Source organism: Bos grunniens, chromosome 7 (assembly GCF_055505025.1).
Source record: "Bos grunniens cultivar Pamir isolate PY7600 chromosome 7, Bosgru_T2T1.0, whole genome shotgun sequence".
NCBI lineage: Eukaryota > Metazoa > Chordata > Mammalia > Artiodactyla > Bovidae > Bos > Bos grunniens.
Genome location: NC_141171.1, coordinates 109111929 through 109372052, shown reverse-complemented (window position 1 = coordinate 109372052; position 260124 = coordinate 109111929). Strand labels below are relative to the sequence as shown.

General features: G+C 44.7%; 1 protein-coding gene and 2 long non-coding RNA genes across 37 annotated transcripts; 1 reads left to right on the top strand and 2 right to left on the bottom strand.

Annotated features, from left to right (window-relative positions):
- Positions 1-13812: 13812 nt before the first annotated feature.
- LOC147370101 (uncharacterized) lies at positions 13813-17998 on the top strand. The gene is made up of 2 exons (XR_015168444.1): positions 13813-16955; positions 17182-17998. It is a non-coding gene; the product is annotated as an uncharacterized LOC147370101 (long non-coding RNA).
- Positions 17999-44759: 26761 nt separating this feature from the next.
- On the bottom strand, positions 44760-193603 carry LOC147370100 (uncharacterized). Of its 34 annotated transcripts, none has more exons than XR_015168416.1 (10): positions 193136-193585; positions 187251-187316; positions 140232-140324; positions 104743-104802; positions 99241-99313; positions 51483-51644; positions 49932-50098; positions 48144-48216; positions 45820-46319; positions 44760-45087 (listed from the first exon to the last, which is right to left on the bottom strand). XR_015168416.1 is itself a non-coding variant. In XM_086413377.1 (3 exons), exons 1-3 carry the CDS (start codon positions 193290-193292, stop codon positions 183710-183712), a joined length of 390 nt encoding a protein of 129 aa, XP_086269503.1. In that variant the 5' UTR covers positions 193293-193603; the 3' UTR covers positions 183445-183709. The 34 variants fall into 34 exon arrangements, 1 of the variants encoding a protein (XP_086269503.1); XR_015168411.1 differs by having other exon boundaries at positions 46174-46319; XR_015168422.1 differs by lacking the exon at positions 49932-50098 and having other exon boundaries at positions 46174-46319.
- Positions 193604-194642: 1039 nt separating this feature from the next.
- LOC147370099 (uncharacterized) lies at positions 194643-234452 on the bottom strand. Of its 2 annotated transcripts, XR_015168410.1 has the most exons (5): positions 234052-234452; positions 233405-233518; positions 207872-207986; positions 195514-195588; positions 194643-195232 (listed from the first exon to the last, which is right to left on the bottom strand). It is a non-coding gene; the product is annotated as an uncharacterized LOC147370099 (long non-coding RNA). The 2 variants fall into 2 exon arrangements; XR_015168409.1 differs by lacking the exons at positions 194643-195232; positions 195514-195588; positions 207872-207986 and adding an exon at positions 229667-229995 and having other exon boundaries at positions 234052-234293.
- Positions 234453-260124: the final 25672 nt, after the last annotated feature.

Sequence of the window (260124 nt, the reverse complement as noted above, 5' to 3'; positions counted from 1 at the left end):
GAGAGATTGGGGGCAGGAGGAGAAGGGGACGACAGAGGATGAGATGGCTGGATGGCATCACTGACTCGATGGACGTGAGTCTGAGTGAACTCTGGGAGTTGGTGATGGACAGGGAGGCCCAGCATGCTGCCGTCCATGGGGTCGCAAAGAGTCGGACACCACTGAGCAACTGAACTGAATTGATGCAGTGTATCTAAAGAGGATGAAGTCTTCTGATGTACATATAAATCATAATCATAGGAACACTCAGTAGTCTGTTTTCTCAAATTTAATTCACGTTTAATGGCATATGTCGTGCACCATGTGAACTTCTTTTCATTCCTCAGAGGTTTTTTTATTGCTTCTTATCAGAAGGCATCAGAGTCCTTCATCAGGATCAAAAGTCAACTTAAGAAGATGGATGGCTGCTCTGAGTTGTTTTAGATGCTGTTCCAGGATTGACTGTTCCGTTTTTATTGTGACTTTTCTTTCTCACGGTTCATTTACGTGTAGCAAGTATAAGCATTGGGGATAAAGTTACTGGTCATTCTATTGCTTCGGGAACAAAAACATTTTCATGCTTTCCTCAGTTGATATTTTATCATTATTATTAGGAATGATTTATATTTCAATGAAAGATAAAAATATCTCTTTAAGTATATGACTCATTATTTTACCCTAATTGTTTTATTTGAAGAAAAGCCACAATCAAAAGATCCACTCATGCAGACAAATCATATCTGTTTGCTTTTTCCTTTTCTCCTCTGGGTCTTAAACTAAAAGGCTGCAAAATGCACTACAGCTCTGTTACATTTTTTAGTCATTTTAACAGGATCTGTTACTGTGAAGAAATGGCATTTTTTTCCATAAAAATATGTGAAAATTATATAGCCATATTATAAAGTGCTATTATTTTAAATGACTGTTCTCTAGGAGAGATAACGTGCATAAATAAAACCATTGTTCTAACTCACAAGAAGCTATAATTCAACCTGCATGATTGCTTCATGTAAGAGTTTGGCCAGGAACCTTCATATTTCTTACCCCTAGTTTCCTCATCTTTGAAGTGAAGAATATAACCGGATGATGTCTAGGTCCCCTCTGGTTCTCAAATGCTGTGATTCTGGTCTCCTTTATTTAGATAATGTTTCCATAATGAAAAACACGGGTGTGGTTGTCTCTGCGGGGTTGTACTCGGAGTACCAGATTCCCTTTTGAAAACCCCACACTCTTCCCCTTTTCACGTTTTCTGCTCCGAGGCTGCTGCTGGTGGGTTTCCTTCTCCATGGCTTGAACCAGCCCCCTCTTTCTCTGTGTTGGCCACGACAGGAGGCCACCCGCCGGGTGCCTGGCAGGAAGCAGCAACCCGGGATGCTGGCCATTGAGCAACGCTCAGGGGCACTGGTTTCCTGCTGTCCTCCGCCACCTCCTAGTCTAAGTGCTGGGAGGTTGGGACTGTGCAGAGTGCAAAGAGCATTGAATCCATCAAAAGGCTGAGGGTTCAAATTCTGGCTCTGCTACCAGCCTGTGTGAGGGAGGACGTGCATGTAGCCCTCATGAACCACAGTTTTCTCCTTTGTAAAATGAGGGCTGTTGTGAAAATGGATGAGATAAGGTGAATGTTCCTAGCACAGGGTCTGTCACGCTGTGGGTACCCATCAAGCACTAGCTGAACCTAGATCTGATATTGGCACCGTTGATTGAACACCCGAACCGTGAGCATGGCTTTTAGGCCAGAACTTTGTACATTTGTTAAATTCCACTGAAGTGGCTTCCCATGACTGATGTTCGAGTTCCCTGGGACTTGCAACAAGAGGTTCATAAAACAATAATCTATTTCCCAGAGAGACTCACACAGAGCTTGGTCTCCTCTTGGGATTTGTTGACAGAGAGGATGCAATAGACATTGGCTAAGCAACCACCTTGTTTAAGATCATCTGCCAAACCCACGTCTGCTGCCTGTACCTAAAAACATGTCAAGATTGTTCAGTGTGGAATCTGTGAAGGAGCAGGGCTTCAGAAATAAGAAGTGTTGCTAACAGACCGTTTCCTCCTTTGGAAACTCCTTTCTTTTTATTTTTTATTTTGTGTCTCAAGGGGTACAACCATAAAGCAGAAGGTACGGCAGCATGGACGGCTGGCTAAGCACTTGCTGCTGGAATGGGAAGAGTTATTTCCCTAGATAAAGGGAGGGTAAGTGTGGATAGGCAGAGCTTGCTCCTTGGAAGCTGGCTTCCTATGGCTGCTGTAATAAATCACCGCAAACTTGGTGGCTTAAACCAACAGAGATTTATTATCTCACAGCTCTCAAAGTTAGGATTCCAACATGGATCTCACCGGGATTAGATCACTGTGTTGGCTAGGCGGGTCCTTTCTGGAGACTCTGAAGGAGAATCCACCTTCTTGCTCTTTCCAGCTCTTAGAGCCTGCCCGCATTCCTTGGCTCTGGGCCCTCGTCTGTCTTCAAAGCCGGTAATGGCTGCTTGAGTCTCTCTTCCTTCCTTCCACGCTAACACTAACTCTTCTGTCTCCTCCTTCCACATTTGAAGGAACTTTGTCATCAGGCTCACCAGAATAATCCAGGATAACCTCTTGATTTTAAAGTCAGCTGGTTAGCAAACAATTCCATCTATAACCTTAACTCCTGCTTATCACGCAGCATCATGTATTTACAAATTTGGGGATCAGGGCATGGACATCCTGGTGGAGGGCTGTCGTTCTGCCTACAAACAACGCATGGTGGGCACAAAACTGGGGAGGGTCTGTGAATGGTGCCTTTTAAAATGTGCAGTGGCTTCTGGGAAGTCCCAGGTTTAAACTGACCCCTGAATGTGGGGACTAAATATTAGCAGAGAGAGGGATACAATCATCCAGCTAGTATTTAAGGCCGTTACTCCATGAAGAGAAAGCAATACTTCATTTCTAATAGTTCACATCCCTCAATATGATGATTTCACGCCAGAAATGCAGTCTGGCTGTGACAGTAGTAAAGACGCGCGATGAAGAACTCGGCAGAGCACTACAGGAAGTAGACAAGACATCCAACAATAGCAGATTATTTATATACACCATGACACATCAGATCGCTACATCTGTTGGATCACAGAGAAAGCAAGACAGCTCCAGAAAAGCATCTACTTTGTTGACAGTGCTAAAATCTTTGACTGTGTGGATCACAACAAACTGGAAAATTCTTCAGGAGATGGGAACACCAGACCCACCTTATCTGCCTCCTGAGCAACCTGTATGCAGGTCAAGAAGCAACAGTTAGAACTGGACATAGATCAACAGACTGGTTCAAAATTAGGAAAGGAATATGTCAAGGCTGTATATTGTAGCCTTGCTTATTTAATTTAAATGCTGAGTACATCATGTGGAATGCCAGGCTGGATGAACCACAAGCTGAAATCAAGATTGCTGGGAGAAATATAACTAACCTCAGATATGCAGATGAAAATGAAAGTGAAAGTGAAGTCGCTCAGTCCTGTCTGACTCTTTGCGCCCATGGACTGTAGCCTGGCGGGTTCCTCCGTCCATGAGATTTGCCAGGCAAGAATACTGGAGGGGATTGCCATTTACTTCTCCAGGGGATCATCCTAAACCAGGGATAGAATCTGCCTCTCCCACATTGCAGTCACACTCTTTATCATCTGAACCACGAGGGGAGCCCAGTTAGAAATGCAGATGACACCACCCTTATGGGAGAAAGCAAAAAGGAACTAAAACAACTCTTGATGAAACTGAAAGATGAGAGTGAAAAAGCTGACTCAACATTCAGAAAACTAAGATCATGACATCCGGTCCCATCACTTCATGGCAAACAGATGGGGAAACAGTGGAAGCAGTGACAGACTTTATTTTCTTGGGCTCCAGAATCACTGCATGTGGTGACTACAGCCGTGAAAGTAAAGGACACTTGCTTCTTGGAAGAAAAGCTATGACAAATTTAGACAGCATATTAAAAAGCTGAGATATTACTTTGCCAACAAAGGTCTGTCTAGTTAAAGCTATGGTTTTCCAGTGGTCATGTATGGATGTGAGAGTTGGACTTTAAAGAAAGCTGAGCACCGAAGAATTGATGCTTTTGAATTGTGGTGTTGGAGAAGACTCTTGAGAGTCCCTTGGACTGCGAGGAGATCCAACCAGTCCATCCTAAAGGAGATCAGTCCTGAATGTTCATTGGAAGGACTGATGCTGAAGCTGAAGCTCCAGTATTTTGGCCACCTGATGCGAACAGCTTACTCATTGGAAAAGACCCTGTTCCTGGGAAAGATTGAAGGCTGGAGGAGAAGGGGATGACAGAGCATGAGATGGCTGGATGGCACCACCCACTCAATGGAAATGAGTTTGAGCAAATTCCGGGAGATAGTGAAAGACAGGAAGCCTGGAATGCTACAGTCCATGGGGTCACAAAGAGACGGACACAACTGAATGACTGTACAGCAACAATCATGGCACTGTTCATATGACTGCATATTATACATCCATAAGGGGCTGTTTTTTTGAGAAATAAATTGTATTGTCTGGTTTGAGAGAATCCAGTTTAACTCTCCCATGTTTCTGTATGATTCTCTTGCCTTGATCCAATGCTCTTGACCTTAATTACTAAATGCTAGTCTCTGTGTTGCATGATAAAACACATTACTATACATTTCAGATCAAGTTTTTAACGGAGCTTAAACAGAGAAATTAGACACTACTCAGATAACCATAAGTACGATGAATATTTTGAAAGAGGTAGTGGGAGATACTTGTGGATAACACAGAATGGGAATCTGTCCACTTGTCAGCTTCCTAAAGTGTAAAGACCTTATCTGCTGGCTGAACCCTACCGCCCTATCCTTACTAGGACTGGAATCATCACTGCCTGCAAGAGGCACGTTAGCTGAATCTGGTGCTTTAAAATAAACAACTGTCTTATAGGCATCACTTTTCTCTACTTTCTTCCTACTTTATGATCCCTGACCCTTTTTTGGGAAATTTGTCACCTGCTTTCAATAAATGTTATCTCATTATATTTTACATAGCTTATAGTCTGCCTCAAAATCTGTTTGGAACAAAATGGGAGAAGCCAATTAATATTTGAAAATAATAAGAGCCATACCCACCAAGTTAATGTGTCATCAGCAAATGGGCTGAAGACCATAAGTATCTGACTCTGAGCAATTTCCCTTTGTTCCTCACCCTTTGCTTCCCCTTCCATCTGTTTCTGAAGCAGACAGGCACCCACTTCCTGGAGATTTGCCCTCGTTCCTTGAGTTCTCCATGAATTTTTCTGTTCAGAGGAATGCCTGCATATGGACCTCTTTTCCTCTTCTGCAGAATGACCGAGATGAGATTTGCTTGACTTGTGTGCTTCAGGTCATCTCTAAACATCACAGTTTTTGACATAGCACATGTGCTCAATGAAGGTCCACTTATTTTTGCTCACTTTGTTGAGGCGTGCAGAGGAGACACTTCCCCAGGACCAGTGGGTGAAATGTTTGCCATGAATCCCAGCAGCAGCAGCAGCAGAAGAAGAATCCTGGGGTTTGTTTTAACAAGATCTACAGACCATTATTATTTAGTCTTTCGTAGGGGGATCCCTTGGACCATACCATCTGCAAGGTCTATTCCACTCTCCTCTCCTACATCTGAAAAATCTTCTAATGACACAGAAATATGTTTACCATGTAATGTTTACCCTAAAAAGGAGAAGTGTCAACCACATGGAACCTAATTTTCAGCAGGAACATCTCTGCCCAAAATTTCCTTAAAATTAATTCATAGGAACATTTTCTTGCATTTCTCCCTACTATATACAGAGATGACTGAGACCAGAATCTTGAAATTACTTTAAATTCCCCCCAAAGCATTCATCTACACAAGAAAATACTGGATAAGTAGGAAGAAGGCACACTCTGCAAATAACTTTTGGTCAAATCCAAATTTCCCATTGGAGCAATGGAAAATCACTGAATATGCACAATTTTTGATATGTAAATTGGAAATATAACTTTGGTTGCATGAGAAGACGTGCTTTGGAGAACCAGAATGAGACAACATAGAAAGCTAATGACATAGTCTGGGTCATAGACTATGACGATGGCTTAGGGGCAGTAGGAACAGAGAAGGAAAGAAATTGATTTACTGTCTTAAGACAGTAACACTGGCAGAGGTTAATGATGGGCAGAGGATGAGGGATGCGGGAGAAAGAGATATCTAGGATGCCTGCCAAGTTTGTGCTTGGTAACTACATAGACTGTGTATGAGTGCCTTCACAAATCCTTCAAGGGGGTCAGGTAAACAAAGCCCTTACAATTAATTGGGTCCACCATTCCCACAGCAGAGTAAGGGTTCTAATTAGGTTTTTTTGTCTTTGCCAGTGCTAAGTCACTTCAGTCAAGTCCAACTCTTTGTGACCCCATGGACTGTAGCCTGCCAGAGTCCTCTGTCCATGGGATTCTCTAGGCATGAATACTGGAGTGGGTTGCCATGCCCTCCTCCAGAGGATCTTCCTGACCCAGGGATTGAACCCACAACTCTTAGGTCTCTTGCATTGGCAGGAGGGTTCTTTACCACTAGCACCACCTGGGAATTCCAATGTAAATAATAAAATTCCAATTATTCTGTATGTGTATTTATGTTCAGTTCAGTTCAGTTGCTCAGTCATGTCCAACTCTTTGCAATCCCATGAACCGCAGCACGCCAGGCCTCCCTGTCCATCACCAACTCCTGGAGTGCACCCAAACCCATGTCTATTGAGTTGGTGATCCCATCCAACCATCTCATCCTCTGTCAGCCCCTTCTCCTCCCGCCTTCAATCTTTCCCAGCATCAGAGTCTTTTCCAAAGATGTCAGCTCTTTGCATCAGGTGAACAAAGTATTGGAGTTTCAGCTTCAACATCAGTCCTAGTGAACATCCAGGACTGATCTCCTTTAGGATGAACGGGTTGAATCTCTTTGCAGTCCAAGGGTCTGTCAAGAGTCTTATCCAACACCACAGTTCAAAAGCATCAATTCTTCAGCGCTCAGCTTTCTTTATGGTCCAACTCTCACATCTATACATGACTCCTGGAAAAACCGTAGCCTTGACTAGGCAGACCTCTGTTGGCAAAGTAATGTCTCTGCTTTTCAATATGCTATCTAGGTTGGTCATAACTTTCCTTCCAAGGAGTAAGCGTCTTTTAATTTCATGGCTGCAATCATATATATATATATATATATATATATGTACACATACACATATGAACACAATACAAATGTGTGTGTATGTACATACACACACACACACACACACACACACACTTGGAAAGCGTTTAAGTAAGATTATAACAATATGATGATAGTAGTGACAAAGAATGTTGAGGTTTTAAGTCATTTATTTTCTTCTTTTATTTATATTGTTATTTACTTTCCAGAATTTCTGTACTGAATAGAAGTTATTTCTAGAATCAGAAAAACAACACATATATAAATTTATTTTTTAAAGTTTTATTTTTCTTTTCAAGAAAATGGCTACTCTAGGGCCATCTGCCCATGTTTTTGTACTTCACATCTTAGTGACTATAGCATATTTGTATGTCCAAGATTTTCAGTTATAGTAAAATTTATGAAAGATGTAATCTACCTTAGTTCCTATTACCACTGTAACAAACTGGCAGGAATGTAGCAGCTTAAACAGTACATATTTATAATCTACAGTTCGAGAGGTGAAGAATCCAAGTTCTCACTGGTTAGGTGCAAAGGTGTGTTCCTTTCTGGGACTTCTAGGCAGAATCCACTTACTTCCCTTTTTCAGACTCTAGAAGCCACCTGCATTCTTGGCTCTAGCCTCTTTATTTCCTCTTCAAAGCTAGCACAGTAACTCTCTGACCTCTCGTCTATTGCCGCAACTCTCTCTGATCTAGCTGGAAAGGTTTCCACACTAAGGACTCATGATTAGACTGGATTCAGCCAGATAATCCAGAATAATCTCCCCGTCTCGAAGTCCTCCACCTTCACTGTATCTGCAATGTCCCTTCTGCCGTGTACGGTAGTACACGCACAGATTCTGGAGACGGGCAGGTGGACATCCTTGGACAATTATTCTCCCTGCCCCGAACTTCAAAAGACGAGACTGTTTCTGTACTTCTCGGCTTAACTGCCTCTCCAGTTGCTCTGTAATTGCATAACATAGGATTTGTAAAATGCATGTGAAGCAAATGGCACTGCACACAATGAAGAAAGACTTCTTCTAATCCTAACTCCCCATTTCCAGTGTTTAGCTGCCATCTATACTTCCTCTTCCCACTGTTTTCATTGATTCAGGTCTTTATTCTCTGAGCTGGCACTTTTTGACTAACCATCTTAGATAAGTTAAGGCTCCAAGTTTGACAGCTTTGGGGAATTGCTTTTCCATCTTGAATATTTCTAAATTAGAAAGTATCATGAAATGATGCCAGAAACCACCAAATGTACGAGAATTCAAAGTGTCAAAGAAATTTGAGACTCAAATCTCTAGTACCCCAGAAAAGAGAGCTTTAGTAAACAAGCAAATAAAATTAGTGTATCCTCAATAGAAATTGGAAATGCCCCAGCTCAGTTGGTAAAGAATCTGCCAGCAATGCGGAAGACCTGGGTTCGATCCCTGGGTTGGGAAGATCCCCTGGAGAAGGGAAACACTACCCACTCCAGTGTTCCGGTCTGGAGAATTCCATGGACTGGATAGTCCATGGGGTGGCAAAGAGTAGGACACGGATGAGCGACTTTCATCCGTGTTGGAAGGGCTTCCAGCCTCTTTTCTTGTACAGTCCTTTACAAATGGGATTAAACAAGCCTTTCAGAGGTGGAGAAGTGTGACGTGAAGTCTGCCAGACTTCTTTGCATCATGCCCAACTCTGTGCAACCCCATGGACTGCAGCCCGCCAGGCTCCTCTGTCCATGGGATTTTCCAGGCAAGGATACTGGAGTGGTAGAGGTGGAGAACTAGACCGTTAAAAACTACTTCTGCCTATAGGAGCTTATTTTCAATGCGATTGTCCTTATTTTCAATGCGATTGTCCTATTATGTCAGCATGCCAATGAACACAGTGCTGCCCTAGTCAATTTCCTTCCTATATTTTTCTATCCCACAGGACAGATTTCCCTGTAACTGATCCCAAACCGACCAGCAACCCTCTCTTACAGCTTTGGCATTTTCCAATATGAGTTTAGAAAAATGAAAAACTTCTTACTCCCTCATTTTCCCATTTGTGAAATGGTGCGACCATTTCCTGCTCTCTGACATAATCTGCTCTGTCTAAAAGCCAGGCTCTTAATGAGGCAGCTGGCTCAGTCTCCCCTGTAATCAGTGAGGGGAAAGCTTGCTGACAAGCTAGCATTTCAATCTGATGGTTAATTCTTTCAGGGAAGCTGTAGCAGTGCCACAAGGAGAACTCGCTACCCCGTTCATGAGTCAGGAAGAGAAGCTCAGATTTTCTAGCCCCTGAATAATACTAGAGCCATTTCCAGTGGACTGCACTCTTCAGAGATGTGTCTTACCTAATTTCCTTGAAAATCCATGATGCATAATGGCAATGGTGGCACCTTCTTCCTCCCTCTCCTTCTTAAATCCCCGCATGCAGATGTTAAATCCTGAAAGGCAGCTGCTTCCAGCCACCCAAGAGACAGAGCCATATGGAATACTGAGAAATACGGAGACCTGGAGGAGTGCCAAGCATCTTGACTTCTTCTTTTATCTCATGTTTTACCACCACAGATGTTGGTTTGATTCAGAGTCAGACCTTGGTAAGTAAGCTCCAATCAGAGACAGATGATTATTTTCCTAATATGCCAGGCTAACCAGACAGACCAAAAAATAAGCGGCTGAAACGTAGCAGGATTATATGCAAAGTCTTAGCTTCCAGCAAAAAAATAAATCCCAGCTCTACAAGTCTCCATGCTTCTCCATTTCCTCTCCCGCCACGCCGGCTACTCTCGCAGACTCCAGTGCAGTGGTGAGTGGGCACATCTTAATCTCATTGTTAGAGCCAGAAATCTAGTGGTCATCATTAGTTCTCTCTTTTTCTCATTCTCTTCTCAAAATTCACCAGCAGATTCTTTTGGTTATCCCTAAAAATATATCAAAAAATCCAGCTTGTTTATGAAAACAATAAGAAACGGAAGTTGTTGATAAATTCAGCTGTGCCTATCTCCTGTGCTTCAGAGCTGATGACACAAAAATCTGTTGTTTCCTAATAGTAAGCAGGATAAAGGGATCTCAACACAAGAGAAGTCAGATGATGACATTCATTCATCATAAGCAAGGTGGACACAATTATTTAAATGAAGGGCATGTTGAGAGTGGCATCCAGGGTAACCTAACCCAGAGGAGTATGGAATGTGAAATTGCTGGGAGCAAAACAGACAGTAGCCAATAAGTTTATGGTTTAATTTATACATTTAAATGAAAGTGGAAGATTCGGAAGCCAAAGGGAGTCACGTCAGTGAAAACTCAGGATCCCTTGGTCAGATTCTGGATGTCAGCCCATGTTTAGACAGTTGAAGGAGAGGATCCGTCCCCAGGAAGAAGGACTCTGCAACACCACAGAAACGACTGTGATTTACCAAACTCTTCCCCAAAGGAACTAAGGGCCATTTACTGTGCTTCACCACACACGTTACAGACTGAATGTCAGTGTTAATATACAGATAGTATACCAACACACTACCCCCCAGTGTGATGGTATTAGGAGGTAGGAAGGTGCTTAGAATTAGATGACACCATAAAAGCGGGGCCCTCGTGAATGGTATTAGTGTCCTGTAGGGGTCACTGGGGAACTTGCTCCTTCCCTGGGCCCTCTACCAGGTGAAGAGACGACCGAAAGGCAGCCACCTGTAACCTGGAGGAGCTCTCACCAGAATTGGGTCATACCAGCACCCTGATCTCCGTCTTCCAGCCTCCAAAACCATAAAAACTAAATTTCTTTGTCTTTAAGCCATCTGGTTTATGGTATTTGGCTATAGCAGCCCGAACTAAGATAATATGTTAATGAAATAAAGTGTTCAATACAAGCTTGCAAGTATCAAGCTGACAGTTATACCCGGGGACTCAAAGTGTCATTATAGCCCTCCCGTTGTGGTGGGCTTTACCGGGTAAGGACATGAGTGAGTGTTGGGTGGGGTCAGCTCACAGCAGGTGCAGTGGGTCCGTACACCCCTGCAGTGGTCATTTTTCAGGTCCCTGAATGTCACGGCATACTTGGAGATGGAGAGTTTGCTCTGTTTTCCCTCTAGTTTGTAGGGTAAAAGCTAGCATGAAGGAAGGCTAATTGGAAGTCTCCGAAACTACTCCCCACGCCCTATCCCACACCAAGACAGTTAAGTTGAAAACAGCAGGGCATATAGAATTGAAGAAATCAATGCCACTCCTAATGGCCTGTAGACAGACCAGTGGTGGCCACATCACACATCTCTTGCTTCACCAGCGTGACTTACATAAGTGATACCTCGGAGGATAACAGCAGACCACGTCTAACTCACCCACGTCATCACCTCCATTGCCACCGCTGCTTATCGGCTGCAGCATCTTTAGTAGCAGGGCTTCAGTGGCAGACAACCACTGATCCGACAAAAGAGCTATCTTCCATCCCATTCGGGACGGAGGATCTGAAGAAGTCTGCATTCATGGGAAACTCACAAAAATACACACTTACAGGCTTACCCTAGCCTATGTTGATTCTCTTGCCCTCTGGACAATGTAATCCTCAGGGATCTACTGTATTTGGACACCCAGCAGCAAATTCCATTGGTCCACATGTCTATGACATTGCATTAATCAAACTGGATGAGTAAGAAGTGGCAAAATGTTCACGGTGTCAGTAAGAGACAGATGGTAGGAGATAAACCTGGCAAAGTTTCAGGCCTGTCACTTCAGTTAACTTTTTTAGGGGCTCAGTAATGAGGGGCATACCATCCACCGTCCAAAGCAGAAGGCCTATTTTTGCATTTAAAGACACTCGTTACTGGGCGGCCTCTTTAGGTTCTGGAGCCAGTGTATTTGACTCTTAGGAATACTGCTCTGCTCATGTTTGGGAGGAACAGATGGCAGCTGACTTCCGGGCCCAGGCCAGGGGTGACCTCTGACGCGGGCCCTGGCGGTGGGTCCACAGCCCCGCCGCTCTGCTTGTGCAGCTGCGAAGGCCCGGTGGCCGCTGAGGCACCAATGGTTGGACATGTCCTTCGACATCATGGCAAGCCCCAGTAGCAGAATCACAGCCCAAAACCTTGGGGTCTGGAGAAAGGCTCCACCAGCGCCTATTTAATCCACAGCTTTTGGCACGTTACCCAGTTCTGGGAGCAGCAGAGCAGCATCTTGAGACGTAAGGGGCCACGGAGACAGACTGACCATCGTGAGCCACTTTCTCTCTGACCCACCAAGTCACACATGTGTGGCGGCCCAACAGTGATTCATCACAAGGTGGGAAAAGCACCTGTGAAACTGGTGTGAACAAGGCCAGAGGGCGGAGGGCAGCAGCGTATGCTGGTGCTACAGATCCCACGACATCCACCACGGGAGCACTGCCCTGCCCCTCTCCTCGGTGCCTGCAGAGGAGTCCTCATGGCCAGTTTAGAAAGGGGCTGGGCTGGGGAGTCCAGGTAAGACTGATTGATTGCTTCATGGATAGGCTGGCTGCACGTGTTGGCACAAGCCAGAAATGAATTGTGGCTGCACGATTACTCTAGTGTGATACGCTGCTAAAAGAGAGCAGTGAGAGGAGACTCTCCCGAGGGGCAGGGCGTTAAACAGTGGCCTTGCCATCTGCTTTACATATAGGTGGAGAAGTAGACTGACGTAGTGACAGTGAAAGTGAGAAGCGCTCAGGCGTGTCCGACTCTTTGTGACCCCATGGACTGTCCACGGGATTCTGCAGGCCAGAATGCTGGAGTGGGTAGCCTTTCCCTTCTCCAGCGGATCTTCCCAACCCAGGGATCAGACCCAGGTCTCCCACACTGCAGGCAGATTCTTTATCAGCTGAGCCACCAGGGAAGCCCAAAAATCCTGGAGTGGGTAGCCTATCCCTTCTCCAGCGGATCTTCCTGACCCAGGAATCGAACCAGGGTCTCCTACATTGCAGGCAGATTCTTTACCGACCAAGCTGTCAGGGAAGCCAGCCTGACATAATAATACATATTAATTTACAGACAGAGAGGTGAATGGCTTTATTAATTTGGGGGTGGGATGGAAAAGATGACTGTAACAATGAAAGTGGAAAAGAGGCACCCTATGGAAACGGGCACGAAGGTGGAAGCCTTGCTGTCATGTGTGAATGTCCGCCTCACCTTATCCACTGGGGAAGAGACTGAACGACTTCGCCAGTGGATTTTCACCTGTATTCATTACCAGCTTCTTCACTACCTGTAACAGATTTTGTTAACACAGTCACGTTGGTGACAGGAATGTAGGCTAGGCATGTAACTCCCACTCTCGAAGGCCAATCTAGTTTCTGTCACTGCCGAATGTCCAACCTGCCAGAAACGGAGACTGCTGCCGTCTCCCTGATGCGGCTCTGCACCCGTGCTGCATCCCTGTCTCTCAAGGAGCCAGTCACCAGTGGCAAGTTCACTGCATCGAACCTCTTTCATTCTGATGGAACCACTTGAAGAGTCAGCATTTCATCTTGATGAAAATTGACACATATTCTGGGTATAGGGCTGCTGTTTATGTTCTCTGTATCTCAGCTAGCTGCCTTATCTGAGGATTTGCAGATTTTTGATTCACTGAAGCAGGATCTTGTTTAACATGGCATCTGTCTAAGGATCCTGCTTTACAGCAGAAGAAGTTTGTCAGTGGGCATATAACTCTGATAGCCACTAATTCTAACAGGTATTATATATCAGCCCTCAGAAACCATCAGGATGATGGAGAAATCAAATGGTCTTTTGAAGACACAACTGAAGTGCCACATTGGTTATGATACTGCAATTCCCATCCATCCGAACAGAATCTATGCCTTCAATCAACCACCATTATAAAGCACTGTGATTATAAAGTTATCAAGTTCACTCAATATGTCAAAGGCATAGGTCCTGGAACCAAAAGATACAAATAATGGAACTGCTTGGCATCATTCCAGTGACCTACCTGGAAATGTCTGGTATTTTTCCCCACTCGTCTAAGCTTTGTATCGTGCGTCTTAGTTCCCAAGAGGAAATACATTTACAAGGACGCACAGAAAGTGTGAAGTTAAACTTTGAGCCATGTCTGCCACCCAGTATGCCAGGTTCCTCGTGCTGAGAGACAAGCCAGCAAGGAAGAGCTAACAGCCTGTCAGGGCCAACCAGCCCCCGTCGTCAGGATGAGGCAGGTGAGCTGCTTCCAGCTGGGGGAAGGGAGAACACCTGGCATCCAGGTGATACACTGGAGCATCTCTTTCTTACTCTCTGCCCAGTTTGGTCAGGAAATGGACAGCCGCAGCAAACGTGTCCTGAAAAAGGCAAGGCTGACTAGGGGCTCAACCCTTTCAGTGATGAGGATTTGAGTCATTTTACCAAATAAACAGCATATTAAAAAGCAGAGACATTACTTTGCCAACAAAGGTCCATCTAGTCAAAGCTATGGTTTTTCCAGTGGTCATGGATGGATGTGAGAGTTGGATCATAAAGAAAGCTGAGCACCAAAGAATTGATGCTTTTGAACTGTGGTGTTGGAGAAGACTCTTGAGAGTCCCTTGGACTGCAAGGAGATCCAGCAAGTCCAATCTAAAGGAAATCAGTCCTGAATACTCATTGGAAGGACTGATGTTGAAGCTGAAACTCCAATACTTTGGCCACCTGATGGGAAGGGCTGACTCATTTGAAAAGACCCTGATGCTGGGAAAGATTGAGGGCAGGAGGCAAAGGGGATGACAGAGGATGAGATGGTTGGATGGCATCACCGACTCGATGTACATGGGTCTGGGTGAACTCCGGGAGTTGGTGATGGACAGGGAGGCCTGGCGTGCTGCGGTCCATCGGGTCTCAGAGAATCAGACACAACTGAGCGACTGAACTGAACTGAACCAAATAAACACCCTAGACCAGCTGAGATGCTAGCTGAAGGTGAGGAGGATCTACATTGAGCAATATGGGACAAAAATCAGTGCGAATTGCATCCTGAAATGAGTATCAGCCACAGGAGGCTGCAGTTCACGCCACTCAATTTCCTCTCTTCAGTTCCTCAGAAGTGAAACCAACCGGAAGCCTGGAACCGCTGTTCGCTGGCGGAGTGGAGCGTTTCTATGGAACAAGTAGGTCTGAGGAGCACAGGAAGCGGACACTAAGAACTCTCGTTGGTTGCCAGCTCTGACCCCTCGAGACACCCCTTCCCCAGCGGCCCGAGGCCCATAGATGAGTCCCTCCCTGGAAACCGGCCTCGGCTGATGGTCTGGCATTTGCCTCCTCCCCAGGAGCCGGCTACACCCAGTGATTAGTGGATGACATGGTATAAAAGGGCCTTCTCTTGGCTCAGTTCGGGTCCCCTCTACACGGTCACCAGGGTTCCAGAGCTTGTTGGGGAGCAGGTGCAGGCGCCCGCTGCACCCACGCTGCGTATCCGCATATCCTCTGCCTAGCCGCTTCCCCCGAGACCCGGCCCCTGCTGTTTCTGGCGCACCCACAATCAAACACCTTACAAGGAAACTCTTAAGTCATGGTCTGTTTCCCAGGGCCCCTAACTTTAAACTTTATCACATTCTTAGTTAGCTGCTCCATACCCAAATTAGAGAGGTGATGAAAGCCTAGGATCCGAACTCATAAGACCACAGCTTGGACAACGTTCTGGGTCTCCAGTTTTAAGAGTGTCTGACAAATCCAAGCGCCTGAGTTGGTGAAATATCTGGAAAAGTATCAGATAAGGGCAGTCCAGGAGTCTGAGTTTGTAAACAGAGTACATTAGATCTAGTTAGATGAAGCTGGCATTCTTAAGGTAATTGAAACACTAACATATGATGGAAGACTTGGGGATTTTTTTTTTTTTTTTTTTTTTTTATGGCACTGCATGGACCCGAATCAAAGAATAGAAATCACAGTGGATTTCAACCCTCTATGAAAAAGATCATAATGTGTAATAATTAAAAGCTTTTCTAGCAGATGAATGAGCTGCTTTGAAAGAGAACGACCCCCTTGAACTGAAGGTGAGTAAGGAGAAGCTGGGTGATCACCTTCATGGAGATTATCAGTGTAGTTTTTACATCATAAACCAAATGCACTTTGAGGCATATATTAGTTTTCTGCTACTCTATAATAAGTTACCACAAAACTAGCAGCTTAAAACAATACAAATTTATCATTGAACAGTTTTCACAGGTCAGGAGCCTGGGTATGAGTTAGGTAGGCCTCACCAGGTTAAAAGAAGGGCGTCAGCTGTCCTGGGGTCTTGTCTGATGCCTGGGGCTGTCTTCCGAATGCACTCAGGCTGTTCAGCTCCTGGCAGCTCTTGGACCAGGCGCCCGTTTTCTTGCTGGTTACGGGCCAGGAGCCACTCTAGGTTATTAGAGGCTCTCCATCCCTTGCCCTGTGGCCACGGTAGCCCCTCACACTCTCCCGCTTCAAATCCGCTGTCAGGCAGGGCCGAGGGCCTTTGAAGGCTAATTTGATTAGGTCAGCCCCGTCTAGATAATTTCATTTTTGATCATCTCAAAGTCAGCCGGCTCATAACCTCATCTTGGGAATGATGTGCCACGATGTCCACGGTTTCTGTGGACGCCCTGGGGAGAGAATTACGCAAGGCACGTAGCCCAGGGGGCGGAGTTTGGGGGCCGGCTCAGCCAGCTGCCCACTGCCGTGTGCTTTCCAACCGAAGGCCCAGGACTCAGGTCCCAGGACCACGCATGGATTCTCACTAGATTAAATGTCTCCTGGGTTAACAGCGGGTACCTCCTGGGGCTGCTTTTACAGTCCGGCGTTAGCCTCAGCACAGGCTGGGACAACCTGGCCATCTGGATCCCATTGGCGGGGCTTCAGAGGTTCCTGCAGAGGCTGGAGCAGGCTCTGAACAGGTAAAGCAGCTCCCATCGCCCTCCAAACTTCCACAAATGCCTCAGAAACGTCTCTGATCTGGAGACACCTGAGAATGGCGGATATTTCTGAGCACCAACATGAACAATTACTGAGCACCCAGAAGTATCTGGCGCTACTAGACATACATTTCTGGGAACAGACCAGGAATTTTCAGGGGTGAGACACGAAAATGTCCAAATCTCCTTATTTGTTTCTTTCTCTCAGTTCTCAGCTTTTCATCTGGGCACGAAGCAGGTTCGGATTTTGTGCAGAATCATGCAAGAAGCTCAACTGAGACGCTGCTGAAGATAGGAAGGCAGGAGTCCAGGACAAGTCTGGAGACAGAAGGCCACGCTCACCAGGAATCTGGCTGAAAGCGCCGCCAGGCCCTGAAGGAGCCGTGAGGGGCACGTGGCCATCCCGACGGAGGGCCAGCCCCAACTGCTCACTCTGTGTGGCTGCCACCCCCATGACCGCGCCCTCCAGATCAAACGGGAAAAACCTCATTTGGCCTCAGCACGGTGAGGAACCGGAAGAGCGGCTGGGCCTCCTGACGCTTTGGCCTCCAGTGGGGGTCCCGCTGGCCCAGGCGCCCTGAGCTGAGCAGGGAGTCTTTCTCTTTGCTCAGTGAGCTGCTCTTTCCACCCTCAAGCACGAACCAAGCAGCCTTTGTAAAGACGGGTGTGCTGTTGCACAGACCCAAAACATGAGCTTTGCTTTGTATAGAAATAAACGCTCTGTACAGAATTACGGCCAGATGAACACAGATCTACACTGATATTCAAGTGGAATCACAGTGTTATTTTCTCAGATAAGCAGTGAACATATTTGAGCTATGCTTTTCGATCTTGTCTTGAAACTTACACCCACAGAATTTGAAATATACTTCACCCTTCTTTTTTATGCCTTGGGCACGTATGTTTGTGTGTAGAAGTTCACATACACGTGATTATTCTGATTAAAAAAAAAGATCATTATAGAAAACACAGAAGAGTTTCGAGAAAAACCAATAAAAGTTACCCACGCTTTCTCCATTTACAGATGAGCATTCTTAATGTTTTGTTATATCCATCATACCACTTATATATATATTTTTTCATACAGATCATGCACGCTGCTCGGTAGACTGAATTTTTTTAATGTAAAAATATATCGTGCATGAGATTGAGAGACAGCAGGGACCACAACCTCCACAAACCTCAAAGCAGCTACTCTCATTATTACTATCAGGCCTTGGCTTTATGCTTCTTTGTAGAACCCCATCTCTGGGGAATTTGACCATATCTGATAGGTGACAAGGGGCTATGTCAGGCTCTCTGGTTTAGGATTAGACTAAGAGATTTGTTTTGCTTTCTCCTGGACCGCTATACTCACCATGTACTTTTAAGAGAGAGAATCTAGAGAGAAAAAAGTTCCAAGAGCAAGTGTGAAAATCCCGGGAAGCCTTTGATTACTGCCTTTTTCTTCAGCCATACTGAAGACTTCACCCTCCAGCAGAATGGCCAGGGGACTGACCATCCTTCTCCTGTGTGAAAACTCTTTTCCACAAGAGTAGAGAGGAATCTTTGAACACATACCTCCCTTCACCTGAGGAGTCAACGTACATCATTTGGGGTGAACATTTTCTCAATTAATGAATCTTTGAAGGCTGTTTTTTTCATGGAACAGTATCCCATTGTTTGAATGTACCACAATTTAATCTACTGTGTTGGAATATTCATGTTTACCATTTTTTTTCTTTATAGATAAGGCTATGATAAATGTCTTTGTACACGAATCTTTAAAAATGTTTCCCCCATCATTTCAGAGGATGAGCAAACAATTTTGTTGCATTCTGACAACTGAAAACCATTTTTTTTCTTATATGAACTGTTAAAAATAGAATATATCATTCTAAATGACCTAAACAGAATTATTTCTGGTCTTAAGAGTTTAGAAAATTCAAAATGAGTATAGTACGTAGAGAACCAATGTTTGGGAACCTCCTGGTGGCAATTCTATACAAGTCTTTTACAGAGAGGATATGAACTACTGATTATTCAAAGTTGCTGGAAAAAAAGAAGCATTACATTCAGACCAGTAAATTATCAGTGACAATGAATACAATGATGGATACCAAATGAGAACAGATCAGTGACATTAGTATGTCAGTAAGATAGACTCTGTGATCTATTCACACTTTTCATAATCATAAAACAACTTGAAACACCTAGTGGCTTTGACTGCCTAAAAAGTACCAGCAATTAGAGAAATCCGTACTCGCCGTTTTTTGTGATCTCCCTTTGCTCCTTTTCAGAGCTCAGCAGCATTCTCTGATGCAAAGAAGGAGTTAGAAACTCAAAGTCTTCATCCCTTCTCAAGTGAAATAGATACAGATTACACTTGGGGGAAAGAGGAAGGAGGCGAAGCACCAGTGATGGGGAAGGAATGAGAAAAGGTGTATGTAGCTTCAGGGAGGAGGTTCCAACCAGTCAAAGGCGAGAGTGACAGACTTAAGGATGCAGCAGGAACCTCAGTTTCCTGTCTATCCACAGTTTATCTGCTTGTCTAGCCAACTACTCACCTACCCATCCAAGCATATAGCCCAAACAATTTACAGTGGTTCATTTGCCAGATGTTAAGAAAAGTGTCTGGTGAGAATTCATGAATACCAATCTTTCTACTAGAGCATTGACCCTCACCAATATTTTTGAATTAAGTTTGAGAATAACAACAATAGTTTCATGTAATCCTTCTGTTTTTTAAATAATTTATTTTTTAAAAAGGTCTTTCTAGTAGTCATGTACAGATGTGAGAGTTGGACCATGAAGAAGGCTGAGCGCTGAAGAATTGATGCTTCTGAACTGTGGTGTTAGAGAAGACTCTTGAGAGGCCCCTTGGACTGCAAGGAGATCAAACAAGTCAATCTTAAAGGAAATCAATCCTGAATATTCATTGGGAACACTGATGCTGAAGCTGAAATTCCAATACTTTGCCTACCTGATGTGAAGAGCTGACTCACTGGAAAAGATCCTGATGCTGGGAAATATTGAGGGCAGGAGGAGAAGGGGACAACAGAGGATGAAATGGTTGGATGGCATCACCAATGCAATGGATGTGAATTTGAGCAAGCTCCAGAAGATAGCAGAGGTCAGAGGAGACTGGTGTGCTGCATTCCGTGGTGTTGCAAAGAATTAGACATGACTTAGCAACTGAACAATGACAACATTTTTTAAAATACTATTTGAAGAGAAGAGGGTAAAAAGATAGTGGAGAACACCTACTACATCCTCTAACACTATAAACAATTATCTTTGACTTCTGTATCTCAGATGTTCTCTTTTTCCAGCAGACAAGATGCCAAACATTTTGCTCCTCTCTAGTTCATCTTAAGGACCATGCATTTAAGAAGTATCAGGAGGGCAGGGTCTGGTGTAAAGCACTGAATCTTTGGCATTGCTGCTTAAGGTATTTGAGTCTTCAGACACATCCTTCATTTCTTGCACCCGATTTCCCCATCTTTAGAGTGAGATGACTGTGTCTCATCTTCCCTTAGGACGTACCCATCCTGAGTCACTTGCTAGTATCAGTAAATTGCCCCTCAATAAATGGCTGTTTAGAAGAGTTATCCTAATTTTTAAAGGCCAAATGTATAAAGAATTGGCTGAAACTATATAAAGAATTGGCTGAACTAAGAGAAGACTTTTTTTGGTATCAGGAATAGCAAACGAGCAACATAGAGGTTTGGGAGGAAGCTAGAAGGTAGAGACAGTAGAACCTTGGAGAAGAAAAGTTCTGGCTCGGAGACTTCTCCAAGGCAGCTTTCGCCTGAGCTCTTCTCCCCATCACCGCAAGGCAGGCTGCCCCAAGCTCCTCCTCTAATCTCGTTCCAAGGGCCTCATTTCTATGGGAAACCAGTCAAAACACTGTCAAGCCACAGTGTGAATGTCACCCTAGGGAAAAACTTTGGAATTAGACTTGCCTGCTTCTTAAACAGGTGAGGCAAATATAATCCCAAGAGCATGGTGTCAATGTCAAACAACCTCTCAGGGCTTTTGAGAGTGGGAGAGCAGACAAGGAGAAAGTTTCATATGTAGATATTGCTACAGCCAAATGCTGGAAATAGAAAGTACATATCCAAGTGTTTATTAGTACAGTTAAACCTCATCATAACAGACTCCACAGACATGAAGTTTTCTTAAAATAAGCGTTACTTGCTAGCTCTTCTCTTCCTGCAGCTTTTCAATATTACACCCACAGTGCTATAGGGTCCTGTCTAAAAATACTGCAACATATGTTTATGTAAAAATACTGCACCATGAGGATAATAAGGGAGGACTCCCTTGAAAGGCACCACAGGATGGTGGAAAGAGAGCTGGGCTCAAAACCAAGAGATTCTGGCTTCTACTTTTGATTCTACCTGTGATTGAGCCTGAAGACGTGACCGCATCAAATGGCCTTTCTAAACCTTGCCTTTTTTATCCGTAAATAAGGATTTTTTGAGCAATGTTCAGTCTAAAGCTCTTCTAGTTCTGCTGCCATAAGATAGCAGAGGCTACAGGAGGTGCTGTAACCGGGACTGCTGCGTGAAGTTTTGTTTATATTGTTTATTTTTTTAATTTCTTTCTTAAAATTATTAAATTCAATAGTCACTTATTGGGGTCACCAAAAATAGCACTGGCATTAAAATGCTTAAAAAATAAGCAAACACATCCATTTTTATAGTTCTTGAAACTATAAATTTAAATTTTAAATTCAAGAAGCCTTTTTTTTTTTTCATTTAAATGGAAGACAAATCTAGGTCATGAAGATACCTTCCACTATGAAAGGGCAGAGACAAGAACACTACAGGGACAAAGTTGCCTTAGAGAAACTTTCTCTAATTACCAATTTCTTAAAAGCCGGTAGTTCTCAACTGGGGGCAATTTTACCCTGGGGGACATCAGGCAATGTCTGGAGACAGTTTTTGGTTCTCAAAACTGGTAAGAACTATTGGCATCTAGTGAGAAGAGGTCAGGGATGCTGCTAATCATCCTACAAGGCACAGAAGAGCCTCTGTAACATAAAATTAGCCAGCCTAAAATGTCAATACTGCCAAGATTGAAAAACCCAGATATGATGCTCTCAAGACTACTAACCATATTATGTTAAGCTTGAAATACCCAAGTTGACATTGAGAGCAGTTGCCTCACCACAGAATGGTTATTTTAGTTTTGCCTAGAGAGAAACCATCCTCTCAGACGAAATTCTCTAAAGGAGTTAGGCAAAATTATTACTTTTGTGAATACAGGCATTTATTCCTATACTCTGAGTTAAGATCCAGCAAACTCAGCTTTTTTGTGTTTCCTATATTGCTATTTCATATCTTGGTTTCTAAATATTCTTTTTCAATCTCAAGCAAAAAAAGACAGCTAATATTAGTTAAAGTCATATTGAAAAATATGACAATCCAGGAAGCTAGTCAGATTTTCAGGCGTTCCTGAGGACTATCAAATCAGAAGACATTAATGCAGAGCCATGCTGTAGTTTCAAGTACCCCCACATTCAAAGTACTTGTGTTCTCTGTGTCTCATAGGCTTTTATGTTGGACGTCAGTCTTCTCTCTCTCTCAAGTAAACACTGGTAGCTGACATTCGGGCTTCCCATGTGGTGAGAGCGGTGAAGGGCCCATCAGCCAAGGCAGGAGACATAAAAGACACGGGTTCAACCCCTGGGTCAGGAAGGTCCCCTGGAGGAGGGCATGGCAGCCCACTCCATTATTCTTGCCTGGAGAATCCCCTGGGCAGAGGAGCCTGGAGGGCTATGGTCCATGGGGTCACAAAGAGTCGGACACAACTAAAGCAAATTAGCATGCAGCTGACATTTACAAAGGAGAAAATGATTAGTCAGTGATTGAAAAAGAGTTTCAAAAATCTCCTGAAATGAAGACAGGAGACTCTACTGACCAGAAACCAAAGGTCTAATGCTACTCAGTCCTAGTTTCAAACCTACCATCCTATATTAATCACAGTGTGAGGGCTTGTATGCAAAGATGGACACAATCAATTTGTTCCTTCCCTATACATGCAAGTCCCTAATGATGAGAAATATTGAGAGCAGAAGAAGAGGGCATCAGAAGATGAGATGGCTGGATGGCATCATTGATGCACGGACATGAGCTTGACCAGGGCATCAGAAGATGAGATGGCTAGATGGCATCACTGATGCACGGACATGAGCTTGACCAAACTTCAGGAGACGGTGAGGGGCAGGGAGACCTGGCATTCTGCAGTCCAAAGGGTCACAAAGTGTCGGACACGACTGGGTGACGGAACAACAACAATTCACGTATGCCAGTTTCTTGTCAAATGCAGTCTATTCCTTCACCCTCTTGAATTTTAGCTGGCCTGGGATTTCTTTGACTGTTAAAATACAGTAGAAATGATGTTATGCCAGGTTGAGGCCAAATAGTTAGGAAGACTGATGTTTTCTGCTTTCTCCCTCTTAGAACCAGCCCCATGCTCTGAGATGCCTCAGCAACTGCACAGACAAGTCCATGTGAACAAGAATCAAGGATTTCAGACCACAGGCTTAGTTGACCTGCCAGCTGATAGCAATAAACAATTTGCTCCTCCTGTGGGTGAGCCAGCTTATAAATGAATCTATCAGCCTCGTTTGGGCCAACTGATACCACACAGAACAGAAGCAAACTGACCACACATGATCCTGGCCAATTACTAATTCATAGGATAATAATTGTTGTTTTTTATTTTTACTTTTTTGAACTTTATTGAAGTATAATTTTCAAAACTTGCATATATTTATGGATGTTTTAATATATGTATACATTGTGAAATGATTACCATAAACAAGATAATTAACACATCATCACCTTATATGGTTATGTGTTTTCCCTCTTCCCCTTTGTGAGAACAATAAAGATCTACTCTGCTGGAGAAAAACAAAAAATTCCATTTAAAATGATGCCCCCCCCCCAAAAAAAAAAAATCCTAGGAATAAACTTAAGCAAGGAGGTCAAAGACCTATATGCTGAAAACAAGAAAACACTGATAAAGGAAGGTTAAGATGATGTGAAGAGGTGGGAAGCTACTCTATACTCTTGGACAGGAAGAATTAATATTGTTAAAATGGCCACGCTACCCAAAGCAACCTACAAATGTAATGTTATCCCTATCAAAATGTCCATGGCATCTTTCATAGAACTAGGACAAATAATCCTAAAATTTATCTGCAACCACAGAAGATCTAGAATTGCCAAGGCAATCCTGAGGAAAAGGAACAAAGTTGGAGGAATAACCCTTCTAGGTGTCAGAGTATACTACAAAGCTACAGTAGTCAGAACAGTGCAGTACTGGCACAAAAAGAGACATACAGATCAGTGGAACAGGGTGGAGAGTCCAGATATAAACCTACATACCCACAGTCAGTTAATCTATGACAAAGGGGGCAAGAATAGTGGTAGAGAAATCACAGTCTCTTTAGGAAGTGGTGCTGGGAAAGCTGGGCAGTAAATCAGTGATACCAGAATACTCACTCAAACCACATGTGAAAACAAACTCAAAATGGCTTAAAGACATATATAAGACATTACACCATAAAACTTCTAGAAGAGTACATAGGCAAGCATTCTCAGATGTAAACTATAGCAATATTTTTAGATAAGTCTCCCAAAGCAAAAGAAATAAAAGCAAAAAATAAACAAATGGGACCTAATCACACTTAAAAGCTTTTACACAGCAAAGGAAACCAACAAAATGAACAAAAAACCTATGGAATGGGAAAAAATATTTCCAGATGATGCAACCAACAAGGAGTTAATATCCAAAATATACAAACAGTTCAAACAACTCAAAGAAAAAGCAACCTAATAAAACAAATGGGCAGAAGACCTACATTGACATTTCTCCAAAGAAGACATCCAGGTGGCCAATGGGAACACGAAAAATGCTCAACACCACCAATTAGAGAAATGCAAATCCAAACCACAGTGAGGTATCTCCTCATACCTGTGAAAATGACCATGATCATAAAGTCTGCACATAATAAATGCAGGAGAGGGTGTGGAGGAAATGGAAGCTTCCTACACGGTTGGCAGGAATGTGCACTGGTGCAGCCACTAGACAAAACAGTATGGCGGGTCCTCAAAAGACCAGAAGTAGAGCTACCGTATGACACAGCAATGCCACTCAGTCTTTTCACCTGCTTGACCTAGGTGAAAAGCCAAGTGAAAACACTACAGTTTGTAGACGAAAACACTACTTCAAATAGATACATGCATCCCAATGATAAGAGCAGCACTATGTACAATAGCAAGACACAGGAACGCCCAAATGCTCATCAAAAGACGACTGGCTTAAGAAGAAGTGCATATACAATGGAATAGTATTCAGCCATAAAAAAGAATGGAATATTGGCATTTGCAGCAACATGAATGCTCACAGAGAATATTTGTTTTCTTGCTGTTGTTACTTGAGTACCTTATGTATTTTGTATATTAACCACCTATCGGCTACACGGTTTGTAAATATTTTCTATTTTGCTTTTAAATGGCTGTTTTGGAATAGGTTTTATACAGTAATCTAGTACCAAAACATACATAGAAGTTTGATTTTTTTTAAAAAAATTCAAATTAATGGCCCTTGCTAACATCATATAAAGTATGACTTTATTTCTATGAATAGCAGATGTCCTATAATTTACTGTCTTTGTTAGAAACTGGACTCTCCGGGAGCTTTGAGATATTCAAATATACAAACAAAACCAACCTTATTTTCTATCGATGAGATAAGGACATGATTCTACTATGAAGCACGTACGTGTAGTTTTTGGTAGTGTTCTAGGACCAAGATGGTCCACACTAGGTCCTTTTTGTGCTGGAACAGGCAAAACAAGGCCATGGCACTGTGTGACAGAAAGGAATCCTCTACCTTTACCATGACCCTCACTTTACTTAGACAGGAATAAAGCTGAATCCACATCCTGTCAAAATGCACAGCTAGAAAAAAGTTGGTGTTGGATGTAACATAAAACCACTTGAATTTCTCTTGGTAATAAGTATTCATCATTGCTATTATCTCTTGTCTTTTAACTTCATGCTTACCATCCCTAAGCTAGTAAGCATTTAATCAAATGTCTTCAAATATCAGTCAATGCCTTATATGTTAAGTACAACTTAAGGACCTTATGTTAGGGTGAAAGCACCAAGAAATTTTGGAAGATATTTCTTTTTCTTGCTTTGTAAGAACATTCAGAACATTAATAATTTTTACAAAGTCTACCTGGCTGTCCTGAAGTCCTTTAAAATAGGATTTAAACTGATAAAGGCTAACTTTATCAGGAACTACAATCAACCCTGACTGCTACAGATCTGACGACTCTAATTTCTATCAAATGCAATAATAGCAAGTGTAGAGACAGGAGGTCGCAGACTAGAGCTCTATTTATCTGTATCTGAAACTCATACACTTCAGAGAAGATAAAATATTCAATGAGAATATCTGGAGCAGACTTTTAATATAAACATGGAAATTACATTTATTTTTTGAATCACAGCTTCTTGAATATGGAAAGGCACAGGGAAATTTAAAAAGTAGCTGGCTTATGTCAGGAAAAGGCATTCTATTCACTTTCTAACGGCGATGGCTGAAACCACCAAAGTGCTGAGCAGCAAGTATTTCTGTTGATTCCTTTGCGGCCTCTGTGTGACTAGGAAGTTATTTGAACAAATGAAAACCGAAGAACTTCAATTCCACCTAGCTGAAGGAAGGTATCCACTAGGCTTCTATTTCAGGGACAAGAACTTGATGTTACATAAAGCTTTGTGAAGTATGGTTGCCACAAGAAATGAAATGGCTTCAAGGAGAATGTAGGGCAATTTAGAGAGAAGTTATCAGAATGCATCATTGGCATGGTTTGGACGAATGAAAATCTCTGCTAAACCAGCCAACTTGGATGGGGGCCTGAAATGAAATGGGGCTTTTGAACGCACCTCCCTCCACATGAACTAACCTCACTCCATGTGCCTTCCATAGATTTGCTGTGTGCACGTCACCGGAACGTCTTTAATCCATGAATAAGATGACCACTCAATGTCAGGTTGGAAATCAAAATAATGCACATTATAAGTAATTAGAATAAACATTGTATCTATTCAGTACTCAACAGAGCAGGTAATCTATGACAATATGCATATGTACATTTATATATCTCTGCACATTTTGTGAGAAAACCAATTTCTCACTGTTTTTTGCTTTTTATTGTAGTAAGAGCATTTATGGAGAAGGCGATGGCACCCCACTCCAGTACTCTTGCCTGGAAAATCCCATGGATGGAGGAGCCTGGTGGGCTGCAGTCCATGGGGTCACCAAGAGTCGGACACGACTGAGCGACTTCATTTTCACTTTTCACTTTCATGCATTGGAGAAGGAAATGGCAGCCTACTCCAGTGTTCTTGCCTGGAGAATCCCAGGGACAGGGGAGCCTGGTGGGCTGCTGTCTATGGGGTCACACAGAGTCGGACACGACTGAAGCGACATAGCAGCAGCAGCAGCAACAGCATTTAACATGAGATCTACTCTTTCACCATAACAGTACAGTATTTTTAACTATAAGTTGATTGTATTTCTAATCAGTTTTTGCACGTCATTGTAACCAGTGGAATATATAAAAGTTCCATAAAATCAGGAAAACCACCTCTTCTCTGGTTAAATTTGGCATTTTACCCTCTGGGATGAGGAGCATGTCTTTTTTATGACCTAGCTAAGAAAGAAAAAAGGAAAACTTGCTAGGCTGGTGTACAACCGGTACTAGGCCGACCTTGGAGGATTGCGACCTTGGGGCAGAAAGAGTTCCATGCTTCCCGGGGAGTGAGTGATGGTAGACCACTCGGCATCCGCCCAGCAGGCAGCGGAGTGAGCACTCTCGGACCTGAGCGAGGACTCTGCCCGATTCTTAGGCCCCGCCCTGCCCCCTGAAGGGCTGTGCTCACTTCTCTGAGCCACTGTCTCCGAGTCTATCAAACAGACTTAAAAGAAGCGCCTCACTCCGCATGAAAAACGTCTCATTTTATGTGCCTTCCACAGATTCGTTATGTGTACATCATGGGAACGTATTTAACCAACCGATAGGATTGCTTTGATGATTAAATGAGAAGACGTACACGTGAAAAATATTAACATATAAATATTTACAGTCTCACCCACTCCGTTACCCATCAAAGACAGTGTACGAGTCAAGACAGCTTAGGTTTGGGGTGATTAAAAAAAAAAAAAAACAACCCTCCAACTCTCACGCAGCCCCTTCATGAAGATCTCTGCAGACAAGTTTCTGAGGAGCAGTCCCCCAGGTGTCAGCTTAGCGCATCAGCTCCTTTGATTTTATACCTTTCTGTCAACACTTGCTTCCACAACCCCCAGCAGGAGAACAGAAGGCCAGAGTGTCAGGTAACAGTGGAGGTGGGAAGATGGAGGTGGGGTTGGAGGGACATGTGTGCCACCCAAGAAATGCTAAAGATTGCCCTGAGTGACCGGAAGCTGAAGTAGGAAGGAAGGACACCCTGTAAAGCCTTCAGCAGGAACACAGCTCTGCTGACAGACTCATCTCAGGCTGGTGCCCTTTGGAACTGCGAGAGAGTAAATGCTGTTGTTGCAAGTCGCCCAGTTCGTGGTGACTGTGTTCCAGCAACTTTAAGAAACTCATAGATTTGAAAGCCAGTGTCTCTGGCAACCTCTCAGTCTTTCCCTCTTTCTGTCAAGATGGCTGTCCCACCTCCAAGCATCACGTCTATGTCCCAGAAAAACTAACAGAGAAAGAATGTTGCAAATGCCATTTGTCCCTTTGATTGAGAAAGTTTAGGCTCTCCACGAAGTGAACCTCTCTAGCAGGCTTTCCTTATTTCTTCCGTAGCTGGGTCCCTAAAAATGAGGTGTTCCTAGTTCAACCAAACCCAGAGAAAGTGAAGGATGCACTCCCTATGACTGGCTTAGCTCCAGCAGGTCTCGCTGCTTGGTAACAGCATAATGCTTCCCAAACAACATCTGTGTGCTATGAAGCAGGAAAGCAGAGGATAATGGATATTGAGTAGGAATAAAGTGTCATCCAAATCAGTGTTAGCTGTTCAGTTCAGTTCACTTCAGTCACTCAGTCGTGCCTGACTCTTTGCGACCCCATGAATCACAGCACACCAGGCCTCCTTGTCCATCACCAACTCCCGGAGTTCACTCAGACTCACGTCCATCGAGTCAGTGATGCCATCCAGCCATCTCATGCTCTGTCGTCCCCTTCTCCTCCTGCCCCCAATCCCTCCCAGCATCAGAGTCTTTTCCAATGAGTCAACTCTTCGCATGAGGTGGCCAAAGTACTGGAGTTTCAGCTTCAGCATCATTCCTTCCAAAGAAATCCCAGGACTGATCTCCTTTAGGATGGACTGGTTGGATCTCCTTGCAGTCCAAGAGACTCTCAAGAGTCTTCTCCAACACCACAGTTCAAAAGCATCAGTTCTTCGGCTGTTACACTATCTCAAAATGGTGGCTCTTAAGTAAGATATTAGAAGAGTTTGGGGTTCAGGGCTTCCCAAGTAGCAAACCAGAGTTAGTGAGTGTGCCACACACGGGCTGTAGGCTGTCATCGCGCTCCCCGAGACCAGAGCTGATTACCTCTATCATCCAACAGTTCATCTCATTACCCTGGCGGTACGTTTAAGCATGACCACATTTTGTGTGTGGAGTTACGTAGGAAGGGTTGGGATCATTTCTAATTGCCAGAGGGTGGTGGCAGGAACTTCATCTAAACTCCGGGCAAAAGCAAAATGCCGTCCAGAGAACAAACGATGAAGAAAAGCAGAATGGAAGATTCAGGACACAGAAGGAGTAGAGCCGCCTGAGCCACCTCGCCTCCCGAGGTGTGTTCACACTCCTGACCCCAGTGAGTCCTGCCTCCGGCTATCCTAAGCCCTGCGCTTCCTCCTTCCACCTTGACCCTGGGCCCGACCTTGTGATTTGCTTTGGTCCTTGGGACATCGAAAACAAGATGCAAGCAGAGGCTGGTGAGGCTGTTGGGAACTGAGACTCATATTCTGGGAATATTGTCACCATCTTGTCAAGAAACTTTAGTGGGCAGCACGTAACTCAGCCGGGAGCCAGCACTGATCTTCAGATACGTGAGTGAGACCACTTCAGACCAGCAGACACAGGGAGCAGAACGACTCACCTGAACCAGCCCGGACTGAAGAATTGTGACCAAACATTTGGCTACTGTTTCAGGAGACAAGGTGCATATAAGAGACAGCATTAGAGAATGGACACAGCTCTCCGTGCCGATCTGCCATTTTCTCTTCCGTCTTGCCATCTTGGCCTGAGGTCTTCTTTCTCTTCCTTGAATAGGACAGGCTTATTTCTGTCTCAGGCCCTTTGACGGGGTGCTGGCTCCACCTGGGAAGCTTCGGTTGCTTCCTGCCTCACATGCTCATTGCCTTCAAGACTAGGATCAACCACAACCTCCTCGAGGAGGCCTCTGTTCACCACCACATCTAACAGACCAGTCCCATCCCTGTGCGTTCCGTCGCCATTTCTTTTTTCTACTTTTTCTTGAGATCTTTTTTTTGAAAATATAGGATGCACTTCTTGGATTATGAGGTTATTTTCCGTCTCCTCCATAAGAATGCAAACTCCAGGAGGACAGAAACCATGTCTACTTGTTAATAGCTCTATCAGCTGCAGCTAGAATAGTGTGGCATATGGTAGACACCTCAGGAATGTCTTTTGAATGAACTGAAAAATAAAATGAAATTTATAAAGTGTGGACTTGGGTAGGACTAGAGGGAAGCAGAGGGATCCCCAGGTGGCTCAGTGGTAAAGAACCCACCTACCAGTGTGCCAGGGCAGGAGACACGGGTTCCGTCCTTGGGTCTGGAAGATCCCCTGGAGGAGGAAATGGCAACCCGCTCCAGTACTCTTGCCTGGAAAATCCCATGGATGGAGGAGCCTGGTAGGGGTCTCCATGGGGTCGCAAAGAGTTAGACACAACTGAGTAACTCAGCACACCACAAGATGGAATAAGATGATATTCAGAGCAAGGACTCAAAGACTCCTTAATTAGAAATACACTCCTAATAATTTTCATATAAATGCAATTTTTTACCCTTTGATTTTTTACGTTGACATGTCAAACTTTAAACCCTTGTTTAGGGCAGAGCTCTTACAGTGTATGTATAATACTTTAATTCTAATTATATATTTAGTCACATTTCCTATAATTTATAAATAAAATTCTTAATAAAGGCTACCATTTTAAATGTACCATTTCTTCATGGGATTATATATATTCTTCCTAATGAAAGATCATATTACCATTATTTTACAACTTCTTGAACATAAAGTTTCCAAGCAATTATGAAATTATACTTTACTTGTTTTGAAAAGCTTCATAATTCTTCACACTCCTAACTTAGTCCTGTTCAACAAACATTTTTAATAATAATATATAATAAAACTCACTATTTTTATATATGAGTGACATACTTTAAAATCCTTACTCTCTTGGAATAACATAGAATCCACTATATGTATCAAACCATCTGTGGATTAAATCCTACGCAATCCACAATCTCATTCACAATTTTTGTATCTTTAATGTGAATAGTAGTCTGATAATTTTCTTATCTAGATCTCTAATCCCTAGCAGACTATAAGCAGAAAGCTGTACGGAAAGGGAATTTGAGGGTCTTCTGGAAAAGGCAAATCGGCACACACCCTGATCCGTCCTCAGCTCAGATCAGATCAGTTGCTCAGTCGTGTCCGACGCTTTGCAACCCCAGGAATCGCAGCACGCCAGGCCTCCCTGTCCATCACCAACTCCCGGAGTTCCCTCAGACTCACGTCCATCGAGTCAGTGATGCCATCCAGCCATCTCATCCTCTGTCATCCCCTTCTCCTCCTGCCCCCAATCCCTCCCAGCATCATGGTCTTTTCCAATGAGTCAACTCTTCGCATGAGGTGGCCAAAGTACTGGAGTTTCAGCTTTAACATCATTCCTTCCAAAGAAATCCCAAGGCTGATCTCCTTCAGAATGGACTGGTTGGATCTCCTTGCAGTCCAAGGGACTCAGGTCCTCTGAATTGCTTGTGTCCATGAACATAAAGTTATCCTTTGTACAAATGACCAGTCAGAGTCATCAAGAGTCACTCACATTTAACCAGGAGGCCTTCAGTTCACTGAGGCCTCTCCGTCCTCACACCCGTCTCTATCGCCCTGCTACCTCTAACAACCTATGACTTGACCGTTCCACCTGCCTCTCTCTGTGTGTCTTTCTCTCAATCACACACACACACACACACACACACAATTTTGGCGCTTCCTTTTGGCACTAGGACTTCAGATTAGAAGAAGCCCCATCTTTGGTTTTGGTCTTCCCTGGTGGCTCAGTGATAAAGAAACTGCCCTCAACGCAGGAAGCAGGTGTTTGATCTCTGGGTCGGGAAGATCCCCTGGAAAAGGGAATGGCTACCCACTCCCATATTCTGGCCTATAGAATCCCATAAACAGAGGAGCCCGGTGGACCACAGTCCATGGGGTCACAATGAATCGGAGGTGACTCGGCGACTAAGCAACAGCAATAACCTTTGTGGCTTGAGCGTCTTAGGACTCACAGCAGTCAGCACAGTTTTTTCCTTCCCTTTCCAGTGGGGGACAGCCAATTAATACAGAGAGAAGGGGTTGACGGGCAAATAGGGAGAAGGGAGACCATGAACACTTAAAAACAACAGAAAAGCGTGAAGAAAATGTGTGATACACACACACATATTTTGATTCTACCAAGTATATGTGCATATACATACATAGATCCATATGTACTACATAAATCAACCTGAGTTGTGCTTTATTTTACAGTTTTTTGTGTCTGTTCCTCACCACTGACCTTATGTTCATAGCTCACAGCCACCTGGGCCCACTCAGTGTAGGAACAAAGAAATCTGCATAGCGTTCATGTTGACCAGCGCTAATGGTGTGCATGTGTCTGCTGGAGGAAGCACGGTGACTTAACAAGACAGAGCAACTGCTGCAGATCCACTCAAGTTAGTCTCACCCTTACTGACTTGTTGGTCGAAGACAACACGCGCTGTATGGTTTGGTTCATATGAGGCCTCCTCTGAAGACAAGAGATGCTGTTGTCAAACATACCAGCCTGCTCTGCAAGGGCAGAGACTAATTTATACCTGGCATCCAGCATAACACACACATACTAGAAAACACACCAGGGAAAAGATCACGTGTCATGAGCTCAGCCCAGTTGCCGGTGCGTGAACCTGTTTGCAGATCGCGGCCTGTCATTCCACAAAAGTGAGATGATTCCAAGCATCAGCTTGAGCAGATGAGAGTTTTATGCCTTCACAGTATGATTTAAGGATGTGACAGAATTGTTACAAGATCCACGTCTAAGGACATGGACTCTTAAATTCAACGGGAAGAAAAGGGAGCAGTTTCAGAAAGAGATAAGCAGAAATGTTTGACATGTTATCAAGGTTGGAAGCAACATTTCTCTAGCAAAGTATAAGTCAAAGAAAAGAATGAAAGACGGTGATGAAATATGTAATCTCCTTTAGAAAGGATTCCAACATAGACAGTTATATTTGAAAAAAAAATTTTTTGATGTTCAGAAATTCAGTTATCCTAAGCTGAGTAAATTAAACATCACTGTGACTTGTCATAGATTTTTAAATGGACAAAGGACAAAATGAAGCACACTCTAGACCCTTTGCTATAAGATGACAGATTTTTCTAAAAACCAGCCCAGGTGGCTTCACACACTCACTCACTCACTCTCCCTATATGACCGCCTTCTCCCCGCCCTTCCCAATGCCCACTCTGCTCTCTTTTGTCTTCCTGTGTCCCTTTTATTCCCTTCTTTCGCCATCCCGCAAGCCTCTACACTTTGCAAGGTCACTTTTCTTCTTCTGAATTACACCTTCTTTTGTTGTTAAACAGTGGAAATAACTCTCATGTACTAAACACTTGCTAGTTGCTCAGAATTTTGCATTCAGTGGCCCATTTGATGTTCATTAACAACAGCTATGGAGAAGGCGATGGCACCCCACTCCAGTATTCTTGCCTGGAGAATCCCATGGATGGAGTAGCCTGGTGGGCTGCAGTCCATGGGGTCGCTAAGAGTCTGACATGACTGAGAGACTTCACTTTCACTTTTCACTTTCATGCATTGGAGAAGGAAATGGCAACCCACTCCAGTGTTCTTGCCTGGAGAATCCCAGGGATGGGGGAGCCTGGTGGGCTGCTGTCTATGGGGTCGCACAGAGATGGACACGACTGAAGCGACTTAGCAGCAGCAGCAGCAGCAGCAACAATAGCATAAGGTGGACACTTTATTACAGACAAGTCACATACGAGAACTATAAGGCTAGGAAGAATGCACTAATTCACTTAAAATAAAACAGCTACTAAATAGAAGAACCAAAAATTTGAACCTGACTATGAAATTTCCAATCTCCTGGTCCTCACCACGCTGTTTTAATGGCAAACCTCTTGCCATATTATGGCAATGATTTAAGTCAAACCAAGGCACAGTCATGACGCATATAAGTGCGAGACATCCCTCTAGACATCAGGGTCCAAAGCAGGGAAGCAAGAGCAATTCCCATGGTGCTGGAGAGGATTCTGTCAGGAGACAGAAACCATACCCGTTACTTTATCAGAGAGAGTGTCATGTAAAGAATGTATAGAATAGCATCTAGCTCTTAAAGAACCGAAAGATCATGATGAAATAAACGTTCAACTCTCACAAATGTAGTAGGACACATATTCGGCCCCAGGAACTGAAGGATCAGAGGAAAAAGTTTAGAACTTCTGAAACTTAGACTTTGAAGGTGGGGACCCACAGATTCACCCCTCAGACCTCTGAGGAGGAGTCAGCCAGTAGGGGCTGGGGTCTCACTCAGAAAGGCTTGGTGAAGCTGGGGGGCAGACGCCACAGAGGGAAGCCGGGCTGGCGGGAGCCAGGTCTCAGGGGACACAGCGTCCCTGGCCCTGGGAAACTGAAGGTGCAAAATCAAGTGCTCCTTCTAGAACGGCCTGCCACGAAGATGTGAGTGGTGCTCCTGGGGGACATGACAAGGACGTGAAGCCAGCAGGAGGCAGGTGCGCCTTCCTCCTCCGCCAGCTCCTTGCCTCCAGTTTCCCTCCTGGCAGAGCCAGCAGAGAGCTGCTGGGCACAGCAGGCACGCGACTGGCGAGTTTCAGCAAAAAGTAGACCTTGGAGGGAGACGTTTGAAGCGGAGACAGAGGCTCACTCATTCTATACCCTTGCAGCTACAGTCTAGCAGAACGACTTGTGCAAACTATTATGCAGGGGCCACAGGGGCTGGGACACACACAGATGAGGTGGCGTGAAGCTACAGTCTAGCAGAACGACTTGTGCAAACTATTATGCAGGGGCCACAGGGGCTGGGACACACACAGATGAGGTGGCGTGAAGCTACAGTCTAGCAGAACGACTTGTGCAAACTATTATGCAGGGGCGACAGGGGCTGGGGCACACACAGATGAGGCGGCATGAAGCTCAGCCCGTAAACCTGTGCACAGGCGATGGTCAGAAGGCATGTTTCAAATATATATATATTTCAAAGTACATATTTAATATGTATTTCCAAATATATTCTATAGTATATATTATAATATAATATATCCATTATGACATATTTAATTCAAAGTATGTATTTAATATATATTTCAAAATATGTATTTAATATATTTTAAAATATATTCTATAGTATATATTATAATATAATATATCCAATATGACATGTATTTAACTCAAAGTATGTATTTAATATGTATTTCCAAATATATTCTATAGTATATATTATAATATAAATATACTTTAATATATCCAATATGACATGTATTTAACTCAAAGTATGTATTTAATATGTATTTCCAAAGATATTCTATAGTATATATTATAATATAAATATACTTTAATATATCCAATATGACATATATTTAATTCAAAGTACGTATTTAATATGTATTTCCAAATATATTCTATAGTATATAATATAAATATACTTTAATATATACAATATGACATATATTTAATTCAAAGTATGTATTTAATATGTATTTCCAAATATATTCTATCATATATATTATAATATAAATATAATTTAATATATCCAATATGACATATATTTAATTCAAAGTACGCATTTAATAAATATTTCAAAATATGTATTTAATATTTTTAAAATATATTCTATAGTATATATTATAATATAATATAATATATCCAATATAACATATATTTAACGCAAAGTGTGTTTTTAACCCGCTCTGAGCCCTGCCGCAGGCAGGCCTCTCCCCTCCCCTTGGGTTTTGCTGTGGGCGGTGTGGCACGTTTGCACTGGTTTCTCCTGAGAAGCCCATGTTCTCCTTCTTCCCTCTGAGATACAACCATCATTCCTTCAAAGAACTTACAGCATTGCAAAAGGGGCAGAAACAGCCTCTGACTTCTGCTCTGGGGTCTTCAAAGACATCCTAAAGTGGGAAAATCCTAAGAGGCTGTCTATCTGATGGGAAACAACTTTGGAAAAATCAAACAAGATTATTTAGCATACTGTCCTGTTACACACATACAATGCCTACGGGTCTAGAACAACAACAATATTCGAAGAGACAAAACTGGAAACTGGCAGATGTGCCTGCTTTAAAGCATGCGAGCTACTTTTTCCTACTGAGTTGTCCTGAGTATATCAGCCTTGAGGGACAGGGGCCGAATCTAGAATGTTCCTCCTGCTGTGCTATGTAAAAAGAGCATGTGATCAAACGCTGTTCAGGATCTAAGTTCCATTAATATGATTTACCTGCCCAACTGTGAATTTTCTGAAAAGGGAATAACAGTTTGGTTGTAATCCTCGTTACTATTTTCAACATGTGTACAGCGCTAGTTTCCCTGGGGGAACGTTCCTTTATGACAGTATTACCGGTGTCCACGAAACATTTCCAATTCCCTGCTGTTTTCCTCAAAGCAGAACAGAGGTGGCCTGAAACTCAACTTAATTTCCAGTGCTAATTTCCAGGACCTTGGAGATAACGAACATGTTATTTGATTTATAAATTAAATGTAACCTGCCAACGTGACTCACGCTCTGGAGATGCTAGTTGCATTCCAGAGCATGCCAGAGTTAGAGTGTTGCCTCAAGAGCCTCCCCTTAGGAGGGGCCTTGTGAGAGCAGGCTGCTGATCTGCAAACCAGCGCCAGGGACGCCTGTTACGGGCAGGTGTGAGGGCTTCAGCGCCCTGTGAACGCTGAGAAATCACTTTCCAGGAACTTCCCGCGGCTTCAGATGTCTGACACTACCGTCTCAAGTGTAGAACGAGAAGAGATGTTAAAGTGTCTGTTTCGGGTTTGCTTCCTGCCAGAGACGACTTATGTTGCACCCCAAAGATACCCAGGAGTAATAATATGAATAAGAAGGTACCACCCACAGCGCTGGGGATTGGGAGCCGACAGCACTGTCAGAAATAAAACCACAGTCCAGATGCCTCGGGCCCTTTTTTTTTAGCACGTTGCAAACAAGGGTGAGGGCAGAGTCCTAAGAGGTGGTACTTTGCTACACAATTTTCAAATGTTAAAACTTCTCCCCTTGGAGTCGTGACGAGCTCCAAAACAGAAAGGAGCGTACGTGATCCGCCTCCGCCCATTTCCTCTCTCACACTCACGACATCAAGAGACGCTTCCCCAAAATGGGTTCTCATGAAACAATAAACCCATGAAAATGATTTTCTTTGGTTTATCCTGACATAACAAGACACATAACCATTCAAAACAGCAGCCCACTGCTTCAGTGTGTACATGCAGTTCAAAAGGAAGTGGATGACGCTCTAAGACTTCTCAGACAATTACGCTCAAGGACTCTGCAACAGTTAGTCCCCTTGATCACAAGCAAGTGCGTGCTGATAGCCAGCCCCGAGGCCTCTCTCACATCCTTTCTTTCTTCCAATAGAAGAACAGCGCTCCTTGTAATAAGGCTTCCTCTTCCTACTGCCCCTCAGTGGCACCAGGAAAAATAGTAAATTAAAGTCTGTGCCCATGAATCACTACGATTCTTCAGCCTTGCCGAGGCACAGTGATTTATGCGACGGGAGCAATCGCCTTCTGCAGCCTGTCTCACCCTGTGCACTCTCCGCTCAGTAAGACGTGTCTGTCTCTCATCCTCCACGTTAGCTGGCCGCTAAAGGTCACAAAAGCTAAACCCACACATAATGACATCAGTAACACTTCTATTGCCAGGAGACTCCTAGCTGACTTTAACGTGATGCCTTCGTTAATGCAGAGTAGCACGTCTCTGAGCATTTATGATATGCCTGTGCATAGACCCAAATCGTTTATGTTTGCTCTGAAGAATAAAGCTATTCTGAACTGAAAGGAAAATGAAGGTGTTAATGACCATCACCACCAGGCTGATTTGGATTTTGCTGCTGTTTCCATTTCGGCAAGAAATTTCAGAAGAAATGACCCAACTGATGACTTAAACCAAGAGCTAAATCCTATGTGTAGATAAAAACTGTGCCTTCCCATGGAAGTGGATATTACCTTACATAAAATTCTAAACTGAATTCTCAACAGAGCTATTAGTCTAGGTGTTCATTAACCTGTTGGAGCTCAGCAGTCCCGAGAACTGGAAATCTGTTTCAGTCATCCCACTGGCACTAGGAATAACTTAAGAACGATGTTGGAGTTCTCACCCAAAGCACTCAGAAAAAAGGGAGGGCTTGTCTTCCTGCTGTTGTGACTCTCCCCGCATCTGAACCCAGTGATTTCTCTTGCTCTCTCCACAGATGCAATCCAACACCTTTAGAGAGACCGAGCCCTGGTGGCTGAGTTCTCAAAAGACTCAATGAGCTGTAATCACCGTTGTGCAGTATGTTATTCGCAATCCCATAATAGTGTAATGTAAGTGGAGAACCTTCTCTCCTTCACAGGACCACAGCTCCAGTAAACATGAAAAACCACCCATTTCCTTTCCCAAAGAGGGCCCTTTAATAGTAAAATGAAAAGGCTCCATCCCTCCTCTGCTGCGGTGGTTCCCACGCCTACCTAACTGAACAACACTGTAAAGCTCTGGTCGTTGCACCCTGCAGAAGCCACGTTAAAGTGTGGCTCTGGGTGAGAAATAACTAGACATCAAAGTCTCTCGAGAAACACACATTCATTAGGCAGGAAAACAACACGAGAGGCAAGCTCAAGCTTGCCCTTGAAAGAAACACAAAGAGTCAAGATTCTGAGGTCACCGTGGATCCTAGAAAGCCAAGGAAAACCTGTATTTGATAATGTTGCTTTGGTGTGAAGAGGCTATTTATGGCATTGTATCACATTAAACCTGAATCGAAGGGTGTGGTCCCCAGAGTGTGTGCATGCTCAGTCACGTCTGCCGCTTTGCAACCCCATGGACTGTAGCCTTCTGTTCATGGAATTTTCCAGGCGAAAATACTGGAGTGGGTTGCCATTTTCCTCCTCCTGGGGATCTTCCCCACCCAGGGATCAAGCAGCTGTCTCCTGCATCTCCTACATCAGCAGGCAGACTCTTCACCACTGAGTCACCTGGGGAGCTGCATGGTCTCCACTGAACACTCATACTTAAGGTCCAACTCAATCACGGCCCCCGAGGAGAAATGAAAATGATGCTATCTGCAACTCTGAGTCCTGCCCGGAAGGAAATAGGTGATGCAACAAGCCTTCCTCTGAGGAGAAAAAGGAGCCATTTAAAGAATTCTGAACCTCTCAGTGGTCTATGAAATAAGGCATAGTGAGATGAATGAATTTTCTGTTTCCTCAACTTGGTTTAGAGGAGGGAGGTAGACTCAGAGCCAAGGATCCTAGCTGTCATTTCCATTTATACTTCTGGCTCATTAAAACCTCGAACTCGTTTTCCTTGTCTTGGCTTCCATTTATTAAATTCTAAAATGTGTCTTGCTGAAGATGTTCCCAAGTTACTTAGACCTTCTGAAAGGCCTATATAGCCCTATATAGCCCATTATTAACCCCCTAAATAGTAAGGATTAAACTCAAATAGAAAGCTGGTATTTGGGCATCTAATTATAACGTATGAGATATAAAATTTTAAATATATTTGTGTAGGACCTAATATTAGTATAAATTAATATAAATAGAAATCTATTACATTTAAATGATTAAAGACATCATTCAAGATGCTCCTATTCTTATTTTTTCTGCATTTGATGAAATATTCTCAGAGAAATGTCAGTATGTCTCACTATGAGTATATATTTTTTCTTTTCCCTTATATTTCTTCTGACTTTTGCTTTATGTATCTTTGTCTCTTTATTGTTGTGTGTCTAATGATTTATGATGTTTATCTTCTTTGTCAATTGTACCTTTTATCATTAAAAATATTCCTCTTTGTTTCATTTAAAAAAGAATAAAACTGGTGTTTTCCCTAAGTTGGAACTACGTCCCCAGGTTTCCCTTTGTCTCGTGGCTCACATAGGCATTGCCACAGAAGAACCTGCATGAGACGCAGCAGTGGGGCATCATGGCGCCATCCAGCTCAGGAGGAGTCTCTCAGACTCCCGTCCTGTCCTCTGCCGCTGGCTTGCCGGCTCACCTCCCGCATTGGGGAGCAGCAGGCACTGTGGCCCTTCAACCGTCACCATGTCTTTCATTTTTCCCAGGTACATGTGCAACTGCAGCAAAGGGCCCCCGGTTTGCACATCTCCTCCATCATCTAGGTCGGTCATAACTGTTCTGCCAAGGAGCAAGCATCTTTTAATTCCATAGCTGCAGTCACCATCTGCAGTGATTTGGGGGCCCAAGAAAATGAAGTCTGTCACTGTTTCCACTGTTTCCCCATCGATTTGCCATGAAGTGATGGGACCGGATGCCACGATCTTAGTTTTCTGAATGTTGAGTTTTAATCTAGCTTCTTCACTCTTGTCTTTGACTTTCATCAAGAGTCTCCTTAGCTCTTCTTAGCTTTCTGCCATAAGGGTGGTGTCATCTGCATATCTGAGGTTATTGATATTTCTCCCAGCAATCTTGATTCCAATTTGTGCTTCTTCCAGCCCAGCGTTTCTCATGATGTACTCTGCATAGAAGTTAAATAAGCAGGGTGACAATATACAGCCTGGACGTACTCCTTTCCTGGTTTGGAACCAGTCTGTTGTTCCATGTCCAGTTCTAACTGTTGTTTCCTGACTTGCATACAGATTTCTCAGGAAGCAGGTCAGGTGGTCTGGTATTCCCATCTCTTTAAGAATTTTCCACAGTTTGCTGTGATCCACACAGTCAAAGGCTTTGCTTAGTCAATAAAGCAGAAATAGATGTTTTTCTAGAATTCTCTTGCTTTTTTGATGATCCAACAGATGTTGGCAATTTGATCTCTGGTTCCTCTGCCTTTTCTAAATCCAGCTTGAACATCTGGAATTACATGGTTCACGTACTGTTGAAGCCTGGCTTGGAGAATTTTGAGCATTACTTTGTTAGTGTGTTCCCATCCTATCTCTAATTTTCTCAAAGAGATCTCTAATCTTTCCCATTCTGTTGTTTTCCTCTATTTCTTTGCATTGATCACTGAGGAAGGCTTTCTTATCTCTCCTTGCTATTCTTTGGAACTTTGCATTCAGATGTTTATATCTTTCCTTTTCTCCTTTGCTTTTCACTTCTCTTCTTTTCACAGCTTATTTGTAAGGCCCCCTCAGACAGCCATTTTGCTTTTTTGCATTTCTTTTCCATGGGGATGGTCTTGATCCCTGTCTCTGTACAATGTCACGAACCTCCATCCATAGTTCATCAGACACTCTATCTATCAGATCTAGGCCCTTAAATCTATTTCTCACTTCCACTGTATAATCATAAGGGATTTGATTTAGGTCATACCTGAATGGTCTAGTGGTTTTCCCTACTTTCTTGCAAAGATGGGCTCGATAAAGGACAGAAATGGTATGGACCTAACAGAAGCAGAAGATATTAAGAGGAGGAGGCAAAAATACACAGAAGAACTCTACAAAAAAGATCTTCATGACCCAGATAATCACGATGGTGTGATCATTCACCTAGAGCCAGACATCCTGGAACTTGAAGTCAAGTGGGCCTTAGAAAGCATCACTATGAACAAAGCTAGTGGAGGTGATGGAATTCCAGTTGAGCTATTTAAAAAACTAAAAGATGCTGCTGCGAAAGTGCTGCACTCAATATGTCAGCAAATTTGAAAAACTCAGCAGTGGCCACAAGACTGGAAAAGGTCAGTTTTCATTCCAATCTCAAAGAAAGGCAATGCCAAAGAATGCTCAAACTACCGCACAATTGCACTCATCTCACATGCTAGTAAAGTAATGCTCAAAATTCTCCAAGCCAGGCTTCAGCAATATGTAAACCATGAACTTCCAGATGTTCAAGCTGGTTTTAGAAAAGGCAGAGGAACCAGAGATCAAATTGCCAACATCTGCTGGATCATTGAAAAAGCAAGAGAGTTCCAGAAAAACATCTATTTCTGCTTTATTGACTATGCCAAAGCCTTTGACTGTGTGGATCACAATAAACTGTGGGAAATTCTGAAAGAGATGGGAATACCAGACCACCTGACCTGCCTCTTGAGAAATCTGTATGCAGGTCAGGAAGCAACAGTTAGAACTGGACATGGAACAACAGACTGGTTCCAAATAGGAAAAGGAGTACGTCAAAGCTGTATATTGTCGCCTTGCTTATTTAACTTATATACAGAGTACATCATGAGAAATGCTGGGCTGGAAGAAGCACAAACTGGAATCAAGATTGCCGGGAGAAATATCAATAACCTCGGATATGTAGATGACACCAACCTTATTGCAGAAAGTGAAGAGGAACTAAAAAGTCTCTTGATGAAAGTGAAAGTGGAGAGTGAAAAAGTTGGCTTAAAGCTCAACATTCAGAAAACTAAGATTATGGTATCTGGTCCCATCACTTCATGGGAAATAGGTGGGGAAACAGTGGAAACAGTGTCAGACTTTACTTTTCTGGGCTCCAAAATCACTGCTGATGGTGACTGCACCCATGAAATTAAAAGATGCTTACTCCTCAGAAGGAAAGTTATGACCAACCTAGACAGCAGAGACATTACTTTGCCAACAAAGGTCCGTCTAGTCAAGGCTATGGTTTTTCCAGTGGTCATGTATGGATATGAGAGTTGGACTATAAAGAAAGCTGAGCGCCAAAGAACTGAAGCTTTTGAACTGTGGTGTTGGAGAAGACTCTTGAGAGTCCCTTGAACTGCAAGGAGATCCAACCAGTCCATCCTAAAGTAGATCAGTCCTGGGTGTTCATTGAAAGGACTGATGCTGAAGCTGAAACTCCAATATTTTGGCCACCTGATGAGAATAGTTGATTCACTGGAAAAGACCCTAATGCTGGGAAGGATTAGGGGCAGGAGGAGAAGGGGACAACAGAGGATGAGATGGTTGGATGGCATCACTGACTCAATGGACATGAGTTTGGGTAAACTCCGATTGCTGGTGACGGACAGGGAGGCCTGGAGTGCTGTGCTTCATGTCATTGCAAAGAGTCGGAGACGGCTGAGCGACTGAGGTGAACTTGCTAGCGTGTGAGATGAGTGCAATTGTGCGGTAGTTTGAGCATTCTTTGGCGTTGCCTTTCTTTGGGATTGGAATGAAAACTGACCTTTTGCAGTCCTGTGGCCACTGCTGAGTTTTCCAAATTTGCTGGCATATTGAGTGCAGCACTTTCACAGCATCATCTTTCAGGATTTGAAACAGCTCAACTGGAATTCCATCACCTCCACTAGCTTTGTTCATAGTGATGCTTTCTAAGGCCCACTTGGCTTCACATTCCAGGATGTCTGGCTCTAGGTGAGTGATCACACCATCATGATTATCTGGGTCTTGACGATCTTTTTTGTACAGTTCTTCTGTGTATTCTTGCCACCTCTTCTTAACATCTTCTGCTTCTGTTAGGTCCATACCATTTCTGTCCTTTATTGAGCCCATCTTTGCATGAAATGTTCCCTTGGTATCTCTAATTTTCTTGAAGAGATCTCTAGTCTTTCTCATTCTATTGTTTTCCTCTATCTCTTTGCACTGATCACTGAGGAAGGCTTTCTTATCTCTCCTTGCTATCCTTTGGAACTCTGCTTTCAGATGGGTGTATCTTTCCTTTTCTCTTTTGTCTTTCGCTTCTCTTCTTTTCACAGCTATTTGTAAGGCCTCCTCAGACGACCACTTTGCCTTTTTGCATTTCTTTTGCTTGGTGATGGCCTTGATCACTGCCTTCTGTACAATGTCACGAACCTCCGTCCATAGTTCTTCAGGCACTCTGTACATCAGATCTAATCCCTTGAATCTATTTGTCACTTCCAGTGTATAATTGTAAGGGATTTGATTTAGGTCATACCTGAATGGTCTAGTGGTTTTCCCTACTTTCTTCAATTTAAGTCTGAATTTGGCAATAAGGAGTTCATGGTCTGAGCCACGGTCAGCTCCTGGTCTTGTTTTTGCTGACTGTATAGAGCTTCTCCATCTTTGGCTGCAAAGAATATAATCAATCTGATTTTGGTGTTGACCATCTGGTGATGTCCATGTGTAGAATCTTCTCTTGTGTTGTTGGAAGAGGGTGTTTGCTATGACCACGCGTTCTCTTGGCAAAACTCTATTAGCCTTTGCCCTGCTTCATTCTGTACTCCAAGGCCAAATTTCCCTGTTACTGCAGGTATTTCTTGACTTCCTACTTTTGCATTCCAGTCCCGTATAATGAAAAGAGATTACTAACCTCAAGAATATAGTTCAGAAAAAAAACTGGTAATACCATAATTTTAAAACTGGTGAGTTGTCAGTATTTATTTTTAAAGTAGTAATTAACATTTAAATAGCAGGTTTAAACATTTTAAAATACTAGGCTGGTATAATTTAGTTTTTAATAATGGCTGTGTTTAAGAACCAGTTTTTAAAATTCCTGAAAATTTGGCAATTGTCTCTTCTGATATGGAACTAGTCCTCCCCGCACAGCTGCTGGAGGATGGTCTGAGTGGTGGGAAGTGGCCTAGAGCAGCCATGCCGCACGGCAGCTCGCTGGGGCCCCTCCTGGGAACGGGGGTCCTGCAGTCCTCTCGCCTCCGGACGTGGTCGTGTGCACCGAGTCCTGCTAGCAGAGGATGAGTGGGAGGGATGTGATCACTTTCAGGCGTAACTGGTGGCCCTCCCCACCCGTCTCCTCCATGACACATCAGCTCTCTTCCCATCTGCCAGCTTAATGGAGAGGACTCAGCGGTCCCAAAACACAGAGGCACAAGAAGCAGGAACCTGGCTCCTAAATAATACGTCCTGAAGAGCAGAATCTCCCCTCGCTTGACTCAGACTTACCTGTCACAGCGACTAGTTTTTTTTTAAGCTCGACAAACACAAAATCAATGCAGTTTCCTTTTGTTTGCTCTGTTTTGTTTCTGCATCAGAATCTCAGCTGTGTTTCCTGTCTCTATTCATTGCTTTTCTAGCACATCTTAAGCAGAGGCTTCAGGCTGGAGACTCTGTTGAAGATCAGGGGCCAGGGAAATGGATCTTTCCAAACAGGCCCCACAGAGTGAGAATTATATTGGAAAACAAATTATATTGTCAAACCCACCTGAGGTTTGACAGCCTTTTTTTTCTTTTTCTTTTTTTTTTTTTAGGAGAAACAGCTTCTAAGCCTAGGGTTATGAAATTCTTTATGAATGAGGGAGTGGGAAATCTTAGATACCCCAAGAAGGAAAGCATGTCCTTCAACAACAGCATGTACATTTCTTATATTTGAATAATGATACTAAAAGAAGTACCAAATCAGGCCAGATTAAAGAAATTAATTTTAGAAAATCAGGCTTCCACAAAAAACACTGACCAGTCCTCCAGAGGACAGCTGTCCCTGCAGGACAGCCTGTGGACACCGACTCAAACTCAGATGATTTCTCCTCCTTCCTCTCTCGCCGCTCCAAGCGGATGTAGCTCAGCCACCTGAGCTTTGAGTGATGTGTGCAATATTACTGCTCTCTCCTGGGGTTTCCTTACTGCTTGTTTCTTTTCCCCTTTGACTGGAACGCTTCCACATGCCTTGAACAATACTGTTTCACAGTCCGGGGTCTCCTTCTTTATCTTTTAGTAGGATCCTTTAAAATGCTTCCCGGCTTGAGTTCTTTCTCTGTGCTTGCTGACCCTCTGCTGCAGGGAAAGACAGACACACCTCTCCCAGTCTCACCTTGTTAGTGATCCCCAAACACACACACACACTTCTTTTTCTTCTCCTGCGGTGTCAGGCCCTCCAGCATCAAAACATCTCCTGTGTCTGCCAAGCTCACTCTTGTTTTTTTATCAAGAATAAGAGGTAGGTTCTTTGAAAGTAATCTGAAATTGAAATGAGTTCAAAGATTGTTTTATGATATATTCAGATCAAAATTAATGGAAACATATGAAATATTTAAAGTCCTGCTTTCAAAATATAGCCCTCCTTTCATCGGTGCATAAAATGCTAAATAGACATCCTGTTCTATAATACAGCGCTCGGCAAGATTTACAATAATAATGCCATCTAATCACGTCCTGAAGGGCGTCTTCTTAAAACTTGCTATCAGGGTTCCTACTCGCAACATTTTTCTACCATCAATGCTCTGAGTCTGTGCTTTTTCATGTGTAGTATTTAAATACAATAAAAATCAGAAGCCCATCACTCAGTATCATAGGAGAATCATATAAAGAATTCCTAATACGTAAGGCCCAGATGCTGTCATTTGGATGCAAACTTCTATGGAATTTAAGGAAGAGAGACCATGACGACGGTCAGCTGTTCGCAGCATCTATCATCTGCTCATCACTGTTGGTAACTGTGCCTCAGCTCCCCTCTGAGCCACCTCTCCCCATCAGCTCCCACGCTCTGGGGAAGTTCTGGCTGCTGACTGGAGCGTTAGTATGTGCTCCCAGTCACATGCAATCAGAGGATTTCCCTGAGTGATTGCTGCAGAGAAAGGCAAGGAACCCCATCAGAGATGGTGAGAGTCGAGGAGGCTGCTCCTGGGCCTGGGACTGGTTTCTGGACGGCTGTTTCTTTCACTCTGGCCTCTCCCTCGGGCTCCTTGGCTCCCTCTCACACGACAATCACCTTCCATCACTACGTGGGCCTTCTAGCCCTAGTCCCTCCTTTGGGGGGCACAGGGGCCCCGGAGGGCCAGCTAACGCGGCTACCACAGTCCATCTTCTTCAGCACAGCCACATTCAGCTTTCCAAGGCTGATTCACGTCGCTTCCTCCCTGGCTACACTCGCTCCTGCGGCTTTAGTTCACAGCCCCTTTCTGGGGTGCTCTGCAGGGATGCTCTGCAGGGATCAGCAGCACATGCCCCGCCGCCTCTCCCCTAACTCTTCCAGCCCCTCGTCTGCAGTCCCAGCCCCTCCAGCCTTCCGTGTGCCCCGAGAATATGCCAAGCTCCCCTGTCTCAGGACATTTGCAAGTGCTCTTGATTTTGCTTCAAACAATCGTTCTCGGGATGTTTTCAGGTCTGTTTTCTCATTCAAGCCAGACTTCAAAAAACAGCTTCCGGAAGTCCTTACCCCACCGTCCTGGCTAAAGAACGCACCCTGGCACCCATGCTCCCTCACACTTCTATGCTTAGTGATGCTTGTAAAAATCTAAATTTGTCTCACTGAGATTCTGTTTCCCCCTGGACTGCAGGCTGAGAATAGAGTGCAAACCGATGTAGGATATTATGGAAGTGGAGAGAGAACCTGGAGAGCGGTGCCAGGAGGAGGGCAGCCCAGTGAGGCAGAGGAGAAGCCAGCCTGGGGAGGCTCGTGGCTGAGATGACACACAGAGCCACCCGACTTCTGCTCGTCTAGTGAAATTATATAGTAAATCTCTTAGTAGGTTTCAACTGGGTTTTCTGTCACTTGAGTTTACAGATAGCAAGAACTCTAAGGAAAAATCAGTGGGGATATTATTTAAAGACCAAAAATAAACAAAAAAACCCAGGGTACTCCTTAGAGAAACTGTCTTAAATATCTCAAGGAAATGTCTTAAACATCAAAGGAAATAAGAATCATACTAGAGCAAAGAGTTGCAGAGCTAATCAGACTTGAAGATACTTGTCAAACGAAAATTTTATTTGGTACTTTGACAGAAGTTACAAAGGCTGAGGTGCACTGCCCTCCCCTGGAGATGCTGTTAAAGAGTGTCTCACCTGCTTGAGGTGACTGAGTTGGCATCAGTCTCATGACAGGGAGAATCTGAATGATATCAGACTTCTTTTGACCCTGGATACAAACAAACCAAAGAAAATGAAAGTTGTCAATAAAAAAGCAGGCATTTGTAGGATAACACACAGTAACCAGACTAAGCAAGGACACGTGCTTACAGCATGAAGGAAAAAAAAAATAAGCAATAAGGATAACCAAGATAAGATGCACAAACTGCAAATTATAAAACAGAATGAAGAATATAACAGCCAGTAAATTTACCAGGGCTTCCCTGGTGGCTCAGATGGTAAAGCGTCTGCCTGCAATGCAGGAGACCTGGGTTCGATTCCTGGGTCAGGAAGATCCCCTGGAGAAGGAAATGGCAATCCACTCCAGCACTCTTGCCTGGAAAAATCCCATGGATGGAGGAACCTGATAGGCTACAGTCCATGGGGTTGCAAAGAGTTGGACACGACTGAGCAACTTCACTTCACTAAATTTGCCAAATTTAGATCTGACTATATTTTGGACCTCAGCTACTGAAAGCATGTTCTTGAAGTTTAATACTGTGAGCAAACCAGATAAAATCTGAAACTCTGGTTTTCCATAGTGCTAGAACCTGGTAATTTACATTCAGCAAGAGGCAAAAACTCTGGATGTCAGAGAAGGGGCTGATGACGCTGGGCTACTTGAGGGGACAAACAGCAAGGAACGCAATAAGGCTTAGACTGTGACCGACCGAGGAAGTGGCGACGAGCCAGTGAGGGGGTGAGAACAGGGGGTCCAGAGAGCTTAGTGCGTGCAAAGGGGGGTGACCGACCGAGGAAGTGGCGACGAGCCAGTGAGGGGGTGAGAACAGGGGGTCCAGAGAGCTTAGTGCGTGCAAAGGGGGGTGACCGACCGAGGAAGTGGCGACGAGCCAGTGAGGGGGTGAGAACAGGGGGTCCAGAGAGCTTAGTGCGTGCAAAGGCTTTTTGTTTTTTGTTTTTGGCCCTGCAAAATGAGTCGATTTGAAAAGCTTCGGGGAAAATAAAATTTCTGTGTTGAGATGAAGTTTTAGATGAATGAAGAGCTCAAAGTACTTTCAACTTGCCATGGCTTGGCTTCGTTATGGAGTATAGACTATGCTACTGAAAGGACATCTCTTATCATGAACCAAGAGAGACCCAAAATGGTTAAGAACAAGGTTTGATTGCCAACATGCATGCTGTGCTTGCTAGCCTCATGTATTTTAAAGGGAAAACGCTTTTCCTCTAAAACTTTCTATATTCCCTCACATACATGACATCTTTCCTAACAATGGCATAATCCTTCAGGGACAACTCTACTCAAGGGCCAAATTATGGGTGAGAACTTGGAGCAGAAGATCCCAAGGAACAGAACAGGATCTCCCAGGGTGCACACCAATGAGACTCCGGCTGGAAGGATAACTCAGGGAAGCTCCTTTCATCCACTTCTTTCAGCTTTTAGCAAGTATATGCTCCAGTGCACAACAGGAGGTAGTGGGAAATAAGGTTTGACTTAAAAAGAAAAAAACTAATTTCTAGGAGACATTTTCAAAATAAAACAGTGAATCTTTCTGGGTGGCTGGGGTGCATCAGTGTTCTGAAAAAAATGGGGGTGAGGGCTTTTGCGATGTTGCTTTCCTCTCTTACTAGATTCAAAACAGTGACAATTTCTGGAATATCTCTGCGCTGAGTCATTCTCTTACAGGCATAAGGCTCTGGGAAAACAGGTTGGGTTCTTTCAGACAGGTAAGGGTGTAGAGGTCTGCAGAAAGTAAGGGATCTTACAAAAGCCTCAGTAGGTAGGACAGTCTGAAGCAGAGGCTGTTGGAATCTTGAATTCTCTAGCTCTCAGCTTGCGGCCTCAGGAACATAAGATCCATCCCTTTCACTGGGGCTGTTTGAATCCTCTCTTCTTATATTTTCAGTTTATTGTGATGAACAGTAATAACCACCTATGAAATACCAAAGCACAGTGAACCCATTTGAAATGCCGTGATGTGATTCCAGTCTGTCTGCCTCCTCTCCTTGCCGGCTGCTGCTCACACACCTGGCGAGACTCAGAAGGTGCAGCTGGAGTCCTGCTTTTTAGTCTTTTTTTAAACATCAATTGGAAGCTGAAACTCAAAGCAATGTGACCCCTGCACAACCTGAAGCCTAGAAGTTTCCCAAGGCTCTTCTGTGAATTAAATGGCCAGGTTTCAAAAACATGCACACGGCATTTGAATGAGGTTCAGGCCAGCTGGTCATAAAAAGGAATTGAACAAAAGAAGGGCAAACTTAAGCTCACTAAAAGAGCAGGCAGACCAACAACAAAAGCAGGCAGACAATGGCGGCGGTGCCAGGCAGAGATTCCCAGCCTCCAGCAGAGGGAGGGCTCCTGAGAGTTGGGCAACAGTGTAACTAATTAGGGAGCCCAGGACGCTGGGAGTCCAAGCCCTGTTTGGCCTCCCAGATGTGACCTGGACAGCTTCATAGCTGTCATCTTTTCCGGGGACCCCTAGAAGCTTTCTGGGTCAACCTCCTTCAGCAATTCAATGGTGCTTCTAGGGGTGGCTCACATGACCCTTTTCTTGAAATGTGCCCTGAGATTAGAACAGAAATTCTGCCCCATCTACCATTCCTTTCAATTAATAAAAAGAGCAGCCTAGATCAACATGTATAGTGTTCCATAATGTTCAAGGGGCTTCCCTAGTGGCTCAGACAGTAAAGAATCTGCCTTCAGTGCAGGAGACCTGGGTTTGATCCCTGGGTGAGGGAGATCCCCTGGAGAAGGGCCCAGCAACCCACTCCAGCAAACTCTGGGAGATAGTGAAGGACAGAGAAGCCTGGTGTGTTGCAGTCCATGGGTCTCAAAGAGCTGGCCACGACTGAGTGACCAAACAACACTCCAACTGCCACTTTTCCCGTGAGGGTCTACTTTGTATCCAGAACTGTGCAAATTGCAGTCAAAAATCTAGACTTCAAAGTATCCCTGTAATTTACAGTTGCTTTTTGGACACAAGATTTATAAACCTGAACCAGTGTGGTAACAATACAATAATACTGTGCTGAAAACCAACTTAGCCTTAATCAATATATTGTGTGTTCAATGGAGTTGGTCTCACAGCTCCTCTCAGAATGTGAAATCTCAGAGTGCAAGTCCTTGTCGTCTGTATCCCCTAGAGCTTTGGCACTGAAGCTGAGCGCGGCAGGTCTGCAATGAATAATCCACTGGGAGCCTAAAATGCCTGTGTCTTCATGGGGTAGGTCCCACGGTAGCACAAGAGATGGAGGCGGCTGAAAAATGGCAGTAGCTGAATCAAAGAACTTCACTCTGGGTTGCAGAAGAGAGTTTACCTTATTTTTGCCTTCCTGTTTTAAAGTCTGAGGGTGGCCTCCCCTCAGGCCTGGGTGGTGTCTGGTGAGGAAGTGTTCCAGTAGGGAGCTTCCTGGCAATGTCCCTGGCCCACCGAGACCAGCACCTGGCTCGCGTCACAGGCATTCTCCTACTGGATCGATCTGTCAGGAGGGCAGATACAAAAACACCTTCTAGCATGGAGAGCATGTTAGCTGTCTCCACACGTGTGTGTGTGTGTGCACCTGTGCACACATACTATCGACACAAAGAAAGTACAAGACAGTTGTTGAAAGCAGAGCAACTAGCTCAAAACGAGATTGCGGTTCTTCCTCCGGCAGAATGGGGAGAGCAGGAGTGAGGGGAAGCCACAGCCCCCTCCCAGGACTCTGGAGGAAGCAGGTTGGCCACACCCCCAGTGCACGCTTTCCTCAGCTGCAGGAGAGAGGCTCCCATTCCTGAACTTTGTTGCAAAGGGAGCTGTGTGTCAAAACCACCTGCAGCTTTTGTCATCTAGTTGCATTTTACAGACTAAATTTTTGCTAGTGCTGTCCAAAGAAAACGATGGCACTCGATCGTTCACCCATCTAACCAACATTTATCAACCACCTCCTGTATGCCAGGCACAGACTCCAGCGCTGAGGATATACTGTTGAACAAAAGACCCCTGTTCTCAGGAGACTATAACTAGTTGCTCATTAGCTACATCATTATATACCACTAGTCATATCATTATAACCAGTGGTGTAACTAGTATATATCATTATAGCTAGTGATGTACCATTGCAACTAGTGATTATCACTAGTGATTTCATAGAATAAAAATGCTTTCTTTGAAGGAAATTAAACATGATGTGCTGGTATCAGAGGGAAACATCTAAGGTGGCTGCCCAGAGCAATCCTGGATAAGGAGGTAACACTTGGACTGAGAGCTGAACGCTAAGAAGAGAACGTTCCTGGCAGAGAGAAGAGCAAACACAAAGGCCATCGCGTTTCTTGATTTACTTGTTAGTACAATCAGCCTGACCCCCGGCCCAGACAGTCGTCCGTGGCGGTGAAAGCCATATGCTAGTGTGGCCTCCAGTCACAGGGTCATTCTTTCAGCTGGCCCAAAGGCATGAGAGCTGAGGACAGGGGCCCAGCAGAGTGACTGTTGCTCACTTTCCCAGGAAAGGAGAAAACATCAGAAGAGGCAGGGCCTATCTCCCTCCCCTCCTGTAGTAATGGTCCCTGAAGCCCTGAGGTATGGGAGTCGCCTGAAAGCATCCAGAGGGCAGAGGCTGGTCAGGGACGGAGCGCCCTGGAGCCTTTACTGGTGATGGAGCACAGCCTGCCACGCGGACCACAGACCTAGCCAAGGTCGACTCAGAGATGGCCTCTCATCTCTGCTCTCACTTGAAATTAACGTGTCTTCCAGTTTCCTCTCTGCAACATTTTAACCTCCCATATTGGTATGATGTGAGGAAGAAGGTGGAGAGGCAGCCTGCCCCTGGAGCGCTAAGTCTCCCATCTGACAAGGTTCTGATCCTTCCATGTGTGATCTGGAATCATTTTATAAACTTCCGTGTCGTGGTTAAAAGCAGAGCTCTGGAGTCACGCTGCTTGGACCAAACCCTGGCCACACTTCTGGTGGAGGGACCTAGAAAAGGTTCCTTCACGTCTCCAAGCTTCAGTTTCCTCATCTGTAAAGCAGTGGTTACGTTATCTCACGGAGTGGCTGAGAGGATTAGGAGCTCACTCAGGTAAAGCGAGAAGGCCTGCAGCCCCTAGCACACAGAACTTGATCAAACCGGCAGCCAGAGCAGAAGTAGACGAGGAAGAGGGAGAAGCCAGCGCCGCAGACACACTCCTAGGCTCAGCACCCGGTGCCCATGCGTGGCATCAGTAACACTTGGCTTCAGACACGGACGCAACCCCAGCACCCACTGATGAAAAGAAAGAACGTGTGGGGCACACACACAGTGGACACTGCTTGTCCACAAGGAGGGTGAGACGAGCCCGTTCGCAGCAACGTGGATGGACCGAGAGAGCATCACGTGAGTGAGGTCAGACAGAGACAAATATGACGCCACCCGTGTGAGTCCACAGCAGCAGTACCAATGCAGAAAACGGAAACAAACTCGTGGGCCTAGGAGACAAACCTGTGATCACCAAAGGGAGAAGGGGCAAGGGGGAGAATGCATCAGGAGTGCGGGAGAATAGACACACAGCGCTGTGCACAAAACAGATGAACAAGGACCTACTGTGCAGCGCAGGAAGTGTATTCAATATCTTATGTAATGTATATAATATATAATACATTATGTATCACATACAATGGGAAAGAATCTGAAAAATATACATGTATAACAGGGACTTTGCTGTACATGCCTGAAACTAACACAATATTATAAATAACCTACACTTCAATAAAACAAACAGAATGCTTGGCTTTACTGGACATGTTAGCCCTTTAAAAAAATGTCTCAAAAGCCTTAAATTAGAGAAAGTGGAAGAAATAATCCCCCTGTTATACTCTCACTCGTGTTTTCAGAACCCTCTAACGGGACTCAAGGGCTGAAAGCACCTTTGTTTGAAGTAAATATTAAAACAACTGCAAAGAGAAAAGGAAAGCTGTTTTGCAGCTGTCTGGCTATCCATAGTCATCTTTCCCTGGTGCCTCAAAAGGCAAAGAATCTGCCTGCAATGTGGGACACCCAGGCTCGATCCCTGGGTCGGGAAGATTCCCTGGCGGAGGGCACGGCAACCCCCTCCAGTATTCTTCCTTGGAGAATTCCATGGACAGAGGAGCCTGGTGGGCTACAGCCCAAGGGGTCACAGAGAACCAGAAACAGCTGAGTGACTAACACTTTCACTTTCCTCTTGGACTGCACCCAGCCAGTGAAGGGAAGAGAAAGTCCAATCTGAAAGTTGCTGGGCTCCTTATGAGGTCACTGCTGATTCTATTGTAACAGTGGACTTCCAGAAGCTTATTAATTTTTCAACAAGAAGCCTGAAAGGAAAAGAAGCACAAATCTAGCTCTGCCTGGATGCTTGTGAGCGTTAATCACTTTATGCCCTTCTGTCCTCCTTTCCTACTAGGCTGAATTTTTTCCCAAAGCCAGAGACCAGGCCCACTCTTTTCATATGCCAAGAGCAAGGCTGACTTGTATTGTAATCACCTGAAGTCACTCACTGCACTTCTTTAGAAGGGGGTGGACTAGTGAATGTCTCACACCCATGACATGTTACTAATACATCACTAATCTTTGTTTTCTAGTTGCCTGGCATAGTTCCTGGAACACTGGTTTCCACTGAAGTTTATCTGAGGGAAAATTTGAAATAGGAGAAGGTGTATAAAGATGTTAGCAGCTACCATAGAAATTTAGCACAGAATAACAAGAAGAGAAAAGTACACCCAGCATGTTAGCACAGACTGACATACTATAGTTAATATAAGATTGAAGATTATATTACAACTGGACTTGAAAGGGCTGGCAAATATTTATTTCTCGTACATAAGCCAAAAAGCATGGACGTCATTAAGCCTGGGCTAGAATGACAATTCCTTGGTCACCACAGACTCAGACTCTTTTTGTGATTACTACGATGTGGCCCTCATCATCATGGTCCCAAAAGGATGCTGGAGCTCCAGCCGTCACAGCCATAATTTGAATCAGTATAAGAGTAGAAGGGAAGAAAGAGACTTCCCAGAATTTCTACACATGTGGTTACTTTTCACTGGCAAGACTTAATCATCTGGATCAGTCAAACACAAAGAAGGCTACTGCCCAGTTTCTGGCCTCAGAACAGTAGTGGCCAATAGGCTTGGCAACGGAGTCATAAGGGTAATAACTCCAAGTAGAAAAATACTTAGCGTCTTGCAGAGGATTTCACGTGTGCCTGTGCTATGACACAGGAGGAAGGAGGGCGGAAGGGAGAACTGGCTCTTGGAAACATAGCTAAAAGTAGCAGGAAGAGCATCTCACCTGGGGCCTGTCCTGACGAAAATAGATGCAGTTACAGACAGGGTCAGGGAGGATGCACGGAACGTAAACAGACCGCCTTCAGCGGACGCCCTTGGTGCTGTCCAATCCAGCTTATCACAGAGACGCGGGAAGAGATTCGGGCAGAAAGCTCAGGTCCGGATGAAGACTCAGTTCTCAGCCTGTGTTCTGAATCTCTCAGAACTTGAGTATCACCTTGGGGGTGAAAAGACAAAGACCCTAACTGACCCTGAGAGACCCCGAGAAGGGCGGGGGCCCACTGATCCCGAGAGATCTCAAGAAGGGCGGGGGTCCCACTGACCCTGACAGACCCCGAGAAGGGCGGGGGGCCCGCTGACCCTGAGAGACCCCGAGAAGGGTGGGGACTCCACTGATCCCGAGAGATCCCGAGAAGGGCGGGGGCCCACTGACCCTGAGAGACTCCGAGAAGGGCGGGGGGCCCAGTGCTGTCCCTCACCCCTGCCCACGTGTGGGGTCTGCCAGGCATTGTCTTGGCCTCTCATTCTAGAGTCCTTTGCCAAACCTTCTTTGGCTCCAAATATTGTTATACTGTGATTTTTGCAAGGATAATTATCAGCCAATACTAGCGTTGAATGAGCATTCAACCCATCACGGTAAATACACCACCACCTGCCCTGACACACTCCACCACCACACTCTCATACACTTCTTATCTCAGAGCAAGCAGGCTTCTGGGAATTAATCTATCAAATAATTTGAAGGAAGACCCCACAGTCTGGAAACAAGACTTACGTTTCCCCAATGAATAATCATTCCATCATTAGCTGTAACTGGGAGAAGAGCATCACTTTGACCCTCCTGATTCCTGGCAGAGACAGGAGCGGGGTCCAAGACAACTTACAGCCATGGGAGATTCTGCCACGCTGAGGCTGCCCCAGAAAGGTTTGTCCTGGGGGAAACCTCCCTGAGGCAGAGGTATCATAGGCGACTGGAAGGTAAAAGTAGGAAGTCAAGAGATATCTAGAGTAACAGGCAAGTTTGGCCCTGGAGAAGAAAATGAAGCAGGGCAAAGGCTAACAGAGTTCTGTAAAGACAACACACTGGTCATAGCAAACACCCTCTTCCGACAACACAAGAAAAGATTCTACACGTGGACATCACCAGATGGTCAACACCGAAATCAGATTTATTATATTCTTTGCAGCCAGAGATGGAGAAGCTCTATACAGTCAGCAAAAACAAGACTGGGAGCTGACTGTGGCTCAGATCATGAACTCCTTATTGCCAAATTCAGACTTAAATTGAAGAAAGGAGGGAAAACCACTAGACCATCCAGGTATGACCTAAATGAAATCCTTTATAGTTATACAGTGGAAGTGACAAAGAGATTCAAGGGATTAAATCTGATAGACAGAGTGCCTGAAGAACTCTGTGGAGGTTCGTAACATTATAGAGGAGGCGGTGATCAAAAACATTGCCAAGAAAAAGAAATGCAAAAAGGCAAAGTGGTTGTCTGAGGAGGCCTTACAAATAGCTGAGAAAAGAAGAGAAGTAAAAGGCAAAGAGAAAGGGAAAAGTGAAAGTGAAAGCCATTCAGTCCTGTCTGACTCTGCAACCCCACAGACTATATAGTCCATGGAATTCTCCAGGCCAGAATACTGGAGTAGGTAGCCTTTCCCTTCTCCAGGGGATCTTCCCAACCCAGGGATCGAACCCACATCTCCCGCACTGCAGGCGGATTCTTTACCAACTGAGCTATCTGAATGCAGAGTTTCAAAGAATAGTAAAGAGAGACAAGAAAACCTTCCTAAGTGAACATTGCAAAGAAATAGAGGAAAAGAGTAGAATGGGAAACACTAGAAATATCTTCAAGAAAATCAGAGATACAAGGGAACATTTCATGCAAAGATGAGTATGGACCTAAGAGAACCAGAAGATATTAAGAGAGGTGGCAAGAATACACAGAAGAACTACGCAAAAAGATCTTCATGACCCAGATAACCACCATGGTGTGATCACTCACCTAGAGCCAGACATCCTGGAGTGCAAAGTCAAGTGGACCTTAGGAAGCATCACTACAAACAAAGCTAGTGGAGTTGATGGAATTCTTGCTGAGCTATTTCAGATTATAAAAGATGAAGCTGTTAAAATGTTGCACTCAATATGACAGCAAATTTGGAAAACTCAGCAGTGGCCACAGGACTGGAAAAGGTCAGTTTTCATTCCAATCCCAAAGAAGGACAATGTCAAAGAATGCTCAAATTACTGCACAATTGTACTCATTTCACATGCTAGCAAGGTCATGCTCAAAATCCTTCAAGCTAGGCTTCAACAGTACATGAACTGAGAACTTCCAGATGTACAAGCTGGATTTAGAAAAGGCAGAGGAACCAGAGATCAAATTGCCAACATCCGTTGGATCATAGAAAAAGCAAGAGAATTCCAGAAAAACATCTACTTCTGCTTCATTAACTACACTAAAGCCTTAGACTCTGTGGAGTACAACAAACTGGAAAATTCTTAAAGAGATGGGAATAGCAGACCACCTGACCTGCCTCCAGGCTTCCCTGGTGGCTCAGCTGGTAAAGACTCCGCCTGCAATGTGGGAGACCTGGGCTTGTTCCCTGGGTTGGGAAGATCCCCTGGAGAAGGGCAAGGCTACCCACTCCGGTATTCTGGCCTGGAGAATTCCATGGACTGTAGAGTCCTTAGGGTGGCATAGAGTCAGACATGACTGAGCAACTTTCACTTTACCTCCTTCCTGAGAGACCTGTATATAGGTTAAGAAGCAATAGTTAGAACTGGAGGTGAAACAACAGACTGGTTCCAGATTGGTAAAGGAGCATGTCAAAGCCGTATACTGTCACACTGTGTATTTAACTTCTATGCAGAGTACATCATGAGAAATGCTGGGCTGGATGAAGCACAAGCTGGAGTCAAGATTGCTGGGAGAAATATCAATAACCTCAGATATGCAGGTGATGGAACATGAAGAGGAACTAAAGAACCTCTTGATGAAAGTGAAAGAGAAGAGTGAAAAACTGACTTAAAACTCAGCATTCAAAAAACTAAGATTGTGGCAACTATTCCCAAGACTTCACAGCAAATAGATGGGGAAACAATGGAAACAGTGAGAGACTTTACTTTGTTCGGCTCCAAAATCACTGCAGATGATGACTATAGCTGTGAAATTAAAAGATACTTGCTCTTCGGAAGAAAAGATATGACCAACCTAGACAGCGTATTAAAGAGCAGAAACATTACTTTGCCAAGCAAGTTCTGTATAGTCAAAGCTATGTTTTTCCAGCAGTCATGTACAGGTGTGAATGTTGGACCATAAAGAAGACTGAGCACCAAAGAATGGATACTTTCAAACTGTGGTGTTAGAGAAGACTCTTGAGAGTCCCTTGGACTGCAAGGAGATCAAACCAGTCTATCCTAAAGGTATTCATTGGAAGGACGGATGCTGAAGCTGAAGCTCCAAGCCTTTGGCCACTTGATGCGAAGAGCTGACTCATTGGATCTTGACGATGGGAAAGACTGAAGGTGGGAAGAGAAGGGGACGACAGAGGATGAGATGGTTGGATGTCGTCACCGACTCAATGGACATGGGTTTGGGTGGACTCCTGGAGCTGGTGATGGACAGGGAGGCCTGGTGTGCTGCAGTCCGTGGGGTCGCAGAGAGTCACACACGACTGAGCGACTGAGCAACGACGAGAGAGCAGTGCTGTTGTGAGGTCAGTCCTGCTGGACCCTGGGCCCTGCTCCAGACCCAAGTAAGAGTAGATAAAAATGGGGATTGCTGAGCCGGGGACTTTGTGCTTTGTTTACTTAGCTTGGTTTCGGTAGCTCAGATGGTAAAGCGTCTGCCTACAACGTGGGAGACCCAGGTTCGATCCCTGGGTCGGAAAGATCCCCTGGAGAAGGAAATGGCAATCCACTCCAGTATTCTTGCCCGGAAAATCCCATGGACCAAGGAGCCTGGTAGGCTACAGTCCATGGGGTCGTGAAGAGTCAGACACGACTAAGCAACTTCACTTGTCACTTTGGTATGACAGAAGACAGAAGTGAAGGAAAGCATTAGTTATGACTGTGAATTTGATCTCCAATCTCCTCTTTTCTGCTCTACGGACTGGGAATTATGCAAGGCATCAAGGGCTATGAACCAATAACCTTAAAGGAATTCTATAAAATTGATCTACTCTCAGAAATTAAAAACGAAACAAAGTGCCCAGAGACCTGTGTCCCCCCTACCCTTCAGCAGGTTTCTGAGGCCTCTGCCCCAGCAGGCATTCTGGCTTGGGAAGCAGGTAATCTTGGTGTATTTTACTTTACTGTCCACCTCAAGATTTACAATATACTGCCTGAGTTTTGGATAGCTCAAAGTTTTGAATAAGACCTATCCTTTCCCTCACCACCAACTTTTCCTATTGGCAAAAATCAAGAATTCTCTGAACGTTTTCTGTTCTGACTTTATATTCCTGGGAGGATCATAATGATCACAGGAGGAATTCATGGCACAGTAGTATTTTCACAATTTTTTCAGAACTCAATCTGAGCTTATCTCCAATGACTTAAAGGGAGAGAGAGTTTTTAAGAGGTGGGATGGTGGGAAATCATGGGTTATATGGATTCTGTAAGGACCTGGGTGAGAGCGAAGTTGGGCCAAGGGGCAGAAAGCAGGCTTTCTAAACTCCAGTCAAGCAAGAGAAACCTGAAGGTCATCCTGGTCACTCTTTGCCATAACACCATGGAGTCATGAGTTAACATGCTCATCTTAGGGCAGATTAAGCATTTCCAAATACACATTGTAAATAGCCATTTCTCCAAATACTATATGCAGATGGCCAACGTGAACATGGAATGATACTCGACATTTCTAATTATTAGAAAAATGCAAACCAAAACTACAATGAGGTATCATCTCACACTGGTCAGGATGGTCTCATCAAAAAGCCTACAAATAATTAATGCTGGAGAGGGTGTAGAGAAAGAGGAATCCTGTTACAGTGTTGGTGGGAATGTCAATTGGTGCAGTCACTATACAAAACAGTATGGAGGTTCCCAAAAAACACTAAAAATTGAGCTACCACATGATCCAGCAATGCCACTTCTAGAGAAGACAAAAACTAATTTGAAAAGATGCATGCACCCTAATGTTCATAAAAGCACTATTTACAATAGACAAGACGTGGAACAACCCAGGTAGCCACTGACCGACAACTGGCTTAAAATAGAGTGTCTATATGTATACAGTGGAATGTTACTCAGCCATAAACAGCACGAAACCTTTACAGCAGCTTGGATGGACCCAAAGACAATCACACTAAGTGAAGTCAGACAGAGAAGGATAAATGTTATACCATATCACTTACACATGGATTCAAGGTGAATACAAATGAATCTGTATACAAAACGGAAAAAGACTGACATAGAAATGAAGCTTATTGTTACCAGAGGAGACAGGGAGGCGGGTAGGGATAAAGTAGGAGTATGGGATTAACAGATAAGAACTCCTATATATAAAACTCCTATATATAAAAAAAAACAAGGACTCACTATAACTATAATTCAATGTCTTATAATAAATAATGGAAACTAATCTGAAAGTGTGTACATATGTGTAACTGAAAGACTTGCTGCTTACCTGAAACTAACACAATATTGTAAACCAACCATATTTCAATGTAAAAAATGAATCTTTTACAATGCTGATTTCACAGATTAGGAAACTGATGTACAGAAAGGCCGGGACCCGCTGTCTCAGGAAGCCTCACGCTTCCCGAGCCGTCCTCCAGCGTCCAGCGTACACCCCCCTACAGCACTCGATTTCCCACTAGTGAACCACGTTTTTCTCCATGTGCTTTGGAGCCAGGAGCTGCCTTGGACAGCACCTTCAGAGACAGTCTGGGGAGACGGGGAGGGGAGAGGGTGGACGAGGTGTGGGTGAGGGGGAGGACAGTGAGCCTCATCCCCTCAGCCTCAGCTGGCACGCAGACGCAGTCTCCAGCAGCAGCTTCAGAGCTGGCGTGGCGGGAGCCTAGGAGTAATATCCCGGATGAACTCAGTGGGAACAGGAATATGACGGATGCGCAAATTTCGGGGACACATCAGAAGAGAGGCAGGAGAGCAAAACAGAGAGGCTGGACGGGACTCCGTCCAGTATGCCATTAGTCCTGAAAAGCCAGGACTGAAATGGCTTGGGAGAGGGAACAAGACTTTCGGGGAAAGATATGAATAAAGAATTATAGCATGTTGTCTTTAAGGTAGACTGACACGCCTATTACTTTGGAAATATTAGACCTATACTATACTATAAGATCAATGCTGTGGACTTCTGTTTTCAAAGTGTTCATCTTCACAGCAATGTTACAGATACAAAAATAAATGACTTCAGTCAAAGAGGAACTTCCAAAGCAATACAAGCAAAGGGTAAGATCGGGGATCTTAAAGAACTATCATCTTCGAGGATCAGTCAAGGAGAGGCAAGAAAGAAAAAAAAAAAAAAAACAAGAGAAATATAAGAGTCCAGAAAGGATCACATCACAGAAATTAAGGCAATGAGAAGTTTATGAAACATATTTCAAAGAGGCAAATGGTGCAGTGAAGGAGAACTGCATTTTATAAGACACAGGACTATACTGGTGACTTTCAAGAAAGAAGTCTCAATATAGTTATGAGGGTGAAAACCAGACTCCAGCGGTTAAAGGAAGTGGTAAAGGATAAGAACCAGAAGCACGGGGTCACAGCTAAACACTAAAAGGAAGGAAGCTTGGATGCTAGTTGGAAAAACAAAGATCTTTTTCAATAATAAGGGAAAATGCATTAAGAACCTGAAGCATTAACCCTAGATCCAATATGTTCATCGGGGCTCCTGTACAGACTGCTGTTGTGTTCACAAAAAGCGTATGGCTCCATAAAAATGGCCTGTTTCTCTACCATATGGTGGCCCCGTCTCGGACAAGCAGCGTTCATAATGGGGACGCTCTAGCCCAGGGACCTCCAGCCTCTGACGAGTGGAGAAGGCCGTTGCTCTCACCCTGCTTGCCAGTCCAAGGCCCTGTGGCTTGTAACCATTTGGAGAGACTCTACTCTGGGCCTAGAGATCCCTACAGAGGACTCGCTCATCTTGGTGTCAATCACTATAGGCTCTTAAAACAAGCTATCACAACTGCGTGGCTTCAACAGCAATGCATTTCTCACGGTTGTGGAGGCTGGGGTGTTGGAGATCAAGGCGCCCAGTGAGAGCCTGCTTCCTGACCGGAGGGAGCCAGTTTCTCACTGTACCCCTGCTTGGCAGAGAGAGCAGAAAGGAAGCAGGCCAGCTTTCCTGAGCCTCTTCTTACAGAAGCCCTACTCCCGTTGATGAGAACCTACCCCCGATGTAATTCCCGCCCAAAGGCCCCACCTCCTAATACTACCATACCGGAAGGAAGGACTTCCGCATGTCAGCTTTGGGAGGTCCACGGCGCCTGGTGAGATGAGCCAGCGTTTCTGGGGATGCAGGGAAGGGTGCTGGTGCTCTTAAAACGGCTCAGGACACGGCAGGAGTGGTCACACTCACAGGCGACGCAGAGAATTACGAGAGAGAGCTGTCGCCCTGTCTGATGTGTCCCTGCCGTAGGGAGCTATTTCCAAATGGTGATCGTTTGCTCGCTCTCGACAATCCCCAGCTATTTGCTCTGAGGCTACGGGGCATATATCTTTGTCTTATCAACTTTTGTTGAGTGTACATATATCTTTTTTCCAGCTATGGCCAGCAAACGCACTTGGAATAAGGTAACGTATCTTTCCTTCCCTGCCTTTCCACAGCCCTTAAAGCTCTCTGCTTCTGTAGAGCCCGTCCCCACCTGATCGATAGCTCAGGAGATTTATTCCAGGTCCTGCCTCTGATTGTTTCCTGCCCTTAATTTCCGTGTCCGTTTCTCCCCTGTGGTTCTCCCGAGAGCAGGCCTCTTCACGCCTTCCCCTCTCTCACCTGGCAGATTCAGCTTTGTGTTGCTCCATTTTATGCTTCCCCTTCATCTCTCCCAGTAGCCGTCCTAAATCTGCTCGCCCTGGAAACACTCTCAATGATATCTCTGTCCTCCAGAGCCCGGACAGAATAGACTGAGGGGCAAGGAGCAATTAAAAGCAGAGACCAAGTGCTTCCAATTACATGCTCGCTTTTGGCGATAATGGAGACAGCCAGCATATCAGTTCGGCACGTGCACACGGGGAATCTTTTCACCAAATGAGCCACAACACGAGTTACACTCCAAATGCTATAAACTGGCTTTGAAAATAAGTGAAAATAATTAAGTACAAAGTTTATGCCTGATTCAGACTTGAATAAACCCTGTGATTTCTTCAAACGTGCTATCTGTAGGAAAGAAGGCGTTGCCCCATCAGGGAGCAGGTCGAGGAAGCTGTGACGTGAGTAGCACAGATGTTTCTAAATGTCCAGATGGTATTTGAAAAGTTCAAAGCTTTCCAGTATCTGTTAAAGTCATGGGTCAGAACCGAGTATGCTGTTTGAGGCCATGCTCAGACACTGCTCAGGATATTAACTGTCTACCCAAATTATCCATGCCATGTAATTAATACAGGGCACCAGTTTATCCTGGAAGGGCGATGGGAAGTGGAGGGGGGACTGCACAGGCCACTGCTGCCCTGACCACACGGCATCAGGGAAAGGCTGGTCCCTCGGCCCAGCCAAAGAGCGAAATGCAGGTTCATAGTTCTTTTTGTTCACACATACGCATTCTCGAAAGTTCCATTGCTAGCACATGTGTCTACTCCCCTTTTGAAAAGCCACAGAATGAAAAAAGGTTTATCCGTTTTAAAATGCCGTCTTTGCACAAACCGGAACCTGTGGGCACCCTCTGGCTTATAACCTTGCTGTCTCTCTGAACCTCGTAAAGCCTACGTGAGCCAGGTCGCTTGCCGTTTGCCCTCAGACGCTCAGGCCCTGGCTGGTAGGGGAGCCAATGCGTGCGGTTGGTTAGCTTTTCCTCGGCCTAATGAAGCTGAAGAATAGCAGTTTCCCATGTGAATTTTCTTCTCCTCTGCAGCACTGAGGAGGTGTTTGCAGGTTCTGGCGGGTCCAGGGGACTGTTGTGTGAGCCTGCCGAGTTCCTCCAGCTGCAGGAGCGACCTGCAGGAGGCGATTGTGCTGAGAGCCTGGCACCCCTTAGACCGCTGTGTGAGGTCTGTGCTCCTTCCCAAGGCCTTCAGAATCACCCAGCTAGAGTGACTGCCTCCACAGCTGAACTCAGCACATCACGGGTGACTCCCAGGGAGCTGATGCCCACTGAGAGAGAGAGACAAAGAGAAAGTGTTGGTCTGAGAAGCGGGGACTCAAAGGGAATGAACTAGGGAGCAAGACAGAGACATCACTAGGGGCTGCTCTCCCCGGGCCTTCAGAGGGAGGTTCATAGCTAAGACTGAAGGTTCAGGGGGCTGTGCTTGTGCAGAATGTGTGCAGACCAGCTAGTGCAAAAGCAGAGACGAGAGCTGGACCCGGGAGTAGCCCCCACGGCTGCCACCAAAACACCCGCAGGCCAGCGTCAGCTGCACCCAAGCATAATGGAAAGGGTGGAGCTGATGGTGTCCCCATTTCCATTAACATACATGAATACTAGGCTTTAAGATAGGGTAGGGACACCAAGTCGGAGAAGGCAATGGCAACCCACTCCAGTACTCTTGCCTGGAAAGTCCCATGGATGGAGGAGCCTGGTGGGCTGCAGTCCATGAGGTCTCGAAGAGTCAGACACGACTGAGCGACTTCACTTTCACTTTTCACATTCATGCATTGGAGAAGGAAATGGCAACCCACTCCAGTGGTCTTGCCTGGAGAATCCCAGGGGTGGGGGATCCTGGTGGGCTGCCGTCTATGGGGTCGCACAGAGTCGGACACAACTGAAGCAACTTAGCAGCAGCAGCAGCAGCAGGGGTACCAAGTATGAATCATCTCGTGTCTCTAACGTGACGGCTTGTGGCATGGCTGTGTGTGTGTGTGTGTGTTTTCCTGGGTGCAGCAACTAACAGTTACTGCATTCTTCAGGGAAGCATTAATAAATTAAACAGTTTGGAGCAGAAAAATATTACCAGTGGGCAGAGAGTCCAGAAAAAGTATTAAAATGATGAAGGAGCTGGCGGCCGCAGGGAACCATGCTGGAGCTATAAATACAGAGAGCACAGGCAATGAGTGAGGACTGGTTGCTCGAGCCACTCCTAAACACATGTCCCCAAGCAGGCAGCCCGAGCCCCCCACACTGCTCCCAGCGGGCCGGCACGTGGCCTCCGTCTCCAGGGCTGCGGACGCTCTCACAGGGTCGATTGCTCAGACAGAGATGCTGAAATTGGAGTATGCAAAGGATCACACAGGACTTACACAAACTTGCACAGCCTGAGTCCCACCCACCTCTCTCCCTACGCCCAAGAGAGAACTGACTCGATGCCTGTGTGATGGGACTCAGAAACGTGAAGTCTTCAAGCTCCTCAAATCTTCAAGAGACACTCTTCTCACCAATGCAAAGACAGACCCTGGATGAAACTCCAAGACGGAGCTGCCTTCAGAGACCTCACTGTTTTCTCTCTCTCGGGCGCTGTACTTACCATCAGCTCTCATGGACCATCCACAGATAAAAAAGTGTTTCAGGAAATTAGCAGCTGATAGACATTTATGCCTTAGGTTAAATTTAAGTCCATGTATTTCCTATCTTTGGATCATTGCTGGGCACATAAATCCCAAAAAGTGTTCATGTATAAAATGAAACTGTTTAAAGAAAATAACATACATCAAGGAGTCCATTAAAGATGATCAGTTTCCTCTACATGCAATTGTTGGTACATCTGCCTCCTTGTTGGGCTGGGACTGTCTTGGCAAATGGAGAAACCAGACTCCATAAAACCCTACCACAAGGACTGTCCACCTACCCAGCTCTGGGCCACATGGGAAGACTGTGTTTTTCCAGAAGAGCATATTTTTATGCCTGAAGCCACCAAAGGAAAGCAATAAATATTAATTTCCATTCTGTGCTTATTTGTTAGAAATCTAACTGAATTTAAGAAGACGGGGAGCCTGGCTACTGTGGTCATTCTCACTGTGCGTTAGAACACCCTGCTGGTCAGACCAGATAAGGAGGCTAGCAAGATGAAGTGACCTTCCATTTATTTTACCCAAGTGTAAAAAAGAAAATACTTGTTGAGAAAATAGTGGTTACTGGCTCAAATAAAGATGTCCTCAGTAACACTGAGATGGTGAGAATTATGCTTCTTTTGTTGTTTATAAGAAAGTAAATGGGAATCGGATTATCATATAAGGTAATGTTTATTGAGCACATAATATGTATGCACGGGTCACTGTATTAATAGTTGTACATGAATTTTCTTTTAATTTTCCTAAATATTCAATGAGTACATTACTTTTAGCATTCTCATTTCACAGATGAGAAAAATAATTGGTGGAGGAGAGGGTCATTCCACTGATTTGTAAGAAGTTGTATGTAGTAGTAATAGAGCTCACCAGGGCCCAAATTCCCCTTATAAAATAAGCAAGGCAAAAAAAGATTTGAGAAGAGATAAGTTAGATTATAACTAATGCAAAGCAGAGCAAAGATTCAAACATTGCTATGGTGATGCCAAAGCTCATGTTCGTAACAACTGCCCTGTACTCTTTCCTGTTGCTTCACTGCTTGGGTAAATCAACAGCGGGGAATGCTACAGTCCGTATGTTAAGTACATACATAGATCATCATTTGAAAGTATATCTAGGACAACTACCATCAAATAAATAGGTAATTGCTCTACTTCTTTGAAGTAGAAATTTTCTTAAAGTCGGGCGTATGAGGGAGTCAATAAACTGTAATTTGCTTTGCTACTAAAATTGTGCACTGTGGGCTCAGGGAATTAGAAACCACAGTAGCCATCTTCTTGTAGGACCCTGGATCCAACCAGGAATTCCACTCACAACATCCCCAGTGGAAAATCCTAGTAGCTCAGGCAACAGGCACTTGAGTCTGTTTTTACTAATGCTTCCAGATTCGAATCAAAGGATAGTTCCTATATGAGGATCTCCCTGATGGATGAGTCGGAATTTCTTTTAATGTTTTTAATCATAGTGTAGGTTACATGAGACGATCATATATTTTTTTCTCTCTCTCATTTTCTTTCCAGCTTTAGTGAGCTATAACTGACATATATATGCTTAAGTATAAAATACAATGCTCCTTCAGGGATCACAGCCTTGTCATGGCAAAGGGGCTTGCATAACTCAGTCACGCTAGGAGCCATGACGTGCAGGGAATGCCAGAGAAACTTGTATGCAGGTCAAGAAGGAACAGTTAGAACCGGACATAGGACAAAAGACTGGTTCAAAATTGGGAAACGAGCACGTCAAGACTATATTGTCACCCTGCTTATTTAACTTATATGCAGAGTCCATCATGCAAAACGCTGGGCTGGATGAAGCACAAGCTGCAATCAAGATTGCCGGGAGAAATGTCAACAACCTCAGATATGCAGACGACAGCACTCTAATGGCAGAAAGTGAAGAGGAACTAAAGAGCCTCTTGATGAAAGCAAAAGAGGAGAGTGAAAAAGCTGCCTTAAAGCTCCACATTCAACAAACTACGATCACAGCATCTGGTCCCATCACTGCATGGCTGTAGCCATGAAATTAAAAGACACCTGCTCCTTGAAAGAGAAGCTGTAACAAACCTAGTAAGGTTTTTAAAAAGCAGAGACGTCTAGAGGCCAACAAAGGTCCATATGCACACTCAAAGCTATGCTTTCCCAGTAGTCATGTATGAAGTGAGAACTGGGCCATAAAGAAGGCAGAGAACCAAGGAACTGATGCTTTTGAACTGTGGTGCTGGAGAAACTTGAAAGTCCCTTGGACTGCAGGGAGATCCAGCCAGTCCATCCTAAAGGAAGTCAACCCTGAATATTTATTGCAAAGACTGATGCTAAAGGTGAAGCTCCAATACTTTGGCCACCTGATGGGAAGAGCTGATTCATTGGAAAAGTCTCTGATGCTGGAAAAGATTGAAGGCAGGAGGAGAAGGGGACGACAGAGGATGAGATGATTGAATGCATCACTGCCTCAATGGACGTGAGTTTGAGTAAACTGTAGGAGTTAGTGAAGGACAAGGAAGACTGGTGTCCTACAGTCTATGAGGTCGCAAAGAGTCGGACATGACTGAGCAACTTTCCAACAAGTAGTTAGTTGCAATTTCTTGTAATAGTTGGGTTCATATCTAACATCCTGTGATTCATTTTCCATTTTCTCCATTTGTTCATTGTTCCTCTATTCTTGACTTCTTTTAGGTCATACTCAACATTTTCTATTAACTTTCATCATGCATTCTTATACTCTTCTGTTACCAGTAGCCATCAGTTCAGTTCAGTTCAGTCGCTCAGTCGTGTCCGGCTCTTTGCGACCCCATGAATCGCAGCACGCCAGGCCACCCTGTCCATCACCAGCTCCCGGAGTTCACCCAGACTCACGTCCATCGAGTCAGTGATGCCATCCAGCCATCTCATCCTCTGTCGTCCCCTTCTCCTCCTGCCCGCAATCCCTCCCAGCATCAGAGTCTTTTCCAATGAGTCAACTCTTCGCATGAGGTGGCCAAAGTACTGGAGTTTCAGCTTTAGCATCATTCCTTCCAAAGAAATCCCAGGGCTGATCTCCTTCAGAATGGACTGGTTGGATCTCCTTGCAGTCCAAGGGACTCTCAAGAGTCTTCTCCAACACCACAGTTCAAAAGTAGCCATGCTGCTGCTGCTAAGTCGCTTCAGTCATGTCCGACTCTGTGCGACTCCATAGATGGCAGCCTGCTAGGCTGCCCCGTCCCTGGGATTCTCCAGGCAAGAACACTGGAGTGGGCTGCCATTTCCTTCTCCAATTCATGAAAGTGAAAAGTGAAAGTGAAGTTGCTCAGTCGTGTCCGACTCTTAGCGACCCCATGGACCGCAGCCTACCAGGCTCCTCCGTCCATGGGATTTTCCAGGCAAGAGTACTGGAGTGGGGTGCCATTGCCTTCTCCGAAAAGTAGCCATAGATACTACAAAAAATACTCTTGAATTATATAGTTCAATTCCATTTCTTACACTTACCACTCTGCAGCACTGTTGTTACTTCAAGACCTTTAAACTCCTTTTATTGTTGTGATACATTTTAGTTCTACACATAAATGAAACTCCATAATGTTCATGTATGATGAACACGCATATATTCATGTATCTATCAATATGTTTGTCTTTTATTCTTTCTGCCTTTTTATTCCTTCCTACACTTCTGTTTTTGATAATCTTTCTGCTTGATAAATTCTAAGTTTTTTGCTTTTTATTTTTACTAAAAGCTAAGTGAAGAAAATTTCTCTCAGTCTTTGTCTGAAAACATTCATGCTATTCTAAAGGATATTCTTCCAGAATACATAATTCTTGTGTGGCAGTTATTTTCATTTAGCACTTTAAAGATATCATTCTACTGTTTCTGACTTCTGTTGTGTTTGCAAAGAAGTCATTTAATGATCTAACTTTATTTCCCTTGAAAGCAATGTGGCTTTCTTCTCTGAATGCTTGTAAGATTATTTTCCTTTTTAGTTTAGTTTTTTTTTTTTTTTTAACAGATTAATTGTATATGCTTATAACTATTTTTTTTTCTACTTTGGACTTGCTAAATTCTTGAATCTTTGGATTGGGTTCATATCTAACATCTTGTTATTAAAAAATTATTATTTCTTTAATTTTGAAAGTTTTAAATCATTATCTTATTAAATACTGCTGCTGTGCTATTATGCATTCTCCCTTTAGGATTCCTTTTATGCGTATGGTACATACTATATATTGGTGTTTTAAAGTGTGTTTCGTACGTCTTTTGCACTCTATTCTGTTCTTTCTGTGTCTTTTCATCTGTGTCTCAGTGTGCATCTTCTCTTCTGACCTGCTTTAACTAAATCTGTGTTCCATTGTATCCAGACAGATCTCAGGTTTGATTTTGTTGCTATTGTCCAGTTCTAGGATGGTCATTTTATTTTTTGAGATAGGCTTTATGTATTTGGCCCTTTCCTCTAATTTCTTTGATATATTGCTTGTAGTTATTCTAAACACTTTGTACACTAACTCTGTCACCTTGATCATCAGAGGATTGCATATATGTTATGTCTCTTCATCACTGGCCCTATTACCTTGTCTCTTCATGGTGCTATTAATGTTTAATTGTATCCCAGATATAATGAATAGAATGATCATAGATTGTTCAAGATACACAAATCAATGTTATATACCACATTAATAACGAAAAGATGAAACCATAGGATCATCTCAATAAATGTAAAAAAGCATTTGATAAAATTCAACATTCATTCATGATAAAAACTCTAACCAATGTAGGTACAGAGGGAACATATCTCTACATAATAAAAGTCATTTATGACAAACTCACAGCCAACATAATACTCAGTGCTAAAGCTGAAAGCCTTCCTGCTAAATTCAGGAAGAAGACAAGGATGCTCACGCTCACCCCTTCTGCTCAACACAGTGTTGGAAGTTCCAGCCACAGCAATGAAATGGGAGGTAAAAGGTACCCAAACAGGAACAGAAGACGTAAAATCACCATTAACTGCAGATGACATGATACTCCATATAGAGAACTCTGAAGACTCCACACAAAATCTATTATAACTAATTAAGAAACTCAGCAAGGCAGCAGAATACAAGATTCATATACAGAATATGTTGCATTTCTTTACACAAGCAATGAAATATTAGAAATATAAAGTTAAAAAATAATACTCCCTTTAAAATCATGTCAAAAAAATGATCTAGGAATAAACTTAACCAAGGCAGTAAAGTCCTATATGAAATCTATAAAACATTGATAACATAAACTGAAGATGAGTCAGAGAAATGGAAAGATATTCCATGCTCTTGGATTGGAAGAATTAATACCATTAAAATGGGCATACTACTTCCCAAGCTATCTGTAGATTTAATGTGATCTCTATCAAAACAGGCAGACATTTTTTTTCCACAGAACTAGAAGATATAACCCTAAAGTTTGTACAGAACCACAAAGACCCAGAATTGCCAAAGCAATCCTGAGAGAAAAGAACAAAGCTAGAGGCATAACCCTTCTGGATTTCAGACACTATTACAAAGCTACAGTAATCAAAACAGCATGGTATTGGCACAAACAGCATATAGGTAAGTGGTACAGAATAGAGAACCCAGAAGTAAACCCACACACCTATGGTCAATTAACCCATGAGGTTAACTGAGGAGGCATGAATGGAGAAAAGACAATCTCCTCAACAAATAGTGTTGGGAAAGCTGGACAGCTACTTGTAAAATGATGAAGTTAGAACACTCCCTCACATCATATGCAAAAATAAGCTCAAAATGGTTCAAAGACATAAATATAAAACATGACACCATAAAACCCCTAGAAAAGAACACAGGCGAAACATTCTTGGACATAAATAATAGCTATATTTTCTTAGATCAGACTTTAAAGGCAAAAGAAATAAAAGCAAAAATAAATAAGTGGGACAGAACCATACTTCAAAGCTTTTACACAGCAAAGGGAACCATCAGCAAAATGAACAAATGACCTATGGAATAAGAGAAAATATTTGCAAATGTTGTGACTGACAAGTGGTTAATATCCAAAATACACAAACATCTCATACAACTCAATACCAAAAAAACGTATAATCCAATTTTGGGCAGAAGACCTTAATAGACATTTCTCCAAAGAAGATATTCAGATGGCTAGTAGGCACATGAAAGGATGCTGAACTCAAGAGTACTGGAGTGGGGTGCCATTACCTTCTCCGAGCTAATTATTAGAGAAATGCAAATCAAAACCACAATGAAGTATCACCTCATACTGGTCAGAAAGACCATCATCAAAAAGTCCACAAACAGTAAATGTTGGAGAGGGTGTGGAGAGAAAACACTATGCTGTTGGTGGGAATGTAAAGTGGAACAACCAATATGGAAAAGAGCATGGAAGTTCCTTTTTTAACTAAAACCACAACTACCATAAGAACAAGCAATTCCACTCCTGGATATACATATATAGGAAAGACAAAAACTCTAATCCAAAAAGATATATTCACTCCAATGTTCATAGCACTATTTAAAACAGCAAAGACACAGGGACACTCCAAGTGTCCGTTGACACATGGTTGGTTTAAGAAATGATATGCGTGTATGTATGTGTGTATATACATACATACACGCATATCATTTGTTAAACCGTCCCATTATATATATATAATTATATGTACACAAGGGAATACCACTGAGCCATAAAAAAGAATGAAACATTACCTTTTGCAGCAACACAGACGGACTTAGAGGATATCATGTGAAGTGAAGTGAAGTCAGAGAAAGACAAATATTATATGAGATCACTTACATGTGGAATCTAAATAAAATACAAATGAATCTATATACAAAGCATAACTAGACTCACAGGCATAGAAACCAAATCTGTGGATAACTAAGGGAAGTATGGAGAGGGGGCAAATTAGGACTAAGGAATTAGCAGATACAAACCTCTATACATAAAATAGATAAGCAACAAGGGTTTATGCTACAGCACAGGGAACTATATTCAATATCTTATAATAACTTATAATGGAAAATAATATGAATATATATAACTGAATGACTTTGCTGTATACCTGAAACACAATATTGTAAATCAACTATATTTCAATTAAAAAAAAATCATAGAAGGTCCAGATCATTTTTTTTTCACCATAGGGTGCTCTCTCCCCAATTAAGCAAATGCAGTGAAATATCATCTTAAGCCATCTAGAAATTCATTATGGACAGAACTAGATTGCAATACTTATAGTATTCAGACCATTTCTAATTTTTACTGCTTGAAGGGCATAAATCTCCCAGATTTTTTTTAATAGAACCCTGATAGGATTCTGTCTACTGAACCCCAGAGCAGTAAATGGTTTCCATCTCTCCTCTTTACAAGTTTCAGGCAATATATCCATCCCCTGGAGCAAATGCCTTGAAATCCTGACACATATTGTTGAAGAATGCTCTCTCACTGGCAGATCTTAGTTCCTAACCATCAAGAAACTCTAGATACTTTACTCTGCATTTTAAAATGAAGCTTTTAGCTTAGCTCGCCTGCAGCTCCAGAACTTGTGTGGAAAAAACATGAGTTTGAGTTCCTTCAAGTTTCTGAATTGCCACATCGGTCACATTAAGCTGCTGAAAGCTTAGGTGGTTACTCTCACCCCAGCAGAGTCCTGCTGAGTCAGCAAGACTAGCGCTCGGGTCGCGCCCCGCGCCAGATGACTCAGGTTGAAACCTGACTGCAAGGGGCCAGCGTACTTCTCCCCTTTCAAGCGTGAACCTCACCTCTGTTACTTCCATAGCTCTCTCATGCATTCAGAAATATGAACTTCACAGCTTATCTTTTTACGTCAAGTTGTTGCCTTGGGAGCATCCACTGCATTCTACCTAGAAGCACAAGTCTACCATACTCTATCTAGAAGTAGAAAAAGCCAAGTTAGGAATCTTTCGGTTGCAAGCAGCGAGCCACCCGACACAAACTGGCTTAGGAAACATGAATCTGTTTCACCCAACTGAATAGTTCACGTGTCAGGCTGGCTTCAGCTACAGGCAATCCACAATTTCTTTCTCTCTAAGTCTCATTGACTATAGTCAGTTACGTGGCCATTCCTGTCTTAGTCATCACCCAAACTAAATGGCCTTAGAGAAGGGGGAATGCATGATTCCTGGGAGCAAAATCTGCATTGTGTTATTAGAAAAAAATAAGCAGATTGCGGGCAGTCAGAGCAACTGTGCACTATACCCAACCCGTCTAGCTGTCGTTCACCTACTTGTCTTCTCAAACGCCATCGTTTCTACAAGCCACTTAAGCCCCGAAATGAATTCCTTTCACTTGTGTATTGCACAGATTAAGCTGAAACCTTGTTCTCAGTACTTGTTTTGATATCCAAAGCACAAAACCCACGCTGGACGGCTGCTAGATGCTTAATACCCTGTGTCTTGGTTGGTTCTGGGAAAGTTGTGTGTTTGTGTCTGCGGTCACTACAGTTGTGTCTGGCTCTTTGCGACCCTGTGGAATGCAACTCTCTGTCCATGGGATTCTCCAGTCGAGAGTACTGGAGTGGGTTGCCATTTCCTTCTCCAGGGGATCTTCCCGACCCAGGGATTGAACCCTGGTCTCTGGCATCTCCTGAATTGGCAGGCGGGGATTTTACCACCAGCGCCACCCGGGAGGCCTCCTCGGTAGGTCACCTGATTGCATTTTATGCTGCAGGTCAGCGAGTGAAGAAGGATTCGCTTCTCTGTTTTCAACTCTAATCATGTGCTAATAAGCTGTCAGAAGAAAGCACTTTAAAATAAGCTGTGGGCTACTGTTGTACATTTTATACAGTGCTCTATTAAGAAAAGCCAAACAGCACAGCGGCTGCCTCGCTAACCCCTGAGCCTCTTCCCTGGCATGGAGGCTGACCTCGGAGGCCCACTCTGGGTGTGATGCGGCCCATCCCATTTCCCGCCCTCCAGGCGGCAATTACGGGGGCACGGCGGTGCTGCTCTGCAAGCGAGGAGACTGTGGGCTGCACGGAACTGTGTCAGAGAGGCAGCCCGTTTCCTCCCACCTGCTTGATGTGTCTCTCCCAACAAAGGAAATGGTTGGGCATCCTTTCTTTCACCTGCCTGCTGCCAGAAATTGCATAAAAGAGTCTCCACTTTGAGCCTGAGCTTGAAACGAGGAACTGACTTCAGTCAGTGGAGGGCTGGGATTACCCGATCACTCTCGTTTCAGTAGGTGTGCAGCTCCCACAGTGGCTATGTAAACTAAAGGCATCTGAGAGAGACCCAGAGGAAGTAACCAATGAGAACAGAGGCGTGGTGTGACAACGTGGAGCAGAGTCTCTGGGGTCAGAACCCTGGCTCTGCCACTGGGTGGCCCTGGGCCTCCGTGCCTAGATACAGCCCTTGTGACTAATCGGGCTAACGCGAGTGAAGGGCTTAGCATGGTGTAAGGCGTAACTGATAAAAATAGTCATTATTGATATTTTTATTGAATTACACAGGGAACTTTAGGGATAGCTATTTATCACCATGGTAATGAGCTAGCGTGGCAACAGCCACAGATGAGTGCTGTAGATAAGCAGAATAGGCTTAAGGATTAGGCTTTTTGAAATGTGTCCATATATATTTTTTCTGCACATTAAAATGCCCAAAGTATTTTGAATGCCTGCAGACCCAAGAGCAGAGGTTATCATTAAAAGTTAACAGCATTAATTAAAGCAGGAAAAACTAGAGGTACTTTCCTCAGGACTAATACGGATGCCAAAATCTCCTTAGACTGCAACATACAAACTCGTATGTTAAATGCATTTTTTCCCCAAGAAACAAATTAGGAAGAAGCTAGGTGGAATGACTGGTATTTTATTTACTTCTTATATACCCTGCATCTACGGTTATCCAGAACCACCCTGGATTGAAAGCAATTAGTATCCAAGCTTGATCCATTTTCTCTGTTCGAAGTTTTGACTTCTTTCTTCTTCCCTGTTGTGAATCTCATCCATAAGAACATTCTGCTCACCTAGTCATCACAGATACTTATTGATTTGTAATTGATTTGAAAAACACGAATAGTGTATGCCAGGCCTTGTGCTGTTGACATGCTTTCCTGATGGCCCGGCAGAAAGAATCTACCTGCAAATGCAGGAGACATGAGTTTGATCCCTGGGTTGGAAGATCCCCTGGAAGAGGAAATGGCAACCCACTCCAGTATTCCTGCCTGGAGAATCCCACGGACAGAGGAACCGGGCAGGCCACAGTCCCTCGGGCTGCAAAGAGCTGGACCTGACTTAGCAGTGAACGACAGCAGCAGCGGCACAGACGTTAAGAGTGGAGGTCCTGCTCCCAGCGCCCTGGAGGTGAAGGCAAGGAAACAGTGTTCTAGCACAATGAGAGAGACGTGCAGACTGTGAGAAGCCAGGAGGCTCTGACTCTTAAATGATGATGGGAGTCAGGCGGACAAGCCCAGAAGTGAGGATCTTGGCACGAACAAATGTATAGAGGCGAGAAACAGCTCAGCATGGGAAGAAACTAAAAATCATTGGATGTTGCTCTCATAGGAGTTTCAAAGTAGTCAGTGGCAAAGGAATTCTGGAGAAGTGGACGGAAGCAAAGTAGCGAGGTGCCTCTTTCGCTTGAAGAACTTTGAGTTCTTTTCTGTACATAGTGAGGAGCCACTGAAAGTCCAGAAGCAAGAAGTGACCAGGTCAGATTTGACCAATGAGACAGATTACAGAGCCGAGGAGGTCATCCAAGGCTCTAGCTGGAGGCAGCAAGCCCCGCGGTGAACCTGCTGCCGTTCTCCAGGCCAGAAACCCGAGGGCCGGGATGCAGGCCAGGGCTGTCGACGCCACCGCTGAGAGAAGACTAGGAAAACATCTGTCTAGGGAAGATGAAATGAAGCTTTCCCAGAGGAATCTTTAAAAGAAAACACAAGGAAAACACTCAGAAGCAAAAGAAAGATAAAGTATAAAAAGACAGTGACCAGTGAATCTACACAACACGCGTCCAAGGTACTTAAGTCACACTGACCTCATATCCTACCAAATGCTTAAGCCCCGTAAGTTTCCCCGGCCGCCATCCGGCCTGATCCTGGGGCCGACTGTGATGGCACTGCAGCCAGCAGGGGAGATGCCCTCAGCGGCCCCTGTGTTTCTCCTTCTGAGAACCGTGGAGCAGGTCTTCAGGCCTTAGATCACGAGGCCGTTGCTGTGTGTCTCCCATTTCCTACAGCTGACAGTCCTGGTCCCAGGCTCTGAGGCCTCAAAGGGGAAAGCTGCCTCTCTCCCTGCTTCCCAACACTTTTCTCACGGACTTTAGGCCTCTCGTCTTCATTTTTATACTGACTTCCAGCACCTGGCCTGATACCTTTCTTCAGGGCAGAACTTCTGGGAATTCTAATCAGAGAAGCTCTTCTGTGAACCCTGACCAGTATCTTTTTATTCGGCAGTCTTTAAGAGAGTCACAGTCAATGGCAGGGAGACAAGCTATGCTCTTCAGTAGCAAACGTTTTGTTCATTTATGGTCCTAAGCGGAGGTCCCAAACCTATGGCCCTCAGGTCAAATCTGGCCCACTGTTTGTTTCAATAAAGTTTTATTGGAACATGGCCACACTCATTCACTCAAGCATTTCTTCAGTTGCATGTGCTCTACTGGGGCAGAGTTGCCCCCACAAGTTGAGGACATGTGTTCCAGAACATTAAAATATTTACCACGTGGCCCTCCACAGAGGATGTGGGCTGACACTTTCTCTAAACAGTAGTGATATTTATGCAGCAGTAAATGCCCATACGCTTAGCATCTTTGGAACACTCCCCAGCTCCCCATCACAGCTACTATGTCCCAACCTCAGTGCCGGATTCTCACGTGGGGACAAGCTTCAGCTTCACCAACTCCTCCCCACCCCATAATCCACCCTAGTGACCATCAGAATTCCATGAGTAAATTCTACAAATTATCTGCACAAAATTTCTTTTTTACACATGGTATCGGCTTTTGAAATTTTCCAGGCAACAGGAAACGGAAGAGGACTCCGTGGTTAGTGAAAGTCGCTCAGTCGTGTCTGACTCTTTGCGACCCCATGGACTCTACAGTCCATGGGATTCTCCAGGCCAGAATACTGAGGTGGGGAGCCTCTCCCTTCTCCAGGGGATCTTCCCCACCCAGGGATGGAACCCAGGGCTCCAACACTGCAGGCGGCTTCTTTGCCCACTAAGCCACCAGGAAAACCCAAGAATACTGGAGTGGGCAGCCTCTCCCTTCTCCAGGGGATCTTCCTGACCCGGGGATGGAGCCTAGGGCTCCCACACTGCGGGTGGCTTCTTTGCCTGCTGAGCCACGGGGAAGCCCAAGAATACTGGAGTGGGCAGCCTCTCCCTTCTCCAGGGGAACTTCCCCACCCAGGGATGGAGCCCAGGGCTCCCACACTGCGGGCAGCTTCTTTGCCTGCTGAGCCATGGGGATGCCCACTGTGTGGCTGAGCCTCTATGAAATCATGTGATTAGTTTTCCTCCTTTGTTCTCTTTCTTACAAGACACATCAGCAGAGCAAAAGACCGAGGAAGCAAAGTGGAAATCTTTCAGCAATACATATTCCAGAAAATCAACTCATAACCAGAATTTAGCTGAACCACATATAAAGTGTCCTTGATTTTCCTGTAATACAGTAAGATAATTTACATCTGCTTTTACTTAAAGAAGTGTTTTGTTAAGAGACTATGTAATTTAATATTGCCTTGGCCAAAAATTTCAGTTGGGTTTTTCCGTAAGATGATATCAGTTCAGTTCAGGTCAGTCGCTCAGTTGTGTCTGACTCTTTGTAACCCCATGGACTGCAGCACGCCAGGCCTCCCTGTCCATCACCAACTCCCGGAGTTCACCCAAACTCATGTCCATCAAGTCGGTGATGCCATCCAACCATCTCATCCTCTGTTGTCCCCTTCTTCTCCTGCCTTCAATCTTTCCCAGCATCAGGGTCTTTTCAAATGAGTCAGTTCTTTTCATCAGGTGGCCAAAGTATTGGAGTTTCAGCTTCAGCATCAGTCCTTCCAGTCAATATTCAGGACTGATTTACTTTAGGATGGACTGGCTGGATCTCCTTGCAGTCCAAGGGACTCTCAAGAGTCTTCTCCAACACCACACTTCAAAAGCATCAATTCTTCAGTGCTCAACTTTCTTTACAGTCCGATTCTCACATCCATACATGACTACTGGAAAAACCATAGCTTTGACTAGACTGACCTTAGTTGGCAAAGCAATGCCTTTGCTTTTTAGCATGCTGTCTAGGTTGGTCATAGCTTTTTTTCCTTTAATTTCATGGCTGCAGTCACCATCTGCAGTGATTTGGGAGTGCAAGAAAATAAAGTCTGTCACTGTTTCCATTGTTTCCCCATCTATTTGCCATGAAGTGATGGGACTGGATGCCATGATGTTAGTTTTCTAAATGCTGATTTTTAAGCCAGCTTTTTCACTTTCATCAAGATGCTTTTTAATTCTTCACTTTCTGCCATAAGGGTGGTGTCATCTGCATATCTGAGGTTATTTCTCCTGGCAATCGTAATTCCAGCTTGTGTTTCATCCAGCCCAGCATTTAGCATGATGTACTCTGCATAGAAGTTAAATAAGCAGGGTGACAATATACCGCCTTGACGTACTCCTTTCCCTATTTGGAACCAGTCTGTTGTTTCATGTCCAATTCTAATTGTTGCTTCTTGACCTGCATACAGATTTCTCAGGAGGCAGGTCAGGTGGTTTGGTATTCCTGTCTCTTGAAGAATTTTCCACAGTTTGTTGTGTTCCACACAGTCAAAGGGTTGGCGTAGTCAATAAAGCAAATATATATGTATTTCTGGAACTCTTGCTTTTTCAATGACCCAATGGATGTTGGCAATTTGATCTCGTTCCTCTGCCTTTTCTAAAACCAGCTTGAACATCTGGAAGTTCACGGTTCACGTATTGCTGAAGCTTGGCTTGGAGAATTTTTAGCATTACTTTGCTAGTATGTGTGGTCTCCCCATCGTGTCCAACTCTATTGTGACCCCCTGGACTGTACCCCACCAGGCTCCCCCGTCCCTGGGATTCTCCAGGAAAGAACACTGGAGTGGGTTGCCATTTCCTCCTCCAATGCATGAAAGTGAAAAGTGAAAGTGAAGTCGCTCAGTCGTGTCCAACTCTTAGTGACCCCATGGACTGCAGCCTACCAGGCTCCTCAGTCCATGGGATTTTCCAGGCAAGAGTACTGGAGTGGCTTGCCATTGCCTTCAAGATATATATATATACACACACACACACATATGTATATACATGTATAGTAATTATATCTATACAAAGTTTCTTTATATATAAAGTAATTATATATATAAAATATTTATTGTAAGGACTGATGCTGAAGCTCCAATGATTTGGCCACCCAATATAAAGAGCCAACTCATTGGAAAAGACCCAGATAGGGGGATGGATTGAGGGCAGGAGGAGAAGGGGGCGACAGAGAACGAGATGGTTAGATAGCATCATCAGCTCAATGGACTTGAGTTTGAGCAAACTTCAGGAGATAGTGGGGAACAGTCCATGCGGCTGCAAAGAGTTGAACACAACAGAGCAACTGGACCACAAAACAGAGTAATTAGATGAGAATCACAACATTACCTCACGTGGTAGAGTTGGTCACTCAGTTGTGTCTGGCTCTTTTGGGCCCCACGGATTGTGGTCCACCAGGCTCCTCTGTCCATGGAACTTTCCAGGCAAGAATACTGAAGTGGATTGCCATACCCTTCTCCAAGGGATCTTCCCAACCCAGGGATCAGACCTGGGTCTCCTGCATTGCAGGCAGTTCTTTACCATCTGAGCTACAGGGAAGACTGATACTATCTGTAAGTAAATAACCATGATTTGTCCCTAATTTGCCTGATAATGTTTCCACTCTTCCGGTCTTTGGTAATCTATTTATGCTGCTAACCATTTATTTGCTATTATTAACTCAGCATAAGCCTATAAAGTACATATTTGAATCCCACATTCTTCCTCAGGTGGAGGCTCTTTTGAAAAATGAGTAGCACATTGTTCTCGCTCCTGTTCTGAAGGAATGCCACTTAAAATTAAAAATGACAAATAATATAACATGTTAAGTGTTAATCACAGCAAGGAGGAAAGGCTATTGGAGAATGGAGGAGAGAAAAATTATTCTCTTCTACAAAGGAGACATCCAGGGCCACTTTGGAAATTGGAGATATTTCAGAGGAACTTTGAAGTTGAAACTTGCCAAGCAGTGAAGGAATGAAGGAATACGTCTGATAGATATGGATATCGTAAGACAAAACAAATTTTGAAAACGGCACAGCGTCTGAGGGCCTAGAATAGAGAGGATGCATTGGGGAGCAACAGGGGTTGAGACAGAAGATGCTTGAAGCCAGACTGGTAAAGCCGACACGTGCCCTGGAAGTCATCAGCGAGGCTTTTAAGGAAAAGGTGGTTATGCCTCATCCCAGAAACTTCCTCTTTGTGACTTGGGAAGATTCCTTGAGTTCTACCTATGAGCTAGTTTCCTCACCTTCAGGATATCCTGATCGAGGCTCTCTTTGGGGTTGTTGTGAGAACTAATGAGTTAATATATGCAGAGTACTTAAAACAGTGCCAGACTCACGCTAATTCACATGTCAAAAGATTTCCTACTATTGTCTTCGAGAGTGAACTTCTCATCCCTGAGCCGTTGCTCAGGCACGTGGAAGATCTACCACGTCTCTCCTCCTCGGTCCCCCAGAATGGTCCATCAACGGAATATATGCCCGTCTCGGGTACTATCCCGCCAAGGCCCAGGGCCACGGTGAGGTCTGTGTTGGCTGCACATACATCAGCGTGCCAAAAGCCCAGCGTGCGGATGACAAATTATGGGCTGAACCGGCTATTAATCACTCATGCCAAAGAAAAGGGAAGGATGTCCACAAGTTTCTGCAAGGTGAACCCTAACTTTGTTACCTGGACCAGCATTATTTTTTGCTGTGTTTTGCTTCCTTCAAGATTTCCTTCTGGAATACTTTTTCAAAGAAATCTTGCTTATCAGCTTAGTTAAGAAGCTTCCCCCTCTGGTGCTTTTCATCACACAGCTCCCTCTGAACGTGCTGAGTGCTGAAGTTCTAGGGATTGTCAGCAGAACAAATTGCTTTCCTTTATTATATGAAACTTGACCTTTATTTCCCCCTATATTATATTGGTATTTGATGTGGTTTTCCATTTTTAAAAGCACCAATATGGTAAAAAGAAACTATCAGTGTCTGATATGCTCAATGCCAATGCTAGGAATTGGCTGCCCAGGGGCTAACTTGGAAACAGCTCTGTTTACCCACTGCAGCTCCTTCAGCTGAGAAATGAGCTCATCATATATTGCTCATCCAGGTTGTAGTCCAGAGAGCAGACTCCTAAGATGACTAAGCTTCACAACGGTTCTATTTAGCGCAGAACATCTGCCTTGGCCCATTGACACACCGTGGGGCCGCCCTCCCGCTCTTCCTGCAGGCGCTCTGCTCCTCCCAGGAAGACCACTGACCTGGTGTTCGGGGGCCCTCGGTATCACCCCTTGTCTGGACTTCACTGAGCTTAAAGGGCTTTGTTCCTAAATTAAAATGAGTGGTGAAGTGATGGCCTTGGGTGGACTCTGTACTTGATAGTGATAATATGTACTGGACTTTGATCAACCTTTTATGCAAGAGAAGCTTCAAAATCAATAGTAGGTTCAGGATAGAGTAAGACTAACTGTGACGATATAAGTGACACGTGCTGGTAGCGAGCACTTTTCTAAGCCCAGCATCTGCTTTATTTATGAGCCATGTGAGAAGTGGATTTACAACAGGCCTGCTTTGCTCATTCATTCGCCCACTTGTTTATTATTTACAAAATCAGTATTGGAGGAAAGTCACACTCTACCGATGACTTCTTTGCATTCTCCTCTGAATTCTAGTAGCTCTCTGCACATCACTTATAACGGTATTCATGTTTAATAGATAACCCCTAAATATCTTTAATCTTAAGGAAATAATATGCTGATATTTCTTTGTGAAGATTTTTGGGCTATTATTTTTGTTGCAGCATTATGTATAGTAAAAAATTCTAGAAACAACCTAGACATTCAGGAATAGAGGAACTGTTCAATGATGCCACATGTGTACAATAAAGTGCTACAAAGCCATCTCACCGCGTATGTGAAGTTTTTAACAACAGCAAAATGTTTCATAATGTTCCTAGAAAAAAATGATACACAACACTTTATTCCTAAATGCTCATAAATAAAATGATTCTTATTAACTGGTATGTTACTAGTGATTCTTTCTGAATTAGAAATTTAAGAACAGCATCTGCTGTTTAGTCAACAGCATCTGATGACCGCGTGCAAAGCCACTCCTCCGCTTGGAACCTGACCCGGTCCCCGGGCCCGGAGGAACCACGCCGGGCAGGCAGGAAGCCAGGGTCTGGGCCCTCGGAGCCGACCCGCTGGGGTCAGCCCCAGACCGGATCTGCAGCACCAGGAAGGGAACTCTTGAGCAGTAAGTGGGTGGAGTGGAGTGAGGGCCGGATCCTCTAGTGATGCCCCTCCCCGCGACAGGCGCGGTCCCCTCCGCGGGCCTGGGGCTGGCGTCCGGCGCACGCCTGCTAAGTGCCTGTTTGCAGACTCCTCCTTCCTCCGCTTTTCCCCTGGGCTTGGGGGCCAGCTGGGGGGTCAGGGAGCTGTGGGTGCTGCGCCACCGCGCCACCCGCAGACCAGGCCAGGCAGCAGGCGGGGAAGGCCCCGGAAGCCCCGGCCAGAGAACACTCTGCCCCTGCCACCCACAGCAAGTGTCTGGTGGAGGCGGCCCCAGAGCCAGGCTGGGGAGAGCTCAGGGGAAACTGCTGCCCAGAAGGCCGCGGGCCGCAGCCCATGGGGAAAGTGCCGCGTAGGGGCCCACGGCCCCGAGCCCAGAGCCCCGGGGAAGGGCCGCCCAGGAGGCCTCAGGCCGCAGCCAAGGGCCCCGGGGAAAGCACTGCCCAGGAGGCCGCGGGCCGCAGCCCAGAGCCCCGGGGAGGGGCCGCCCAGGAGGCCGCGGGCCACAGCCCATGGGGAAAGTGCCGCGTAGGGGCCCACGGCCCCGAGCCCAGAGCCCCGGGGAAGGGCCGCCCAGGAGGCCTCAGGCTGCAGCCAAGGGCCCCGGGGAAAGCACTGCCCAGGAGGCCGCGGGCCGCAGCCCAGAGCCCCGGGGAGGGGCCGCCCAGGAGGCCGCGGGCCACAGCCCCCAGGCCATTATAGAATGGCCTGGACAGAGTCAGGCACTCAGGCCCAGAGGTTAAGAATGTGCAGAACCAATAACGCTTCACAGTTTCTCTACACACCAATAGCAGGTGAGAAGTAAATGAAAAAGAGATCACTACCCCCATCTCTGTAAAGCACAAAGTCTAGAGTTAGAGAAGGAATAAAGTAGCTGCTGCCTCTCTTTCTTAATCTTGTATAAGTGTTTCTACTTGGCAAAAGGTCAATCTATCTAGAACACAGGAGTCAAAGTGCTCTAGAAAATGTAGTTGCAAGGCTTGTAGCCTCTGACACAAAGGATGAAGCAGAAAGGCGTAAAAATGAGTGCTGAGTACCTGACTGCTTCCCCAGATATTTACCACAGACAGTCCCGTTTACCCTTGAAAGCCAGGGTGAGAGCTTAGCCGTAAACACCAGAAGGTTTTTTTTAAGCAGATAGGAAAAAAAGAAGAAAAAAAGACCATGTTGTAAAAGTAAATTGGTTAAGAAAAACTATCTCACTGCGGTAAATGTATTTCAAGTTGCTTCATTAACACAGAGTTCCAGGAACAACACAAACAAGCTCACAGAACTAAAGGGAAATCAAAAGGGCAGTAAAAGTTATGTGGGGTCAATTTAAGGGCCGTGTGCCCAAACCTCACTACGGGTCTGGAGTTGTTTTACATGAACCACTCAACCACCCTGACCCTTTTACAAGTCTACTTACTGAAACGATAAATTCGGTGGGAAAAGTATTAAATCCAACTGGGTTTTAAACTGTTGTTCTGGTTGTACCATGTAAACCCAACTTAATAGCTTCTACAGTCAACTCTGGTCAAGTGAGAAATGTCAGACTCATGCATATGAATCCTCTACTGGGATCTTTTATTCACATACTATTTTCATGTCATCCAATGCCTGGTTTTCAGTTTCTCCCAATGTGATTTAAGAGCATGATATTTTAGATTTCTAATGCATTATGAATAGAATGAATTTAATATAAACTCCCACTTGCTGAAAGATAATTTCTGTTTAGAAACAAAGGAATTTCAAATAGACAAAAAGAAATGAAACTCTTAAACTCTCCTCTCTTTTGGGTATTCCTGCAATGGCACCCCACTCCAGTACTCTTGCCTGGAAAATCCCATGGACAGAGGAGCCTGGTGGGCTGCAGTCCATGGGGTCACTAGGAGTCGGACACAACTGAGCAACGTCACTTTCACTTTTCACTTTCATGCACTGGGGAAGGAACTGGCAACCTACTCCAGTGTTCTTGCCTGGAGAATCCCAGGGACGGGGGAGCCTGGTGGGCTGCCGTCTTGGGGTCACACAGAGTCGGACACGACTGAAGTGACTTAGCAGCAGCAGCAGCAGCAGTGAGATAACTATAAGGGAGAAAGTCATGGAGGGTTTTTAACAATTTACCCTACTCTCCCACTTTTCCGTCTTTACAACCTTGTCGTTCAGTCACTAAGTTGTGTCTGATTCTTTGTGAGCCCATGGACAGCAGCATGCCAGGCCTCCCTGTCCATCACCAACTCCTTCCTGGAGTCTACCCAAACCCATGTCCATTGAGGCAGTGATGCCACCCAACCATTTATCCTCTTTTGCCCCCTCCTCCTCTTGCCCTCAATCTTTGCCAGCATCAGGATCTTTTCCAATGAGATGACTTTTCACATCAGGTGGAGCTTCAGCTATAGCATCAGTCCTTCCAATGAATGTTAAGGATTGATTTCCCTTAGGACTGACTGGTTTGATTGCCTTCCAATCCAAAGGACTCTCAAGAATCTTCTCCAGCACCACAATTTGGAAGCATCATTTCTTCAGCACTTAACCCTCTTTATGGTCCAGCTCTCACATCCATCCATGACTACTGGAAAAACCTTTGTCGGCAAAGTGATATCTACTTTTTATTATGCTGTCTAGGTTGGTCATAGCTTTCCTTCCAAGGAGCAAGTGTCTTTTAATTTCACGGCTGCAGTCACCATCTGCAGTGATTTTGGAGCCCCCCAAAATAAAGTCTGCCACTGTTTCCACTTTTTCCCCCATCTATTTGCCATGAAGGGAAAGGACCATATGCCATGATCTTAGGTTTTTGAATGCTGAGTTTTAAGCCAGCTTTATCACTCTCCTCTTTCACCCTCATCAAGAGGCTCTTTAATTCCTCTGCACTTTCTGCCATTAGAGTGGTGTCATCTGCATATCTAGGTTGTTTATATTTCTCCCAGCAATCTTGATTCCAGCTTGTCATTCATCAGCCTGGCTTTTCACAAGATGTACTCCTCATATAAGTTAAATAAGCAAGGTGACAATACATAGCCTTAATATACTCCATTCCTACTTTTGAACCAGGATGTTGTTCCTTGTCCAGTTGTAACTGTTGCTTCTCAATCTGCATACAGCCTCAGATCAGATCAGATCAGTCGCTCAGTCATGTCTGACTCTTTGCAACCCCATGAATAGCAGCACGCCAGGCCTCCCTGTCCATCACCAACTCCTGGAGTTCACTCAGACTCACGTCCATTGAGTCAGTGATGCCATCCAGCCATCCCATCCTCTGTCGTCCCCTTCTCCTCCTGCCCCCAGTCCCTCCCAGCATCAGAGTCTTTTCCAATGAGTCAACTCTTTGCATGAGGTGGCCAAAGTACCGGAGTTTCAGCTTTAGCATCATTCCTTCCAAAGAAATCCCAGGACTGACCTCCTTTAGGATGGACTGGTTGGATCTCCTTGCAGTCCAAGGGACTCTCAAGAGTCTTCTCCAACACCACAGTTCAAAAGCATCAATTCTTCGGCACTCATCCTTCTTCACAGTCCAACTCTCACATCCATACATGACCACAGGAAAAACCGTAGCCTTGACTAGACGAACCTTTGTTGGCAAAGTAATGTCTCTGCTTTTCAATATGCTATCTAGGTTGGTCTTAACTTTCCTTCCAAGGAGTAAGCGTCTTTTAATTTCATGGCTGCAGTCACCATCTGCAGTGATTTTGGAGCCCAGAAAAATAAAGCCTGACACTGTTTCCACTGTTTCCCCATCTATTTCCCATGAAGTGATGGGATCGGATGCCATGATCTTCGTTTTCTGAATGTTGAGCTTTAAGCCAACTTTTTCACTCTCCACTTTCACTTTCATCAGGAGGCTTTTTAGTTCCTCTTTACTTTCTGCCATAAGGGTGGTGTCATCTGCATATCTGAGATTATTGATATTTCTCCCGGCAATCTTGATTCCAGCTTGTGTTTCTTCCAGTCCAGCGTTTCTCATGATGTACTCTGCATATAAGTTAAATAAACAGGGTGACAATATACAGCCTTGATGTACTCCTTTTCCTATTTGGAACCAGTCTGTTGTTCCATGTCCAGTTCTAACTGTTGCTTCCTGACCTGCATACAAATTTCTCAAGAGGCAGATCAGGTAGTCTGGTATTCCCATCTCTTTCAGAATTTTCCACAGTTTATTGTGATCCACACAGTCTACTGGTCTGTAAATTCTTTGGATACAGATGGTGTGCTTTATATTTCCCAACACAGCTGACCTCAGACACTTGCCTACAAGCTTGTTTGATGAATAAATCTATTCTAATAGCCTCCATATCACTGATGCTATATCACAGTCCACAGTGACACTTAAAAAGATGGAAATTTCTTAGTCTGGAATTTTCTTATGTTAGAAGGTCCTCAGTAGCAGCATTAAATGCAGTGGATGGAGAAGAGGAGTAGGAAGAGATCAAAGAAAGAATGAAGGATGATGAAAGGAAAGGAAGCACGATGCAAAACTTTTCCAAGAGCTGGAACAGTATGTGACCCAAAGGAATTATAGGAAGAGCTGAGATGAAACAGGGATCGGGCAAAATGAAGTTACTTAGAGTCCTGACCAGACTCAATTGAAAAAGATCTGTGTTTCACCTGCCCATGTGTGGAAAGCAAGGCTGAGAGTATGGAAAACTTATAGATCGTCTCCTAAAGTATGTTTTTGAAGACAGTTTGAATGATGATAATTCTCTCCAGTGGAGGTAAACAGAAAATTCTATGCAAAAAAATCATGATAAATGGAGAGTGTTCTCTGTGATCTATAATTCCTAAATTGATTTTTTAATAAAAGTGTTAATATTATTGTCATTAATATATGTCTTATGATCTTATCTACTCAGCTCATCTACCAGAAACTACAATTAATGTGAGCACTTCTGTTCCTTTTGAAGACATTCTTTCAAGTCAATTTTCCTTGGATCCACCTTCAACATAAATTTTGACCCTTGTAGTGAAATTCAGTACAATGTATGCAGACCCATAAAGCAGGAAAGCCTACCTTCATCAAGGAAGTGGGGCACATTTATGTACAACGCCCCACATAAATCAGGAAACAACACAACTAAAGGCATTAAAAGCTCCAGGTTTCTACAGAATACTGTGGTTGGTGCATTTTTATGTGAAACAAAGTTAAAGCTGAGTCTCAAATTCTTCTGTGTTGCTGCAGTGCTTTTGCCTTAATAAAGATCTGGGGCCAGAAAGAATTGCCATCCATTCTCAACACATTTTTCTTTCCAAAATTACATTTCTCTTATAAATATCCCTGGGAAACAACGTTAAGGGTCCAATCAAGCCTGAATCCTGTTGCCAGTGGCCTTATTTCTGGTTGAATGTTCTCGTCAGGAACCTGGAGGCAAGGCTGAAATCTGTGAGCTTCGGTGAGCCATGCAGACGGCACCTGCGATTTAGAATCGAAGGTCTGGGGAGACTTCTAAACAGAGACCAGAGCTCTTGTGTCCCGGATCCTCTACAGTGTCTCCCTGAGTGGTCTTGTCCCTCCGTTCCTTTTGGTCACATGCACTTGAAAGGGTTTTGTGGCAATACTGTAATTAAACATCAGGTTTAGGTTTAAATATACCCGTAGGGATTTTTCTCCCGTTTCTCTGACCCTCCTCTCCTCAATTTTTCACCGCACTGGCGGTAGCTTTGCAAGGCACGCCTTTATTCTCCACTGGGTTTGTATTTTTATCTGGTTGGGAATGACATACCTGCAGAGGCTTTGCTTTCTTCCCTCTCCTATATTTCAAAGCTTGTTTCTCCCTCAGTCCTGACATCAGCAATGCTTTGTGGTTTTTCTTGGCCCTCAAAGGCTTAATGGTGCAGCACAGAAGCTGAATCTTTGGAAACAGGTCCCAACCACCTCTAACGGCAGCTTCAGATAAGTTCAGAGAGCAGCCACTCAGAAAAGCGAAAGCGGTGCCCATGGTTAAAAGTTCCAGGGAGATTTTTGTCTTTAAAATCAAGCGAATATATTCAAAGATGGCTTTAAAGCCTGCAGCACTCACCCAGATAGCACAGAGAGGTTTCTACATTCACTGTGGTAAGAAGATGAAACCAAGCTTAAAGCTAATTAGTTAGCTCTCTTCTGAATGTTGGGCAGCCCCTTCCCTGGGGAAGGGGGAAGAACGAGCACAATTGGGGAGGGGGACTCGCATGAAACCAGTTATTTGGAAGTCGGGTAATATTAAAAGCCTAGTTACCTTACAGGGCCGCAGACGTAACTGCAATCAACGCAGCTAAACAGGTATGATGAAAGCAGGCCATCTAGTATTCTCATTAAGGCCCTCATTTGATACATTTTAAGACTTCAAAATTAAGCTACATTTAACATCCTTGGAGGTTAATATTTTGCTCATTTCTTTGTCATGGATTATCTCTTAGGGAAGGCCTGACATGGGAAGGGCGCGGTGAGAAAGAGAGAGAATTAACATCCATGTGTTATCTGTGTGCCAAAAGCTGCCTTACCACTTGACAAATGTTGACTTGTTTACTCCTCAGCAGCGCTATGCAGAAAACTATTCTTCCTCCCATTTAAGTATAATTTGTTTTGCTTCCACGTAAGGAAATTCGGGTACAGAAAGACAATTAACTTGCCCAGGACTGCATAGGTGGTCTGTGGCCGGTGGTGTTCCAGCCCAGGAAACCTGACCTCAGAGTCTGGGCCCTGCAGCAGCTAGACTCCTGAGAGCAACCTGAGGCTGTGTTTTCGAGGCCTGATGAAGTCACACTCACACTCACACACACACACACACACACACATGCCCCCGTGCCCCTCCCGACTCTCAACTGCTAAGGTAACAGACATCACTCTCTCAGTCCCCCTGCGTCCTGCACAGGCTGGGAGGGAAGCCCTGTCCTGGGACTCGGGCTCAGGCAGAGCCAGGCTTCATCTCTGCGCCCACGAAAACCACCCCGGTGGGAAGGTGGCCAGTGACACCATGGCCCTTAAAGTCACACGTATCACCCCCGCTCACACTGCGTGTGTCAGCGTAAGTCCTCAGGCTGTATCCGGCTCTGATGGCCCCAGCGCGCCTCTTCAGGACCCCCTCAGGCCTCTGGCCTCAACAGTTCCCCTCCAGACCTTCCTTCCCTTTCACTGGGGATTTGCCTTTAAATCTTTAGGAGGGGACCCACTTTCCTTAAACTTCTGGCTCCCTAGTGCACATTTACTGAGAATACCTTTGTCCACGCTGCCTTAAAGCCCGAGGATTTTTGAACCCAGGATTCAGAAAGAGACTTAACATTGATGGGCCTTCTGCTCTACATTCTTCCCGGTGGCAATGTGTCCAGGCTACTATCTGCCTGAAAGGGAGGAGGAATGCATGGTAACATTTTGAAAATATGGCTCTATCACACTGCTACTAGATGGTACTGAAACCTCAGAGCTTCGAGCTTGGTGCAAAACTTTTACTTTTCAGTCAGATTTCCTCTCCGCCATTAAATTCAATCTCAGCTGGAAATTTATGAATCGCTGCTCCTTCCTAGTCTTGCTCCCTCTTCAGAAGTTATATGCACTTGCTGCTCCCCACCCTCCACTGGCATCACTGCCAGGATCCGAGCTTTAACATCCAGTTCTCAGGGGCACGGGCGGACCCTGCAGACCCTAGGCAAAACTGATGGAGCCTTTAGCAACTTCAAAGCGAAATTTTCTATGGCAGAAAATCAGCATTTCTCATGGTGATGCTCTTCTTCAGAATGTCCTTACGCTGTTATATTGGGTTAGCCAAAAAGTTCATTCGGTTAGTGAATACGTTGTTCAATAAATTTCTTTGTAAAATAAAAAGCATGTACTTTGTTTGTACTTAAAACCAAACGAACTTTTTGGCCAACCCAACCCAAGCAGGATTTGTATCCCTTCCCTCCATGTGGCCGAGAGACTCCCTGCCAGGAGGACTGAGGTAACAGTAAGCCTGCAGCCCACAGCTGTGGGAAAGGACTGTGGGACCCACGGCTGTGGGAAAGGACTCGGCGTGTCCCGGGTACATGGTCAACTGTCCGCCACATGCACCCTCTCATCTCTTTAACACTGGCACCTTCCTGACCCATAAATTAAGTAACTGAGACATGGGCAATGTTTCTAATTCTAATATCTCTGTGGTATTATCTAGCTCAGTAGTTTTAAATTTGCCTAGGTCAACAGTTTTAAAATATAAGGATTCCTTTCAAGACAACAACACAGTTACAAAAAGATGGCAAGCAAGCCTATAAAAGATGCTCTGTGTCACATGTCATCAGGGAAATGCAAATTAAAATGAGATATAATCATATGCCTACTAGAAGAGTCAAAATCCAGAACACTGCTGCTGCTGCTGCTGCTGCTAAGTCGCTTCAGTCGTGTCCGACTCTGTGCGACCCCATGGACTGCAGCCTACCAGGCTTCTCTGTCCACTGGGCAACCCCAAATTCCGATGAGGATGTGGAACAACAGAGCTCTCGTTCACTGCAGATGAGAATGGAAAATGGTACAGCATACTCTTACAAAGCAAAACATACCCTTACCATAAGATCCTGCAACTACGTTTTTTGGCCTTTATCCAGAGAAATTGAAAATTCATGCCCAGAAAAACCTGCACACAGATGTTTATAGCAGCTTATTCATAATTGCAAAAACTTGGAAGCAACCAAGATGTCCTTCTGTAGGTGGACAGATAAATAAACTGTGCTGCACCCAGACAACGGAATATTATTATTCCATGCTAAAAAGAAACGAGCCATCAAGCCATAAAAAGGGATGGGAGGAACGTAAATGCACATTACTAAAGTGAAAGAAGGCGATATGGAAAGGGTCTCATGACTTACATCATGTCCACATGCAGACCTTTGGATGCAACTATTCTCAATCTAGAGATCTGTGAGCTAAAAACACACGCTAGCTGACACCTACACATCTCAACACAGAGTGAATACCATCTTTACACGGCGTCAATAATGCTCCGACTCCCAGAGTCCACTTCATTTGAAGCTGAGCATCCTTCGTGCAATAGTATGAAAATAAAACAAGCAAGCAAAGCTCCATGACACTCTCCCAGCTTCTTTCATCCTGCTCTGCCTACATCTGAACTTGCCCCGGTTGTACTGTTCATTGCTACGTGACCTGACAGAACTACATGTATTTGATAATGCCTGACGCCGAGCCAGAAGGGCCCTGGGTCATACGTGAGAGTGGCTACATTCCGGCTACCGCTTGCCCTGAGGCCCCCAAACAGACTTTCTTGGAGAGTAATAAAGGTCATGAGAGCAGCTGCAGAGGTGGCTTTTGGTACTAAGCTAGGGAAGAAAAACTAAAACCTCAAACACTGACATGGATTCTGAATTTCTGGCGAGTAGTTGTGTTTGTAAGGGCTCTGTTGGACTTCCAAAACTCTGTTTTAACATGAATTGCTTTTAAGAGGAAAGAAAGTATATAGCACAACAGCACCATGGCATGGTTGTTATGTTTAATAGAGGTGCTGTTGTTTGATGTTAGGTGTGGGTTTATTGATCCTTCTCAGTTACTGGTGGTAGCTCTCTGCAAGAATTTTAGAGTTATTTCCCAATGAAGCTTTGTTCATCCTTTTTTTTTTTTTTACTGCTTCTCAATACAATATACTTTCTAGCAACAAGAATGGGAAATTCTCTTGGAAAAAGAAGACAAAAGCAAGCAGAACTAATTTATCTTCAATAATTATTGGCAAGCAATTGGGTAACAGAGTCAATACTTCTGCTGAAATTTCTGGTCTTAACCTGGAATTATTTTTTGCAAACCTGAAATTCACAAGAATGTTCTTGAACCCCAGCTCCACAGTAGTACACAGGAGAGAAAACCAGTCCTTCTTCTGCAACAGTCATTCATTCTCTGATGCATATCTTAGACTTAAATAATCTCTTATGAATCTCTTTTGTTCCAGAATCACGAGGACCTCTGCTAATAAGAATGAAATATTCTAGTTACAGGGAGAGTTGATGACACTCTCGGTGAAAATTAAAATAATGCCCACCCCCCCACAAAAAAAAACACCTCACCAATCTCTGGACTTTAAAATAATCTAGGCTAATCAACAAAAACATATCTCAAAATCACATTGAACAAAAAATGAATTACAGGAAATTCCCTGGAAGTCCAATGGTTCGGACTCCATGCTTCCACTGTGGAGGGCCCACGTTCCACCCCTGACTGGGAACTAAGATCTCCCAAGCTGCATAGTGGAGCCAAAAAAAAAAAATTAGAAAAATATATACCATATATGTATTTGTTAAAACACGTGAAGCTACACACCATTTGTGAACACATGTGTCTGGAGATCACATACACCACTTCTGGCCCGGTAGCTATCTCTGAGCAGAGCGCACAGCAGTTCTGAGAAGCATTAAGAAATGGCTTCAACAGAATTGGTGGGTATAATGGATGTTTGCAATATCATTCTCTATGTGCCTCATATATTTCATAAGTTTAAAAACTTATAAAGATTCAGAATCTTTCCAAATAACCTGTCAGTCCTGGTATGAAGGTCTGGCATTGGATATAAACTAGCTCAGACCCCAACAGAAGAGTCCACAGAAAGCAATGAGAGAAGAACGACGGGGCGAAAATGGGCAAGAATGGAGAGAGCGACTCCTCTCAGCCTGGCCCTCTCGGCCTCACCAATCTCTAAGAGTCTGCGCATGCTCACCCAAAAGTCAGAGCGCAAAGCAAGTGCTTAAGTGCCGTCGTTTTACTTCGCTTTTTCACTACTCGTTCCGGATTGTCTTGCCCTTAAGCAGCCCTCGATTGGATCAGCAGTTGCTCTAATTTGCTTGCCTGGCAAGGTGACCCAGACCGTCAATCCCGAGGCTTCAGAGTCCTCAAGTGCTTTTCCCTGGTGTTACGATTGCTATGATTTTCAACGTGTGATTATCACTGGGTTTGAAGGCATCAAAAGATGACTTGGTGAGTTTCTTGCATTTTAGACCTACTTCTTTATATCCCTATTGGGGTAGTGATAATTCCAGATCCTCACTGGGACATAATGATAAAGCTCACCGAAATTAGGATGACTGGTGCAACACCACGAGGATTCCAAAGTGTCCAAACAGGAGTCACAGCTTCAAGTCTACTGGGCCCACTGCTGCAGCCCTTTACAAAGCGTTACTTCATCAGCCCTGGAAACGAGGGCCTTCAACCCAGCAGATCCTAAGACTGCAGAGGTGAGAAACAGTGATGATTCAGGCTTGTCGAGCGGTTCCATACTGAACTCTGTTGGCTGATGAAGGAAACCACACTGAAACCATGACTGCTTCTTGACACAGGTGACAGGGAAATTCGAACAACCTGTTCACGCAACTAACATGTCCTGACTCTGCTTGAACATTTCCATCACTAAACAGGGATTCTTGTTCATGGGTACATTGGGCCATGCTCTTAGGAAAAGGGGCGTGATGGTGAAAGATGTATTTAGCTCTTAACTCCACTGCGTCAGACCTTATTTGGAAATAAGGTCTCTGCAAATGTAGTCGAGATGAGACTATTAGACTCTCACGCACTATGACCCATGTCCTTATAAAATAGGGAAATTAGGCACAGAGAGAATGGCATGTGAAGATTAAGGCAGAGATCAGGTGATTCATGTACAAACCAAAACCTACCAAAGAATGCAGCAAGCCAACAGAAGCTAGGAGAGAGACAAGGAATGGATTCTTAACAACCTTTAGAAGGAACCAATGCTTCTAACCACCTTATCTCAGGTTCCTACCACCAGAACCGCAAGACAATACATTCTATTGTTTCAGCCACCCAGCTTGTAGTGCTTTGCTATGAAAATCCTAGCAAATTCACAGGGAGCCTGAGGGAAATGGAGGGTGTGGTACAAACATTCCTTAATTAGTATGCGGACCCATTGAGTTAAAAACTCATTGAACTCATACTTAAAACGGTTTCATTTTGTTGAGTATATTATTCTTCAATAAAGTTGATTTTAGCAGGTAACATTAATGGATGAATCAATATTTCAAACATGATTACCATTAGTCATTTTTTGCTTTCCATGCCTGTATAGGACTTCATGCCAATCACTACTCTGATTACTAATTGCAAATGAACTCTATCACTGATGATGACAGACCACACAGTGAGGGCAGGGAGGAGTTTGTCTGGAACTCAAGTGATTCTGAGTGCCTGTTGGTGTTTCCATGTAAAGCGGCAATTCTAGCAAAACAGATGCAAGCAAAACAGATCCACTCCCCATCAGCTCTTCATAGAAAAATATTTCAGATACACAGAATTCTGGGTAACTACATTTAATTTTTTTTTTTAATTTCCAGGAGCCAGATTGTTGTTCCTAAGGTCTAGGATGAGGTTTGAAGGAGGTGATATGGAAAGGTTAGGACAAAGGAGGAATTAGAAATGCTATTTCTTAACTAAAGGCTGGGGATTTATATCTATTCTAAGTCAGGAGTCATAGGGTTTCTTTGAATACAGTAGGAAATCAGGTCTAGTCTCTTATTAAACCAGGAAGAGGGATAACATTGTCTTGCCCCTGAACTTAAAATGTATCTTTCTACCCCTCAGATGTGAGGCAATTACTAAATCACTCTTTATAAATCTTGGTTCTTTTGAATTTCTAAAGAAATACTGGTAGAATAGTGAGTGTAAATCCTAGCTGGCAGGATTAACAAGCTTCATTTGGGATACACTGAGTCCAATGAGTGTTTGGGACACCTAACTGCCCCAAATGTCCAGCAGGCTTACCTCAGTTCAGTTCAGTTCCGTTCAGTCGCTCAGTCGTGACCCACTCTGCAACCCCATGAATCGCAGCACGCCAGGCCTCCCTGTCCATCACCAGCTCCCGGAGTTCACTCAAACTCACATCCATCGAGTTGGTGATGCCATCCAGCCATCTCATCCTCTGTCGTCCCCTTCTCCTCCTGCCCCCAATCCCTCCCAGCATCAGAGTCTTTTCCAATGAGTCAACTCTTCACATGAGGTGGCCAAAGTATTGGAGTTTCAGCTTTAGCATCAGTCCTTCCAATGAACACCGAGGACTCATCTCCTTCAGAATGCACTGGTTGGATCTCCTTGCAGTCCAAGGGACTCTCAAGAGTCTTCTTCAACACCACAGTTTAAAAGCATCAATTCTTTGGCACTCAGCTTTCTTCACAGTCCAACTCTCACATCCATACATGACCACAGGAAAAAACATAGCCTTGACTAGACGGAGCTTTGTTGGCCAAGTAATGTCTCTGCTTTTGAATATGCTATTTAGGTTGCTCATATCTTTCCTTCCAAGGAGTAAGCATCTTTTAATTTCATGGCTGCAATCACCATCTACAGTGATTTTGGAGCCCAAAAAAATAAAGTCTGACACTGTTTCCACTGTTTCCCCATCTATTTCCCATGAAATGATGGGACCAGATGCCATGATTTTCATTTTCTGAATGTTGAGCTTTAAGCCAACTTTTTTGCTCTCCTCTTTCACCTTCATCGAGAGGCCCTCTACCTCGTGTGTGACTATTTGACACATTGCTGCTGTTGTTGTTCAGTCCCTCAGTCGTGTCCAACTCTCTGTGACCCTGTGGACTGTAGCACGCCAGGCCTCCCTGTCCATCACCAACTCGGAGCTTGCTCAAACTCATGTCCATTGAGTTGGTGATGCCATCCAACCATCTTATCCTCTGTCGTCCCCTTCTACTCCTGCCCTCAATCTTTCCCAGCATCAGGAGCTTTTCCAATGAGTCAGCTCTTTGGATCAGGTGGCCAAAGTATTGGATCATCTCAATAAATCAGACAGTTTACTGACCTGATTATGATGTTGAGCCCATCAATTTTACTATTAAGCCCTTTACACAGATGGATTGTATATGATGGGGAAAGTGTTAACAGCTAATGTAAAATCAATGCTTGGACAGGTTAAATACTCGGTCTTTCAGCAAAACTCCCATTCCTGCTGTGATGAGGGTCTGTAACAATCAACAGTTTAGGTGGGGGTTTGGGGAGACTCTCATCACCTAATAAGGATGGTACCCAGCTGGTCAAGTCACACACTGAGTCCCAGGCTGTACGTCTGGGGTTTTCTAGAGTACAGCCTCATATCACTTTCTGTACCTCCACACGCCCAGCAGCAGAAGTTACTCTGGACACCATTTCACACAACTCACTGTGGTGATGGAACCAGGTCTGAAGCCAGTCTCCTGGCGGAGAGTAAAGGCCCCAGCTGCCCACAGAGGGCAGTGAGTCTGCAGCCTGGCGCCCGACCAGAGGCGGCAGAGTGACTGGCCTTCTCAGAAACCGCCCCCGCATGGGCTGGACCCGGCCTCCCCGGCGCACCCCGCGGGCCGGCCTCGGCGCCCGTGGCCTGGTGATATCCCCACAAAGGCCAGCTCGAGAGGACTCAGCAATATGCAGGAGTCAGATTCCAAGCTCTGAAACATCCAGGGGTTAGCAAAGGCTCCTTTTTCCCTGCTCTGGAGCATTTCTAATCATGGTTTTCTCACCTACATGCTGAAGGAGGTGAACCCAACTGAAACTCTAAAAGTAGTATCCTTGGGCCTACTTCAGTCTTGTGGGGTTCCCGAAGGAGAGTTACTGAGTGATTTGCTCACCGCAACCAAATTCTCCACACATGGGGAACTGTTGGGGCTTAAAAAAAAAAAGAAAACTATCCTGGAAGATGCAGATGGACAATGTCTGTGGCTGGGGTCTTCGGAGGTGGGCTGCAATGGCAGCGAGTCATTCGGCCTCTGCCTTGCACAGAGCATTGGAGAAGCGTTTTCTCAATTTAAGCTGAGAAGGGTAGTGTTCACATTTGTAATCTGGCCCCCTTCCTGGGGGCCAAACGGACTCGCCAGCTGAGACAGTTAGGGCGGAGCCAACATCTCTGCCCCCTGGAGAGCGAACCCTCGGAAGGTTTAGCCAAAACTGAGAAGCTAGTCATCAGTTCTACGGTGCTTCCTCTATGTCACCATTTGTAAAACAGAACCATTTTACTCTTCCTGGCCTATAATTTATGGGCTATTTATTTCAGAAATAACTTATGGGGGCATTAAAGGAGAGGAGAAGAATCTTGTTTCCTTCCCTGTCCTAACAGATTAGCTCTTGGCTTTCCCAGTCCTAAAACAAATGAGCATGAGAAATACTTACATCACATTCACTGTTCTTTCTTTCCACTGCTCACAGGAACCAGCAAACTGTTAATTGCATAGCAGTCAGAAGGGCATGAACAGAATTTCTAGAGAGTGAGGTGATGTCCTAGCAGCTTCTGGGGAGGTGGCTAATTATTTTTTAGAGATGGTTTTAAGAATAACCCTGCTATTAACATTAAGACTGGGTGGGAAATCAACTTCAACAAGGAGAAAACAGTACTTGTGAAACTTTTAATTAAGAAATCTCCTTATATCAAGAAAGTTAAAAAACGAATATTCTCCGACTGATAGGAATGCAACTTCTCAGAGCATGTGAATGCTTCCTGTAGAACCAGCTTAGGGAGGCTGTCGCTCTACATGCAACTGGCTGTGCTGAGCTGTCTTCAGGCACCATGGATACGGCACCATGGATACCTCCTCCTCCTCACCCCACTAGTTCAGAAACAAAAAAAATGAAATGAACAATGCTTCCCTCATCCACCCTACTATCCACTACATTTCCCTTCATAGGATATCAACATTTCATTTTCCCAATTAAAAGGATACCCGATCCAATACCTTTGCAAGGTAGACATCAGGACCTTACCTGAGATCTGGTTTCAAAAGGGCAGAGGACCAGATGACATAAGGATGACTGTTTGGGAAGCACAGATGCCAGACTGGGGGGAAAATGAGAAATAAACAGGAAGTTAAAGAATATATAAGACAGAGTTTGAGTATCCCTTAAAGTAACCCAAGGCCAGATTTCATGAAAGGGTAGCTTGTTAGAGAAGTTCTTGGAGCTAGGCATTTTAGGACTTCAAGGAGATCAAAACAATCAATCCTAAAGGAAATAAACCCTGAATATTCATTGGAAGGACTGATGCTGAAGCTGAAGCTCCAGTACTTTGGCCACCTGATGCGAAGAACTGACTCATTTGAAAAGACCCTGATGCTGGGAAAGACTGAAGGTGGGAAGAGAAGGGGACGACAGAGGATGAGATGGTTGGATGGTGTCACTGACTTGATGGATGTAAGTTTGAGTGAACTCTGTGAAATTTGTGAAAGACAGGGAAGCCTGGCATGCTGCAGTCCATGAGGTCAGAGTTGGACATGACTTAGTGACTGAACAATAGCAAGGCATTTGTAGTCAGACACATTTTGGTCTAAATGTCATCTTTGTTGTACAGATCTCTAAAACTTGAAGCAATTCATCTAATGTCTCTAATTTTCCTCTTCCAGAATGCTGTATCAGCTACCTGGCCTTCCTGGGCATTTGAGTAAATGCTACTCACTACAGATACATCACTGTGTCAGAGATGCACAGTAGGGACCTAGAGAAACATTCAGGTGACATTGACTATTCATTCCTAGAAACACAGCTTTTTCCCTAAAATTCCTAAATTTTTTTGGAATAGTTATTAAAATACCAAACTGTTTAAAGTATCCTTCTCTCTGATAGTCGTTATGTTAGGAAGATGCCTAGCTCAGGCAGCCATGTGCAGAGGTGGCTAACAGGGTGCTTTGCTTCTGGACAGCTTGATCGAGGTGGTCTTAACCATCCCCTTAGCCTGACTAAACTTCAGTCATCTTCCTCCCTCTAGGCATCTGACTTTTCTTAGAGCATTTATTTTCGAAAACTTGCCATTGTAAATCCTTTCTCGTCCACTTTGAATTGTATGTAAATCTTTTTCCAGCCTCTTGCCAGTTTTACAACCCAGGAAATGCTTTTTTCAAGGACTTATGAAGCATTTTGGAAAAGTCAACATTGAAGGATAAAGAGACCTACTCTCACAGTTTCTATGAAGGGTAGCAGTCAACTTTCAATACCTGTGGGTGCCAGTTGGCAAACACAGGTGGCCTCGTCACAGAAAAAAACCTTGCAGACTCAGGAGTAACTAAGTGTGCTCCGGTACTTTTCCACTAGCTCAGCCCCAGGATTAAAAACCCTCTGCCGTTTGTGTCCGTGAGTCTGTGTCCAGACTTGCTCCGGGCACTCTGCTCTGCTCCTGGCAATAGTATCAGAATGAAATCAACTTCTGTCTGCTCATCTCATCCTGTGCCCATTTTTTTCTTATTAAGCTCCACTCTTGCTTTGGAGCCCCCCTCTTGGCTATGAGTTCCTCTGTCAACATCTGGTCTTAGTATAGTTTCTAAAGGTTCAAAGAGTGAGGAATTGCAGAATGAAGAGACTTGCAGTGGAGATGAGCTTCAAGGAAATCCATCCACATTGGGCGCCCTTTAAGGTACAAGAGGCAATGTACCGCTGTAATGCTCAAAGCCCTTCAAGAGAGGCTTCAGCAATACGTGAACCGAGAACTTCCAGATGTTCAAGCTGAATTTAGAAAAGGCAGAGGAATTAGGGATCAAATTGCCAACATCTGTTGGATCATAGAGAAAGCAAAGGGGTTCCAGAAAAACATCGACTTCTGCTTCATTGACTACGGTGAAGACTTTGACTCTGTGGATCACAACAGACTATGGAAAGTTCTTAAAAACACGGGGATACCAGCCCACCTGACCTGACGCCTGAGAAATCTGTGTGCAGGTCAGGAAGCAACAGTTAGAACCAGACTGGAAACAATGGACTGGCTCCACATTGGGAAAGAGTACATCAAGGCTTTATACTGTCATCTGCTTATTTAACTTATATGCAGAGTGCTTCATGAGAAATGCCGGGCTGGACGAAGCACAAGCTGGAATCAAGATTTCCACGAGAAATATCAATAACCTCAGATATGCAGATGACACCACCCTTATGGCAGAAAGCAAAGAGAAACTAAAGAGGCTCTTTATGTAAGTGAAAGAAGAGAGTGAAAAAGCTGTCTAATACTCAACATTCAACAAACTAAGATCATGGCATCTGGTCCCATCACTTCATGGGAAATAGATGGGCAAAAGTAGAAACAGTGGCAGATTTTATTTTTTTGGACTCCAAAATCACTGGAGATGGTGACTGCAGCCATGAAATTAAAGGATGCTTGCTCTTTGAAAGGAAAGCTATGACCAACCTAGACAGCATATTCAAAAGCAGAGACATTACTTTGCCAACAAATGTCCATCTAGTCAAAGTTGTGGTTTTTCCAGTAGTCATGTATGGATATGAGAGTTTGTGAGAGTTGGATTGTAAAGAAGTCTGAGCACTGAAGAACTGATGCCTTCAAATTGTGGCACTGGAAAAGACCCTTGAGAGTCCCTTGGACTGCAAGGAGATCAAACCAGTCAATGCTAAAGGATATCAACCCTGAATATTCATTGGAAAGACTGACGCTGTAGCTGAAGCTCCAATACTTTGGCCACCTGATGTGAAAAGTCATCTCATTGGAAAAGATCTGGAGCTGGCAAAGATTGAGGGCAAGAGGAGAAGGGGGCAGAAGAGGATAAAATGGTTGGATGGCATCATCGACACAAGGGACATGAGTGTGGGAAACTCCAGGAGATCGTGAGAGGCAGGGAAAGCTGGTGTGCTGCAGTCTGTGGGGTCGCAATGAGCTGGACACGACTTCGTGATGGAATAACAGCAACAACAAGGAACAAGAACGTCGCTCCCCTGACAGTGTCCTCTGTGAGACGCCCTCCTGCTGACCTCTGGGTTAACTGGTAAAGCAGAGTACAGTGGGCCCATCCTCCTTCCCTGTGCACATGGCCATTTGCAATGTGACTGCCGTCTCTTCTGCCAAGCGGTGCCATCTTTTTCTCCAACTCTGGAATCTGAATATGGTCTTTTGCCTTGCTTCAGTTAATGGGACACCAGCCAATGAGCTGGGAGGAGAATCTTGATAAGTGTGCATTCAGGATTGCCCTTTCTTGCACGCTATGGGACCCAAAACTGCCTCCAAAACATGAGAAGCCACAGGGAGAGACCCCAGCCCTCTCAGCTCCCCAGCAGAGTTCCCAAGCATCTGAATGAGGCCAGTTTAGCCCCAGATGATCAATTATACGCCAGAATGTGTAGCCAGCCTACAGAATCATGATACATACTTACGGTTTTAAGCATCTGAGTCACACTTAAAAAAATATATATATAGCAAAAGTTGATAACAGTAGAATGTTACATTTACCAAGAAAGCATGAATGAGTTCCCAACCAAGAGAAATGATGAGAAATTAGTGGGAATTGAGGGGTATCCAAGGAAACATTCCTTCATATGGTGAGTTGCAAACTTGAAATGTTAGCTGGAGTTTAAAAGAAGTTTGTTTTTTTTTTTTAAGTCAATTCAGGATCTCATAGAAAATCAATCTCTCTGTCGGACTAAAAATATCTCCAGCTTTGAACACTTTTCCTTCATTCTTATTAGACTTGAAAGCATGCCCATTGATCTAGCAAGAGCAATTTGCTAATAATTAGACTGGCAAGGCAGGTTCAGGATTGTTACCAACAGGATGGGTGAGGGGCCCCTTCAGTTCACAAAAGTCATGGTCCTGATGAGAGAAAGGATGAAGCAGCAGTAGCCACCACAAATGCCTGCTTCCCAAAATTCAGGTGAGATTAAACTCTAATGCAGGAAAAAGTCAGCTCCTCACCAGCAGTGCTGTCTGCAGAGGAGAGCCAGTTGGGCTCCCCTCCCAGGGGTCCCCCAGCTCTCGCACACGCCGTTCACTGCCTCCCCTCTCCTCCCCTCCCTCGCCCTCATCTGCCTTCTCCTCTTCCTCCTTCCTCTCTGCTCCTCTGAGGAGAGACAGTGCCCGGGTCCACATCCCCATGGACCTCAAGTTCACTGAGGGCAGGGTCTGTGCTCAACGCGTGTTTTCGTCTCCCACAGCACAAGGTACACAGAAGGCGCTCATCACATGCACTACAGAAGTGAACGGAAGAGGCCGAGCTCTGTGGAACACAGGGAGTCGTGACTGGATAACCCTGTTCCATCCCAAAGCCTGCACAGGGAGCTTGGCAAAGACTGGCCACCTTCTTCACATGAAATAAGCTCATATTACAGAAAGCAGCATGAGGGCTTCCCTGGAGGCTCAGGGGGTAAAGGGTCTGCCTGCAATGCGGGAGACCCGGATTTGATCCCTGGGTAGGGAAGATCCCCTGGAGAAGGCAGTGGCACCCCACTCCAGTACTCTTGCCTCGAGAATCCCATGGACGGAGGAGCCTGGTGAGCTGCAGTCCACGGGGTTGCAAAGAGTTGGACGTGACTGAGCAACCTCACTTTCACTTTCACAGAACGCTGCATAATGCATGAAATGTGTCATTTTTCTCCAGAGAAGGGCACCTGGTTTCCACCAGAAATCATGACACGGTACATCTGTGATTTGTCCACTTGAACGAATCCCTTTGAGTGCATTCCAGACCCTCTGCGTTGCTTGGCCCTCCTCTTGGGGAGGCCTGAGCAGGGGACAGACTTTGCGGTGTGCAGGGCAAAACCTCCTGAGACAGCACCTCCAAACAGGTTACATCCTGAGCTAAATATTTTTTGGAAGCTCAGACTAAAAACAGCATTGTTTGCTTTCAACTGGTTAATAGGGTGAGATTATTTTTACCGCTTCAGTTTGCTTATACCCCCAAAAAGAGAAAAAATCTATCCCTTCCCTTATAAAATATTTATTGTTTTATATTTTAAAAGAAAGAGCCAAATCAATTCTATTTTGAAAGGCACATTAAAAATGTAAGCACAAAGCACAGGGCACATTTCACAGAAGATTGGAACTGCTAACAGTTTTTTGTTTTTTTTTTCATTTACAAGAAGAAATCAAATGAAGCCAGCTTGCCTCTGGGGTTTTAAACATCATTACAATTCATCTTAATAATGAAGTTAAAATTAACTGAAAAAAGACAAAATGGAAAAAAAAAAAACCTCTCATATCACTTATATGAGCTTATTCATGGGAAAATGAATAAAAGGAATATCCTTTGGGTACAGTTAAGAAAACAACCAAAATTACCAGTACATAGGTGACCCATGATTGAAACACACCTCATTTTGTATTTATGGAAACATAAATTAATTCATAACACACACACTTTATACCCACATAAAACCATATGTTCAGAAACACACATACACACCCAACAAAACCAACAGCTCTTTAAATTATATTCAAAAATGTTATACTCATTATAATCTACTGACCATGGAATTCTGTTTCTGATATCACATATAACTAACCTGGAAACTCAAGTCAACTCTGCTTTGTGTAATCTTCCCAGCTGCCTTAGTGGAATCTTTCTGTTGAAGAACAAAAGAGGGGTAGAAAGGTCAGAGGGGACACCTCCACTCCATCAGTTCAGTCAGTTCAGTCGCTCAGTCATGTCCGACTCTTTGTGACCCCATGGACTGCAGCATGCCAGGTTTCCTGTCTATCACCAACCCCCAGAGCTTGCTCAAACTCATGTCCATTGAGTCATAGGGTCCATTGAGTCACCGATGCCATCCAACCATCTCATCCTCTATTGTCCCCTTCTCCTCCCGCCTTCAATCTTTCCCAGCATCAGGTTCTTTTCAAATAAGTCAGCTCTTCGCATCAGGTGGCCAAAGTATTAGTCTCAGCTTCAGCATCAATCCTTCCAATGAACACCAAGGACTCATCTCCTTTAGGATGGACTGGATGGATCTCCTTGCAGTCCAAGGGGCTCTCAAGAGTCTTCTCCAACACCACAGTTCAAAAGCATCAACTCTTTGGCGCTCAGCTTTCTTTATAGTGTAAAGAACTCTCACATCCATACATGACCACTGGAAAAACCATAGCTTTGACTAGACCAACCTTTGCTGGCAAAGTAATGTCTCTGCTTTTTAATATGCTATGTAGGTTGGTCATAACTTTCCTTCCAAGGAGCAAGAGTCTTTAATTTCATGGCTGCAGTCACCATCCACAGTGATTTTGGAGCCCCCAAAAATAAAGTCTGACACTGTTTCCCCTGTTTCCCCATCTACTTGCCATGAAGTGATGGGACCAGATGCCATGATCTTCATTTTCTGAATGTTGAGTTTTAAGCCAACTTTTTCACTCTCTTCTTTCACCTTCATCAAGAGACTCTTTAGTTCTTCGCTTTCTGCCATTAGGGTGGTGTCATCTGCATATCTGAGGTTATTGATATTTCTCCCAGCAATCTTGATTCCAGCTTGTGCTTCAAACAGCCCAGCATTTCTCATGATGTACTCTGCATATAAGTTAAATAAGCAGGGTGACAGTTTACAGCCTTGACGTATTCCTTTTCCTATCTGGAACCAGTCTGTTGTTCCGTGTCCAGTTCTAACTGCTGCTTCCTGACCTGCATACAGATTTCTCAGGAGGCAGTTCAGGTGGTGTGGTATTCCCATCTCTTTCAGAATTCTCCAGAGTTTGATGTGAGCCACACAGTCAAAGGCTTTGGCATGGTCAATAAGGCTGAAGTACACGTGTTTCTGGATGTTTTACTCTCTTGCTTTTTCAATGATCCAGCAGATGTTGGCAATTTGATCTCTGGTTCCTCTGCCTTTTCTAAATCCAGCTTGAACATCTGGAAGTCCACTTCATAGGGCCCTTAAAGTCTTCAAGCGTACTCCTGCTTTGACTTCCATCCTCCTGCTCTGAGAGGAAGAACAAAATACGTACTTGCTTCTTGGAAATGGACAGGGGATTCGTTTTAACAAATGAAAACCTTTTCAGAATCTGCAGCTGCCACGTTGGGGGTATAATGACGGCAACAATGAGGAAAGGCAGAGGCAGTTTACACACTAGAAGATACAGGGTCCCCGTGGCCCTCAGGTGGGAGCTCTGCCAACTCATTCATTCTCTTCTGCGGTCAAGTTCGGAATTCAGTCATTTCTTTTCAAGCTAGTAAGTTATTTTGATTTAATTGAAAAAAAAACAACCCTGTAATTTTCCTGAGTAGGTATGCTGCTGCTGCTGCTGCTAAGTCACTTCAGTCGTGTCCAACTCTGTGCGACCCCAGAGACGGCAGCCCACCAGGCTCCCCCGTCCCTGGGATTCTCCTGGCAAGAACACTGGAGTGGGTTGCCATTTCCTTCTCCAATGCATGAAAATGAAAAGTGAAAGTGAAGTCGCTCAGTCATGTCCGACTCTTCGTGACCCCATGGACTGCAGCCCACCAGGCTCCTCCGCCCATGGGATTTTCCAGGCAAGAGTACTGGAGTGGGGCGCCATTGCCTTCTCCTACATAATAGGCTACTGCTGCTGCTGCTGCTAAGTCGCTTCAGTCATGTCCGACTCTGTGCGACCCCATAGATGGCAGCCAACCAGGCTTCCCTGTCCCTGGGATTCTCCAGGCAAGAACACTGGAGTGGGTTGCCATTTCCTTCTCCAATGCAATATATATGTGGAAAATAATACATGCACAGAAAATTTTTCCACAAAGTACTTATTTACATAATAAAACCAGAGATGACTTAGGCAGAGAAATTAACATGATTAGGGGGCTTGATATCTAAAGTCAAGATTTTAAATGACTTAATAATACCTTTCCACTGAAAAGATAAAGAATCATAGCAAGTAAGCAATTCAGAATATATGTGATGAAAAGCTATGGAATCATAGAATTCTAACATATATACATAATGGCTTAGATGTCAACCCCAAGTTGAAAAGTGAAAGCATTAGTCGCCAGGTAATATCCAACTCTTTGCAACTCCATGGACTGTAGCCCTCCAGGCTCCTCTGTCCAGGGAATTCTCCAGGCAAGAATATTGGAGTGGATTACCATTCCCTTTTCCAGGGGATCTTCCCAACCCAGGGATCAAACCTGTGTCTCCTGCATTGTAGGCAAATTCTTTACCCTCTCCACCCCAACTTAAGAACAGATTAAAACAGTGCTTCATATTGCTCAATTGGTTACTTCATAGAACACAATATATTCATTATATTCTCCTGTGGAAGGCAGTTTGCATGGTGGTTATATGCATAGGCTCTGAATTCACACTGCTTATATCCAGATCCCAGTTGCCTGCTAGCTGTCTGATCCTGCACAAATTAATCCTGCTTCCTGACATGGGTTTCATTTGTAAATTGGAGAGAATTCTCTCAGTTAGTGTCCAATCAGGAGACAGGAATTACATAATAATTTGAATGGGAAACGTTTCAAAAAAAGAATGGACCATCGCAGGGTACTGGAGTAAGGAAGGAATGACTAATAAAAAGCATAAGGACTCCAAAGGACAGAGGAACAGCACAAATGAGAGACAGACTTCAGGCTGAGGATGAACACCCAAGGAAGCAGTTGCCCTTGGGCTGAGATCCAGACCTCGGGAGAGGACACATCCACAGCTCACGGGATGAAAGAGAAGCCGCTGCGGTTTCTTACTAGTGTGACTTGCTGAAAATCCACCATCTGCAACCTATCAAAAACTTAACCTTCTCGGGTTCCAAGGAAAGCTGTTTGTGAGGAGGTGTCTCCATGAAAATGATCCACTAGAAATTTTATTTTATTAATACATTTTGACCCCACCCCTGCACTGAAGTTTCTTTAGTTGTAGTCAGAATAACTGCATCTTGACAAATCCAGTGATGCTTCTGCCTTGATTTTTCTGCTCCGTCAGTACCATTGTTTTTCAGCTGCTAAGTCAGGTCTGACTCTCTGTGACCCCATGGACTGCAGCACACCAGGCTTCCCTGTCCTTCACTATCTCCCTATCCTTCCTGGGAGGATTTCTTCCCTACCCTCCCTGTCCTTCACTGTCTTCTCTATCTCACTATCTCTCAGAGTTTGCTCAAACTCATGTCCACTGAATCAGTGATGCTATCCAACATCTCATCCTCTGCCACCCTTTTCTCCTTTTGCCTTCAATCTTTCCCAGCATCAGGGTCTTTTCCAATGAGTCGGCTCTTTGCATCAGCTGGCCAAAGTATTGGAGCTTCAGTATCAGTTCTTCCAATGAATATTCAGGGTTGATCTCCTTTAGGATTGAGTGATTTGATCTCCTTGCAGTCCAAGGGGTGCTCGAGTCTTTTTTCAGCAACACAGTTTGAAGGCATCAGTTCAATACAATGATATTTAACAAAGTGAACATATTTTCTTTCTTGAAAAATGTTCTTCAATCAGCTCCAAAAATATCAGATTTATATGGACATTTCCCTATTCACTGATTATATTTGATGACTCCTCTTTCTCGTAATGTCACAGTGCCCTAACCCTTAATCCTAAAATGGTTATTTCCTACCTGAATAATCTGATCCAACTTCACTATATATACTGATGACCTCCACATGGATATCACCATCATTTACTTCTTCTTTTACTTTCAGGCCCATTTTTACACCCCTCTTCTTAGTATTTAAATATTTGGTAGGAAATTCAGAAGGGATTCTTGATTTCTCATACCGAAAACACAAATCTCTGCCTAGCCCTGTGTCTCTCTCATCTCAAAAACTGGCACTACCCTTTAATGACCTGCTGATGTCAAAACTCAGTCATCTTCAAGTGTTCTATTTTCTTATAATCCCATATCTAATCAGCAAGACAAGGTCCTCTGGACCCTGAACCCACAGCTTCTCTCTGCCTCTGCTCCGAGCTCTCTGGCCCCAGAGCCACCATTCTCTGGCTCTCTTACTTTCTACCAGCTTCTACTTTTTCCTTCCACAATTTCTGGTCCTCATGAAGGCTAACAGAAACTTTTCAAAGTCACCTCAGGTTCCATAGTGGAGAACAGCTAGTTTGAAAATCTAGCTTTTTCTTCTCCCTGCCTTCACAACTGGAGTAGATTGACAGCCTCCCTTGCAATTAGGTTTAGTCACTAAGGCCTTTCTAGCCAGTGACATAGAAAGAGAAGTGACGCTTACCACTGCCAAGTCTGAACCCCAAACCCTTCTCTGTATGATCCCCCATGCTTGTTTTCCTTCTTCCGGCTTGATACAATGAGCATTCACCTTGCCTCCATATGGGTGTTACAGGGAGCAGCTAAGAATTCTTCTATCCTATCTTCTCAGCACCCTGGATGCAGGGCACGGGACCGTCAGAACAGACCGTCAGAACCACACCTAACCACATTCTCCCTCTACCCGCACCGCTGCATCTCTAGGAACACAAGCATTAAGGCTCTTCCTCTTTGCTCTCATTGCTTCCCAGGTGTGTAAGGAAGCTTTAGGGGGAGACGTCGTGTGGAAATCTCAGGTTTTGTTTCAAATATATTGATAATGTGTGGTCTGGTTGTGCACTTTCAAAGCACTTTGTACCATTTAATAATATTTGAGAGGTACAAGTAAAAATTCTCGATCAAAATGTTTTATTCTATGTCAGAATATTCCAAAGATGAAAATGAATCTCTACTCTAGGAAGAGAATGATATCAAAAGTTGAATTAAATAGAAAAGTAGTGACACATTTTCACTCTGAAATAAATGTGTGAGACGAGCTGACAACAGGAAAGCCAGTTCAGATTCTCACGCCTCCAGTGTTATGGCTTAAACTCAGAGTCTAAAATAGGCATTTAGCTGGCTGATAGGGCAGGAAGGAGGGTCCACAGCCCCTAATGCCTGCATCTGAGAACCCACTGACATCACTAAAATTAACACTGAAGACGAGGTTACCACCAAATTTGGGGATTTTTCTTTCTTTAAAGGTGAGTAGGCCAGACAAGCAGAAAATTTTGTCTCAGTGGCACAAAGGCTAAGTGTTGAAAAGTTAAAATTATCTCTGATAACATGAATATGGGCTTCCCTGATAGCTCAGTTGGTAAAGAATCTGCCTACAGGGCAGGAGATCCCAGTTCAATTCCTGGGTCAGGAAGATCCCCTGGAGAAGGGATAGGCTACCTACTCCAGTATTCTTGGGCTTCCCTGGTGGCTGAGCTGGTAAAGAATCTGCCTACAATGTTGAGAGACTTGAGTTCGATCCTAGGGTTGGGAAGATCCCCTGGAGAAAGGAAAGGCTCCCCACTCCAGTATTCTGGCCCGGAGAACTCCACGGGCTGTATAGTCCATGGGGTCGCAAAGAGTTGGACATGACTGAGCAACTTTCACAACATGAATATAAATTATCAAAATTGCTATGTGGAAATCCTCATTTCTCACAATCAAGTGTCCACTGGAGATTGTAAAGCATTTTCACTTGACTATTAGAAGAAAAATGCAGTCTAACACCTGTCTTCAAGGAAGCCACGAGCCAGTGACTGTGGTCTAGAAAGCGTCAGGCCACATCAGCGCTCGGCAGGGGTGACACCACTGCTTCGGGGTCTGCAGGAGACGAGCACTACAGCAAAAAGAAGCGTAGGTTACTTCTGATTTTGGTCTGGTTGAGTACTCGGATGTTTACTCTCTGCACAGTTCGTTGCACACGCAGCTGAAGGGGGAGAGGCGTCGGCTAAGTGGGTGTTTCAGCTGTGCTATAGCATTTGTGTAGGTGGAAGGAACTGCCAATTAATCAGACAGTAAAGGTTAAACTTTCTCCTCAAGAAAAGGAAAACTATGGACATCAAGTCATGATCCAGATCCATGAAAATGAAAAGAAGGAAAGTTGGGCATTAGGGTCTATTTAAACACATTCTGTCTGCAGGGCGAAAGCAAGGCTAGAAAGGGTATTCCATCTAATAAAAGATTAATGTGCGAACTCTTCTGACTGATAACCACATTAGTTCCTCTCAGGGCTAATTATGCCTTTGAATCACATCCAAAAAGGAAGACAAAAGTTATCTTCGGCAAATGCTTATTTTAATTGTTTAACAGTGAATACTTTGAGCTAATGGACTTATTTTTCTGAGAGGTACAAAAATCCATCTGTCCTCAGTAGAATATTGAGGATGAACAATGTTATTCCTTTAGAATAAAGATTTAGAATATTGTAAATACTGACATCCGATTGTTTCTGTCAAGAGATCATTTTAAATTGAATTTATTTTGGCCATGAAATTATTCTGTGGAGTTTGTGAATGTACCAAAGCTCAGGAACTAGCCTGCTGTTGGGGTCTGTATCTTCACATGAAAAGAAATGAGGTCTTCTGTAACCTGATTTCTGTGCATCCATACAGATCAATGGAAAGCTAGGGCTGAGACTGTCTTATCATCTGATCTTTCTTGGACCATCAGGAAAATATATACACATGTTAATATCGTTTGTAAGAGGCTGACATTGTCTAACTACTCAGTAGTACACCAGGGTGGACATGGCAGTGGGGTATCTGGCAGGATGGAGTCCTTCATTACTGAAATGGCCTAGAATGTATGCACGGTGATATTAGACTATAATCCTGCTTTTAGTAGGCATTATTACTTTTACATTCTCCTCAGGCACTGCACCCCCACAAGTGTGCACGGCGACCCACGACCCCCATCTGGGTGTACCATTTAGTGTGACCTGATGCGCAGGATCACTGAATTCTCTCAGCCACAGAAAGGAAACTCAGAGGCAGCAAATGGCCTTACATAGTTACTCAGCTAGTAAACAAATTATTACAGCTACTCAACGATTCAGTCAAGTTACTTGACTAGTAATGGAGAGTCAGGATTAACATGAATTAAAACCCAGAGCTTCCTGTTGCCGAAGCCTTTACGTTAACCATAGCTGGGCTGCTCAAATCTGCATCTCCGATCATCTCCTTCATTCCTTACATGTCGCTTTTTCAGTAGAGAAGTACTCAGTCTGACGCAATACTAACCAAAATGACATTTGCACCCCAACGTTCCTAGTGATGAGGGAAATGTTTTCTCCTGTGAATCCTGTTGCAGGAAACGCTTGCTAGACAGGGCGTGCACTGCCCTTTGCCCCTCTGCCGAGGTCAGAGCAGTGAGGCAGCGAGCCTGCAGGAACACTGTGTATGCTCAGCTGTGACCCTCCAGGAAGAGCGCATCCTCCCTTAACTTGAAGACAGCATAGACCCCTCGTTACTGAACTATCTCAGGCTCAGTCTACTCTCCCTGAAGTCAACAAAACACTGTAGGGAGGAAAATACCAGATAAAAGGATACAGTGAATTTTCTCCTTCCCTTACTGTTTACTGGGTTCAAAATTCATTAAAAGATTTTCATACCACAACGAGGATGAGATTCAGTAACCACATTTTAAGAAATACACTTCTGAAGACCTCTATAAATTCTTTATCAGGCTATTGACTAACCAGACCATTCCCAAGTGGGTGGTTTACCTAAAAGGGAATGGGTATGTCTTCGCAGCCTACATGGTGGGAAGGATACGAGGGCTGAAGTCTTAGACGGAGGTGGAGAGAAAGCTGCTTCTTTCTCCGGGAGGGGGTGGATTCAGTCTGCACCCTCGCTGTGAACGCGCACGGCGTGCTCACGGCGCTGGTTAGCGAGCTGCCCCCGGCCCTGCGGGGCTGAGTCAGGAAAGCAGCTCTCCGAGGCCCCTCGCCGAGGCGTGGGCCGCAGTCTGTGCGGGCGCCGGAGTCAGTTGACACACCGCACAGCTAATTAGGCCAAGACACTGCCCGCAGGCGCGCTCCTCTGCAGCCTGTGTCCTTATCACGGATACAGGACCCGGGAGGCGGCTTCCTCCTGTCTTCTCTTCAGTTAGAGTTCCCTGGTGCCTTCGGTGGAGCCCTTCCCCGCACAGCACAACTCGGTGATAACTGGCTTTAACACCTGCGTTTCTGACCCCGAGACAAGCCTTCGTGCACAGCCTTTCTTTGGGTCTCTGTTTTCTCTGCTATAAGCTGCAGAAGATTCCCTTTCAAACACTAGGGAGCTAAACAACGTCCTGGAGAGACGGTTGACAGTATCATCATTATAACAAGCACAGCCTATGGTCCAAAGGTCTCACTCCACGCCGTCAACTCTAGAGAAATGTGCACTTAGGCTCCCCAAAAAGCCTTCACGATAATGTTCATAGCAACACCATTTGTAATTGTCAAAAGCTACTGGAAACAATCCAAAGAGAATGGATATATAGAAAATGTTATATAAAGTAGCAGATTGCCATATAGAAAGAAGAAGGAACAACTCCAGCATGCAGTAACATGGGTGGATCCCATGAACATAAACAGCAAAATTAATAAAGGCAGAAACAAAAGCATGTATGTTGTATGATTTCATTCTTGTAACATATAATAAGTACAGCAAAACTATTTCATGATGTTAGAAATCATGAAGATAGTGGTTGCCTCGATGGAGAGGGGTAAACATTGACTAGAAAGGGGATTAAAAAGGATTTCCTGGTATGCCGGTAACACTCTGTTAAGAGAGAGGTCTTTTCACATGGGTTTGTTCAGTTTGTGAATATGTTGTTTTTGTTGCTCAGCCACTCAGTCATGTCCGACTCTTTGTGACCTCGCGGACTCCAGGCTTCCCTGTCCTTCACCATCTCCAGAGTTTGCCCACACTCATGTCTATTCAGCTGATGATGCCATCCAACCATCATCCTCTGTAATCCCCTTCTCCTCCTGACCTCAATCTTTCCCAGTATCAGGGTATTTTCCAATGAGTTGGCTCTTTGCATCAGGTGAATTGTGAACATTCATGAAACTATATGTTTAAGACATGTACACTTTTCTTAATATTACTATATGGTGCTAAAATACCTGAATTTAAAAGGTATACTTAAAACTAATACAACATTATAAGTCAACCATATATCAACAAAAATTAAAAATAAATTAAAAGTGCACTTAAGAAAGGCAAGATTGGAACTTACTTACTCTTACCAATATTGCATTACTCTTGCTAATATCCTTCTCCCCATCCCGGACCTCACCACCTTTTGTGTGGTTTGTTTTCTTCTTTTTTTCAGAGTCATAAAAACCCCATGAATAGAGAAGCCTGGTGGACTGCAGTCTGTGGTCTTGCAAGATAACTTGGCATCTAAGCTGCCATCCCCAAGAGGCAGAAGGACAGATCCTCTGGAGTGCGGCTTGCTAACTTCCCTGCACGTATAAATCCTGCCCTTTAGCAAACTCAGATCAACAGCTGGAATCAGGATATGTCTCACTTCTACTGTAGTGAAACATCAGATTCCATGGACACCACATCTTGGTTTCACAGCTGAAAGTCTAAAGTCAGCTCAACACACCTCCGTCCTTAGTCTTCATTTATTCACAAGGTTCGTATTAAATTACCCTTTAATTACTTCCGCTATGTTGGGCCTTACGCACCACCATGGAGACGGCATCGGCAAGCGCAAGCGCGGCCCACGGAACCGTCCTCTGCCTCCTTCTGCCCCTGACGCCTCGCCGTGCAGGACAGAGCTGCCCTCGTTGACCCCGGCGTGGCGGGCATCGCTCCCTCCTCCGCGGCCCCCGGCAGGAGGCACAGAGGTGCAGGTGGGCCACGGCGGCCCCTGGGCCTGCATCTGGTAGTGAAACCCACTTGAAAAGAGGTAAGACAAGCATGTGAATTGCGTGAGTCCATTACGTGATTCTAGGGTGTGTAAATAAAATTTCCTTTAAAAAAGTTAGAACCAGAGACATACTTTTAGTGTCCGCTTGTGATTTATTTTTTCTTATTCACGAACCATTATATCTTAAATGCCCAAGCAGATTTTAAATGTTTTTTATCTCATTTCCATGAAGTAGGGAGTCCATTTAAGTAGAATGTGGACTCCAGGAAGCATATTTTTAAGACCTAAAAAAAAAAAGGAGTCCATAACATTTTTCTGTAACTTTATCAGCTTCATTAATTAAAAATTTACTCACTGAGTTCAATAATGTCAAGTAATAATACAGCCCATTAACTATGATTTCAGCTTTCCAGAATAACATGCGTAGCTAGATATGTACCGATCTTTTGGGTAGAACTCATAAAAATGGTATAATATTACTGTGTTGCCAGCTTCAGTTTCATTTCCAACAAATCTAACAACTGAAAACTTTAAAGATATTTTATATTGGTTGAAAATTTGGACAATAGTTGGCATATCAACACACAATACAAATTATAAACATCCTTTTGAACCTATCACTTTTCAGGCCAGTCTTGGTGATGTCTCTCACTTACATTATAAATAATGTTAGCACAAAAGAATAACCAGACTCTTAAGACTACAGATTATCTACATTTTTTCCTCCAAGATACTTTGACATTTCCAGTTAAACATATATTAACTGATGCACCTCTGCCCTTTGCTCAGAAAAGATGCATTTCCAGACATACAAGCCCAGAGGACAAAGATTTTACCATACCTCCAACCTGATCTTTATTTTAAATTCTCTTTATTTAATTAGTGTGAGGAATTTTTAGGCAACCTTACCAAAAATGGGCCCCTCCCCCATAGGTTTCCTTTCCACCAACTCTGAGTGCTTCCCGTGGCTCACGCATAGGTGATACAGAGACAAATATGACACTCTCTGGCTTCTACCTCTAGAAGATTTCCACCCATCTGCCGATTTCAGAACACACGCGTTCCCTTAGCGCTCTGGAACCTGGTTGATCAGTTTCTAATAAGGAATCGAAGCTTCTTTTAGAATGCAGCTTTGTGACAGATCTTGCGTATTCTTACACGCCGCAGTGAAGCAATGGGTGAGCGCCCCTCCATCATCTCCTTTCTTTGACCTCCATCCTCTCATCCACTCGCCCAAGGACTTTAAAGGTCAGGTTAGTAAGGCGATTTCAGTAGGAATCCCAAACTGCTGCAAAAAGCTATACACCCTCCTGGAATCCACAGGGTAATTTTTGTGCCAAGGTTCTTCAGACAGTTTTCCATCGACGAAGACTGGGGATGAGGCGCAAAAAGCCCAGAAAACTGATGTTGACATGCGATGAGCCATGCATCCTACTTGGGCACTCCTCTGCTTAGCCCGAGACTATTTCGGGGGGTCTGTCATTTTAGAGATACAGTGATGAGAGAAACGGCCTCTAATTTCTTCTGAACGATAAAATCATGAATATGTTATAACTATCCCATCTGATTTTTCCCCAATCAATTTTCAACTTGATTTCATCTCAGGGTCAATACTAAGGGTCATTTTATATTCAGGAAATGTCCCTGCACTGAATTTATTGCTCTCAGTCTCTCAGCCAGCTTACTACTCCTGGATCAGAATGTTAATTGCACTAACATTAAGGGCTTTTTTTTTTTTTTTTCTGGTTAGGTGGCTGGCAATTAACACTAATACTATGTGAGTTGTGGCATAGCTTTAAATTCTTTGAGTAGCTTGATAGCTACCTTAAGGAAAACACAGTAATTCTTTTTCCTTTTTTTGGCTTAAACAAAAGACATTAATTTTGTCACAGTTCTGTCGGATACAAGTCTAAGATCAAGGCGTCTGCAGTAATGGTTCCTCCTGAGGCTGCTCTCCCTGGCCTGCAGATGACCATCTCCTCCCACGGTTTTTCCTTCACACGGTCTTCCCTCCGGGGAAGTCTAAGTCCTAATCCCTCCTTTTTTTTTTTTTTCAATTGAGAGTTAATTGACATGTAATATTGTATTGGTTTCAGGTGTACAACACGCCTCAATATTTGTATACACTGCAAGATCATCACCACAATAAATCTAGCTAACATTCGTCACCATTCAGAATTACACAAAAATTTACTTCTTGTGATGAGAACTTTTAAGATGTACGCTCTTCGCAACTTTCAAATGCGCGATACCATGTCGTTAGCTGTCACCACCATGCCGCGTCTGATGCCGCAGGACTCGCTCACATTTTAACTGGCTGTCGGTACCTCTGATCACCCTCACGCGTGTCACGAGCTCTCCTCATCCTCCACCCCATACTTCTGGTAACCACCAGTTTGTTTATCATTTTCCATAAGTTCATTTTTGGGTGTAGTTTTTGGTTCAGTAAAATCATATTTGTCTTTCTCTGCCTGACGTGTTTCACTTAGTGTAATACCCTCAATGGCTATCCATGCTGTCACCAATGGTGAGGTTTCCTTCTGTTTTATAACTGAATAGTATTCCATTTTATACACACACACCCCCCACATCTTCTTTATCCAGTCGTCCATCAGAGGACACAGGCTGTATCTATATCTTGGCTATTCTGAGTAATGCTGTAGTGAACACGGGGGGTGCATGTATCTTTTGGGTTTCCCCTTTCTTCAGATAAATACCCAGAGTGGTATTTATTACCCAGTACAGGGTAATATGGTAGTTTTATTTTTTAATTTTTGCAGGAAACCCCATATTCTTTTCCACAGTGCTTGCACCAATTTACATTCCCACCATCAATGCACAAGAGTTCCCTTTTCTCCCCATCCTCATCAATATTTGTGATCTCTCATCTGTTTAAGAGCAGCCATTGAACAGACATGAGCGGATAGCGCACTTACGGACCTTTCTCTGATGATTAGTGATGCTGAACACCTTTTCATGTAATGTCAGCCACGTGTGTGTCTTCTTTGGAAAAATGTCCACTCAGGTCCTTGGCCCTCTTTTTAATCAGACCATTTGGGTTTTTTTGATATGAAGCTACATAAGTTCCTTGTGTATTTTGGGTATTAACCCCTCGTCAGATACATGGTTTGCAATGGTTATGCTAACTATTCTGTGGTAATCAGTTCTCAATAGTTAAATACATCAAATCACAATGTCGTCCACCTTAAACTTATATAATGTTATATGTTAATTATATCTCAATAAAGCTGTAGGAAAGAAGAAAGAAATAGGGACACAGGACAAACAGGTGAAGTGAAGGCACTTGAGAAGTGGTCGTCATTGTTGCTCAGTCGCTCAGTCATGTCTGACTCTTTGTGACCCCATGAACCACAGCACGCCAGGCCTCCCTGTCCATCACCAACTCCTGGAGTTTACTCAAACTCATGTCCATTGAGTCCATGATGCCATCCAGCCATCTCATCCTCTGTTGTCCCCTTCTCCTCCCACCTTCAATCTTTCCCAGCATCAGGGTCTTTTCTAATTAGTTGGCTCTTAGCATCAGGTAGCCAAAATATTGTAGCTTCAGCATCAGTCCTTCTGGTGAATATTCAGGGCTGATTTCCTTTAGGATGGACTGGTTTGATCTCCTTGCTCTCCAAGGGACTCTTAAGAGTCTTCTCCAACACCACAGTTCAAAAGCATCAATTCTTTGGTGCTCAGCCTTCTTTATGGTCCAGCTCTCACATCCATACATGACTCCTGGAAAAAACATAGCTTTGGCTATGAGGACTTTTGTCAGTAAAGTAATGTCTCTGCTTTTTAATATGCTGGCTAGGTTTGCAATAACTTCCAAGGAGCAAGCATCTTTTAATTTCATGGCTTCAGTAACCAACTGCAGTGATTTTGGAGCCCAAGAAAAGAAAGTCTATCACTGCTCCATTGGTTCCCCATATATTTGCCATGAAATCATAGGACTGGATGCCATAATCTTAGTTTGTTGACTGTTGAGTTTTAAGCCAGCTTTTTCACTCTCCTCTTTCACTTTCATCAAGAGGCTCTTTAATTCCTCTTCGATTTCTGCTATAAGTGCGGCATCATCTGCATATCTGAGGTTATTGATATTTCTCCCGGCAATCTTGATTCCAGCTTGTGCTTCATCCAGCCCAGTGTTTCTCATGATGTACTCTGCATATAAGTTAAATAAGCAGGGTGACAATATACAGCCTTGGCATACTCCTTTCCCAATTTTGAACCCTCTGTTATTCCATGTCTGGTTCCAACTATTGCTTCCTGACCTGCATACAGATTTCTCAGGAGGCAGTTCAGGTGGTCTGGTATTCCCATCTCTTTAAGAATTTTCTAGTTTTTTTTGATCCACACAGTCAAAGGCTTTAGTGTAGTCAATGAAACAGAAGTAGATATTTTTCTGGAACTCTCTTGCTTTCTCTGTGATCCAATGTATGTTGGCAATTTGATCTCTGGTTCCTCTGCCTTTTCTAAATCCAAATTGAACACCTGAAAGTTCTCAGTTCACATACTGTTGAAGCCTGGCTTGGAGAATTTTGAGCATTACTTTGCTAGCATGTGAGATGAGTGCAATTGTGCCGTAGTTTGATCATTCTTTGGCATTGCCTTTCTTTGGGGTTTCAATGAAAACTGACCTTTTCCAGTCCTGTGGCCACTGCTGAGATTTCCAAATTTGAGGGCATATTGAGTGCAGCACTTTCACAGCATCATCTTTTAGGATTTGAAATAGCTCAACTGGAATTCCATCACCTCCACTACCTTTGTTCATAGTGATGCTTCCTAAGGTCCACTCATCTTCACACTCTAGGATGTCTGGCTCTAGGTGAGTGATCACACCATCGTGGTTATCTGGATCATTAGATCTTTTTTTACAGTTCTTCTGTGTATTCTTGCCACCTCTTCTTAATATCTTCTGCTTCTGTTAAGTCCATACCGTTTCTGTCCTTTATTGTGCTCATCTTTGCATGAAATGTTCCCTTGGTATCTCTAATTTTCTTGACAAGATCTCTAGTCTTTCCCATTCTGTTGTTTTCCTCTATTTCTTTGCATTGTTCACTTAGGAAGGTTTTCTTACCTTTCTTTGCTGTTCTTTGAAAAATGGTAGATTTCAATATAAATAGCAATTATATTACATATAAATGGACTAAGTGCTTCAAACTATAATTTTCAAATTATAAGAAAAATATGACCAGATTACATAAAGAAAATTATAACCCCATGCTATTACAAGAGATATCTAAAACATACAGAAAATTGGAAAGAAAAAAATAAGACCCTATAAATACTAATTGAAGGAAAACTGATATAGCTAGATTTATATCAGAGAAATTAGACTATTAAGGGTAAGCATTATTAGGCATACAGATAAAGATTTCAAAATAATACATTCAACTCACCAGGAAACTATTTATCTAAAATTATGTCTCCAAAATATACAAGCAAGAATTAACAGTATACTAATAAAATGTTTTCTAAAGAAATGGAGAGAGAAAATGTTTTATAGATTGAAGTTCTCAGTATTGTAAAGCTGATGATTTTTTTCCAAGCTGATTTTAAGAATTTATGCATTTATAATCAAACTCCCAACAAGTATTTTCTGGAACTTTACAAGTGGATTTTAAATTTTATGTAGAAATGCATCAATTATCTATAAATGATAAATTTTTTTCAACCCCATCTTTTATTTATGCACCCATGTCTTAATTTACTGATTTTAATCTTCAAAATGATATTGAATAGAGTTCTACTGTACTTCCTTGTTTTGAAACTGACCTCAAGATCAATAACATTAAACAGATGCTTAAAAAAATTTTTTTAAATCAGAGTTAAGGGAGTTATTTTGTGGTGATTGTTTCCCACATTTCCCCATAAGTGTATAAACTCTTTTTCAAAAGTGTTTCCTCTATCTCTTTAGATTATATATGATCTCTCTTTTTATCCTGTTACTGTAATTAATTACATTGATTGGGTTCCTTATATTATACCAAGGACTTCCCTGGTGGCTTAGCGGTAAAGAATCCATCTGCCAGTGCAGGAGATGTGGGATTCATCCCTGGGTCAAGAAGATCCCCTGGAGAAGGAAATGGCAACCCACTCCAGTAATCTTGCCTGGGAAATCCCATGGACAGGGGCGCCTGGCCAACTATAGTTCATGGGGTCACAAAAGAGTCAAACATGACTTAGCAACGAAACAACATATTGTATCAACCTTGTTTTCCTAATCTAAAGCCAAATCAGTCATGGCATGTCATCATTTTATGTATTGCTTGATGTGATTTGATAACACGTCATTTTAAAACCTTTACATCCATTTCTAAGGGTGAAATTGATCTATAATTTTTCTTTTAATATCCCTGTCAGGTGTTGATACCAAGATTTACTAGCTTCATAGACTGAATTGGCACGTATTTTCCCCCCTTCCCTCCCTTGCTTTGTCTCAGAGGGATTTTTGTTGTTGTTTTTGGCGGGGGTGGGAAGGCTGCTGCTGTTTCTTAAATATATATTAGAAAAAAAAGTGTGTTTAAATATCTCACTGTGAATGTGATTTGTCTATTTTTCCTTTTAGTTTTGTCCACATTTGCTTTATGCAACATATGCATCTAGAATTATTACCCCTTACTAATGAAATTAATATAATGTCACTATGAAAGCCCCTGACTTGTGGTTTGCAGTGTTCCTTGCCTCTGTCTGGCATCACTCTAGCGCGCTCAGCTCTCTTGCTGGCGTTTGTGTGACACACCCCTCCATCCTCGTTGCTTCGTGTCCCGTGTCTTGTCCTTTATGTGTCCCTTGCAAGGGCAGTATGTACTCGCTATCTCGTAATCTAGCCTCACAGTCTTTATTTCTTGGTGGCATCAGGTAGCTCATTTACAGTTAGTGTCATGACAGATACATTTATAAAGTCTGCATTTCACTAGGTTTCCCTGTTCCTCTTGGCCACCCTCCGTTCCTTTGTCCTTCCTTGCCTAACTTTGGATTGGCTGATTATCTTTTAGTGTTCCATTTTTCTCTCTACTAACTCAATAGTTGTTCACTCTTTTATTCTTCTATCAGTGATTTCACTAGATTAAAAATGCCTCCTAACCTTACCAAAGCCTAATGCTCTTTGCTACTCTCCCTTGTTTCCACAATTCAGGAACCGTACAACAGCGACCGTCTTTCTTTCTTCTCTTGAATTACATGTTACCCTCGTGATGTATTTTAGCTCTGTATCTATTTTCAGTGATAGCTGACTTGATTTCTTTGCTTTATGTAGCAATATTAATTGGATAGACCCTTAAGTACTAGTGGGTAAAGAGGAACCATATCTCAATATAACAAAGGTCACACAGAATAAACCCACAGCTAACTTAATACTCAGCAATGAAAAGCTGAAACACTTCCCCTAAGATAAGAAACAAGGCAAGGATGCCTACGCTTAGCACATTTACCCAACACTGTATTGGGTATGCTAGTCACAGCAATAGGACAAGAAAAAAGAATAAAAGAGTCAAAATTGAAAAGGAAGAAGTAAGACTGTCACTGTTTGCAGATGGCATGATGCTATCACAGAAATCCTAAAAACAGCACCACAGAAACTACTAGAATAAGTGAATTCAGTGAAGTTTCAGGATAAAAAATTAATACATAGAAATCTTACATTTTTATATACTAACAATGAATAGTCAGAAAAAAAATGAAGAAAACTATCCTATTTAAAATTACAACAAAAAGAATAAAATACCTAGTCTAACTAAAGAGCTTGTACTCTAAGAACTATAAGACATTGGTGAAGGAAGCTAAAGATGACACAAATAGAAAGATACATCATGATGATGGAAAAATAACAAATACTGGAGAGGGGGTGGAGAAAAGGGAGCCCTACTGCTCTTTTGAGACAGCAACGGCACCCCACTCCAGTACTCTTGCCTGGCAAATCCCATGGACGGAGAAGTCTGATGGGCTGCCGTCTATGGGGTCGCACAGAGTCGGACACGACTGAAGCGACTTAGCAGCAGCAGCAGCAGCTCTGCTCTTTTGGTAGGAATGTAAATTGGCACAACCGCTATGGAGAACAGTATGGAGACTTTTTAACAAACTAGGACTAAAACTGCCATACGACTCAGCAATCCCACTACTGGGTATATGCTCTGAGAAAACCATAGTTCAAGAAGGCATATGTACTCCAAGGCTCCCTGCAGCACTGCTTATAAGAGTCAGGACATGGAAGCAACCTGGATGTCCATAGACAGATGAATGGATAAAGAAATCATGGTACATATATACAGCAGAATATTACACAGCCATTAAAAGGAACAAATTTTACTCAGTTGTAGTGAAGTGGATGAAAGTGAAAGTGAAGTCGCTCAGTCTCGTCCGACCCTCAGCGACCCCATGGATTGCAGCCTACCAGGCTCCTCCATCCATGGGATTTTCCAGGCCAGGAGTACTGGAGTGGGGTGCCATTGCCTTCTCCGAGTGTTCTTGCCTGGAGAATCCCAGGAACGGGGGAGCCTGGTGGGCTGCCGTCTATGGGGTCACACAGAGTTGGACACTACTGAAGTGACTTAGAAGCAGTGAAGTGGATGAACCTAGAGCCTCTTATCCAGAGTGAAGTAAGTCAGAAAAACGAATATCGTATCTATATGGAATGTGGAAAAATAGTACTGGTGAATATATTTATAGAGAAGGAATGGAGACACAGATACAGAGAATGAACTTGTGGATACGGCAGGGGAAGGAGAAGCTAGGACAAACTGAGAAGAGGTAGCACTGAGATAAACACCCTGTCGTGTGTGAAATAACAGGGGGAGCCCAGCCTGGTGCTCTGTGCAACCCAGAGAAATGGGGTGGAAGGCAGGCTTATGAGGGAGGGGGGATAGATATACACACATATACATATACACACATATATATAGTTATACTGATTTGCGTTGATGTTCAGCAGAGAAGGGGGTGACAGAGGATGAGATGGTTGGATGGCATCACCAACTCAATGGACATGAGTCTGAGTAAGCTTCAGGAAATAGTGAAAGACAGGGAACTCTGACATGATGCAGTCCATGGGGCCACAAAGAGTCGGACGTGACTGGGAGACTGAACAACAGCAGAGACCACCACAACATTGTAAAGCAATTATCCTCCAATAAAAAAAATTCATAATGTGAAAATGACCACAGTATTCAAGGTAATCTACAGATTCAATGCAATCTCAATGGTATTTTTCACAGAACTAGAAAAATTAATTCTAAGATTGTATGAAAACACAAAATATCTCAAGTAGCCACAAGCATCTGGAGTGAAAAGAATTAAGCCGCAGGTATCACATTCCCTGATAAGTATGTGCATGCTAAGTCTCTTTAGTCGTGTCCAGCTCTTTGTGACCCCATGGACTGTAGCTCACCAGGCTCCTCTATCCATGGGATCCTTCAGGCAAGAATAGTGGAGTGGGTTGCCAAGCCTTTCTCCAGGGGGTCTTGCTGACCCAGGGATCAAACCCATGTCTCTTGTGTCTCCTGCACTGGCAGGAAGGTTCTTCACTTTCCCACCTGGGAAGCCGAAGGAGTATGGTGCTGGCACAAAAACAGACAGGAACGTCACTGGGATGGAACAGAGTCCAGAAATGAAGCCACACTTAAACGGTCCACTTGGCTATGACAGATGAAGCAGGAACACACAATGGGGAGAAGACAAGCTTTTCAACGAATGGTGTTGGAAACACTGGGCAACTGCATGCAATGTAATCCATTTAGACCACTTTCTCACACCATGCACAAAAATAAAGGCACAATGGAAAAGAAAATGAGACCTGAAACCATAAAGCTTGTAGAAGAAAACATAGGCTGTATTTTCTATGACATCGGTTTAGCAGTTATTTCTTTGAATCTGTCTCCTCAGGTAAGGGAGACAAAAGCAAAAATAAGCAAATGGCACTCTGTCAAACTAAAAAGCTTTTCTGCAGTGAAAGAAACTATCAACAAACCATAAAGGCCACCTACTTAATGGGAGAAGATATTTGCAAATGATATATCTAATAAGGAATTAATGTCAAAAATATATATGGTGGGTTGAAAAAATATACAAAGAACTTATATGATTAAACATCAGAAAAGCAAACAATCTGTTTTTAAAAATGGGCTGAGGATCTAAATAGACATTTTTCCAAAGAATACATTCATATGGCCAATGCTGCTGCTGCTAAGTTGCTTCAGTCATGTCCGACTCTGTGCGATCCCATAGATGGCAGCCCACCAGGGTCCCCTGTCCCTGGGATTCTCCAGGCAAGAACACTGGAGTGGGTTGCCATTTCCTTCTCCAATGCATGAAAGTGAAAAGTGAAAATGAAGTCGCCGAGTCTTGTCCGACTCTTAGTGATCCCATGGACTGCAGCCCACCAGGCTCCTCCGTCCATGGGATTTTCCAGGCAAGAGTGCTGGAGTGGGGTGCCATTGCCTTCTCCACATATGGCCAATAGACACATGAAAAAATGCTCAGTATCACTAAGTATTAGGGAAATGCTCATCAAAACCACAGTAATATTACCTCACAGCTCTCAGAAAGGCTGTTAGCAAAATGATAACAAATTACTAGTATTGGCAAGGATGTGGAGAAAAGGGCCCCTCATGCACTGTTGGTGGGATTATAAGTTGATGAAGCCACTATGCAAAACAGCAGGGAAGTTCCTCAAAGAGTTAAGAAACAGAGCTCCCTCCGCATGGCCCAGCAATTTCACTGCTGGCTCTTCACTGAAAGGAAAAGAACCCACCACTCCTATTTCCTTAAGCGTATTGAACAGTTCCTTTAGTCTGCACCCTATCTTTCTATCATGTGTATCGCCTGTGTTTCTGTGCATCACGTAGGGTACAGCGTGTTGCTACTCTTGGGTTTGGGCCACATTTTTTCTCTCCTCCTGTGTGCTAGGACATTTTCTATTGACTGTCACCCACTATATATCCAGAACTGTAGGCACAATTTGAGGCTTAGGAAAATGCTGTTCTTTTTCATGGAGGAAATAATTCTCCCTGTGGCACAGTGGTAGTGGCACTAGCAAATCAAAGAAACTGAAAAAAGTAAAGACTAGAAGGAGTCACAGCAAGTGTCCGCCCCGCGAGGACAGGACTGTTTACAGCTCACCGGTACCCTCAAGGCGTAAATGTTCAGAGCTCCAACCTACAGAGCTCACCAAGACCCAGCCGTCCTGGAAGGCCTCGGAGCCTCACGAGCCTTTCAAAAAGTCTGCCTAAATGAAAGAGAAATAAGGATACAATGAGGAAAGGAAGAAATAAAAACGCCCCTACTCAAGGACTGCAAGCTGTGCATTAATAGAAAAGCCTGAGGAATCTATAAGAGACCTCTTAACAGAATCATAAGATAACAGGTAAGCACATAAAAATCAATCATATACACTAGCCATGTACAAGTGGAAAGGTAAATGTGATACTAATAACAGTTGTAACAAAAATTAAATATTAATACTGTAAACCTAAAAAAACATGTATAGGAGCTCTACGTGGAAATCTTTAAATTCCCCAATTCATCTATAGACTTAATGGAATATCTATAAAAATCTTAGAATAAGGTTTTATAGATATGAATGGATTCTAAAATTTTATGGATTTTATGGATTCTAAAATTTATATGAAAGGGCAAAGAAAATAGAATAACTAAAACAATTTTGAAAATGGAAACAGTTGGAGGAAGTGAATCTAACCACTTACCAAAGACGGTATCGTATTGATAAGGGACAGTACACAAATCAATGGAATAGAAGAGAAAGCCCAGAAATATTTCTACTCAAATATGGCAATACAATTTTTACAAAGATACAAAAAAATAATGATTAAGTATAGTCTTTTCAATAAATGGTATGGGAGCAATTGCATATCAATGTGCTTGAAAACCTGTAAACTTTGACGGGAACATCTCATTTTACACAAAAACTAATTCAAAATAGGTTGCTGCTGCTGCTAAGTCGCTTCAGTCATGTCCGACTCTTAGCGGCCCCATGGACTGCAGCCCACCAGGCTCCTCCGTCCACAGGATTTTCCAGGCCAGAGTACTGGAGTAGGGTGCCATCGCCTTCTCTGCAAAATAGGTTACAGATCTAAATATAGATATAAAATTATAAAACTCTTAGAAGAAAACAGGAAATACATGTATGACCTAGAGTTTGGCTAAGAGCCCATAGACAATATACTAAAAACAAGCCTCGTAAAGGAAAAAAAAATTTTAATTAATCTTCACCAAAATTAAAAGCCTTGCCATGAGCAACTGTTGAGAGACTGGGAAGACAAACCTCCCTGGGAGGAAACAAGCAAATCCTGGATGAGACAGAGGGCTTGTCTCTAAAGCATACAGCAAACTCTGCCTTCTCTGCCATGAGATGGAGTAGGCAAAGGAGAAAGCCTATCAATAGCCCTATTTGGGTTTCCTCCTCGAGGAAGAAGTATCTGCTGCTGACTTTCTCCAGCTTTTTCTTCTCTTGACCACTGAGCTTAATCATGAAGCCTGGGGCCAAACGGGGCTGGGACTTTCCCTTTCGGGGAGAAAAGCAACCTCTCAGGTCAGAGCCCTGCTCGCACCTGCACAGGACCTCTCTCCTCAGACCAGCGCTGAGGTTTTATGTCTCATCCCAGGACAATCTGCAGACAGTTTAGACCTGACTCCGGCATATCCTGAAATTGACCAGAAAGGGGCATTAAATAAATCAGTTCCCCTCTGCATTCAAGAACGAAAATAAAATGCACTCTCTTCTCTGTTTTGGTTCCCGAGCTACATCCAGCAACAGTACCCCAGACAGAACATCACAAATCCTGCAATGAGATTAAGTGACAAGACGAAGATACTCCAGTAATAAAACGCCAACATAGAGATGCACCAACATTGAACACAAACTCCTGCCTATTATCAAATTCCCAGAGAGAAGAGATCAGAGATTAAATTTCCTTGCAAGCTTAAGTCCCCAAAACATTCAAGTCCAAAGGAATTGAACTTCACGATGAAATTCTCTTGCTCTTGACAATTAAAAGCTCAAAGTCTGAAGAGCTTCTTCCCTGCTTTCCATTCGGCTCAGTCTCAGTCAGAGGCATCTCAATGCCTGGGTGCAATTACAGGTCATCTTGCATATTCCAGGCAAGATTAGGGGCGCAAACAGCCCTCTGTTCGCCAGACCACACAGAGACACAAGGTTATGTAAAAAAAGGAGGACGAGGGCAAAGGATGTTGGTCATTTATAAACACAAACTCAGCTGAGAATGGTTAATACTGTCACTTTTCCTTTACTGGGCTCCCTGGTGACTCCGTGCTAAGAACCCGCAAGAGACACGGCTTCCATCCCTGGATCAGGAAGACCCCCTGGAGAAGGAAATGGCGACCTACTCCAGTATTCTTGCCTGGGAAATCTCGTGGACAGAGGAGCCTTGCGGGCTACAGTCCACGGGGTCGCCAAGAGCTGGAGACGACTGAGCGACTGAACAATGACAACGCCTTTACCAGTGTCTGCGGGAGGGGAAGCATCTATCTATGCCTGCATGTTGCCTCACTTCCCAAAGAGTGGCATTTGAGATATGCTTGCCTTCTGTGAATTTTAGAATTTGTGATACCAAGGTATATACATTTGGTAAAACCCAAGCACTGTCACTGCAGCGCGGAGTGGAAAGTTCTCGCCAGATGGAGCATCGGGCTTCCAGAGACAGCACGCTTGTGTTACTCACGATAGGCTGCTCCCATCAAGAGACGACCAAGTCAGTGGGAGATAAAATGGGGTTTACAGGCACACACAGGTTCCTAAGCTTGTGGGCTGAGAACAACCTTATTTAAGACAAAACCTAAATGTCCTTTCTCCTTTGTCAGATCCCTTGAAGCTGCACAAAATTTCCAAAACTCTCCAAGCCGTTGTCTCCAAGATGAAGCTCCTATAGGACAAGTTGATTTGCCGTGAATTAACATGAAATTAAAAGATGCTTACTTCTTTGAAGGAAAGTTATGACCAAACTAGACAGCATATTAAAAAGTAGAGACATTACTTTGCCAACAAAGGTCCATCTAGTCAAGGCTATGGTTTTTCCAGTAGTCATGTATGGATGTGACAGTTGGACTATACAGAAAGCTGAGTGCAGAAGAATTGGTGCTTTTGAACTGTAGTGTTGGAGAAGACTCTTGAGAGTCTCTTGGACTGCAAGGAGATCCAACAAGTCCATCCTAAAGGAGTGTCTTGAGTGTGCATTGGAAGGACTGATGCTGAAGCTGAAACTCCAATACTTTGGCCACCTGATTCGAAGAACTGACCCATTGGAAAAGACCCTGATGCTGGGAAAGATTGAAGGTGGGAGGAGAAGGGGATGACAGAGGATGAGATGGTTGGATGTCATCACCAACCCAATGGACATGGGTTTGGGTGGACTCCGGGAGCTGGTGATGGACAGGGAGGCCTGGCATGCTGCAGTCCATGGGGTCACAAAGTCACATGACTCAGCGACTGAACTGAACTATTTTCAGTACTTTTCTTATAATTCAAAAATTTGGTGACTGATTTGTTTTTCAAAATTGTATTCATGTCTATGTTAAGTTGTAATAAGCCAGTTAAAGAAATCCATAGAATCTGGCTGCAAACATTTTGACATAATTTTATAAGTCTTTTACAATGTATTATCCTAATGCAATTTTATCAAAAGAGAATTCCAGGTATCTCAATAAAAAATTTATTTTGGTTCTGGATGGCTCTTTACAAACATCTCTTATGTACACAAATTCTCTTCAGCCTTACAGCAAAACTACGAGCTAGTCTATTATTGTTCCCATTTTATAAATGAGTCAACTGGGATTCAGGGGTAGATTTTCCACACTCTAATTATTTAATATATGATCAATTTTGGACCTGAAAGCTAGTCGGAGGACTCAGTTCTTTTAGGACTAAAACAACTTTTAGTGCTTTTCCTGCAGCAGTAGTAAAACTTAGAGAATTTTAGGGAATCATCATTATCAGTATATTATTCAGTTCAGTCACTCAGTCGTGTCCAACTCTTTGCGACCCCATGGACTGCAGCATGCCAGGCCTCCCTGTCCATCACCAACTCCTGGAGCTTGCTCAAACGCATGTCCATGGAGTCAGTGATGCCATCCAACCATCTTATCCTCTGTTGTCCCGTTCTCCTCCTGCCCTCAATCTTTCCCAGCATCAGGGTCTTTTCCAATGAGTCAGCTCTTCACATCAGGTGGCCAAAGTACTGGAGTTTCAGCTTCAACATCAGTCCCTCCAATGAACACCCAGGACTGATCTCCTTTAGGATGGACTGGTTGGATCTCTTTGCAGTCCAAGGGACTCTCAAGAGTCTTCTGTGAAAAGACTGAAAAGAAATGAAAAGAAAAAGCTGTGAAAGGAAGGGAAGTGAAAAGCAAAGGAGAAAAGGAAAGATATAAGCATCTGAATGCAGAATTCCAAAGAATAGCAAGGAGAGATAAGAAAGCCTTCCTCAGTGATCAGTGCAAAGAGATAGAGGAAAACAATAGAATGGGAAACACTAGAGATCTCTTCAAGAAAATTAGAGATACCAAGGGAACATTTCATGCAAAGATGGGCTCAATAAAGGACAGAAATGGTACAGACCTAACAGAAGCAGACGATGTTAAGAAGAGGTGGCAAGAATACACAGAAGAACTGTACAGAAAAGATCTTCACGACCCAGAAAATCACGATGGTGTGATCACTCACCTAGAGCCAGACATCCTGGAATGTGAAGTCAAGTGGGCCTTGGGAAGCATCACTACGAACAAAGCTAGTAGAGGTGATGGAATTCCAGTTGAGCTATTTCAAATCCTGAAAGATGATGCTGTGAAAGTGCTGCACTCAATATGCCAGCAACTTTGGAGAACTCAGCAGGGGCCATAGGACTGGAAAAGGTCAGTTTTCATTCCAATCCCAAAGTATATTATTCAACTAATGCCTTAATAATGCCAAATAACAAATCACCGGCCGAGGCCTCCTCAGACTCCACACTGCTGACTTCTTTGTTGTGGTGCCTGTTCTCCTTCTGGTATGATGTTCAGCAGCACCCAAGGCTTCCATGCCCTGGGGCCATCTGAGGTGGACAGAAAAATAGCTGCCCAAACATGCCCACCTCCTAATCCCCAGAACTATAAGCATGTTACCTTTGCAGATATTACAAACGTGTTGGAATGTCACTCTCAGGATCATCATGCATTTTATAATGTTCATCTTAACAGACTGAGGGACAGATTCTCCTACTGGCCTTGAAAAGTCATTAGCCAAATGTTGAACCACCATAGAGTAGGTCACAAAGGAAGGAACCTCATGTGACTTCTAGGGCCTGAGATCACTCTCCGGATGACAGCCAGTAATAAGCCAAATGAGTTTGGAAGCAGATTCCTCCCTAACCGAGCCTCCAGATGAGAACATTGCCTGATGATACTTTGCAGCCTTGTTGAGATGGCGGAGAACTAAGATAAGCAATGCCTGCAGTCTTGCTTCATGGAAATTGTGAGATAAATGTGTGCTGTTTAGTCAAAAAAATTTGTGGCAATTTGTTCCACAACATTAAAAACTAAGGCCCCACAACCATGAATGAGGCGAGACTTGGGGCTATTAACGGTAGCTCTGTCGGGGAAAGGAAATCAGAGTCAGGTGGTTAGAACAGAAAAAGGAGTCCAAAGTGGAGGCGGCTAGAAGACAGACAAAGAAGGGAAAAGTCCTTGGAAAGGGCACAAAGGGAAAATCTGCAGACCGGGCATGGGAACCTCAAGTGAAACAAACACACGCCCTTCCTGACTGGTGATAGGTGCTACCCTGATTTGCTAGGGCAGGCTCAGGGGAGGAGACAAAAAACATAAAAAGAGGGACCCACGAGGGTTTGAGGCCACTCCTTCAGGGTCGGCCAGACCTCATGCCTTGGGGGTGTACCACCCTTTGCTTATCAAATACACTATGCTGTGTAACCGACCTGTAAGACTGGCACCTCATTTCAAATCCTCGTGGCAGCGAGACTGAACCATGGCAATTATGCACTCTCCCACCATGGCATCATGCACTGCTGGACGACAGAAGGGGCCTGTGCAACCAGCTGACCGGCTCCCCTGGAGAACAGTGCCCTAACAGGGGCTTCCTGGTAGCTCAGCCGATAAAGAGACCGCCTGCAATGCAAGAGACCCAGGTTCGATCCCTGGAGGAGGGCGTGGCGGCCCACACCAGTATCCTTGCCTGGAGAATCTCCGTGGACAGAGGAGCGTGGCAGGCTACAGTCCATGGGGTCGCAAAGGGTCAGACACGACTCTTGCATCTTCCCGTACATAGAAGAGAAAAGCACTAAATTCCTTAACTTGAGAATCTGGTTTTCTTTAACAGTAACCTTCTCAAGTTCTGAGTACCTTGTCTTTGCTGCAAAAATTACTATATATCCTGATTCCTCCCTTACCTCTTTGGAGCACTCTCTCAGAGTTATCTGAGATGCTATGTCCCGGGCTTAAGATCACACTTTTGTCTGCCAAATAAAATATAATTCTTAGCTTTTAGGCTGTGCATTTATTTTTTCCATCAACAGTCTCATCTCCCACTTGTGTAGAAGCCCCCTGAGGTGGTGACTGTGTCTTTAATATTCTCCACAGTGCCCAGCACAGCATGCTTTTACTAATACGTGTTCAAAATTTTATTTTGCATATTAGACTTTACTTCAAGAATTAATTCACATCTTTGCAGTAAACTGACATTCATCTTCAGTGTGAAAATCATAACAATGCTAAATATTTGTATTCCCTTGAAAGTAAACATCAAGTGAGAAAGACTTTCTTTTTTTCCTCTTTCACTCGTCTTTGGAAACTTTCTTTTTTTCCTTTCTTGTGTTAGAAACAAGAATGCATATTTAGCTTTCTGACGCTATTTAATGCCTGAAGCATTTTAGTTGAATTACAATAGTCCTGGAAGGAACTTTAAAGGGTGAAGTAAAGCACAGCTCTAAATAAGACTGTAATTAACTCTCCCTGGAAAAGTGAATACATTTAGTCTCTTAAGAATTTGCTTTAGAAAAGAACTGGATTAGAAAGGGAAGGTAGAGTAGAAAAACTCAATCTTTTCATCCCTGATTACTCCCTCCTGTTCCAGTAGTTCCAACCGGCTTTACAGTGATCATCTCTGTAAGACCTTTTGTTGTTCTCAAGGTGAATATGCTTGAGGAGAATACAATTTTTTTGCTAATCATTTTGGTTGCTGTCTGCCACCCCCCCCCCCAAAAAAATGGAGAGAATGACATTCTCTTTATATTCTTTAAAAAAAGTCCCCTGGACCAATACATTTATCTCTAATAAGCATCAATGATTAGATGGCAGCAATTTTTCATTTGGAGTAAAGTCACTTTATAGACCCACCATTGAAGTAAAGCAATGTATTAGAAATGCCTTAGGGCTCTAAGAGGTCTTCTAATTCATTCCTCTGACTTCAGGTATGAACACACAATCCATCACAAGGGAGACTCTCCCATGTTTCAAGATTTCAGGGGGAAAAATCCAATCTCCATTACTAACTGATTTCTAACTTCATTGGGTTTTATGCCTCAAGTCACTGTGCTATTTTCTGATGGTGACGGTGCTGGTATGGTTTAATCTGGCTTCAAACTAGATTCAGATGCTATGATCCCAAGTGAATGATGACCACTGTCTCTTCTGTGTTCCCACTGCTCTTCTTATTTACCTCTGTTCGGTCAGTTCAGTTCAGTCGCTCAGTCGTGTCCGACTCCTTGTGACCCCATGAATCGCAGCACGCCAGGCCTCCCTGTCCATCACCAACTCCCAGAGTTCACCCAAACTCATGTCCATCGAGTCAGTGATGCCATCCAACCATCTCATCCTCTGTCGTCCCCTTCTCCTCCTGCCTTCAATCTTTCCCAGCATCAGGGTCTTTTCAAATGAGTCAGTTCTTCACATTAGGTGGCCAAAGTACTGGAGTTTCAGCATCAGTCCTTCCAGTGAACACCCAGGACTGATCTCCTTTAGGATGGACTGGTTGGATCTCCTTGCAGTCCAAGGGACTGTCAAGAATTTTCTCCAACACCACAGTTCAAAAGCATCAATTCTTCAGTGCTCAGCTTTCTTTATGGTCCAACTCTCATATCCATACATGACTATTGGAAAAACCATAGCCTTTACTAGACGGACCTTTTTTAGATTACATATATACTTCAGACACATATGTTTCTTATACATATTAAAATACAGTCAAAGTTGAAACTAGGAGAATACCTGTTTAGGTTAAATGATAAATGTGAAAAAGAAAAGGATGCAAGGAAGAAAGAAAAGGATGCAAGGAAGAAAGAAAATTCATTTAGAACTGGAAGAGATCATAGTTATTATCAAGTTTAACCATACTTCACAAACAAAGGAAGACTGTAAGAATTCAGGTGAGCCAGCACCAGATGCCTCGTGAAAGGGCGATGGCAGACATTGTGAATTTGGAGTCACCAAGAGCTTGTTTCCCCATTTATTTGATCAGAGCACCCTGGTTTTAGATCCATGCCCTTCCAGAACGTCCACATGAACTCTTAAGAGAAAAGGAGCCACCCTATCTGCTAGTGTTGAGCCTGGGAGGATTCGCTATGGGAGCTGTTGGTGGCCAGCGTGCCACCATCTGGAGCATGAGGAGGAAGTCTGCACAGGGCAGAAAGAGCAAGCCTGGGAGGTGGAGAGAGCCCAGGTGCACTGTGCTTCTAAAACCCTGCAGAACAGCCCCTCTCCTGTTTAACAAAGTGTGACTTGGGTTTTCTGACTTGGTCCTGACAAAAGCCCTGCAGAGCTTGAACTTAAGGACATGCTGTCCAACTCTTCACCCATGTTTTTTCACTGCCTCAGTATTGCCTGCTCCCCTCCGCAATACCGCTTTCCTTTGCCCTCGTCAGTCAAATGACAAATCTTCTCTAGCAATGAGGCCCTGAGGCAGGGAGCCTCAGCTCTTAAAGGCCACCTCGGCAGCTCTGCGTGACCCTGCACCTGATGGTTAAGGATGACCTCACCATTGCTACGTGGCTAGATCCCTCTGTATCCACTCCCCAAGCACATCTGCCATTTAAGAAATAAGAGCACCTTCAACATTACCAGAGCCTTCAAGCTCATCTCAAATGCGCTCCAGTTTCTATTTATTCAGAGCTGGAAACCAGGGCCCTGGGGAACTCTGAGTTCTGGTACATACATATGTATGACCTTATCAATGCAGAGGCAGAAATTCCATGCACTGAGAAAGCCCTGAGTCAGAGGTGGTTCCTCAACATTGCTGGAATTCATTTCCTTAGGCCTTTAAGCTGACCACACCACCGCAGCAGAAAGGGTCATATTTGCTCAGTGACAGATCTAGGGGCCATATGGAAACGCAGCTCAAACTTTCGTCTTCCCTGGCAAGGCTGGTAACAGCTAAACTAAACCAGAGAGAAGTCCCACAGTCAGGAAGCAGCACTGCACTCTGACATACAGTTAATATTTCAAAAATAAAATATAATTAAGTCTGCCAAAGTTTTCTGCTGAGCCGAGGAGAAATTTTGCAACCATAGGAGAGGAGAGATGTGAGAAGCAATTCACATAATGGCAGTTTAAGCTCTAAGAATACTTTCCACAATAAGAGATACGTGCAATGTTCATTCCAACATTTCAGGAGCCAGTGAGGCAAAAGGGACTAAATCCCCACCCGCAGGAAGCTGGTTACAATTATGATACACACCTCAGTGTTCTTCTACACAGCTATTAAATGAAGAAGACTGGTCTCTATGCCCTAGTATGAAATTGTCTCTACGACATCTTTTTAAGTAAAGAAAAGCAAGCAGCAGGAGAATGTGTATAGAACACAACTATTTATGTTAAAAAAAAGGAAGTCAGAGCTCGGTGAAGATGCCCGTGTATAAACACACACATCCAGGAACACACACACGCTTAGATATGCAGAGGATATCATCTATGGAAGGATCCACGAAACTGACATCAGGAGTATCTTCAGAAGCTCAGGGAAGGGGAACTGGAGTCCTGGTGGGCAGGGTTGGAAGGGAGAATCACTTTTCAATATATTTCCTTTTGTGCTGTTTGAATCTGTATTACCATGTCTCCACATTGCCTATTAAAAATAAAAACAAAGAACAATATTCCAAGGCCTGGCTTTGGTTTAGAGTTTAAAAATGAAAACATTAAGATTTTCTATTCCGTTTTTCCCTTTAGGCAATAGCAGGCCCCTTCCATCTTTGCTACTTGCTTTTGAACAAATAGGCCGCAGTATTTTTAGACTTTCTCCCTGGAGTCCAAAGCTCACAGTGTTAAAGTAACCAGGGAAATAGAGAAGGGCTGGAGTCCAGGTTCTGTGTCCTGAATGTTTTTCAGTCATGGAGAAACAAGCTTTTTTTTCCCGCCTAATACTGCTATTTATACCAGCAGGAACACGCACTGAGGTAATTTCTTCTTTCTGGTAGATTAAAGAAAGGGGCCTTTTTCTTTTCCTTCTTTCTCTTGCAGAAGGTTCTGCCGTCCTTTTCCTCAAGGTGCACACACATCTGCAAACAGCTCTAGTGCGGTTCTGCTGGAGAAGTAAGACGCCATTAACAGCAGCGCTTGAGGCTGTCGTGCGGGTCCATTACCTCAGAAATAGACGAAGGCCAGTCTGCAGAAGCGCCTTCCCCAGGCCGTGTCACTCTTACCTGAGAGAACGCAGCTCCTACTTAGCAGGAGACAGATGTTCTGATCTCATTTCACTGACAAATTAGAGGGAAATAAAGACAAATAAAAAGTTCCCCTCCTGAGAATTTACATTGCCTCTTTCATTTTGAGTCGGAGATTTTGGTTAGTGGTGTTTTCTTTTTTTCTCCCCGAGCCCGCACCTCCTCTGAGGTTCTCAACGGCGTCAGCCTGGGGCAACTGTCTGAAACAGCCGGCCTGAGTTCATTCCCTGACACGAGGGCGGGATCAGAGGGACCAAGACTGAGCCCAAGACCTGTGGCTTCTGAAGCCATTGGCGTCAACCCAGGTTCTCATCCCAAAGCTGTTCATTAGGGTTACAAACCCACTGTCCGTTCCAGACAGACTCTCAGAGGTAACATGGTGGTCCAGGCAGAAATGGGCTCGCTCTGCTCCTCTCTACTCTTCCTGCCTTCCCTCCTCCTTTCTCTCTCGCCTCCTAACACCGCAGGCCTTCAAAGGGCAACAGGGGAAGCCCACTGCGCCCAGCTCAGCGCTCTAAAGAGGGTTCAGAGAGGGTGAAGAGCGTTCAGGCTGATCTCTTTCGCCAAGGATATACAGTTCTCAGGAAGTTCACTTCTAACAGTGGTGCCGGAGGTGGTTCCCATCTAATATGTGGGAAGAGAAAACGGCATCAGGACTAGGAGGCATGTGTGTCGAGCTGAATAAGAAGGTGACACGGACAGCCCCTGCAGACCCGATCCTTGCAGCAGGGTTAGGGGGACGTCCTGGCAAGCACAAGGGATATTACGACTTGAGATCAAGAATACCATGAGGTTTCATTGTCCTCAGATCACCAGTTCTCAACTCTGCCTTCACGTCCTTTCCAAATGCCCAGTCCTTCCCCTAGAAGCTCTGCTTGGGTGATACTGAGGCTGGCCCAGGAATCGGATCACTATAGGAGTTTACGCTGAAGCTGTGACCGAGCACATGTGGGGCCTAGGACCAGCTTGATGTCAGCTCCCTGGCCAAAAGGACAGACCAGAAAACCTGGTAATTAATCAGCCTTTGTATTGATTAGTTCTGGAAGTGAAGTGAAAGTTGCTCAGGCGTGTCCAATTCTTTGCGACCCCATAGACTGTGGCCCACCAGGCTCCCCCGTCCCTGGGATTCTCCAAGCAAGAAGTATGGAGTGGGTTGTCATTGCCTTCTCCAGGGGCTCTTCCCCAGCCAAGGATGGAACCTGGGTCCCCTGCCTTGCAGGCAGATTCTTTTCCTGCAGTATACTCTCATCACAGCCCTGCAGGATTTGCAAGACAGGATCTTCATCACCATTTTCCAGATGAGGAAACTGAAGATCTAAGAGATTTGCCAAAGGCCAGATGCCTCTTCAAGAGGTAGATCCGGGACCCCTAACAACCCCTCTAAGCCCATTACAGTTCTCATGACGGCCTGGCAGCCAAAGGCTTCAGGTCCAAGACGAGCAGCCTGGGTGCTGGCGACCAGTTTACTTCCTAGAACCAAAGGAAAAAGCATGAAACCCACACTAGAGGAAAACAGTACAGCCACCTAATTGTATACGTAAGGAAACTGAAGCACAGTGACTTGCCCAAAATCACACAGCCCATCTGCGGCAAGAAAAACGCACAGCAGAGGAACTGCAATTACCATGGACCCAAAACAGAGCAAGGCGCAGGGGAGCTCTGCATCTCCTGCTTGGGGTTTCAAAGAAGGCGAAGTGATTACTGCAGAAAGAGCTGCTGTGTATCTGGAAGACTGCCCAAGGCATTGAGAAATGGACCGTGGCCAGGGGTAGCCATACAAATCACCGAGGTCACCTTGCAAGGTCTTTATGAGCGTACCAGCCAGCCTGTGCCCCCGCGAGCGTGTGTGTGTGTGTTTGTGTGTGATTGTTGGTTAGTTGCCAAGGGGATGCTCAAACAAGCAGGAACCTATATACATTTGGTAAAGCTAAAGAACAAAAAAATTCTCCCTGGGAAATGCTAGCCTAATTATATAGCCAGTCTGCTTCTTACCTGGAGGTAATTGCAGCCTCCACTATCCCTGTCGGTCGTGATAATCATTCATGATACAGGAGTGTGTGGGGGAGAGGTGCCCCCTCTCTGATTTCATCTAATTTCTCTAGCCCTCTAGCATAGCTGGAGATTAACCCAACTCCTATAAAGCAGAAACAAACTTCAAATCCATGTCGGAGCCCGCCGGAGAGAATGATTTACAAACTGCCAGAGAACGCTGGTGTAAACAAGATAATGCACGTTCATTCCCAGCAAGTCAATTAACATTCAGTTATTCCGGACAGACCTGACCTTGCTGCTGGAGGATCTGAGCAGAAGGGAACCTGCCGCTTAAAGGAAAATGCCACCTCTCCCACTCCAACTGGCAGGTCTCGAGGGTTCAAAGGCTCAAGAAGCGCTCCCTCTCGAAAGGATGCACAGAGGGACCACAGCCGCCTGAGCACAGCCCCTGTGTTTCAGAGCCGATGTCTCTCTGCCTTTGAGCCCGCCAACACTTTGACGACTCTCACCTTTGATCTAAGTGTCTGAAGGATCTAAGTGGAAAGTCGCCTTCCTGAGGCAGCTCTCCCTTCAAGACCTTGGAGGGTTAAAAAGACTCACAGCGCAGAATCGCCCATGTTTATTTGTCTATTTCTTCAATTGCTAACTCAGAGAAGGGGGTTGACTTGTAATGGCTATGCTGATTAGCATCATCTGTGCTTTCTGAGGATGCGTTGCCTTGAATTTTGGGAGATGACCAACTAGTCTTTGACGGTGTTCCCCAACTCCCAGCATCCAGAAAAGGGGCGTGACCCATTTGAGTCCAGGGGAAGAGAGTTGTTCAAATTCTCTTGCGCCCCTGAGACTCCTGGGACCTCGGAGAGGGAGACTCGGATTCGGTCGGTCTGGAAGGAAAGCTGAGCGTCCGCCTGTCTCGTGAGCGCCCAGGTGGCACCGACCCTGTGGTGCAGGTCTGCCTGAAGGACCTGTCCAAGGGGCTCCTCCTACAGAACGAGGGGCTCTTTAAACAGGGCCCTTCTACAATTACCAGACCTAGCCGTCGGTAACAAGACATGTGCCTAAACAGTATTTCAGGTCAGGGGCCTCGGGCTTGTCCACCACGCGCCCTAGACATGCAGGTTGAGAAGAAGCCCCCAGCACCAGCTCTGTGGTCCCCACAGCCCCTTAGGGAAACAGGCATTCCACAGCTTCTTGGTGCATTGTTTGCAGACTTCATAGTTGTCCACACTGGAGGTGAATTTGACAGAGACCACCCAATCCCTGTGGCGTTAGTGGCCCATACTTGGGTCGGACAAGCAAGTGGCACAGAGAACACAGCTAAGGCCAGCAGAGGGGCACGCTTCCCCGGCTTGGTGGCTGCAGGATCAGCTGGCTAGGTCCTGGGTGTGTGCAAAACAGATTCTTCATTAGACACAAACAAAGCTGTTAGTTTCTAGGGAGAAATGTTTGGTACCAAACAGTGTTCTCCATAGAGGCCTTCTCGAGTGTGCTCATAGACCCGGCCCAGCCAGCACTTAACCGATTTCTAGTCTCTCCTTCCCTGCCCCCACCCACACACACTGTCCTAGGGTAATCACTCGGAAGTCTGGGCGCACGTGTCTCTTCCATCCACTGCCCATCCCTTCCCAGGGTTTCAGGCCAATAGTGACAGTAAATAACAATAACAATCACTGTGTTAATCCTCATTACAACCATTTGAGATAGGTACTGTTATTATTCTCATTTTATGGATGAGGACTCTGGGGCATAGAGAGCAATTTTCCCGAGGTCACACACCTGATAAGCAGGGATCCAAACACACACAGTCTGGCAGCAGAATCCAGGATCTTCACTCCACACGACACTTATCCATAGCTGCTAAATCACTTCCTAAAAAAAAGAGAGAGAGAGAGAAAGCCTTATTATCCTCTTTATATTTTACAGTGGATGGCTCATTAAAACCAGAGCCAAAATAATTAGCAACCAAATAAATTGGTTTTCTTTCCAAGAGAGTGTTTTCAAACACTCCCCTGAGGTGAGGGAAAATATTTGCATTCAGCCCCTGTTGGTGGGGTGTGTGCAGTGAAGTGCATTCTTCTAGAATGGGGGGCATCCGTATAAGGAAGCAAATGAGAAGAAAAACAGACAATTGCTTCTAGGGTAAAATCTATTGATTCTTCTCATCCTCTTACATTTGAGAAAGTTTTAGCCTCTCTCAGGGCCTTCAGGTTGTACCGCCTTTGGGAAACTTCCTTCATTTACACCAACCCCTGACCTCTCTCATTTTTTAAAAAGAACTGTGGCCAGTATTATTAGAATCTCTCTGCATACCAATTAAGCATATGCATTACATGTTCTTCTTTGTCTTACAGATATTATCCTGGTCTCTTCCACTTGATTCTAAGCATTTTGGTGTAAACACTTATTCCTAGAACACTGTATGATCATTTTGGCTCTTGTATTGAGTACTGAACATGTTCTTGCTTTACTGGGTAGATGCTGCTACTGTCCTTTTGTAACACAAGCTAACGTAGTTATCCGTAGTTAGTTCAGGCGGTTAGTGCATCCGTTTAGTTGCGCTCTCCTCTAGACAACCTGTACCCCGAGAGAGTTACCCATGATCCCTCGAAACCCAGCTAAACATTTCATGCCAGTGCATGATGGTCATAAGGAGACTGGGCAAGTGGTATACGCTAGAACAGAGCAAGCTTGGGAATTGCAGTCCTGAGGAAATGAACTCAGCGTTCAGGCCACATGGATAGAGGCCCAGCTGTGCTTCAGAGCAAGTTCGTCAGATCCCAGGGATAGGGCCTTAGCAGCAGCACCTCCAAGAAGTCCTTGTGATTTCACATGCAGCTGAGCTTAAGTACTTGTGCTTCATAATTTACCCAAAATGGCTACATACAAGTTTCTACCTCCACCTGTTTGTACATGTTATTCCCCACTATTGAGAATATTCCATCTCCATTCAAATTTAAGGATTATTTTTCTACTTCTGTGAAAAACAGCACTGGAACTTTAATAGGAATTGCACTGAATCTGCAGATAGCTTTGGGTCATACGGACATTCTAATAATGTTAATTTTTCTAATCCATGAACATGGGATAATGTTCCATTTAATTGAGTCAATGGGAGAAGGATATTCTCTTTAGTGAATGGTGTTTGGAAACCAGGGTATGCACATGCAAAAGAATGAAACTGGACCCTCATCACACACACAAGAGTTAATTCAAAACAAACTGAAAGCTTAAACATAAGGATTAAAACCGAAAAACTGCTACAAGAAAACAGAGGAAGAGCTTCCTAACACTGGTCTTGGCAATGATTTTTTGGATATAACCCTGGATAGGTAACAAAAGCAAAAATAAACAAATGAGGCTACATCACACTAAAAAGTTTCTGCACAGTAAAGGAAACCATCAACAAAATGTAAAGGCAACTTATGGAACGGCAGAAAATATCTGCAAACCACATATCAATAGAGGGCTAAGATCTAAAATATAAGAACCTCATACAACTCAAGAGCAAAAACCACAAATGAGCTTATTTTAAATTGGGCAAAGAACTTGAATAGACATTTTTTCAAAGAAGGCGTACAATCTGAAATCCAAAAAAATGTTACAAATGAACTTATTTACAAAACAGAAATAGACTAACAGATACAGAAAATAAACGTATGGTTTCCAAAGAAGAAGGGGTGGGGGGGGAGGGATAAATCATGAGTTTGGGACTAACAGATACACACTAAGATAAGATAAACAATAACGATCTGCTGTATAGCACAGGGAACTGTATTCAGCACCTTGTATGAACAGTAACCCCCAATGGAAAAGACTCTGAAAGGAGTGTGTGTATATACAGATATGACTGAGTCACTTTGCTGCACACTTGAAACTAATATGAAATTGCAAATCAATTATAGTTCAGTTTAAAAAGTGAATGAGTGCATTCATAAATTAATAAACAAAGGCATACAAATGGCCAAGATGAAAAGGTGTTCAGCATGACTAATAATCAGAGACATGGAAATCAAAAGCACAGTGAGGGGTTTCTCCGGTGGTCCAGTGGTTAAGACGCCACCTACCAATGCAGGGCAGCTGGATTTGATCCCTGGCTAAAGAAGACCCCACCTGCCCTGGAGCTACTACTACTACAGCACAATTGCTAAGCCAGAGCTCTGGAGCCCATGAGCTGCAGCCTCCGAAGCCGGCGCACCTGGAGCCCACGCTCCGCAACAGGAGAACCCACCACAGTGGGAGGCCTGCAACCACAACGAGCAAGCAGCCGAAGCTTGCAGCACCTGGAGAAAGCCCACAACAGCCACGAAGACCCAGTGAAGCCACAAACATGCACAAGTAATCAACAAATAAATCTTTAAAAAAAAAACCCACAATGAGATATCTCTTTAGACCTGTTCAGATGGCTATCATCAAAAAGTCAAAAATTAGCAAGTGATGGTCAGGATGTGGAGACATTGGAATACCACTGGTGGGACCGTAAATTGGTACAATGACTAGGAAAAAACAGAGCTTCCTTAAAAAATTAAGAATATAACTACCATATGATTCAGCAATCTCACTTGATATCCAAAGAAAATGAAATCAACATCTTGAAGAGCTATCTGTGCCCCCATTTTCCTGCAGTACTGTTCACAACAGCCAATATACGGCAATAACCTAAGAGTCCATCCATGGGCGAACGGATAAGGAAAATGTGGTGTACCTATACAGGCAACAATTCGGCCATAAGAAGAAGGAAATCCCGCCATTTGCAACAACAGGAACTAGACTAGAGGACGTGGTGCCAAGAGAAATATGCCAGACAGAGAAAAGCAAACACCGTAGGGTCTCGACTGCATCTGGAATCTAGAAAAGTCAAACCCATAGAAACACCACAGAGAGCTCCGGGAGCTGGAGACGCGAGGGAACGGGAGGACACTGGTTGAAGGGTGCAAGCTTTCAGTTATAAGAGGACCTCGCTCTGGAGTCACATGGAGACCACAGTTTATAAGGTACGGTGCACTTGAGATTCGCTAAGAGAGGAGATCTTAGGTGTTCTCACTACAAAACAGAAGGTAAATAGGCTAATTATCTTGACTGGGGGAATCATTTCACAGTGTATACATATATTAAACACCACATTGAACACCTTAAATAGATATAGCATTTACTTTTCAATCATACCTCATTAATGCTGGAGGGGAACAAAGCAACCTGTGGTCTTGCTCCTTAGCAAAATGAAACTCTTCGGAGGGCTTAAAGCAATGGTGTGACATGGGTTAGCACTGTACTTTGTTAGGACAATGAGGTTGGGGTGTGGGACAAGAGTTTGCGAACAAGTCAGGGCAGAAGCAGAAGGCCAAACGGGAGATTATGACAGAGTGCACGGAAGAGGGGTGCTTCCATGGGTCCCCAAAGTCGCCGTGGGACAGAAACCAGACAGAAGCATTGACGAATATTCACACGGAAGAGTCGGGAAAGGATGATGGGATGGCGTTTGATCTAGTTTAATGTGGAACTGCCAAGAGACATACTGTGAAGCACATTCGCCCTTGTTTTACAGTTCCCGGAGTAAGACAGATCCCACAACTCAGTCGTCAATTGAGTTTGCCTTTGTAGGCGAGTTGGAAGACGTGTAGACTGAATATGAAGCTACCCTGCCCATTTTATCAATAAAAACAGTCCACGCTTCTAAAATTCAAGAAGATGAAGTAAAAAAGAAAAGTATTATTCTCCCTCAAGTGAAAAAGCAAACTTCACTTAGTTGTAGTTTTAAAACCTTTTATTTTTCCATTGAAAGGTGCTGCTTTTGAAAATGTGATTTTGGTTAACTGAAAGTATCATTGCCAAAATATATCAAACGAGGTTCTCCTTGGGAATAAAAAAAGCAAAGGCAAATAAGCGACTTCCTGAAGAGATGTAAAATGGAGTTTGCTTCCCGTCTCTCCCCCAGTGTCAACACCCTGTTGAACTGGGGGTACTGATTAGTCTTCAAATGTATCAGAGAGAGAGAGGAATTCATAACGCCCCAAGTCTTTGATGCCTAAAGGAGTTTGAAGATGAGGACGCGCTGCACTTTTAAGAGCAGAGTACTTAAATGCCACTTTTTCAATAGCACCCAGAGGTGTGGGGAATCAAAAAGCTCCAAAAAATATATTATGTGCTCTCTGAAGAAAAAGCACAAGTCAAAATTGTTGGGAGGAACATTAGTATCTTCCAGAACTGCACACGCGTGCTGTGTTCACGGTCCCCACAGGCCTGAGGCCAATAACCCAGAAACTACTTTCAACAGTTCAGTTCAGTTCAGTTCAGTCACTCAGTCGTGTCCGACTCTTTGCAACCCCATGAATCACAGCACGCCAGGCCTCCCTGTCCATCACCAGCTCCCACAGTTCACTCAGACTCACATCCATCGAGTCAGTGATGCCATCCAGCCATCTCATCCTCTGTCGTCCCCTTCTCCTCCTGCCCCCAATCCCTCCCAGCATCAGAGTCTTTTCCAATGAGTCTTCACATGAGGTGGCCAAAGTACTGGAGTTTCAGCTTTAGCATCATTCCTTCCAAAGAAATCCCAGGGCTGATCTCCTTCAGAATGGACTGGTTGGATCTCCTTGCAGTCCAAGGGACTCTCAAGAGTCTTCTCCAACACCACAGTTCAAAAGCATCAATTCTTCGGTGCTCAACCTTCTTCACAGTCCAACTCTCACATTGATACATGACCACAGGAAAAACCATAGCCTTGACTAGACGGACCTTTGTTGGCAAGGTAATGTCTCTGCTTTTGAATATGCTATCTAGGTTGGTCATAACTTTCCTTCCAAGGAGTAAGCGTCTTTTAATTTCATGGCTGCAGTCACTATCTGCAGTGACTTTGGAGCACAGAAAAATAAAGTCTGACACTGTTTCCACTGTTTCCCCATCTATTTCCCATGAAGTGATGGGACTGGATACCATGATCTTCATTTTCTGAATGTTGAGCTTTACGCCAACTTTTTCACTCTCCACTTTAACTTTCATCAAGAGGCTTTTGAGTTCCTCTTCACTTTCTGCCATAAGGGTGGTGTCATCTGCATATCTGAGGTTATTGATATTTCTCCCGGCAATCTTGATTCCAGTTTGTGTTTCTTCCAGTCCAGCGTTTCTCATGATGTACTCTGCATATAAGTTAAATAAGCAAGGTGACAATATACAGCCTTGACGTACTCCTTTTCCTATTTGGAACCAGTCTGTTGTTCCATGTCCAGTTCTAACTGTTGCTTCCTGACCTGCATACAAATTTCTCAAGAGGCAGGTCAGGTGGTCTGGTATTCCCATCTCTTTCAGAATTTTCCACAGTTTATTGTGATCCACACAGTCAAAGGCTTTGGCATAGTCAATAAAGCAGAAATAGATGCTTTTCTGGAACTCTCTTTCTTTTTCCATGATCCAGCAGATGTTGGCAATTTGATCTCTGGTTCCTCTGCCTTTTCTAAAACCAGCTTGAACATCAGGAAGTGCACGGCTCACGTCCTGCTGAGGCCTGGCTGGGGAATTCTGAGTGTTACTTCACTACTTTCAACACAAGCCAGCTAACCGGGGCAGGTCAGAGGGGCAGCTCCCGGGGGCACTGCGATCCCCTCCCTGCAAGCCTCTCGTGCAGCAGCCCCTGGCCCCCACTGGCACAGAGAGGTCAGTGCTCCTCGCTGCTCTGGAAGCTCCCTTCTCCCTCCTCTCCCACTTGCCCGCTTGGCAGCTTTGCTGTTCGTTACAGCTGTCGGTCATACACCTAAGACGGTGTTGGGAGTGAGTGTGATTTGGTTCAAAGGCAGATTTACACATGGCCTTTTGTAAATAATTTAAGCTCCAAAGGTGATGCAGAAAGAGAGCCAGGTACGTACCCTCTTTAGAGTTGTAGAACGCACAGTAACGTAGCAGCCGTGTGATACACTATATTTTAGAGTTGTAGAATGCACAGTAACGTAACTGCTGTGTAATACACTATATTTTAGAGTTGTAGAACGCACAGTAACGTAACTGCTGTGTAATACACTATATTTTAGAGTTGTAGAATGCACAGTAACGTGGCAGCCGTGTGATACACTGTATTTTAGAGTTGTAGAACGCACAGTAACGTAACAGCCGTGTAATACACATTATAGTCAATTCTCATCAGAGCATGATGCTCATATAAGCAACTCCTCGCTCTACACTTTACAATCACAACTGTCCATTTTTATCTTCAGAGTCAGCATTTACGGATCCATCCAATCAGCTCACACGCATTACAGCCATACGGTGTACAAGGCACTGTACTGGACTCACTGAGAAAATTCAAGATGAATAAGGCCCCAGTTTTTCATAGAAGAGCTGCCAGTACAGTGTAGAGGCTAAATCCCTTGACTTCTGGGGGGAAAACAGCCTAAGTATCAAGTCTGGTTGTCAACCTTGGGCAAGTCTGTAGGTCTCGCAGAACTCTGGTTTCCTCGCCTGTAACATGAATACAATAATAATATAAACCACACAGGCCAGGCGTGTGGACGAGCAGACGTGGAGCCACGGAGTCCAGCACAGAAAACGGAAAACCCAATTCAGTCTGCCTCAGGGTCACCAGGGGAGAACCAGCCGCGAGAAGTCTGGAAATGCGACTGGGCTAAGGCTACGCATGGTCTTGAATACCCGGCAGACGCGGGCCTCTGGTGTACCCTGGGAGCCTTTTTTGTGCAGGAAGAGACATGGATAAACCCATGCTTCAGATGAATAACCTCAGGTGCAATATGACAAGAAAGAAGACAGAAACGAAGTCAGTCAAAGGGTAAGAAAAACACACAAGCTCAGGCCAAACCACAAAGGATACCCTCAACATGACCCCGAAAACAGTGAGAGAAACTGGCATGAACGGATAGTCCACAAAAGAATGGGCTCATACTCTCCAATAGTGTCAAGGTCATGAAAAATAAGGAAAGACTGAGGAAGTGCCACGTATTATTGAGAATCAAGGATTCATGGTAACTCAATGCAATGTGGATCATGGAACACGTCAAGGACATTCATGGGAAAACTGGTGAAATTCAAATAAAGACTATAGTTCAGTCAGTGATACTGTACATATGTTAATTTACTGATAAATGTGTTGTGGTAGGTGAGATGTCAATGTTGGGGAAGCTAAGTGAAGGGAATAAGAACTTTCTGTATTATTTATGTAGACTTTTTCAAACAAAAGGGTGTTAAGTCTAGGCAAGGGAAGATATGGGTCTGAACCACAGTAGAGGTTCTAAGAACTGGAAGGAGATAAAGCAGAACTGCTGAGTTGGATACTGACTGGTATTCGTACGGTGATGGGGGAATCACTGAAAATCTGACTCAAATCAAGCCTTAGTGACTGAACTGAATTATTATTTTAAGGAAGTCTTGGGAAGACACAGGTTTTAAAGGAGAGGTAATGAGTTCTCTCTTGCACATGCTGAGTTGTGGATGTTGAAAGGTTTACTGCAGATATTGATAGGAAATAATATGAAAGACAAAGGGAAAGGTGAGACTGGAGTTATAGACGTGGTCTGTAACATCCATATACAATACAACATCCATATCCAGCCAACACACAGGTAGGTAACAGTTGGATCTACAGGAGTGAATACACTTAACAAAATGTTAAATATGGGCAGTGAAGGCATGAAGAAAAAATATGTAAATAGACACTTTATTTTTAGGAAATATCCACATTTAAGAAGATAAAAAGAGACTAACCACATTATAGCTCCATTTCTTTCATTAGGAAAAAGCTAATTTTCAAAAATTAACAGATTTAGGGTAAAATTAGGTTTCAGAAGACATCAGTCTGCACTGCCATGCTGCTGCAGCTACTAAGTTGCTTCAGTCGTGTCCGACTCTGTGCGACCCTGTAGACGGCAGCCCACCAGCTCCCCCGTCCCTGGGATTCTCCAGGCAAGAACACTGGAGTGGGTTGCCATTTCCTTCTCCAATGCATGAAGGTGAAAAGTGAAAGTGAAGTTGCTCAGTCGTGTCCGACTCTTCGCGACCCCATGGACTGCAGCCCACCAGAGCTCCTCCGTCCATGGGATTTTCCAGGTAAGAGTACTGGAGTGGGGTGCCATAATGGAGGTAATTAGTGATGGGAGTTAAATAAAAAATAAAAGAGAAAACTGAGAGTCATATGCCAGTTCTTTCAAATAAATAGAAACATTTCAAGAACTATGTTAATGGAGAAATCCAGCTTGGGATCTGAAATCTCAATAGCACATTTTAAAAGAATTTGACTGTGCTTTTTACCGTTAGCCTTAAAAGGTAAAACCCTAACTCTTCAAACATACTTTTTCCCTATAGAATTCTATTATTCATTTAGGAGAATAACAGATTGAAAATGAGATGAGCTTGGATTGTCATGCATTTTAGGAAAATTTGCTCAAGAAGAGTATGATGTTTTAAATTTTCCACAAAAGAGTTTCTTCACCGATATTTTAAACGTGTTTGCTTATGTCTAAGGCCCACAAATCATAGGTTTACACTTTGGTGAGCCGGTTCTGAAAATGGATGGGCTCTGGTTTGGCAGCTTCCTGGTGCAGCTGGAGAGTGGCCTATCTACAGACCCTTCATCTCAGACAGCCACTCCCCCTCCAGCTCTACGGGGTTCTTAAGGGTTCTGTCATGCTCCCACACCCTTGACCCCTGGGCCTCTCCCTTGGGATTTGAACTGGTAACTGAGAGAATTATTTAGACTCTGTGGCAATGAAAACTAGAAGCTGCAAGACTTGAAAGTGTCAGCAGCCATGTTTTTTGCAAGTCTATATTTAAAAATAATTATAAACCAAAATATAGATTATTTTGTGATTGGAAATGACCCAAAGGCATCATGGTTCCAGCTGTTGCTGACGTGCAGAAGCATCCCTGCCCCTTTCCAGCTCTAGCAGGTGCATATTAGCTACTCCAGGGAACCTTGCAACAGACTCCCCCTTTTTTGCCCAAGTAGTGACAGAAGACCATTTCTGTCGGATGCAGCTGTAACAGTTGAGACTAACACTCCTAAGGAATGCCTGGCTAAGAGGACTCTTAGTCTTCTTATGAACTTAGTCCACTATGAACAAAGCCAGGGGATGTCATGAAATTCTAGCTGAGATATTTCAAAACTATTTCAAATCCTAAAAGATGATGCTGTTGAAGTGCAGCACTCAATATGCCAGCAAATTTGGAAAAACTGCAGTGGCCACAGGACTGGAAAAGGTCAGTTTTCATTCCAATCCCAAAGAAAGGCAATGCCAAAGAATGCTCAAACTACTGCACAATTGCACTCATCTCACATGCTAGTAAAGTCATGCTCAAAATTCTCCAAGCCAGGCTTCAGCAGTACATGAACCAAGAACTTCCAGATGTACAAGCTGGATTTAGAAAAGGCAGAGGAACCAGAGATCAAATTTCCAACATCTGTTGGATCATCGAAAAAGCAACAGAGTTCCAGAAAATCATCTACTTCTGCTTTACTGACTATGCCAAAGCCTTTGGCTGTGTGGATCACAACAAATTGTGGAAAATTCTTAATGAGATGGGAATACCAGACCACCTGACCTGCCTCCTGAGAAATCTGCATGCAGGTCAGAAAGCAACAGTTAGAACTGGACATGGAACAACAGACTGGCTCCAAATTGGGAAAAGAGTACACCAAGGCTGTATGTTGTCACCCTGCCTATTTAACGTCTATGCAGAGTACATCATGCGAAACTCTGGGCTGGGAGAAGCACAAGCTGGAATCAAGATTGCCGAGAGAAATATCAATAACTTCAGATACGTAGATGACAGCATCCTTATGGCAGAAAGTGAAGAACTAAACACCCTCTTGATGAAAGTGAAAGAGGAGAGTGAAAAAGTTGGCTTAAAACTCAACATTCAAGGAAACGAAGATCATGGCATCCGGTCCCATCATTTCATGGCAAATGGGGAAACAATGGAAACATGTGGAAAACAATGTGGAAACAATGGAAAATGTGAGAGAATTTTTATTTTCTTTGGCTCCAAAATCACTGCAGATAGTGACCACAGCCACAAAATTAAAAGATGCTTGCTCCTTGGAAGAAAAGCTATGACAAACTTAGACAGCATATTAAAAAGCAGACACATCACTTTGCCAACAAAGGTCCATCTAGTCAAGGCTATGGTTTTCCAGTGGTCTTGTATGAATGTGAGAATTGGACCATAAAGAAGGCTGAGCACCAAAAAATTGACAATTTTGAACTGTTGTGCTGGAGAAATTTCTTGAGAGTCCCTTGGACTGCAAGGAGATCCAACCAGTCCATTCTAAAGGAGATCAGTCCTGAATATTCATTGCAAGGACTGATGCTGAAGGGAAAGCTCCAATACTTTGGCCACCTGATGTAAAGAGCTTAGTAATTAGAAAAGACCTTGATGCTGGGAAAGACTGAGGGCAGGAGAAGAAGGGGACGACAGAGGATGAGATGGTTGGATGGCATCACCGACTCCATGGACATGAGTTTGAGCAAGCTCCGGGAGTTGGGGATGGACAGGGAGGCCTAGCGTGCTGCAGTCCATGGGGTCGCAGAGTCAGACACGACTGAGCAACTGAACAACAACAAAGAGGACTCTCCTCTGGTTATTCTTTTAAACCATTTCTAATGAGTGCTTGTGCCCGAGGATAGGATTTGTTTGTTAAATCTGAACTCCTCAAGACAGGGGCTTCATTCCTCTTTCCTGTCTTTCTTGGTTGGTGTTGGGGTTAAATACATCATCTGATATCTAATCTGGACCATGGAAGCATTCTTCTGTCTCTAACATGACTCTGCACGTGGGGTTTGGTTTTTCTGAAGAAACAGTCTTATTTTTAAAGACAAAGAAAAAAAACATATAATTTGTGATCAGATCAGATCAGTTGCTCAGTCATGTCCGACTCTTTGCGACCCCATGAATCACAGCACACCAGGCCTCCCTGTCCATCACCAACTCCTGGAGTTCACTCAGACTCACATCCATCGAGTCAGTGATGCCATCCAGCCATCTCATCCTCTGTCGTCCCCTTCTCCTCCTGCCCACAATCCCTCCCAGCATCAGTGTCTTTTCCGATGAGTCAACTCCTCGCATGAGGTGGCCAAACTACTGGAGTTTCAGCTTCAGCATCATTCCCTCCAAAGAAATCCCAGGGCTGATCTTCAGAATGGACTGGTTGGATCTCCTTGCAGTCAAAGGGACTCTCAAGGGTCTTCTTCAACACCACAGTTCAAAAGCATCAATTCTTCAGCACTCAGCCTTCTTCACAGTCCAACTCTCACATCCATACATGACCACTGGAAAAACCATAGCCTTGACTAGACGAACCTTTGTTGGCAAAGTAATGTCTCTGCTTTTGAATATGCTATCTAGGTTGGTCATAACTTTCCTTCCAAGGAGTAAGCGTCTTTTAATTTCATGGCTGCAGTCACCATCTGTAGTGATTTTGGAGCCCAGAAAAATAAAGTCTGACACTGTTTCCACTGTTTCCCCATCTATTTGCCATGAAGTGGTGGGACTGGATGCCATGATCTTCGTTTTCTGAACGTTGAGCTTTAAGCCAACTTTTTCACTCTCCGCTTTCACTTTCATCAAGAGGCTTTTGAGTTCCTCTTCACTTTCTGCCGTAAGGGTGGTGTCATCTGCATATCTGAGGTTCTTGATATTTCTCCCGGCAATCTTGATTCCAGCTTGTGTTTCTTCCAGTCCAGCGTTTCTCATGATATACTCTGCATATAAGTTAAATAAACAGGGTGACAATATACAGCCTTGACAAACTCCTAGGAAAAAAAAAAGAGAGTTTTTGGGCCAACCAAAATTGTATGTGAATCTCTCCTCTGCCACACACTAACTTGGTGACCTTGAATACAGCTTAACCATTCTGAGCTTGTAAAAATAACTGGCACTGAACTGTTTTCAATGTTGACAAGGCAGCTACTATTCACCCCCATGTTATAGATGAGGAAACTGAGGTTTAGAAACGTTTCCACTTGCCAGTGGACACTGCATGGTGGACTCCAAATCTTATACTTAACCACCAGCTGACATTACATGACAATGCCTATCTCATATGAATTGTAAAAATTAAGAAGATATTGCAGGTACTGTGCCTGGTGTTCTAAATATGACGGTAGTAATTATGATTTATTCTGAAGAACAAAGTCTATGTTTTTCTCTTTTCTTTTTTATATGTCCAACTCTAGGCTGCAGGATTCAAATGTTGATCATTTTGAAAAACAGAGATGCCTGCGACGAAACCGGGTGCTACTCCGGCATGGTGTCTTTGCTGTTGTTTTGTTTTAATGTTCACGTCAAGAAGGAACAGTCAGATTAACTCTTCTATAGGCAGTGTCTATCGGGTAAGTGTGGGTTAAGCAACAGGGTCACTAGCTAACCACCAGTGGATAGGATAGCCCGCCGGTTGGGTTCTGACCTTCTCGACTCAGAAAGACCACAGAAGCCAGAAAGCAGGGTGGACGAGGCCTGTTTTGGTGGCTCGAGAGATTTATCCTCAGCGTCCCTGAGTGGCCCTCACACTGCCCCCATCTTATCTCTTCATCTGCTGGGTTTGTTACTCCAGCCCCTGTTCCTTTGAGCCCAGAGAATCCTGGGCTTGCCTTGGAAACAGACATCTTGCCACAGCTAACCAAACGAGCAAAGCAAAGATATGGTACGTGATCATGTAACCAGGCAGTTGGTCTCTCTGATGACATGAGCAAATTTAATGACAAAATCCACTTGTTCCTTATAGACTAAATCGTACCTTCTTCTTTCCTATCTTGCTCAGCACTTTCCCCTCAGCCATACTCTTGGTATAAGTGAGAATTAAAAAAATCTTCTTTCCAACACTCAACATCAAATACTTCCTCTCTGTGCTCAGATCTTTGGGACAAAGTTTCCCTCTGTTACCTGATTTCACACCCAAAAGTTGTCCATATTTTCCTTCCCTGAGACATGAAATGTAATTATCCGTCTGTCACAGCACCTGCAGCACGTCAGCTCACCGTTACTGTCACGGCGGCAGCATTACGTTTCAGCGGCGACCACGGTGATGACAGAGCAAGAATGTCCCTCATTCTTCCTGCCCTTTTCAAAAACAACTTGTCATGTAGAGGTTATGTTTTTATTAAAAGAATTCATCTCTTTTTTGACTTTCTATGTCAAATGAATCATTGTAATTGGACAATGACGTTTTCTGTCCAATCCACTATGGACTCAGACAAGCTAGTTAAATAAAAATTAACTGAAGAAACAGAAATTACTTTTATTATATACCACTACTCCAGGAGATAGTGAAGGACAGGGAAGCCTGGTGTGCTGCAGTCAACGGGGTCGCAAACAGTCGGACAATGACGTAGCAACTGGACAACAGTATGGCAGCTGCTCCTTCTACATGAGTTCTACTGGAAGCCTGAAACGTTAATGCAGACGTTTTGGCTGTGCCTGACCTTATTCATATTGAAAAGCAGAGACATTACTTTGCCAACAAAGGTCCATCTAGTCAAGGCTATGGTTTTTCCTGTGGTCATGTATGGATGTGAGAGTTGGACTGTGAAGAAGGATGAGTGCCGAAGAATTGATGCTTTTGAACTGTGGTGTTGGAGAAGACTCTTGAGAGTCCCTTGGACTGCAAGGAGATCCAACCAGTCCATTCTGAAGGAGATCAGCCCTGGGATTTCTTTGGAAGGAATGATGCTAAAGCTGAAACTCCAGTACTTTGGCCACCTCATGCAAAGAGTTGACTCATTGGAAAAGACTCTGATGCTGGGAGGGATTGTGGGCAGGAGGAGAAGGGGACGACAGAGGATGAGATGGCTGGATGGCATCACCGACTCGATGGACACGAGTTTGAGTGAACTCTGGGAGTTGGTGATGGACAGGGAGGCCTGGCGTGCTGTGATTCAGAGGGTCGCAAAGAGTCGGACATGACTGAGCGACTGAACTGAACTGAACTGACCTTATTCATAACTGTGCTTACATGAATGTATCTGTGTTTGCATCAGACAATGAATGCATCCAGTGTCTGAAGCAGAACCATAGACCAAAATACTATAGTTGGTCTAGGGGATGAGAGACAGATTCTCCATTTATGAAACTGGGTGATAATAGCTCCATAGATTTAACATCAAGATTAGAGTTCATAGATATAATATACCACAAGGCATTCAGTACTTAGGGAATGTTAGCTCTTGACATATGGCGTATGTCTATGTTAAAACTACCTACACACACTCTTACTAAATCATCTAAAGGACATCCTCAGAGATTTAAATGTGGAATTACTGACTCAACCAAACCTCAGAAAATTATTCAAGGTCATTTAAGAGATGCTTCAGGGTCACCACTTCTGCAAACAGCCATTCTCTTAGAAGGTAGTGGAAAATTCAGCGAGGCTTCGATGATTTGGGGCTGATGACTTGGAGAAGCAAAGAACAGCAGCAGAGACACTCGCCCACTTTGCGCTGCCTGTGTTCAGGCAGAACTAACGGAGCTGTTAATTTTGAGTGACCCTACACAGTTCTCTGCGTTTGGGTGGTGCTTGTGCAGGCATCAAACCGACCCTCTGGGAACAAATGGGAAGGCAAATCAGCAACAGGCAATGCTTCTGTCAGTTTCTATCAGTTTCAGCGACTGTTGCCTTTCCATCACTGGTCTCCAAGAGAACATGTGACTCGGTGGGCAGATGACTAATTTGAGAGTCAGAGCAGTTAACTTCACTTTTAAGGATTTCCTTCAAATTTGCTCCAAGAAGAGCGTCGCGGGTAACAGGGTGAGTTTTTAAATCAAAGACACTTAAACTGGATTCCCAGGTGGACATCTCACGGATTGAGTAAATCCAGAAAAGTTGCACAGCTTTCTGAACGCCAATTTCCTCATCAGAAATATTTCCTACCACAAAGGCTTGTTTTTACAAGTTCATGTTCACGTGTGCAAAGCACCCGTGTAGGCCTGGCAAATGGGAGCCAGTTGATAACAGCTTATTTTCTGTAAAATACTATTAGCACTTCCATCTACTCTCTGGCACTGTTCTAGGTAACTGGTGAATCCAGTAAACATCTGATCCAACAGAACAAAGGCGTGAAAAGGACGGCAAACTTATGAATCGAAGATGGTGTTCACACAGCTGTAAAAAGCTCATGATTTTTGCGTGCTCTAAAGTCACCTATATCTACTTATATTACACAGAACATTCAGCAAATGCTTTATTTAGATTTTACTAATAAGAGGACATTTTACATATCTGCTTTGCTTACATGATAGTCAAATATAGCTAATACTTTCAAAAAAGGTAACTTGCAATTAAAGATCAATTTTCATGTCTTTAATACAGCGACAGTACTGGTTATCTAATAGGGTTGTTTTGAAACTTAAGAGAATGCCCCAAAAGGGCAAAATAAAACTTATAGAATACTGTAAGTTGTGAGTTTTTTTTTTTTGTTTTTTTTTTTTTACTATTAAGTCAACAATGGTCATTCTTTGCAAAGCAAATTACCCAATTAGTAATTTGCTAATTGTTCTTCCAAATGATTACATTGACTATTTATGCATGACATTTTAAGTAGTTAAAACAAGCCACAACAATAAACATCCCTAAAATGATAAAATGCAGCAAAACACTCTCCCATATTTCAGAGGACATCCTAGCTTCTAAAAAGTCAAAATAAATTATACAATGAACAAAAATAGCTAGATTTGTAAAAAGTGGACCAATGGCTGGTGGTGAATCAAATTCTTTTGTTTTGCAGTATTTATATGTGCAATGCATTGCGCAATCACTTCTTACACAAAGCCCCAGATGCCTGATGAACTGTGGAAACAAGCTTCCCTCTGCTCTGCTGAAGTTAGAAACTCTTGCACAACCATTTGTTGTGTCCTTGACTTCACCTTCACTTTTCACTTTCATGCATTGGAGAAGGAAATGGCACCCCACTCCCGTGTTCTTGCCTGGAGAATCCCAGGGACGCGGGAGCCTGGTGGGCTGCTGTCTATTGGGTCACACAGAGTTGGACACGACTGAAGCGACTTAGCAGCAACAGTTTGGTCCTAAAGTTTGTCAGCTTTTGGCTTGTGGGTATAATCTGATGTCTAAAATTTGCCAGTTTAATCAAATACATCCCCATATTTACTCAAATTAACAGGAGTGACTTTTAATTATACAAGGCTTATTCCCTGGACCTATTTGAAAATGCGATGAAAGCTGTGGGTTTTCTCTGCATATTACACGCACACACACAAGATTGTGAAGGCTGCTTTAGGAATCATCCAGTCACACAGCAGAGATAAGCGCCCTCGATGCAGACGAAACCAGTGTGTCCTTGAGAGTTCAGGGAGGGCAAGTGGTGAGCCACGTCCGTGTGTACCATATTCGTCTCTGTATACCTGTGACTGGCACGGGGTCTTGATAACAGGTTCTCAGCAAATGTTGAATCGAAGAAAGAAGGCGTGAAAAATGAAGCACAAAGAACAGGCAGAGAACAGTAGAGGAGCCTTGATGTTGTATTTTATGAAAGCGTAACCAAACTCTCCCTTCCAAATGTCCACTCCCTTGGAGACAGGCATTCTGTTCGGCTCTACCAGCATGGCCGCCTTCCTCTGGGGACCCGGAAGAGTTGACGGTTTCACACAGTGGCTGATTCACAGCCAAGAAGGAAAGCGTGTCTGGGACATGTGGGTCTCACGAGATCGCAGGTTTTCCTCGCTGAGCTCAGCAACGTGTGACTCTCGCCTCCTTCACAGGTAACACTCTAGCTTGCTGGCCGCTGACATCACCGCCGTTTACTGCAAACCACAGAGGATAAACCCTCCCCAAGTGCCAGGGCTGCCTGACAGCTTCTGCAGGTGTGTGAGGAAGCCACTCACCGACTCAGCGTCCCCTTTGGTGCAGGGACATTTCCTGAGAGGAAATTCTAACCGCGTCAGTTGTTACACATACCTAATTGTTTGTTATTAGGTATCAAGATTTCGGGGAGAAATATCAATAACCTCAGATATGCAGATGACACCATCCTTATGGCAGAAAGTGAAAAGGAACTCAAAAGCCTCTTGATGAAGGTGAAAGTGGAGAGTGAAAAAGTTGGCTTAAAGCTCAACATTCAGAAAATGAAGATCATGGCATCTGGTCCCAGAACTTCATGGCAAATAGATGGGGAAACAGTGGAAACAGTGTCAGACTTTATTTTTGGGGGCTCCAAAATCACTGCGGATGGTGACTGCAACCATGAAGTTAAAAGACGCTTACTCCTTGGAAGGAAGGTTATGACCAACCTAGATAGCATATTGAAAAGCAGAGATATTACTTTGCCAACAAAGGTCCATCTAGTCAAGGCTATGGTTTTCCCAGTGGTCATGTATGGATATGAGAGTTGGACTGTGAAGAAAGCTGAGTGCAGAAGAATTGATGCTTTTGAAGTGTGGTGTTAGAGAAGACTCTTGAGAGGCCCTTGGACTGCAAGGAGATCCAAACAGTCTATCCTAAAGGAAATCAGTCCTGAGTGTTCATTGGAAGGACTGATCGTAAAGCTGAAACTCCAATACTTTGGCCACCTGATGCGAAGAGCTGACTCATTTGAAAAGACCTTGATGCTGGGAAAGATTGAAGGAGGAAGGAGAAGGGGATGACAGAGGATGAGATGGTTGGATGGCATCACCGACTCAATGGACATGAGTTTGAGTAAACTCCAGAAGTTGGTGATGGACAGGGAGGCCTGGCATACTGCAAAGAGTCAGACATGACTGAGCAACCGATCTGAACTGAACTGAATTGTTTGTTGACCACACCCAGCCCTAGAATCTATCAGCTCTTTCAGTTGGTCCTCCAAGGGCACCCCGAACCCCTAGAGAAGACATGGACAGGCTCTTGTTCACAAATTTCTACTGTGCAGAGCTGTGAACTTGAGGAGAAAGTACAAAATGAAGAAGCCTCCGGAAAGTAGAAGAGAAAGTAAAATTTCCCAACGATCCATCATGGAAGCTTCCCTTCACCACCCTGCATCTTTCTCCTTTCCAACACAGAAGTGCTCCTATTTCTAAGTCTCCCAATAGTTTTGGCTGCCAGAAACTACCATGACACACAAAGCAAACAGCAGTGGTGGAAATAAGGCGGCCATTGGGCTGATTATTTGAAATGAAATGGCACCCCACTCCAGTACTCTTGCCTGGAAAATTCCATGGACGGAGGAGCTGGTAGGCTACAGTCCATGGGGTCGCAGAGTCGGACACGACTGAGCGCCTTCACTTCACTATCAATTCTATGCAAGAGCAGCAGCATTCCTTTCATACCCTCAAAATTCCATGAGAAGGGCTTCCAAAAGCCTAACCAATATAACCGCAAGTTGACAACTTTTGTGATGAAATATTAAAAGCAGAAACAACTTCTCCCTCGTTGATTTTTCATATTCCTTTTTTTTTCCCTTTTGAAAATACCCAGAGTCATTAAGTTTTCTCCGGGTATTAATGCCTACCCATCTAATAGTATTTAAAATGGAATAGGACTAAAAATGTGTGTCTTTCCCTGTCTCTACAGAATCTCTACCACCAAACTGGCACAAGGCAAAGAAAATAAGCAAGACAAAGGACTGTGCCACTTCTTAGCAACTGTCACTGTCCCTTTCATTTAAGATGCAATGTAACAGCTGAAAGTGAAAACTGAGAAGAATGAGAACTTCACTTATTCAGGACTCTGTAGCAACAATACATTAGGTAGCTGCCTTGAGGAGACACAGCGAGCCTTTTTACTGTGAGAGGCGGTGCCAAGACTGCTGGGGAAGAAACTGCAAAAGCTGTGTGCTCCTCCAGCCTTAGACTGTCCTGATTTTAGTGTGATGGTATTCCCTTCCCTCCAAGTGTTCACACACACACACCCGCGTGGACTCCGCACACGATGCCACTAAGAGGGTCTGCGTCTGGTAGCCCAGTTCACAGGTCTAGAGGGTTAGTCTGATTCCCCTTCATTTAAAAACAGAAGGGAGCTCTGACTACAAGGTCAATATGAAGTGGTCTGAGCTGTGTCAGCGATCACACTGCTATTCTAACGATGACAGTTCCGAGGCGCCTCGGACTCGGGCGTCACCACCAGGCCACAGGGACAGGCCGCAGGTGACCTTGGCTTGGGTCAGCGTCCAGAACAGGCATCTTCAAGGTGCGCCCTTGGGTTTGTCTGCCCTTATTCCCTAGGGTCCTTCACATGAACCCTGGCTGCATAACCCTGACCTGCTGTCGAGACAAAGGGGATTCCATCAGTAAATCTCATCATACATGAATACCTGAGGATGTCCCAGCAGACCAGCTGAAGAGCAAGTTCTGAATTCCAAAGACATGCTTCCTGATTCTATAATTACAGAGATGATGGTGAAGTCACAAAAGGCTTCTGGGGAGCAGAGAGAAATTTAAGTAAAAGAGTATGCTCCTGGTTATAAAACAAGGCTGACTGCAGCTGTGTGATCTCAATTCTGAAGATTAAAAAAAATACACTTTATAAAAGCACAGTTTCCCAGCTTCATATTTGGCATGTCCAGAGAAACAAATTTATAGTATACCAATCAAAGATATTCAGAGAAAGCAGACTATTCAAACACGGCTTCTCTAACCTCACCCAGCTGGCGATGACCACTTTATTAGACAAGCCCATTACACTGCATGGATACTAAGTGACACGCACTGTACTAGACACCAAGATATAGAAAGAAAGACCAAAATCCAGACCGCAACAGACCTATAAAAAAAAGGATAGTGGTTTAGTGTTTAGTGGTTGCATAGAATTAGGGGGAGCAACAGGGACTCCCCTGGTGGCTCAGACGGTAAAGCATCTACCTATAACGTGAGATACCCAGGTTCAATCCCTGGGTCAGGAAGATCTCCTGGAGAAGGCAATGGCACCCCACTCCAGTACTCTTGCCTGGAGAATCCCATGGACGGAGGAGCCTGGTGGGCTGCAGTCCATGGGTCGCAAAGAGCGTGACATGACTGAGCGACTTCCCTTTCAGGGAGTGAAAATAGTGACTATTAAGCAAAGTGGTGTAAGGTTTCCCTGGAGCAGAATCAAAGTGCTCTAAAATTAAGGTTGACAGCGCACACCTCTATATATAAACTAAAACCCACTGAATTGTGCACCCTAAACATGTGACCATTATAGTGTATAAATTATGTCTCAAAAAGGCTGTTTCTAGTCACTAAAAAATCCAGACATCAAAAGTTCAGTATATAATTTGAAAGACAAACAAATAAATACAAACTTGCAATCTAAAATGCACCAAATTTGTCAACGCTTCTATGAAATCATCTCTATTGACTGAATAAATATATTATACTCTATACTTAAGATATATTGAGCTAAACGATTTATGGAAAAGATTTGCTAATGAGGAAAAATGAGTACAGCAAGCTTCTGATATATTACAAGCCAAAGAATAGAGGATATTCTGAGAAAAGTGCAAGATTCCAATCGCATTGCCAGTACTTCTTCAACATTTTGGCCATGTCTTTTAATATTTCTGGCTTTTTTCAGCACTTACACTGTCATAAAATATTCCTAAAGGGTTGAAAAATGAAAATGAAATGAAAGTCGCTCAGTCATGTCCAACTCTTTGAGACCCCATGGACTGTCCATGGAATTCTCCAGGCCAGACTACTGGAGTGGGTAGCCGTTCCCTTCTCCAGGGGACCTTCCCACCCAGGGATCAAACCCAGGTCTCCCGAATTGCAGGAGGATTCCTTACCTGCTGAGCCACAAGGGAAGCGAGTACTAAAATAATATATTAATATTGTGTTCTGAAAAAACGTTTCACGTCTTGGGACTTCCCTGGCAGTGCCGTGGTTAAGCCTCCTTGCAGTCACTGCAGAGGAACTAAACCAGGACAGGAGCCAAGACTCCACGTGCTGTGTGGCATGGCCAAAATATATATATATACACTTCAAAGTTCACATCTGAAAATTCTACCTTATGAAATTTAATCCTTTAATGGTTCAAATGGTTAGTTATCACCGTAATGTCAATCTACAGACGAATGGGTTCAGTGCACGCTGAGGCTGTGGTTTATTCCGTCTGTTTCCGTGTTGTGGTGCTAAGCAATGGTACTGGCCAGGGACTCAGGAAACAAGCAGCACATTCACAGTGGGATGTGCCGAGGAAGGGCCAAAGGCTGTTCACGAAGCTGCTGGTCAGTGTGGAAGAACCACAACGGATAGTGCAGTAACGAGGAGAAAGAGGGCTTACCAGCCCACAAGAACAGAGGTTATTAAAGGAGGCCTCTCCCAGTCAAGGGACACAGCAGCCTGAGCCAACCCTGCAGGGACTCCCACTGGCCGAACCTGACTGGAATGCATCGCATCTGAGGCAGAGGCGGGCATGGAGAATGATGAGGAAGATCTGGGATGCAATCGGAAGGTATGCAGCACAGCCACCCAGGCCTTAAACTCCAGGACCACCTCTTCCTTTACCCAGACATACAGTGTGTCAGCTCTGGGCAAGTGGGGTGGCTTTAAAAACGGTGGAGACCTAGGAGATGCTGAGGAGATCAAGAAAAGATGGAAAAAATACATGGGAAGAACTGGATAAAAAAGATCTTAATGAACCAAATCACTATGATGGTGTGGTCAGTCACCCAGAGCCAGACATTCTGGAGTGCCAAGTCAAGGGGGCCTCAAGAAGCACTGCTGTTAATAAAGCTAGTGGATGTGATGAAATTCCAGCAGAACTATTCAAACCCCTAAAGGAGGAGGCCATCAAGGTTTTGCATTCATATGTCAGCAAATCTGAACACTCAGCATTGGCCACAGGACTAGAAAAAGTCAATCCTCATCCCAATTCCTAAGAAGGGCAGTACCAAAGTCTGTGCTAACCATTGGACAGTTGCACTCACCTGCCATGCTAGGAGGGTCATGCCTAAAATCTTGCATGTTAGTCTTCAGCATTATGCGAACCAAGAACTTCAGATGTCTAAGCTGGGTTTAGAAAAGGAAGAGGAACTAGAGATCAAACTGCCAACATTTGCTGGATTATAGAGAAAGCAAGGGAACTTCAGAAAAACATCTCTCTCTGTTTCATCAGCTGTGTTAAAGCCTTTGACTGTGTGGGCCACGACAAACTGTAGAAAGCTCTTCAAGAGATGGGAGTACTAGACCATCCTAGCTGTCTCCCAAGAAACCTGTATGCGGGTCAAGAAGCAGCAGCTAGAACCCTGTATGGACAAACTGATTGGTTCAAAATAGAGAAAGGAGTACAACAGGGCTGTCTGCTGTCACCCTGTCTGTTTAATCTACATGCTAAGCACATCATGAGAAACGTCGGGCTGGATGAGTTACAAGCTGGCATAAAGATAGGCAGGAAACCCATCAACGACCTCAGATACGCAGGTGATAACACTCTAATGGCAGAAAGCAAAGAGGAACTAAAGAGCCTCTCTATGAGGGTGAAGGAGGAGAGTGAAAGAGCTGGCTTAAGACTAAATATAAAAATCTAAGATCATGGCACCCAGCCCCATTACTGCATGGCAAATAGAAGGGGAAAAGGGGGAAATAGTGACGGACTTCCTCTTCTTGGGCTCCAAATGCACTGCAGACGGTAACTGCAGCCATGAAATCAGAAGGCGATTGCTTCCTGGCAAGAAAGCAATGACAAACCTAGCCAGTATGTTGAAAAGCAGAGACATTACTCGGCCAACAAAGGTCTATGTAGTCAAGGCTACAGTCTTCCCAGTGGTCAACTATGGCTGTGAAAGCTGGACCATAAAGAAGGCAGAGCACCAAAGAATTGACGCCTTTGAACTGTGGTGCAGGAGAAGACTCCTGAGAGTCCCTTGGACAGCAAGCAGAGCCAACCCGTCCATCCTAAGGGAGATCCGCCCTGAATACTCACTGGAAGGACGGATGCTGAAGCTCCAGTATTTTGGTCATCTAATGCAAATAGACGACTCATTGGAAATGTCCCTGAGGCTGGGAAAGATTGAGAGCAGAAGGAGAAGAGGGCATCAGAGGATGAAATGGCTGGACAGCATCACCAACGCAATAGATTTGGACTTGGGCAAACTCCGGAGATGGTGAGGGACAGGGAGGCCTGGCATGGTACAGTCCTTGGGGTCACAAAGAGCTGGAGACGACTGGGCAACTGAACAACAGCAGCAGCTACCTTATCCTTTATCCAGATATAAAGTGTCAGCTACGGAAAAGCAGGACGGTCCTGCAGAGGTTAAGAATAGAGCTCCCGTAGGATCCAGCAATTTTGCTTCTGGTTTTACAGCTGAAGGAATTGAAATCAGTTATCTCAAAGGGATATCTGCACACCCATGTTCATTGAAGCATTAGTCACAACATCCAAGATATGAAAATAACATAAATGTCCTTTTACGGATGAATGGATAAGGAAATTCCATAATAAAGGAATATTAAGACTATAAAAAAAAGTCTACCTCAACATGGATAAAGCCGGAGAGCACTACGCTAAGTAAAATAAGCTACACAGAGAGAGAGAAATACCATATGGCAGTGCATCTATGTGGACTCTTAAAAAAACAAAAACAAAAATGAGGTCAAAGGGTATGAATTTCCCATTATAGGAAGAATAAGTTCTGGGGTCCTGATATGCAAATGGTGACTATACTTAATAATATTTATATACTTGAAAATTGCTAAGAGTAGGTATTAAACATTCTCACCACACATAATAAAGGAATTAATTATGTGAAGTGATAGATGTGTTAATTACCTGGATTTCAGTAATCAATCAATGTATATGCATATTGGATCACCACATTGAGAATTCAAATATACATATAAGTACTTGTCAATTATTCCTTAGTGACGTTTAAATTTTTAAAAAGTTTTCTTAAAAGAGGAACGTGTCCCCAGTATAGAGGTCACACAATGGCTCACTAGTTAACACATTAGAACAGTCAATTTAACCAGCTCTCACATCACCATTTGTGTCCACCATGAGAAAGAAGAGAAAACTTTTGAATAAAAATTATAGAACGAAACATAACCGCTGCAGCTAGTCATCCTAACCGTCTACCACCCTGGCCCGTGCTCCTCACACCTCCACCAAGACCTCAGCCACACAAATACTTCACCCAGCAGTGTGGTCCAGACTTTCCGCCAAATGTAAGACTGCAGTGGACTAATCTTAATCGCATTTCTGTAGTTTTCCACAGACCAGAACTACTGAGAACAGCCCATTCAGTACACAAGTAAGAAATCCTCTATTAAATCCTCTGGTCTCCTGCTACTCTGCTCCCACTGAGCAGCATAAATTATATTCCTTCCTGGTAACTGGGGTAATCACCCCGTACAAAACAGTGACCCGCTTCTCTGCCACAAGGAGCCCAAAATGACCAGAGTACCGAGCAGAATAATGACTGCTCTCTGATACAGTAATTCCTCCTTTTATCCCTAAGTCTTCCCAAACCACCAAAGCCAAAACTGTAGATATGAGAAGCAATTGCTTCCCAAGTGGGCTGTGAAGGGGAATAGTGAGAGAGGTCACTCACATTCTTGTAGCAGAAGGCACGGACTCTGGCTAGCAGAGAAATGAACATATATGAGAGACTCGCTCAGAGAAACGTTTGTTCAGGACATCCCACATCCTGCCACGCAATACCTCGGTCTCCCAAGGTGTCTTCTAAGCAGGAAACAGAACCCAGCTGTCAGAAGTCTGCCCCAGCAGGCTGCTGAGCCGCACTTCCCAGCGACGAAACACACGCCGAGGCCGCGGATGGTGCCCGCGCTTCCACACTTCCGCGGCTGTGACACGCGCCCTGGCCGGAGGGGGCGCCATGCCGGGTACCCCGGGACTGAAGAGGATGCTCCGCAGACACACGCGCGGAGGGTAGCATTTCTGGAGTGGGGACCGCAGCCCTGTGGGGACTGAGCTCCGCCTCCCTCTCTGGAGACTGTCGGCACAGCCAGCACAGCGCCAGCTCGCTCACTGGTCCCCCGTTGAAACGGGAGCCCTGTCGGGAGCTGGTCTGCGTTTTTGGAAGTTCGCACAGTTAGGAGTGGCAGTGGCCACCGGAGTGAAAGCCCACGAGTGTGAAACCACGAACCACGTAGAGCTTCTGTCCCAGCTACTCCGGATGCTTTGCAGTTGGACTCACTGGACTAGAAGCAAGTGGGTTGGGGGAAATTGCATCCACAGAACGGACATCTTCATTTCCGCGTTGAGTGTCCTCTGACGGCTAGACGTGGAACAATGAGGGTCTCACATGCTGTCCCCACCCTCAGGGACCCACGCACACGCCTCACTTTCAGTCACACTTACAACCGGCTTTTCAACTGTGTTACTTCCAAGTCCCCACCAGTCGGCCCGCCCTTTAGCTACTGCCTCTGAGTCACTGTGGGTCTGATTTTCCACACTACATATCCGACCAGATGGTCTACGAGGAGCTCTGCTCACATGGAGGACTCCTGTTAACCAGCGTTTTCATCCTGAGTAGACAGCAGTGCAGCAGGCAGTCTGTTCTTGCTGGTACCAACACACCACACAGAAAACCTACGAACCGGGCCGGTGCCTTTCTCTCCTGCATCCACGAGTCAGGAAGCCCATACAGAAGTTCTATTTCCAATTACTGAGTGCACCATTGGAAATGAGACTTCCATACAGGCGCACTCTAGGGGCTTCCCAGCTGGCGCTAGTGGTAAAGAACCCACCTGTCAAGGCAGGAATCAGAAGAAACATGGGTTCAATCCCCGGGTCAGGAAGACCCCTGGAGGAGGAAATGGCAACCCACTCCAGTATTCTTGCCAGGAGAACTCCATGGACAGAGGATCTTGGCAGGCTACAGCCCATGGAGTCACAAAGAGTCGGACATGACTGAAGTGACTTAACAAATTTTACAACTGGGGGAAAAAAGACCCTGATACTGGGAAAGATTGAAGGCGGGAGGAGAAGGGGATGACAGAGGATGAGATGGTTGGATGGCATCACCAACTCAATGGACATGTGCTGAGTAAATTCCAAGAGATGGTGGAGGAGGGGGAAGCCTGGCGTGTGGCAGTCCATGGAGTGGCAAAGAGTCGGACGCGACTGAACGACTGAACGACATGGGTTTGTGTTCTTACTGGACACACCGTGAGACAGACACTCTCTAGGACTCCGTATGATCTGAGCTCTATAAGGTCTCACAAAGACTAGTAAACAACAGTATTATTTTAACTTTCTGGGGATCATTTTAAGTTCAGAGCTGGTACTCAATAAACCCCAGAAAAGCTGAGTTTCATTCTCTCCCATGCACGGTCACCTGGTAAATGACTTCTGGAAGAGCAGGAGAATGCGTGTGGGTTTGTTGCAGTCACTCCTCAGAGAGACCTTCCCTCCCCTTAACTCAAAGGAACCTGGGGCTGTGCCCTGTAAGGAAACGGATAGATCCCACTTACAGTAATCCAATATTGTTTTCAACCCAGCCAAACTAAAATTTGTGTTTGCCTATGTATTTCAAGAAGGATTTTATTAGGCTGCCACCTATTGCATTTCTAAGGAGCCACTGCCAGCAATTCCTGCAGGTCAGACATCTTCCAACAACCATTTTAAACATGATTTTAATTGTAGAAATTGCATCACCACCTGTTCTCTACAACTCCATGTGATATTACTCCTGTTGACACAAAAAGAATTTCACTGAAGTTTCCCTATGTTATTATATATGGGCTACAGAGACTTAGCAACTCACAGGCCTTCAAGGATGGTGTGTGCTCCTTACCAATGATTTCTTAATGCCTCAGTGAAGAGGGTGCCTGCCACGTCATTGCAGAGTGTGTGAGTGGGAGAGGCTGAGCAGGTTACACAAGAAATCCATTCCAACAGCCCCATTTCCTTCAGCTTCAGACTCCCACGTCTTCCGAATGGTGGAAAGAGGAGAGCTAGCATTTTAACATTTCTCAGTGTAAGCCAGCCTTGGGGACAGCTTCAGATCAGCCAGTTCATTAAACTAGACATGTCTGCACCTAGTGTTTTAACCAAAACATTAGATTCTGAATTCCAAATGAGTACACTCACTTCCATGAATTCAGTCTTCTCTGATTATATTTCATCAGAGTTGCTCAAACACCTCAAGAATCCACTCCTTGCTTGCTCTCCAAGTTTACTTCCCGGGCTACCAATGCCAATGACAAGGTCATTTGTCCCTTTTCTGGAAGTATACTTCTTTTTTATGTAACTTTTAGATTTCGATTTAACTTTTAAAAAATGGATGAAGTCTACATGAATGGCGTAAAGAATTCTAATGTAACTTTCAACCATAATCAACAAGTGTTAACCTTTTATGTTATTTATGATTTTGTTTTTGTCTGTGAACACATCCTTGTGCATTTTTCTTCTGAATCATTTGCCCTTTGAGCAGAAACTGCACAAGTCATGCATGTTACCTCAAAGTACTTCAATATGCGATTTTCAAGGACCAAGGACATTCTCTTACATAAGCGCCATATAATAAATAAAGTCGGGAAATCTAATTTGGATACAATATTGTTATGTAATTCACTATCTGTATTTGAGATTGCCACTTATCCCAGTAATGTCCTCTACAGGTGTTTTTTCCTCAGATAATGAAATATATTTATTTTTTCATAGCAAACTTTTCTTTATGTTCACAGTAAGAGCACTTATAAACTACTCTTCTAAAATCGCAAGTGCCTGGTAAGCACTGACAAGTGCAGATGCAGTGTTACACAGCAGAGCTCTAGCAACCACTGGGTTTGCAAAGCTGAAGTTTCACTGTCTTTCGGTCCTTGGCCCTCACAGTTCTGCAGCGTCTCCGTGAGTTTGACCGTTTTAGGTGAGTCACACACGGGGACCACACAACGTCTGTCCTTCAGTGACCAGTGTGCTTCGCTAAGTATAGTGTCTTCCATGTCCATGCATGTTCTATAGATCTTTTACCTCCTTGTTCAGTTTTATTCATGAGTATTTTATTCTTTTTGGTGTGACTGTAAATGAGGCCGCTTTCTTCATCTCTCTGTGGACAGCTCACTGTTAGAGAAGTTCGGGGAAGCACAGAAGTAGAAATTCCCCAGCCTCGTTCCTGCCTGATCCCTTTCAACTTCTCAGGGTCTTGCCCGTCTCTACCAGTCCCCTTGCTGCAGTATTCACAGGGTCGTGTGTGATCAGCCTGGCAGCTGCCCAGCCCCGACAGGCAGAGATGCAGCAGCCAAGGCTGACTTCCCCTGAGAACGGACCAAGACATGGGACCTCACTCTCCTCCTGCCTCGGGTCGCCAGCGGCGACTCCCCTCTGCTGAAACACAGGCAGGAGGCAGGGAAGCCTGCCACTATCATTGACTCAGGCCAGCTCACAGACAGGGCAGAGGGGAGAGAGTCGGACACAGTCTGAAACGGGAAACCACAGACGCCCACACAGCCCCAAAGCCCAACTCACCCAACTGACCAAAGGGGAGGATTCTGAAGAATAACCTCAGGGAGGTTAGAGAACTAGGCTCAGAAATGAAAGGGGGTCATGGCCAGAGACAGACTCTAGTGACAATCTAGTGAGACGAACCCCGTCACCCAAATTCTAGAGAGGGCCCAGTGGAGAAGAAGTGGCCACCGCTCCAGGGTCCTTCCTGGGAAATCCCCGGAGAGGGGAGCCTGGCGGGTTAAGTCCACAGAGTCACAAGAGTCAGACACGACCCAGCAGCCAAACAACAACAGAAGTTTAGCTTGTGCCGAATTTAGTTAAGAGGACAGACAGGACCTCTGATTCAGTTCAGTTCAGTCGCTGTCGTGTCCGACTCTTTGCGACCCCATGGACCGCAGCACACCAGGCCTCCCTGTCCATCACCAACTCCCAGAGTTTACTCAAATTCATGTCCATTGAGCCAGTGATGCCATCCAACCATCTCATCCTCTGTCCTCCCCTTCTCCTCCCACCCCCCGTCCCTCCCAGCATCAGGGTCTTTTCAATTGAGTCAGTTCTTCACACCAGGTGGCCAAAGTATTGGAGTTTCAGCTTCAACAGGAGTCCTTCCAATGCACACTCAGAAGTGATCTCCTTTAGGATGGACTGGTTGGATCTCCTTGCAGTCCAAGGGACTCTCAGGAGTCTTCTCCAACACCACAGTTCAAAAGCATCACTTCTTCGGTGCTCAGCTTTCTTTATAGTCCAACTCTCACATCCATACATGACTACTAGAAAAAACAGGCTTGACTAGATGGACCTTTGTTGGCAAAGTAATGTCTCTGCTTTTTAATATGCTATCTAGGTTGGTCATAGCTTTTCTTCCAAGGAGCAAGCATCTTTAATTTCATGGCTGCAGTCACCACGTGCCAAATTTAGTTAAGAGGACATACAAGACCTCTAATGGAGTGCTGTCAGCTCCTACTCAACAGGTTAGAAATGGTATCCCAATGGAAAGCGGAAAAAGTATGCTGGGCCACCTGCAAACAGTTTGTGCTACTTTAGACGTGGAGGGGTCCCCTGCAGGGGCAGAGCCTGGCTGCCCACCAGGGAAGGCCTGCTGTGGGCAGGGCAGCCGCTGTGGCTGCCCCAGCGTGTGGAAATGTGAGCGTCACTTGAACGCCTGGTCCAGCCAGGGCTACCTGACCACCCTCCCCACGCCGGACACCTGGGGCCCTCCAGCAAACTCATGCATATTTCTCGCTTGCCCCTCGGATCGTGTCCGTTGAAGAAGGCGTCACGTCATTCCCACTCAACCACACTGCTTGGGAGGCAGAGTCCACAGCAGTTCGTTTTTATATCCCCCATACCCAGCTTAATGCCTTAAGCACGCAGCTCAATAAATACCAACTGAACAGATGAATAAATGAATGAAAAAAGCCACCTCTTGAACCATCCAGAAAACACTAAGCTCGATTTAGTTGGAAAGGCAAGTACATTTATGACGACCTCCCATCCTTCACTCATGATATATATGCTATTCTTTTAAAGTGAGAACTTGCTTAGAAATAACTCAGTCCAGAAAATAAGGAAAAGAAGGCTTCAGTGTTCCGTAGCAGCGGGGACTCTGACTGGCATGGCCACTTCGTTTCTAGGCGTCTCTGGGAACTAAGTGAAAATCTTCACACACACTTCCTCCTCTCTTCGCATCTCTCTGTGATTTCTCAAAGGAGCAGAAACTCTTTGATACTTTTCTTCTGTTAGGAAAATCACTGTGAGTCTCATATGAGTCTCAAATCAGCATTTATATTTTTTAAAAATAGATTTGGCTGATTTGAAAACATGTTAGAATTAGCTAAGTTAAGAATTAGTTAAGATTCAACTCATGACCGACAGCATCTTCTGGTTGAATTTTAAGTGACCAGAGTTTAAAAATAGTCTTTCAATGGGGCAAAATCAGCTTTATTCCCATGCTAACTCACTTAACCACTGCAAGATCTCAAACAAAATGTTTAAAAATAAAAAGGAAAAGAGAATGCATGGGTGACATACAAAGCAATCTCACGGAGTTTAAAACCCTGCCCTGGCTGCTTCTTACACACACACACTAGCTGTGGCCTTCGGTGCCTTGGCATTTTGTACATCTTGCCGTGTGTGACATGGTATGCACACATATTAGCTGTGCCACTGGTATCTTAAAGGAGGGCTTACCTAACCAAAATGCTAAAAATCTAACACATATACGAGCACAAGCCTTGAACAAGCTTAAAAGGAGAACACAAGGCAATGGACCGTTTGAATCACTAATAACAGTAAAAATAAAACAGTAAGGCAGTATTTTGGCTGGTAGGCAGAGAACTTTTTAAATAATAAGAAGAAATAATTGCTAACACTGGAAAAGATTCAATAAAGTAGGAACTCTCCTCACTTCTGGAAGTAGTGCAGATTACAGTTTGACATTAGGCATCAAGTGCCTTAAAATATTAATATCCTCTGACTGATCTAATCTCGCTTTGAAGATCCAGCCTAAGAAATGATTCCAAATGCCTGTGGTACAGTTCACAAGCAGCTATTCATTTTGCCGAGACACTCCTCAATTAAAATTATATAAAAGGCCAAGATGGTTGACATCGCCCTTCCATGCTGTTCGCCTCCTTGCTGACGCCCCCCGCCTTCTCAAGTTCTCCGTGCCTCCTGTTCCTTGTTCCTTGGCTGTTCCCCTGTCTCCTAAGCTTTAGACAAGGAGAGGCATCAGGCTGGGATGAGAAGAGACTCAGCCAGCTTCTCTGAAATTACACTCGACCCTCTAATTCCACGACAGCTACTCTGTCTATTTAACTCAAAGTCTTGCTCATTTGGGGCCTTGCCAGGCCCACACTTGCCATAGAGAAAGAAAATAAATCATTGATGGGAAACAGGGGTTCTTAAAGCTTTTTCTGAGAAATAAGGGATAAAGTAGACTGGGCGGGGGGCAGGGGGAAGCAATCAGGTACACACACACATGCCCTGAACGTAATTTCACCTGGAGCATTAGAACCATGCCCACTGGCTTCTAATGCCTTGTCCACTCACGCAGACCATCATTTCCAAGGTCACTTTCACAACTGGGCATACGTGGGCTGCCTTTGGCATTCTTTGCCCCTACACAGGTTTGAGAAGATTGAAAAAGTACGATGTTTTCTGAGGCTGGCCTTTGGGTTTGAACAAAAAAGCAGAAGGGCAGTGCTTTGTAGAAGTCAAGAAAAAGAAAAACTTTATTCCTAGAGCCAGAAGCTTAGCGTTCACCATGGGGAGGCACTGGTACAAACAGCGGTGGTGATGATACCGTCTGGCACGTGTCTACACAGACCCACACCTGGTCTTTGCAGGGTGCAGGTCAGTGCTAGCAGCTGAGTGCTAGAGAGAGCCCCCCAGCTCACAGGGCACCCCCTCCATTCTCCCACTCATCACACGGTGAGGGACGAAGAAGCAGACCCAGGGCACGGAACCCGAGATCTAAGCCCCATCCACACACCCCTGAAGCAGCTGTGCCTTGTCTTCAGACTTAGAGAAATCTGGTAAAAGTGCACACGAAATCGTTGGCAGTAGCTTTGGGGCCCATTGGCATCAGGCTGTCAGTAGCTCTATTATTAGAGGAGAGTAGGTTTAAGTGGACACATCCCCTTGGCCCCGTGCGCTCCTCTCCCTACAGGGAGTGAAGCAAGCGGAACACTGCAGGGGCTTCCACTAAAACCCTGGAGCTCAGGCAGGAGTCGCAGCAGCCAGCATCTCTCCGTCCACAGGCTTGGACCCACCGTATCCTCACTCGCTCTGAGTGTGGAAGGAAGGGAGCTGGAACGTCCCTACGTTTATCTCGATGACCCAAAGATGCTCATGTCTGCCCTTCCCTCTGATGGTGATGACAATACATTGGCAAGTTATTAATACAGTAATCAGTATCCCAACTGGATTTGATCGTGAAGATTTTGTTGGAGTCTCTCACATATGAAAGTAAGAAGATTATCATTCTACCTGTAAATAACAGGCCCGGCTGATGACAGAAGAGAAGGAATCACTGCCTTAGCTCGTGTACCAGAAAGTCATCAAGAGGAAGGGCAGATAGGAGCTCCTGTTTTCAATGCCATTAGTCTGTTATAAATAGCTGTCTAAATGGAGACATTACTGCTATGTGGAAATCATGGGCACATTTTTTTCTGAGTTCAGAGGACCCCATACTTCATAGTACAATCAGAGAAAACATCAATATTCATATCCAGAAAATACACTGAGAAAGACCGAATATACATCCCTTTGATATAGAGGTATAGTCCCCTGCCCTCAATAAATGTGTTAAATCTCTCCACTGGGAGGTCTGCCAGTTCCCAGATAGCCTGGACGTGTCTCATGCTCCCTGGAACACAGATTTCTCCAACTCTGTTACGGCTTTCTCACACAAGCAGAGATGTGGTATGACAAAGATTTAAAGACACATCGTTCTCATACTGTGTCGTGATGAGTCACCAACACACAGGAGATGCACGGTGGTCAGAGGGGGTCAATGGTTCAGACCATCTTTCTCTTGGTAACTGGTCTCTTACTTTATTTCTTAATAAGGATCAATAATGCCTAGTCATTTTAAAAAATATTATCAGCAAACAGTCGGACACGACTGAGCGACTGAACTGAACTGAACTGATGACTACTCTATTACTAAACCAAGTTTTACACCTAATGGTGCCCTGGAGACAGAGCCCTTTTCTGGCCAGCCCAGGCCTCTTTGCCCCTAATTCATCAGGCAGCCTTACACTTGGAGTTCAAATGCGGGGCTGAATTTCCAAGCGCCGTTGTGTTTCCCCACGCAAAGTACGCAGCGACGGCGGGATCTGCACAGCGGTCGCCCGGTCGCTGCAGGGGCCTGAGAAACCAATCAGGGAGCAGTGTTGCGTGTCGGCCCTGTGAGGTCCCTGGGGCCGGGTGCTACACGAATACAAGGTGTTCGAGTCCCGTGACCCGTGGGGGTGGATGGTGTGTTTGCAGCACTGTGCCAGGCGTCTGCACAGAAGCACAGGACAGTCAGCAGCTGAGTGTCTCTGGCTGCGTAAACTCCAGCGGGAGACAGTCTTACCTGTACTGCAAGACGCCTTCCATGGAAGCTGTGATTATCTCCATCTCTTATTAATTTCCTTTCACACAACTGAAATATGCAGCTCTAGCTGCCTCTCTTTATTCAACAGATCGTGATAAGCGTCAAATGACCTGAAAACTCTCTGCTGTGCTTTTTCTGAATAAATGAACATTTAGAAAGAAGAAACAATTGCAGTCAGATTCTTCTGCAGATCTGATCTCATTAGTTCAAAAGACAATTCTTGACTGTGTTCACTTTCCATGCTGGAACATTAAGAGATCTCCTTACGGACAGAATATGGAAAGCAGAGCATCTGTCTACAGAGAATCACAGTCCTCACCTACACAGCAGCTAGAGGATAGGGACCTATTGAATCTGCAGTAACAGAAAGACCATATACATAGACCATATACAATAACACAAAGACTCTCTTCTATAAATGACATTTCAGGTAACAGTGGGACACAACAGAGTTATTTTTATATATCTATTCATCTTAAAGCCTTGTGAATTTTTAAAGGACACATGCCCTGGCTCATCCATGTTTGCAGAAAGTACTAAACCAGTCTTTTGATACTCATTGACTAGCAGCCACAGAAACAGCTTCAGTCCACCGCCGTCCTCATCAAACCCCTCGGCGATGGAAGAGAGGGTAAGTGAACGCTTTACCCAGCATTCCGTAACTACCAGTGTAGAGCAGCAGTGGGACCAGAATTACAACAGTCTATCAGACGGAGGGAAAGACAGGAGTGGGAGCTCCAGCAAGCTCGGTCCTGCATTCCTTTACCCTTTCTGGCTCTCACCCACGGGTGACAAGCACACTTTTAGCTACGGGTGCATATCCAGTCTGGAGACTAGAATGCAAGGGAAGTCTTACCTTAAACTAGAACTTTAGGAAAAGTTACTCAGTCAGCTGATAGCAGAGTTAAAAGTTACTCTAATTCAAAGGTCAGTGTGACCATGTGAACCCAGAGACTCATTCAACATCAACAGCAGGATAGTCCAGCTGGCAAGAAGAGGTAGAAATGTGGGCATTAACACGGACAGAGGACTTCCGGGGATTGGAAGCATGCCAGGAGGTTTAGTGATGGCAGGTTTTTTTCCTTTGGGACTCTGTGGTCACCCCCATATAAATGTGTCCTTCCAAAAGTCCCTTAATTTAAAATGTTAGTTCCCACAAGACAGCAAAGCTTTGAGTTGAAATCTAATTACCTGCACCTTCCTTTAAATGAATGGATTTCATAATAAATGACTCCAATAGCAGATGCAACATGACAGAAAAGCTACATTTCCCAGAATGTTGTCCTGATGAAAAGTTCAATGTTCCTTCTTTAATCAGAAAGCTGACCCATCAGATAAATGTGTTAGCTTTCAACATGACCCTGCATTGATTAAATTTTGCCCAAACTCACAGAATTAAATGGAAAGAAAAGGAAGAATAGATTGGCTTTACTTTGTTTTCAGCTGAAGTGATTCATTTGTCAGACTGCTTTGAATAAAAATTTACATGGTATAAATAAATTTATCTGAAATACAGAGGTTTATTTGTAATCAAAATGGATTTTAGCTCTTAGGTTGCCAGTGGCTTACACTCATTAGATCAGTAATTTCTATTTGCTGTGCAGTTTATCAGAGAATGCTTGCTAAAAAAGATAACAACGGTGAAATAGAACTGTTTGAGTATTTAATCACAGACAGTTTCAAGCATTAAAAATACGCCTTACATTTACATGCACATTAGATTCTAAAAATCTTGTATATGCCCAGGGAGAAGAAGATATATATTTCTAACCATTAAAATAGAAGCGTAGAAACAGCCCTCAGTGTTAAAGATGAAGTAACTGAGCCATATAGAGATGAAATGACTCTTTTGCAATCATATCACAAATTAATAATCCAAGCAGGACTAGGATCTAGTCTTCCAAGTGCTGTGTTGAGTCATGCAGTCGTATCCGACTCTTTGTGACCCCGTGGACCATAGCCCGCCAGGCTCCTCTGTCCATGGGATTCTCCAGGCAAGAACACTGGAGTGGGTTGCCATGCCCTCCTCCTTCTAGATACGAGACTAGGTCAACGGGTTTATCCACACACTATACATTCAATAAACATTCTTTGAATGAATGAATGGCATGCAATGCTTTTCAAATAAATCTTTGCCCTGCCATTAGGGATTTAAATTTCAGTCTCCTAAATAAAAGAGCAGAAATTATTGTCTATACTAAAGATTAGATAGATAGTGAAAAGAGGGGTTCAGGGAAAGAGAAAGAGAGTGAAAGAGAAAGAGAACAAGCAAACGATTTCCCAATCCCTAAACTGGGAGTATAGATTATGTTTCCCATTTAGGAAACATTTTTTCTATCTCTTTTGAGTATTTCTAGGTGTTCAGAGACAAACACTCTACTACTCTCAGTTCAGTCACTCAGTCGTGTCCGACTCTGTGATCCCATGGACTGCAGCACGCCAGGCCTCCCTGTCCATCACCAACTCCTGGAGTTTGTTCAAACTCATGTCCATCGAGTAGTGATGCCATTCAACCATCTATCCTCTGCAGTTCCCTTCTCCTCCTGCCCTCAATCTTTCCCAACGTCAGGGCCTTTTCAAATGAGTCAGCTCTTTGCATCAGGTGGCCAAAGTATTGGAGGTTCAGCTTCAACATCAGTCCTTCCAATGAATATTCAGGACTGATTTCCTTTAGGATGGACTGGATGGATCTCCTTGCAGTCAAGGGACTCTCAAGAGTCTTCTCCAACACCACAGTTCAAAAGTATCAATTCTTCGGCGCTCAGCTTTCTTTATGGCTCTACTCTCACATCCATACATGACTACTGGGAAAACTGCAGCCTTGACTAGACGGACCTTTGTTGGCAAAGTAATGTTTCTGCTTTTTAATATGTTGTCTAGGTTGGTCTTAGCTTTTCTTCCAAGGAGCAAGCAGCTTTTAATTTTATGGCTGCAGTCACCATCTACAGCAATTTTGGAGCCTGAGAAAAATACAATCTCACTGTTTCCATTGTTTCCCCATCTATTTGCTATGAAGTGATGGGACCTGATGCCATGATCTTAGTTTTCTGAATGCTGAGTTGTAAGCCAGCTTTTTCACTCTCCTCTTTCACTTTCATCAAGAGGCTCTTTAGTTCTTCTTTGCTTTCTGCCATAAGAGTGGTGTCATCTGTGTATGTGAGGTTATTGAAATCTCTCTCAGCAATCTTGATTCCAGCTTGTGCTGCACCTGGCCCAGCATTTCTCTGCACCTGGCCCAGCATTTCTCATGCTGTACTCTGCATGAAAGTTAAACAAGCAGGGTGACAATATGCAGCCTTGACGGACTCCTCTCCTGATTTGGAACAAGTCTGTTGTTCTATGTCCAGTTCTAACTGTTGCTTCTTGACCTGCATACAGATTTCTCAGGAGGTAGGTCAGGTGGTCTGGTATTCCCATCTCTTTCAGAATTTTCCACAGTTTATTGTGATCCACACAGTCAAAGTCTTTGGCATAGTCAATAGAGCAGAAATAGATGTTTTTCTGGAAGTCTCTTGCTTTTTCAATAATCCAATGGATATTGGCAATTTGATCTGACAGAGATCAGAGACCTTTTCTAAAGCCATCTTCAACATCTGTAAGTTCTTAGTCCACATATTGCTGAAGCCTGGCTTGGAGAATTTTGAGCATTACTTTACTAGCGTGTGAGATGAGTACAATTGTGTGGTAGTTTGAGCATTCTTTGGCATTGCCTTTCTTTGGGACTGGAATGAAAACTGACCTTTTCCAGTCCTGTGGCCACTGCTGAGTTTTCCAAATTTGCTCACATATTGAGTGCTGGTATTCTAGACTGGCATAATAAGTGAACAGCATTTAGCCATGTAAAATATTTCCAGTTATCCAACCCTGTTTTCCTGTTGACATGAATCTAAAAGGGGACAACTGCTTGTGGATATCCTCGCTTCCTTGTGTGAAGTGCAGAGGCCGTTCTCCCCCCGGCCCCTGTAGGGCGACATTACACAGGAGCACACCAGGTGTGGACAGTGCGCAGGGCTCTCACGTTCAGATCGCTTACGGTGGAAGAAGGACTGAGGATGCCAGCCCAGGGCTCCCCTCTACTGTTCCCTCCCTGCTTCCCAGCCTTCCTTCCCCCTTTCTTTCCTTCTCTTATTGTTAAGCCGCAGATCACATTTTTAAAGCACACTGAAATTATAACTATTAATCCTGAAACCCAGTACCTACTGAATCCGTGGCATTCCACATCATTAGAGGAAGCCAGACACCACTGGGTTACAAAGAAGTCAATTCTTATACTTAGGGTTTTGAAATTCATAGCAGAGTCATTAGCTTAAATGACAATTTTTCTATTTTAAGAGAAAAGACTTTGAAAGAAAAAAAGCATTTACTGAAATGGCAGTTTTGATAAAAATAAGAGCATTAATTTTATACTATATACAGTAAGGTTAGAAAAACAATGCCAGATTACGTAGATATCATTTTCTGCTCTCAAAAGGAGATAAATTTCAACCAGCTGGGAGGAGGCGTGGCTAGTCCAGGGGACAACAGTAGAGTGAGTTGCTGGTGGGAGTCTTTGCCCAAAAAAAGTCTAGGGAGGTTTAGGGGCGTGGCCTCAGGGCCAGAGAGAATTGTACCCCCTTCTCAGACCCTCCTTAGGAGAGGCAAAAAGCCTTACAGAAAGGCCTCCCCCCCCCACAGTGGGGCCACAACTGTGAACAGAACTGCCGGCAGGGCAGGTGTAGGTAGAGAGCGTGTCAGAGTCCCAGCCTGAGGCTCCATAGCCCAGAGGGGTTAGGAAGCAAGTGCAAAATTTCCAGTGAACCTCAAAAGGGAACACAAGTGGCTGAGAAAGTGAACCGAAGTGTGAGTTCAGTTACGACTAGAGCACACCTCTGCGGACGCTGCAAGGCCTCAGGGTTACGGCAGGTCAGGGAGGGCAGCAGTTAAACAGTAATGACTAGAGTTCACACGGAAACCAGCACACGGATGCACACAGCAACCTTACAGCTGCCAGCTTGGAAGCAATCAAGATATCCTCCAGGATATCCTCCAAGATATCCTCCAAGATACCCTCCAGGAGATGACTAGATAGATACAGATGCGCCCACCTCTTTGCGACCCTATGAACCGTAGCCCGCCAGGCTCCTCTGTCCATGGGATTCTCCAGGCCAGAATACTGCAGTGGGTTGCCGTGCCCTCCTCCAGGGGATCTTCCTGACCCAGGACCAAACCCGCATCTCTTACACCTCCTGCAATGGCAGGCGGGTTCTTCACCATTCAGTACTAAAAAGAACTGAGCTATCAGGCCATGAAAAGACATGGAGAAGGCTTGTAAATGCATGTTACTTAGTGAAAGCAGCCGATCTGAGAAGGTCACACACTGTGTGACATTCTGGAAAAGGAGACCTCCAGTGACAATGTGAAGATGAGCAGCTACAGGTCACAGGGAAGGAGGAATGAGCAGGTGGGACACGGGGTCTGGTGTGGAAACAGTCTGCATGGCACCATGATTGTAGATCCACGTCACGATGTGCTTGCCCAAACCTGCATATGCACCAAGAGCAAACCCTAAGGTAAACTACAGACTTTGGGTGACGAAGCTGTGTCAGTGAGGGCTCATCAGGTTTAAGAAATGCCTGACTCTGGTGGAGGACGTTTGTAAGAGCAGCGGCTATGCATGCAGGAGGCAGGCAGTGTAAGGAACTCTCTGTGCCCCCCTCTCAACTTAACTGTGAACGTCTCTAAACAAACTAAATCTTAAACACTGCCATCTGCAGCAACGTGGATGGATCTAGAGAATGTTACGCTCAGTGAAATAAGTCAGATAGAGAAAGACAAATACTATCTGATATCACTCATATGTGGAATCTAAAAAGTGGGGGCAGACAAGAGTGTAGGATCAGCAAGGGTAATGAACTAGACATCCACTTCCAATTCCAGGATGCTTTTCAAGCCCAGAGGTGGATTCGGAGTGGAAGAGAAGGACAGAAAAGAGCAGAACCTTGAAATACCTTAGTGAAAACTCTGAATCAACTGAGAACCAGTGTGGGCGAAAGAAGATACAATCTAAGCTCAATTACAGGAAATAAGAAAATCAAAGTTTGCACATTTCCTTATCGCCTGTCAAACTTATATCTGCTACATCCAGTAAAAATGGTATTATTGGGCACCAGTAAAAACGGTTCTTTGGTGTTACTGGGTTAGAGGTTCAGGCTCCCACATGGCAAGGCTCTCAGCCTGGGTGCTGTCGGCCTTGTAGGCACGTGATTCTTGGTCATGGGCACTGCCTCCTACACAGTAGAACGTTTAGTGGCACCTAGGTCTCTACCCAGCAGACAGATGCCAGTAGCAAACACATTTCTCAGACAAAACCAAGACGTCCTCTGGGAATGAGGGGAGGAAACTGCCCCTTGTTGAGAGCCACTCTTCCAGAATACCGCCCACCTCCCCCCCCTGCTACCCCGAGGAAGAAATTGCAGACCTCCCGGGAGCAGCTTATGAACCACAGTTGTAGCCAGTTCCTCATTCACAAATGAGAAGTTGGAGCCAAGGAAAGTAAGTTGACTTTTACTCTGCCTCAGTATAAACTAAGGAGAGAGCTGGTATTGTAAACTCAGATTTCCCTACACCAAGTTCTGTGCTTTGCCTTCCGAGAATCTGAAATGTCTTTAGAAAGCTAGCAGAGAGCCTGACACAGAACAGTCATGTCTGTTTCCACACTGAATGAGCCCTCAGGCCCACGCTTTGTCCCTGGACATTTCAGGGCCGGTGAAGAGCGAAGACCCGAACCTCCCAGCACGTGACACTTGCAGAGGTCACCCTGCACCTTTCAGCACTGATTCAGTCCTCACCTCTCACCTGTGAATCAACAGTCAATGCAGAACAGTGTCACCGGCCGATTTCTAACTCCGGCCTGAGAGCCATGCAGTATTTCAGGGCTGTGGAGATGGTAAATGCAGGATGGCACTTTCTATTTCCCAGGGCTCGTGGGTGAGCGAGCTGTTGAAGCAGCCGCAGTTTCCCTTGTGTGAGGCCCACTCTCCTTTGTGCAGTATGAAGCCCCCCTAATACTTGTTATCTGAACAGCGCACCTTGAGCTGTGCTCACATGTGCCCACGGCCTGTGACTGCCAGCGTGCTGTCGAAGCTCCCCAACAAAACTGCAGGTAGCGCTGCAACGGATAATAGTCCTTTTCTGCTTCTTTTATGTTTTCTATTCTGTCTGCCTAGCACAGTACTGGGCACGAAAGAGCACATGCTTGGATTTGAAAACTGCTAGCCACAGTTCTACAGAAACGCCTTTCATTTGTTCAGAAGCTGGGTGCCCTCCAGTCCGTCGTCTGTCTGCCGCAGACAGGCCAAAAGCTGCGGTTCTGTCTCCTATCCTCATCTATTAATGTGTCTCTGCACGCCACACTATCTGACATCAGAAGCTGGTGGCAACTCTCCAATCTGGGTTTCTAATAGAGATAAATGTTGAGCAGAGGTGGCGAGCTGGCCGATGGCCCGCTGAAGGCAGCCCCGGGCTAAGCGCTCAGGCCAATCATTAAAGGCGACTCGGCCAGGCACCGGCTGTGCTCGACACATCCAGGCAACTTGGCCCCGAGCCCGTCTTATCAGTCAGCGTCTCTGTGCCTCTGTCTCCTCGTGCGCAGGATGCAAATCGGAGTTTCTGCTAATGAGGTCATATGGATACTAACACACACAAAGTTCCCAAAGACACCTAGCACACATCAGCTTCTCCATACAGATCAGCTATCATCATCATCATGAAAGTTACTGGGAGGACTCTTACCATGAAACAGTGGCCTGTCCGCCTTTCCAATGACCATAGAATCCTTGAAACCATTCAGCAACCAAATAACCAAACATATGAGCTTGACGTATAAATTAAAATGCTAAACTCTTATACATGAAGAGAGTCACAGATGTATTTATCACTCAAAATATTTAAAAATTATATTTTAGCATTAAATGATATGAAAAGACTTTGTTTTTTCTAAATGTCTTTGTTAACCTCAACTCTGCAAGGTCTGGGGAGACACATTTCCATTACAAAATACTTGAAACTAACTCCAGGCCTCCACCACCCCTGACACCCTGGAGCTCTTCTGAGAGGCAGAAAACAGGATGATTTTCTTACGGGTTTGCAGAATGAGATCATGTCTACCTACAGACAAGACTATTGCCATTAAAAACTTATTGAAATATGTGTATCCCCCAGCCTTTCTTTTCTCCTGCTAAAGAAAGTTTTGTGGCTTCTCCCTCTCCTCTGCCCTCCAAGCAGAGGAATAGGATAGCTTCTACAGAATTCCAGCAGTGGTTAAAAGGCAGAACTGGCAAAAATTTCAAAAAAAAAAGATTTTGCATCAAAAATACATATGTCCAGTTTTCTTTAAAGTATTGAATGGCAGCGTAACAAAGAGGGGGAAATGGTTTAGAAGAATTAAAAACTAGCGGCTGGTGTGTGCCGGCCACTGGGGTACGATTCAGCTGGAAGATGAGATTAATGATGACCAGTTTGGGGGGAAACAGCAGCCATTGGTGCAGAGGCCGCTAGAATGAGGACCGTTAGGAAGGATTTCTAATGCGCTTCTGTGCATATTACCACACAGCTCCCTATCCTTCCTTCCCAGACGATGTTTCCTGAGAAGAGCAAATTTCTCATTTTTTTAAATCAACACCTACGAAATACCTAGGCCACGTAAAAACCTTGCATGATGGTTATACCACATATCACACAGGGATGAGGGAGCAAGTCACAAATGAATGGTACAAATATCTAGAAGGACAGGTGTAATCAAATTTCAAAGATGGTGGCATTGTGGCTGGTTGTCAAACTGTTGGGAACGAATGAATCTTTTGGAAATGGTGGCTTGGTTGCTACCCTGAAGTTGCTGACAAAGCACAGCAGGAACGCTTGGAACCACGAACGGACTGACAGCTCCCACCCAAACCCCGGAGGGGAGTGACCCGAAGTCCCCGTGCCCTGCGGTTCGGTTCACGCTTTCACAGGAGGCAGCGGCAGCAGTGAGTTTATCAGCAGACAGAGCCCAGCAGCTCCACGGGCTGGAGCCCAGCTGCTCGCTCCCTTCTCGGAAGTGCAATACAAATTAATTTGCCAGAACATCCCAGAGTCATCTTTGTACTAAATGATGCATGATTAAACAAACACACACTGGCTAGGTTTGCCCTGGCCACATCCGCGATCGTGGTTTGCTGAACGCTGATGAGCCCACCACTATTTTGGGTGGCAACAGCTCAGTAGGCGCCAGGAGGACCCTGGAAACGCACCACGCTGCCGCTTCTGGAAGGCAGAGCTTCGGATTTCTCTGTTGCCATTTTCAAGCCAGATATTTCAAGGCAGTTGAGAGGCTTGGGAGAGCATTTTCAAGCCAGACATTTCAAGGCAGTTGAGAGGCTTGGGAGAGCAGCTCTCCCAACAACCCCATCAGTCCTGAGTCCCACAGTGTGCCACGGTCTCAAGTGGTTTTTTAAAAAATAATAGTACCGTAAAGTAGCAACTAAATATCAGCCAATAGAAACAATTCTGAAGAGAGAGCCTGAGACCATGTAAGAGATTAGTCACAGTTTATAAAACATTGATGACTTTTGGTTACTGTGCTTTATTCCTGCAAATGGGAGAAATTCATGCATAACCTATATAGTCGGGTGTCTTCAGAGTAAATGAAAGCAGCTGAATAATGCAGTTCCTTTCGACTTTGAGATGCCTTACATCTTACATAACCACCAGGCAAAGCATTTTGCTGCTTGGAGCGATTAAGTTGTAAAAAGAACGTTGTCCAGGCCCTGTGTGTCCTCAAAAATTCTCACGACAGGGACTCGCTGTCTCTTCTGGCCTCCCGAAAAGCTAAACCCTGGACGGGAACAGACAGCGCTCGAGCAGCTCCTCCTGCTGCAGCATCGCAGGCTCCGTCTCTGGGAAGGCGGAGACGCCCGTGTGTTCTCGCCTACACCCTTGCCTGCTTTCTGAAAGGCCAGAGCTGGCTTTGGCTTGGGAGGCCGTGTAAGTCTCCACTGTAATTAAAAAGTACAATGTCAAAAATTAGCTCTGCCTCCAGCAAGACAGAAGCTGTGCTCGTCAAAGGTCTTTGCCTCCTTCCTCACAGATCATCAAATCCAATCTTTTTTAAAAATGCAAATAAGAAAAACCCCTCCCAGGCAGAACAAGAACTATGTTGAAACTAAGTCAATGAAACAATTTGCTCTTCCAGGTAGCAGCAGAGGTAATTTCCACTCTGATCGTCCCTATGTACACCCCAGTTCAGACCGGATTATTCACCTTCCGGGAGGAAGCTCCGCATCCAACTTTTTGATTAAAGCCTGTTTTGTTGGTTGGGGGCAAAAGCTTTCAATTATCCTCATGGCCTTATTGTGTCTGAAAAAAAAAGAAGGTGCCCCTAAGCCCTGGGACAGGAAGACTATAAGGGTGTATTAATTCATAGGGATGACATGGAATTCCTTATAAATCACCTAAACCTGTGAGTCAGGAAGTACATTGGAAGTCAAAATGGAAGCTTTGCAGAAGCTTTTGGCTTCTAAAAGCCAAAAATGCAAGGCTTCATGCAAAGTTATTCACAGAGTGCAGAGCATGTTTCTTGCCAATTAGACAGCTCTATATTTACAGACTCTTATAATCAATTCAACTTACCATTTATAAAAGAAGAAACTGAGGCCCCCACGAATTAATTTCCCAAGATTAAATTACCCGGTTTACCCAAACGTGCCTGCTTAGTCCCAACTGCCGCCATGCCTTCACTCACCACGAGGCGGCAGCAGAGAGCCCCCCTCGCTGCGGAGAGCACGGGCCACGCGACGCGTGGAGCCTCGGGACTGGGCGGCCCAGTGCTTTAATAGGCTATCGCCTGTGTGTTTATGCGGCATGATGCCAAACAACCAACTGTCTGCATGCTTAAAACCTGGCCGCTGTCTGTCTCTGCACACCGTCAGGGTGGATGGAACACACTGCACTCTCCCTGTATTAAACGGGGCTCCCCTTGTCCTTCTGGGATTCTGCCTTCCCAATAGCCCAAAAGAGACTGTGTCTCCCAAAAGTGGAAAATCACTGCCTTCTTCTTCATTAATGATGAGATTAATTACCAACATCTTGGGCTGAAACTAGGAAAACGTGGTTGGATATTTTAGGATTTCTTGAGGAAGGAGGAAAGTGCTGACTTACAGTATCATTACCTCTAGGTGACTCTTACTCTAAACACAGGTACAAGTAAAATGCATACAATGTGTGCGTGGCTGTGACAGAGATGTGTGATGGAGAGCCGGCGAGAGAAACTCAGACGAGTCCTGTCAGAGTGGACCCTGAGCAGCAAAGGAATAGCATCTGGGGAAGCGAAAAAGATGCTGGTGGCCACAAGCGATGAGAAGCAAGCTCCGGCTCCTGATGACCCCAGTGGTGCCGTGGTGCATGCCTACCTATCAGCACCAGAGATTTGGAAAAACAAACCCAAAGATCAGGAAGGCAAGTCTTTGTTTGGTGGGGGTAGATTAAAAAGAGGCCTCACTTTTTCAGCCATTATACATCACAGGTATGTGGCGTCTGGTCCCATCACTTCATGGCAAATAAATGGGGAAACAGTGGAAACAGTAAAAGACCCTTTTTTGCGGGGGCTCCAAAATCACTGCAGATGGTGACTGCAGCCATGAAATTAAAAGATGCTTACTCCTTGGAAGAAAAGTTATGACCAACCTAGACAGCATATTAAAAAGCAGAGACATTACTTTGCCAACAAAGGTCTATCTAGTCAAAGCTACTGTTTTTCCAGTAGTCGTGTATGGATGTGAGAGTTGGACTATAAAGAAAGCTGAGCACAGAAGAATTCATGCTTTTGAATTGCGGTGTTGGAGAAGACTCTTGAGAGTCCCATGGATTGCAAGGAGATCCAACCAGTCCATCCTAAAGGAGATCAGTCCTGAATATTCATTGGAAGGACTGATGCTAAAGCTGAAACTCCAGTCCTTTGGCCACCTGATGAGAAGAGCTGACTCATTTGAAAAGATCCTGATTCTGGGAAAGATTGAAGGCAGGAGGAGAAGGGGACGACAGAGGATGAGATGGTTGGATGGCATCACCAACTCAATGGACATGAGTCTGGGTAAACTCCGGGAGTTGGTGATGGACAGGGAGGCCTAATGTGCTGCAGTCCATGGGGTCACAAAGAGTCAGACACGACTGAGAGACTGAATTGAACTGATGTAGCAGAAGTTCTAGAATTTGGCAGAATATCGGAAGGAAGCTTTGCCATATTAATTATTATTACCTTACATTCATTAAACTTAAGTCCGTGTTAAAAGTGCTTTTCAGATATTCCTAAGAGGGCTTGCAGAGATGAGAGGGAAATGCTGAGACATTGATATCAGTGTGATTAATTATCTGGGGAATCTTCAGAGGCAGCCACTGACCCTGATATGACGCTCATCTCTCTCTACATACAGCCAGGGCGCTTCTGTCTCTACAACTCTTCATCAAGATGTAGGTGTACAGAGCACCTACATGTCCGGGGACTTCCAAACTGCTGAGACTAAAATGCTGAAACATTATCAAGTTACAGTGTGATTCTGACCACCCTCAGCTGTTTGGCCCGTCCTTGAGGCCAAAGTCCAGACAAGGTGCAGGTCCAGGAGCACCCACCCTTTCTAGCCCTTTCTGCTTTCACAGTGAGTTTTCAGACTTGGCCCATTTCGATCAAATGAAGTCTCACTGCGGCTCCCCCAGCCCCCGAACGCAAGGAATGCTAGTATTCAGGTGCAGTAAACATGCCGTGAAATCAGAAGGCAAAAGAAATGCAATTGACATTTGAACAACAAGGACAGTTAGGAACACCGACCCCAAGTGCAGCTGAAAACCTGCCTGTAACTTTTGATTCCCCCAAACTTAACTACTAACAGCCTTACTGATAACACAGTCAATTAACACATACATTTTAAGTTATATGTATTCTTACACTAAACTAGATAAAAAATGTTCAGAAAACCATAAGAGAAAAGATATTTACAGGACTGTAGTGTGTTCTTTGATAACGTAAGTTTATATTGTCAGCTCACAAGATGATTATCTATCAGTTCCTACGTCAATATTGTCTTATATGATACAAAATACTCTCAATGTTACTCACACTAGACATCAAAACTGAAAAGATAATGTGAACCAGAAACTCATATGCATTCGCAGGTTAAATGATTCGTGTGTTGATAACAAAGAAGCAGCAACATAATTGCTTTATAGTTGCCTGGTATAATCAATATGATTGCTTCACATTCGCCAAGCTTATACACTAATGAACAAATGGTTATAAAATTGTATGTCGTACAATGTTACAGTCATGTCCATAATACATTATTAAAAACAGTGTTGCTTTTCAAAATAAACCACTTACCTGTGACAAGCTGATAGGCAGATTCTCCCATGATGAGAAAGGCATACTGTACAGTAACGTATTTCTCTGAAAGTAAAGTTAGAAAACAGTAAGAAAATGAACATATTTTCAATTTTCCATTAAATATTACTCACTTAATGCCAATGTAAAAATAGACTATCCACTTTAATACAAATCACCCACATGATGTTCTACATGCATATTTTTGTATATACTGATTGAAAAAAATCTACATGGACCCACACAGTTCAAATCTGTGTTGTTCAAGGGCCAACTGTACTATGGATACATATGTGCAGGGTATGAGATAAATATTGTCTCCCAGTCTGAGTGAGCACTCACAAACCAGTGAGACAGAAGAAGCTGTGGGGCAGTCTTTCTGAGGTGAACATGTTCCCACCTTTGGAATTCTTAGTTGTCTGTGTATAGGGCACATAAAAATTTTAAATACAAGGTTTAACCCTCCCTGTTGAAAATAAAGGATGAGGTTACGTCTTCCTTTTCTTATTCACTTTGACAATGTAATTTTAAGTGGTTTCTCCTCCCTTTTCAGTGGATATAAAACCTTCTGAAAACTAGATAGACTTTCTGTCACCTTAATAACCCAGAAACATCTTTGTCAAGAACCTGGGAGTCAGGCCTTTGAAACGCAGACCTTAGGAGAGCTCCCTGGGTCCAATCTCCATGGGAGGGCAGGAACAGGACTTTGGTGGGCACTTTCTTCCAAGTTGTCCTAAAGGTATGAGGAGTTTGCTCTTCTGAATAAAGCTAGTGAACTAACATAGACGGTTACCCCAATTACCAGGTAAAGTTAGGGTGAAGTGTGTGCGTGTGACCAATGCTGCTGCCAGTCCTCTTATTTGAGGACTGGCTGTTGCTTGTCTTGAGGAATCTGTAACGAGCATAATTCAGTAACAGGATATGGCAAAGTGGACAGTTTAATTGCCACTGTAAATCTGGAAAGGAGGTAAGATGTACAGCAATAAAATAATAGCAACAATAACAAGTCCTCACACACGGGACAAACGTGCTAACAATTTGCAGTAGATTTTACAGCCCTCATTCGATTTTAGAAATGATTGTAGGCAGTGAGGACAGGTGTGATCATCCCACACCAGACACAGAAACCAAAGCTCTTAGGACTGACAGCTTGCGCACCATCAGGCATGGAGTCAGAAAGCAACAGACACCACGACCCCGATCTTGTGATGGCATCCGACCCCTGCGTTTGCTCACGTGGCCTCCTACCCAGGAGTGAAGCGCCAAGCGATGCCTGCAGGGCCTCTGTCCCACGCCCGCCCCGCCCTCCGCGCCGCCCCCAGGGCGCCTCCCCTCCGCCCACCCGCCCCGTCGCGGCGCGGCCCCTGATGAAGGCTCAGGAGCAGGAGCGGACAGCATCTTCTGCTCCTGCTGTCTCCTTTTCCGAGTGAAGAAAGAAGGCGGGAGCTCATAACAGGGATTCTTAAAGGGCCCGAGAGTAGGCTCCAAAGAGAGCGGGAAAGAGTAGATTCCAGTGCCTTTCCAAGGAGGTGAGAGGTGAGTTGGGAAAGCAGAATATGATACGTGTTTGCATTCATTCAGGAAACCTGCCCTGAGCACCTCGTGTGTGCCAGGCGTCGACTCTGCCATGATGAATAGGATGTGGATACAACAGAGTGATACAGAGAAGTGAATGAATAATTAAAAGAATTCCCTTTTATAAGTGCTTCAATAGCAACATCAACTATTAATAATCATCCAGTTAGAAATAGCACGTTCATCCAAAAATAAATGAATGGAAAATTTCACCAAATTGTACGATCAAATAACAAATGGGTCTAATGTAAATACTTATAAAAAAGTTTAAAAAAAAGTAAATAAAGCAAGGGTTTACTTTGAACTTAGCAGAGGGGACTGAAAAGTATTGAGAGTTAAATTCTTTGAAGCTGAGCTTATGGTACCAAGTCCGTACCATAGGGCAGACCCTGCGCTGGACTGTGAACATAAAAATTGGATAAAACAAAAGGAAGCAGACATATAAACTCACCATTGTAGAAGGAGTGAAACGTGCTATAACAGAGGCAACTGAAGAGCGCTGTAGGAGCAGAGAAAGTGGAAAAGGCGGACGTGGTAGTCGGCATGTCCTGCTCTGCGACCCCCTGGACTGCAGCCCAACAGGCTCCTCTGTCCATGGGCTCTCCAGGCCAGAATACTGGAGTGGGTTGCTGTTCCCTTCTCCAGGGGATCTTCAGGAGGAAAATTTAAATAAAACAGAGAGGGTTCCCGGGATACATGATTCTTAAACTGAGTCATGGGTGAAAAGGAGTTTCCTAGTTGTTAGAGACTGAATGTTTTGTGTCTCTTCAGTGTATGCTGAAGCCCTAATCCCCAAGGTGATGGCATCAGGAGGTGAGGCTTTGGGGCAGTAATTACGTTTAATGAAGGCGTGAGGGTGGAGCACGTATAATGGGGTTGCTGCTGCTGCCGCTAAGTCGCTTCAGTCATGTCCGACTCTGTGCGACCCCATAGACGGCAGCCCACCAGGCTCCCCCGTCCCTGGGATTCTCCAGGCAAGAACACTGGAGTGGGTTGCCATTTCCTTCTCCAAAGCAGGAAAGTTAAAAGTGAAGTCGCTCAGTCGCTCAGTCGTGTCCAACCCTCAGCGACCCCATGGACTGCAGCCTACCAGGCTCCTCCGTCCATGGGATTTTCCAGGCAAGAGTACTGAAGTGAGGTGCCATTGCTTTATAAGAACAGGAGACAGAGACCAAACTTTGTTCTCTTTTTCAGTTCAGTCTCTCAGTCGTGTCCAACTCTTTGCTACCCCATGGACTGCAGCACACCAGGCCTCCCTGTCTATCACCAACTCCCAGAGTTTACTCAAACTCATGTCCATGGAGTTGATGATGCCATCCAACCATCTCATCCTCTGTTGTCCCCTTCTCCTCCTGCCTTCAATCTTTCCCAGCATCAGGGTCTTTTCTAATGAATCGGTTCTTTGTATCAGGTGGCCAAAGTATTGGGGCTTCAGCTTCATCATCAGTTCTTCCAGTGAACATTCAGGACTGATCTCCTTGCAGTCCAAGGGACTCTCAAGAGTCTTGTCCAACCACAGTTCAAAAGCATCAATTCTTCTGTGCTCAGCTTTCTTTATACTCTAACTCTCACATCCATATATGACTAGTGGAAAAACAATAGGTTTGACTATAAGGACTTCTGTTGGCAAAATAATGTCTCTGGTTTTTAATACATTGTCTAGGTTGATCATAGCTTTTCTTCCAAGGAGCTAGTGTCTTTTAATTTCATGGCTGCAGTCAATGTCCACAGTGATTTTGGAGCCCAAGAAAATAAATTCTGCCACTGTTTTCATCGCTTCTCCATCTGTTTGCCATGAAGTGATGGGACCAGATGCTATGATCTTTGTTTTTTGAGTGTTGAGTTTTAAGCCAGATTTCTCACTCTCCTCTTTCACTTTCATCAAGAGGCTCTTTAGTTCCTCTTCAGTTTCTGCCATTAATGTCGTATCGTCTGCATATCTGAGGTTATTCATATTTCTCCCTCCAATCTTGATTCCAGCTTGTGCTTCATCCAGTCCAACATTTCTCATGATGTACTCTGCATGTAAGTTAACTAAGCAGGGTGACAATATACAGCCTTACCGTACTCCTTTCCCTATTTGGAACCAGCCTGTTGGTCCATGTCCAGTTCTAACTGTTGCTTCCTGACCTGGATACCGATTTTGCAGGAAGCAGGTTAGGTGGTCTGGTATTCCCATCTCTTGAAGAATTTTCCAGTTTGTGGTGATCCACACAGTCAAAGGCTTTAGCATAGTCAGAGAAGTCAAAGTAGATTTTTTCCTGGAACTCTCTTGCTTTCTTTAAGTGCACACATAGAAGAGGTCATGTGAGCATCCAGGGAGATGGCTGCTCTGTGCAAGCTGGGAAGAAAGTTCTCACCAAGAACGGAATCTGTCTCCACCTTGATCTTGGACTTTCCAGATTTTAGAACTGTGAGAAATAGATGTCTGTGGTTGAAGCCACTCAATCTGTGGTATTTTGATAGGACAGCCCAAGCTGATTAAGAAATCAGGTGAAAATGAAGAAAAGAAAACCATATAGAAAGAAAAAAAATAAGAAATCACACATGCTCAAGATAGCGTGCCAGGCTTGAGAACTAAATGAAGGTCGCCACGATTAAGGGGTGGGCTTGTGCAAGGCTTAGTGCAAGAAGATGGAGCTTCAGGAACAGGAAACTCAGGAAAGCCTGAGGTGCTCAAGTGGGCCCTTCATACTGACAACTGTGGAGGGATTTTCCACAAAATAGGGTTTCTTCAGAATTGCAATGTAGCCTACTCTAAGGAGGCCACAGGATGGAGGTGAGGCAGAAGTTAAGTGGGAAAGAGAGTGGACACATGCTCTTCTTCTTTCCTGATTTTATAATCCTGGTCAAGCTACATGGCTCAGGGGAGCAGATGGGGCCTCCCCCAGCCCTAGAGATGGACAGTAGCTTCATTTGGGGTCAGCTGGAATACTGCTTCATCAACATCTAGGAAAGGGCTCAATATATAAGAAATGCCTTAAATTGTTGTTGAATATTATTATTAGAAAATAAACTGTGGAAGTGATCTGAGGAGTTTCTGCAGTTGTTGAGGATGAGGGGTTGTAGTTTATGGTATGCAAATAAGCAGCACCGTAATGGGAAATGATAAGGAGGCAAGTGTCATCATTCAGTCTTCAAATTAGCATTTATTACATACTCTACATGCCAAGTGCAAAAGGAGATACTGGAATAGGGTTGATAGAAATAGAAGCATGACTAAAACACAGTTCTTGGCCTTAAATACCATACTTTTAACAAGGGGAACCTTTATTATTCAAAGTCAAAAAATTTAAAGACATCAAATGGTACAAATAAAGGAATATGGTTATCCAGAGGGAAAAAAATAGTTGTTGTTGCAGGGATCAGGAAAGCTGTGAAGAAGGGATAGTTTTTGAGCTGAGCCTGGGATGGATGAAATGTGAATGGAGACGGGGGAAAAATCAACTGAGTCAAGAAGGATGAGAGTGAGGGTCATTAACTTGAATCCCAAGATGGCAGAAGAGAAAGAATTGCACAAGACATTGAAATTACTTAGAAAAAGGAAACCAGCAGAGGCAGTGGGAGACCACAGGGTCACCACTGGAAGCGTTCAAATGGCAGGAATCGGAATCAGCCAAGGGCGCGGAAGGAGCTCTGGAAAGCAAGGAGCCTGGTACCCGGAGGGAGAGAGGGAAGCGGAGTTTCTACTTAAGGAGGAAAAGGAGGGGGAGGCACCGGATGAAGGACAGCCTCTCCACAAAACGAGCCAAGGTGCACGGGCCACGGGGCACGAGCCGCGGGGGATGAGACGAGCCAAGGGGCACGAGCCACAGTGGACGAGCTGCAGGGCATGAGCCAAGGGGCACAAGCCACAGTGGACGAGCCACAAGGCACAAGCCAAGGGGCACGAGCCGTGGCACACAAGCCACTGTGGACGAGCCGTGGTGGATGAGCCACAGGGCATGAGCCACAGGACACAAGCCAAGGGGCACGAGCCCTGGCAGAAGAGCAGGTGCAGCAGAGAGTAAGTGGAAGAGCCTCCATGCTGGTCACACCAGGCTCTACTAAGCCCCAGGCTGGGGATGGCAGGAGTGAGCGCGTTGCTGGAGACTGAGAGCGTGGAGCGAAGGCCCCTCGACCAGCAGGAGAGTCTGACGTCCAGAAGGACAGTCGTTCCTCCTCTCATCTGGATCCCTCCACCGCTCTGGTTGTTCACTCCCCAATTCCTCTTCACACTCGTAAGCAGTCACACACACAGCGGGGTAGGATTTATACGTTTACCCTGATGCTAGCTGTAATATATCAGAATCCAATGGAGATACGCTTACCGCCAGGTTCCAACTCTTGATGGAGAAGGTGCTCGGCCCGGCGAGCTTCTGTAGGTAGCAGGCTCCCATCATCCCTGGGTTCCTCTGGCTCGTAAGTCACGTTGGAGCTGCCCACCCTCACCACCCTCATCATTCCCGCACGATTCTCATCGTCCATAAAGCACAACACCTGGTTTCCAGCCCAAGACTCCCTGCTTAAAATCCCACCTGGTTGGTATTTTGCAACACCGAGAAACACCTGCGGAAGAGAAGGAACGAGGCAGCAAAGGCAGGCAGGTCACACCCTAGCGTTCCCTGTAACCACACGGATACAGCACTGTCTCTGTCGTGTCTGAATCTTACTAAATGCGGTAGCAGGAATTACGGAATAAAACGAGGGCAGGAACTGGATGGGGAAAGAAGGGGGGAGTTCAGGTCAAACCTGACCCCATTTAGGAGAAGCAAGTGAAAAGGAGGGGAAGAGAGGGATGAGACCAAACTCCGCACCCTTTCTTCCCTGGGGGCAGTGGAACGTGGTGCCCCGGGCGTGTCTGAAGACGGGGCCCCAGGCAGGTGTGTGAGGAGACCGACTAGTTGGCCCAAGCCCCGGAGCCCCTAGTAGCTTTTTCTCAAAGGGCGTGAGAGCAGGCAGTCCTGGGTAACCCAGGGGCGCCGCCAAAGAGGCGCCGATGGCGGCGGCAGGTGTAGAGGCCGCAGTGACCCTGCAGAGCAGGCCCCGAGGAAGCTGTGCACAAAAGCAGAGGGGACGAGGGAAAAGGCACCCTGCTACTGCTGCTTTCTGGGGCATTCGTGACTGGACGCTCCTTACTCTCTTACGAAACACACCCAGGGACTCCCTGGGTCCCGAAAGCAGGGCAGGGAGGAGACCTGCTCCCGTTCTTGCTGCATGTGGCCGAGTGCTGTGCTCAGTCGCTCACTGTGGCCGAGTGCTGTGCTCTGTCGCTCACTCGTGTCTGACCCTCTCCGACCCCGTGGACTGCAGCCTGCCGGGCTCCTCTGTCCACGGGATTCTCCAGGCAAGAGTACTGGAGTGGGATGCCATGCCCTCCTCCATGGGATCTTCCCAACCCAGGGATCAAACCCGGGTCTTCCGCATTGCAGGGGGATTCTTTCCCTTCGTCTTCACAGCTGGATGAAAGGTGATGTCACAGCAGCTGAGTAAATCCAGCCTTCTTTAAAAGGCATATTTATGATTCAATAGCGCTACATTAATAGCCTCATCAAAATATGTCTAAACCCGCCTGCATTTATTTTTGCCATCATAACTGATTTATTTGCATTTGTCTTCTCCAGTTACTTTAGAGTATTCTGTGGTTTTTAAAATTCTTGATATATTCATTACTGTGCCAAAAACCTTAATTTGGGAATTATTCCCAATAATCTCTACTCATTACAGGATATTGGTGAGCAGGGCAGGATGAAAAGCTTTCATCTATTTTCCTCACATAAATGAGGACAGAAACAAACATGAACAGTTCAAGTCAAGCAATTGCCTAGGGAGCCAATCCAATTTCTTTCATAATTTTAATTACACAAGTAATACAAGAAATACTCTCCTCATAAAAGTTTCAGTAATGCAGACCAAAAGTCTCCACTTCCCTCAATACCCAGCCCCGCTCCCCTCTTTAGAAGTAGTCACTATGATTAGTTTGCTGTTTACCCTCTGGAAGTTTTTCTGTGTTTGTACACACACACGCATATATAAATTGTATTTAATATACATGATATTATATGCTTTCTTCATCAATATATCTTTGAGATATGGTTACATCAAAATATACTAATCTAGTTCCTCCTTTTTAACTGGTACAGGTCATTTGTACTAGGGTAACACTAGCTACTTTAACAAAAAAATCCCAAGATGTCAGTGGCTTGATATGGTAGAAGTTGATGTTTTATTCACCAACCAGTCCAATGGCAGTGATGGAAATGGAGAGGTAGCTTTCCTCCATTTGAGAACCCAACTCCTTTTGTTTTATTCACCAACCAGTCCAATGGCAGTGATGGAAATGGAGAGGTAGCTTTCCTCCATTTGGGAACCCAACTCCTTTCCATCTGGTTGCTAGCCATCTCTTGGGTCTTCTGATTATACTCGTCCTGTAAGTGGAAGAGCATGGAGAACACAAGCACTGGTTAAAGCACACGGCCTGGAAGTGACCCACACTCCTCTCACCAGTGTCGTCCCACTGACCGCAAGGCAGACTGGGAAACTGCCACCGTAACTTGTCTGCCGTTGACATGCTGTCTCATTCTTGTTCTCACAAGCAATGCTGCGATGCACGTCTTTGGCCGCCTTTGTAAGTACACGGGCAAATATTTCTCTCGGCTAGCAAAAAATGGTGTAGAAATAATGGCTCAAGAACACGCCCATTTCTTACCTTAATGGAGACTGACAGAGTGCTTTCCAGAAGAGACTATGCCGATGGATGCTCCACCAACAGAGTATGATCTCCCTACGGAAATGATACGAATGATGCCACGAACACTATTTATTATCAATCATTTACATTCCACCAATATGATATACGCAATATCTAGTTGCTCTATTTCCAAGATTTCATAATTATGTTGAGCATCTTTTAAGACATGACTGTATCTGTGAAGTGATCAGTCATAACTTTTGCCAATATTCTGTTTCATTGTAGGTAAAACAAAATGTTCAAATGGAATTACTGCAGTGCAGTTTAGACTGGGGCCTTAAACCAAGGATCAGGCTTATTTACATTACAAAGTGAGTTGGGAGGAAGCAAAAGCAAGGACTTTCAAAATAGGTACCTGAGAACTAATTTGGGGATTGTGTTCAAACAGTAAAGAATCTGCCTGTAATGCAGGAGACCCAGGTTCATCCCTGGGTCGGGAAGATCCCCTTGAGAAGGGAATGGCAGCCTACTGCAGTATCCTTGCCTGGAGAATCCCATGGACAGAGGAGTCTGGCGGGCTACATCCATGGGTCACAAAGAGTCCGACATGACTGAGTGACTAACACTTTCACTTTTCACTTTCTACCTCCAATCCATTAAAGAACTTGGAGAAGCTGAGAACGAGTGAATATTCTAGAAGGAACAGAAGTGAAATTTGAGGAATGGTTAAGAGAAGTATATTTCTCTTGCTGAAAAGCAGTTAAATGGGCTTTAAACATGCCCTCCTCTAACCAAAACCAAAACTTAATCCTTGTTTCTTAGAACTTGGGGCAAGGAGCCTGCAGTCTCAAGCCCTCCTGACAAATATAAATGGAAGCTGTTGGAAGGAGCCAGCCACTCTGCAGACAGGAGAGAAGGTCCTTCCTTAGACTCTCATGGAACAAAGAAATACGTGATCTCCCTGGACCAGGGATAGTCCATGCAGAGAGGAGAGCTGGCTTGAAGCTACGTTCAGTCCTGTTCCAAAGGCTGCTTGGAGGAGCCAAGGGACCCTAGAGTAGAGAAGCTAGAAGTGCATTACTTCATGGCTAGAGGCTGAGGAAGGAATAAGAAGCAACTTGTCCGAGGGACTCATTTAGCATTATCAAGGAGAGTGTCCACAGCGCACACCTCAGTGATGCAGAGGCAGTGTGCCCTACACCGTGCCCACACCAGCACATGACGTCAGTCAGCAGGAATGCGTGTACGCACCCTTTCCCTCCCAATCTTTCCCGAATTTCAACCCAGGAAGAGCCACAAGGGACCCAGGAAATGGAAGGAGCAGAAAGCTTAGACTGAGCACATTGGAACTATTGGAGCTTGCCTACACACTCCTGTGTGACTGACAACTGTGACGCTTACACTTTCTACACCATCCAGGTTAAAGACCTCAAGGTCAGGGCAAGGAGACAACACAAGAGTAAAGCAGGAGACGCTTCCAAATTTGCCAGATCAAGGTTTAGCACTCAATGGGGTACTGAACTGCAAGTGTTCATGAAGACAGGGGGTGCTAAGGAGCGAGAAGCAAGAGCAGACGGCGAGAGGCTGCCTGCTGGGGACCCTCATCTCTGTTCAGTCTGCCTCCAGCTGCCCTGGGAAGAGAGAAGGAATTTACCAAAAATGACCGAAGGGACGTGAGTCTACAAGACAGTCCAATATCAATAATTCTCTGCATTCAATGGGCACACAGCGTCTGCCTACATTAGATATCCCCTCAGCTGGGTTTAGTGTGTTTTCAGAAGAGCCAATACATTTAAACTGCTTAGAAACTGGTCCAGCATATAGTGAATGCTACATAAATGGTACTGTTACCATTGCTACTATTATTAAAAATATTCAGATTTGGTATGAACAAAAACCATTTGGCAGATGATTTGGGTCGATGTTTGTATAGTCACTGAAATGCAAGTTCTTATGTCATTGAAAATGGCCATTGTGGTTGTCTCCTGGAAAAGTGTGTATAGGTATGTGTTTGTATGAAATTTCAAATGATTAGACGAACCCATGTTATCAAAACAGAACCTCTAATTCTGCAAGGTAGAGGCTGCCACGTTACCGCGGGGCTAGGTGTTGATGTTGACATTGTACCTCAAAGCCAGATATTCTTCCCTAGTAATTGTGTGTTTAAAACAGCCATGAAAGAGTGGATATAAAGTAAAGCAAGCTGAAAAGAGCTTTACTATGGGCCGTGAATAACCAGGGCATGATGACCTCAGGCAGGGAGGAGCGATCCCAGACAAGAAGACGGTCTGGTGGGGCAAAACAGACCTGGGTGCAGGTCCAGCTAATCATGAGCTCTTGGCAATTGACGACAGCAAAGCCCAACTCTGTGCAGAGTCACACTTCCCCAGGGAGGGGGGTCTGGAAAAGGAGGCCTGGAAAGGCTGCCTGCCCCTGAGAGGGCAGTGCAGAGTGGATGATGGGCATGGTGCAATCTGTGTGCCGTCTCGCACACGGAGATTTGCCCTTTCACTTTGTTGGCCGAAACTGCTCAGAAACCCACCCAGGGATTCTCAAAGCCTTCCTGGTAGTCGAGAGCAGTTTATCTAAATGAAGAGGGGAAATGGTACAGATTTGTTTAGTACTATCCATTTTAAGAAAAGAAGTAATAATCAGGACAGTCACCTCTTCTTGGCAATTCAGAAAAGTTTCTAAGATTCCAGAAACTCAAGTTCTTAGGAACAGGACTCCCTAGAAACCTCAGCCACAGGAAACTGCTCCCCACTTGTGTCTAGAAGGTGAGTATTCTGGGAGGAGAGAAGGAGCTGAGACGCCAGAGAAAGGAGTCTAGCTGACTTCAGCAGGCATATAGCAGGTACTTTCTTAATTGTAACATTAACCATTGGATCCATAGAGGCTTTGTTTTCTTAATATTTGATATTTGTCAGCATAAACATGCTATCAAATAATTGTTTTTGTTGTTGTTTAGTTGCTAAATCATGTCCAACTCTTTGTGACCCCATGAACTGTTACCCACCAGGCTCCTCTGTTCATGGGATTCTCCAGCAAGAATACTGGAGTGGGTTGCCGTGCCCTCCTCCAGAGGATCTTTCTGACCCAGAGATTGAATCCACATCTCCTGCATTGGCTGGCAGATTCTTACTGCTGGACCACCAGGGAGCCTCAACTAACTGGTAAGTGGAGGTCGCTTTCTCCGAGTTGGCAAATATACAAATCGACTATTCTGATTTGGTGAACAGGCAGGCCATCACAAGCGATCCTGTGTCTTCCAATCTATAATCTTGACATGTGCAGAAAGGTTCACTTGCCTTCTTCATGGGCTAGAATAGAATTCTGCCCAGTGCGAGGCCCAGCCAAAGCAAGACTGAGGAGTAGGAAGTCTGGTCGATGGAGGGAAAGGGCCTGGCGAACTCTGGACATGGACAAGAAGTGATCAGACTGGGCAACACAATCTCCTGGGCCTTTCTACAGGTTCATCTGCGCTGCGTTAGGAGGGACAGATGAGAAAATGAGATGTGCCAGACCATCACAACATCCATCTTATAAGGTCCAGCAGAGGGCTTGTGAGTGTTCAACATTTTGGGGGAAGAAAAGAAAGGAAGGAGAGAAGGGCAGAAAAGAGGTGGTGAAGAATGGAAGGGACTGAGGGGAGAAAGAAGACAGGGTCACACGGCCTTTGGAATCCTCCAAGGGCCGAGTCTAGACCCCACTCGCTCATTCTGCAGAGGAGGCAACTGAGACCCAAGAAGCAACGGAAGAGAGAGCAGAGCGCCGGTCCCTGCCGCATCACTCCCGCTGGGACTCACCCTCCCGCTCTGCCAGCGTGAGCGCAGAGCGCGAGGAGGCCGTCCGCAAGCTGTGAAGTGAGCGCTCATCACGGCCCCACACGACGGCACCCGGTTGTTGTCCAGGCCCAGGGCTTCGGGAGAACACGTTTCTGTCTCCTCGGCCCTCAGGTAGGACATTTCAGTGGCACCGCACACTGACCCAGACACACGCGTATGCGGAATTCAACCCGACGCAAACCTCAGCGGTCTGCTTGCTTCTGGAATTCCCATCTGGAATCCCTTTTCTCATCTCCATCCTCCTCCGGACCTCGCGCTCAGAAACACACTGTGTCACACTCATCCACCTTCTCCCGGCCCCGTTCACCTTTCTTCACCTCCTAACACTCCCCGGATCCTGTCCGCTCAAAGTGAGTCTTCCACACCTCGGCCTCCCCAGAACCCAAGGGCTGAGAGGACGCCGCCTCCTGCCAGCTCTCCAGGCCACTCGGGGACGCGGCTCGCGGCGCCCCTCCCTAGGCGTTCAGCTCCCCGGGCGTCTGGGTCCCTTCACCTTTCAGGCCTTGCTTTGCTTAGCATCGAGTCTGACGCCAAGCAGCTTCTCAGCGAGTATCTGCTGAATCCAATGGAGCAGCGCCTGGGCACTCACACAGCCCCCAGGGGAGCCCCTCCAGCCAGAAAAGAGGCTGGCAGGGCTCAGGGGGGCGCATGCCGCCTCTCCTCTGAGGTTTCAGAAACTGCCTGCAGCCTGCGCCGGCCTTCCGAGCGGCGGAAACCGATGACAACAAGCGGAGTCGTCCAGGGGCCGGTCACGGGCGCGCGCACACCCCGCAGGCCCTGGGGCAGGCCCACCGCTGCCGCGGCCCCCGGAAGCCAGCAAGGCCGCCTCCCCGTGGCCCCTGCGTGCAGCCAGGTCGCGGGGCAGAGGGTCCCCGCCGGTCCGTCCTCACTCCCGGAGGGATGTCTGGGTCTCAGCACCGGGAGGACGGGAGAGGTGTCTCAGTGCTGAGCTGCAAGGCACGGAGGGGAACGCATGGCCACTTGTTCTCCTGCAAGACAGGGAGGAAGGGGGATGGGAAAAAAAAAAAGACGCGCAAGGATGCGCGGAGGAGCCGGGCTCCTAGCACGCAGAGAAGGAAGATGGAAAAGACGCGCTGCACGTGGAATGCGTTGTCCACTTTAATTCTCAGGGGCAGGAGGAACCATCCAGTACTAAAATATGAGGTGGGTAACATCCCTAGTATCGCGATATGTGCTTGCACATGCTAGCTGAGACTGAAAATCGCAGAGACTGGCGCGGGGCTGTGACACACGATGTATCTTTCTGTCGGGACGCTGCTCTGTCTTCTTTCTCCGGCCCCTGCCTCCACCGTCCAACTCCACCATCCTTCCAGCTTTCCCTCCCGTGAGGGCTACCCTTCCTCCCAGAACAGCCAGCCCAGTTAGCGTAGCACAATAGATGAAGCGCCTTGACAGAGATGCTGGGAACCCCGGGGTAGAAAGATTGAACCGCAAAGGAGAGAAACAGGAGAGAAACAAGCAAAGTCGATTGAAGGCCTGAGAAGGCGCCTTTGACATTCGCATTCCCGCATTATCTTTGCCTGGCAGCTGCAGCTGTTCACCGACTTTCATCCCTGACATGAACCGTCGGTATCTGCAGTTACCCAGGCCGGGGAGCAAGCATTAGCATGCTGCATACGCTCTGGGGAAAGTGTGATGCTGGCTTCCGCCTGCCTTGGAAGTCTGTAGCAGACAGTCTCAGGAACAAAGGGAAACAAGATACAGAAAAAAACCAAGTGTCTGCTGGAAGCCAGAGCCCATAGCTGATGCATGGGGTCAGAGGGTTGAGTCAGAATCAAAGTGGAGGTGGAGAGAGAAGGAGACAAAACGCAGCTGGTGGCTGAGGCTGATTTCTTTTTGATCTGTCTCAAAGAATTAACTTTGGGCTAATTTTAGGGGTAAGTAAAATGGTAATAATGGGGAAGGGAAGCCAGGTATATGGAGACAAAAGGGGGAAGTTGCAAAAGAAAAACTACTGAATAATCTCTCCCTTTCACTCTCACATTATCTGAGTTGATACCTTATCATCACTTCTTGGCCTAGTTAAAATCACAGGCCACTACACTGAGCTTAGAGCAATCCAGTGTATCCCACCCAGGCTGACGTCAGTCTGAACAAGTTCTCTCTCTAAATGTCTCATCTCTATGCAGTAACTAAGTCTCATAGGACTGTGGGAAACTTTTAAAGCCATCCAATTAAAAGATATATGAAAGAAAATTGATATGGAATATTGATATATCAGAACTTAAGTGTTCGATAACAGGGGCTGACTAAAATCTATCACACATCATACATCTGTCGGCACAGGGAACTCTGCACAGCGTTACGTCACAGCCTGGATGGGAGGGGAGCTTGGGTGAGAATGGATACATGCATATGGGTGGTTGAGTCCCCTTCCCTGTTCATCTGAAACTATCACAAGTTAATCAGCTGTTCAGCTCAGTTCAGTTCAGTCGTGTCCAACTCTCTGTGATCCCATGGACTGCCGCACTCCAGGCCTCCCTGTCCATCACCAACTCCCGGAGTTTACTCAAATTCATGTCCATTGAGTCAGTGATGCCATCCAACCTCCTCAACTATATCCCAATACAATATAAAAAGTATAGAAAATAAGAAAATAAAATATGCATTTACTAGACTTCTATGCAAAAGTACTTTAGCGCTGTAGTTTTGAGCTAGAGATATATTTTCACAAAATGCAAGCCTCATAAGGAAGCTGTTAGAGCCTGAGAGTTGCTGGAGCTTATAAACAAGGTTTTGTCTGACAGCAGGTAGAAACATTCTGGCCAGGAGTGAAAAGTCAGTCCTCAGGTCTACATCACGCACCCGTGCAAACCCACAGACACCGACTGGCCGGTAAAACAACCCGAGTTCCTCCCTGAGGACCAGGGTCACAGCTCTGATAGATTTGGGGAGATTCTGCAGACAGTCCCAGCTGGCTCTTGCAATATCTGTTTTCCCTCTTTCCTTACAAAATGAAACTGTATTTGTTCCAGTGCAGTAATATGTCCTGCTAAAAACAAAGAAAGCAACCCACTCCAGTGTTTGTGCCTGGAGAATCCCAGGGACGGCGGAGCCTGGTGGGCTGCCGTCTAAGGGGTCGCACAGAGTTGGACACGACAGAAGCGACTTAGCAGCAGCAGCAAATACAAAGAGACAAGCAAAAACTAAAAAGAAATAAAAAATCTACCCCCCATCCCTGGCACATAAGCTGTTTCCAGACAACAAGACCTAGGCAGAAGGCTCGGGATAGGACTGGAGGGAGAGCTCAGTCAGAAGGAACCGCCAGCTTGCGTGGACCTTGGGCCAAGTGTGACGCTGAAGTCATCATCTTGTGTCCTTGAAGCAGCAAGCTCAAGGTCAAAATCCATGTTTCAAGGGCGACAGAGCTGGAAGCCGAGGAGCAATGGCTCCCAGCTGGCACTGGGAACCACAGTACCCTCCTCGGCCATCTGTCTCCAGACTCCTTGCCACGTGCAAAGAGGGAGAATGAGGGAAAAAAATGTTCTTCGGGTTTTCTCTGACTTGCATCCAAGTCTGTTCCTGTATGAGATATCCATCCCAAACTGGGAGAAGTAAAATCTCCCTCCCCCCAACCCCTAAGAAGAGAAGTCAAGTGAAAGTGTCCTGCTTGGTTAGCACTCTGGATTGAATATCGTTCCCTCAAAACTCACAAACAAGTGTTAGTCGCTCAATCCTGTCCCACTCCTTGCGACCCCATGGACTGCAGCCCACCAGGCTCCTCTGTCCATGGGATTCTCCAGGCAAGAACACTGGAGTGGGTTGCCATTTCCTTCTCCAGGGGAACTTCCTAACCCAGGGATCAAACCCACGTCTCCCACACTGCAGCAGATGCTTTTCCATCTGAGCTACCAAGGAAGCCTTAAAACTTGTGTTCACCCAAAACCTGTGAATATGACCTCAGTAGGAAATAGGGGGTTTGCAGATGTCATCAAGTGAAGAGGAAGTCACACAGGATTAAGGTAAACCCTAAATGCAATTTGACCAGTGTCCTTATAAGAAGAGGGAACTTTGGACACAAAGGCACAGAGGAGAATGCCATGTGAAGACAGAGGGAGAGAATGTAATAATAAATGTACAAGAAATGCCACAAGAATGGCCAGTAAGAACCAGAAGCCTGGAGAGAGGCTCCTTAGAGCCTCCAGTAGGAACCACCCGACCAACAAGCTGATTCTGGACCTCACCCCAGAACTGTTAGAGAGTAAATTCCTATTGTTTTAAGCTGCTAAGTCTGTGCTGCTAGGAAACTAAGACAATGGATGTATCCCCTATTTGCACAGATATTTATTTTATACACCATGTTTCTAGAATGGAAAACTGAGGAATAAAAAAAAAAAAAAAAAAACACCCTATATTATCATCCTGATCCTATGAGATAGGTCAGAACTCAGACTCCTTGGAAATCTTTAACTATTTATAGACTTCTCTCTTATGGAGGTGACCAAGTCACTGCAGATGGAGACTGCAGCCATGAAATTAAAAGACGCTTTCTCCTTGGAAGAAAAGTTATGACCAACTTAGACAGCATATTAAAAAGCAGAGCCATTACTTTGCCAACAAAGGTCCGTCTAGTCAAGGGTATAGTTTTTCCAGTGGTCACGTATGGATGTAAAAGTTGGACTGTGAAGAAAGCTGAGCGCCGAAGAACTGATGCTTTTGAACGGCGGTGTTGAAGAAGACTCTTGAGAGTCCCTTGGACTGCAAGGAGACCCAACCTGTCCGTTCTAAAGGAGATCAGTCCTGGTTGTTCATTGGAAGGACTGATGCTGAAGCTGAAACTCCAGTACTTTGGCCACCTCATGCAAAGAGTTGACTCATTGGAAAAGACCCTGATGCTGGGAAAGATTGAGGGTGAGAGGAGAAGGGGACGACAGAGGATGAGATGGCTGGATGGTATCACTGACTCAATGGACATGAGTTTGGGTAAACTCCTAGAGCTGGTGATGGACAGGGAGGCCTGGCATGCTGCAGTTCATGGGGTCGCAAAGAGTCGGACACGACTGAGCAACTGAACTGAAGAACAGAAAAGAATTCCAGTTCTGTATTTAAAAGGAGAGGCGCTAGAGGACTTCCCCAGTGGTCAAGTGGACTCTGCGTTCCGATGCAGGGACATGGGTTCAAACCCTCGCCAAGGAACTAAGATCCCACATGCTGCAAGGTGAAGCTAATAAATAAATAAACAGTCGAGGCTCTTGAGTGGTTCTGAATGAAATAGCTGTTAATTTTTGATAAGAGGTTAAGCAAACACAGAAATCAAATAATATGGTAATCTAAACCACCAACTATAGAGTAGTACTCATTGGGCACTCAAATTACATGTATGAACAGTGCTAATATTTAAATGGTCAACAATCAGAAACTTTAGAAACAAACATGGAAATCACATGGAATACTATGATAACTGACACAAAATTGTTGGAAGGACATGATATCTATGTGAAAATCCAAGCTGGTTACAATACAGTGTTGATATCATGTTTTCATTTATTGTAAAGAAAAATGTTAGATGATAGAAAGTCAAAAATAAAGAAATGGATAAAAATAAAGTACCAATATATCTCCCATCAGAGGGAAGCTTAAAATTAACACGATTTAACTAGAGCCAACTGTGAGACTTGGCTGAGGCCTCCAGATCCAAGATGGTCTATGTAACAACCCAATCCTTCACTGAACAATAACCAGAGAACACAGTTTCTCAAGTACAGGGCTGGTGAGAATGAAAATATCCCTTCTCCAGCATGAACTATAATTAACATTTATCTTCAGATGCAGGGACTGAATAAGTCTCCTGATCCCTGGTTGAGCAGTGGGTTGAACTGGAATAGGAAGAACCACAGGCCTGTCATGGGACTAGACTCCCCGACGAGGCCTGGGAACCTCAGTGTTAAGAAACATGAATGTTCCTCTTCATGAAACTCCAGACTGCAAGACTCGGGGAAGGACCAGTGAAGGAGAGTCTGCTACTAGGTGGGATTTTCCCGAGGGTAGGTGGCAAGCTTGCTGGCCTCCGAGAACAAAAAAAGAAGCTAATTAAGGCAGTCACAAGGATTTTTGTGGACTAAACCGGAGCAAGCATTATCCAAACTGAGCCTGCAAAGTTCAGATGCACGAGAAGAGAGAAATCCAGGTGTAGCTGCAAAGTCAGGGATCATAAACTGATCAAGAAACATCAAAGGAGAAAAGCAGTCTTCCCAGGTGGCTCGGCGGTAAAGAATCCACCTGCCTAGCAGGAGATGCCAGTTCAGTCCCCAGGCTGGCAAGATCCCCTGGAGAAGGGAATGGCAGCCCACGCCAGTATTCTTGCCTGGAGAATCCCAGAGCCACAGGAGCCTGGTGGGCTACGGTCCACAGGGTCACAATAGAGTTGGACACAACGGGGAGACCACATGGCAGCAGAGGAGGAAAGGCCAGTGACAGAGGGAAAGAAGGGGTGCAGAGAACTGGGCTGAACACGATTTTTTCTTGCAGGCAGGAGGAGGAGGAGAGGACCACAAGGTGACCTTTTCCTGGACCCCGTGGCTCTGGAGCAGTTCTCTGGCCCTGGGACACAGCCTTCTCTTCCACCTGCCGATGCACAACAAGTCCTTCCCACCCTGTGTGTGTGCGCTGGGGTAGGGTGTGTGTGTGTTGAGTTATAGCAATGTCTTCCCCAACCAACCTTCCAAAACTGAGTACTGGTCTACTCTCACTTAATAATGTTCTGCTCATCACCTTAATTGCAGGGAGAAAACATGGGAGCTCCAGGGAGTCAGCGGCAGATCCAGAAACAGAGTCAAGCTCCCCTTACATGCGATGTGGGGCCCGCCCATCCGTCCAGGCTGCCTCTCCTGCATCTAATCAGGTATTAGCATCTTTGTTTAAAGGATGTAGACATAGTCACTGGAAACTGAAGTTGGCTCAGAGGTTAAAGTGTCTGTCTGCGATGCAGGAGACCTGGGTTCAATCCCTGGGTCAGGAAGATCCCCTGGAGAATGAAATGGCACCCTACTCCAGTATTCTTGCCTGGAGAATCCTATGGACGGAGGAGCCTGGTGGGCTACAGTCCTCGGGGTCGCAAAGAGTCGGACACGACTGAGCGACTTCACTTTCACTTTTCACTTTCATGCAAAGGAAAGTCTACAGACGTCAGGCTCCTCATAGATCATAAAGACTGATTACAGAGTAATTAAAGGTTTAAGAAAAGTAGGTGGAATGTGAAGAAATTATACAAAATATAACCAAGTTCAGGCAAAAGGGTTGAAGCAATAAATGCCTTTGCTCTCCCAGATTAGCATATTCATTTGACAATATAAACTCACTTAATGAAGACCTAGAGGCCGTCTCATGTAACATGAAATATTAACGATGGTCATATGTATCACCAAAGGCTGAAAACTGAGAGGATCACGAAAACAGAATACGGAAGAGAAGTAATTAACATCAATAATTCGTAGCACTGCCAGATGGTCAAGCTAAAGGGCTCTTTTTACAAGTCAGACTATAAACTATATAAATTGGCCAGTAAAACACATCACCAAAGATTGAGACTGGAGATTATACCCAGGGTAAAACTTTAAATAGTTCAGAAGCGGGTTCTTACCTGGAAACACTGAGAACTACAACGACACATCTTGACTTTTCCAGGCGATAGAAAGGGACCCAAATAAAGAATTGTTTAAACCTCCCCGTTTCACTGCTCTGTAGTCCTTATGCCAACAGCAGGGTTCCTAGGGTTCCCCAGTTATTCTGACCTCATGCTGTCTCAGGGGAGTGGACACACTTTTTTTCACCCACGCTCCTCTGTATTCTGGATGCCTGCCTCCAGAAAACACCCCGCAAGCGGTGCTGGCTGTCTACACTGCCTCTGCGTCAGAGAGGGACTCCCAAGCCAATCCTCACTCGGTCACCTTGCACCAAAAGCGCCCTGCTGGATGCTGCAGGGGCGGGCGATTCCCAACTCCAGTGCATTTGGGGGCGATCCACCAAGCAGGCCACCATGCAGTTGTCTTACACAACTGAGCTTCCTTCGTGGAAAGGAGAGCTTCAGTCTGCGCCTGTAAACCTTCCCTCCTCCAGACTCAGGCAGAGCTCCGTGAGCCAGGAGGGCAGTGTGGTGACTGAGGGGCACCACACTGAGTCCCCACCTCCATCCCTCAGGTGCCGGGGTGTGCAGGGCGGCCCCTACAAGTCCACTCCTGGCCCCTGAATCAGCGGTGCCGATGGCTCAGGCGTTCATTAGCACTGAGTCCCCACCTCCATCCCTCAGGTGCCAGGGTGTGCAGGGCGGCCCCTACAAGTCCACTCCTGGCCCCTGAACCCCAGCGGTGCCGATGGCTCAGGCGTTCATTAGTCAGTCAGTCAGCAAAGGTTTATTCAGAGTCGACAGGATGCCATCCAGCAGGAGAGCCATCATGGACAGAAGCAGACCCACTCCCTGTACGTCTGGAGCTAACGGTCTGGCTGCAGAAGCCAGCGCTAGTCAAGGCATGAAACAGACGGACACAAATGCATATCCACAGTGAGGGTGGTACCTGGTGCCGTGAAGGGGCACACGAGCGGGAAAGCCGTCCATTCAGAGAGAGCAGAGGAGCTTCCTCAGGAAGTCAAGGGTTAACTCGGGGAGGTGAGCAGGAGCAGCACCCAGCCCTGGGGAAGAACAGCAGGGCAAAGGGTGAGGCGTGAAGGAATTCAGACTCAGAATATTACCTTCCCCATGCATATTGATTCCATTAACATTACTGACAAGTACAGCTCAGCTGGTAAAGAATCCGCCTGCAATGCAGGAGACCCTGGATCAGGAAGATCCCCTGGAGAGGGGATAGGCTACCCACTCCAGTATTCTTGGGCTTCCCTGGTGGCTCAGCTGGTAAAGAATCTGCCTGCAATGCAGGAGTGAAAGTGAAAGTCTCTCAGTCGTGTCCGACTCTTAACCCCATGGACTATACCATCCATGGAATTCTCCAGGCCAGAATACTGGAGTGGGTAGCCTTTCCTTTCTCCAGGGGATCGTCCCAACTCAGGGAGCAAACCCAGGTCTCCCACATTGCAGGTGGATTCTTTACCAGCTGAGCCACAAGGGAAGCCCAAGAATACTGGAGTGGGTAGCCTATCCCTTCTCCAGCAGATCTTCCCGACCCAGGAATCAAACTGCAGTCTCCCACGTGGCAGGCAGATTCTTTACCAACTGAGCTATCAGGGAAGCCCACAGTGCAGGAGACCTGGGTTTGATCCCTGGGTTGGGAAGACCCCTGGAGGAGGGCATGACAACCCACTCCAATGTTCCTGCCCGGAGAATCCCGTGAACAGAGGAGCCTGGTGGGCTGCAGTCCAGGGCGTTGCAAAGAGTCGTACACGACTGAGCAACAAAGCACACACTCTGGATAGCTGTGGTATAATTAATAAAAGAAAGGATATAATCTTTGATCTCAAAGAGCTGAAGGTCTAATAGGAAAGATAAGATTAACTTCTGTGGGAGTGTGAGAGAGACACTGGAGAGGTATACAGTAGGAGACTAAGGGATGCCTCACACTAAAGCGTGGAGCACGGCTTCCTAGTGAGGGGTCGGTGGGAAAGACAGAACAGACTGATATCCAGGAGGTGCAGCCAGGCTCGCCAAGGCACAGCGGCATGAGGCAGGCCCCGCTCTGGGCCGGGAAGCTGAGTTTGCTTTCCAGGGAGACCAGGAACGAGGCAGAAGGCGGGCTGGACAGGCAGAGACACCGGAGACCTTGAGAGAAGAGGACCCAGGGTAAAGCCTAAAGCACAGAGGGACAGGGAGGTAACGCATTGAACCACCTCCTCTTTTATTTCATTCTGCTCTTTTCCCCTCTACCTCCAACAGTGAATGGTACTAAGATTTCAAAAGAAAACCAAAAACCCACAATGACTGACCCTGACTCTGCTTTGTCATTTTCACAGGTTTATTTCCCCTGCTGGATGTTAGCACATTAAATCCCCAGGTGCTTTTCAGTGAGTGTTACATTTCTCCCAGTTTGGTAAATCAGATATTTTTTTCCGATTTATTTGCTTTCAGTACGCTGCTTTCTATTTTGGTGGGCAGTAAGCCATTCTGGCATTGAGGTAAAATGAATATTTTTAACAACTGGATGGCCACATGGAGGATATAGATAGATGACAGTAGCTAGGAAGCAGCTTTTTTAAATATCATGATGCATTTGTTAAACGTCAAGAATGAAATAAATATTAAAAGATAGTCCCACTCTTAAAACAAGCTGACCAGCTTAGACTACAGATCTTTTTTTTTAATTTAATATAATGCCTGACACAAAAGAATTTAACTATTTATGTTGCAAACACAATACATGTAACGTTTTGAGTATATTATTCAATGAACACATCACGAATAAGTTGCGTTTGCCCTGGTGTTTCTCCTCCACAGCATCTCATCCCTTTCTCAATAAACCAGAGACAAGGCACTATTTTGAATTTTGTGTTTATCTTTTCTTTACCTTTAAAAAACAGCTTTATTAAATGTTTATATCTTAAAATGTTGCTTACTTTGTGTGCTTGAGCATAATCTTAATGGTGTCATACTGTTAGGGTCTTTTAGAACTTCTCTTTTACTCAATACCAGATTTCTAAGATTCATGGGTGACTGAGAATAGCCGTGGATATATAAAGACAGCCTGTATATCCACCTCTTGATAATGGGCCTGTACAGCCTCTAGCTCTCAGCTCTTACAGACTGTTTCTTAGGAGCCCTGCCTTCTGGGTACATGTACAAAAATCGCTAAAAATTAAAATAAGCTGAACATCTTAGAATACAGGTCATTTTACATTTTAGATGTAGATTAGATGTGGATTATTCAGTTAGAGTGTGTTTCCATGTTCAGATTTCCAAAATAATCCCAACTTGTTTTCCAAAGTGATTTTTTAATTTACCTCTCAAAAACCACTATATAAGAATTCCTTTGATCCATATCTTCTCCAAGACCTTGTGAACTAAAAAAATGAAAGTGAAAAGGAAAAAAAAAAAGATTTAGGCTGTATTTAGGAGATAAAAGCAGAGACATTACTTTGTCAACAAAGGTTCATCTAGTCAAGGCTATGGTTTTTCCAGTGGTCATGTATGGATGTGAGAATTGCACTATAAAGAAAGCTGGGTGTCAAAGAATTGATGCTTTTGAACTGTGGTGTTGGAGAAGACTCTTGAGAGTCCCTTGGACTGCAAGGAGATCCAACCAGCCCATCCTAAAGAAAATCAGTCCTGGGTGTTCATTGGAAGGACTGATGCTGAAGCTGAACCTCCAATACTTTGGCCACCTGATGCGAAGAGCTGACTCATTGGAAAAGGCCCTGATGCTGGGAAAAATTGAGGGCAGGAGGAGAAGGGGACAATAGAGGATGAGATGGTTGGATGGCATCACTGACTCGATGGACATGGATTTGGGTGGACTCCAAGAGTTGGTGTTGTACAGAGAGGCCTGGTATGCTGCGGTTCATGGGGTCGCAAAGAATCGGACATGACTGAGCGACTAAACTGAACTGAACTGAGGAGAAAAAACACACAGAGATGTCTTGGATAAGAAGGAAAAGTCAAGATGACAATATTTACTTGTTAATATGTACCAATACAGTAATATTTCAATTTGATTATAACTTGCATTTCCCTGATGGCTGAAGAGACTGAACACCTTTTCATGGTTACTGGCCATACACTTACACGTCATTTGCTCATTTTCCTGTTTTGTTTGCATATATGCTGTTCCCATTGGTAATGTTAGTGGTAGAGAACTGGCCTGACCATGCCAGCGACGTAAGAGACACAGGTCTGATCCCTGGGTTCATCCCTAGGTGGGGAAGATCCCCTGGAGAAGGAAAGGGCAACCCATTCCAGTATTCTTGCCTGGGAAATCCCATGGACAGAGGAACCTGGCAGGCTACACAAAGTTGGACATGACTAAAGAGACTTAGCATACATCGATTGGTAAAAGTTTTTTTATTTAAATAATCTGGATATTAAACTTATGTTGCTTACACATTTGATAAATATGTTCTGCTACTTTGTCATCTTTTCATTTTCTTTATGATATTTTTGGGTAAACAGAAGTTATTAATTTAATATGCCCTCTGTCCATGAAATTCTCCAGGCAAGAATACTGGAGTGGGTTGCCATTTCCTCTCCAGGGGATCTTCCCAACCCAGGGATCAAACCCAAGGATCAAACCCAGGTCTCCTGCATTGTAGATAGATGCTTTACTGTCTGAGCTACTAGGAAAGCCATATTGAAGTTAATCAATCATTTATTTATGGTTAGAACTTTTTGTACCTTGTTTATCAAAACTTTCTCTACCCCAAAACCAGAAAAAAATATTCTTCTGTATTTTCTTCCTTAAGTTCTTGTCTCCTTCAGTCGACTCTAGTGTGTACTATGAGGCAGGAATGCTGTTTCAGTCTCTGGAGCGGATGTCCATCTCAGCACTGTTTATCGAGCAGTTCTTCTTTTTCTCCATTGATCTTCAATGCACCCCAGGCTAGATGTTTCCTGTGGCCCGTGGCACTCATTGATTTCCCCTTCTTGCTCTCCCCTTTATCACAGAAGCTAGAAACCTAGGAATTGAATTTCCAAAACTTCTTTGCCAGCAAGGTTTGAGATGTGGTTTAGAGGCAGTCAGAGAAATGGACTTTTATAAAAAAAACTTGGAGAACAGTAGGGGGGTCGAAGCCATTCATGCCCAGCAACAACAGCAGAGGAACCACAGACGTAGGGAGGCACGAAGTTCAATTTTATTTTACTTTAGGAGCAGATGGGCTCAGAATTTCTATGCTAGTCGCCTGTCTTGGGGATACAGTTTGGAGGGGTTGAAGGTGTGTCCCAGTTTGCTGACCTCTGGGCAGCAGCCAAATATTTCTGCCCCTCTGGATGGCTGTAGCACTGAACATAAAGGTGATGTACTCGGTGTCCAAATCCTTTGTACTTCTGGCCCTTCAATAATTCACATAACTCTTCTTTCTGTTTTTAATTCCTCCTACTTAAAATACTGAGTAATTTCTGTTTCCCCTATTTTGCCCTAAGAGACAGCCCTCTGTCAAATATCATAGTTCCATTTACAAGTGGGTCTCCTGGCTTTTCCATTATGTGTTGTTGATCGGTCTGTCTGCCCATGAGGCAGTAGCATATTGCCTTGATTAAAGCTTTCAAACCAACCTTGGCATCATTAAAGCAAGTCTTTCCCCCTGCTCTTCACATGTCCCAGCTGTTCTTGGCTCTTTGCTATTCTATATCTACTCTAGAAAAATATTTTTAAATGTACGTGTTTTAGAAAAAGACATAATTTTTATTAGAGCTTCATCAAATCTATAGACAAGTTTTAGTGAAATCAGCATGGATTCACATTTTAGAAGCATCATTCTAGTAACGTTAAGCGTATTAGGTTTATCCAGGTCAAACCGAGGAAATTTGAGAAGACCTGGAAAGCCAATATGGGCAGCTGGTGAAATAAAATAATGACAGAGAGAAGGAAGAGATTTCTGCTGTGTTCAGGAGATAAAACAGGTAAGGATGTACTGGCTAAGATGGAAGACGCAGAATGGGTTAGGTTTTCTTCTGGGCCTCTGGGCACTACTCTTTACGAGCAGAAGCTGTCTGCTTAGAACAAGGACCATGAGACACGTTTGGAGCATACTGACTTCTGGTGGCTAAGAGAGGTTCAAGCGAATGAGAGCCTGCAGCTCTGCAGAGGGAACTGAGCTGTCTGCTTAGAGGTACGAGGGGTTGCGGAGCTCAGTGCAGAAGCACGCACACACACCTGGGAAGAACCCTCCAGGAATCCTGCCATTTTAGAGGGATCACGAGAAAAGAGAGCCAATCAGGGAGACCTAGGCAAGGAGCTGGAGACATAAGAGGAAAACGCCAGAGAAGAAGATTGTGAGGAAAGCCAGAAGGAAAGAGCTTTAAGAAAGAGGGAGTTGTTACGTCCTGAGATAATTGCAAGGAAGAAGAAACAGATCCACTGGATTTATTAACATGAAGTTAATTGGTGGAAATAATTTCATTGCTGTTTTGGGGACAGGAGACAAATTGTTGTCAGATGAGCCGTAAACGGCCAGTGAGGAAGGGAACTGGGAATGTAAATGGCTCTTCAAGAAGTTTGGTTGCAAAGGTTAAGAGACATCCAACAGTAGCTAGAGGGAGATACGGGGTCAGAGGACTTTTTTTTAAAGGACATGTGTGTATCTGAAGGGAGCACACAATACCTGGTAGATGACTGATGGCCCAGGGTCTGGGTCAAGTCACAAGGCAAACTCCAGGGCAGGTGACCGGACAGATGAATCCGACTTTGGCAGTGAGCAAGAAAGACTGGGAAAGCGTGAGTCTTGGTGGAAATCCATTGTGTGGGTGGTTTGGATTGTGGAGGGAATGATTCCTTATCTTTCTTAATGAATAAAAAGGTGGGTATACATGCTGAGAGCAGGAGACAATGGGGCAGAGTCTGGACAGTCATGAAAGTTCAGAATAGCCATGGAGATGAGAGGGAGAAGCAGCTGACTGGCTGCAAGGAGAACGGCTCCGGCAAAGCGCAGCCATGCTCGCGGGGTTTGTGCAAGCTGCTGGTCTCCTCCCACGGAGCGCGGCAGCCGGGGACTGCCTGCTTAGTTTTATCCCAAGCCTCTCATACAGAACCCGCCATGTTAGACCTAAAGTGAGTAAACGTCGTGGGCTCTCCCTTGACTTCTGTCGCAAAGCAGGCTAAGCGGCAGCTAGTCGCTATTATTGTTCAGTCACTAAGGCATGTCTGACTCTTTGCAGCCCCATGGACTCCAGCACACCAGCCTCTGTCCTGCACTGTCTCCCAGAGCTCGTTCAAATCCACGTCCACTGAGTCAGTGGTGCCACCCGGCCATCTCATCCTCTGCCCCTCCCTTCTCTTTTTGCCTTCCATCTTTCCCTGCATCAGGGTCTTTTCCAATAAGATGACTCTTCACATCAGGTGGCCAAAATATTGGAGTTTCAGCAATCCTTCCAATGAGTGTTCAGGGCTGCTTTCCTTTAGGATTGACTAGCCTGAGATCAAACCAGTAAATCCTAAAGTGGGAGCTAAGATTGCCACAATTAGACCCACAGGAAACAGAAGAGAGATTGAACGATAGCACGTGGCAGACAAAAAAGACAGAATATTTGTGTAGGAAAATGTTCTTTATCTTTGGCGGCTTAGAGCTACACTAAGAGGCATTGCTATGTAGCCAGGAGCAACAATTATTCTTTAAATGGGGTTTTCAAGTTAGACAACACTATTACTAACCTCAACTGAAAAACGAGCAGGAAAAACCACCGTCCCAAAATGGATTCATACAGGATGGCGATTAACCAACTCCAGCCAACAGATCAGATTTCCTGCTCTTTGAGAAACTTAATAAAACTCTAGGACTTATTGATTTTGCTCTTCCTCTAGACAGAAATATGCCAAGAATATACACAGAGAAAATAAATAATCTCGAGTTTTTGTAAGCGAGCTAAAGCAAATGTGGAGTTACAGGCTCTCAGAGTGAACCCAGGGACAGGCTGGTTCAGCACGCAGCGAACAGGATAAAGATTCATGGCCAGGTGCTTGTCTTAACAAAGATGAAACACCTATCATATGACCTGGAGGTTTTTTCCCTCTAAAATGTACCCAGGAGAGTGGAGACAGAAGAGCAAGTTATTACTTGATGTCCTGATAAACCATCTGTGAAGCAGAGATCCATCAGATGTCTCCTGAGAGGCAGGTCTAGAAGGTTCCTGGGGAATGGCTAGATACTTTGTTAATCACGGAGACTCTAATGGCACAGCTGCTCTTAGAAAATTCGAGGGGCTGGAACACAGAGTCCAGAGGGGTGTGGTGAACACCAGAGCGTATCTCGCTGCCCTGGACACGAGGTCAAAGGGCATGGGCTGCAGGGGCCCATGGGACAGGACTGGCTCAGCTGGTCGCCGGTCACCACCCAGCAAGTTAGAAGTGATCTTCTGACCAGCGGGGACAGTGATTAGACTAGAAGAGTGCTTCTCAATTCATTTTATCTGGGGCACATAAGAACTGCCATCTATAGTGAAAATTAGGGAGAAAAAAGATACAAGAATGTTGGGAGGGGTCAGACCAGTTGAGAGGCTGATGAAAGGAGAAATGTGACTCAGGAAAGGAAAAGAAAGAGGAGGAATTCCTTTGTCGATGCTTGCGTAGGCCTCTCTCCTCTTTTCTCTGCTTGTTCGTTATGGGCAAACCCCCTGTTCCCCTGTTGCTGCGGTTCTGAAATAGCATCTCCAGAACTTGTTGCCAACTTTTCATCTGCTCCTCCCAGAAGAAAGGGTGAGTCATCTGCCTAGTAGACACTCTACCCTTATCGAGCTGGAGACAGAAAGCAGCCTCTTTAATCTGATTATGGCTTAGGGAAGCCTTCCACAATAAATGCCAGGTGTCATGGGAGGTTTCTGTAGTGGCATGTGAAAAACTCTTCCTGCCTAAGATCAGGGGCAAAACAAGGATGTCAGTTACTCCTGACTCTGCCATTCACTGGAGGCGCTAGGCAGTGAAACAGGGAATAGCAATAGAACATGTAAGTCTTGCAGTGTCTCAGTCTCTGGGCTGCAGTAATGGATCACCACAGGCTGGGTGGCTTATAAACAGTAAACTATTCGTCACGGTTCTGGAGGCTGAAAGTCCAAACCTTAAACTGGGAGACGGGGTCTGGTGAGGGCCTGCAGCCTGGTCATCCCAGGTCAGAAGGTAGACGGCACTCCCTGGGGTCTCTTTCACAAGGGCACTAACCCCATTCACAGAGGCCCACCCTCGGGACCTCATCACCTCCTCAAGGCCCCTCTTCCCACTATTAATACTATGCCATTAAGGGTTAGGCTTCAGTGTATGAGTTTTTAGAGGGAGAGATACAAACATCCAGTCTACAGCAGGAAGAAAGAAAACTGTTCTTATTCACTGATGATGTAATTATGTGCATCGTAAACTTCTGAAACTAAAGCCAACAAAGTAATAAATTTAACAACGTTTCCCAATATAAACTCAATATTAACAATCAGTAAATTATGTATAATAGTAGCATGTAATTAGGAAGGATTTTTAAGTCAGAACTTGTACAATAGCATAAAAAAATCATCAAATGCTTAGAAATAAATTAAAGGAAAAATGTGTGAAACTGCCATACAGAAAAGTAAAAAGCATACTGAAAGAAATTTAATACTTAAATACATAGAAGGATGTTTCACATTTATGGATTGGAATAATCATTGTTATAAAACTTCAGTTTTCCCCAACCTGGTTCAGTATAATCCCAATTAAAATTCCAGCTTTATTTATAGAAATGGCAAGAGCCAAGAACAGGACTATCTTGAAGAAGAACAGAATGAGAAGCTTCATAGTACCAGATATTAAGGCATTAGAAATACTCAGTCATTGAAGAGCATTGTCTTAGCACACAGATAGACAATTAGATATCAATGAAACAGAGTGGAGAACGGAGACTCAGAATCATGCTTGCATGATCTCCTGATTTTTGACTAAAGTACTACTATAATAGAGTAGGAAAAAGATGGTCTTTTCAGTAAATTAGCACCAGATCTATTGCACACACATGGCAGGAAAATGCAGCTTTACCCTAGTACACATCATACACAAAACTCCACTCCAGATGGATTGTGGATGTAAATGTGAAAAAGAACAATTCTAGAAAAATATACCAAGAATATATTCATCTTTTCTTGGGGCAAGCTGCTGCTGCTGCTGCTGCTAAGTTGCTTCAGTCGTGTCCGACTGTGCGACCCCAGAGACGGCAGCCCACCAGGCTTCCCCGTCCCTGGGATTCTCCAGGCAAGAACACTGGAGTGGGCTGCCATTTCCTTCTCCAGTGCGTGAAAGCGAAAAGTGAAGGTGAAGTCACTCAGTTGTGCCCAAATCTTAGCGACCCCATGGACTGCAGCCCACCTGGCTCCTCCATCCATGGGATTTTGCAGGCAAGAGTACTGGAGTGGGGTGCCAGTGCCTTCCTGGGGCAAGCAAAGATGTACTAAACAAGACTCAAGCAAATTGCTAGTCATAAAAAAGATAATGCAAACTTGGACTGTATTGAAAACCATGTAGCAGTAACTGTCGAAGCTGGATGCATATTCTGCGAACAAGAAATTCTTCTCCTAGGGGTATACCTGACAGAAATATGCAGACATGTGTACCAAATGTGTACCTAAGTCATGTGTTCAATGTTCCTAAAAGCTTTATTTCATAAGAGACCCAAACTGAAAGCAACCCAAACATTCATAGATAAGAGAATAAATAAATGTGGTATATTCCTACGATGGCATATTATTAGCACAGTAATAAATAAAATTACTACCACAAGCTGTGACCTGGGTGAATTTCACAGACATAATGTTGAGGGAAAAGCCAGAGACAAAAGAGCATATATCATGTGAGTCTATTTTTATAAAACTAAAGAACGTGTTAAACTAACTTGTTTGCAGAGAAGAGAGAATAGTGGTTAATTTGTAGGTTGTATAGTTTCTAACAGATGAAGACTGTGGAGAGGCTTATATAGTGCTCTAATCCTTGATTATGGATATGTCCACTTTGTAAAAATTCATCAAGTTACGCACTTAAGATTGAGACATTATTATATGCGGTTTATATATCAGTCAAAATACAAAGTAAAAACTACAAATACAAGTTGAACTTCTCTCTCTGTCCCTAAGACTTTGAATTCCTTCTCTTACTCAAGCAAGAAGAACATATATGCCTCTTGCTTTTACACAATTAGGAAGATTTGAAAGATTCAATTGTGTTGTTGCTTGAGGTCGTGGGGTTTAGTGGAAAAAGAATGAAACCTCTTAGTCCAGGTACCTGAAATCTTATCTGGCAGGCTTGTGACCTTGAGAAGTGTTTTAGTGTTAACCTCAGCTTCTTCATCTGTAGAACAGTGGTAATAATACTCCAATATTCTCCTTCACCACTGCGGAAAACACTGTTCTTTTCACATCTTAAATTCTTGCTCATTTTTAAAACTTTTCCTATTCCTGTTAAAGTGCAAGCAGACGTCACCACCCTTCCCTGCCTCCCCATCTATGCTTTGTACACATTCACTTTGCAGTATTAGGTTTTGCAAGCTTCCACCAGAAGGGAACATGCAGAAGCTTCTAGAAGACAAGGATGGTGCTTTTTCATATGTTTTATGCCTGGAACCCAGCCCAAGGCCTGACACATCACTGCTCAATAAATTCTGGATTAAATGAAAGAATTAATGAATGAATTACTAGGTCTGCCTTACCCTTCTAACCAAGTGACTGTAACCTGTGGATTGATACTAATGAGAAAAGTGAAGTTGCTAAGTCGTGTCCGATTCTTTGTGACCCCATGGATTGTAGCCCACCAGGCTCCTCTGTCCATGGGATTCTCCAGGCAGGAATACTGGGGTGGATTGCCATTCCCTTCTCCAGGAGACTTCCCGACCCAGGGACTGAACCCGGGTCTCCCGCACTGCAGGCAGACGCTTTAGCCCCTAGTGATACACACAGAGGTGAATCAGTGCAATCCAGCGCACAGGAGCAAGTCACAAAACTGCATCCAGTTCGTCTTGTTCACTCGTGAAGGAACATCGAACATAACCAGTTGATTTTTGAAGATCTATTTTAACTGAAGGGTTTAAAAACATTCTCAGAATCTTCGCTGAAACTTGTGAACTCTGCAAAGACAGACAACTGACTGAACAAAACAGGAATCCAGACAGAAGTGACAATAAAACCCTTGTGGTGGAGGCAGAAGCAGTGCTGAAGTCAAGAAGCCCTCCGGTGTGAAACGCAGTCCCACTGTCTGCTCCAGAACTCAGGGGATGGGTAAACACTGTGGATGGGAGCCAGCGTGCCCCATCACTACAGAGGAGGCAACCAGACCATCCGTGGAACACACATTGACGAAGTGCGGCGCTGACAAGCCTCTGCAGAAAAACGTGCCTGTTTCTTCTGCAGAAGTTATAGCCACACGGTCTCCTCTCGTGTAGACTGTGCCCACCTGTTTGCTTTTGGTGTATGGTGTGCTGGGGGATTTACACTTTTTATTTTGAATGCACAGGATAACTTTGGACAGACTATATTCCATCAATATTGCCATCGCTGCCACCAGTAGCAACATCACCATATTTTTCCTGCAGAACATTTACCATCACTTTTTTGAACCCAGCACAATTTTAAAAAATGCATGAGAAGGAGCTTACCTGACTCCAGGGATTTGGATCTAGGCTGTAGAACACTTCACCTCTAAGTCAGTAGTTCAAATCCAGCCTGGGGTGAAGAGGACAAAAATATTTCCAGGTGCTATGTGCTTAAATCAAGTTTAAGCCTTGATGCAGCTCCCTGAGGCAAAGGATCAGCAATATGTTTTAGCATCTTGTTCACAGCCCTGGAGTGAGAACAAGGCCTGCAGACCCAGGAGAATAAACCAGCTCTCCATCCCAACACCCAGCAGCATCATTCAGGCCTCACTCAGGCTCCTACTGGGCCCGCTCCAGACGTGCCAAGAACACTTTCACTTCCCATGGCTTCCAAACACTTAAACCATTACGGCCCTCCACTGGGATGCTGGGAAACAGAGCTGAGAATTCACAAAGAAAAAGCCATTCGGTGTTTTGCTTCTCAAAGACTTAGATGCTTCAGAAAGAACAAGTGCAGGGGGAGAAATTTAAACTCAGAATTACATACCTTCATATACGTGGTATGAATGCATAGTAATTTCCCTGGTAAACTTTAAGCTGTTGCCCAGGGAAAATATTCACCCAATCATGAACATAACGGAGTTCCTATAAATATGACACATGCCCTCCTTGCATACCGAATTAGATGCTGGAGACACTGCTGAATCCCAATCATCTGTTTCTGAATTTCTGTAAAGACATCAGCTAACGAATCAAAGTGATCACCAGCAGTAGTAAATCACGACAAAATCAAGCCAGATATACCTCATGTGTGAACAGATCCATCACCAAGCAAATTAAAATCTCGATATATCACCACTGCTAAAATTTGCCAAACACAATTACATAGATCCTTCAGTTCAGTCCAGTTCAGTCGCTCAGTCGTGTCCGACTCTTTGCGACCCCATGAATTGCAGCACGCCAGGCCTCCCTGTCCAACACCAACTCCCAGAGTTTACTCAAACTCATCTCCATTGAGTCGGTGATGCCATCCAACCATCTCATCCTCTGTCGTCCCCTTCTCCTCCTGCCCCCAATCCCTCCCAGCATCAGAGTCTTTTCCAATGAGTCAACTCTTCGCATGAGGTGGCCAAAGTACTGGAGTTTCAGCTTTAGCATCATTCCTTCCAAAGAAATCCCAGGGCTGATCTCCTTCAGAATGGACTGGTTGGATCTCTTTGCAGTCCAAGGGACTCTCAAGAGTCTTTTCAAACACCACAGTTCAAAAGCATCAATTCTTCGGCACTCAGCCTTCTTCACAGTCCAACTCTCACATCCATACATGACCACTGGAAAAACCATAGCCTTGACTAGACGGATCTTTGTTGGCAAAGTAATATCTCTGCTTTTCAATATACTATCTAGGTTGGTCATAACTTTCCTTCCAAGGAGTAAGTGTCTCTTAATTCTATGGCTGCAGTCACCATCTGCAGTGATTTTGGAGCCCCAAAAAACAAAGTCTGACACTGTTTCCCCTGTTTCCCCATCCATTTCCCATGAAGTGATGGGACCAGATGCCATGATCTTAGTTTTCTGAATGTTGAGCTTTAAGCCAACTTTTTCACGCTCCTCTTTCACTTTCATCAAGAGGCTTTACCTTTCAACTATTGCCTCGAGCAATTCCTAATGTTTTATTCAGGTCTATGTCTGACAGAGGATGAGATGGCTGGATGGCATCACTGACTAGATGGATGTGAGTCTGAGTGAACTCCGGGAGTTGGTGATGGACAGGGAGGCCTGGCGTGCTGCGATTCACGGGGTCGCAAAGAGTCGGACACGATTGAGCGACTGAACTGAACTGAACTGATGTCTGAGATAACCTTATCACTTGACCAAAGGGGTATAAAGGAATGCTGTTCTGGCTACAGTTTGATCAAAGGGAACAATCTCTAGCCTGAAAATTCGTAATTACTCAGAACTGAAGTGAGAGTCACACAGTCATGTCCAACTCTTTGCGACCCGATGGACTATGCAGGCCATGGAATTCACCAGATCAGAATACTGGAGTGGGCAGCCTTTCCCTCCCCCAGGGATCTTCCCAACCCAGGGATTGAACCCAGGTCTCCCGCATTGCAGGTGGATTCTTTACCCACTGAGCCACAAGGGAAGCCCAGTTACTCAGAGCTCCCCCTAAACTTTGCCATCACCATGTTGCAAAAGCTTGAACGAGAAATATCAACTTTCTTCTCTATCTCTTCATCTGCAGAACAAAGGTGGGAAAGGGAAATTATGAGGAATTCTGGGAGTGTCCTTCCAATTCCACATTCTAGAAAATGTGAAACAACCTTTAAAAGCCTCTTTAAAAAGTTTAGCTATTGTAAATTAGCTCTACATCTTTTTAAACTGAGATATTAAAGTGTTTCTTATATGCATTAAATTTTTATTTTAAAAGAGCGAGTAGTACATATTAATTGCCAAGTGATGTGTAGGAATATTTTTTCTTCAATTCAGAAGCCTATCTTTATTCCAGTTATAATACTATAAATTAAAATACAGTGGAGCCCAAGAATGCCATTTAGTCACAGTGAAAACAAAAACATTAAAAATCCAAGCAAAACCATTACTGCTTGCCCCAACTTGGCAGAGCACCTAATGCACGTTCCCTAATTCCCTCATTTACTCAGCCAACCAGCCAGGGTTTACTCAGCACCCAGCATGTGCCGCAGACTCCTTAAAGCCACAGTTACAAAGAAAACAAGCTGCTGTCCCAAGGAGCTCCAGTCTCCCAAACAGTTTGACAGAAAGCAGAAAATAATCTGTCAACTCAGTTATCCCCGAGGAGGACCTCAGCTCAGTAAATCAGAAAGAGATGGTAATTACACACATGTTTTTTCTAAGCCAATTATCATTTACTCTCTGCTACCTCAATGTCGGTAGTAGACCCGAGAACTTACTGATAGGTGTGTGGCGTCTCCCTCGCATCTGCCTCTGGGCTTATTCTAAAACCACTTTGTGGTTACCCCATTTTTATTTCTTATCCATGTTATTTTGGAGTATTTCGTGTATCATTTTAGTCTGCTTAAAATCATTTCTAGAAAAACGCAACGTATAAATAAACAAACCCAGACACTGCCAAATTTATACAAATGCTTAATTCCAGAAAGCTTTACACAAATTGAATTTTTCATGAGCCAAGCATATCTTCCTTTCTTTAAAAATCTTAAGTTTCCGTTTTAAATCAACCTTTTTATGCTAAGGAACTATCTCTGTGTTCTGGATGCACTTGGTCTCTCCTCTGTCGAGATTAAACTGAGAAGAAAGAGGGGAAGTGAACACCCAGACAAAACTCTGCTGTTGTGTTTTTGAGTCGCTCAGTCATGGCTGGCTGTGTGCGACCCCATGGACTGAGCACTCCGGGCTTCTCTGTCCTTCACCGTCTCCCGGAGTTGGCTCAGACTCACGTCCATTGAGTTGCCGATGCCATCCACCCATCGCATCTTCTGTCACCAAAACTGCGGCGGTAGGAGCTAATTCAGAGAGGCTGCTGAGACAGAGACAACAGGAGACCCTGAGCAAAGACCAAACAAGCTGCCGTCAACTTAGTGCATTCACTTGGAGATAGTCCTCCTGCCTGCGTTTCCAATTATAAACCAAAATTTTCTCATCTCTTAAATTGCCATAACACCCTTTAGAGGGACCCAGCGAAGTGCTGCGAGGAGCTTTGCCCTCTGTGACCTCATGTCGCAGTCCCATGACCTGCGCTCACAAGGATTACTCTAAGTGCGTTGGGTAGATTACAAACAGTGAGCTCCTGGAGCAAGGAATGTGTCTATACGCTTTGCGATCTTTCAGGACCTAGAATGATGCCTGGTATACAGTCAATGCTTGATCAACACTCAGGGTTAGAAAACAGTATGAGCTTCAGATGACAGTTCAGTCCATCAGAAGGCTCCAGTGCCTGTAACAAGTTCAGAAATATAAGAGTGTACAAGATATTTCGTTCAATGCTTTTTACATCTCTTCTGTCTCCTGTACTGCCAGGCAGGTTCTTTACCACTAGCACCAACTGGGAAGCCCTTTATGATTTATACATGAGTTTTATTTCTAATGAGAGTTTTGCTGATAAACAAATTCTTGTCTGAAAGTGTATTTTCTCAGGCTGAAAAGATTCTAACTTCTCTGAGCAAGTTGAATAGATGCAGCAAAGATGATGAAGTTATCATAAACTAGTTCCAGACCTCACTCTTTCTGTAGCCATGAACACTAAAATAAGCTTGGACGGAGAAGAGGAGGCAGGGGGTGGGGACGAAAAGGGAGGTTTACTATTTTTATAAATTTTCACACCATCCAAGTAAGTTATTAAAATGCATATCCTCAATTAGATCAAAGCATTGCTGCTGCTGCTGCTGCTAAGTCACTTCAGTCGTGTCTGACTCTGTGTGACCCCATAGATGGCAGCCCACCAGGCTCCACTGTCCCTGGGATTCTCCAGACAAATACACTGGAGTGGGTTGCCATTTCCTTCTCCAATGCATGTGCACATGCTAAATCGCCGCAGTCTTGTCCGACTCTGTGCGACCCTATGGACAGCAGCCCACCAGGCTCCTCCATCCACGGGATTCTCCAGGCAAGAGTACTGGAGTGGGGTGCCATTATTGCCTATATATATTTTCAAAGGTATAACTTTCCATTAGAAAGTGTCATCTGCTTCAGTGTGACCACCATCTGTGGAGATTTAAGGCTACATATATAGACTACATGCTTCAAAAACATTTTGAAAGAGAAAATATCGATAAAATAATGTTTAAATGCTGATTAGAATGCAAGAAATTTAGTGGTTCAAAATAAAACTGCATTAATAATGCAAAGGTCGAATGGAGCTGAGAGTATAGAGCAAAGACTTTGGGAAGAACTGAGCTTAAATCAAGAGTAAAATGAGCCCTTTTGCAGCTGGGATAACCTTTATCCAGAAAAAGGGAAGTCTCGATTCCAAGGGATGAAGAGGGTGCTTGCTGCTGGGGACGAGGTCTGGGTAAAGCTGCTCGCCCAGCAGACCTGCAGGCCTCCCTGGGTGCCAGTGTCTCCCTTCCTGCGTCCCAGGAGTTGATGCAGAGGGTTTACTTGAATCTGACTGGTTTATACTGTGGACTTCATGTGGGAGTCTGGAGCCATTCACTGTGACGGAATCATAGGGACTAAGAATTCTGCTCTCAGTCTAAGCTTCACCGTCAAGCCAATCAAAACCTCGGGACGGCTATATCCGGATCTGCCCAAACATCCTGGAGGCTAAGGGCAGCGGGGACACCAGGGGGATAAGGTCAGTGTTTCCCGCACAGCCCAGACTGAAGGGCCGTCGCAAAGCCAAAGCCCAGTTTTGAAATATCTTATTCTTAGGCTCACGATTATGGCCTTAGAAGTTACAACTAGGAAGCACCATGAGCAATCAGGAGATTCTTCCTGAAAGACAATGAGCCTATTTTCAGGTAATTACACTGAAAATGACACCATGGTTTTTAATTTGTTGTGTCTGCTCACCTTTCTTGCCGCCTAACTCTCACACATAAATGATGCAGAATCCTACTTGTGCGTCTTTTTTTTGTTTAAGGAAACAGAACAAAAGACTTTTCACTAAAAATTTTACATAAATGATCTTGTCATAGGCAAGTTGTTTTTCCAACAAACATTTATTGACCATCATGTACCAAGTCTAGTGCTGATAGCTGCAAAGAAGAAAAAAGAAAAAACATATGTATAGTGCCTGCCCTCATGAAGTGTGTGTTCTAATGACAAAAACAATGCAAAAATAAAATATACTTATACTCCTGTAAGTACAGGAGGAGGGTCAAAAGGTGGACAGAGTATTCAGGGCGGAAGTGACAAAGGAACCAGCCTCTTCTGTTGGACTCAAGTTCAGGACCTGAAGTTCAAGGTGAAGTGTGAAAGGCGAGCAGAGGTTTATTAGATGAACGGTGGCGGTTGGCGCTTCCAGGCTGGGCAGACAGCACAGGAGGATTCCCAGAAGCAGGAGGAAGCAGGACCGTAGATGCTAAGAGACGGCACAGTGGTTGAAATGAGAAGCAGGAAGAGCCCGCCAGTTGCGCAGCGCCCAGCACACACGGTAAGTTATTTCAAGACTTGATCCTTACGTGCCTTAGAAGTTCCCAAGGAATAGGGAAGGGTGGCTTATCGACGCCTATTATCATTTCCAGAGGAAACAAAAATTACTACTGATGGCAACCTGCATCTGGAGACACTTCATGCATAATGTTTCATTTAAAGTTTTGCAACATATTCACATTTTTCGGACAACTTATAACAAAGGAAATGTTAAATGGACGTTTTTCTAGAAGCCGAAGTCCAGCGCAAATGTTCCCCCTAGTTTCTTTTCCTCTTTAATGTCCATAACAGGGTATGCGCCCTCATGAGGAAACTGAAATCACAGGTAGAAATGGACGCGCCAGTAGGATCCGACGCTCACACTGTAGTATCGGTCCTGAGGTGCTGAGATGGGACTTCAGTGTTATTTAGCCTCCTTGCTGTTGGCGCCTTTCATGCTCCAGGGGCAAAGCGGGCAGTGAAGAGAGAGTTCCTCCCATCAGCCAGGGCGGCTCTTCCCTCAGAAGTCATTCAGGCAGGTGCAAAGTGAGGTGTTTTCGCCCCTAACCCCAGAGCCTCCCCAAAGCCCTGGAGCAGGCGCCTGGAAACCCCAGCTCTGCTTGTTATGCTCATGTTATTCATTCTTCAGGTCTCTTCCCCTGGGAAAAGGACTCCCAACACACAAACGGCTCCCCCTTCTTGCTCAAAGAGAATTCATTTCACTGGGGACAAAAATTTCCAGCCACAGCCAAAGCTTTTAAGGCAAGAGCTCCCAAAGAGCTAAGAGTTCTCAGTTCATTCCAGTCTCTCAGTCGTGTCCGACTCTTTGCAACTCTATGAACCGCAGCACACCAGGCTTCCCTGTCCATCACCAACTCCTGGAGTTTACCCAAACTCATGTCCATCGAGTTGGTGATGCCATCCAGCCATCTCATCCTCTGTCGTCCCCTTCTCCTCCTGCCCCCGATCCCTCCCAGCATCAGGGTCTTTTCCAATGAGTCAGCTCTTCCCATCAGGGGGCCAAAGTATTGGAGTTTCATCTTCAGCATCAGTCCTTCCAATGAACACCCAGGACTGATCTCCTTTAGGATGGACTGGTTGCATCTCCTTGCATCCAAGGGACTCTCAAGAGTCTTCTCCAGCACCACAGTTCCAAAGCATCCATTAAGAGTCCTAGCTCAACTCTTTCAAGGACTCTCCCCTAAAGCCTTCTCAGGTGCCTCACAGACCTCTCTTGACTCTGAAAGCCCTTTCTTACAGCATCTTTTTCTTGAACAGGAAGAGATTGCAAATTGAGGGGAGAGGGAGTCACAGTCACTGAGTGGGGTGGGCAAGAAGAGACAGAGACACTTGTCTGGAGCCTGGCTGGGCAGGGACCCCTCACTTTCCAGGCAGCCCTCTAAGGAAACCACGGGTTTGGTTCTTTCCAAGAAAATCCTCCAAAACAACAAGAAGTACCCAGAGAGGCGGTGTTTCACCCACCGGGCAAAATTTATGCCAAGACCATTATGATCACTGAATGGGGAATAAAGGCATAAAATCATGTCTTACCAGGAAGGAAAAGCAAGAGGGAAAAAACAGTCCCCCACCCCCAAAACTGCATCACTGCACGTAGGTGTTTGTTATTTCAAATCAGGTTTCCAACACAGTTTTGTTCTCTTCTTGAAAGGGCTAATTATACCGATGTTGCCCAAGAAACACGTGGTTGTTACAGTCGTTTTATTAGCATGTTTTCCAGAGAGCTGCTGTGAATTAAAAGCAAGGCCAGTTTCATTCAAATAATATTTGGTTGTTTTATTTTCAAACTCTGCAAGTAAGAGCATTCACATTTATAGATCCCTGTGTACACATAGAGATTGCAGAGAAGCAGCCAATGTCTGCCTTTGGCTCTCCTTCCAAGGAAACTGGAGGAATTACTCATGCACAAATAAGTACAGATAGCTGCCTCTGCAATAGTATGGAGCAAACGTATGAAAATACAGAGATTTCAAGTGGTATCAGTGTGCAAAAGCATGTATTTGCTTAGCTGTTTATTAGATCTGAGAAACTGTGCTTTCTTGGTGCTAGAGACTCTTCAGGGAGGCGGTGCAGCATCGTGTTTAATTTAAATAGATTGCAAACCACCTTGACTGCCATAGATTAGCATCAGAAGCTCACCATAATAAAGAGAAGGTTTTTCCTCACTGCGGCTTTGCAGTCAGGGCAGGCAGGGAAAATTCTACAAATAAGGACCGGCCGAGGGAAGTGTCTGCTCCTCTTTCCCTAAAGACTGAATTTCTAAACTTCCACTGGGGCACTTCAAGTCATTTTAACTGTGATGATGGCCCAAGGGGAGAGGTTCAATTTCCAAGGCTGGGTTGGGGTCTTTAGGGACTTGGAGGCCAGTGTCTTCCACAGAATTACACTAGGAATGGAAAGAAAGCCTGGGCACTTGGGACTTAGCATCCCTGTGGCTTACCCCACTTAGCAGTCGCCTGGGAAATGCTATATTCCTGGAGACTCTCAAACATACAATAGCTCAAATGACAACGCAGCACTGACACACCCAGGGAAAATTGCTGGCAATGTAAAATCCCCTAAAATGCAACCTGTCTTCCCAGTCCATTCTGCAGTTTAGATGCTCATTTAGAAAATGAGTTTACGCTCCTAAACATCTCAATCTTCGGTTGAAAGAAAAGAGTGGGAGATAAGCAGGCACGCAGGAGCAAAGGGCAGAGGGCGAGGGTGGCCTGGACCTCTCCAGCGGGGAGCTGTTCTGTCGTGTACCCTGGACTGGCCCAGATCTTTTAAGGCACAGGACTGCCTTCTCTGAAGTGTTCAGTTCTTCCGAGGTTACACCGATTTTCAGAAATAAGGAGGGCTTCTGGCGTCTGTGCCTCCCCAGTGAACACTTCTCTTTTCTCGGTGTTCCTGTGGACACAACTTCTCTCGCACTCAACCCCACCGTAGTAAGCGCTGAGGACCGGCCCACTGTGCAGTCCAAGAAGTGGGCACTGATCCCTTCCTGGGCAGTCAGAGCATTTGTGTCGTTTGGCTACAGCAACTGGTCCAAAAACTTGCACGCTGGACGAAGAAGAGCATGAGAGTGAGTGGCTGGAGTTTTGTCCTAACAGGAAGAAGGAGCTTTTCCTGGAAAGGTGTTGGGAGATGCTAAGCTGAGAAGATACACATTAGTAGGTTTGGGATGAGCAAGGTTCGATATAATCTTCCTCCACTTATGCCAGTTTGGATAATTTCTTGTCACTTGTCGTCTGTGGAATAACGATGACTGCAGGGAAAGAACAAGGGTGTCCAAAGCTGGTAAAGGTCGGGGGCTGGGGGGGACAGAGCACATATGAAGAGTCAGGGGCTCCGAGATCTCAGTCTCCTACTAACTCTGTGATTATGACTGAATCGCAGCTTCCCCCTTTGTGAAATTATGGGAAGAACTGCAAAGTGTAAGTCCTAAACTTTTTATAAAAATCTCATTCTCAAATCAAGTTTTATCCAACCAGTCCATCCTAAAGGAAATCAGTCCTGAATATTCATTGGAAGGACTGATGCTGAAGCTGAAACTCCAATACTTTGGCCACCTGATGCGAAGAGCTGACTCATTGGAAAAGACCCTGATGCTGGGAAAGATTGAAGGCGGGAGGAGAAGGGAACGACAGAGGATGAGATGGTTGGATGGCATCACAGAGTTGATGGACATGACTTTGAATAAGCTCTGGGTGTTGGTGATGGACAGGGAGGTCTGGCGTGCTGCAGTCCATGGGGTCGCAAAGAGTCAGACACGACTGAGCAACTGAACAGAACAGAACAGATACCCTGTTATCTGAAATAAATCATAATGACAACAGCAACAAGAGTGTCCACTGAGCATGTACTCTAAGGATATCTTGGTTCTAAACCCATATTTTACTTCACGTGTATTTTACTCATGTTAATCCTCACAAAATCCTATGAGGTGAAGTCTGGTTACAAATTTCCTTTTACAGGGACATAAACTTAAGTACAGAGAGATTAAGAAATTTCCACACAGTCACAAATAAATATTATTTATTTATTTATCCACCATGCATGGTGGATCAGGGGCAGGACCCAGCTCCAGGGTCTATCCTCTCAAGCACCCTGCTTTTTTTTTTTTTACTATATAATTTTGTTTATTTATTTTTGGCTGTGCCGGGTCTCTGTTGCCGCATGGACTTCTCTCCCGTTGTGGTTGGTAGGCTTCTCATTGCAGGGGCTTCTCTGGCTGCAGACACAGGTCTGGGGCTGCGGGGCTCAGGAGTGCAGCTCAGCAGGGCGGAGCTCAGTCACTGTGGTGCACGGGCTTAGTTACTCTACAGCATGTGGGGTCGTCCTGGCTCAGGAATTGAACCCGTGTCTCCTGCACTGGCAGGCTGATTCTTTACCACCAGGGGAGCCTGCTGCTTGTTTGTTTGTTTGTTTGAATCATCTGTAGTAAGAAAGAGACGCACTCTGCTTTTAACCAAAGCGAGGTAGGCAGGCTAGAAGCCCATTCCTAAACCTTCCCTTGGAAGGGAAGGGCTCTGAAGAGTCTGATAACCATAAAATTCTTTGACAGCTAATATTTATTTCAACCTGAAATGTTTGTACGTATAGCTTGAGCCCACTGCACCACGTATGTCATAACAAACCAGCCCAAAGACAGTCTGACAACACCCTGAGCAGACCTCTTCAAAGCCCTGCAGGGCCATTTCCAGCAGTTCATTTGAAGCAGCAGGAAGTCTCAGCCAGTTGTTAGGAAAACCATGACATGGAGGATGCTTGACCTCTGTCGGAACTGTACCTTCTTCTGCCTCGTATCATTTTGCCTAAAGGTACCACATCTGAGATGGTTGGATGGCATCACTGACTCGATGGACATGAGTTTGAGTAAACTCCAGGAATTGGTGATGGACAGTGAGGCCTGGCATGCTGGAGTCCATGGGGTCACAAAGAGTCAGACACCACTGAGCGGCTGGACTGAGCTGAACCACATCTGAAACTACAGACAAGTTTAGAAGCTTGGAAACCAAAACAGGCTTCTGGCCACCATGTCTGTAGACCTGTTCTGTGCGAGCTCAGACACTTGGAGCTGGGCTCGCTGCCCTTGGAGACCAAGGGCGGGGGAAACTGGCCCGCGTGCGTTACAAAACCAGAGGTGCAGAAACAGGAGAGAGCGGGGCACGCTGCCCGGGCGACAGGTTATGGCCGACACCCTGGCTGTGGGGGAACGCTTGCCAAGCCAGTAGAGAAAAGAGTTGACGACGGGAACGTCAGTGTGTGAGCGCTGCTGAAAGGAAAAGGAACCAGGCAGAGGCCTAGGAAGGTTCAGTCAGAGAGGCAGAAGAGAGGTGGAGAGCTGAGTTCCTCTTCTTAATTGTTCACCCCTTTGCGGAATCCCTATTCTCATTTCCAGCAACTGCCCAATATGTGATCGTGTAATGTGTTTGATATATATTGCTATATCTGCTTATTTTCTTACGTCTTGTCTTATGAATTTGTGCACTTTTAGTTGACGTAAATATTTTTGTATTAAAATCTTTTTAATTTCTGACTTTTTCCACTTAATTCTTTTCTTTCCATGAGAATCAAATTGGTACTTTACATCAGATTTATGGCTCCCTGCCCACGATTGGCATTCTTGATCACACTTAACTTTCCCGTTCCCATACCGACGTGCACCAAGGTTTCTATAAGCAAAGATGCTTGTTCCTGCTTCACAGCGCAGTATCTTCTCTTATCTCCTTAAAGGTAATTATCACGTGTATTTTATATTCTTAAGCTCTGTTGCATTCATTCTGCTCCCATACTGGCTATTCTGTCTTTTTTTCTTGAATACGCTGTCCCTACTCAGTTACTTGGTCTGTGACTTTTTCCCTGGAAGTTTGGCCATCTTGATGGTTACGTGTGGGCTCCCCTGGTGGCTCAGAGAGTTAAAAATCTGCCTGCAATGCAAGAGACCTGGGTTCGATCCCTGGGTCAGGAAGATCCCCTGGAGGATGGAATGGCCACTTGCCCCAGTACTCTGGCCTGGAGAACCCCATGGACGGAGGAGCCTGGTGGGCTGCCGCCCACGGGGTCACCGAGAGTCGGACACGCCTGAGCGACTGACGCTCCCCCTCTCAGTGTGTTCACAGGCCGTGTCTGATCAGCCCTCAGGCTTTCTGCTTGTCAGAGCGGTTCTGTGCCTGAGAAAGCTACCCCACGCCTCAGGCCCACACACTGCTCTTCTCTGAAAGCTTTTGCCTTTTGGATGTAACTCCCCAGACCTGAGGGTGTGAGGAGGCCCAAGAAGAAAGTGCTTAGACTGGGCCGGCCAGCCTGCCTCTAGGGTCACCCGCTCCTAAACCCACCCTCTCCCAGGCGATCAGCCCTCAGCCCCCTCCACCGCCAGACTGGGGCTGGTGGGGAGATGCTTTTCCATCCCTCTACTGAGGGGGAAGCACCGCTTAGCTTCTGCCGACAGTATTACAGCAGATGCACAAGGGGACTCGTCCTGACTGTGAACCCGGCCTTTCGCCACCCTTGCCCGTCATCTCCTGTTCTCTCTCTCACAGTCACACTCCCTCTCCCAGGATTTCTCAGTCCTTTGCTTTCACTCTTGGGAATCTCCAGGGCTGGGCTGTGGATCCATCCAGCAGGTTGTGCTAACTCCCCACCTTGTCAGGCCCAAGACACAGTCAAGGGCTGGGCTGGTCCACCCACTGGACTCTGAGTCCTTCCAAAGGTGGGCATTGGGTACTTTCATATCTAAACTCCCAGCTCCTAGGTCAGGGCCAGGTGAATGACAGGAACTAGAACAGATGTGCTGAGTGCTCTGGGCTGAACTACATCTCTCCAGAAAAGGACATGCTGCAGCCCTAATGGCAGTGCCCCAGAGTGGGGCCTCGTTTAGAGACAGGTTCTTTACAGGGGCCTTCAAGTTAGTGTGTGGTCAGCCCAATCCCATATGGCTGTAGTCCTTATAAAAAGGGGAAACATGGACACAGGGCAAGAGACACGTAGAGAGGACACTACACGGAGGGACACAGAACCAAATGTGCTGCCCACAAGCTGAGGAGAGCAGATTCTCCCCTCCGCTCTCAGGAGGAGCCGGCCCGGGGACGTGGGCGCATTGGTGTGGGCTTCCAGCAACCAGAGCAGTGAGACAGTTCACTTCTGGGCTTTAGGCTGCCCCGCGGGTGGCACCTGGTTACAGCAGCCCTAGTGAAAAAGTGCAGAAGAGGGGAAGGGAGAGAGTATGACAGCAGCGTCTGCAGTGGGAGGGATCCTCGGGGCCAAACGCCACAGACGGCTCAGGGCACTGGCAGGAACATGTCCTTGGACATGACAGCTGGCAGTTTTCTTGCACTCCTTCTCCTAATGTTCCCAGTGAAACCAGCCTAGTGTCATGGGGAAGGCAGAAGCCCAGTCCCAAGGGGCTGAGAAGTCCAAAGAGAAGAAAGGAGAGGGACAAGGACCCAAATTCCTGGGACGTTTCAGAATTACAGAAAAGGGAAATAAATCTATAGCTTACAGAGGATTTTTCTGAAAGTTGGAGAACTAAGTCTATTGATGGGGTGGGTGAGAAAAGAAGCTAAAACAAGGAAATGTTGACAAGACAACGATACCTAATTAGACGGCCTTTTCCAAACTGCCTCTCTGCTGCGGCTTAAACCTCAGCAGTCATGACAGATGCCACTTTCATCCCTGCAAGCCGGGTGACCTTTCTTCCCAACGCATCTGTAAAACTTTCCGATTTCTTTCGGGCCTCAGAATACCGTGGTGACCATCGGCATCAAAGATAAGTTAACAGCAGGGAGGGGCCTCCTGCAGAGCACACGTTACCACGATCCCTGCACACCCTTCACTGCACCCACCTCTCGCCCTAGAAGGTGAGTCCCTCTGTGTTCTGTTTCTTCGGCACTGGTTCAAAAATCCATGCCTGCTCACGTGGAAGCTGACTGGCTGGAAATGGCTGAAGGCATGATGGTCTTCCATATAAACACACACACAAATACGCATGAAAATCTGAACTCTTGGATCCAAAGCCTTTTGGCCCCAAAGAATATAATCCTAAGAGATTTCTTGGGAAGGTAAGAGTTTGGGGCCAGTGATATTTAAGGTAGGGTGCTGTCTTAGCGAAGGCTGCTGTAACAAGATAGAGCAGCTTACATAGTAAACATGTATTTCTATAAATGTTTCTGGAGGCTGGGACGTCTAAGATCGAGACGCCTGGTGGAGGTCTGCTTCCCGGCCTGCTTCCCTTCTCCCTGTACCCTCACACGGAGAACACGCAGCACTCGAGTCTCTGCCTCTACTTTTCAGGGCTTTAATCTTATCACGGGGGCTTCTTTCTACGACCTCATCTAGACCAAAGCACCTTCAGAAGGCTCCACCTCCTAATGCCATCGCACAGACAATTAGGATTTTAACATGCAAATTGGGACTGAGGTGGTGGGGGAGGGCACATTTACTCCATAACTAATGGGCACATATCTGACCTCCTCTCAATAAGATTCCATACCTCTTCCGCTCCATCCACAGTCATCCGCTGGGACATGCACTCGTTTCTGGAGGCGGTGTTCTAACGTGTCATTGAGATCTCAAAGGCAAGCTTGAAAGGAGTCCGCAGCCAACTGGAGAGCATTTTACAAGCAGAAACTCCTGGGTCAAATTTCTAGTCCTGCCACTTATTAACCAAGTAAACCGGGAAGAGTCACTTAGCACTGCAAACCCTCATGGCCTCACCTGTGAAACTGCTTAATAATAATATCTACATCTGAGAGCTGTTACCGTGATTCTAAATGAGGTCATACAGGCAAAGCATTAGTCCTTGCCTACTTTGGAATGAAGTTTTCTGTGAATGTTAGCAATCATCTTTTGACCAACATAAGCTTCACTTTTAGAAAATCAACCCGTAAGCTAGTCAGCTCCATGCAAGTTAAAATTTTGTTAATGAAGAAAAAAAATTTTCCCATAATGCAAGAAAAATTTCTCAGAATACAAACACACTCCCAGTAAAATTTAGCTGAACTGATGGAAGGTGTGAATAGCTGATGGTAGCATTTGGCCTCCTAACACAGGCTCCTGAGCCTTCTGCAAATCAAGCCCCCAGGGCAAAGTTTGCTCAAAGGAGATTTTTAAAAGTCTGCATTCCACAGCATCTACACACACATACTTACATTTACACTTTTCCTGACTTGCAGAGCACGCAAGAAGCCTCCGATTCATGTTTATAATGCAGTTGATTATCTGTTTTCAGTATAAAAAAGAAGTAATTCCGCCTGGGGAATTTAGTGGGAACATTCAGTGTCGGGTTGCAAGCAGTCAACGGGTAGCAGTTTGGAGTCAAACTACCAGCTCCCTTCAAACAGTGAGGCCAGGAGGAGAGTTTGAATTTTAGAGTGCGAGCCCCAGTTTTATTACTTAGCAACGGTACAATCCTGGGTAAGTTCAGTTATTTCAACCAGTGTCTATTATCTGCAGATATACTACTTAATCTCTCAGAGCCTCAGCTTCTCCATCTGAAAATGGGGGTAATAATCCCTATTCCAAGGTTGTAAGAGTTCAATTGGAAAAGCACATATGACTCAGCACTTCTTGAGATGGTACCTTTCCTTGTCCGCTCCCCACACTCCAGGGGTTCGGTGTGTGCGTAGCATCACTTAAAGGAAGACAGATGAGGGCCTGTCCTATCCCGAAACTTTCAGTTCCCCACACACAGGCAGGAGCAGGTTCCGTGAATACTGGCCAGGAGGAAAGACATAGTGTGGCGGAAACCATTTTATTTCCTTGTAAAACATTTGCCTTCATGGCTTTTGTGTCCACAATTTAATCCCCACAGTTGAGGGTGGAAGAAAGAAAGATTTGGGGCTGTGGAGAAAGGTGAAGGGAAGAAGATTTGCCTCGGGACTAAAGGAAGCTAGATCCTAGGCCGGTGGGCAAGGTGAACTGAGACCCAACCCCACGCTGGGGTCAAAGAGGAGCAGAGGAGCGTACGGTTGCACGGTGCCCCTGAGCAGACGGAGCCCTGCAGCTCCCCACCGAGAGGGGAGTGGCCTGTACACACACTGGCCATGTGGACAAAGCTGCTGGCTGCCTTAGCAGCGGACCATTCAGGGAGCAGTCAGCTCTGTTCCTGACCCACCAACACCCAGGTCCTGGGTGAGTCTCCCAGGATCCTGACGTGACCTCAGGAAGAAAACACCAGCACTCACTGACTTCAAGCCTAGCAGGAGGGAAGCTTAAAATAGAAAGTAAGCTGACTTGCAGATGCAAAGAGACAAAGCATCACCACAGTGAGAAATCGCATTTCACACCCATTAGGATAGTTATAATATAAGAGGTAATAATGTGCTGCTGAGAACACGGAAAAATTGGAACCTTCACATATTGTTGATGAGAAAGTAAATGCTGCTTTGGAAAACAGTTTGGCAGTTTCTTGAAAAGTTATAACGTAGTTACCATATGGCCCGGAAATTCCATTTCACCCAAGAGAAATGAAAGCATATGTAGCATGAATGCTGGAAAAATCGTACGCACATTTTTATAGCAGCATTATCTGTAATAGCCAAAATGCAGAAACCATCCAAATGTCCATTAACCAGGGAATGAATTAAATGTGATATATCCATACAATGGAATATTATTTGGCCATAAAAATGAAGTACATAAATGATTCATGAGTATAAACATAAATGACTCATGTTATAAACATAAGCTAATTGAAGGAAGCCAGACACAAGATTTCGTATATTGTTTGATCAATTTATGTAAAGTACCTAAACCCGGCAAATCCAGAGACAGAAAGTAGAACAGCGGACACCAGGGTCTGGGGAGTGGAGGAAATAAGGGGTGGCTGCCAATGGGCATCTGACTTGCAGGGGGAATGAAGAAACTTTCTGGAATTAAATCGTGGTGAAGGTTGCACAACTTTGTGAATATGTTAAAACCCACCACCTTGAACCCTTCCAAAGGGTGGATTTTGTGATATGTGAATTGTCACCTCAGTAAAAAAGGAAATATGTTTGTGTATTTGCGTTATAGACCGGAATTCACTTTTATATATAAACCTGGACCAAAACAGGAGTTCGATGAACTCGAGCCGCCGCGCGATCATTATAAAGGCATCGAGACTGTGACTCCCAGCAGGGACAGGCCGTTAGCCATCCCGAGACAAGTGAAAACCCCCTTGGTCTCCACCCTCCAAAACCACAGAAATGTATTTCACTCGATACGGACCACTCATCTATACTACCGAGGAAGGCAATTTCCCACCTCCGGCGGTTCTTGAAGACCCTGCCCAAATGGCCGTGGTAAAGGAAGTTTCACCCGCTCCTCCCCACTTTATACATTGTCATGACTGAAGCCCTTTCTGGGCTGATACCCAAAGACCACCCTGGAAAGGAAAACGCTTCTGCCACAAGCTTTCTGACCCTATCACATGAGCGCAAGGGTAGGAGGCTTGGGGCAGAACTGTGTGACTTGAAGGACAGACGCTTCAAGGGGACTGAGAGGACAAGAGCGGACACACGAACGCAGCAAAGACTCAGGACAGCAAAACCGACAGAGGCAGCTCCTGTAGAGACGAGGGAAGATTTTCTTTTTGAAAAAAAAAATAATAATAATAATAATTATCCTTGAAAATGCCTTTCTGGTTTCAAAACCAGCTTCAGTTCTCCTGAAAGAAGGAAAGACTTAAAATAAAAAGACTGTAGAACAGCTCTGACATGAAGTATGGGCCCTTTTCTCATGACCATTAAACGCACAATCCCCTTTATGACGGAAGCAATGCTCTTACCCTGGAGGGGCTCCATTAGGATGCACACCAGCTCATACTTCCATTTAGACCAAAAGTTCTTTATAGTGTGACATTTCTAAAGAATAAAGAGGACTTTGCAAAGAACAGAAGTAGTCAACATGATTATGGGGCATTGACATAGCAATTTGCTTGCAAATGATTTTTAAAACGACTGCTAATAATATACCTTTTTGTACATAGTACTCTCAACAAAGCCACCTTGGGTAATCAAATTAATGCGGGGGAACGGTAAGGGAGAGGGAGAGGAGATCCCACAGCGTTACCAGCAATGACTACAATTAACAAGTACACAAAATAACCCAATGGGGCCACTGGACAGCCCTGGGCAATGACACAGCCATTTAGTTATTTATTGTGGTGTGTAGCAGAGCAACGTAATAGTACTACTAAGAAAATAAAGACTCACCTGAAAACGCTGAATGACTGAAAACTCAACAATGGAGGTGCATCTATGTGGTCAACTTGGGAGTAATGTTCTTTTCTTTACCTCTGATCAAACCACAGCACAGTCACACGCAGACCCAAGTTCAGAATGATAGTCAATGGAACCCCAGGGTCACTGTGTCTAAGCTACTGAAAAGCTTACCTGAATAAGGAAATCACAGGGATTGCTATCAAAGAACACGAAAGTAATACAGAAAAATGCCGACAATAAGTTGAAAAAAATCATGACGCACACATATATAGAAACACATATCTCAATTTAAATGCTGCCAAGGATAAAGTTTGGGGCTTCCCTCACAGCTCAGTAAGTAAAGAATCTGCCTGCAATGCAGGAGACCCAGATTTGATTCATGGGTTGGGAAGATCCTCTGGAGAAGGAAATGGCAACCACTCCAGTATTCTTGCACACACCGAATTTTCCAGAAGCAAAGATACAGAGAGAGGAAAGTCTTGAGACAGGCTCTGGATTAAAAGAGAGGGGGTTGAGGATTGCAAAGACGAGCCTTATAGGGAGGGCTTACTTTGAAAACAAGAAGGGCCATTACCACAGCCATGCAGAGAGACCAGAAAATGGAAAACAACAGAGAAAATTTCACAAAGGAAAAGGGAAGCTGGGGGAGTTTATGTTTGTTTATCTTGATATCTTTAAAGTGAGAAGATGGGGAACACATGTACACCCATGGCTGATTCATGTCAATGTATGGCAAAAACCACTACAATATTGTACAATATTTAGCCTCCAATTAAAATAAATAAATTTTAAAAAATAATGAAGTGAGTGATAAGTCATCTTCTGTAAAGGAGGGAATCTGTGGCAAGGTATATGGTGGCAGTTGCCAGTCAAAAAGATGGGTAACTGGTCTACCAAACAGCGGTGAGGATCTGGTTCCAACTGGGGAGTGTAGGACACAATGGAGATCTTCCTCACTGATCCTCAGAAGACTGACCAGACATAAGAAAACCAGGCAGCTCTGAAGATGGACCCGGCCAGGACGGAGGGGTCTGAAGGCAGATCTGTTAACAGCTCTGTTAACAGCGGCAGGTCAGGAGTCCACATAGGAAGGGCTACGACAGGGTGGGCTCTGCGGGTGGGCAAGTTGCTCGTGGAGAAGCCCATGGTAAGGTCAGAATGATTAAGTGAAGGAGGAAGAGATGAGAGAACAGGGGTTTCCACCAAAGAAAAGTGAGACAAGGACAATCCAATATGGACGTCTCAGGGCAGTAAGAAAGAGCCTTGAAAAGCTGTTGCCACAAGGGAAAGGGGAGAAAGGAAGACCAAAAGGCTTGTACTGAGGAAGACAGGACAGGATCCCCATGAAACCACCACTTAGCTCCAACAATTACCAACATTGTGTCAGTTTAAGAAGCATCTTCAATCCTTAGTCTCAGTAAGATAGGAAGCCCCTGGCAGGGCTGGGGGGGAAATAGTGAAGAGAGGAAAATACTCAACAGCCTTAAAGTCAGCCGGATAATCAGGAACAGCTGTTGACAGGCTTCTGTGCATACAGGTATATCCACATTTAATTACACGAGGGCTCTACACTGATCTAGAAAAACCCAGGCTCTTGCTTCACGTCTATCTCTTCTTTCTCTACTTCAGGGTGTGAGGAAATAGGTAAATGCTCTCTGGATGACTAATCCAATTTATTTAATAGTATGTTTGTTTTTGTAAATGGCACGTTAACTACAATGTGTCACATCAGATAGAAAAGATATGGAGACCAGATTTTATTTTACATTCAATATTACTGTGATTTAGAGAGCATGATTGGCATTCCTGAAACTTGACAAAAACATTCACCAAGGATTTTAAAAATTATTTCTAAATTCCGCTTATTGATTCCATCTGTTCTCTGGGTTGTACATGTATATTTTTAACAGGCTTCTAGTTTTGTCAATTCTTTGATAGTTTTCTCAGGAAAATGCTTAGTGAGTTCAATCGATAACCATTCTATTGCTAAAAATTGATCGACTGTGAAAAAAGTTTTTCCTGTCATTCACTGGAGAGAGATTCCTCTTTTGTGTGTCCTTTAAGTTTTTAGATGCAAGGAGTCATTATTAAGGAGTTTGGCCTTTATGTTATATAAAACTGCATACATTATTGTATCAAATTTGGAATGCATTCTAAGTATCCTTGAAGAATATAACAGAATAACAGAATTCCTCTCCCGAATTCAAGGGAAAGTTAATGCTTAGTTAATTTTTACCTATATTGCCTAATGCTTCTGCTTCCATCCATGACAGAGAAATTGACCTCAGCCTTGCCTCTCTCCATAAACTCAGGAACTGAACAAAACATATTAAGTAATTACATGCAGATAATCATGATGGTGTGATCACTCACCTAGAGTGAGACATCCTGGAATGTGAAGTCAAGTGGGCCTTAGGAAGCATCACCATGAACAAAGCTAGTGGAGGTGATGGAATTCCAGTTGAGCTATTTCACATCCAGAAAGATGATGTTGTGAAAGTGCTGCACTCAATATGCCAGCAAATTTGGAAAACTCAGCAGTGGCCACAGGACTGGAAAAGGTCAGTTTTCATTCCAATCCCAAAGAAAGGCAATGCCAAAGAATGCTCAAACTACCACACAATTGCACTCATCTCACATGCTAGCAAAGTAATGCTTAAAATTCTCCAAGCCAGGCTTCAGCAATACATGAACCATGAACTTCCAGATGTTCAAGCTGGTTTTAGAAAAGGGAGAGGAACCAGAGGTCAAATTGCCAACATCCGCTGGATCATCGAAAAAGCAAGAGAGTTCCAGAAAAATATCTATTTCTCCTTTATTGACTATGCCAAAGCCTTTGACTGTGTGGATCACAATAAACTGTAGAAAATTCTGAAAGAGATGGGAATACCAGACCACCTGATCTGCCTCTTGAGAAATCTGTATGCAGGTCAAGAAGCAACAGTTAGAACTGGACATGGAACAACAGACTGGTTCCAAATAGGAAAAGGAGTTCATCAAGGCTGTATATTGTCACCCTGCTTATTTAACATCTATGCAGAGTACATCATGAGAAACACTGGGCTGGAAGAAGCACAAGCTGGAATCAAGATTGCCAGGAGAAATATCAATAACCTCAGATATGCAGATGACACCACCCTTATGGCAGAAAGTGAAGAGGAACTAAAAAGCCTCTTGATGAAAGTGAAAGTGAAGAGTGAAAAAGTTGGCTTAAAACTCAACATTCAGAAAACGAAGATCATGGAATCTGGTCCCATCACTTCATGGGAAGTAGATGGGGAAACAGTGGGAACAGTGGCAGACTTTATTTTTTGGGCTCCAAAATCACTGCAGATGGTGACTGCAGCCGTGAAATTAAAAGATGCTTACTCCTTGGAAGGAAAGTTATGACCACCTAATAACATATTCAAAAGCAGAGACATTACTTTGTCAACAAAAGTCTGTCTAGTCAAGGCTATGGTTTTTCCAGTGGTCATGTATGGATGTGAGAGTTGGACTATAAAGAAAGCTGAGCACTGAAGAATTGATGCTTTTGAACTGTGGTGTTGGAGAAGACTGTTTAGAGTCCCTTGGACTGCAAGGAGATCCAACCAGTCCATCCTAAAGGAGATCAGTCCTGGGTGTTCATTGGTAGGACTAATGTTGAAGCTGAAACTCCAATAGTTTGGCCACCTGGTGCGAAGAGCTGACTGATTTCAAAAGACCCTGATGCTGGGAAAGATTGAGGGCAGGAGGAGAAGGGGACGACAGAGGATGAGATGGTTGGATGGCATCACTGGCTCAATGGACATGGATTTGGGTGGACTCTTGGAGTTGGTGATAGACAGGGAGGCCTCGTGTGCTGTGGTTCATGGGGTCACAAAGAGTCAGACACGACTGAGTGACTGAACTGAAGTGAAACTAAGAGACATACAATTATGTGTAAACAGAGGCCAAAAAAGCATTTGACAAGAATTCAATATCTATTTATTATCTTTTAAAAACTGTTAGCAAATTAGCAAGAGAAGAGAACTTCCCTCATCTACACTGTCTCCAGCAGTCTGATAGCATCCATGGAGAACACTTTCTCCCTGCAGTGAGCAAAGAGCCAGAAGACTCCCAGCACCGTTTTTATCCAACACTGATTGGAGGGTCCAAGCAATGCAGCAAGGCAAGAAGATGAAATCAAAGATTCAGAGATTGGAAGCAAAAATAAAACCACCGTTATTCACAGAAGACACGACTGTGTACATAGAAAACTCAAGTAATTAGCTAACTGAAAATCCAAAACAATTCTGAAGAATTCTGAAGTGAATTTATGTAGGTTTGAAGAAAATCTTCCTTTTATATTTTCATTTCTGCAACGTCTAGGCTTTCTAAGACAGGAGGCAAGTTTGAATATCAAAGGCCTCAGAAGCAAGAGAGAACGAGTGGTTCAGGAGAGATTCAGAGACTCCCCTCTTTGGAGCCATCTGCTGACATTCCTGGCTAATAAACCCTCTCTTGAGGGGAGAGTGGGCAGGTTTGCAGCAGCCTCTTACGAGATTAGGAGTTTCTAATACTCAGTGCCACTCAGCTGCCACACAGACCTGTGTGGGCAACAGCCCCAGGCCTCCTCCCACGGAACTTCGGAGGCGAAGCTGAGAGAACTGATGTAACATGTTCAGTTCAGCTCAGTCACAGTCGTGTCCGACTCTTTGCAACCCCATGAACTGCAGCACGCCAGGCCCTTCTGTACCAAGTAATAATCCTTCTACATCCATTCTGGCCCGTTCCCTGATCAGATTTGTGAAAGTGTGGCAAGCAAATCTTAGGAACTGCTGACCATTCAAATGAACATATGACAGCAAGCAAACTTCATGGTGAAACTAAAATAATTATCCAACGCCTAGAATTGTATCTAACAAAAATGCAGGAAGACATCCGCACTAAAACATACGCATGACGCTAACGAGTTAAAGTTCTAGATAAACGAACATCAGTGTGTTGTGTGCGTGTTTGGCGACTTCAACACTGTGAATTTGTCAATTATCTCAAAAGTAGCCTATAGATTAAATGCATTCTCCTCCCCAAAATCCCCAAAAGTTGCACAAACTAACAGGCTTTTAAAATTCTACATTTCATATGCATCCTAAACTTATATGAAAATGCAAAAAACCTGCAGTATAAAGACAATCCTGAAGGATATGAGCACTGGGGGACTCAAAGATGTTAAAAATACACAATTATGAAAACATATAAATCAAACAGACTAGCAGAATACAATAGGCTTCTGAAGATGACACTGTAGTGCGAGGAGAAAGAATTACCTTTCAAAATGTGACGCTAAGTCAATTAATTCATACTAAAATGTAAATCTAGAACCCTATGTCCTACCTTAACACACACAGAAAAAAATGATTTCAGATGGATTACAGACCTAAATGAGAAGAAAAAAGCAGAAGATTTTCAAGGAAACATAGAAGAATATATATTCATGATTTATGACTAATCAAAGATTTCCTAAAATAGGATACAAAATGCATTAATTCCAGAGGAAAAAATGATAAAATTTGACCATATTGAAATTAAATACTTCTCCTAAATAATTAAGACAATGAAGACAACACACAGAATGGGAAAAGATCACTGGGATGGATACATACATGTATTCATGAAACACACATACATACACGAGTCCAAAAATCACCGATACCCAGAATATACAAAAGGCTTTTATGAATTATCTCCCCTACAGAGGGAGATAGAGAGAGAGGAACTCAACAAAAGGAGATACCTAAAAATGTAAACTCAACAAAAGGAGATACCTAAATATGTAAAACAATCTCCTTTTTATTCACCATCAGGGAGGATAAATTACCACCAGCGACGTGATATCACGTGAACCCAGCGCAGCTGCTAGAAGGCACCAAGCTGCAGAACGTAGGCACAGTGCTGGTCTTCTCGTGTCTGTGGGTGGGAGCTTAAGCGTCCCAAGCCTTTGGAGATTAGTTCTAGTGCCTATTAAAGCTAAATAGCAACATACCCACCAACTGCACCACTAAGTACGTGCCCAACAGGAACGGCACAACTCCACTAACAGATAAGAGCAAGGATACTCTCAACAGCACTGCATATAACAGCCAAAAGTGGAAACAGTCCGAATGCCTCCCAATGATGGAATAGATAGACATGTTGATGTTGCCACAGAAAAAAAGATGAGATGGCAACAATAAACTTCAACTACTAGCAGCTACGTGGGTAAATCTCAATACGAAGAAAAAGGAGTGTTTCCTAGGACCGTCCGCCGCCGTGAAAAAGGAGTGTTTCCTAGGACCGTCCGCCGCCGTGATACGGAGGCGACCCCACGCTGCAGTCCTGCCTCCACTGCCCAGACTGTGGCCTCAAGCACGGACTTCAGCCGGAAGGACCCAGAACTTCTCAGAGGGATGTGGGAGCTCAGGCCTGGGACAGAAACGCTCAAGAGGAACCTGGAACATCTCGTCGTCACAGATGCCGAGGAAGCTGTCGGCGGCACCTAGGGTTCTGCCCAAATCACTCAGAAGCCATCATGAGTGTCTAAAGGCAGAACCGGGACCACGTATATAACTTACAGGCAAAATGAAGCGGAGAGGCCCTTGTTCAAAGGGGAGGAGTCGGCACTGAAGGAACTAAAATACAACCTTTCTTTCTTATACACTCTCTTGACTTGTTATGACATTTTGTTTTCCATTTTATTAAATGTTAAAAATTCAACTTATTGGATGGATTTTGCCATTCATCTTTGTGTTTTCTAGTTTTAAATGCAGGAGAATTTCAGAAATACACCTACTTCTGCTTCATTGACTACACTAAAGCCTTTGACTGTGTGGATCACAACAAACAGTGGAAAGTTCTGAAAGAGATGGGAATACCAGACCACCTTACCTGCCTCCTGAGAAACCTGTATGCAGGTCAAGAAGCAACAGTTGGAACTGGACATGGAGCAATGAACTGGTTCAAAACTGGGAAAGGATTACCTCAAGGCTGTATATTGTCACCCTGCTTATTTAACTTCTAAGCAGAGTATATCATGCAAAATGCCAGGCTCAGAGAATCACAAGCTGGAATCAAGATTGCTGGGAGAAATATCAACAACCTCAAATGTGCACATTATACCACTCTAATGGCAGAAAGTGAAGAACTAAAGAGTTTCTTGATGAAGGTGAAAGAGGAGAGTGAAAAGTTGGCTTAAAACTCAACATTCAAAAAACTAAGATCAAGGTATCTGGTTCCATCACTTCATGGCAAATAGATGGGGAAACAATGGAAACAGTGACAGACTTTATTTTCTTGGGCTCCAAAATCACTGTGGTTGGTGACGGCAGCCATGAAATTAAAAGACACTTGTTCCTTGGAAGAAAAGCTAAGACAAACATAGACGGTGTATTAAAAGCAGAGATACCACTTTTCTGACAAAGGATCATACAATTAAAGTTAGGATTTTTCCTACTCGTGTACAGATGTGAGAGTTGGACCATAAAGAAGGCTGAGCACCAAAGAAGTGATGCTTTCGAACTGTGGTGTTGGAGAAGACTCTTGAGAGTCCCTTGGACTGCAAGGAGATCACACCTGTCAATCCAAAAGGAAATTAACCCTGAATATTCAATGAAAGGACTGGTGTTGAAGCTGAAGCTCCAGTACTTTGGCCACCTGCTGTGAAGAGCTGACTCATGTGAAAAGACCCTGATGCTGGGAGGGATTGAGGGCAGGAGGAGAAGGGGACGACAGAGGATGAGATGGTTGGATGGCATCACTGACTCAATGGACATGGGTTTGAGCAAACTCTGGGAGTTGGTGATGGACAGGGAAGCCTGGCGTGCTGCAGTCCATGGGGTCACAAAGAGTCAGACACGACTGAGTGACTGAAAACAATTGATTGAACTTGGAAAAACTAAGGGAGAGGCTGTGTTGTCCACATGAGAAGTGGATCTGCATTGTGATGGGGGAGTGCAAAGAAAATAAAATTTATTTTGTCTTCTTTTTCAGTCTTATAAAGAAGTAAAAATATGAGAAGATATTTGAATGCAGATCATTGTTCCTGTGGATATAAGGTTCTTATGCTTAGATTTTAAAAGACTGGTGCCAAATGGGAGCAATATCTGAGAAAAAAAGAAATATCGTGGTAATAGGGAAGCAATGGGGGAAATTAAAGAGAAAACTAAGACACAAGCATTTGAAAAATTTTGACAGAAAAGGGGAAATTAAGGCAGAATGAACTATAAATGTGAGATGAAATTTGTGTGAAAGAAAAGCAAAAGGAGGATCTATTTAATCAAACTTAAGAATAGTGGCTAGGCACTGCTTTAGTTTAATGGGTGGGGTCAAACTTTCAGAGGTGGTAGTTTTCCAGGGCTTCTCAGTTAACAGAGGTCTGTACCCAGGTTAGGTGTTCTCTGCTCAGAGAACCCATAAGGTGTCATATCAGGAAAGGAGGACCTCGCACTGTCTCATTAAGGGAGACCGGCTCCCGCTCGACTTTAAGCAACTCTCAAAGTTGAAGCCAGATGCCGTCTCTGGAATTCTGCTTACTGTTAGTGGCTCAGTTAAGACACGCCTATCTTCTTTCAACTTCTTTCAACAGCGGTGGCGATGCTGTAGTCAACAAGTCGTGCCCGACTCTTGTAAGATGTACCAAAAGACGATCGCATCAACATTTTTTTCTAATTTTTAAAAGCTCTTGGCCAAGCTTTATTTTCTAAGAATTTATACACATCTACCTTCTCTATAAAGGCTCCTCTAGTTTTACTGAAAGAAAAGTAATTAAGACTTTCTGCCTCCCAACTTGACCTCCGTCCCTGCCCAGCTTCCACACAGTGGCCTTGGAGCCCGTAAGTTGCACTAAACATCGACAGGGGCGGTCCTTTCTACCACGGGAGCAGAGTTCTGTGTCACCGTCCACGCTTGTTTCATGCTTCGGGAAGGAAAGTGGCCACGCTTCCAGGTCTGACATGACGTATTTAACAACGAGACCGAGACTGCTGTCGTTTCTCACCCTGTGGCGTTATAGTAGCTTACAAAAATGGACTGATTTCTGGACAACCTGTGTCCTTTTTTTTTTTACCTTGAATACACTCCAAATAAGCCAGATGCTACTAGTATCTCTGTCACCTCCTGAGACCATTTGTTTAATGCTAATGGATTTTAGGGTTTAAGAGGTGGGCAGCACAGTCGGAAGTGTGTGTCAGCTAATTCTCAAGCGTCAGCACACACTGTGCTGACAGAGAGATTCCCCAAAGGCCCTCCCAAAGCCGTGTGTCCTCGGGGGCAGTCATGTGAGCCCCGTGGGCTGAGCACTCGGGATGGAGTTTCAGCAGACGGCTGGCTCACACATCCTGGGCTAGAGGGAGAAAGCACAGAGAGTATGGTCTCTAGGTATGGACAGAGGAAAAGTTCAGCGGAATGTGTTCAGTAAAGCTTGGGACCTGGCGTGAGGCTATTCAACAAAAAGCACAGGCCTGTGGGCCCAGAGGAAATGTCCGCAGTAATCAACTTTCCCTCTCCCCTGGCTGAAGTCCACCCAGCCCTTCTCTGCAGCATTAAGGACCCTGCATGTAAGCGCAGGATTGGAAGTCTCATGAGAAGAGGGTGGCGGGATCTTGTTTGACTTTCTATTCACTTATTTTTTTGTTGTTCCTGAATAAACTCAGACAATTGCTCATGCTTTTCATTAGAAAATCAACTTAGGGTGAGTAAGAGGGAAGATTCTAAAGAAAAACCCAGGGAAGTAATTTCCTCTGAGTTCCTTTGCTGGGTGCTTTCATATATTCCTTCCATTCAAACGACACGTTTCTTAAGAGGTAGCTGTGGGTTTCCTCGTTTTCTCAGACCCAGAACCTCAGACTCAGGTAGGTTAAGTGCTCTTCTGAGCTCACCTGCCGGGGACGTAGGAGTAAGACCTCGGGTCTCCCGGACCCCACTGTCTCTCGCTGCCTCCAGCACGGTGCACTGCGGATGATGGTGTACAAAGCGTCCTGACTGGACTTGGGAATCAGAAGACTTGGACATCATGCCTCTCAGAGTCCGTCCCGCCGTGAGGATAGTGAGCATTCGTCGACCCACACCTCGTGAGCAAGGCTTACATGGCGCGAAGGACGAGAGTTAGTGACGCCTGACCCAGAGGCCATGAGCTCTCATCTGGGCTCTCACCTGCAACCAGGGTCGCTACTTACTCATTCCTCGTGTCACCTCTTTGCTTGTTTTCAGATGTCGCAACAAGGTGCTGTGAGAGCCAAATTCGATTTAGAGACCATTTCTGTTTGAACCTCCCGCTCCCTCAACTCTGCACAGCACTTTACATGTTTTTAGCTGAAAGGAAAGTCAGTGATTCTTTAAAACTTGTGCACAATGTGAAATCCACGTTAAAACAATTCATGAGACTCTATATAATTACACAATTCCAGGAGTTTGATTAAAGGAGAAAAGTTTAGAATGAATTAGTAAAAGCTTCTTTCTACTTAGAAAGAAAACATCAGAGGGATGTGTTTCAAGCAAAAGTCGGGTGACCATAACCTTTCCTTTTCAATAAGATTGCCTCAGCTCATGCTAAAATCAAGTTTCAAACGCAATTTAAGGATAAAAAACACCAGAATCCATCTGAGTTAAGCATAAGGGTGAAGGCACTAGGTATCCTGAGTTAAGCAGATGGCAGTTTTTGAACCAAAGTGTCAACTTCTAGGACCTCTAAAAAACCACAGTAAACAAGTCAGGCTATACAAATTTAGTTTTCTGATAGTAGATCACGGCACCAAATTTTAGCTGGTGACCCAGCTAAAAAGGTCACCCGACTTTGGCTTTGCTGGCCATTTCTGAGGTTCAGAGAAGTCACGAACATATCTGAGATCACACGGTCAGTATGCAGCGTCAGCATGGTTTGACTCCAGGGATCTATTGTATGATCTTTAACTGGTTTTGCAATTGCATGGAATGAATAAGACTCCGTTCAGGGCTTCTGTTTATACTCGTGTGGAAACAGACTTTCTCTTTCAAGATTGCTGCCTTAATATGAGCCTCCAGTTCCAGGGTCTTCAGAGTAAGCCTAACAAAGATGGGGGCTGAGCAGAAAGAGTAGGGAGAGCCGCACATCTCCAGGGAGCGCTTCTGCCCGGTTTTCTTTGGAGGAGGGCTTACGTGACCCAAGGGGTCAGACTCAGAGATGGGGCCAGATGACCTCTCTAGAGCACCCCATCAAGGCCCTCCTAGCAACACAGCTCAGCCTGGACCTAGTCGATGATGGCAGTCAGTTCAGAATGGTCATGAGGAACATGGAATGTATGTATACAACTGCTTTAAAAAGACTCTCATAGACTCTGCTGCTGCTGCTGAGTCGCTGCAGTCGTGTCCGACTCTGTGCGACCCCATAGACGGCAGCCCACCAGGCTCCTCTGTCCCAGGGATTCTCCAGGCAAGAACACTGGAGTGGGTTGCCATTGCCTTCTCCAATGCATGCGTGCATGCTAAGCTGTTTCAGTCGTGTCCGACTCTGTGCAACCCCATGGACAGCAGCCCACCAGGCTCCTCTGTCCACGGAATCCTCTAGGCAAGAATCCTGGAGTGGGTTGCCATGTCCTTCTCCACTCACAGGTACTAGAAAAGGTAACAGAGACAAAGCGTCTCTCCCATGCTGAGGATGTAACGAGCGCAGTTTCCTATTAGCTGTCTTCCTCTCCCAACTGTTTTGACTACATTAAATCCCTACTTAAATTGGACCCTAAATAGGCAGTGATTCCAGTAAATGTGATTAATTCAGTTAATTACCATTCCTGATTCTTCATCCACGTCTACCCTCTTTATGCTCAATTTTAGGCAAAGAGAGAGGGCAGGCGGGCAAGGAAGGGAAGGTGGTGGGGGCGGCCGTGGGGGGAGGGGGGCGGTAAAAGAAACAACCATCGCGGAGACCTCTAGCCACACGCCCTGCCTCTCCCCCACCTGCCTGCTTGCGAATGTTGGAAACACGGAACACGACTTTTAGAAAAGGGGGGCGTTTCCCCATGCTAGTCTATTTTATATGGCTTACAATGAAAGAAACCAAACTCAAAGGAAACTTCAATTTAAAATGCCAGCTGTATTTTTGTAAAGGACGATCTTGAGTGCCCAGGCGTGCAGGAGCGGAGTGGCCCAGGAACACAGCGATTACGCGGGGCAAAGCCTACCCTCTCTCTGCCGTACCTTACGTCTCCCTTCTCCGCCACTCCACGTCCGCTCATTTCTCATCTTGGCTTCTGTCCTTATCGACTCCATTCTCTCAGCAGTACTCCACATTCTGGGGGACCTGGCAGCTTGGAAGTCGTGTATTTGCAGCTCATGGTCCAAGGCGAAATAGAGAATTCTCCCTCCCAGCTTCAGGGAAGAGTCCTGATTGTATAAGCTCGGTTCACAGGCCCACCAGTTGGGCCAGAGGCACAGAGTCTGTGAATGCCATTTCTTATAAAATCACTTTGCGTGGAGGAGGACCACTCTTCCCAGGAACTGGGTCTCGAGCACGCAGAGTAAAGGAGAGACCCAGTATGGAGACAGACAAGGGCTGTGTGCTCCCTCGCCCTCCCTCCCTGTGGGCCTGGGGCAGGCCTTGGCTGGCCAGCACCACGATGTCCGTCTCTGCAGCGGCCCGCTGTGCTCCAAGCCTGCAAAGCCAAAGTCCTGCCTAAGCATCATGTGGAGACACAGCGAGGCCCCTAAGTCTCAGGCCCAGAACCGCTAAGAAGAGGCACTTGGACCCCTCCTCCTGCCCAAGTTTCACTCCTCATCTTCTTCCTGGAGCGTTCAGGAAACGAAATGATTGCTCAGAAAGGGCGTTTCCCAAACCCGTACTCCAGTACGGAAGATGACCCCTCACACTGCAGTCTCGGTGGTCCCTATCAAACTTCTGTTCCCGTTTGCTTTAAGGACTGGCCCAGACTCCCCCACCCTGTGTGCCCAAGCTTCTCCGTGGAGGCTGAGCTGAGCAGGTAACAGCCCGAGCACTGGCGTTGGGTCAGGCTGAGTGTGGGAGGACAAGGCAGCCCTCTTCTCACGCCCGCCGGCAGGTCCCCGAACAGTCGGCACAGTCATAAGGAAAGTATGCGGAATCCAGAAAAGCGGTGCAGATGAACGTACGTGCAAGGCAGGGACAGCAACGCAGACACAGAGAATGAACACGCGGACACGGGGCAGGGAAGGGAGGCTGGGAGGGATCGGAGACTGGGGTCGCAGTACAGACTCCCCAGGGTGCAAAGCAGACAGCTAGTGGGCCTGCTGCGTACCGCAGGGAGCTCAGCCCGAGTGGGATCTACTGTATACCACAGGGAGCTCAGCCCGAGTGGGATCTACTGTATACCACAGGGAGCTCAGCCCGAGTGGGGACTGCTATATACCACAGGGAGCTCAGCCCAAGTGGGCCTGCTGTGTACCGCAGGAAGCTCAGCCTGAGTGGGGACTGCTGTATACCACAGGGAGCTCAGCCCGAGTGGGCCTGCTGTATACCACACGGAGCTCAGCCCGAGTGGGCCTGCCGTATACCGCAGGGAGCTCAGCCCGAGTGGGCCTGCCGTATACCGCAGGGAGCTCAACCTGAGTGGGCCTGCTGTATACCACAGGGAGCTCAGCCCGAGTGGGCCTGCTGTATACCATAGGGAGCTCAGCCTTAGTGGGGCCTGCTGTATACCACAGGGGGCTCAGCTCGAGTGGGCCTGCTGTTACCACAGGGAGCTCAGCCCAATGCTCTGTGATGACCTGGGGGGCTGGGATCTGGGTGAGTGTGGAAGGAGGTCTGGGAGGGAGGGGATATATCTATACATATAGCTGGTTCACTTCATTGTGCAACAGAAGCTAACACAAAATCATAAGCAATTATACTGCGGCTGCTGCTGCTAAGTCGCTTCAGTCGTGTCCGACTCTGTGCAACCCCAGAGACGGCAGCCTACCAAGCTCCCCCATCCCTGGGATTCTCCAGGCATGAACACTGGAGTGGGTTGCCATTTCCTTCTCCAATGAATGAAAGTGAAAAGTGAAAGTCAAGTCACTCAGTGGTGTCTGACTCTTTGCGACCCCATGGACTGTAGCCCACCAGGCTCCTCCGTCCATGGGATTTTCCAGGCAAGAGTACTGGAGTGGGGTGCCATCGCCTTCTCCTAAAGCAATTGTACTGCAAGGCAAAAAACTGCTCGTAGCACAAGCACACGGTGTGCTAACTTCGTGATGTGCTCAAAACAAGGATGTTTTAAAAATCAAATGTTTCCACACCCTGTATCGATTCAATATAGCACTAACTATGACTATGGTTCTTTCCCGTATATTTTTGAATAACAAAAACACTGGGAAAAAAGAAAACGCCTACTGTCTACCACCCCAGCAAGAAAACGCCTACTGTCTGCCACCCCAGCAAGAAAACGCCTACTGTCTGCCACCCCAGCAAGAAAACGCCTACTGTCTGCCACCCCAGCAAGAAAACGCCTACTGTCTGCCACCCCAGCAAGAAAATGCCTACAGTCTACCACCCCAGCACAATTATTTTAGTTCTCACTGGTGTTCACGCTAGTCTTAGGTATTGATTTTAAACTGCCTTAACAGTTCTTCCTGATACCCCTAAATTTCTTTTCCAGGTTTTGAAAGACATTGTTCTGAAAATTCACGGGACTGTTTATCAAATCACTGACAATTGTGCATGGTGGCAAGAGAACGTCTCATCTCTGTTAGCACTGTGGTGAGGAAAAAGCTTCACATGCACAGTGTCGAGCTTCCGGCCAAAAAAATTAGGCAAAAGTGTACAGAGCAAAAAGATGAGGGACCAGGATGTCAGCAAAAGGGCTTGATTTCACCTGAAACTATCTTTTTCAAAGAGGTATACAATCACAGAGCCAGCGAAGCGTGGTTTTCAAGTGTGCACAGGGCCGGGGCGTCCCTTCCAGTCTCACCACTCATGCTGTTCAGGAAAGGTTGTCATCGAACGGGTGTGAAACTGATTGTGCCTGGTCTCGAGACTGAGTGAGTGCCTGCCAGTTCGAGTCATACAGAGGACCGCTTATTTTTATCCCGGGAAAGTTCTCAGTGAGAACAGCAGTTTCTTCAGCCAAGGCTGGTCCCTTCTACTGTGGGCACCTGTCTTCCTGCCCGTTGCCCTCATAAGAAGAAAGAACCTTTCAGCCATGACGGCTGTCCAGCATCCAGCCCATCACCTCCTTCCCAGCCCCGGGAGCGCAGTGTGGTCTGCCTCCTGGTTGGCTTCCTTCAAACCCATCCCTTTCCCGCCGCCCCAACATCCCTGCCAAACTGGATTCTTCCCAGTGGGTACCATCCTACCATGTCAGCATACAGCAGCTCCACCGTTCAGATTCCTCAGGCCAAATCCAATCTGCATCCTTAATTTCACTCTTTTCTTCCTACGAAGCCAATTGATCTGACTCAGCTCTCAAAACATCTCAGAATTTACCACTTCTCACCACCTGACTCCTATGAGCCAAGCCCATATGATAGTCCCGCCTCTTTACTAATCTCTTTACTAGTCTCCTTAGGAGTCTCACCATCTGACTCCTACAATCCTGGCCCAGATGATGGCCCCTCCTCTTTACTAACCTCTTTACTAATCTCCTTACTAGTCTCACCACCTGACTCCTACAAGCCCAGCCCAGATGATCGCACAGCCTCTTTACTAGTCTCACAGCCTTACTCCTAAGAGCCAAGCCCACATGATGGCCCCACCTCTTTACTAGTCTCTTTACTAGTCTCACCACCAGACTCCTACTAGCCCGGCCCAGACAATGGCCCCGCCTCTTTACTAGTCTCTTTACTAGTCTCACCACCTGACTCCTACAAGCCCAGCCCAGATGATCACACTGCCTCTTTACTAGTCTCTTTACTAGTCTCTTTACTAGTCTCACAGCCTTACTCCTACGAGCCTAGCCCTGGTGATAGCCCTGCCTCTTTACTAGTCTCCTTACTAGTCCCACCACCTGACTCCTACAAGCCTGGCCCAAACGACCACACCACCTCTTTACTAGTCTCACCACCTGACTCCTACAATCCTGGCCCAGATAATGGCCCTGTCTCTACTAGTCTCTCTTTCTGCCCTTCCTGCTGTGTCCTTTCTACCCCAAGGCAGCTTCCTTTCAACACAGAATCCAAAACCCAAGTCAGATTGTTTGACTCCTCTGCCCCCAAGTTTTCTTGGTGAGCACAGCACCCTGACGGAAAGCCAGCCCCTCCCGGTGCAGCCCCCGTGTTTGCTCGCTGCCGCTCCGTGGTCTCTGACCTGACCTTCCACCCCCTGCCCCTCCTCAGGATGCTCCGCCACACTGGCTTCTGGTTTCCCCTTGACTGAGCAGGCTCATTCCTGGCTCAGGGGTTTTCTACCTGCTCTTTTCTTGGCTGAAACACCTTTCCCCCAGCTTCCTGCATGACTCCCTCTCCCGCCTCCTTGAGGACTTTGCTCAAATATCACCTCCTCTGTGAAGGCTTTTTTGTTCACTCAGTTTCCAACCATGGCCGCCTCCCCACCTAGCTCTTCTCCATGACACCTATGATCACCTGACCTGCTATATGGCTTAGTTATTATAACCTATTTATTTTTCCCTGCTAGAAATTAAGCTTTATGAGGACAGACATTTTCTGCTTTATTTGCTGCCTTATTCACACTTCCTGGTATAGGTTTGTAATATATATTTTTCAAAAGAACGGATTATTGGTTGGATAGATAGAGGGGTAGGGAGATAATTGAATGACTGAATTAATGAATTATTTAATCTTTTGAAACAAGTTTATTGGTTGTTTTTTAACAGATTATTAGTTTTAAGACAGACAGATCAATGAAACAGAATACAGAGCCCAGAAATACACCCGCACACTTATGGTCAATTACTCTGTGGCAAAGGAGGCAAGAGTAATCAATGCAGAAAAGATAGTCTCTTCGGTAAGTGATGCTGGGAAAACTAGACAGCTACATGCAAAACAATTAGAGTATTTCCTCACACCATAAATAAAAATAAGCTCAAAATAGATTAGAGATCTAAATATAAGACTTGAAACCATAAAACTCCTAGAAGAGAAGTAAGCAGAAAACTCTGACCTAAATGGCAGCAATATTTGGGCAGGGGGGAGGCCTGTGTCCTAAGGCCAAAGAAAAGCATAAACAAATGGGACTTAAATAGAAAAGCTCTTGCGCAACAAAGGAAACCATCGACATGAAAGGCAGCCTACTGCATGGTTGCAGATGACATGACCAATAGAGGCTTAATATCCAAAATATACAAGCAGCTCAACATTGAAAACAAAGAAACTACTTAAAAAACAAGCAGAAGACCTGAAGAGGCAGTTTTCCAGAGAAAATATACAGATGGTCACCAAGCCCATGAATAAATGCTCAACACCACGAGTCATCACAGAAATGCAAATCAAAACCTCAAGATACCACCGCATACCTGTCCGAATAGCTATCATCAAAGAGTCCACAAGTAGCAGGCACAGGAGGGCGCAGAGAAAAGACAGCCCTCGTGCATCGTCGGTGGGAATGCAAACCGGTGCAGCCGCTGCGGAAAACAATACGCAGGGTCTTCAAAAAATCAAAAACAGAGCTACCGTATGATCCAGCAACTCTACTGGTGGGTGTATATTCAAAGGAAACAAAAACACTAATTTGAAAAGACACACACGTCCATGTTAGCATCATTATTTACAACAGCCAAGATATGGAAGCAGTCTAAGTGCCAATCAACGGATAAATGGATAAAGAAGGTGTGCTGTTTATATACAGCAGAATACTACCCATCCATGGAATTCTGCCATTTGCAATCACGTTGACGGACCTACAGAATATTATGCTCTGTGAAATAAGCCAGACGGAAAAAGACAAGTAACATTCTCTGTTACCACTTTTCTGTGGAATCTAAAACATTTTTTAAAATAATTGGTAAAAACAAAAATGAAACAGACTCACAGATACAGAGAACAAACTAGTAGTTGTCAGCAGGGAGAGTGAAGGAAGCAGAGGCGAGATATGGTTAGGGAATTAAGAGACGCGAACAAACGTGTAAAATAAATCAGTAACAAGGGTATGCCGCACAGCGCAGGGCACTATAGCCATCATTTTGTAGTGATTTTAAGTGGAGTATAATTTATAAAAATATTGAATCACTATGCTGTACACCTGAAGCTAATAATGCAAACCAACTAGAGTTCAATAAAAAAGACAGTGTTATCTCTAAGTTATATCTAACAAAGTAAATCATGTCAAATAAGCTATCCAAACTTCAGATCTAGAGTCCTGGCATTAGGATGTCTGACAAATGAACCAGTGCTCTTTCTATGCTGCTAATTCTAAAACTCCCCTTGGATTTAAACTGAAATTTGGAAAAACATTAGGATTGAATGGTTTGGGTGAATAATTGCCTCTTTATGCACATCAGTCATGACACGCAAGCAAAGAAGAAAAATTAGGACAAAAAAATTTACCCTAATCAGTTTCAGGACACAAAACAAATTAAATTCCAACCAACTAACAAAACAAAAACAACAAAAAAAAGGAGGAGACAGAAAAAAAAGAAAAATACACATTGAGGGATGAATGTTCTTGCTTGACTTTCTATCCTGATAAAAATTAAATTTTCAGGGCTTTATTTTGCACTGTAAGGATGCAGACTATGGGCAACAAAATGTCACCCTTTCCAATTTCTGATCAATACTATTTCACAGCCTTTCAGGATCAGCAGATACTACAGTTGGTTTCTCAGGGACGTGACTAACAAGCAAGAGGAGTGGGCAGATGGCTTGAATGCAGATGGCTGCTTGAAAAGAGACGGTCTCAGAAAATGTGTCAGATCGTATCATTTGCGGATATCATGACATTCTTTGTTGGAGTGAAGGGAAGGAGGGAATATATTAGTCTGCATCCTTCACTTTGTCGCTTTGAGGTCACAGGCAGGAAGCACATGGCTAGTCGTTGGTGGCCGAGGCTTGGCTGTGGTCCCCTTCCCCATAGACCCAGGCCATTTAGTCATCCTTTACTCTGTGCGCAGCGGGTAGCCCTCCTCTCTAGAAAGCTGCTCTTAGAGGCATGTGATGCTGAGACTCGGAACTAGTGAGTTTACCCTGACAGGGACAAAGGATGAAAATAAGGGTGGTGGGAGAAGAACATGAAATAATTGTCTCTCTCCTTATCTACCATCGTGTAAGTATGCATTAATTTGTGAAGCAATCTCCTGTAAAAGGCAATTGGGAGGAACAGAACAGGTATGTGGAAATGATGATTGCTTCAAAGCCAGGGATGGAGAGAAGTGTGACCAAATGACCACAAGGAGTTTAATATATTTTATTCTCTTTCTCATCCTATAAACCACTCTAATGGCAGAAAGTGAAGATGAGGAAGAGGAACCAAAGAGCCTCTTGATGAGAATAAAAGAGGAAAGTGAAAAAGCTGGCTTAAAACTCAACATTCAAAAAATTAAGATCATGGCATTTGGTACCACCACTTCACGGCAAATAGATGGGGAACCATGGAAACAGTGACAGACTTTATTTTTGGGGCTCCAAAATCCCTGCAGATGGTGACTGAAGCCATGAAATTTAAAGATTCTTACTCCTTGGAAGAAAAGCTATGACAAACCAAGATACTGTACTAAAAAGCAGAGACATCATTTTGCTGAGAAAGGTCCATATAGACAAAGCTAGGGTTTTTTCAATAGTTACGTATGGATGTAAAAGTTGGACCACAAAGAAGGCTGAGTGGCAAAGAATTGATGTTTTTGAACTGTGGTGTTGGAGAAGACTCTTGAGAGTCCCTTGGACTGCAAGGAGATTGAACCAGTCCATCCTAAAGGAAATCAGTCCTGGGCATTCATTGGAAGGACTGATGCTGAAGCTGAAGCTCCAGTCCTTTGGCCACCTGATGCAAAGAGCCGACTCACTAGAAAAGACCCTGATGCTGGGAAAGATTGAGGGCAGGAGGAGAAGGGGATGACAGAGGATGAGATGGTTGAATGGCATCACCGACTCAATGGAGATGAATTTGAGCAAGCTCCAGATGATAGAGAAGGACAGGAAATCCTGGTGTGCTGCAGTCCACGGGGTTGCAAAGAGTTGGACATGACAGTGGCTGAACAACAAGAGCAATTTTGTATTGGAAATGATACAACTGGGGAGAAGTAAGCAAGTATATGAGTAAATGTAATTTTCAGAAACATTCAAATAGCCAAAGGCGAAAAGATACAAACTATCTCTCAAAACTACTCTCTAGGAAACTAGCTTAAGTTAGTCCAAATGTTCATAAAAGTCCTTTTGGCTATTACATTAATCTATTCATATATAAATACTACTGTTTTGTAGTTTTTCAAAACAACTGGTAAAAATCCATTTCTCCCTCACTCCTCTATCTCCACTGCACTCATTCACCTACATACACCCTGTTGCATGTCTTTGGGTTTATTTTATATATTCTCCATATTTCCACTTTTTCCCATAATCTATACCTCCCCACAAATTGCATTCATAGATATTGTTTAACCAAATTCAGTTTTGTTCTCACTCATGTAAAAGCATCTATTTTCAGCAGACAAGTGCTCTTAGAATTGTAATAAAAGGCTCACATCTTAGGGCTAATTATTCAGGCATAAGTCCTTATCATTCTCTAAAAATTCTCCATCACATGGGTGTAGACAAGACTTCACTGTAATCTACCATTTTTCCTGTTACACTTCTGGGTGGGTTTTGCCAAACTAATGAATGAGAAGACGCTCTGTTTATTTACCTGAGGGCTTTCTACTAGGAAGTCACTATCTTACTAAAGCTATCAAAACCCTCTTTGATTAGTTCTTAAGACTTCCTGGTCCTTTCCTACATCACTTACAAATTCCTTATTTATCACTGGTCATTGAGAGGAAACAGACTTGTTTTATAAATAACAATGTAGTTTCTCATAAGTGAAAACAGAGAAAATATTGTATACATATCGTCATTATGCATATTACAATATTTTGGATTTGAATGAGAAATTGTGCAGTGAAGTGGCAAGAAGAATGGATTTAAAGTCAGATCTGAGTTCTGGGGCCACATATACTACTACCAAGCTCTGTGACCCTGACTGAGTCATCTATCCTGCAGGCCTTGGTTTCTGTAACATAAAACTGAAAGGCTTATATCAGGTGAAGTTTTTTCATGTTGTATATCTCACAGAAAGCTAGTCTCATACAGTAAGAACTTTTCTTAAGTTCAATATTTCATTTCATTCAACTAAGATTCACTGAATGCCTACATTATATGTGGGAAACAAGACAGGATAAATGATTCTGAATTCAGCATCGAGGGAAAAAAAGGCAGAAGATACAGAAAGGGGGGTAACGGATGGAGGAAATACAATCAGATCAGATCAGATCAGTCGTTCAGTCGTGTCCGACTCTTTTCGACCCCATGAATTGCAGCACACCAGGCCTCCCTGTCTATCACCAACTCCCGGAGTTCACTCAGACTCACGTCCATCGAGTCAGTGATGCCATCCAGCCATCTCATCCTCTGTCGTCCCCTTCTCCTCCTGCCCCCAGTCCGTCCCAGCATCAGAGTCTTTTCCAATGAGTCAACTCTTCGCATGAGGTGGCCAAAGTCCTGGAGTTTCAGCTTTAGCATCATCCCTTCCAAAGAAATCCCAGGGCTGATCTCCTTCAGAATAGACTGCTTGGATCTCCTTGCAGTCCAAGGGACTCTCAAGAGTCTTCTCCAACACCACAGTTCAAAGGCATCAGTTCTCCGGCGCTCAGCCTTCCTCACAGTCCAGCTCTAAATACTGAGGAACTAAAATGAAAGAAGAGGCAGCACGGGTTAGAGCGACATTTGAAAGGATTATATAGGCATACCTAGGAGATACTGTGGGCCAAGTTCCAGACCAACACAATAAAGCAAACATTGCAATAAAGCAAGTAACACAGATTGTGTGGTTTCCCAGTGCCTGTGAAAGTTATGTTTATATTATACTGTAGTCTTTTAAGTATGCAACAGCAGTATGTCTTTAAAAAAGAAAGTGACATGCTCCATTGCTCAGTCATGTCTGACTCTTTGTGGCCCCTTGGACTGTCAGGTTCCTCTGCCTATGGGATTTTCCACGCAAGAAGACTGGAGTAGAGTGCCATTTCCTACTCCAGGGGAGCTTCTTGACCCAGGGATCAAACCAATGTATCTTGTGTCTCCTGCATTGGCAGGCAGATTCTTTACCACTGGATACATGCCTGAACTAAAAAAAATTTTTTTGCTAAAAAAATGCTAACCATTATCTAAGACTTCGATGAATCATAGTAGTAACAAAGTTCACTGATCACAGATCACCATAACAAATACAACAGTAATGAAAAAGTTTGAAATACTGTAAGAACTGCCAAAATGTAGCAGAGACACAAAGTGAGCAGATGCTACCG

What these genes read in the sequence shown, in the direction of transcription:
- LOC147370100 (XM_086413377.1), bottom strand. Translation starts at nt 193,292, where the DNA reads ATGGACGATGAGAATCGTGCGGGAATGATGAGGGTGGTGAGGGTGGGC. An exon ending in TCAAGAGTTGGAACCTGGCG is followed by an intron (nt 187,317 to 193,135) that starts GTAAGCGTATCT and finishes CTTTACTTTCAG; the next exon opens with AGAAATACGTTACTGTACAG. An exon ending in TGCCTATCAGCTTGTCACAG is followed by an intron (nt 183,877 to 187,250) that starts GTAAGTGGTTTA and finishes TTTTAATTACAG; the next exon opens with TGGAGACTTACACGGCCTCC.